The sequence below is a fragment of the Budorcas taxicolor genome, chromosome 5 (assembly GCF_023091745.1).
Source record: "Budorcas taxicolor isolate Tak-1 chromosome 5, Takin1.1, whole genome shotgun sequence".
Taxonomy (NCBI): domain Eukaryota; kingdom Metazoa; phylum Chordata; class Mammalia; order Artiodactyla; family Bovidae; genus Budorcas; species Budorcas taxicolor.
In genome coordinates this window covers 1,627,343-1,860,455 of record NC_068914.1, presented here as the reverse complement: position 1 = coordinate 1,860,455, position 233,113 = coordinate 1,627,343, and the positions used below count along the sequence as shown (strand labels likewise).

The following is a 233,113-nucleotide window of genomic DNA, read 5'->3' as shown; positions in this document are numbered from 1 at the left end:
CAATAGGTATTTTCTTAGATAGGTGGAGAAAGGGGATCAAATGTTAAACTGCCTACACAGTAATGGGTGAGCCAGGACTTTGCTTAGCATTCACTGCCTCTGAGTACTGCCTAACAGATCCTTCTGGATCTACAAAGGTTCTTTGCCACTTCCTACAGAAGAATGGCAGGATTCCATGCCCACAGATGAGACAACTTTGTAGATATGGTCTAGGCGTAAGGAATTCCAGTGGGAGACACTGTTCCTGCCTTCATGGAACATCTGCTGCCATCGGCCAGGTTGCGACACCCTGCCTTGGTCAGGATGAACATGACGACTCATCACTGTTTTGTACTCTCTGCAGTGCTGCTTTCTAGGTGTGTTACAGAAATGAAGACGGTATTTGACCCTGTCCTATTGCCCCTGGTGGCTCAGATAGTAAAAAATCTGCCTGCAATGCGGGAGACCTGGGTTTCACCCCTGGTCTAGGAAGATCCCCTGGAGGAGGGCATGGCAACCCACTCTCAGTATTCTTGCCTGGAGAATCCCCATGGACAGAGGAGCCTGGTGGGCTATAGTTCACACTGGGGGTAAATACTGACCTAGAGGATATTTTGAGTCCACTGTTTTGACTCTGTCAATTTGCTCATAGAGTGATGGGAAATAAATGGAGGAACATGATTATTCGATAGTTCACATCTTGAGAACAGAACGACTCTGGAATATTTTGGGGTATTTGCTCACATTTTACGCATGAATTCAGTAAGAATATCAACTATGTCTTTTACCCAGTATATAGTGAATATTATGGGAGAACCTGTCAGTGTCTCAATCTATGCTCCTGCAAAGTCTGATCTAGGAAAAAGCACCCTTGGTAAAGTAGTCACTAGAATCAGAGCGATTTCGCTATAATGGGGAAAGTCTGATGTGGACAGAAGCTCAACGCCAAATCAAACATTTACTCAGACATGTTTGTACTTACATATACAAAGACTACTCATGGAAAAATTGGTACTATGAAATATAATTTAAAATGAAAATCGGAAGTCCCATAAGCCATCCTCACACACCCTTTCTATGGCGGGGGGGGAGATGGTTGGCTGCGGACCTTCATTCCACAGTAGGCAGCAAAACCAAACGACTGTTCGTTAATGAAGCTCAAATCGTCATTCCTTATTCCTCTGCTCTCCGTCTGTTCGCTAGCTTTGGGTAGGTAAGGCAGTATTTTCCATTTTTCTCTCCAAGTCCTACATCGTAAAGCCGGACGGAATTCCCTCCCCATCCAAGACACGAATAATACATGCAGTCAGCCCTAGAGGGCACTAAACGATGAAGCCGGTGGTGGGAGACGCTCCTGTTCCTGGCCGGGTCGCTCAGGACGCGTCGTTTCTCGACTCTACAAGCGCAGGGGACGGGGCAGCGCTGAGGACCCGCGCCGTCGCCGCAGCCGCCCGCCCCTCGGGCGCCGTCGTCGCTGGGCAACGCCTCCGCCCCGCCCCGGGCGGGCACGTGACGTGCGCGTCACGTGACGGGCCGGTCGGCGTCCTCCCGCGGAGGGGTGTACGCAGGCGCCGCGGTGGCCGCGCCGCAGCGCCTGCTGCGTCCGCGTCTCCGGCATGCTCCGGGCCGGCGGGGGCGGCCCCGCCGCGAGCTCAGCGCCCACCGGAGGTAACGCCCGCGGCCTTCGGGCCGGCGTACCGCGCGCCGCGCGCAGCAGCCGGTGCCGGGCGCCGTCGAGGCCGGCCGAACCCCTGGCCTGGCAGGGGGTGTGGCTGCCGCCCGTGCGGTCCGCGACAGGTGGGCGGGGCGGGGGCGGCCGTCGAGGTCGGCGCCCCGTGCCAGCCTGGGCCGGGGCCCGGCGCGGAGCCGGCCGACAGTGCGCAGCGGCCCCGGGATGTGGGCTCCTCCGCCCAGGCTCTCCGGCGCCCTTGGGTCCGGCCAGGCTGCGGGCCTCGGGGGCCGTCGGGAGCGGAGGGCCCAGGGCTGCCCGCGTGGAGTCCCAGTTGCAGCTCTGCCGCCGACGGGCCGTGAGACCGTGGGCAAGTCAGCCCTCGCCTCCCCGAGTTCCCGCCTCCGTGAAATGCAAGCCTGGACCGGACGATTCGTGAGGACCTTCCGTTTCTGACGTGTGTGGTCTCGAGAGAGACCTGCGTGCATTGGCAGCTGCCAGAGAGAAAGGAGAGGTGGACAGTTGGTCCTTTAATTTCGGAATTTCTGGTTGGCTTTCAGTTTTTCATCCGACACGATTTGGATTGTTGTTCACTAGGGTGAAGTTTTTAATAGAAAACTTAGAGAAAGTCATAGTGGTGTATGTTACCCCCCCCCCCCCCCCCCCAGGCTTTTAGGAATGCAACGGAACCTTCTTAAAATCGTTTGGGACCCTGATATGTCAGAAGCAAACTCTTTATCTGCCTACTGTCTGCCTCCGCCTTCCCCGGTTCCCGCTACCCCAGGAGGCCCCTAGAGATCCCAGGTTGAGAAGTGCTGTTATAGAGCGACTGTTTTATGTATTTGTTCATTTGATGGGATCCCGAAGATGACCGTAATGAGGATATGAAGTTTTCTATTTTTTCCTTTGATTTTTTTCCAACTGTATGACATGAAGTATGTTCCGCATATATAGTGGAAGAAGGCCCCAAATTTCCTAGAAAGACCTTTCTCTTTCCATTTTCTGTTGCATCCCGGTCCCGGGAAAGAAAGCGTGTTGTGATAGTGAGACCTCATGCCTTTCTGCTGGTTTAGCTGCTTGGGCACAGAATGGGACTTTTATTTGAGACCAGCTGAAAGCACGAGGATATTTCCTCTGAAAAACAGGGAAGTTGGGAGAGTATAGGAAGTAAAATCGTTAGAGCCACGGACGAATGTGAACACATTCCACACTTGGAACCCTGGGGCAAGAGAAGTTTGGATTGTGAGGTAGCACAGTCCTCCTTTTTTAAGCCAAGAGGAAGTTTCCTATTATTTTGTTGTTGTTGTGTTGTTGTTTGTCCGTTCTTTTTTAAATTTTTGTTTGTTTTCTTTTGACCGTGCCGGGTCTCCGTTGCTGCAGGTGGACCTCCTCTTGTTGCCGTGAGGGGGCGCGCTTCTCTAGTTGCAGTGTGGGAGCTTCTCACTGCAGCGCCTGCTCTTGTGGAGCCCGGCTTCTAGGGCGCGTGGGCTTCAGTAGGGCTTCAGCATTCGCAGCCCCGGAGCTCCAGAGCAGAGGCTCAGTAGTTGCGGCGCCCTGGCTTAGTTGCTCTGTGTGGCATGTGGGATCTTCCCGGACCAGGGATCAAGCCCGTGTCTCCTGCATTGGCGGGCAGGTCCTTTACCACTGAGCCACCAGGGAGGCCCTCCTGGTTTGCTTTTGAAGACTGAAGTTGGTAAGTGTATTAGAATTAACAGTTTGTTATTAAAAGTGGACAACCGTAGTTGAGTCTCCCTGGTGCTTCAGTGACGTGTGTGAGAACTGGAGGTCTAGTGGAGCCCAAGGTGACCCTCGTAGATGTGTGTTTTCTCTTTTCAAAGCAGACTCACTTCCTTGATCTTTGGCTTAGGTTTAGGCAAGTCACTTCCCTTCTCGGGGTCATAGTTTCTGCTACTAAGTGAGGAAATTGGACTGATTTTGGCTTCCCTTAGGGTTGCCAGGTAAAATACAGGACACCCCGTTAAATTTGAATTTCAGTAAACAATGGGTAAATTTTTAGTCTAAGTATTGCATAGGGCTTGCTTTACTAAAAATTCATTGTTTATGTAAAACTTTTGGGTCTACTGTATTTTTATTTGCTAAATCTGACAACCTTAGCTCCAACCTTTTTGTCTTCTTTAAATTCTTTAAATTCGTTCCAGGGAGATTTTATAGATGCATAGACAGGGGTGAATGGATTCAGCAGTCAAGACCCCTGTTTGTTATCAGTAGCAGTGTCTAGTTCTTGAAGAATTGCACTGTTTCTAATTGGTTTCCACCCCCACCTGCCATGTAGCAATTCCCTTTCTGCTATAATCACATACTATTTAGGTTTACCTTCTTGGTGGTAAACAATTTAAATAACTGAAAGAAAAGTTGCTAGAATTTCTAAAAGCAGCAAAATTGGGTCATGAAATGATATATACTGTTTTTTTCCCCTAGAAAAAGTACTTTACAATCCCGCTTATTCTCCAGTTATCTGACTGACTTGAAGACATTTTTCCAAAGCATTGGACTGTTCCAGCAGTAAATAACCCTTCAGGAAGTCCTTAGGGCTTTTGGTTTGGCCGCCTGTGAGTATGGAAGTGACCAGTATAGGCACTGTAGACATTTAGTTTTAACTGTTCATCAGTTTTGTGTTTGTTTTATTTTGAAGATTTTCAACGTTGAAATTTTTTTCCAAGGAGTATAATTTTTAACTCTTCATTTTGAGGATGAAAAAAAAAAAAACAAAAACCCGACTAGGCCTGATCTAGTTTCTCTGCTCAACTCACTCTGAAATTCCTGAAGTTTCTAATTCATGTTTTCATTTAACAGCCAATAACAGCAGAAGCATGAGTGCCGCCTTTGACCCAGGCTGATGTGATCAGTGTTCTAGTTCTTCAGCTGCTTAATCTGATAGAGGAGTTTAATCATGTGCAATCCAGGGATAATGTGATGAGGACCTTGAAGTGATACACATGTTGTGGAAATTGAGAGGAAGATCAGTACCCAACAGGTTAGATTGCATGGCAGAACTTCCCGGAGGAGGTGGTATTTAATCCGAGTCATGGAGGTTAAGGTGGGGTCAGGAAGACAGGCTTACAGAAAAGTGGGAAGATGCTGGAAAGGGCAGGGGAATCATCTTCTCAGTTCTACAAAGCATACACTTTGTTGGATTGAAAATAGTTGATAATTTTGTTTACATGTAGTTTTGACTCACTGTGATACTTGTCATCTGTGGTAAGTTTATCAGCATGGCACTGCTTCAGTGAGTGTCTCTGTATTACAAAGACCTTCAGATGTCAGTGTAGCTCTTTGGGAAAATGTTTATGAAATACGTCACTCATGAAACCATATGAATGAGGAACTCACAGTGAGTTTTGAAATTTTGTTTTAAATGAAGACATGTTTCAAAAAATTGTAAGGATTTTCTCTGTTTTTCTTACTTTTTAAAAAATGCAAGAGTTTTATATTCATTAGCATTAGAAGAGACCTGAGATATCATTGTATGAAAAATGTAGACCATAGAAGTTTTCTCGTATGTTTTCTTTTTGAAAGTTTCATGGTTTTAGGTCATATATTCATATATTTAAATTTGTGATCTATTTTAGGGGGCTGATGGAGGTGTGTGGTGTGAGGTATGGGTTTGGGTTCATTATTTTCCTTCATGGATACACAGTTGTTTCTGTATTATTTGTTGAGAGGATTATCCTTTCCCTGTTGAATTTCTCCGTCCTTTGCCCACTGAATTTCATTTCTGTTGGGACTTCGCTGGCGACACGTGTGTGGTCGTTTCTGGGCTGTTTCCTCTTGATTTGTCATGTCCTGGTGGCTCAGAGGTTAAAGTGTCTGCTTGCAGTGTGGGAGACCCGGGTTCGATCCCTGGGTCAGGAAAATCCCCTGGAGAAGGCAATGGCACCCCACTCCAGTACTCTTGCCTGGAGAGTCCCAGGGATGGGGGAGCCTGGTGGGCTGCAGTCCATGGGGTCGCAAAGAGTTGGACACGACTGAGTGACTTCACTTTCACTTTTCACTTTCATGCATTGGAGAACGCAATGGCACCCCACTCCAGTGTTCTTGCCTGGAGAGTCCCATGGACGGGGGGGTCTGGTGGGCTGCAGTCCACGGGGTCGCACAGAGTCGGGCACGACGGAGCGGCCTCCCTCTCTCTCTTCCTTTCTGTATGTCAGTGCCATACTGTCTGCCTGACTGTGGCTCTATGTATGGTTTGAAATTGGTCAGTATAAATTCTCCAGCTTTGTTCATTATTTTCAAAACTGTTTCAGGTATTTTAGGTTGTATGTATTTTCATAAATATTTTAAAATCGGCTTGTTAGTTTCAAAAACTTCTTGGAATTTCAGTTGCAGTTGCCTTGAGTTTCTGGATCAATCTGTAGGAAATTGCTACCATAATAGTGAATTTCCCAATCTGTCATTTATTTGATTCTTTAATATTTTGCAACATGTTGTTTTTAGTTTTTTAGTGTACGCAGGTCCTATACATGTTTGGTAAAATTTATATCTTTAATATTTTATGGGTTTTGATGTCATTATAAATGGATTTAAAAAGTAATTGTCCACTTTTTCATTGCTAATATGTAAAAATGCAGTGGTTTTGTATATTCCCTCTGTATCTCACAGCATTTCTAAATTCACTTATTTCTGGTAGTCTTTAGGTCCGTTTTTCAGGATTTTCTATGTATATAATCATTGAATAAAGACAGTTTTACTAATTCATTTCTGCTCATTACTTCTTGCCTTCCCTCCTGCCTTTCTCTTTTTTTCTTTTTTGCCTGAGTGGCTAAACCTGTCTAGAACCTCAAGTCCAATATGATGATAGAAGTGGTAAGCAGACATCCATATTTTGTTTCCAGTCTGAGGGGTAAACATTCAGTCATATACATGATACAAAGTAAAGCACTAACAATAAGTTTTTTACTGTTAAATTAGGCTTAATAAAAATTAAAAGCTTCTGTGTTTTAAAGGTTAAACTTTCTGTACCGTTTGAGGGCTTCCCAGGTGGCTGCCAGAGCAGGAGACACAGGAGGCGAGGATTCACTCCCGGGTTGGGAAGATCCCCTGGAGGAGGAAATGGCAACCCACTCCAGGGTTCTTGCCCGGAGAACCCCATGGACAGAGGAGCCTTGCGGGCTACAGTCCATGGGGTCGAAAAGAGTCGGACACTGTCAAGCAACTGAGCATGTACGCATGTACTGTTTTAAGAAAAGGGAAACATAAGCTCCAGTGGGGAGCAGATATTTGCGATTCATATACCTGACAAAGAACCTTCATCCAGGGTATGGAAAGGGCCTCCATAATCACCAGTGGGCTTCCCTGGTGGTTTAGTGGTAAAGCATCCACCTGCCAATGCAGGAGACATGGGTTTGATCCCTCGTTTGGAAAGATTCCCCTGGAGAAGGAAGTGGCAACCCACTCCAGTATTGTTGCCTGGAAAATCCTATAGACAGAGGATCCCGGCAGATTACAGTCCATGGGGCTGCTAAAGAGCTGGACGTGACTCAGTGGCTAATCAACAGTGAGAAGGCAGACAATGCCCAAATCACAACGCTGGTGAAAGATTTGGACAGACCGTTCGCGGAAGAAGACATTTAAAATTTTTGATAGGCGCTTTAAAAATCCTCAACGTATCTAGTCATTTATGGAAATGCAAATAGAGATGAACAGCTGTTTGCCTACAGGAGTGGTTGGAATCTGTAAGACTGGCAATAGCGAGTGTCGGTCAGGATGCCGAGCAACTGAAGCTCGCATGAACTGCTAGGAGGGGTGTGTGATGGCACAGAAGCTGACAGCATGGCCGTTTCCTGTTCAAGTTACGTGTACTGGCCCAGCAATTCTATCCCTGATTATAAAGTAAAAACTTAATATCACAAATGACTTGCACCTCAGTGTTTAGAGATCAAAACTGGAAATATGCCAAATGTCTATTAATGAGTATACAAATAAGCACTACTCAGCAGTATAAAGGGGACTATTGATAGTGTAAATTTTATGCTGAACAAAAGCCCCACACAAGAGAATGCATGCTGTATAATTCCGTTCACATTGGTCCTAAGCCAGCAAAGCTAATCTATAATAAAGCAGATTAATGATTGCTTGCAGTCAGAGGTGAGGGAATTGACTGCAGAGGCGCAGGAAAGAGCTTTTCATGGCGATGAAAATGTTTTGTCGGAATTTCGATTGGGTAGTTGTTACACTACGTACACTTTTGTCAGAGCTTTTCCGACACTTAATATGGGTTCATTTCATGTAAAATGTAATTTAATACACTTGAGTTTTAAAAAGCAGGGGTCTAAACAGCATTTATAGAATAAGCAAATATATTTGTGTGTATATAATGATTTTATTTAAAATACTTTAATGTGTAAACATAGGTACATGAAATGTCCCGAAGCGTGTTCAGGTTGTTACCAGTTGTATCTTGATGGTGGGTTTTTAGGTGATTAAAAAAATGATTGGACTTTCATATATTATTTGACTTATTTTTTCAATGAACTTATCTTGACAAAAGAAAAGGAAGGATTTTTTTGTCTTGTAGATATTTTATTCCTGGATGATTTTGTCCTCTAAATACTGAATAAACATTGTAATAATTCTCAGCTATGTTTTAGAATTTAAACACTATTACTCTGTAGTCAGTACCAGTTAAGACCAAAACCTTACGTTACCTTCAATATCCCTTGGTCTCCCCTTCACCCCATCCTCTTACCTCCCCACAGACATGACTGCTACTCTTAAGATCTGTGTTTATTATTTCTTATTTTAAGATAGTTTGACCGCCTCTCTAAGCTTTGCTGTTTCTCTGCATGCCCTGTTGAACTCACTCGCTAGAATTGTACTGAGTGTGCACTTCTGTCACTTGCTTTCTTGTCCGCACGATATGACTTGCCATCTGTATCTTCATGTGTGGTTGTGGGTCATTGATGTTTCGTTGTTGTATTGCATTATTTTATATGAATATTCCACGGTTTTACCTTTATACTTTTGATAGGTTGTTGGTTTTTTTTTTGTTGTCTTCTGGTGCTTTCTCTGAATATATAATTACTTCTAACCATAGGGTCTGGGTTGTAGGGTAAAGCATTTCTTCAGCTTTTCTAGAAGTATTTGTTTTTTATTGAACTCTAATGAATTACCACAAACTTTAGAGGCTTAAACCAAGACATGTTTTAATCTCATAGTTCTGTAGGTCAGAAGTGACTTTGGCTTGCTGGGGTTGTCTGCTTTTTGTCTTAGAAGGCTGGAGTCAAGTTGGGTGGGTGAGTGCATGCTGAGTCGCTTCAGTCGTGTCCGGCACTGTGTGACCCGTGGACTGCAGCCCTCCAGGCTCCTCTGTGCCTGGGATTCTCCAGGCAAGAACACTGGAGTGGGGTGCCATGCCCTCCTCCAGGGGGTCTTCTGGACCCAGGGATGGAGCCCTCCTCTCTCGTGTCTCCCGCATCAGCAGGTGGGTTTTTTCCCCCTAGCGCCACCTCGGAAGCCCCCAGGTTGGGTACGTTTATTCGTAATTAAACTCTTCCCCTATAATTAGTGAATATTTAGTACGCGCTGACTTTTCTCTTTTTTAACAGTATTGCACTGACCATTCTTGTGTAAATGTCTTCGAACATTTGTGGGTGTGTTCTTGTGGTATAAAATGGTACAAGTGGGATTGTCTGGTTAAGGGGATTTAAATTGAGTAGTGGTGGTTGTGTTAGTTTTTGTTTCATCTGCATTTCCCCTGATAATGTTGATTTTTTTCCCCATTTTTTTTGCCCATACTGGCTATTGCCAATCTCTTTATTTTTCTGTATTTTAAAATTAATGTTTAAATTTTTATCACAGTAATACTTGGATATTGTTTAAAAGTAGTAAGCATAAATGCTTGTAGTGAAAAACAGAGGCACCTTTTGCTTTCTTGTTTGTTATGGTGGTTGCCTCCATACTCCATAACTTAATGCCTATCTCACTGTTAGTGATTCATCAGCTTTAAATGCTATGCATCGCTGTCCTGTTTTGAGAATGTGGGCGTCTTGACCTCTCCTCACTTACCTTTTCTCCATTTCAGTTGTGGTTACAGTCCTGTTTTTATTGAAATCAATAATTAGTATTTGCTGCTGCTGCTGCTGAGTCGCTTCAGTCGTGTCCGACTCTGTGCAACCCCATAGACAGCAGCCCACCAGGCTCCCCCGTCCCTGGGATTCTCCAGGCAAGAACACTGGAGTGGGTTGCCATTTCCTTCTCCAGTGCGTGAAAGTGAAAAGTGAAAGTGAAGTCGCTCAGTCGTGTCTGACTCTTCGTGACCCCATGGACTGCAGCCCACCAGGCTCCCCCGTCCCTGGGATTCTCCAGGCAAGAACACTGGAGTGGGGTGCCATTTCCTTCTCCAGGGCATGAAAGTGAAAAGTGAAAGTGAAGTCACTCAGTCGTGTCTGACTCTTCGTGACCCCATGGACTGCAGCCCACCAGGCTTCCCCGTCCCTGGGATTCTCCAGGCAGGAGTGCTGTAGTGGGCTGCCATCGCCTTCTGCAGTTAGTATTTAGTCACTGACAGCTCTTTTTTACCTGTAGTCTGTGACTGCATTTCTTTTCTTCAGCTCAGTTCAGTCGCTCAGTCGTGTCCGACTCTTTGAGACCCCATGGACTGCAGCAGGCCAGGCTTCTCTGTCCATCACCAACTCCCAGAGGTTGCTCAAACCCATGTCCATTGAGTCAATGATGCTGTCCACCCATCTCATCCTCTGTCGTCCGCTTCTCCTCTTCCCTTCAACCTTTCCCACCATCAGGGTCTTTTCCAGTGAGTTAGCTCTTCACATCAGGTGGCCAAAGTATTGGAGTTTCAGCTTCAGCATCAGTCCTTCAGGGAATATTCAGGACTGATCTCCTTTAGGATGGACTGGTTGAATCTCCTTGCAGTCCAAGGGACTCTCAGGAGTCTTCTCCAGCACCACAGTTCAAAAGCATCAGTTCTTCAGCACTCAGCTTTCTTTATAGTCCAGCTCTCACATCCATACATGAGTATGGGAAAAAATAGCTTTGACTAGACGGACCTTTGTTGGCAAAGTAGAGTTATCACCTCACTTCACATACATCGCTCTTTTCATAAACCTTCTCGTAGATGAATTACCCCTTTTGACAGATGCCGCAGCGCATCTCCCTGTCAGTCTCTGCCCTCTTCTGGGTGGTCTTCCTCGTGAAGCCTTTCACCGTCTTGCTTGAACGTGAGTCTGAATTCTCTGGCCTTACTGCTCAGTGCCTGTGGGAGGCCTTTGCTTGGGGTCATTCAGTTTCTCCAGAGAATCATCTGTCCTCCCCTTGTGTATTCATCTTGGTCGCTGAAGGCTCTTGCTCCTCACAGAGTGTTCCATAGACTGTCCCCACTGGCATCATCTCTGTGCTTGTTCAAGATGTAGGATCTCAGGCCACGTCCTGGGCCTGCGTCAGAACAAGATGACTTACTTGCAGCAACATTTTTGAAAGTGCTGGCCTGTGCTATGGCAACAGGGACAATAGCAACAAACATGTTTGTGCTGCAAAGTCTAAGGCAAGTTGGATGGAACCCCTCCCTCTGTAGCCACGCCACCTGACTTTGAGGATGGCAGTGGAAGAGAGCTGGGGGAGCCCAATGAATGTTCTTAAAGGCCAGATCTGGAAGTGGCTAGTGTTACTCTTCCCATATTTGTCAGCAATCAGTCACGTTAACTCTGACATAATTGCAAGTGAGACTGGCAGATGTAGCCTTCTGATTTGCCAGGAACAGGGGACAGTGTGGTGGATAAGTAGCCCTGACGCTTCTTCAGTTGTCCGTCCCGGTCCCCAAACCCTTTCATTCTCAGTTCAAAGTATGGGCACACCTTGGACATATTGTGTCTTCGGTTCTAGACCAAGGCAGTAAAGGAAACGTTGAGATAAAGCAAATCACATTTTTTTTTTTTTTTGGTTTCCCAAAGCACATAAAGGTTATGTGTATGCTATGCTGTAATCTGTTAAGTATACCAGAGCATACTCATACTACTGTGTCTAAAAACAATTTACATACCTTAATTTAAAAATAACCTGTTGCTAACATTTGCTCACCATCATCTGAGCCCCCAGTGAGTCACAGTGTTTTTCCTGGTGGAGGGTCTTGCCTTGATGCTAATGGCTGCAGCTGACACTGACGGAGGCATCTGTGAAGGCTGGACTGGCTGTGGCAGTTCCTTAAAATAAGACAGCAGTGAAGCTTGCTGCTTTGACCGACTCTTCCTCCCATGAGCCATTTCTCTGTAGCGTGCAGTGCGGTTGGATGATGTTTCATCCACAGGAGAACACCTGCCAAAACTGAAGTCCGTCCTCTTAACCCTTTGCCTCTGCTTCGTCAGCTGAGTGCGTGTACCATTCTAAATCCTTCACTGTCATTTCAGCAGCTCGGCTTCATCTTCACCGGGAGCAGATTCCATCTCAAGAGAGCGCTCTCTGCTCATCCGTAGAAGTAACTCTTCCATCAAGTTTCGTCATGCGTGTGTGCTAGTCACTTCAGTCGTGCCTGACTATGCACCGCGTGGGCTGTAGCCTTCCAGGCTCCTCTGTCCGTGGGCTCTCCCAGGCAGGAACACTGGAGTGGGCTGCCGTTTCCTCCTCCAGGGGCTCTTCCTGGCCTGTGGATCGGACCCCAGTCTCTGTGTCTCCTGCGTCAGCGGGTTGGTTCTCCACTGCTAGGGTCACCTGGGAAACCCCTGTCAACTTCCAAACTTCCCTTAATTTTGATAAAGCTGATCAGCTTCCAAATGCCCCTTAATTCTTCCCATGAATCATGAATGTTTTTAGTGATGTCTAGAATGATGAGATCCTTTCTAGAAGGTTTTCAGTTTTGCCCAGATGTAGCAGAGGAATCACTGTCTATGGCTGCTGTCGCCTTCTGAGATGTATTTCTTAAGTAATGAGATATAAAAACCAGAAGGACTCCTTAATCTGTGAGCTGCAGAATGGATGTGCTCATGGTCATGAAGACAGCAATAGGGTAGTCTCCTCACAGTGTGTCCCCCCAGTGCTCTTGTGTAGCCAAGTGTGTTGTCAGTGAGCAGTAATTTCGAAAGGGGTCTCTTTTCCTAGACACTGGGCCTCAGTAGTGGGCTTGAAATCTGTAGTGACATGTCGTGAAGCGATGGGCTGCCGCCTGGGCTTTGCTGTTCCATTCATAGAGCACAGACAGAGGAGACGCAGCATAATTCTCAGAGACCGTGGGATTCTCATAGTTGAGCGCTGGCTTTCACTTAAAGCAACCAGCTGCCGTAGTCCCTAATGAGAATGAGTCTGTCCTTTGACGTTTTGAAACCAGGCATTGACTTCCTTCTAGCTATGAAAGTTTTGGATAGCATCTTCTTCCAATATAATGCTGTTTCATCTTCATTGAAAATCTCTCATTTAGTGTAGCAGCCTCATTAATTATCTGGATTAGGATCTTCTGTACAGACCACTAAAACTTTCTCCACGTCAGCAGTAAAGATATTTCTGGTTGATTCAGAGTACCAGTAGCCAAACATATTTTTGGTTTTTGCGAGCAACAGCCAATAGTCAATAATAGCCAATAGAAAATAAAGTTTCATTTTCCAGTTGTTCCCCAGACGGTTTTAAAGTCATCACGTGTGTGATCTGTTTTCTGAATTATAGCCGTCACCAGATCCTGTAACTCTTCTCAGTCACTGGGAGTGGACCATCACCTTTTCATTTTCCGTCATGAAGCTTATCACTGCCTACAAACTGGTGACTAGGAAAACGCAGCTTCTTGAGGTTCTCGTTACGCTAGCACCCCGCTTCTGGTAGCGGTTTCTTTTGGGGAGGTGGCCAAAGTACCAGTTGTTTTTTTATCTTTATTTTTAGCCAGTATTTTTACTACTACTCATGACCTGAGGCACAAGCTCTTTGGCATCTTACAGATAAATTAGCTCATTATTTATCTATTATTTCATATGCTTTTTATTATGGCTTTCTCCATCTTGCTAATTTAATTACCATTCCCATATTTTCTGTCTTTAAAGAACAGTTGAAATAATTTTCATCTGCTTGAATGCTCTCTTCCCTCATTTGTGGCCTTGTGATTTGTCCTTTTTCTTTCCTTTTTACAAATTTTGATTTTTCATTTTGAGGTAAATGTAGGTTGATATGCAATTGTAAGAAATAACGTAGAGAGCTCCTGTTTGAGAGATCCAGTTTTCCCCGAAGTTGACGGCTCGGAAAGTCTTGGTACAATGTCACGCCCGTGGCGCTGACATCTGTGGAGCTCAGACGCAGACTGTCTGTCACCACAAGGACCCTGTATGTTATTCTCTGTAGCTTCCCCTGCGCCCGCTGCCTCTTAGCCTCTGGCAGCCTCGGATCTCTGCTCCCACTTCTGCATTTTGTCTTTGCAGGGATATTCTGTGAATGGAATTTATACATTATGTGACCTTTTCAGGTAGGCTTTTATCACTCAGCAGAATCCTCTGGAGATTGATCGTGGTTGTTTCATGTCCAAATATTTCTTTTTTATTCCTTTTTTATTTCCAGGTAGTATTCTGTGATATGAATGTGCCAAAGTTTGTTGAATCATTCACCTGCTGAAGAACATCTAGTTGAATAAAGCTGTTGCTGACATTTGTGTGCAGGTTTCCCTGTAATCATATTACTTCATTTCTCTGGTATAAAAGTCCTGGAGTGCAGTAGCTGGGCTGTATGATATTCACCTGGTTTGTTTTAAGAAGTTGCCCGAGTGTTTTCCAGAGAGGATGTACCATTTTACATCCCTACCGGTGCTGAAAGGATGACCAGTTTCGCCTTGTCCTTGCCCACATTTTGGTGTTGGCACCGTTTCTTACTTTAATAATTCTGGTAGGTATGTAACGCTGCTTCATTGTGGCTCTCAGTAGCTTTTCCCTAATCGCAGAGTTGGCCATCACTGAGTGACTGCACGGCGACAGTAGCCAGTAAGATTGAACATATTTTGCTGTGTTTATTTGTCACGTGTCTATGCTCTCAGTGAAAGTCTCTTCCTGTCTTTTGCCCACTAACTAATTGGATTTTTGTTGTTAAGTTTTGAGAGTCCTTTATATACAGTGAAGGACTTAAGAGTCGGGCATGACTGAGCGACTTTACTTTCACTTTCACTTTTCACTTTCCTGCATTGGAGAAGGAAATGGCAACCCTCTCCAGTGTTCCCGCCTGGAGAATCCCAGGGACCGGGGAGCCTGGTGGGCTGCCGTCTATGGGGTCGCACAGAGTCGGACACGACTGAAGCGACTTAGCAGCAGCAGCAGCAGCAGCAGTCCTTTGTCAGTGATTTGTAAATATTTTCTCTGACTCTGTGGCTTACCTTTTCACCCTTTGAAGTTCAATTTATAAATTTTTCCAGTTGAGAATCATGTCTTTGGTGTCAAGTTTAATAACTGTCTAGCCCTGAATCCTAAAGACTTTTTAAAATGCTTTTTTCTCCCTAGAAGCTTTATGGTCTCAGGTTGCACGTGTAAGTGAATGAACTGTCTCAGTTAAGGGTTGAAACTTCACTTGAGGTTAACTTTTTTTCCCTATTGCTCTGGTACTGTTTGTTGAAAAGTTATTTTTCCGTCATTGAATTGCTTAATCAAACATCATCTGGGTATGCTTGTGTGGGTCTGCTCGTGTGTTGTCTGTTCTGCTCCGCTGGATTGTGTGTCTCTCTGCTGGTGCCACCCAGCCTTGGTTGCAGTCGCTCCGTGCCATCATTCAGTAGCTGAGTTGTGTCCTACTTTTTGTGACCCTGTGGGCTGCAGCATTCCTGGGTTCCCTGTCTTCCACCATCTCTTGCAGTGTGTTCAAACTCATGTCCATTGAGTCAGTGACATTATCCAGTCCTCTCAGCCTCTCTTACCCACTTTTTCTCCTGCCCTCAACCTTTCCCAGCATCGAGGGAAGGGGAAATCTTTCCTGTGAGTCGGCTCTTCGCATCAGGTGGCCAGAGCGTTGGAGCTTCAGCTTCAGCATCAGTCTTTCCAGTGAATATTCAGGGTTGATCTCCTTTAAGAGTTGGATCTCCTTGCTGTCCAAGGGACTCTCGAGTCTTCTCCAGCACCACAATTTGAAAGCATCAGTTCCTTGGCACTCAGCCTTCCTTTTTTTTTTAAAATAAATGAAGAGATATTTCATGTTTATTTGAAATTCCTTAATGACATATGATATTTAACATCTTTTCATATGCTTATTTTACATCCGTATATCTTTTTAAAAATATAAATTTGTTTATTTTAATTGGAGGTTAATTACTTTACAATATTGTATTGGTTTTGCCATACATCAACATGAATCTGCCTCAGGTATACATGTGTTCCCCATCCTGAACCCCCCTCCCTCCTCCCTCCCCGTACCATCCCTCTGGGTCGTCTCGGTGCACCAGCCCCAAGCACCCAGTATCCTGCATCGAACCTGGACTGGCTATTCGTTTCATATATGATATTATACATGTTTCAATGCCATTCTCCCAAATCATCCCACCCTCGCCCTCCCGCAGAGTCCGAAAGCTCTAGCTCTTATATCTGTACATTACTGCTGGAAAAACCATAGCTTTGACTATACAGACCTTGTCTTGAATTCAGCAGACTGATTTCTCCCGTTCTGTTATCTTTCAAAGGTGGTTTAGCTTTTGTCTTTCCATGTACATTTAAAAATATTTCTGTCTGTGTCTACAAAAGTCTTTAAAAAAGAATTTAACAGGAATCTTCTTGAGTTAGTGTATTCATTAGGGAATAATAGACATTATCACTTTGTTGAGTCTTGTCCATGAACACAATTATTTACTACTTTTTTGTTAGTCCTCTAATTTCTCTCACAAGCATTTTAGAGTTTTCAGCATAGATCTTCCTTACATTTATACCTAATATGCCGTTTTTTCATGATTGTGAATGATGTTGTTTTAATTTCCACGTCCTTGTTTTCATTGCTAGTGTTTAGAAGTGCAGCTGATTTTTGTATGTTTATTTTGCATCCTGCAGCTTTGCTGAATTTTGTTATTCGGGGAGTTTTTTTTTTTGGTAGTTTCCTTGGGATGTTCCATGTAATCTGAAAGTGGGTGCAGTTTTGCTTCCTTCTAATCTGTGTGCCTTTTTCCCTTTTCTTGCTCTGCTGCACTGGCTGGAACTTCTAGCACTGTATTAGATAAGAGATGCCTTTTCCCCAGTCTTAGGGGCAGAGCAGTGATTTTCTCATCATCAAGTGTAATGTTAGTTGTAAGTTTTTTTTTATGTAGATTCTCTTTTTCAAATTAAGTATGTTCTTTTTTATTCCTATTTTTCTGAGATTTTTTTAAAAAATTATGAATTGATGCTGAATTCTGTCACACGCTTTTTTTGTTCCTTGGTATCATCCTGTGATTTTACTCACTAGTCTCTTAACGCTGTAGATTACATTGATTAATTAAAAATTTTTTATTGAAGTACAGTTAATTTACAATGTTGGGTTACTTTCTGCTTGTGTATACTTTCTGTATAACTGATTCACTCTGTATGGCAAAGTGAATCAGTTACATAGCATGTAACATATATCCAGTCTTTTGAAAGATTTCCCCATACAGGTCATTACAGAGTGTTGAGCACAGTTCTGTGTGATATATAGTAGGTCCTTATTTGCTACTTATTTTATGTATTGTAGTGTGTATGTGTAAGCCCCAAACTCCCTCCCTTTTCCTGATGAATTTTCAAAAATTGAAAAAGAATCTTGTATCCTTGGGATAAGCCTCACTTGGTTATGGTTTATGATTCTTTTTGTATTTACTGAATTCTGTTTGCTAATACCTTAAGGGTTTTTCTTTGTGTTCAGAGAACTTCCTTTAGCTGTTTCATCCTTTGGGAGTACATCTGCTGGTGATGCTGTCTCTTAGTTTACTTTTATCTCAAATGTCTTGATTTCCCCTTCCTCTTTGAAGGATATTTTTATTGGATATTGGACTCTGAGTTGACAGTTCTTTTCTTTCAGTACTTGAAAACTGTTGTGTCTTTCTGACCTCTCTATATTCTGCTGAAATATATGCTGCTATTTAAACAATTTTTCCCCTATAGGAAAGGTGTGTTTTCTGTCTCATTGCTTTCAAGGCTTGTTATCCTTTAGTGTTCAGAAGTTTAACTGTTTACATGTTTTACTGAGGATTTCTTTGAGTTTATCCTGTTTGCTCAGATATTTGCTCAGACTCTTGAGTCTGTAAATGTATCTTTTACCGAATTTGGATATTTTCAGCCATGATTTCAGTACTTTTCCGCTCATTTCTCTCCAGTGACATGAATGTTGACTCTTGATTATAGGCCCACAGGTCCCTGAGACTCTGTTCATTTTTCTTTTGCAGTTTGTTTTTCTCTTTGTCATTCAGATTGGGTAGTTTCTATTTGTCTGTCTTCTGCTTTTTTCTGTCTACACCATTCTGCTGAACCCATCTCTTGGTTTTTGTATTTTGGTAATTGTATTTTTCAGTTCTGAGATTTCCTTTTGGTTCTTCTTTATATCTTTGCTGAGCCCCGCCCCCACCTTTTTTTTTTAAACCAAGACATAGCAGTGGTAAGGAAGAAAGTTCCAGTTGCTTACCCAACCTCCTCTTGACACCACCCTGATGAGGATGTTGGGATGCTTGGTTATATCTTGGTGAGAGAAGATGTCTTATCTACCCTGGGTCTTTGCTAGCATGGGTAGGGATGTGACCACAGGTTTTTTCGCTGTGGTGTTGTGGCTAGTGATAGAGAATCTACCTGTCGTGCAGGAGACACAGGAGACGCACGTTTGATCCCTGGGTCAGGAAGATCCCCTGGCGGAGGGCATGCCAACTCACTCCGGTATTTTGGCCAGGAAAATTCCATGGACAGAGGAGCCTGGTGGGCTACAGTCCATAGGGTCCCAGAGAGTCGGATGTGACTGGAGCAGCCGAGCGCAGCAGAACATGAGCAGCAGAACACGTCTGTCTGGAGGAGGCGATTGTTGTTCTTACTTTGCAGGCTGACGCTTTCCACTCCTCTGCTTAGGAACAGCAAGCTTCTCTTGGAGCTTGTGTTCCCTTCCTGATGTTTCTGGATTTGCCAATTCTTTGCCTCCACCTTTGGATTATATGAGGCAAAAAGAAAACTCAGGAGACTTAACAAGACTTCATTCCTTGAATCCTGAGATCCCTAGCTAGTCTGCCTTTTTCTTTCTGCCTTTGAAAGTCTTCTATTTGTTTTATATAAAATATGCAGAGCCTTTACTTGTCCTTATTGGAAAAGTACATGTGCTCTAACTTCTGAGAAGTGTAAGCTGCTTCTTTTTAAGAAAATCCTTTTATTATTTTAATAGGGTCTTGCTGGAAAGGAACTTAACCTAAGTGTTCAGTCAGTCCACACCTTCATTATTTCTTAATATTTTATCGCATTTGTGTGAATTAGGCAGATTGAATATGTCATTTCCTTAGTGCTTATATATTATTCATGGCGCACATCTTATGTGGAGGAGCCTTTGGGAGATAATCGAGAGCATGAAGCTTTGCCTGCCTAGGGTTTCTCAGAAAGTTCCCTGTGATAAATGAGTTCCTCCTGTGTTACTCCCCAAAAAGATTAGTTTGCTTCTTGGTGAATTTCTTCAGGGTAGTTGATGTAGAAGATGATACTGTAATACTATAACCTAATTTTTTAAGTTAAAATGACCTTTCATTTTATGCCAGGAGGCTATAAACTGTAAATCTTTAAACTTATCTTGACTTGTTAAAAAATAATTTAAATATTTTTTTAGGAATGGTATCTTTTAGATTAGATTACATCAAAGTGTTAACATTTTAAAGACTCACAGGAAGTCTTAAGTTTGTTAATTCAGCTGTGATAGTGTTAGGGATGCTCCAGTGCTTACCCAGGTTGCATAGTGGCTTAAGATTTTGGCTTCTAGAGCCAGCTTCAGTGCTTACTGGAGACCTTGGAGCTGGGTTTCTTCCATCCATAAAGTATGAATGATCACAGTTTCACTAGTTCATCAGGTGATTGTGATGATGTGATTTGTTTTGAACTTGTGAAAACTGAAAATATTTTTCTATTTGATCATAAAACTTAAAAAAATGTCCCTTCTACTAGTAACAGCATCTAATACAACTTGATACAGTTCTGCGGAGATTAGACTTAAGAGTTAGGAAACCTGAGTTCCACTCCAAGCTTTCCTGTATAGCTGCCTGACTTTCGGCAAGCAGCCTTGCTCCATCCTTTTCTATCTTATTTTACTCATTTATGAAAGTAGGGTTGAGTTTGAGCTAGTTGATCTTTAATATTCCTTCTGTTTCTTCCATTCTGGGGTTTTATTTTTGTCTCAGTGAATCATAATTGAGTTCATGAGGAGAGTGCATTTTACAGCCTGGAGAAGAAAAGGGTTTGGGGTGAGGAGGAGAAGATAATTTTACAGAAACTTTTAAGCGCTAATGTATTGAAAGTAATTAAGCTTGTTCTCGCAATACTGCTGCTGCTGCTGCTGAGTCGCTTCAGTCGTGTCCGACTCTGTGCGACCCCATAGACGGCAGCCCACCAGGCTCCCCCGTCCCTGGGATGCTCCAGGAAAGAACACTGGAGTGGGTTGCCATTTCCTTCTCCAATGCATGAAAGTGAAAAGTGAAGTGAAGTCGCTCAGACGTGTCCGACTCTTAGCGACCGCATGGACTGCAGCCCATCAGGCTCCTCCTTCCATGGGGTTTTCCAGGCAAGAGCATTGGAGTGGGGCGCCATGGCCTTCTCTGTCTCGCAACACTAATTGAGGGCAAAACTAATGCCTGTGGATGGGAGGAGGGCCACTCTTGTCTCAGGGTAATGGACACGCTTCTAACACTTATTAATACTCCTGTCCAACATTGAAATGGGCCACCTTAAGTACAGGATGCTTTGTAACCCTGCAGGGACGAAAGTCAAGGTCAGACTGGCAAATGATGTGTCAGAGTCAGGTCAAAATTATGGAAGTCTCAGCCAGGGATGGTGCTGGATGAGGTCTCTAACTTTCTGGCCTCCCATGGGTGGAAGTCATGACATGATAAAATTGTTAAAGTAATCAAGAAAGAAGATACTGTAGTATGCCACAGAGGTCACTAACCTTAACTGAATTATAATAATGGCATTTATATCCTAAATTCCTTTTTATCTGCAGGTTTTTGTTGTTGTTGAAGTGCAGACTAAATACTTTTTGTTCTCAGTTTTGAAGATGTTGCTTCTCTTAAGTCTTACGTAGTTTTTGATGATTTGTATGGGGAAAGGAGCACTATTATTTTCTTCTCTTTGGATGATCTTTGAATGTTTGCCACTTTTAAGCTAAGCTGGGAACTGTGAGTTTGGGTTCTTAGGTCCTTGAGATAGGCAGCTAAATTTGTCATCAACTATGTGGGTGCATTGCCAACTTCTCTGGAGATGTTTACCAGTCTGGGCAATTCTGATAGTATTATCTTCTTACAGTGTCTGCTGTGAGGCAGTCTTTGAAGAAATATGTGACGTGTGGCAGAGCAAGCCCTTGAGGAAGAAGAGGTTTTCTTATTACTTTCATTAAATTGTGATGTTCTTGTTCCCAAGTCCTGCAGTAGAATTCTGGTCCAAGGGAATGACTCCTCTGCCTTAAGCATCTGGCTGAGGAGGCTTCGTGTGCATATGTGTGTGTGTGTGTTTACGTTTCATGAAATGCCTCAAGTCTTCTTTGTCCACTGTGTGTCCTGTTCCTGCTGAGTCGGGTTTAGATTCTGCTGTGTCGGTGGATAAATCAATTCATGGCAGTTTTCTCAGCCTTAGCACTGCTGGCATCTGGGTATGGATAATTTGTTGTGGGGACTGTTGGTGCATTTTAGAATGGTTAGCAGCTCTCTTGCCTCTTCACACTGGATGCCAGTAACATCCCGAGAGTTAGGGCAACCGAAAATATCTCTAGGACTTTGCCAGAAGTCCCCCGCGTGGCAAAAATCACCTTGGTCGAAGGTCGCTGGCTGATGAGCGCCTCTCGGTCAGCCCTGTGCCACAGTTGTGGCCATGCTCCTCCCGTCTGCTTTCTCCGTGTTGCCAGCCTTGCTCAGGGCCTCTTCCTCCTGACTGTGCGCTGCTCATCTAATTAGGTGGAAAGTTGCCAAGTGGAGGTGGATTCAGTGGGGAATAGGGTGGGGCTGGAGTCAGGTGTGGCCCTGGGTAGTGGCTGAGCGCTGCACCGTGCAGATGGGTGTGTTTTTTGGTGGCAGCTAATGATTAGACTTAAAAACCAGTGTTCTCTGATGCGAGCCTGAGATGACAATGGCACCGGTGGTCCCGGCACACGGCCCGCATCAGGTATGTGGCGTCTCTGTGTTTCCTGAAGCCTGCCTTGCGAGTCTGGAGTGTTGAGAGAAAGCGCTTTTCTCCTTAATGTTTTCATTTGACAGAGGCAAAGGAAAGAGAAGCTGCATCTTGGTGAACTTCCATATTCAATTTAGATTTCATTTTTGTGGTGACTTCAGTAGCTGGATAAAGCCAGTTCCTTTTTTTTTTTTTTTTTTTTTAATGTGTATGAAATGAGATGGGAGAATTTGTAAATATTAAGCAGCAAATATTTAATGAGTGCAACTGGGGATGGTGCCATGCCCTCAAGAAATGCTGAGTGCTGAGAGGGAGCCAGAAGCAGGTAATTGCAAATATACCACCTTGGAAGGAATGGTGGCTCTGTCTCGGGTAGGGGCAGGTGGCAAGGGGGGGTGGGCAAGATAGATAAACTTGAGACTAGGCCAAGTGTTTGCAGTCCTTGTTTTATTACTTTTCAGACAGTCAATCTTCATAATTAGTACTTTTTCCTGGGTACTACTGATTGTTTTTTACCTAATTGGAGTCATCCTGAATGCCCGTTTTTATAAGCTTTATTCTCTCAACATTGATTGCCTGACATTTCCCATTTTTAGACCTTTTATGGTCTGCATATTGCATTTTATGATTCTGTCTTAGTTTATTTAACCACTTCCCTGTTGCTTATTTTAAAGAACTTTGCTACTGGAAATATCCTTTGATGAATACTTCGGGCATACACTCGAATCCACAGTTCAGATGACTTCCTTGGGATAGTGTCATGAACTAGGTGAAGTGGTATGGATATTTTTAAGATTCTTAGATTATACTGCTGAAGTGCATTGCTGAAAGTTTCTAATTAACATTCCCACGAGCAGGACGTTGAGTGGCCGTTTTAGGATATTCTTGCCAATGTTGGGTGTTAAAAAAGAAAATAACTGATTTAACAGATGGAAAACACCTCATTGTTATCTTCCTTTGCCTGTTTAAATTATTAGTGAAGTTGGCTTTTTGTTACTGCTTTTCCTTTAAAAGTACGTTAGTTCCTTTTGTGAATTGGCTGCACATGTTTTTTCCCAGTGATCTTTTGGGGATGTTACTGCTTTTTCTGATTCCTTTATACAATTTGTTTATATATTGAGGGAAGTGATCGTTTGTCCTTCGTGTTTATCCAGACACTTTTCCGATTTTGCAGTTGTGGCTTTTGCTTTATGTGTGACTTTTAATTTTGATATGATTTCAGATTTAGAGACAAAGTGTAAGAGTGCAAAGAGCTACCACATACCCTTTACTAAGATTTACCAGTCGTTAGAAATCTACCCCGTTAGCTGTATCACTCTCTATGTGTGTATATGAATGCGTTCTCTCCGATTCGTCTGAGTCTGCGTTGTGTCTTTCTTAAGACCCGGGGCAGTCTCGCGTGCCCCTGTGAGAGTCTAACGGTTGGTGCCGTGCTGTCGTCTGACTCAGGCTCCACAGCGCTCCTCCAGCAGCTGCCCCTGGAGTGTCCGTTGCTGCTCTTGAGTCCCCTGTTCAGGGTCCCATCCAGAATGACACTGAATTTGATTGTCGTGTGTCTTTAGTCTCTTCTGATTTGGAGTCGTTCCTTAACCTGAATTTTTCATCCTTGACATTTGACCTTTTTGAAGACTATGGACCAGTTTTTTTCTTTTTTCTTTTTCCCTCCAGAATGTTTGCCAATTTGTGTTTCTCTGAAATTTCCTCCTGGTTAGATTCAGGGGATACATTGTCGACAGAATTACAGGAAAGTGATTTTATTGTTCTCAGCACAAGACGTTTGGAGCCCCCAGTGCTAGTTTGTGCCAGTATTGATGATGACTTTGGACGCTTGATTAAGTCACTGTTTTCCAGATTTCTCTGCTGCCAAGATACAGGTTTTCCCTTCGAAGTCATTAAGGATCAGAAAGTGGAAGTGTTAGTCCCTCAGTGGTGTCTCACTCTCTGCTCCTCTGTGGACTGCAGCCCGCCAGGCTCCTCTGTGCATGGGGTTCTCCAGGCAAGAACACTGGAGCGCGTAGCCATTCCCTTCTCCAGAGGGTCTTCCGACCCAGGGATCGAACCTGGGTCTCCCGTGTTGCAGGCAGATTCTTCACCGACTCAGCCACCAGGGAATCCTATTCCTTTGTGAACATTCACCCACATGTGTTTGCGTCCAATGATGATTTTAGCATCCAACAATGAAATACTTCCTTCCTTCTGTATTTACTTGGAGAAGGAAATGGCAACCCACTCCAGTACGCTTGCCTAGAAAATTCCATGGATGGAGGAGCCTTGCCTGGTGGCTCAGATGGTAAAGAATCTGCCTGCAACGCAGGAGACATGGGTTTGATCCTTGGGTTGGGAAGATCCCCTGGAGGAGGGCATGGCAGTCCACTCCAGTATTCTTACCTGGAGAATCCTCATGGGCAGAGGATCCTGATGGGCTCCAGTCCATGAGGTCACAAAGAGTTGGACGCAACTGAGTGACTTAGCACTTTATTATTTAGTGGCCTGTAATTCACTACTTAGATTATTTTAGATATCTCCTTAATTCTTTGAACATTTTTTGCTTTCTGGTGCAACAAGCTACTCTGGGCCCATTCTGTGTGCCTCAGCCCTCAAGTCAGCTCTCCTTCAGGGAGCCTTGCTCCTGTTGGTGGGGAATAGGTCCGGGTGCTTGGCGCCTGCAGCTAGCGTCATTACTTCCACTCCTGTTTTGTGGACAGAGCTGGGATATGTTTGTGGGTGTGTGGATACACATACGCACACACACATACATGTGTGGGTTTTACTTACATACTTTAAAAACTGTCAGCTCGTATTGATACTACCCAGTGTTAATTAAGACATTCTGGTGCCCCTCCTTATATTGAATTTGTTGTATACTTTTGCACCTTGTTTATACACAAGGTATAAAGATATTCTCCTGTTTTTATTTCTAGGAGTTTCATAGTTTTGGCTTTAGGTTAAAATTAAGAGGTACAGACTTTCAGTTACAAAATAAATGATTCATAGGTATGAAATACACAGTGTGGGGAATATAATCAGTAATTATATAATATCTTTGTATAGTGACATGATAACATGCTTATCATGGTGATCATTTTAAAACGTATAGAAATATTGAATCACTGTGTTGTGTACCAGGAATCAACATAGTGTTGTAGGTAAATTATACTTCAACAACAAGCAAACTTATAGAAAAAGAGATGAGATTTGTTGTTATTGGAGGCGAGGTGGGGGTGGAGAGGGACATTGGGTGAAGGTGGTTGAGAGGTACAGACACTCATGTAAAAGGCACTTAGGGATGTCCTGGACAACCTGAGAAACACAGTTAGCACTCCTGTGTGTTACATATGAGAGCTGTTAAGGGGTTAAGTCCTAAGAGTTCTCATCACAAGGGAGGAAATGTATTTTTCTCTTTCTTTAATATTGTATCTATATGAGACGGCCTATGGCCACTAAGCTTATGGTGGTAATGTCTCATGACGTAGGTCAAATCATTATGCTGTATACCTTAAATTTACACAGTGCTGTGTGTTAATTATACCTCAGTAAGACTAGAAGGGAAAAAGAATTGCTGTGCGTACTGAACTAAAACTTTTGCAGTTTACTGTCTCGTTAAAACCTGATACTTTGAAACTGACTTGGAAAAACAGCATGTTAAAAGTAAAATTCTGAGCATGGAACGTACTTTATAAATTTTGACATCAGAAGACTATTTTATTCTTCAAAGTAAATGCATCAAAAATATAAAAAAGATTTTGGATCCATCTCAAATTTTTTGGTTTATGACGTCAGGGGTTAAGGTTGATCATTTTTTCTAAATGAACATCCAGTTGCTTCAGCACTGTTTGTTGGAAAGGATTTCCATTTTCTGTTGAATTGCTTTTGTGCCTCTTGTGAAAATCGGGTGACAATGCCAGTGTGAGTCTGTTCCTGGACTCTCTGTTTTGATCGATTTGTCTGTCGTTAGACCAAGACCGTACTTTGATGATTACTGTGGCTTTACAGGAAGTCTTGAAGTGTAAGTCCTCCAGCTCATTCTTTTTTAAGATTGTTTTGGCTCTTTTACATCCTTCACATTTTCCTGTATGTTTTAGAATCAAATGGGCAATTTCTGCAAAAACATCTGTTTGGAATATGAACAGAATTCTGGGCAGAAACAACCTCTTTACAATAATGAATTTTCCAGATTACAAACAAGGTGTGTGTCCCCATGCCCTTAGATATTTAATTTCTCTCATCAGTGTATTTTAGTTTTCAGTATATGAGACATGCATGTCTTTTGTAAAGATGATTCATAATTAATCTGCTCTTTAAGATAAAATTTTAAAATTTCATTTTCATTTTGTTGTTAGTCTGTAGAAATATATTTGGATTTTGTAGAATGACCTTGCATCTTGCAGCCTTGCTAAATTGACTTAGATTAATCTGGCTAGACTAATTTAGATTTCCTAGAAATTTCTCTGTTAGTAATTATGTTCTCTGTGAAAAGAAACAGTTTTATACCTTCTTTTCGAATTTTTAGCCCTTATATTTCTTTTCTTCGCCATATTACACTGGCTAGGACCTTCTGTCTGTTGTTCAGTAGAAGTGGTAAGAATGGGCATGCTTCCCTTGTTGCCAATCAAGTGGAAAGGGCCTCAGGGTTTCACTGTTAAGTGTGTTATCTGCCGTAGGTTTATATGGTGAAGGAAGTTTCTCTGGGTCTAGTGTGCTGAGGTTTTTTTGTTTTACACTCAGCATGGGTGCTGACTTTCGCTCAGTGCTTTTGCTGCATCAGTTATTCTGTGGCATGACACTGGCTTTCAGGTATTAATGTGACTTTATGCTCCTGGGATAAATGCCACTTGGTCATGATATATTATTATTTGTATAAGTTGCTGATTTTTCCAGTAGTTTGCTAAGGATGTTTTCATCTGGGTTCATGAACTATCCTGCATTGGAGAAGGAAATGGCAACCCACTCCAGTGTTCTTGCCTGGAGAATCCCAGGGATGGGGGCGCCTGGTGGGCTGCTGTCTGTGGGGTCTCACAGAGTCGGACACGACTGAAGTGGCTTAGCAGCAGCAGCAGCATGAACTATGTTGATGATTTGTAGTTTTTTTTTTTAAATTTTATTGTTTAGATTTTTCTGATAGTTTTATGCAAAGCACGTAAATGAGGTGGGAATTATTCTCTTCCTTATTGTTTGATAGGATTCACTAGTGAAACCATTTGAGCTTTGAGTTCTCTTTTTGCAGAAGGGTAGCCTAACCAGTTAATTTGTTTAACAGATGTATTGCTATTCCGGTTTTTAGAATTTCAGCATGTGTCAGTTGTGGAAAGTTGTGTTTCTCTTTTTCCATTCTCCCTACTTCAGACCTATGTTTTTAAACTCAAGGTGTGTCTCTGCATATCTTGCAGGGTATGGTTGGGTCTTGATCTTTTGGGTTTTGTTTTTCTTTATCCCCATTCTGACAGTCTGTACCTTTTAATTGGAGTCCCTTTATATTTAATGTACTTACTGCTACACAGTTGATTCTCTTTATTCATGTATTCTATATCTGCAAATATAGAATAGACTCTATAAACCTACTCACTAAAATTTAATTCTGATCCCAGATCAGTACTGACGGTGCTCTCAGCCTCACTCACGGACACGCACAAAGCAGTTAAGGTTTTGAGTCGTCTGGCATTCAGGCTCTGAACCGATGTTGAACAAGTCACGCTCCACCTTCTCGTTGCATTTCTCACACTGTCCTTTTTGTGATGTACTCAGCGCCATGATTTTCACATTTTGTGGTTCTTTTTTTGGTGATTGCACTGTTTAAAGTTGCCCCTAAGCATAGTGCTGAGATGCTGCCTAGTGTTCCTAAGTAAAGAAGACTGTAACGTGCCTTACAGAGAAAATAGGCTTGTTATTAGGCAAGCTTCCTCCAGCAGGAGTTAAAATGCTATTGATCATGAGTTCAATGTTAATGAATGGACAAAACATATTTGCTAAATAAGATGTCTTCAAACGCAAGCAAACTAAGACAAGCTTATGTATTGATGCTTGACTGAAGTGTTGTGACCAGAGGCTCCCTGGAACCTAACCTTGTATTTCCCCTAGGCGCAATGGTTCTGTGTTTACTAATTCCATGCTCCTGCCAACTTTATAGAAGACAGCTGTACACAGTGAGAACTGCCTGAAGTCGGGTGTAGATCTCTTTCCCCGCCCTTTTTCCGTTTCTCTGTTGCTCCCTTCCTCTGCTGATCCTGCTTAATAGCTTAGTTTTAGCAGTTGCGTTTGCAGTTGCCGCCTTCATCCTCAACTTACTGCAGTCTGTCCTACTCTCATAATCAGTGTTTGTCCAACTCTTGTAAACTAGAAGCGCTTGGCAGCAGTAAAATCCTATTCTCGTTAGATTCAGCGTGCCGCTGTTTTCATATATTTTACATGAATCCACATTGTAAGCCTCCATGTTACACTTGCTGCGTTAAGAGGAGAAAACGAGAGAGAGTTCTTTGTTAATCCACGTATTTCCATCTGTGTTGCCCTTCTTTTCCTTTTGCAGCTTCTAGTCTTGATCAGGGGTCATTTGCTAGAAATACACTTCCTTTAGTTTTTGTTCATCTGGACTTCTTTATTTTGCTTGATTTTTGAAGGATATTTTCGCTGCATATGGAATTCCTTCAACATCATGCTTATCGTTTCATTGTTTTCTGGCTTTTTCCTGATAGACAGTGGTAATTCATGCTGTAGTTATTGCTGTCGTCGTTGTTGTTATCTCTTTCTAGGTGCTTTCAAGATCTTTCTCTTTATTTTTGATTTCCAGCAGTTAATGATGCTCAGATGCAGTTCTGTTTCTGTTGATCCTACGTAGGGCTCTTTCCTTTTCTCCTTTGCCTTTTGCTTCTCTTCCTTTCTCAGCTATTTGTAAGGCCGACTCACACAGCCATTTTGCCTTTTTGCATTTCTTTTTCTTGGGGATGGTCTTGATCACTGCCTCCTGTACAATGTCATGATCCTCTGTCCATGGTTCTTCAGACACTCTTGTCTATCAGGTCTAATCCCTTGAATCTGTTTCTCACTTCCACTGTATAATCATAAGGGATTTTATTTAGGTCATACCTGAATGATCTAGTGGTTTTCCCTACTTTCTTCAATTTAAGTCTGAATTTGGCAATAAGGAGTTCATGATCTGAGCTACAATCAGCTCCCGGTGTTGTTTTCACTGACTGTATAGAGCTTCTCCATCTTTGGCTGCAAAGAACGTAATCAGTCTGATTTTGATATTGACCATCTGGTGATGTCCCTGTGTAGAGTCTTCTCTTGTGTTGTTGGAAGAGGGAGTTTGCTATGACCAGTGCGTTCTCTTGGCAAAACTCTGTTAGCCTTTGCCCTGACTTTGTTTTGTATTCCAAGGACAAATTTGCCTGTTACTCCAGGTATCTGTTAACTTCCTGCTTTTGCATTCCAGTCGCCTGTCATGAAAAGGACACCTTTTCTGGGTGCTAGTTCTAGAAGGTCTTGTAGGTCTTCATAGAACCGTTCAGCTTCAGCTTCTTCAGCATTACTGGTCGGGGCATACACTTGGATTACTGTGATATTGAATGGTTTGACTTCGAAACGAACGAGATCATTCTGTCGTTTTTGACATTGCATCCAAGTACTGCATTTCTGGATCTTTTGTTGACCGGGATGGCTACTCCATTTCTTTTAAGAGATTCTTGCCCACAGTAGTAGATATAATGGTCATCTGAGTTAAATTCACCCATTCCAGTCCATTGTAGTTCACTGATTTCTACAATGTGACGTTCACTCTTATCATCTCCTCTTTGACCACTTCCAATTTGCCTTGATTCATGGACCTAACATTCCAGGTTCCTATGCAATACTGCTCTTTATAGCATTGGACTTTACTTCCATCACCAGTCACATCCACAACTGGGTGTTGTTTTTGCTTTGGCTCATCTCTTCATTCTTTCTGGAGTTATTTCTCCACTGATCCAAAGAATAGCAAACAATAGAAGAGTTCTTCAAAGAATAGCAGAGTTCCAAAAAACAGCAAGGAGAGATAAGAAAGCCTTCCTCAGTGATCAATGCAAAGAAATTGAGGAAAACAACAGAATGGGAAAGACTAGAGATCTCTTCAAGAAAATTAGAGATTCCAAGGGAACATTTCATGCAAAGATGGGCTCGATAAAGGACAGAAATGGTATGGACCTAACAGAAACAGAAGGTGTTAAGAAGAGGTGGCAAGAATACACAGAAGAACTGTACAAAAAAGATCTTCATGACCAAGATAAGCACAATGGTGTGATCACTCACCCAGACATCCTGGAATGTGAAGTCAAGAGGGCCTTAGAAAGCATCACTAGGAACAAAGCTAGTGGAGGTGATGGAATTCCAGTTGAGCTATTTCAAATCCTGAAAGATGATGCTGTGAAAGTGCTGCACTCAATATGCCAGCACATTTGGAAAATTCAGCAGTGGCCACAGGACTGGGCAAGGTCAGTTTTCATTCCAATCCCAAAGAAAGGCAATGCCAAAGAATGCTCAAACTACCACACCATTGCACTCATCTCACATGCTAGTAAAGTAAGGCTCAAAATTCTCCAAGCCAGGCTTCAGCAATACGTGAACTGTGAACTTGCAGATGTTCAAGCTGGTTTTAGAAAAGGCAGAGGAACCAGAGATGAAATTGCCAACATCCATTGAGTCATTGAAAAAGCAAGAGAGTTCCAGAAAAATATCTACTTCTGTTTATTGGCAAAGCCTTTAACTGTGTGGATCACCACAAACTGTGGAAAATTCTTTAAGAGATGGGAATACCAGACCACCTGACCTGCCTCCTGAGAGATCTGTATGCAGGTCAGGAAGCAACAGTTAGAACTGGACATGGAACAACAGACTGGTTCCAAATCGGAAAAGGAGTACGTCAAGGCTGTATATTGTCACCCTGCTTATTTAACTTATTTGCAGAGTACATCCTGTGAAATGCTGGGCTGGAAGAAGCACAAGCTGGAATCAAGATAGCCGGGAGAAATATCAATCACCTCAGATATGCAGATGACACCACCCTTATGGCAGAAAGTGAAGAAGAACTAAAGAGCCTCTTGATGAAAGTGAAAGAGGAGAGTGAAAAAGTTGGCTTAAAGCTTAACATTCAAAAAAATAAGATCATGGCATCTGGTCCCATCACTTCATGGGAAATAGATGGGGAAACAGTGGCAACAGTGTCAGACTTTATTTTTCTGGGCTCCAAAATCACTGCAGATGGTGACTACAGCCATGAAATTAAAAGATGGTTACTCCTTGGAAGAAAAGTTATGACCAACCTAGATAGTATATTCAAAAGTAGAGACTGCTTTGCCTATTAAGGTTCGTCTAGTCAGGGCTATGGTTTTTCCAGTAGTCATGTGTGGATGTGAGAGTTGGACTATAAAGAAGGCTGAGCGTCGAGGAATTGATGCTTTTGAACTGTGGTGTTGGAGAAGACTCTTGAGAGTCCCTTGGACTGCAAGGAGATCCAACCAGTCCATCTTAAAGGAAATTAGTCCTGAATATTCATTGGAAGGACTGATGCTGACGCTGAAATTGCAATACTTTGGCCACCTGATGTGAAGAACTGACTCATTGGAAAAGACCCTGATGCTAGAAGATTGAAGGCAGGAGGAGAAGGGATGACAGAGGATGAGATGGTTGGATGGCATCACCAGTTCGATGGACATGAGTCTGAGTGAGCTTCGGGAGTTGGTGATGGACAGACAAGCCTGGCGTGCTGCAGTCCATGGCATCGCAAAGAGTCAGACACGACTGAGTGACTGCACTGAGCTAAGTGTAGGGTTCACCAAGTTTCTTGGGTTTATGATATGAGTCAGTGACTTTTAATCGAATTTGGGGGGTTTACAGCTGTTGGACCTTCACATGCTTTCCCTGCTCCAGTAACACTCTCTTCGCCAGCTGGTCGCCAGCTATACGCATGTTATCCTGCTTAATGTGGTTTCACAGCTTTGTGAGGGTGTCCATTTTCTACAGTCTTTTTTTCTTTTTCAGCTTGGATAATTTACATTAGTCTGTTTTCCAGTTTGCTAACTTTTCCATCGTCTCCAAACTACTGTTAAGATCATCCATTAAGTTTTCACTTTTTCAGTTCTAGGATTTTTGTTTGGTTCCGTTTCATAGTTTTCGTTTCTCAGTTGAGATTTCCATTCTTTAAGACCGTGTTGTCTGAACTTCCTCTCACTCACAGTGAGTAATGGATAACATAGGCTTACTTGCTGTTGTTAGAGCCATTCTTGTTTTCTTTCGGTTAATATTTAACATTTTAGATTCTTTTACTTTCAGCTCTTTGTGTTATTATTCATCATGTGTCTTCCGTAAGCAGTATATAACTGGAACTATTTGTATTTTATAAAATTATCTCATAAGTTGTATTTTAATTAGCAATTTTAAGTAAATTTTGATTGTGAGCTTTTCTTCTTATTCAGATTTAATCTGTGAGAGTCCAGAGGACCTTAATTGAAGATATTTTCCTCAAGAGATTGTCTGAATAGGAGTTCTGCCAGGAGGCAGGGTGTACCTTTGTCATGGATAACACTGTCCGCTTTTCAGGGTACAGTGCCTAAGTACCCCTCACAGGCACACTGTATTCTCGTGACTGTGAGTGGAAAGGGGTTCTGATGACCTCCTGTTGGGCTTGGCTGCCCCCTCCTGGCTCTGACTTGGCCTTCGCTCCTCACTCCTTTGGAGCTGTCCAGTGCTCGCGGCCCAGGCCTGTGGAAGGTCTGCAGTGTCCCTGGCCCCCGGGCCCCTCAGCTTCGTGGCTAACAGCTACTGCCCCCTGCGCTGCCTGTCCCTCGAGCTCCCACGGTTCTGCAGTCTTTCTGAGAAGTGCCTCTAACTCTCTATTCATAACTGCCTCGTCTTCTGCAGAGCAGTGTGAGCGACAGGCAGCGTGCTTTCCAAGCCACATTCTGTTCTCATGCTCTGTGGCTTTCTTTGGACTAAACTTAGACTTCGGTTTAGAATGAATGGCGCCCCACCCCTTGTCCCCCAGCCTCTTTGAGAGTTCCCAGACTTCTATAAACTGGCCTTTAGCAGGACTGACCCTGCGCATAACCTCAGTCATGTGCAAAATCCCTCTTATCTTTCCTGGAGCCGTCCCAGTGCAGGCTTAGCTGGGAGTCAGGCTTTGGAAGAAAATGTATGTAAGTGATTTTCAAAGCTAGTGATTTAATCAGGGTTCATCTTTCTAAAATAGAAACATTTAAAGTATAGTAACAGGCAGAAAAATATCAGCTATACTTTTATTTGTTAAGCACTTACACTGTGTAGGTTATTTTACTAGATTTATAGTTAAGTCATTATTATTATTATTATTTTGTAGGCGTGAAGGCATATTCAGCTAAAAGTCTGTTGAATGAGGCTTGGCACAGTGCGCCTGGTAGATTGGCACTGTGTGCTTCCCAGCAGTCTCGCCATCCTTACTGTGGCGCAGCCGGAGGAGCGGTGAGCCCCTGTCGGGCGCAGTCACCGGAGCACCGCTGCTTCTGTAGTTGGTGCTGCCTCGTGTGACGTGCTTCAGCTGTGGGCCCGCCTCTTCTGACCCCTCTCTTGCGTTCAGGGTGGCCGTGAAGCTGTATTCCAGCTGTGTCCTCTCTCTACGCAGGGGCTCATCAGGATCTTCTCTTCATAGTCATGCTTCTGACCTCTTCCATTTCCTTGAACGATTATTTTTTTAATCTGCTGTTATTCTGCTAGTAGTCCATAAAGTTTATTGTGAAAATAATTTTCCTTCATGTATAGAATAAAATAGACAGTGGGTAGGAAGTATTAAGAATAAGCATCTTTTTTGCTGTTGATTTATTTTTTTTCTTCAAGTTTTATTGAGGTCTAATTGGCATACAGCACTGTATAAGGTTAAGGTATACAGAAAAATGATTTATTTACATGCATCATGCAATGATTACTACCATAACTTTGGTGAATTTATTGCATCTTTTGTTTAAAGGGTATAGAATTTCAGTTTTGGAAATTGAAAATGTTTTGGACATCTTTTCCTGACAATGTGAATATAATTAATACTTTTGAACTGTGGCTAATTTCATAAATTTTGTTTTTTTTTTCCTATACTAAAAAAAAAAGAGCATCTTTTGTGGAATATAGATTTAAACGGTTAAGGGCAGAGTTCTGAATTTTTTTACCTTATCCATTATACTTGGTTCTATTTATTCATCCTTTACCACAGATTGAATCAACAGATTAGAGTTATTGGAGGGTCCAGAGCAGAGGAGATGTTTAGCAAACAGAATTTATAGGTGCTCAGAAAAGATTAGCTGAGTTATTTCAGTGTTTGGGTCATGCTGACTTTCTTGTCCGTATGAAAATACATGCTTGTCTGTTTTTTTGATTCAGGTGTTTTATGTGTCTTCCCAAAGAGAAGGGTTTTTTAATGAGGTGAAAATCTCTGAGAAGTGATAGCTGACTTTAAAAGCAAATAACTGTTTCCTGGTTTACATTTATATTATTTTTAAATTAGATCTTGGGTTACTTGGGCTTCCCTTGTTGCTCAGCTGGTAAAGAATCCGCCAGCAATGAGGGAGATCTGGGTTTGATCCCTGGGTTGGGAAGATCCCCTGGAGAAGGGAAAGGCTACCCACTCCAGTGTTCTGGCCTGGAGAAGTCCATGGACTGTATAGACCATGGGTCCACAAAGAGACACAACTGAGCGACTTGCACTGGGTTACTACTTTGATGATTGACTGAAAAGTTTTTCTCACTATTTTTTTCCACTGAAAAATGATATCTAGAGGGAGAAAACTGAGTTTCAGGATCATAGAGCAAACAGTAAACTGAAGACTTCTACATTGTACCACCTGTGCAAATTAATATTAAAATTCCCAATTCTTAATAGACTTTAACCACCCTTGGGATTTACCCAGAGGGAAATGGGGCCAGGGTTGCTTTTCTTTCTTTCAGCTTATGCTTTGTAATACGTTATCATGCAGATCACAGTAATTAAGGCAGAAAGATTAGGAAACTGGGAGGATTCAAGGTTTAGTCATAAAGAAACACCAGTTAAATTTTCAGAAATATTTCACCCGTGCTCTGTATAGAACACTGTGGGGAATGCTTAAAAGAAGTGCATGGCGATCCAGAACGCTGCAGGGAATGCTGAAGAAATACGTAATGGTCCACAGAGGGCTCCGCCTTTTTGGTAGGCCAAGGGTTCTCTACTGTAAGGGATTATCTGTAAGTAGATGGTGCTTTGTTCACGGTTCGCCAAAGAAACAGAACCAAGAGTATATAAAAAGATGGATGGATGGAGAAAGATTCTTACTGATAGATTTTAAGTAATTGGCTCATGTGATTGTAGAGGCTGCCAGATTGGGGAACTGAGAGAAGAGTTGAATCTGAAATGTGAGACCACAGGTCTACTGGCGAAATTCTCTCTTCTTCCAAGAGAGGCTAGGGGTTTTTTGTTTTAAGGCCTTCATATGATTAGATGAGTCCTACCCACATTATAGGCCCTTCCCTAGGGCTCACACAGTAAAAAATCTGACTGCAATGCAGGAGACCCGGGTTTGATCCCTGGAGAAGGGAATGGCAACCCACTCCACTGTTCCTGCCTGGAGAATCCTATGGACAGAGGAGCCTGGCGGGCTACAGTCCCTGGGGTCACACGAGTTGGACATGACACGTTATGGAGAGTAATATCCTTTACACAAAGTCTCTTGATTTAAATGTTAATCATGTCTATGAATCTACCTTCACAAAAACATCTCGAAGAATCATTGACCAAACATCTGCGTACTGTGGCCTATTCAAGTTGATACATGAAATTGGCCAGCACATATATTGAAGAAGCATTCTGTGTATAATTAAATGTCCAACTGTAAAGAATGTTGGGTACATGTGGTGGGTGGTAGGATACAAGTGGGGGAGCCTGTTTCGATGTCTCTTTGCTCACAGAGGAGATAAACCTTAGGATGTGCTCTGGAGGCCAGGGAGTTTTGGCCTGGTGTGCAGAGGTGTGTACAGCGTCCCGAGAGGGCGGTGGAGTGAACAGGGGTGGAGCTGACCGTGGCAGGGCAGGAGAGGATGTGTCCTGGCTGGAGAGAGATTTCTTAGTGGGTAAGGCGACATTACTTTGCCAACAAAGGTCCGTCTAGTCAAGGCTGTGGTTTTTCCAGTAGTTGTGTATGGATGTGAGAGTTGGACTGTGAAGAAAGCTGAGCGCCAAAGAATTGGTGCTTTTGAACTGTGGTGCTGGGGAAGACTCTTGAGAGTCCCTTGGACTGCAAGGAGATCCAACCAGTCCATTGTAGAGGAGATCAGTCCTGGGTGTTCATTGGAGGGACTGATGCTGAAGCTGAAACTCACAGTACTTTGGCCACTTCATGCGAAGAGTTGATACATTGGAAAAGACTCTGATGCTGGGAGGGATTGAGGGCAGGAGAAGGGGAAGGGGACGACAGAGGATGAGATGGCTGGATGGCATCACCGACTCGATGGACGTGGGTTTGAGTGAACTCTGGGAGTTGGTGATGGACAGGGAGGCCTGGTGCGCTGCAGTTCATGGGGTTGCAAAGAGTTGGACACGACTGAGCGACTGAACTGAACTGAACTGAACTGAACTGAAGGCAGGCCCTGCTCTGGTTTCTCTACCTTGCTTTCTGTGTTAAGCAGAGAAGATGCTTGCTGCAGCCTGAGATGACACATGGCTGGTGCAGGGCTGTCTGTACCGCCAGCATTAATGCTACATTCTACAGCGTAACGAGATCAGAACTGTTCTGCATAAAGCATTTCAAATGAGACAGAGCTGCCGTAGATTTTTCTGTTATAAAATGTGCCCAGAATTCTTTCTTCAGTTAGTTTAATGAATTGCTTCAAAAGATGTATATGTTTGTGAAGAAACAAGATCTTCAAATGATGTGAATTGCTGCCAGTAATAATTCTAATCTTTAAGCCTTGAAATGTTTTTGGATCCATTCTGAAGTAGAAATAGAGTCCAGTAACTCCCCCTCCCCCCTCATTACAAATTAAGGAACATGATCAAAGTTTTAGATGTAATTGGTGTAAAGAAACTTTATAATAAAAATTCTACCAATGAAAGTAGTTATCAGAGAGAAGAATAGCAACAACAACGTATGTGAAATAATGGCACAAAACAGCGCCTGAATGACTCACCTCTCCGTGTCTGTGCCCCTTGGCAGCGCGGGCCTGCTTGTTTCTCCAGTCAGGTGTAGAGTCTGTTTCCATGCTGTTCGTACTGGGCTGTGCCGCGTGGCCTGCAGCGGCCAGGGGAGCGTAAGCAGGCAGGCTGGAAGCAGAGGTGCCGCAGGCAGTGGGCCAGCTTCTCGGCTGCTGCCGCACACCATGTGCAGTGGAGGAGTGGGCGCTGAGAGGAGGGCCACCTGGAGAGGAAGGCCCAGCCTTCCTCCCTGAGCCCAGTCCCCAGCTGACCTGGGCCCAGTGCAGCGGCACGCAGATCAGGCAAGAGCAGCAGCAGAGCTGTGCAGTCAGCGCATGGGATTGTGAGAAATAGGACATCGCTGCTGTTTAGGCCGCTAAGGCTGGGCTCGCTTGTTACCCAGCAATGGCAGACAGAAGCATCCTGTGACTAATAGCGGGAATTCATCTCTGTAATTTTATTTCTGGCTTCACTCCTGAACCCTCAAGGAGCCCTCAGTCTGCTGAGGGGGGCGAAAGTGTGAGCAAGTCACTCCAGTACAGTGTGGTGCGTGCCCAGGGAGGGCCCTGGCTGCCGCGGCCTTGACTTTCTCCGTCCCCATTTCCTCGTCTGTGAGGATTAGGTTTTTCTCTGCAGAACAGGCATCAAAGAGCACTTGGAGGAAGAAGATCAGTTCTGTACTTCGCTGAAGGTATTTCCATCCCTTAGGTCTGCCAGACTCACACTTCCCTTTCTCAGAAGTGAAGTGCTGCAAGAACCCCAACAAGTCTCCCCTTTTCCTTTTGTTAAGGACTAGTGTTTTCAGTATCCTTGTGTGTGTCCTGAAGAATGCCCGTGGGTATGCCTCCCTAACTTTCCTGAGGTCCAGACTCTGCTGGAAAATCAGACGTTAGAGTCCAGGCCCTTCCTTGCAGCCATCTCGGGCTCAGCTGATTCACACGCATGGGGGAGTGGCTCTGCTGAGGCCTCTGGGTCACCGGGGGTCACAGATCACACAGTGCTCGGATCTGAGGCTACCTGCCTCACGCCGTCTGCTGCTCACGCACCGTCGGCTTCGGCCTGCCCCTCTCTTCCTCTGTTCCTTGAGATTCTGAATTGCACACTGCAGCCTGCAGCACTCTCCTCTGCTGGCCCAGCTGTTTGCTCAGGACCTCCAGCACCGGGCTCCCTCAGTTTTCTGTAGCGGCCCGTTCTCCTTCCTCTGGCCGGCATTCTGGGGGATACCTAGAGTCCACCGTGTCTTTCTTCTTGGCTGCCTCATGGCTCGGATGGTAAAGAATCTGCCTGCAGCGCAGGAGAACAGGGTTCAGCCCTTGGGTCAGGAAGATCCCCTGGAGAAGGAAATGGCTACCCACTCCAGTACTCTTGCCTGGAGAATCCCAAGGACAGAGGACCCTGGCGGGCTACAGTCCCTGGGGTCGCAGAGTTGGACACGACTGAGCGACTAGCACTTTCTTTTCACCAGCCTTTCAGGCTGCATGTTAGAAAATTAGTCTTGAGTAATCTACTGGAGTACTTTAAAGGGACAGGTTTAGTTTTAAATAGTTGAAGTGGTTTAAGGTTATGTTATTGTATATGTAATATATGTGTAACATAATGGTTTAAGAGTATATACTATAATTTTAAAATGCAGTATTTTTCTGTGGCTTGTGATATATATTTGTAAATCAACTCAAAATGATAAATATCCAATTTTTGTTATAAATTGGACCTAACTTTTCAGGCATGTCTTACAGCCTTGAAGTATATAAATTATTATTTTGTCAAATTTTTAACAAGTATATCCATTACTTTGGTCAGATGTCCCCCTATGCAGACAAAATTGCAGCAAAAAGCATGTTGCTATTTAATACTTAAAACTGTGGATTCTGTGGATTCTGATACCTCTTCTTTTCATAATAAAGCCAACAGCACACCAGGTTTTGTCTTTTTCTGACAGCCGTGCTGCCGTGGGATGAAACAGGAGAAACGTACACATTCTAGATTCGCCTTGTAAATCGCCACAGGCTGCTACGTCTAGTGACGTGTGGCTGAGCAGCCTTAGGCAAGGCGCCTGACTTCTCTGGGCCGTGTGTGCAGATAAGCCAGTTTCTCCACTTCTGGAGAGTCAAGTGCGAAAATGCGCAGAAAGCAGTCGCTGCCGGGGGCCAGCGTGAGGAACTCCGCCCATGGCAAAGGTCATGAGGAAGGAGGCTTGGCATACGCAAAGGCGTGATCAAGCCTCAGGAAACCCCCTGTTCCCGAGCATCTAACCCCAAAGCCAGAGTCTGTTTTATGCTCTCACCTACACCTCTGACTTTACGGAGGGCTCTCCCCCATAACCGTTTCTCTTGGAGAAGGAGTAAACGTGCAGCTCCAAGGCAATAAAAATTCTTGGGCGTGACAAGAGTGTTTCAGATTATGGACTCCTCTGAAGGTTATCTAGCCTGCCTGTATAGGTTCGTCCAGCCACATGTGATTGTTTACAGCCTCCCAATCTGAGAGGCACGAGATGTTTTAGACTTACTAAAGGCAAATTCTTTTGGGGAGTTAGAAATTATTAGTATAATGGGTTGGTTAGGAATTATATTGGTGAGGGGTTTTTCATTTGTTGTGTCAATAATTGCTGCTAATTCCCTGCTCTGGGTGGGACAAGGGTGTTTCAGGTCAAACCTCTCTGCTGACAGACTAGCTTGTGTGACGGGATTATCCATACTCCTGCCACATGATTGTTTACTACCTCTTAACCATAAACAGCACAGAGTTTTGGAGTATTTTGAGAGTCTTAATTAGCACAGGGCTTTTTCTTCTTGTTGAGTCAATGATTGCCGCCAGGCCTCCATATCCTTAGGCACCTGGGAATATATGAATCAATGTATTTGGAATATAGAAAAGGAAATACAGTAGTTTTTGATGTTAGCAATACTAGACTTTTTGAGTTAATGGATTTTCTCTTTTGTAATAGATCACTGTACTTTGTTATAAATCACTGTGTCCTTGCTATGTAAAAATGTAACCTTATCATATCTTAAGACTAAATAGATCTTAAGAGGAGCATTGGTGAAAGGATTTTCATTTGTTGGGCTGATGTTTGCTGCTAAATCTCCATATTCCCTACCCTTATAATAAATATAACTAGCATATAGGAAGAAATAAGTATTAACCTTTAAGCATATAGGAGAAATAAGTATTAACCTTTAAGACTAATCATGTTAACCTTGGGTTAAATAAATTCCTTTCTTGATTGTAACTCACTACACCCTCACCCTATAGGAATGTAACTTTATTTGGAGGGTGGCCCCTGGTTTAAGAAAAAACACCCTTGGAAGAAATAAGTTTTTTGGTTATCAGAAAGAAAGGATCATAAAATGTCAGCAGGTCTCACTCATGGCCAGAAGATGATGTACCTTTTTTATACATTTATGTGAAGCACCTGATTTTGATAAAGGTCAGGACTGCTGACCCCTGCGTGACTCTGTATTCATCCCTGTGTGTAACAAAAGGTATATAAGCAAACCCAAAAATAAAGAAATCGGATCAGTTTCCGGAAAGACTGATTCCCTTATGTCGTTCTTTTCTGCTCCCCATTTTTCGGGCTGAATTCCCATCTGGAGCGTGGGTGCCCTCCAAGTCTACTTATTTGCCCCGGTTTTCAAGCCCAGGCGAGAAGGAGCCCAAGGAGGGGCACCTTCCGATATTCAAGTGGCACCGGTGGCCCAACGTAGATGGTGCAAACTCCTTGTCTTGAATTTTATTGGTATCCCACGTAAACCAAGTTATTCAGCCCCCTTTTTCTCTCCTACTATTTTCTGGCCGAATTCCCATCTGGTGCATGGGTACCCACCAAGCCTATTAATTTTGCCTGGGCTTCTAAGATCGGACCGGGGCCGGGGGTGGGGGGGGGGGGCTCAGTGCCACCTCTCCTTCGGGAGAATGGGAAGACGCCTGCGGCCTTCGTAGGTGGTGATTGGCATCCCACGTGAACCAAGTTATTCAGCCTCTTTTTCTCTGGTAATCTTCTAATCCCTTTCTATCTGCAATTAAATAAGTGATTTCCAAAGACACCGACACCGTCCCCGCCTTCGAATCACCCTGGATCCGCTGGGGCTGGGCCCCGGCAAGCCGCAGTTCATCGGCGCTTTGGTCGGTTCTGTCTCCCCACGGCCACTGTCCAGAAGTTCCGTTTCTGTGCTTCTCATTTTGCTTCTCTCGCATTACCGTTTCTAAATTTTTTATTCTCTGGGTTTCAGTTTCTCGTTGCCCTCAGCACTGCTTATTTGCTGCTCCTCATGTCACGTTGAAATTACTCTTTCTTACCTCTGGTCATCCTCTGAGTTATTCCAGAGGGTTTTATTTCATTTAACACCTCTGTCTTTCTTTTTAATTTTTATTTTTACTTTATTTTACTTTACAATACTGTGTTGGTTTTGCCATACATTGACATGAATCGTTCTGACCGTGCTGGGTCTTCGCTGTGCGGGCTCTTCCCTAGCTGCAGTGAGCTGGGGCTGGTCCCTAGGTGCGGCGCCTGAGCATCTCGTTGCGGTGGCGTCTCCTGTCGTGGGAGCACAGGCTCTGGAGCGCGCAGTCGTCAGGGCTTGCGGCATGTGGGCTCAGCAGCTGTGGCGCACGGGCTTAGTTGCTCCATGCATGCAGGATCCTTCTGAGTCAGAGATAGAACCCCCCTGTCTCCTGCATTGGCTGGTGAATTCTTTCCCACTGAGGAAGGTACCGGGGGTACCCTCTAGGGGATTTTAAAACTAACAAAATCTTTTTTTGTTTGTTTCTGAGTAAACTTCATTTAGTCTGTGGAGTATGTTTGTGTGTTTTATCATTTTTTTCTTCACTTTCAGTAAATGCATCTATATTTTCTGGTAGTTACTACTTTATTCTGATGCATTTAACTTTTTAAAATTCATTTTGATATTTTTAATAAGCTCATTGTTCTTGAAGATCATAGTGTTAAACAGACCAAGTCAAAGCTTTTGTCTCAGACTGTTTTTTAGTGGGTGGCATATGGAGGCCTTTATAGTGTTCCCTAAAATTCTCAGAACCGTGAACTTAAATTTTGATCTTAATTTCAGTGAAGAGTGGAAATAGGGTAATCTTGATGCCTTGTTACCTTTTGATCTGGTGTGGGCATGACAGTGGCCAGATATGAGTTGCTTGTGAGAGAGCATTCTTCCCTGGTTGAGTGAGGGGAATAGGCCTTTAAGGATACTGTTAGTGAAATAGCATATTTTATGCCTTTAGTAACTTGTCACCTATTCTTCACTGTATTTCTGACTCAAAGATTGAAATTGCTAAACTGTGTTTTATGAAACTTGTTTTTCTCTCTCTTAAAAGAGCTCTTATCTGCAGTTCTTAATAACTTATAATTGTAACGTTTTGGAATTATTCTTAAAAGTACTTGGATTGCATTTTGAATTGTTACAATTTTGGACTTAGTCTGATGTGGGCAAACTGTTGCACATATTTAAAGATCAGTTGTTTCTTGCCATTTGATATGAATTGTACAAGGATAAAAAATACTGAATTTTTGTGTTGTCTAAATTTCCACTGTTCTACTTGATCAGCATTTGAGACAGTAAACAGTGTTAGTTATAGTTTGAGTCAGAAGTGAAATTCCCAGTTAGTTCTGGCTCTTGTGGGAGAAAAGCTGCTTTAGTCAATATTTGCTGAATGGATATTATGTGGCAACATGGGGCTGGAGAGTGCTAGTACAAGGGTGAGCAAAGTGAGATAGGGTTTCTGCCTTTAGGGAGCTTACTGCCCAGTAAGGGTGAATGTCATTAATTAAAGAATTTAACAAAAGTAGAGTTCCAGTTGTGATCCTTGTTAATGAAGTAGGGGTTCTTCATCAATTCTATAAAGACCTGTAAATGTGGGATTTCCTGGGGATGTTGTTGTTATTGTTGTTTATGTTTGACTTATAGTAACTGTTGAGACTGTTTTCCAATGTCTCTATACTACTTCACATTCTCAAGGGCTCCAGTTTCTCCTCATGCTACAGTTGATATCGTCGGTCTTTTTGATTATAGCCCCTCTACAGGGGATATGTTAGTTACGCAGTCATGTCCAACTGTTTGTGTCCCAATGGGCTGTAGCCTGCCAGGCTCCTCTGTCCATGGGATCCTTCAGACAAGAATGCTAGAGCGGGTGGTTGTTCCCTTCTTCAGGGAATCTTCCTGAACCAGGCATCAAACCTGGGTCTCCTGCATTGCAGGCAGATTCTTTACAGTCTGAACTACCAGGGAAGCCCAGGAAGGATATAGCCTTTCCTCACTGTGGTTTTAATTTGCAGATCATTTCATGAGCTTAGTAACTATTCATTTACCTCCTTTGGAGAAATGGCTATTAGAAACTTTTGCCCATCTTTAAGTTATGTTGCTTAAGTCGTAGGTGTTCCTTAGATATTCTGGATACGAGTCTATAGGCAGATGATGGTCACATTTTACCCCTAGTTTCTCTTTTTAGCTTTCTTGATGGTGACTTTTAGAGCACAGAAGTCTTATTAAATTTGACCATCTGATTTATCAGTATTTTCCTTTGGAGTAAAATGCGCAGAGGTGGTCACTGAAGCCAGAGATAGGGGTCTGATAACTTGGGGAAAGGGAACACAGAATGAGTGGGAGGGTGGAATGGAGCTTTGGAGAATCGAAAGACCTACTGTCATGTGTCGAGTCAGATCCCATGGGCCCAGAGAGTGTCCTTTCGGCTTGACCGCCATGGAGATGGCTGTTGGCCTTACTGTACTGAGGCTAGGTTGTGATGAGATGAAATGTGCATGGGAGGTAAAAAAAATGTCAGTTTGAGTGGAGAAGAGCTCTAGGGTATAGAGGAAGAGCCCTGTTTTGCTCTAGAAAAGCAAGATAAACGGGATGATCCCAGGAGACAAATGGTGAGTCAGATGAAGTTTTATCCCTTTCTTTTTCACATTTTCGCTGAGAGAGTGAATATCTTAATTCAGTACCGAAATCGTGGCCCAGGTATAATACCACATTTGGTGAAAATATGTGATATGGGTATCGTTCCATTTGAGGTCGCATGAGCCTCCTGCCTGTTTTCTATTTATACTTCCTCTCCATTTATTTCTTCAAGGTATTTTCAAAATGAAAAAAGTAATAAGTGCACACAGCTTTTTGAAAAATGTAATGGAGGCCCGAGCTCTCTCATCCAGACGTCTTAGGTCAGAAATACTTTAAACTTCAGAAATTTTCAGATTCTAGAAAGGTAATCTATACATGGTATGTAATATTGAGTGTTCTTATTGGGGTGATACCCATAAAACTCATAAATATTTCCTTATTGAAGTATAATATTTATACTGAGTGCACAAGTATTAATAGAAAATATAAATAGCTTCCTGTTAGTTCAGGTCAGGTTTTGGCCCCTAAAGAGTTTTAAGATTAGGTCTTAATGTTAAATAAGACCTAATACTTAATGTTAAATAAGATGTTATTATACATTTATATAATAATATAATATATAATATTGTATATAATGTTGTTATACGTTTCTTTACTAAATATAAATGAATAAAAGCTAGCTTTGTTTTGGTGATTTTCTGAATTTTAGAAGTGTGTGTGGGAGATGGTAGTACCCAGCCTCCTATAATGGAAAGCAGCAGTCCTTTGCTCCACTCCCCCACAGCCCTTGTCCCGCTCCGCAGAGGCGGCTCCGCAGAGGCAGCTCCATGTGTGTCCCGCTCCGCAGAGGCGGCTCCACAGAGGCGGCTCCGCGCGTGCCATCGTTGCATCTTCTGACTGTTGCCTCCATGTTTTCAGATGATACAGTCGTGCTATTTCCTGACTCACAAATATTAGACATTATCTCTTGACTTCCTTTGATACCCCACCTCTCTTCTCCCTGTCCATAGGATTTAGTTATGTCGAGATGTTGTCTGTATCATTGTAGTGTTTACGCCATAGTCAATATTGAACTACTGTTCGCTTTAGAGACAAATGATTGTGCTGACTTTCTCCTTAGTTTTGCTGCTGTTCCTGCGTATTTTCACTGGTATGATCAGTAGTAGACTTGCCCTTAGCTCTTCTAAGATGTCCCTGGTGTTGCCTGTCGCTCCGTCCCCCCTCTTGAGACTTCGCCTGTTCCGGAGACCTGCTTCGGGAAGTCCCGCATGCGTCTGCTCCACTCTGTACCAGTAGCCTCTAGACCTGCCAGTGCAGCTTCGATCCTGGGACTTGGGCTTTGCGCCCCTCCGAAGTTATAATGGCTGTTCTGTGCATTCTTTGTTTTCCTTTTCCTCGATTTAGTCCTTTATTTTGTTAGAGTACATCTTCCAGGAATTTACCATAAAGTGTGCATGGGAAATTTATTACTTAGCTATACATCTATAGGGATGTTGATTGACTTGTGTGAAAGGATTTTTAAAACTTTAGAAAGTTATCTTTATTTCCCCAAGGGTTTTTTTTTTTTCCTTTTTGTGCTTATGTATTATTTTGGTTCCTTCATTGAGAGCTCTTCTCCTAAGTTTGATCCCTAAGTGAGAAAGGCCAAGAACAGGGAGCAGAGATTACATAGACTGCATTGAACTGAGTTGTGGGAGCAAGAAAGTGAAGAGCTCTGAGATGTAACTTAAAAAGTGGTTACAGAGAGAAAGTGGATAGGAGCCTTGAAAGCGTTTTCTTTCTACTTCTGTCTTTAAAGATGAGACCCAAAATGCACTTTGAAATTCTGTCAGTGTAGATTTTTATTATTCTTCTACAGTATCTAGTGATATAAACTACTTGTTCTATGCGTTTTGGGGGAAAACTGATTCTGTTACCTTGTTGACGTGAAGTAGTCTTTAGAAAGGATGGGATGACAGTTTGGGGTAAGGGGGTGGCTGATAGAGTGAGGCCCCTAAATAGCCAGGTGGGGAGGATGGCAAAGAGCCCAGGGACACTTCCAAAGCTGGGGCTGCTTCTTCCCTGAGCTGCATAGTATAATTTATGTATTTCATGAAAGGGTTGAGAGCAGTGGGCAGGTTTGTATGGTTGGTGGTGGGAAATTGAGGGACTTTTGCAATAAATCGTCATTTAAGCAGCAAAAGTGCCTGATCTCAGGGTCAGACACACAGGGGCTTCCTTCACACAGGAAATCTGTTATTAGGGGAGAACAGTCGCTTTTCCTCTGGTGGAAAGAAGTCTTTCACTATTTTGGAACAAGAGGTTTCTTTTATAACCATCATTAAAAGAAAACATTTACTAATAGCCCATGTTTATTATTCTTTTCTGTGATTTGCAAAAGATAATGGTTCCTGCTGCAGATATTTTTTGCCATAGTAACAGGGACAAACACATACTGGAAAAAAAGCAGCGTAAGCAACAGACAGTCTCAGTGCTGGGCAGACGCTCGGACTTGTTGACGGTGGGCGAGCACTGACCTCCCCTTGTCTGCCACGGTAGTGACGCTGCGTCCCTAGCACTGCATGCTCTGAGCTACCGTTTCTAAGGATGTGTAAAGGCCGTCCCGTTGCAGCTGCATTTCACGGGAAATATGTGGACTGAAAGTAGTGTGGCATGGAAATATTAATCAGGGCTTGTGTTGCGAAAGTCTTAAGCCAGTCAGTCATGTTCAACTCTTTGTGACCCCATGGACTGCAGCCCACAAGGCTCCTCTGTTCATGGAATTCTCCAGGCAAGAATACTGGTGTGGGTAGCCATTGCCTTCTCCAGGGTACTTTCCTGACCCGGGGATCAAACCTGGGTCTCCCACATTGCAGGCAGATTCTTTACCATCTGAGCCACCAGGGAAGCCCAATAAAGGCTTACTATACAAAAAAATATGAAAGAAAGCAGTCTTCAAAATCAGTAACTTTGCAGTGGAAGTTAGATTTAATAAAACCCTGAAGAGAAAGGCTAGCTATTCCCATAATACACTATGCTGTTTGTTTTTTTTTCTTAAGGAAAAGCACTCTGCAAAAATACTAGAGGAATTGCTGAAAAAAATCTAAAGGGAGCATAAAGCGAACACTACGGTAGCTGGAAACATTAGTGTCCTGAGAGTGCATCTTCCTACTTTATTCCGCAGGAACCTCAGGCTTGATTTCATGAGGTCTTCAGAAACGTATTCATCACAGAAATGAGCCCTCTCACGGTGTATGCATTCATCAGTAACATGAAATTCTGACTGTACCGACCTGCGTGGAATGACTTGAGCTTGTAACACTTTAAAAATATGTCTCTAAACTATAAAAGTATTACATTGTTACTGAAAGTTTAGAAAATAGAGAAATGAAAAGTCATTAGTGTTGCCACATCATTAAAGGGCTAACTATATATTAATATTAAATAATAATGACAGGAATATGCTTATTTTGCTTTTTAATTTAAAACTTATTTAAAACTCTTAAGAGTTTTGCTGCGTGAATATAATGGTAAGTTTTGGCTGAGATAGGTTTTTTTTTAATAGTTAGGCATTTTCCTTTGCTTTTCCCTAAAAGGTTTTAAAATCCTGCCTTGGTGTTGAGCTTTATCACTTGATTAGATTAATAGCATCTGGTGACATAAATGGTTGATTCTGCAGGTTTTCCTTGGAAACCAGATTCTGTCCCTGTGTATTCAGGTGTGACAGTGTGCTGGTGACTCCCAGTGGGCGCTGTGCACATACCTTGGGTTTCCCACAGGCGTGTCAAGCTCAGTGTGCCCGTGGCCAAGCCCTCAAGCCTCTCCCAGTCCTCGCTGCGTTCCAGTCTTGTGAAGGCTCAGCCAGAAGCCAGGGGACAGTCTAGGCCGCTCACTAGACCATGTCAGTCCTGGTTTTCTAACGGCCTCTCTCCTCCCTCCAAGCTCTGTTCTAGGTCTGGTCTCGGTCATTCAGTGCTGTGCGTTACAACTGGCCTCCTCACTCCTAACGCTTTGTGTGTGTGTGTGTCTGCTAGCTGCTGTTCATAGACTTCTCATTGCTTATAGGAACCATTCTTCTGATAAAAACAGGCTTAACTTAAAGTTGTTTATTTAGAGTGCCAGTCAGGATACTGCAATTCAACAGCTCACAATGGGGAGGAGGAGGGTGCTGCTGGAGCCTGGTACCCTGTGTGCAGGGATGCATGGAGGCATGCAGACCCAGGGTGATCGTCTCCTAGGGGATTTGCCACTGATATCTTGTGTCTTCTCCTGGCTGCCTTCTTTGTCATGTGTCTTTGTTCCCAGCATTGTTGAAATGGGCAGAATCCTTCGCTTATCTTGACCATCTGGGAACACACAGAACAGCCTGGTTATTAAGCCACTCCAGTCGTCTTCTGGCTGGGCCTTCCTGCGTCCCCCGTTACAGGGATACCATTGTCAGCCATGCTTCCCCTTGGAGGCATGCTGCTAGGGGTCCTAAGTGAATGTCAGAAAGGACTTGAGGTCCCAGTGGTGTATATCTTGTGTCAGACTGAGGGGCAGAAGGACAGAAAATAGTACTGGAAAGACAAAGCAAGTAAGCTGGCCTTTGTAAAGCAGTAAGAGGCTTCATCTCAGATGCTTGAGAAAGCAGGCTGGAAAATAGGCTGATGCTGAAAACCCTGATGTTTGTGTATGTGGCGTAATCTTATTTGGCTTCACAGTAACTCTGTGAATTTAGTAGGGTTTTTACCTTTCAGTTTTACAGATGAAGAAACAGCCTTTGAAATTCATCAGTTTGCCCAACCTCACGTACTTAGTACTAATATTTAACAGAATCATAACTTGACCTTAAGTTTCTGATTGCCAGTTTTGTGTACTCCCTGGTACCTTTCTTAAAACAGGAAGAGTGATAACAGTGGCCATCTCCATGTCATCAGATGAGTTACATTAGGGATAGCACAGAGGAAAAATAAAAAGTAATCTGCCTTAATCCATGTGATTTTCATATTTTTGCACATTGTTACTGAGATGTGGGCTTCCTTGGTGGCTCAGGTGGTAAAGAAGCTGCCTGCAGTGCAGGAGACCTGAGTTTGATCCCTGGGTTGGGAAGATCCCCTGGAGAAGGGAGTGGCAACCCACTCCAGTATTCTTGCCTAGAGAATTCCATGGACAGAGGAGCCTGACAAGCTACAGTCCATGGGGTGGCAAAGAGTCGGACACAGCTGAGTGACTAACACTTTCAGTTTATTGAGATACAATTCACATCCATTACAGTCTACTCATTAAATGGTACAATTCTGTGCCTTTTAGTATACTTAAGCGTTATGCAGCCATCAGCATAATAAATTTTTTTGAGAGTTATGTTTTAATAGATTTTAGATCATATTCTTTGCCCTAAAAAGAAACCCTCTTAGTCATCACTGCCCCCTTCCCCTAAGTCCTTTCCTCAGCCCTTGGCAATCAGGAATTAACTTTCTGTGCCTATATATTCACCTACCCCAGACATTTCACACAAGTGTAATCTGATGTGTGGCCCTTGCTTCACTTAGTTACTCTTTTCAAGGGCCATGCGTGGTGTAGTGTGTACCCATATTTCTTTTCAGCAAAATTTCTGCTGAAAATCAGCTGATAGCCTTGTGTGGATTCCTTGTACATAGTTATTTTTCTCTTGCTGCTTTTAAGATTCTCTCTTTACCTTTTGACATTTTAATTATAACGTGTCTTGATGTGAATCTTTTTGGATTCATCTTGTTTGAGACTCTCTTTGCCTGTGGGGTCTGGATGTCTGTTTCTTCCCTAGGTTAGGGAAGTTTTTAGCCATTATATCAAATACGTTTTCTGTCCCCTTCTTTCTCTCTTCCCTCTGGAACCTCTGTAATGCAGATGGTAGTGCATTTTCTGTTGTCCCTTGGCTCCGTTAAACCATCCTCATTTTTTAACAATTCTTTTCCCGTTTTTGCCGTTCTGTTTGGAGAGTCGCATGCCCCGTCTCCCGGGCCGCTGGTCTGGTCTTCTGTATCTTAGCCTGCTACTGATTCCCACTAGTTTCACAGCTCACTTTGTGTTCTTCAGCTCTGTGTGTTCTGTGTGGAAATTTCTTATATTTTCTGTCTCATTGTGGAATTTCTCACTGTGTTCCTCCCTTGTTCTTCCAAGTTCAGTGAGCATTTTATGACCCTTGCTCTAAACTCTTCATCAGGTAAATCGCTCATCTCCACCTCACTGGCTTTGCCCTAGGGCTTGCCTTTCTCCTCCGTTGGGAGCGTGTTCCTCTGTCTTCCTTTTGCTCGACTCTCTGTGCTTGCCTCTATGTATCATGTAAAGCAGCCGTCTCCCCCTGTCTCCAAGGGGTGGCTCTGTGTGGGAGATGAGCCTTATTGCTTAACCTTGCCCAAATTTTTTTTGTTTCTTGAACTCTCTTTGCACTTGTTGGGCTTTGTGGGGTCCAGAAACACAATCCTCCTGTCAGCCTGAGCCTGGCACTCAAGGGACATCCCCTGTGGAGGCTGTGCTTGCCTGTTGGCTCCCGTGGGGTTGTGCGAGTGGAATGGGGGTGCGTGGCTGCTCGCCAACTGCATGTGTTGGTGCTGTGACTTGAACAGGGCTGTTCACACGCCACTGTTAGCAGGTTAGAATGAAAGTGCAACATGGTGCCTGCCAGCGCCAGCTGGGTAGAGGGAGCCTGTAAAAATGGCAGCTGCCAACATCCCATCCCTGCAGAGTCCCAGCAGACTTCTGCCCCTTTGACAGATGCTGTAAGGTCAGTAAATGAATTTCCTTCACATATGGTCTAAGCTCTTTAGAAATTGTTGCTCTTTGTGCTGGGTCTTGGGGTGAGTGGTTCTGTTGGAGAGGAATGAAGTCTTCGTTCCCTGGAGTCCTGAGTTTCTCCGTAAGATAAGCCCTGTTGGTTTTCAAATCCAGACATTTGGGTGAGTCTCTTCTCTCTGATCTGGGACCCAAGGATTGTGGTGCCTGGAGTGGGTATAAACCCCTTACTTCCTGGGGAGAAGGTCCATTCATTTGTTTGTGTGTCTGTTGATTGATCTGTTGATTAATTTATTAAGATTTCTATTGATAGAAATCAATATAAATTCAGAGGAATTTATCCTCCTGTGTAGCTGTCTGTTTGTTGTGTCTGCAGAAGGAGGTGAGTTTAGGATCTTCCTATGCTGCCATCTTGAACCCAACTCCACACTGGTTTGAGTTAAGTTTTGAAATCAGGAGATATGAGTTATCCAACTTTGTTCTTTCAAGATTGTTGTGGAAATTCTGTGTCCATATAACTTTTAGGATCAGCTTGTCCAGTTTCTGCAAAGAAGTCAGCAGAGTTTTCGATGGGGATTGCTTTCTTTGTAGGTAAGTTTTGGGAGGATTGCCGTCTTAACAATAGTAAGGCTTCCAATCCATGAACGTGCTGTGTTCATTTCCATATTCTCTTCAGCAGTCAGTGTTTTCAGTTCAGTTCTTCTAAATAATGTGTGGTCATATTAGATGTGTTGTATTTTGCAAGGTAACTTCGGTGGAATTAAAGTTTTCATGCCTGGATTGTCAGGCATAGTGCAGAAGTTTAAATATTGCTCTTAATTAAGCATCACTTGAATTGATATAAAATGATTTTTGGAAATTATGTAAAGAAAATAATATGAGTAATACCTGCTTTATGCTTTTTGTATGAACCTTCACATGCAGAGTGGCATGGTTTATTTTGTAGGTTGGTTTTTTAAATTATCATTTTTTTATCCTAAGTATGTCTGGCATAGGACAGGGACTGCTTCAGGCAGGCTTTTAGCTATAGTACCTGGAGTTGGAGTGTATAGCAGAAGAGCAGCTTATGTGGCTGTAACGAGGGAGGTCCTGTAAAACTTTGCAGTAAAATTTAAAATGTAAAACACTCCGGGTTTGTGTTTCTGTGGCGTGCGTCGTCTCCCAGGCTTGACACGGCCAGGTACCAGTGATGTAATAATGAGGATTATACCGGAAGCTCCAAAGGCTGCTCTTGGTGTGCCATGTGGCGGGGCTCCAGGCACGGTGAGTTTGAGTAATCATTCTGAGGCCACATGGAGTTTGTCATCTCTCACAGAGGAATTTAATTCATTAGTATAAGACATCGCAGCAGTGGATGAGTGCCTCTTGTCTTATGTAATGTGAATACATGTATTCAGACCACTTATTTGAGCGCAATCCTCCATCTTGGGTCAGGATCATACAAAGGCATGAAATAGAGTATGTGATGTATAATGTCTAGACTTTAACATATTATACATTATTAAATATAATATCTAGACACGGGTGAAGAATCTGCCTGCAATGCTGGAGACCTGGCTTCAATCCCTAGGTTGGGAAGATCCCCTGGAAAAGGGAATGGCTACCCACTCCAGTATTTTTGCCTGGAGAGTCCCATGGACAGAGAAGCCTGGCAGGTTAAAGTCCATGGGGTTTCAAAGAGTCAGACATGGCTGAGCAACTTTCACTTTCACTTTTTCGATATTACCAACTGTCTCTTCCTGTTCTGTTGGTTATCAGTGATTACTTGCCAGTTATTAAACTAGGCTTTTTACAAACAGGATATTCTTTTAGCTAATTTTCTCACGTGTGTTGATTCTCTCTGGCTTGTTGTTCCTTCCTGTGGCTTGTTGATCGGAGACCTGTGGAAGAAATCAATTTTGTGAGTCCTGCTGCTCTTCAGTTTGGTTAGTAACACTGTCACAGGTGGGAGCAGCCACTCAAACACCTACCTTTGGTCTTGAGCACAGTTAGGGGAGAGCTGTGGCAAATGGCTGCTTGACAAGTGTGAACCTTGGGTTATCAGGCCCTACGTTGCTCACCCTCCCTGTCTACCGCCCCAGCTCCAGTACATGTTTAATAAATGAAAATCCCCAAGTTAGAGATTCATTCTTTTGTATTAAGGCTTCCATCCTTTGTTAAAACTCAGGCAGCATCAAACATCATCTTGTTAAACATTATGGATTGTTTGGGTGATTTATATTTAGTTGGTTTTATACACAGAGTTTGATAGATCTCAGTGTACGCAGACATAAAGAACATGTAATTCAATTGCTAGGCACTTTGGAGGAATGTAGGAGAAAATGAGAAAACTAGAGAAAAAGAGTAAGGGCCCCCTGGAATCGTGAATGTAGCTTATTCAGACACGTTACTTTACCTACAGGCAGCCTTCAGCGGTTCCAGGAATGTCTGGGATGACCCTCATCTTCCCTGTAACATTCTTAGAGCGGGGTTAGTGAATCCCAGGCTCATGGGCCGGATCTAGTCTGCCACCGGCTTTTAAGTGAAGTTTATTGCAGTGTGACCGTTCGCATCTCATCTGTCTACATGTCCACTGTGGGCACTTCCAGGTTACATTGGCAAAACTGAGTACCTGTAACAAATGGGCCCGCAGTGTATAAAGTGCTTGCTTCTGGCTCTCTGTAGGAGAAGTTTGCCAGTAACTGGTCTAGAGAGTCTGGACTTCAGAAGGTTAAGCATGGATTATAGATATCTTAAACTTATTTTAGACTTCTTAATGTTTAGTCTCGCCATTATATGGACTCAAGGTCTGTGGTTTTAAGGAAAGATCACTACTGATATCAACTGGTTCAAGAAAAAATGTGTAACTTCAAAAATATTATTAAAGGATGACACTGCTACGTTTAAAAACTAAGTTGCCATTGGAAGATTACTATCTGATGACGCATGTTCCTGGGGGTTCCCATGTGGCTCAGCGGTAGAGAATCCACCTGCCAGTGCAGGAGATGCAGGAGACACAGGTTTGGTCCCTCTGTTGGGAACACCCTTGGTGAAGGCAGTGGTGACCCACTCAAGGATTCTTGCCTGGGGAGTTCCATGGGCAGAAGAGTGTGGCAGGCTACAGTCCGTGGGGTTGCAAAGAGTGGGCAGGAGTGCGGCTGAGCACGCGCACACGCATACATGCGCCTGACTCCCCAGCCTTTTTCAGGTGCTCCCATCTTATATGAGGAAAGAGTTGCAGTCCTCCCCCCACATAGGCGTTGATATTCTGTCATTTTTGAAGATGAAGTATTTCTGTTAGACATTGTAACTTATTTAAATAAATATGAATATAAATATAAAACACTGATTTCACTGTTGGAAATTCTGAGCGTTTCAGCTCAGTTACGTCTTGTCTTCCCTTCTCTCTCTCAGCGTGAAGTCCATGGCCCAAAATGACTCTACCGCTGGAGACTCTCTTCCGTGAAGAGGAAGCTCAGACGGGAGGCTGGGATGAGCATGTCACTGCACCAGATCTCTGCTGTTCCTCCCCAGGATGCCACCTCTGCCAGAGTCTCCAGAAGCAAAGCCAAAGAGAGGGAGAGGGAAGAGCAGGTATGGAGGGAGTGCTGCCTTTAGCTTCATGTCTTTGTTCTTTTCATTAAAACAGTCTAGAGTAAGCGCTGGTGACCCAGTTTTTTCTTTTTTTTCAGTTTTTCCCTGATAGTAACTTATAAAAGCACACGGTGTGGACAGTCCCACCCAGGAGCTGTTTTGTGGGTTTCTAGGCTGTCAGGGCTTGCAGTCATCTCGAGCGGCGGAGCACATGGTTCTGGGTGTCATATGTTCAGTTTTTTTTTTTCAACTTGCTGCAGATGCAGAAATATCTCCAAATATGTTTCCCATATTTTATCAGTTGTCATTTAAGTTAGCAGTCTTCATTTAAGGTTCAGTTAAGTTAAGAGCCTCTCCTTATAATTATTCTTAGCCCAAACGGATATTTAAATACCACTCAGTAGGACATTTCCTTGGGCTAGAGTGCTTGCCTATACCAAGCTGAGGCCGTTAATCCTTCATTCACTGTAGCGTTGAATGGGTGCCAGATGGGAGTTTCTTAGCATGTGTTTATATGTGGAAGCTGTACATATTTGTGTGGAATAGAGAAAGGAAAGTGTCCAACACTGTAGCAGAGGGATGTCTTTTGCATAAAACCCTATTGCAGATTTGTTGTAGGTGAGTATTCAGTAAATACTTACTGAACGATACGATCTATTTGATGGAATTTTTAAGATTTAAATAAGTAACGTTGCCCTCATGCTTATTTATCATCCATATATCTTTTTTTGTTGGATTATCTATTCAAATCTTTTGTCCATCTAAAAAATCCCACCAGTTTTCTTACTGTTAATTTTGAGCACTTCTAATGTAATCCAGATACATGTCCTTTGTCAGATATGTGCGTTACACGTGTTTACTCCAAATGTTCAGATGCTCTTTTCATGCTTCTGCTGGTGTCTTTCAAAGATGAGATGTTTTTAATTTTGGTCAAGTCAAATTTATTAATTTTTTTTTCCTTTTTTGCATTGTACTTTTGGCATTCTGTTAAGAAATCTTGGGCTAACCTAGGGTTGCAAATCATATCTTATCTTCTAAAAGTCTTATAGTTTTGGCTTTATGTGTTTATGATCTATTTTGAGTTAATTTTTGTAGACTGTATGAAATATATATCCAGTGTTATTTTTTATATGAATATCCACTTGTGGCCAGTAACGTCTGTTGAATGGATTGTCTTTTCTCTACCGCAGTACTTTAAATCTGCTGCTTATATAGGGGTGTGCCTATTCTTGGAGTCTCCTGTTCCACTGAGGTATTTGCCCGTCTTCACATCAGTACCTTACTGTCATGAACACCCTGACTTCATAAGCCTTAAAGCTCAGACGGTGTCCTTCAGCAGACTTGTTCTGCCTGTTTTAGGTTCTTGCACGTTTGTATGAGTTTGAGAATCGGCTTGTCCGTTTTTACACACAGAGGTCTGCCTGGGTTTTTGTTGAGTCTGTAGTTCAGTTTGAGGGAGAGCTGGCATTTTGACAGTGTCGAGCCTTAGCCCTGAGCCAAGGGCGTCTCCTCTTCAAAGTGAAAGGGGAGCCACTCAGTCGTGCCCGACTCTGCGACCCATGGACTGTACAGTCCGTTCCAGGCCAGCATACTGGAGTGGGCAGCCTTTCCCTGCTCCAGGGGGTCTTCCCAGCCCAGGGATCGAACCCAGGTCTCCCGCACTGCAGGCGGATTCTTTCCCAGCTGAGCCACGAAGGAAGCCCACGTGATGTAACTGCTCTCAGCCCTGTTTCGTAGATTTCAGTGCATAGGCTTTATACCCTTTCTGTCAGATTTATCCCTAAGTACTTTGTAATTTTGATGCTACTGTAAATGATACTGCTTTTAAAATTTTAATTTCCTCTTGTTCATTGCAAGCACAGGAAATAAAATTGATTTTTTTGTGTCTTGATCTTGTATCTTGCAATTTTGCCAAACTCACTTATTAGTTCCAGTTAATTTTTTGTAGAGTCCACTGAATTTTCTGCATAAGCAGTCATGTCATCTGTAAATGAAGATAGTTTTATACTACCCTTTCTCTTTGAACAGCTCTCTCCATCTTTCTTCTCCTAGTGAAAACCTCCAGTACTGTACTGAGTAGAAGTGGAGAGAACAGTCATCCTTGTGTTTCTCGTGGCCTCAGAGGGAAGCACTCATCCTTTCAGCGCTGGATATGATGATGGTTACGTTTTTCATAGAGAGTCTTCAACGTTGGTTCCCTTCTGTTTCTGGTTTCCTGAGGGTTTTGATCAGTTTTTATCCTAGCAGTTTATATCTTCTCTCTTTTTTTCTTTGTCTTGATCTAGCCAGAGGTTGAGCAGTTTTGTGGGTCTTCTTAAAGAATTCTTTAGGTGTCATAGACTTTTCTCTGTTGCCATTCTGTTTTCTGTTTCATTTCTGGTCTGGTGTTTATGATTTCCTTTCCTCTGTTTCCTTTAATTTGTTACTCCTTTTCTGGCTTTGTACGGTGGGAGTCAGGACCGTTTGAGGTCTTTCTGATTTTCTCTCATGGGATTTGGTGACTGTAAACCCCCAGGTTCTGTTTTCTTGGCATTCCACAGACTCTGCTGTGTTGAGTTTAATTTTCATCCAGTTCAAAATACTTTCTAATCTCTCTTTTCGTTTTTTCTTAGATCCATGAGTTATTTTTAAGTGTGTGCTATTTAATTTCCAAATTTTCTGGACTTTCCAGAGATCTTGCTCTTAATTCATCTCTAATTTAAATCCATTCTGGTCTGAAAACATAGTTTGAATAACTTAAATCCTTTTAAATTTGTCAAGACTTGTTTCACGGCACGGAGCGGGGTCTCGTTTGGTAAACGTTACGTGTATACTTTAAAAGGATGCATTTCGCTGTTGTTGGATGTTTTATTTTGGATAATTCTAATTGTTGTGTTTTTAAGTTCATTGTATGTCAGTCACTCAGTCATGTCCGACTCTGCAACCCCTGGACTATAGCCCATAAGACCCCTCTGTCCATGGAATTCTCTAGACAAGAATACTGGAGTGGGTTGCTGTTCCCTTTCCAGGGGATCTTCCTGACCCAGGGATCGAAGCTGGGTCTCCTGCATTGCAGGTAGTTTCCTTACCCTCTGAGCCGCCAGGGCAGACTTCCCTGGTGGCTCAGGCGGTAAAGCGTCTGTCTACAGTGCGGGAGACGTGGGTTTGATCCCTGGGAGGGTAATCTTTTCTCTTTCAGTGTCTGATCTGCTGGTAGCTCTGCTTGGTGGATTTTTTATCTCAAACATGGTACAGGGTTTTAGACCATGCCTTGTTTCTTCCTAGAAATACACTTAAATAAAGAGATGAATATACATCTTTAAAATATACCTGTCCCAAATTACTGCCTTTGTTTGGGTGTCATCCACCATGAGATCATTTGTATGGCTTCTTGAATCATCTGTCTGCTTTACGTGCAAGAGTCCCGTGAGTTTTAACCTCGTACCTAGGAACCAGGGTTTCTTTTGTCATCTGTTTACCTTTTCTTGGTCCCTGGGGTGGTTTTTTTCAAACTTGCTTCCAAGCATGTTTTTCCTGTCTGGCAATCAAATCTCATTTGACATGACAGGGTGGGGGCTATTCTAGCTTGCTCGAGTACACGCAGGAAGTCATAGTGTGGTTGCAGTTTGAGAACTATATATGTATAAAATATACTTATTTTCTTTGAGAATGAAGAAATAAGATTAGATATTTTTCTAGTGATAACATTATCAAACATTAAATACAAGTTGATCTGTTTGAACCATTACATTTTCTTGTAATCTACATACATAGATTTTGAAGCTTAAATGTAGATAAAATTATATACAACGATGAGGTCTGGCCATTTTAAATATTCTTAGTCAAAAGCCAGCAGTATTGGTTCTAGCTGTTTTATGTATTAGCAACTTAGCTTTCCCAGCCAACTCTCACATAAGTCTTAAACTGGTAACGGTTTGCTCTTTACTTATTTGGGGTATAGAATTGGAAGGCTGTGCAGAATAACTGTAGCTGACCTCTGTGGTGTTGGTTTGTTGAGAATTCGCTAGAAAAGAGTCTGTGTCACGTGGGTCAAGCCAGGAGTTCGGCTTGGGCGTGTGGAGTGGGGCGCTAGCCGCTGGCTTCAGTGTGCTCTGCATGAACCGAGCGAGAGTGGCGCGGATCACTTGCGGGCACCGGCGCAGCGCTCAGTGCCCACGGCTTACTGGCTGTCACTCTGCTCTTAGAGATGTCCTATCAGTTACGGGATCGAGGGGCAGATCGTTTCTCAGACTTTCTGTCAGTAAGCCTATTGAAATAAGAAACCACCCAAATTTGCTTTTAGATGGAGAGGTTTCAAAAAATAATATAGCTGTAGCATCCTATAATAGTTGTGAATGACTTTTATATTTAATGTCATCAAGATAGCTCCTTTATTTTACACAGATGGAGAAATAGGTCTAAAGAGAAATGTCCTGCCCATGGAAACTTGAATTTGTATATTTTTTTCTAGGTTATTTTATTTGCTCTTTAAAAATAGTTTCACGTGAACTGCACTCCACTCAGTTATATATCAGGCAGGTATTCACAGAACATAATCTACTGGAAGCGATCCTGCCCTCACAGAGCCTGTCATCCAGCAGGGAGACGGGAGAGAGAATGCAGAGTGTAACACCGCTCGTCACAGGATGCAGTGAACGTTCCGACGGCAGCCTCCTGTGTGCGTTGTAACAGGAACTTTTGATCTGTGATGCTGTAGCTGTGCTTTTGTTTATCTCATTTCTGCGTGGTATTTAGGGGCTCTTTTTCGGGTTTTGAGTTTGAGGACCCACACGTTTCTTTCTTGTGGAGTTTTTCCGCTCGTCATTTCCTCAACTATTGCGTCCCTGCACCCTCCTCACTCTCTGCCTGGGGATGGAGCTCGCTGTGTCTCCCGCCATGTTTCAGGGCTGGCTCTGCACGGGGCTCTGGGTGATTGCTTCACTGTCTTCTTCTGTTAGTTGATTCTTTGGCCAAGTCTAGACCTTCCATTGAGATTTTGACGTCTGCATGTTTTTATTTTTTTCCCATAATTTCTGGTATTTGTATTATGTTTTCTTATTTCTCATTTATCTCTGTGAACATATAATTCAGGTTTCTTTCCTTTAGCTTTCCCAGTGTACTATGAATTTTGTGCTTATGTATAAAACCCTGAAACTCTAGATGATAAGAAAATTCTCCATGGTTTGCAGTCAATCTGCTTGATACATCACCTTCTAACAGGTAGAGGTGTGCAGCTGCCCACTGATTACTCACTGCACGTGCAGCCATTTTTACAGCATCTGAGCGGGTGAAGGCACACTAAGGATTTGTTTTATTTAATTGAATATAGTATATATACGTGGGCTTTCCGGGTGGCGCTAGTGATAAAGAACCCGCCTGCCAGTGCAGGAGATATGAGAGATGCGGGCTCTGTCCCTGGGTCAAGAAGGTCCCCTGGAGGAGGGAATGGCGACCCACTCCAGTATCTTTGCCTGGAGAATGCCACGGACAGAGGAGCCTCGCGGGCTATAGCCCATGGGGTTGCAAAGAGCTGGGCATGACTGAAGCGACTTAGCACTTGTATAAACTTTCATCATGTTTCTTGTGTACAAGGCACTGGCCTTCTAAGGGCTTTACAAAGACTGACTCATCTGGTCCTCATATGAGCCCGACGAGGCAGGTGTTCTTGTTGCTGCTCTCTTTTTATAGGTGTGGCGCAGAAAAATTGAATGAACTGCTCAGGGTTCCCTGGTTGCTGACTGGCCCGTTGTGGAACTGCTGTTCAGATCCAGCCTCCACACACATGCTGCCCACTCACTTGCTGTTTGCATGCCACTCCGCCAGCCGCTATCTCTTGAAGCCACATGTCCCTCTTAATGAACCACTCCCTTTGTGTCTGCATTCCTGTAGCTCTTAATAAGTCTATACTGAGCCAATTTTAGGTATTCTGTTTACTTTGTATGTCTAAATCATGTCTTCATTAATTTATTCATTCTTTGAAAAGTATTTAAGCACCTTTTACACGGTGGCTTTCAGTAGAAATGTGGTATAAACGCAGAGACACTCTCTGTGCTGCTGAAGTCTCTCAAGCCGTGTGCTTCTGGCAGCCCCCATCACAGCTGTGGTCCAGGACCTCACTATTTCTACTGCTGCAGCAGCCAACAAAGCGCTCCCCATGCTTCAGCCCATCTCTTCCTGCCCTGGGCACTGCTGGCGGGGACAAGTGTATGCACTTCAGTGGGGTAGGCGCCATAGTCCAGGGAGGCACCCCTGATCCAGTCTCGTGGTGACAAGGAAGGTTTTTGTGGAAGAAGAAATGTCAAAGATGAGTCCTTACAAAGAAAGAGATAGGTGAAGATAAAGGAGAAGAGTGCTTAAGGCAGAGAGAGAGGTGCAAGGCCAGAACTCCTAGGGAATAGAAGAACACATGGCATGCTTGAGATACTAAGAAAAAACTCACTGTGCTGGAACTTGAAGTGTGCAGGCCAGGCAGTGAGATAAGTCAGGAGTGGCCACATTGGTGCTGAGGGTACTGAGATGTCCATGCAGGTATAGAGTCCAGAGTTGAAGTTCTGCTTTAGCTAGGTGACCGTGTAGTTTGGTTAGGGGAGCTGGGGAGGAGACCACTAGTTTTAATTTGCTAAGTCATGTCCAACTCTTTGCAGCCCTATGGACTGCAGCATGCCAGACTTCTCTGTCCTTTATTATCTCTCGGAGTTTGCTCAGACTCATGTTCGTTAAGTCAGTGATGCCATCCAACCATCTTATCCTCCGTTGTCCCCTTCTCCTCTTGCCCTCAATCATTCCCAGCATCAGGGTATTTCCAGCGAGTCTGATCTTTGCATCAGGTGGCTGAAGTATTGGAGTTTCAGCTTCAGTATCAGTCCTTCCAGTGAATATTCAGGACTGATTTCCTTTAGAATGGACTGGTTGGATCTCTTTGCTGTCCAAGGGACTCTCAAAAGTCTTTATCAGCATCACAGTTCAAGAGCATCAATTCTTCGGCTCTCAGCCTTCTTTATAGTCCAACTCTCACATCCATACATGACCACTGGAAAAACCATAGCCTTGACTAGACGGACCTTTGTTGGCAAAGTAATGTCTCTGCTTTTTAATATGTTGGCTAGGTTTGTCATAGCTTTTCTTCCAAAGAACAAACAAGTGTCTTAATTTCGTGGCTGCGGTCACCATCCACAGTGACTTTGGAATCTAAGGAAATAAAATCTCTCACTGTTTCCATTGTTTCCCCATCTATTTTCCATGAACTGATGGGACCAGGTGCCATGATCTTAGTTTTTTGAATGTTGAGTTTCAAGCCAGATTTTTCACTCTCCTCTTTCACCTTCATCAAGGGGCTCTTTAGTTCCTCTTCACTTTCTGCCATAAGGGTGGTGTCATCTGCACGTCTGAGGTTGTTGATATTTCTCCCAGCAATCTTGATTCCAGTTTGTGATTCATCCCACCCGGCATTTCACATCATGTACTCTGAATATAAGTTAAATAAGCAGGGTGACAGTATACAGCCTTAATGTACTCCTTTCTCAATTTTGAACCAGTCAGTTGTTCCATGTCTGATTCTTAACTGTTGCTTCTTGACCACATACAGGTTTCTCAGGAGACAGACAGGTAAGGTGGTCTGGTTTTCCATCTGTTATAGAAATTTCCACAGTTTGTTGTGATCTACACAGTCAAAGGCTTTAGGATAGTCAGTGAAGCAAAAGTGGATTATTTTTCTGGAATTCTCTTGCGTTTTCTATGATCCAGTGGATGTTGGCAGTTTGATCTCTGGTTCCTCTGCCTTTTCTAAATCCAACTTGTACATCTGGAAGTTCTCTGTTCACGTACTACTGAAGAGTAGCTTGAAGGATTTTGAGTATTATCTTGTTAGCATGTGAAATAAATGCAGTTATACAGTAGTTTGAGCATTCTTTGGCATTGCCTTTCTTTGCGATTGGAATGAAACCTGGCCTTTTCCAGGCCTGTGGCTGCAGCTGTGTTTTCCAAATTTGCTGGCATATTGAGTTCAGCACTTTGACAGCATCATCTTTTAGGAATTGAAACAGATCAGGTGTAATTCCATCACCTCCACTAACTTTGTAGTAATGCTTCTGAAGGCCCACCCCACTTGACTTCACGCTCCAGGATGTCTGACTCTAGGTGAGTGACCATACCATATGCTTATCCAGGTCATTAAGACATTTTTCCTACAGTTCTTTTGTATATTCTTGCCACCTCTTCTTAATCTTATGTTGTTGGAAGAGGGTGTTTGCTATGACCAGTGTGTCCTCTTGGCACAACTCTATTAGCCTTTGCCCTGCTTCATTCTGTACTCCAAGGCCAAATTTTCCTGTTACTCCGGTATTTCTTGACTTCCTACTTTTGCATTCCAGTCCCCTATAATGAAAAGGACATCTTTTTTTTGGGTGTTAGTTCTAGAAGGTCTTGTTCATCTTCATAGAACTGTTCAACTTCAGCTTCTTCAGCATTACTGGTCGGGGCATAGACTTGGATTACTGTGATATCAAATGGTTTGCCTTGGAAATGAACAGAGATCATTCTGTTGTTTTTGAGATTGCATCCAAGTACTGCATTTCGGACTCTTTTGTTGACCATGATGGCTACTCCATTTCTTCTAAGGGATTCCTGCCTACAGTAGTAGATACAATGGTCATCTGAGTTAAATTCACCCATTCCAGTCCATTTTAGTTCGCTGATTCCTGGAATGTCGACGTTCACTCTTGCCATCTCCTGTTTGACCACTTCCAATTTGCCTTGATTCATGGACCTGACATTCCAGGTTCCTATGCACTATTGCTCTTTACAGCATCGGACCTTGCTTCTATCACCAGTCACATCCACAGCTGGGTATTGTTTTTGCTTTGGCTCCATCCCTTCATTCTTTCTGGAGTTATTTCTCCACTGATCTCCAGTAGCATATTGGGCACCTAGTGACCTGGGGAGTTCCTCTTTCAGTATCCTATCATTTTGCCTTTTCATACTGTTCATGGGGTTCTCAAGGCAAGAATACTAAAGTATTCCATTCCCTTGGAAGGAAACTTATGACCAACCTAGACAGCATATTAAAAAGCAGAGACATTACTTTGCCAACAAAGGTCCATCTAGTCAAGGCTATGGTTTTTCCAGTGGTCATGTATGGATGTGAGAGTTGAACTATAAAGAAAGCTGAGCGCTGAAGAATTGATGCTTTTGAACTGTGGTGTTGGAGAAGACTCTTGAGAGTCCCTTGGACTGCAAGGAGATCCAGACAGTCCATCCTAAAGGAGATCCGTCCTGGGTGTTCATTGGAAGGACTGATATTGAAGCTGAAACTCCAATACTTTGTCCACCTGATGCGAAGAGCTGACTCATTGGAAAAGACCCTGATGCTGGGAAAGATTGAGGCAGGAGGAGAAGGGGACAACAGAGGATGAGATGGCTGGATGGCATCACCAACTCAGTGGACATGTGTTTGGGTGGACTCTGGGAGTTGGTGATGGACAGGGAGGCCTGGCGTGCTGTGGTTCATGGGGTCACAAAGAGTCGGACACGACTGAGCGACTGAACTGAACTGAACTGAACTTGTTAATCATTTCTGCTTCTGTTAAGTTCATGCCGTTTCTGTCCTTTATTGTGCCCATGTTTGCAAGAAATGTTTCCTTAGTATCTCTAATTTTCTTAAAGAGATCTCTAGTCTTTCCTCTTTTATTATTTTCCTCTATTTCTTTGCATTGTTTTCTTAAGAAGGCTTTTCTTATCTCTCCTTGCTATTCTCTGGAACTCTGCATTCAGTTGGGTATACATTTCCCTCTCTCCTTTGCCTTTTACTTCTCTTCTTTTCTCAGCTGTTTGTTAAGGCCTCCTCAGACAACCACTTTGCCTTCTTGCATTTCTTTTTCTCTGGGATAGTTTTGGTTACCACCTCCTGTACAATATTACGAATGTCCATCCATGGTTCTTCAGGCACTCTGTCTACCAGATCTAATCCCTTGAATAGATTTGTCATCTCCACTGAATAATTATAAGGGATTTGATTTAGGTCATACCTGGATGACCTAGTGGTTTCCCCTACTTTCTTCAGTTTAAGCCTGAATGTTGCAACAAGGAGCTCATTATCTGAGGCACAGTCATCTCCTGGTCTTGCTTTTGCTGACCATATAGAGCTTCTCCATCTTTGGCTGCAAAGAATATAATCAGTCTGATTTTGGTACTGACCATCTGATGATGTCCATATGTGAAGTCGTCTCTAATGTTGTTGGAAGAGAGTGTTTGCTATGACCATTGTATTCTCTTGGCAAAACTCTGCTAGCCTCTGCCCAGCTTCATTTTGTACTCCAAGGCCAAAGTTGCCTGTTACTCCCGGTATCCCTTGAATTCCTACTTTTCATTCCAGTCCCCTGTGATGAAAAGAACATCTGTTTTGTTTTGTTTTGTTTTGTTTTGGTGTTAGTTCTAGGTCTTGTAGGTCTTCAAAGAACCATTGGATTTCAGCTTCTTCGGCATTAGTGGTCGGGGCGTAGACTTGGATTACTGTGGTGTTGAATGGCTTGCCTGGGTAAGGGACTGAGGTCAGTGCTGAATGGTCTTCCTGGGTAAGGGACTGAGGTCAGTGTTGAATGGTTTGCCTGGGTCAGGGACTGAGGTTGCCCCGTCGTTTTCGAGACTGCACCCCACTACTGCATTGAGGACTCTTGTGGACTATGAGGGCCAGTCCCTTTCTTCTAAGGGATTCTTTGTAGATAGAATGGTCACCTGAACTAAACTTGCCTGTACCAGTCCATTTTAGTTGGCTGACTCCTAAAATGTCGATGTTCACTCTTTCCATTTCCGCCTGGGCCATGTCCAATTTACGTTGATTGATGGACCTAACATTCCAGGTTCCTATGAAGTATTGTTCTTTACAACATCGGATATTACTTTCACTACTGACTCTTCCACAGCTGAGCGTTGTTTCCACTTTGGCCCAGCCTCTTCATTCTTTCTGGAGCTATTTACCCGCTCTTGCCCAGTAGCATATTGGACACCTGTCAACTTGGGGGGCTTATCTTCTGGTGTCATATTCTTTTTGTCTTTTCATACTGTTTCTCAAGGCACGAATACTGGAGTGATTTGCCCTTCCCTTCTCCAGTGGACCTCGCTTTGTCAGAACTCTTCACCATGACCTATCTGTCTTGGGTGGCCCTGTAAGGCATGGCTGTAGCTTCATTGAGTTAGCAAGACTGATCCATGTGATCGTTTTAGTTAGCTTTCTGTGATTGTGATTTTTGTTTTGGAGGCTATGAAATTGTAGTTCTTGCTTCTTCTGTCTGCCCTCTGATGGATGAGGATAAGTGGCTTTTTCAGGCTTCCTGATGGGAGGGACTGGCTATGGGGAAAACTAGGTTTTGCTCTGTTGGGCAGGGCGATGCTCAGTAAATCTGTAATACAATTGTCTGCTGGTGGGTGAGGCTTTACTCCCTCCACAGTAGTTGTTTGGCCTGACTCCAGCCCTGGAGTCCACAGGCTCTGCCTGCTCAACTCTTTGTGACCCTATGGACTGTATTCCACCAGGTTCCTCTGTCCGCAGGGATCCTCCAGGCAAGAATACTGGAGTGGGTTGCCATGCCCTCCACCAGAGAATCTTCCCCATCCAGGGAGTGCCCTGCATTGGCAGCTGGGCCCTTTACCACTAGCACCACCTGGGAAGCCCTAGCTCCTGTAGGCTCTACGGTAGCGCTAAGACTGGGTGATGATGGTCTGAGCCGAGGAGATGGTGCTGAGGATGAGAAAAGTGAGCAGATCGCAAGGAGGTTGTCAAGAGATCAGAAGACTAGAACGACAGTGCCGGTGGCTGATAGATTGTGGTGGTCAGAGGGCCAGATGGATGAGCCTCTGGCCCAGATTACAGGCTAACATCAGTCGCTTTGACAAAGAGAGGTGGCAGGTGAGGGGGAGGATGGTGAGTTGGGTGGCATGAGGTGCAGGTGGCAGGAGTATGAGGTAGTTGTGGGGTGTCCCGCTGAAAGCATCCAGAATCCAGCTTCGTCTGAATCTCTGGAGGAAAATCTCTCTAAGCCAGAGATAGAAATTTTAGAGTTGGTAACATACAGACAGTAAAGGATGCCCTAGGAATAGATCAAATTTTCAGTTGGAATGAAGAGCGTGAGGAGAAATCCAGGTGTGAGCGGACCTAAGGCGGCAGAGTCACCGTGCTGCGTCACTGAGTCACAGACGCCCTGCGCTGATAGCTGCACGTCTTCTGCGCAGAAGAGGCCCCCCTTTCGTCAGGTGTCCTTGTGCTTCGTTTGTGCATTTTTTGTGTTTGCTGGTGAACTCAGTTGACCACGTTTCAGAAGCCTGTCTGTTCTAAAGCATCAGGAGGCTACTTCTGGATTCACAGTATCTGAGTATATGTGAATAACTAGTAGTGACTGCAGTTTCAGGAACATCTCAATACTACCTTTTCCCTCAGGGCTTTGGCTTTTGAATTAGGCTTAGGTCGGACACGACTGAGCGACTGAACTGAACTAGGCTGATTAAGGCATAATGCTTGCGTATTGCTAGCTGTCATGTTAGCTCTTATAATATATAGCAGAATCACCACCCAAATTATGAAAGACACGCTCAGGTTGGTCGTCCAGTGCCCTAAGGTTCATCCCTGTCTGTTCCCTGAGAGCGAAGATCTTCTCTTCAAATTTGCTGTGTGAACCTTGGCTTGCCAGCATGGTGCTTGTGGCCTTTCAGTGTCACCGTCTTTCTCTCTGGGCATCAGTGGCCCTCCTATACCAACCTCCAGATAGCAGTTGTCATCCTAAATCTAACTCACAGGTGTAGAGACTAGAATCTTTTACCAAATGAAGTTTGAAACTGCCTTTGAAAAAATTATTCCTTAAAGCTCGAGATAATGCTGAGAGATTTTTGAAGAAAATTTGAGCTTTAACCCTCTTACTTAAAAAGTATTTATTAGGAAAAACAGAAAAATTATGGGGAGACTACTTTAGGTTTAAAAAAACTAAACAGGCATAGCAACCAAATATAATGTATAAACCTTGATGGAACCTGCTAGGAAAAATTAGCAGCCATAAGCTGAGTTTTTTAAGACAGATGGGAAATTTGAATATTGTCTATATTTTAGATGATAATTATAGAATTATGGCTAATATTCTTATATGTGAAAATGGCACTGTGGTCATACAGGTGAATGTTCTTGTTCTTAGGACATGCATGCAGAAGTATGTAGAGGTTAACGTGTGTCTGCAGCTTACTTTCAGATGGTTCAGCAAGGAAAAGAAAAAGTGTGTGTGTGTGTGTGTGTGTATCAGAGAAAGAGAGGAAGAAAGCAGTTGTGGCAAATTCTTTAACAGTTGTTGCATCTTGTTGAAGGATAATAGGGTATTCATTATACTGTTTTTCCAGCTTTTCTGTGGATTTCTTAAATTTTCAAAATAAAAAGTTTTGGGAAGTAATAGGCCATTTTCTAATGTGAGGTAAAGCTACAGTTGATAGATAATTTAAAAAGCTGGTTGATGAATTATCTAATGAGCTGCTTCATAGGTATTCAGACACTTAAAAATCTGATTGCAGATGTTTTAGGATTATGGTATCATTGGTTGATATTTATGTCCAGTTGTTGAAATAGAGTTCTATTTTAAATTGTTACTGCTGATCGTTGATGTTTCTCATTCATCGCATTAGAATATTCAGGCTGTAAGCTGTGACTAGGCTAGATTCCCTCTGTGCTGGGTTTGAGGAGGTGCACTCCCTCTGTCTGGGCGTTCATGCTTGAGTCTCTGTCCTTGGGGTGTCCTCAGATGTGTGTCTTGCCCTGCCTCTCGGTGCCCTTCCTTCTGTGATGCACTAAAGGAGAGTCTTGACACTAGTGTGTCCCGGGCTGGGAGGCCTGTGCAGGTTTTCCAGAGGGCACACAAGCATGGTGGGCTTAGAGGCTCTGTGTTCAGGTCTTCCTTTTCACATATACTTGAGCTAAAACTACTCCTGTGAGTTTTCCACTTGCGTCTCCTCCACTTGAAGAAAGGAGATGCAAGTGGAAAACTCACTCAGCAGCATTGTCCTGGGAAGTAAAAATCTCAAGGCATCCAAGGGACAGTCAGAATCACTGTTTTGGGGAATCTCCTTTTACTAAATAATCAAATGACTGTGTGCCTGCCTGGTTATTTTATCTCTTCCTGTCTTACGTAAACTATATTTCTGAGGCTTCAGAAGTAGGATATGTTGGCCTATGATTGATTACATGTTCTGAACTCAGATACACTGTAGATACAGGTTAGTATAAAAAATAACTTCATCTCTTCCATCCCCCCAAAATGTCATTCTCCAGTGAAGAGCTTTTGAGGGAGGAACCTTTAAGAGCAAAGCAAAGGAAACTTCAAGTGACAAAATGGCTTTTTGAAAAATGGTACTGATGAGCCTGTGTGCGGGGCAGGATTAGAGACAGAGGCGTGGGAGAGCAGATATGAGTAAATAGCTACGGGGCCGCGCTGCATGGCTCAGCCCAGCGCTCTGTGAGCTCTGTGACAGCCGAGGGGCGCGTTAGGGGAGGGAGTGAAAGCAAGGCTCCAGAGGGAGGGGATGTGGTGTGCTCACGGGAGATTTGTGCTCTTGTACATCAGAAGCTGGTACAACATTGTAAAGCGATTATCCTCCTATTAGAAATAAATGGTTTAAAATGTAACTTATTTAAAAATAGCTGATTTTTAAGCTATTCTTGGTTCTTAATTGCTAGGATGGTCATTAGCTATAGAGTTGTGCACCAGGACTTCCCTGGGGCTCAGACGGTAAAGCGTCTGTCTGCAGTGTGGGAGACCAGGGTTCGAGCCCTGGGTCGGGACGATCCCCTGGAGAAAGAAATGGCAATCCACTCCAGTACTATTGCCTGGAAAATCCCATGGACAGAGAAGCCTGGTATGCTACAGTCTATGGGGTCGCAAAGAGTCAGACACGACTGAGCGACTTCACTAGTGCACATTTGAATAGCTGAAGTAGCACTTGCTAGTGTGAAACCAGTTGTTTTAAATGTGACTGGAATATTTTCTTGGTCTATACGGTTTTTCAAGATATTCCAGGTGAAGTATGAGGATTAAAATGTTTGATGTCTTCCTGATAGAATGTAAATGTCGTTTTACTGTACTGAGTGTCATTCATAGAGTACTTAACACATCTTTTACTGAGTCATGTCATGAAGTATCTATTTCAATTATACTTAGTTCTCATAAAATAATTTATACTTTCTTCCTCCTATTGATAAAGAATGAAATTTTATTCTTGCTGCCAGACTGATTTATTTTTATCAATGTTGTAATCACAGTAAATTATTAGTAATTTCACCTTGTATTTGCTCCACACTCTCTCATGTGGTAGAATGGAATTCAGGGCCTACGTAAGTTTTTAGTCATAACAGAAGCATGTGATTGAGTTCTCCTGGAAACCTGGTGATTGGCCCAAGCCTGACTCCTACGTGACACCCAATTTAGACCCTCGTTCTTTTCTGAATCTCAAGTCTGACTTGACTTTGCCCAAATCACACATATCTTCATTCATACATTTTATCCTGGCCAACACTACTTCAGCATTGATTTTTCCAGCACTGAGGACATTTAACCTGCTGTTAATGTAATTTAGATTAAAAGTGCCATGTGCTGTGTCAGCTGTTCAAGGATCACTTAAATGCTTGAGAATGTTATTATTGTGAAACTGTGTTTTTTCTCTATTTAAGTGGGTTCTTTATAAACTCTCTGTAATGTGACTCCATTCTTCCTTTTCATCCTGCATTCTCTTTCTCCATGGATGGGTGGTAGTGGGTAGATACGTAAAAGAGAGAAAGAGAAGCGAGCATCTCTGTCTCTGATGTGGTGTTTAAGAGATTCTGCTCTGTGGTTGTTACCAGTTGGTTGCTTACCTGTCTATATCCCATTGTGGAGTATGTATTCCTTACTGGTAGGGATGATACCTTCTTCATCAACAAAAATGCCTTGTGACTAAGGATGGTGCTATCCATGTTTGAATGAACATATACTCAATCTTTTGTGAATGATAATTGTAATTCTTATACAATATTTATATTTTCAAGTTAAGAGCAGGTCAGAAAAAGTATAAGATGGCAGTTGGAAAAATATTTTCTTGTTTAAGCTTCCTGCCAATTTATCTGTTAGAGCTTCCACAGCTGTGGGATTCTCAGTTCTTCTGTTATGAAACTGACCCATTCTCCAGGTCTCTGACAAGCTCCGTGGTTTGAAAGCTAAGTCGTTTTAATTACTGTGTGATGCACCCGTTATTGGAAGCATCGTGGTCTAGAGCAATGCTACGATACTGACGACTTCAGAAATGCTTTCGAATGTGGCCGATCAAGAAGAGGGTCCTAGGCAGAAAACTGTTCCAGTGTCTGAGGACATGGTTTCCAGCTGAGCTGGGACCAACTGACCAGGTCAGGACTGACATTATAGAGATAATGTGGAAAGGTTCCCACAGGGTACTCCCTCAGGCAACCTTTAATAGCTGAGGAAGTCCAGTCCTCCTGAAATGCTCAGATAAGCTTGTAATAAAGGTCAGAGCAAACGGGATATCTCATTCAGAGTTTTGGGCAACATTTGAGGGACCGAGTTTCGAGCTTATGGGAAGTAAAAGCTCATCAGATGAAGGGTCTTCAGAGCAATGGCGGATAATTCACCAGTCCGTGAATGGGTGTCGACTGCAGGCAGGCAGGGTTATTGATACTTGCCTTTTATAATTCCTGCTGCTTCAGGGATGTGTGATTGCATTTGTCTTGAGTTTGAAGGCCTTCGTGGGAATGTCAGTAGTAAGGAGAATACACATATCCTCAAGTGTGAACTCTGTATTCTGTCTCCCTTTGGTCTCTCTTTTCTACATTTCATGTTGCACCAGGATCATAGAATCAAAAGTGCTCTGGGGCAGCCCCAATCTAGATGCAGAGTTCTTAGGAAAATTGGAAGGACTTGCCTGACAACTATTGCCTTGCCCCACTTCAGAATTCTTACAAAAACTTGGCCCTCCGATAGTCAAGCCTTTCACTTCACACACCCAAAGGGAATCAGAATTCTTCATGAGATACTTGGAACATGTGTGAGTCCATCACTTGTATTACCTGCCAGGGAGGCTGCTCTGTGGAAAAAGGCCTTTACCTGCAACACGTAGGCTTTAAGGCCTCCAAGGACGGTTCTGTCAGTGGGGATTTTAAACCCAGCGGCAGAGAGATTTGAAAAGAGGATATGCGTCAAGGAATAGATGATAGTAGTTGAGAGACAGTAAGAACAAACAGAATGATAACTCAGTAAATTTACAATTTAAAAACAGAAGGAAGAGGATTGTGACCGTGGTGATGCTTTTCTTAAACCCGGAGACTCAGTTTATCGCGTGGAATTCACGCGTCACTTCACAATTCCTTGTGCTTCTCGGGTGTTTTGTCGTGGGGAGAGTGCTGAAGACCCTTTCCTGTGTTAAATACATTTAAGACGGGTTCGCCTAAGCCTTAGCCTACTAAGGAGGACTTGAAAACACCGGAAAATGTGAATGACAGCGTGTTCCGACATCTTCCCTTTAAAGCTTTGGTTTCTTACAACAGTTGCAGGCCCTTCTCATGAGAGCTCCCCCTTCACATAGATACTCAGCCCCCTGCATCCATAGGCTCCACATCCGCAAAGCCAGCCAACTCTGGATCGAAGATGCTTGAGAAAAAAATTCCAGCAATTTCCCAAAAGCAGAATGGAATCTGTCACAGCTATTTACACAACACGTACATTGTACTAGGTATTATAACTAATTTAGGGACGAGTTAAGGTGTATGGAAGGGTGTATGTAGACTGTATGCTAATACATTTTATATAAAGAACTTGAGCATCTGTGGATTTTGATATCCGTGGAAGCCCTGGAACTAACCCTTCGTGCATACAGAGGGACAGCTATATACATATTATCGCTCCTGGAGTAAGGAGTAGAAGAAGTCTCCAAAACCTAGGGTAGATTTATACATGTATGTGGTCCATAAGAAAGCGTTTTAATAACCTGGTTAAATGCTAATGAAGCCGTAATCCTGCTGCCAGCTGACTGATAGTCTAGGGAGAATTGGTGTCCGTCGTGCGCTTTGGTAACGCCATCATGGTGGGCTTCCGGGGTGGTGATCCAGTGTATTGGGGCGTAAAGACCCGGGTTCTGTCTGTCCATCTGCTCTACCATTCGGTTCAGTACAGTCGCTCAGTCGTGTCCGACTCTTTGCGACCCCATGAATCGCAGCACGCCAGGCCTCCCTGTCCATCACCAACCCCTGGAATTCACTCAGACTCACGTCCATCGAGTCCGTGATGCCATCCAGCCATCTCATCCTCGGTCGTCCCCTTCTCCTCCTGCCCCGAATCCCTCCCAGCATCAGTCTTTTCCAGTGAGTCACCTTTTCGCATGAGGTGGCCAAAGTACTGGAGTTTCAGCTTTAGCATCATTCCCTCCAAAGAACACCCAGGGCTGATCTCCTTCAGAATGGACTGGTTGGACCTCCTTGCATTCCAGAGGACTCTCAAGAGTCTTCTCCAACACCACAGTTCAAAAGCATCAATTCTTCAGCGCTCAGCCTTCTTCACAGTCCAACTCTCACATCCATACATGATCACTGGAAAAACCATAGCCTTGACTAGCCGGACCTTAGTCGGCAAAGTAATGTCTCTGCTTTTGAATATGCTCTCTAGGTTGGTCATAACTTTTCTTCCAAGGAGTAAGCATCTTTTAATTTCATGGCTGCAGTCATCATTTGCAGTGATTTTGGAGCCCAAAAAATAAAGTCTGACACTGTTTCCACTGTTTCCCCATCTATTTCCCATGAAATGATGGGACCGGATGCCATGATCTTTGTTTTCTGAATGTTGAGCTTTAAGCCAACTTTCTCGCTCTCCTCTTTCACTTTCATCAAGAGGCTCTTTAGTTCCTCTTCACTTTCTGCCATAAGGGTGGTGTCATCTGCGTATCTGCTCTACCATTAATGGGGTTTACTTCATCTCAGGCAGATTTTCACTGATGATCAGTTAGTTGTCGGCCTTCGTGGCTGCACGTGAAGCAGCGTGTTGCTCTCTCTGAGGAAGAGGAGGTGTTCCCCGGATGCCCCCTGCAGATCTCACCTCCTGAGCTAGGAGAGGGTTCTTGCCAGTCCACCTACTCCAGGAGAAAAATGCTGGGGTCAGCATCCTGAGATGGTAACTGGGGAGAGAGGAATGCTGAAGAGAACTGGGGCTCTGTTGGGGAGGAAGAAGGGGAGGCAGGCTAATGATACTCGCTCTATTTATAATACTCATTTTGTTTTAATGCTACTGTCTTGATATCTATTATGCCATAAGGTTTTTGAGTTAGAACTGTTTATGTGGCCATGTCAGGTGTCTTTCTTTTTTTCTGAGTAGTGTGACTTCTGTTTTAAGATGGCAGAGTAAAGCCAAATTTCAAAATATCCGTCCTTTTAGACTTAAATATATGAACAACAAATGGATAAAAAATTAGCAGAAATATGCTAGCAGCAAATTCAAAGAACACAGCTGATGGTCAGTGAGAGAAATGAAAAGTTTTCACAAAGTCAGAGGGTTTGGCTCAGGGTCATTCTTAGCCTCTCACTGTGCAAAAGCTCCATGAGAGAAAAGGACAGTGAGAAAATCCTGCAAAATCACTGTCGCAGGAGCTGTGGCGGGCATAGAAGGAGCGCGGCTGAGGACAGGCCTTGCGTGCTGCAGGACGCTGGGATCTCCAGGGGGCTCCCCTGGGCACGTCTCTCGTGTGACAAGGAAAGCAAACTGGAGGTCATCACTTTAGATGTTCCGGCGGGGACAGGAGGAGAAAAGACAGAATGACACTGTCCCCTGGCGCTGAGTGTCTGCATCAGTAAACCGGGAGTTAGCAGGACCCCGGGCAGAAGGCAGCCTTGGTAAAGTCAGTCTCTGGAGCACAGTAAGTGGAGGAAGGGGCACAGAGTGACCCAGGGTGGCAGGGCTCCCTTATCTCACTCATGACTGAGGTGGGGCTGTGCAGGGGGTTGTCAGGATCAGGAGGAGAGGGAGTGATTACAAAGGAACAACCGGACTCCGATGGGAGTGAAGTCTCACAAGGACTGCGGAAATCAGAGCGCGTTAGACGGCATCCCTGGGAGGAAGGAGCAGAGTGAGGCTGCTTGGAGCCCCAGCCCCAGCTGAGCTTCTTCCTCTATCACACCCCTGAGCTTCCCTTCCACCCAGCACACCCACACAGAGCTGCTAGCAGCTGAGGATGTGGCTGGGAGGGAACGGGTCACCAACAGAAGTGCTCCACAGAATGTCCTGTGAAGAATGTCCTGAGCCAAGCAGAAGACACGGCCAGGCCCCTGCATTCACAGCAGGGCAAAGAGAAAGGCACAGTGTCTGAGGAAAAAAGATGCAGTCTGTTCTGGAAGAAATAATAACTTCCCTTCAAAAAAGGAGAGAATTCCTGCATGAGCTTTTAAGAACCTGAGTTTCATAGAACATTGGCTCGGAAATGATGATGATGATAAAGTAACAGAATGAGGTGGAAAGGGGAAAATGCGGAGCCACGGAGACTCAGAGAGAACCAGTTTGCAGAACACACAGAAGCAATCAGGAATGGAGTGGCCTTCCCTAGTGGCTCAGTGACACTCATGGGGCGGCTAAGCTACATAAACAGCTACGTCAGCTCCTTAAGGATCATTTTTTAGGGCTTCACTGTGGCGGTAAAGAACCTCCACCTACCAGTGCAGGAGACACGGGTTCAATCCCTGGTCTGGGAAGACCCCCTGGAGAACGAAATGGAAACCCACTCCAGTCTTCTCGCCTGGAGAACCCCAGGACAGAGGAGCCTGGTGGGCTGTGGTCCATGGGGTCTCAAAGAGTCGGACATGACTTACTGACTGAGAACAACAAAGGAATGGAATGATCGTGGCTGAGAAATCAACTTACTGATGGAGCGCAGTCTTGAGAAACTCAGTGAGTGCCGAAGAAAAAACAAAGACCCTAACAGCTGAAAATGGTAGGGGGCCAGTGGAGCCCTGAGGCAGAGCTGAACTAGAAGTTTGGGCCTTCAGTTTTTCTGTTCAACTTCCTCTTGGAGTTAGGTTTTTTTGTTACAGAAAACTGACCACTTTAGACAGCACTCATTTGGAAATGTGTAAGCATTGACAAATGGTGAAAATGAATGTTCATGTTCTTCCTAGAAGAATACCAGTGAGACGAAAGATTTATTTATAGCCCGAGAGACCAGGAAAATTCCCCTTTGAAGCAATTTGTTTCCTGGCAGAGATACTAAAAGCTCCCCTCCCCCACCGCACGATGATTTTCTGTGGTTTGCAGGAACTGGTCTTTTGTTAAATGTAAATCCTGACCTGCTGAGCTCAGGGCAAACTGCTTTTCCTGCAACCAGAGCCCACTTTGTAGGACAGGTTCTGTGGAAAAAAATGTGTGTGTGTGTGTGTGTTCTGTCAGACACCCATGGTTAATCATTGACATTTTCTACATTAAAAAAAAAATCTCTCAAGTAAGTCCGGGTGATAGGTTAGCACGAAAGAAGAGCAAACAAATCCACTAACGTTTGCTTTAGTTGACCAGAATACTGAACTTTCGTGTCTTGCCTGTCACCAAGTATGGCTTAGAATCCGTACACTGTAAATTGCCATGGGGGGTAGTGGATCGTAGAGCAGAACTTAGTTGCTGGAATGGACTTGTCATGAATTATTCACTCACTACCTAGTGCCTAGGAAATCAGCTGGAGGAAGTAGTTAGTCCGGTTGGATCACAGGAGTGGCATGCCGTGGGCTCCAGCAAGCCCTCACAAGTCCGGCAGCAGGGACAGAGCGCTTCTGCTGGCGGCTGCGGGGCGGCCGCTGCTGTGCGCCGCCGCCGGCAGGGCCAGGGAGCATGCTGCTGGCGGAGAGCTTCCCTGAGGACTCCCTGACGCTCCTTGCCAGAAGATGAAGCTTCAGGTAGGAGAGCTGCCCTGCTCGCGGTAGCCAAGTTCCTCGTCCATCTCAGGGATGCCACTAGGCCTCATGGAACAAGGCTGCAGAGAAGTGGAGTTGCACGAAGGGGGCCTCATTGGTAAGGTCGCCAGCTAGAGAGGCTTAGCAGTTTATTTCCATTTTTCAAGTGTGTACTTTGTTTCTGACAAAACTGTTCCTAGAAATTGTGAAAAGCATTCTTGCTTCAAATACACATGTAAGTCTATAAGTTATAGTGTATTTTTTAATACCGTCTCCTACTCCCGGTGTAAAAACCATGCTTTTTTTTTTAAAAAAAAACATGGCTTTTTTAATTGACTTAATATTGGTCATGCAGTTTAAAATCATGGAACTATGGCTTTAGAAAACCATGAGAAAGACAACTTAGTTTATAATGTGAGTGACTGCAGCTGCAGGGTCCATTGTGTTTTCTAGAGGAAAAGCACCTTGGTCCTTTCTACCGGAGCATTCATTCTGGGAAGGTCTTTTAGCTTCTCATAAGATGGAAAATGCATAAAAGATGAACGGTGACAAAGGGCCTTTGTTCTGTTTGTTGGTATTATTTACTGTGTGTGTGTCTGTGTGCGTACGCTGCCTCGCTCTTGCCCTGTCTTTCTCAGTAGGCCAGACATGTAATTTCATTTGCCGGGGACATTCTAATGTTGCCGTTTGCGTGTCTGTCTTAGTTTGTATGGATGCTCTCTCTGTCTGTTAACTTTGCTGAGGCTATGAATTGCTCTTGAGCTGGAGAGACAAAAATAGTAAAGATGCAAAAAGTCAGTCTCCGGGAATCTGGGCCAAATGGGATATATATATTTGATCATGAAATACTGCTTATAGTTTGAAACTCTCAAGTAAGCAGACATCCCTTAGCCACACGCACTGAGAGCTCTGACACAAGCAGAGATCAGCAGTCTCCTTCTGCATCATTTCTTAAGCTCTGCAAGAGAAAGGGATCTTTATTTCGTTCACTCATCATTCCCAAGGGCCTGGAACAGTGCAGGCACATAGTGGCTGATAAATGTGTTCCCTAAGTGAGAACGTTCTATTCTAAAGAATGCTTAGAATCATTCCTACAAAGGTGGTCGTAGTCACAGTGTTACCACTTCTGTAACTTTTAAAGTAATAACTAGTATTTATTATTAATCATATCTATATGGATTGTAAACTGGCATAAAATTACACATGAATTTGAGTGCATAATATTCTGAGCCAACAAAAAGAATAAACTGAAGCAACAGTTACTTGAGAATTCTCAAAAACCCAGTATCAGGGAAGTTGTTTTATAATAACTTTTATAAAAATGTAGTCTGAATTTTATTGACAAAGATTTTTCAGCTGACTTCAAGGATTTATGTATTTTTGGATATATAAACAGTTTTAAAACAGCAGGAATTAAAATTGTTCATTTTACTTTATATTCAAAAAATGAAAATTACTTAATGGAAAAATAGATTTGAAAAGGATTATTTTCATCAAGACATTATTAGGGATATAATCATGCCATGTTACATGTAACATTTTAAAAGGTATTGAATTTATTTGTCTATGTCAGAGGCTTTTTAAACTATAAATCTGTTTATTCATAACTTCTAGGGTAAGTTTAAGACAGCAGGGTGTGTGGTGCTGAGTGGAGCTAAGCAGGGCAACTTTTTCCTCATAGATAATATCACATTTGAGAGCTCCTTGTGCAATGAAAAGAAGTTATCTCTGTTAAATTCTCTCTCCTCCCCACTCCCACACAAACCCACTTTATAAAGAACAAAACTGAATCCAGAAAACATAGATGAATGGCTCAAGAACAAATGGTTGGTTAGCTGATCAGGTTTTATGCTTGACAAGCTCAAATTTTTTAGTTGCTTGTCACTTTATTCTTGTCACAGTAAAGTTTTAAAAAATGAAGCAGATGATCACACTATGATGAATTTAGGCTGTATTTCACTGAAGGCAACTATTTTGCTGCTGCCGCTGCTAAGTCGCTTCAGTCGTGTCTGACTCTCTGCGACCGCATAGATGGCAGCCCACCAGGCTCCCCCGTCCCTGGGATTCTCTAGGCAAGAACACTGGAGTAGGTTGCCATTTCCTTCTCCAGTGCATGAAAGTGAAAAGTCAAAGTGAAGTCGCTCAGTCATGTCCGACTCTTCGCGACCCCATGGACTGCAGCCCACCAGGCTCCTCCGTCCATGGGATTTTCCAGGTAAGAGTACTGGAGTGGGGTGCCATTGCCTTCTTATTGCATTAGTCCATTTGTTGAAATACAGTTTTAGAAATTGTAGGTTTTTCACCATATTTTTTTCTGAGTTAAAATTGTGATGACTAAATGTGCCCTAAAATTTAAGTTTGAATTTTTTGGTAAAATGATATTTTGTGCTGTTTTTGTTATTCCTTAAAACTGCCTAGGTTTTGCTTTTATTTTTCAGGTAGAGATTGTTGCATAATTTTTCCAAATCCTTTTTACCAACTGCGTTAGTCTGCTTGGGCTGCCTTAACAAAACATCATGTGTATAGAGACAGAGAAGGACCTCTTTCTCTTTCCCTTCGCAAAGGGATAAGCAGAATGTGGCAAATCCAAACAATAGAGTGTTATTTAGCCACAAAAAGGATGAAGTACTGGTACATACTGCAGCGTCAGCGAGCTTTGACAGCGTTATATTCAGTGAAAGAGACCAGACCCGAAAGGCCGCAGTATTTGTTGCCTGACTCCATTTATGTAAAATACGGAGAGAGAAAGCGGTAAATGATTGTTGCGGAGGGGGTTTCATTTTAGGGGAATGAAAATGTTTTAGAGCCAGAGAGTGAAGATGGTTGCTGCACGTTGCAGGTGTACTAAGTCTCACTGAATCGTGTGCTTTAGAATGGTTGGAATAATGATTTTTCTGTGTGCTTCACCACACATGGAAAGAATGAAGCAGATAAGATGAGCTAAAAAGCAGAAAAAATATTTCAGGAAAGGGTAAAATCATGATTCTCATGAACACATATTAAGGAATTTATTATATTTATGTGATATGAAAGAACTAAGTTGATGCTTAGCCAGTTCAAAGGAAGAGTCAAAAGAGCATCAATTTATGTAAAGGAAATATTGAGATAATTTCAAATGGAGATAAAGCTGGTTTTTCCATGGGGGTGAGGGGTGGAAGTCAAAGTCACTCTCCGAGGACATCTGTCGAGTGTCTGCAGTGCAGAAAGAATTGCACACAGCTCAACAGTTTTTGACTGAAACTCAACAGTTTTTCCTTCTCTCTTTTGATAAAAAAATAAAATCTCATAGAAGAATTACTGTTGATCAAAATTAAGATACTGTTATATTTGGCCTAATGATTTTATATATATATGTGTGTGTATATATGTATAGGCACAATACAAGTGATAGTTTCTCTTACAGTCCTTCTTAAGTTTGCTTTTCTGTAAGTTTTCCTAAGGAATATCAGATTGGATTTTTTAAAGCTTCATTAACTATGGTCCTAACTTTAGGTAGCCAAGCCAAGAACTTGCTATCCAATTTCACCTACAGTACCTATAAAAATTTCTGATTTCTTGATATTTCATAAATATTTCAAGTATTCTGGGCCTGCCAGGAAGTGGCTTTCCGTCCTTATCTGTAAGGCTGGAAACCCTGTAAGCCAGTCTTCCCAAAAAGGCTTTGCATTCATGGGTCCGAGAATGCAACCTAAATTCCTGAAACGTGCCTCATCGTATTTGATTGAATGAACACCATCCTCAGGTGTGAGCTTGGTTGCAAACTCAGTGTTTCCAATTATGTCCTGGTCAGAAAGAGGACAGATTCTTATTGAAACCTATGCAGATAACTTTATTTTTATGAAAATAAGAATATGCAGTAAAAGTTTCTGAATTCTGGAGGGCTCCAAACAGGAAGAATAAGATCATTGACAGGGATTATTTTGTTTCGGTTTATGAAAGCAGAGTCTATTGAATTGTGAGTTAAAGGAAAGAGAAAAGGCTTCCTTAATATATTTAGAAAATAGAACATTTAGACAATATCAAGAAAGCCTAAAACAAAACTAACAATATTCCCGCAATTCATTTAACCTTATTCGATTAATTCTTATTCCATTGACTCTTTTTTTTTTTTTTCCATTGACTCTTGATACGCGTTCTGGAAATCGTGACCTGGTCCACTGGTGGGGTCTCAGGGTTGTTTAAACGATGCTGTCTGAAGGCTGTGCTGAAAAGTACCTGGCAGAGTCCTTTTCAGTGAGCCTCTGGCACAGCCATCTAGCCTGTGGCTGATTGCAAGGGGCTTCGGGGAGACATCAGACTGAAATAATAGGAAGTGTCTGTAGATGGCAGAGACTTAGATGGCTCTGCTTGCTCTGTTCGTGATCATTTTAGAAATGAAACATTTGATCAGAGAATTTAAGAAAAATGTAACTGGCAGGGAAATCTGGTTATTTCTCTCACATGCAAAGCACGATAATTAAGTCAACCCCCCAATTTTGGAGAAATAATTATAAACATAATTAACTCAGTGTTCAAAGAATGCAGTGAACAGTATATCTGGTTTATAAGAATGAGTGAGCATAAACTTTGCAGAGAAAAAATCTTGAGATATTATAATCCTTAGACATAAACATACCATGAGTACAACACAGATTTATCGGGACTGTCAAGTACAGAGATTCAGTAAGCCTGGAACAGGTCCTAAACTTTCTGCGTATTAATGAAGCTCCATAGTAAGTGTTGGGAATCCCCGACTGAGACCCATGCCCTAGATGATGCTAGATTCAAATATTTAAAGTAGTGACCAAGTTAACGTTAAAAAACAGAAATCATGTCTGATAACAACAATATTGTATAGAGTGTGAATAGATCTTGCTCACGAATCTCTCTTCACTCATAGCTTCTTACACATTTCATCAGCGACAAATCAAGTAAACCGAGTCTCAGTGTCTCTCCCTTCATAGGATAGGGATACAAAAAAAAGGTACATTTTTGTCATTTTTCAGGGCCCCTGGGGAAGTCTCAAAGACAGGTTTAGGAGTGAAAGATATCATGAAACTTATATTGTATTTTATTTTACATTTAAGATTTGATTTGGTGTAGACAAAACCCAGAAGTTTTCAGGAGATTTGAGCATTTAAAAGAGAAATCAGATCATGGGTACTTGAAAAGCAATGGCAACTCATTTTAAAAGTGATGATAAACATTATCCACCACTGTGAGCTTAGTAGCTTTTCGATAATTAAAGATTCTTCTGATACAGTTGATGGTCATATTAATGAGTGTGGTTTTTTTTGATATTGCATAATACAATGTGTTAATCTTGGAGATTTGCATAATTCAGTGAGCCAGTAATTTCTAAATGGCCAGTGTGTGATGTTACAGAGTCATGCGTGGCTAGGATATTGTTCCAAAGAAAGATGGAGCTGTTGATTTCACTAGAGTATTAAGAGCTCATTAGTGTCAGAGTCTGAGTCCCAGGTAATTACTGAGTTTTTGTGTAGTACAAAGGGATATCCATAGTTGTTTCATGGTTATTAAAATACATACTCCTTTTCCAACTTCATAACTGTGTAAAGCCAAATAGTCTTTACTTCAATCGAAACAATGTGTCGGAGGAGACTGAATGCATAAGTAGCTTTGAGAACCCAGCTGTCTTCTATTAATTAGACAATAACAAGGTTTATAAAAGTGTGAAAACATGCTACTCTGTTGACTTTGTTTGGAAAAAATAGTTGGTTTTTGTAGAAATGTTATTTAACCCGGTTTATTACTGTTAATTCTAAATGAATTAAGAGATACCTAGTTAACCCCTCCGGCAATCAACCGTGCAGCTCCTGGAGCTGAATTTGCTCCAAACACATGTCGCCGATACTGATAAAATTGCAGTGTCTAGTTTCCCAAAACCCTTAAAAGAAGGACCCTTTTTGGACATGGCCGAATTCTACTCTGGAAAAGTGTTAGGGATTCCTCCCAGTGGTTTAGGTCTTCCCTGCCTGTAGTACTCTAGGGAGTATGCTGGGGGCAGAGGGTAAGGGAGGGGTGATATTTAACAAATCAGTTGTGTGTGGTGTATCCTTTCACTAATTAGTCCTGTGTGGTGCATTCCTGAAACCCCTGTGATTGTTGGGAGCCTGCGAGGGTCGGGGGGCCATGGCAGAATGGATCCAGGTAGAGCCCCCGTCAATCTCAGTCGTTCCACTCTTTGTCCACCCTGTTCAATTTGCTTTCTTGTTCTTACACCGCCACCGCACCCCCCCCCCCCCCCCCACCAACCCCAGTCGGTAAAGAATCTGCCTGCAGTGCTGGAGACCTGGGTTCAATTCCTGGGTCAGGAAGATCCCCTGGAGAAGGAAATGGCAACCCACTCCAGTATTCTTGCCTAGAGAATTCCACGGACAGAGGAATTTGGCGGGCTACAGTCCATGGGGTCGCAAGAGTCGGACACGACTGAGTGCACTGTCTCATCTTTTAAATTGTCCATTTTAATTTTGAATATAGTAAATGTCCATAGGTATAGTCCACATAAACAAAACGGTTTTGGAGTTCTCAATAATATTTTATGTTGTTAAGGAGTCCTGAGACTAAAGGTACTGCTGTACCCCCTGGCATATGCCATGGGGTATACATGGCAGATACTGCTGTGCCCCTCCAGGGTGGAGGAGGGCAGGAGGAATGCCAGAGAATGGAATAGCAGCTGCATCAGGAAAGGAAACTGTGCTCCCAGAAAACATCCGGGGTGATGTCTTTAGAACTATCTTACATATTCACCCTTAATCAAAGTCGTGTGAGGAAGTGAGGACTTTTGCTTCTGTTGCTGCTCAGAACATTGTTGGAGTTCTGCTGGAGATGGTGGATTTTGGTTAGTTACCAGTGTCTTTCACACATAAATTGGGGGGGCTGTGTGTGTTTAATGACGTAACTGGTTGTGGTCAGAGTTTGAGGGAGGTTCTATCATTTGACTCTTCGGTGCAGATTCCCCACTACTTGCTGAGCCGGCCCACTGCACTGTCTCCTCGTTGATTCTTAGCCTCTTCGTGGTGTGTTTGGTCTCAGGAGGCTCTGCATCTGGGCTCCGCCCCCAGGTCCATTTTACTGGAGTCACACACAGACTTGCAAAATCATTGACAGAACCGATTAAATTGGGAAATGTCCCATATTTTTCAACAGAGATTCTCTTTATCTTTGTGATTTGGTAACTTCTTAACATTAACAGAACTTTGCTTTCTTATACCCTTAAACTGTTTTTCTCAAACCTGTTTATCGATCTGTTTCCTGACTGATTTATTTGTATTAACTCAGTTATGAGCTCACTGCCATCTTTTAAAGAGAAATTCACATTGTCAGGAGTCATGATTCACTTTTCTAAAACATGAGTCAGAGCCTATATGGGTTATTCTGGCCCCGGATTTACAATCAGACTTGCATCTAAAGCTGTGGTACATATACACAATGGAGTATTACTCAGCCATTAAAAAGAATACATTTGAATCAGTTCTAATGAGATGGATGAAACTGGAGCCGATTATACATAGTGAAGTAAGCCAGAAAGAAAAACACCAATACAGTATACTAACACATATATATGGAATTTAGAAAGATAGTAACAATGACCCTGTATGCGAGACAGCAAAAGAGACACAGATGTGTAGAGCAGAGTTTTGGACTCTGTGGCAGAGAAGGAGAGGGTGGGATGATTTGGGAGAATGGCATTGAAACATGTATACTATCATGTAAGAAACAAATCGCCAGTCTATGTCCGATGCAGGATACAGGATGCTTGGGGCTGGTGCACGGGGATGACCCAGAGAGATGTTATGGGGAGGGAGGTGGGAGGGGGGTTCATGTTTGGGAACGCATGTACACCCGTGGTGGATTCATGTGAGTGTATGGCAAAACCAATACAGTACTGTAAAGCAAAATAAAGTAAAAAAAAAAAAAAAAGAAAAAAAAGAAAATTGGAGATTAAAAAAAATACTTGGAAAAAAAAAAAAATGTGGCCTGGGGGCCAGCAGCATGGGAGTCGCCTGGGAGCTCATTAGAAACACAGGATCTCAGCTGTCCTCAGACCTACCAGTCTGCATTTCAGCAAGATCCCTCGGTAATTCAGATGTAGCAGGTTTCGGAAGGACTGGTCTGAAAGAGGCAACGGATGAGAAAAGGAACTGTGTTCGGAGGCGTTCTCTTGTTGAATGTAGAGAAAAAGAGCCCACGGAGAGAGGCAGGGGTGAGAGCCAGCTGGGGAGGTGTGTGGCCTGGCACCCCCGCGCTTCTCTGCGGAGGGAGCAGGCAGTGAGGCCCTCTGTGAAGACGGCGGTGCCTGCGGGGCAGTGGCGGGATGTGCTGGTGCCGGCGTGGAGGGTTTGCCGCTTGGGCGCTGACGCTTAGTTCCAGCCTGAGCTGCAGTGAACGCGCTCTCTTATTCCTCACGCCCGGTCCTGATACTGATGTTGGCAAGCTTCCCTTCTCATTGGAAGCCCGTCGGCTGCGCGGGGATGGCCTGGCCAGCTCTGCCGCCGGCGGCGCCTGTGCTCTTGGTGTCCTTCTCTCCTCTCCCCCAGCTGCGCGCCGTCGGGACGCCGTCTCGAGGCGCTGCTGCGGCCCCGCGGCCCCCGGCGCAGCCTCAGACGTGGACTGGCTTGTCAGCGCCCCGTGCCTGGCTCAGTTTGTAGGCGGCAGTCGCAGAGCAAATAAAGACGGAATGGATGAGAGACTTGATTAGAGTGAATCCGGGGACTTGCTTCCTTTCAGTTAGTCCAAATAAACGGAGCAGTGTTTTTAAAAAACTACGGTCTATTGGAACTGAATGGTTAATTTCCTACCAAATAGTAGAGAAGCAATGCCAAATATTGAGGCTTTAAAACATCTGTATCTTCCGGGGCTCTGGGGCTAGTTATTTGTTTTTACCCTGCAGAATACTGAATTGTTCTAACAAGGAAAACAGGATAAAGTTTACATCATTAAGCTTATTTCTCAAGTTCACAAGGTAAAGAGCAACTTTTAGATCTCAATCTTGATTTACAATGTTACCTAGCTCAACAGCTAGGCTCTCCCCACTCAGTACCGTTCTCTATGGAATAATGACTGTTGGAAAGGTCTCAGTTCAGTTCAGTTCAGTCGCTCAGTCTTGTCCGACTCTTTGCGACCCCATGAATCGCAGCACGCCAGGCCTCCCTGTCCATCACCACCTCCCGGAGTTCACTCAGACTCATGTCCATCGAGTCGGTGATGCCATCCAGCCATCTCATCCTCTGTCGTCCCCTTCTCCTCCTGCCCCCAATCCCTCCCAGCATCAGAGTCTTTTCCAGTGAGTCAGCTCTTCACATGAGGTGGCCAACGTACTGGAGCTTCAGCTTCAGCATCATTCCTTCCAAAGAAATCCCAGGGCTGATCTCCTTCAGAATGGACTGGTTGGATCTCCTTGCAGTCCAAGGGACTCTCAAGAGTCTTCTCCAACACCACAGCTCAAAAGCATCAATTCTTCGGCGCTCAGCCTTCTTCACAGTCCAACTCTCACATCCATACATGACCACTGGAAAAACCATAGCCTTGACTAGCCGGACCTTAGTTGGCAAAGTAATGTCTCTGCTTTTGAATATGCTATCTAGGTTGGTCATAACTTCTCTTCCAAGGAGTAAGCGTCTTTTAAAGGTCTAGGACGTGAATTATTGCTGCTTGGAACTTCTCTGTAGATTTCCAGATGGTGTTAAACTGGCTATTTCTTGTAAGGTAGCAGGTAATTTGATAGTGGTTATAATTGGTTTTCTGTACAAATAATACAAAGCATATGGCATCTTTGTTCTAATATAGTTGACTAGATTAAAACTTAGTAGTGAGTTGCCAGCAGGTGAGCCTTTAGGTTGGATTTGCAGCAGTGTCCTGTCTTTGTCCCCAGGGCGTTCTTGACTCATGAATGAAACTTCGCTGTTTATAGATTTACCTTGCCTGTGGACTCTCATTTTCCACAGAAATAGACATTGGTGATATACTGCCAACACCTTGAACATTCCTTATAATTTTATTCTTTTCCTTTATAGCTAGCTAAGTGATGAGCTTAAGCCCAAGAAACAGTCCATGAAACTAAACACTTAATAACATTGTCATATTGTATTACATCTAAGAGATATGAATTTCTGTTTGTACTCAGATTTATAAAGTAAGGGAGAATATAATAAAATTATTCTCAAAATTACACAAACACATTGCTGTAAAGACAAGACAATATTGGCAAAACGTGCTGAGTGGCAGGCTACTTGGGAGGTCGTAAAACATTTCTGCATAATCATTTTAGTGATACAAAGTGTACAGAAGCCAAGTGTACGAAAGTCAAAGCAATCTGTGACTTGATGGATTGAGGGGAAGGGGAAAGTCAGAATTTTCTTGGTGGCCAGCTTTCTTGGAGGACAGCCTTAGTGGAATGGAATCAACTCTTCCTCAAAGGAGTTTTTATATCATCCACCCGCTCCTTTGTACTTCCTTCTGATAGAAGAATTCTGCCTCCATCTCAGCATTTTGTGGTCTTTGCCGTGGTTATTGCCTGGCATGTGAACTGAATGGAGAATAGATAATCTTAAAAATACACATAAGATCGTCTCTTCCATTTCCAGTAGATTTTTTTTTTTTTTTTTTTTACTCATTTGATTTAGAGCAAGCCTGAGTGGATGCAGGGAAAGTTACTGTATTATTTTTAAAAATCATATTTACATTTGGAACATTCTCTCTCTGTTTGTTTTTTTTTTTTTTTTAACAATTTCGTAGTGTGGAATATTGCTGTATTCATTTGCTAGGGATATCATAACGAAGTACCATAGACTGGATGGTTAAAACAACAGGAATTTATTTTCTTATTGTTCTGGAAGTTTTAAGTCCAAGATCAAGGTGTCAGCAGGTTAGGTTCTTGTGGACCTCTTTCCTGAATGTGTAGATAAATGGCCATCTTCTCCCTGTGTCTTCTGTGTTCGTATATCTGTGTCCTAATTTGCTCTTCTTATAAGGACGCACTGTTTTAGGGCCTGCCCTGATGGCCTCATTTTAGTAGTTTCTTCTTTAAAGACTTCCATCTCCAAATGTAGTCACATTCTCGGTATTTAGAGTTAGGGCATCAACATGATTGGAGGTGAGTTCAGTTCAATTCAGTCGCTCAGTCGTGTCCTACTCTTTGCGACCCCATGAATCGCAGCACGCCAGGCCTCCCTGTCCATCACCAACTCCCGGAGTTTACACAAACTCACGTCCATCGAGTCAGCGATGCCATCCAGCCATCTCATCCTCAGTCGTCCCCTTCTCCTCCTGCCCGCAATCCCTCCCAGCATAAGAGTCTTTTCCACTGAGTCATCTCTTCGCATGAGGTGGCCAAAGTACTGGAGTTGCAGCTTTAGCATCATTCCTTCCAAAGAAATCCCAGAGCTGATCTCCTTTAGGATGGACTGGTTGGATCTCCTTGCAGTCCAAGGCACTCTCAAGAGTCTTCTCTAACACCACAGTTCAAAAGCATCAGTTCTTCAGCACTCAGCCTCCTTCACAGTCCAACTCTCACATCTCTACATAACCACAGGAAAAACCATAGCCTTGACTAGACAGACCTTAGTCGGCAAAGTAATGTCTCTGCTTTTGAATATGCTATCTAGGTTGGTCATAACTTTTCTTCCAAGGAGTTAGCGTCTTTTAATTTCATGGCTGCAGTCACCATCTGCAGTGATTTTGGAGCCCAAGAAAATATAGTCTGCCACTGTTTCCGCTGTTTCCCCATCTATTTCCCATGAAGTGATGGGACCAGATGCCATGATCTTCATTTTCTGAATTTTGAGCTTTAGGCCAACGTTTTCACTCTCCACTTTCGCTTTCATCAAGAGGCTTTTTAGTTCCTCTTCACTTTCTGCCATAAGGGTGGTGTCATTTGCATATCTGAAGTTATTGATATTTCTCCCAGCAATCTTAATTCCAGCTTGTGCTTCTTCCAGCCCAGCGTTTCTCATGATGTACTCTGCATATAAGTTAAATAAGCAGGGTGACAATATACAGCCTTGACGTACTCCTTTTCCTATTTGGAACCAGTCTGTTGTTCCATGTCCAGTTCTAACTGTTGCTTCCTGACCTGCATACAGATTTCTCAAGAGGCAGGTTAGGTGGTCTGGTATTCCCTTCTCTTTCAGAATTTTCCACAGTTTATTGTGAGCGGGGTAACAATTCCGTCTCTAACAATTATGTATCAGGGAGGTCAATTTACAAGCAGGAAGACCAGGAAGAAAGTTATTCAAGAATTCCAGGTCAGAAATGAAGGACCGTAAAGGCATTGGCAGTAGAAGCGGAGATGAGATTTGAGATTGAGAGCCATGTGGTGGGGAAGGACTTGATGAAAAGACTGGAGGTTGAAGGCGGAGGAGTGAGAGAGGGAGGGGGCTAGCAGGACTCCGTTCTCTCTCGTCCAGGAGGAGTGGGCTTGCGGGGGGCGTGGGCTGTGGCCCCTCTCTCATCCAGGAGGAGTGGGCTTGCGGGGGGCGTGGGCTGTGGCCCCTCTCTCGTCCAGGAGGAGTGGGCTTGCGGGGGGCGTGGGCTGTGGCCCCTCTCTCGTCCAGGAGGAGTGGGCTTGCAGGGGGCGTGGGCTGTGGCCCCTCTCTCGTCCAGGAGGAGTGGGCTTGTGGGGGCCGTGGGCTGTGGCCCCTCTCTCGTCCAGGAGGAGTGGGCTTGCGGGGGGCGTGGGCTGTGGCCCCTGCAGAGACTGGTGCTCTCCCACCGTTGTTGGGGCTTTGGCCTTGTCTCCTTTCTCCGCGCCTTACAGCAGCTCCTCATCGCAGGGGCCGCATCACACACAACTGGAAACACAGTTTAACCCCTCTGAACCTCCTCTTGAATGCTGCTTAAGATACGTATTACCCGCGTATTTTTACAGTTAGCTCAAAAGTCCTGTCCTTTACTTACTATAAGTTCCTTTAGGGACAAGACTCTTGTTTTATTCATATTTGCCGAATTCTCCGGTTTCTAATAGCTGGCCCTGTACACAGTAGTTGGTGCACAGCAAATTCTAATTGAGGGAATAGTTTGTTAGTAGGATTATTATGTTCAGTTACTTGTTTGCCCGTTTTAGTCAAAACTTAATGCCTTAGGTAAAGTAAACCTATTTGTTTTTCTTGCAGAATGAGAAGACTTTGGGACATTCCATGAGTCACTCAAGCAACATTTCTAAGGTAGGGTGCCACTGAAATATGTTATTTTTATAGCTTGGGGTTTTTATATTCTTTTCTTCCATATTTATACCTGGCATGTGTTTTATAGTCTTTTCAAGACATAAAGATCTCAATACATTGCTTTAATCTGCTCTGGAACCAGGTTATATGTGACGTATATAACAGTCATGGTTTTCTAGTGAGGCAGTTCTGAGCATGTGTTTGAGGGGAGTGAGTAATAGGAGAAAACCCTATTTCTTCCAGTTGAAATCATTTACTTTCAGGTAAAAGAATTCTCAGAGAGCTATCAGGGAATCTGTCGCCTCAATAAGGAATGCATTTGAGAGTAACAAAACAGCAGTTCTCCTGACTTAAACAGTCTTGGATTTATGTGGTTCTGATGACAAGAACCTGGCGTGCTGCGATTCATGGGGTCGCAAAGAGTCGGACGCGACTGAGAGGCTGAGCTGAGCTGAGCTGAGCTGATGACGGGATGTCTGGAGGCGGACGGCTCGTGGCTGATGTGCTGTTGCTCACAGATGTTGCCGGGGACCCAGGCTCTTTCTGCTTCCTGTGTGCCGTCTTCCTTGGCACACTGTCATCCTCGGCACATTGTCATCCTCTTGTTTGACACCTTATGGTCTTGGGGTGGGAGCTGGACCTTAGCTGACACTCTAGCTGTGTGGTCTGTCAGCTGAGAGTGACCCTTTTCAGACAGAAGGCAAAAGCTTTCCCGGAAGCCCCACTCAGTTGCCTGACTTCTGCGTAGATCTCACTGGTGAGAACTGGATCACAAGACCACTGCCAGCTGCAACGTGGCTGGGAAAAGGAGGGCAGGGAGGGTGAATCAGCCAGCCAACAGCACCTGATCACCTGTGGGATAGTCAGCTGGGCAGTCTGTCAGGAGTACATCAGATGCTTGGGGTGACCCCAGAGCCTACAGGCAGTGTCTCTCATGCCAGTGAGCTTCTCGCATGCCCTGCTCATCTCTCAGCCCAGACACGGGCTCCGACCCACACCTTGTTCGTGCAGGTGTGTCTGTGATGGTTCCTGGCAGAGGTGGGCCTTCTCCCCAAGTCTCTGTCAGATCTGGACAGTACAGCAAAACCCGGCCTGCTGCCTCGGGCCTTTAATTTCTTTAAGACAGTCACATTATATGCTAAATGGCTTTTATTCAGATCACTCTGTATTATACTTTGGAATTAAAAGTAGAATGTAGAAAATCCTGTAAGACATTAATCAGTCTGCTCTCAGGCATGCTTGTGATCTAACCATGACTTTCTGCCACTGATTTTGCATAAAAAGACAATCCATAGTGCTTAGTGTGCCTGAACAGCATTTACAGTGCTTCTTGGTTCATTGCTGACCTGTGTGTGTGTGTGAAGTCGCTCAGTCATGCCCGACTCTTTGTGACCCCATGGACTGTAGCCCGCCAGGCTCCTCTGTCTGTGAGACTTTCCAGGCAGAGTGGGTAGCGATTTCATTCTCCAGGGGATCTTCCGGATCCAGGGATTGAACTCCCATCTCATTATGTCTCCTGTGTTGGCAAGCAGGTTCTTAACCACTGTGCCACCTAGGAAGCCTTCCCCCACATCAGTGGGGTGGCTTTAGGCACCTTATATGAATACCTTTCAGTGAACCCTGTCTGCCGTTCCAGCCTCCTTTCCTTTCCTCCGCTGTTCCTTCCGCCAGGAATGCAGGAGCTGTAGAATGCATGGTGGTGCATGGTTACTGTCAGAGTACAATGGCCAGTTTTGACCTGTGACTCTTTGAAGGAGCTGTCCAAAGTGTTTCTCTAGACACAACTCTCCAACAGTGTCTAGAGGAGCTTTGTATGGGCTTGGCACAGACCTGGGGTGTGGGCCTTCTCAGTTACTCGGTAAGGGTTTTAGGGTAAGGTGAACAAAGGTTTACCAGCCATGTGACTTTGAGTAAGGACACTCCTCTGAACTTTAATTTTTTGATGAGTAAAATTAGGATAATAATACGACCTTCAGGCTTGTTGTGAGTCTTAGCGATAATGTTTGCCAGAAGCCATGTGGCAGCTTCCTCAATGTAGTGAGTCAATAAATAAGGTGACTCTTGCTAAACTTGGTTGAACCCTGGAGACCTTTGATTGATTGAATCAGGACAGTCTTATTATTTCACTGCTGATTGAAGAACTGCAGGCAGGCTTTGTTTTATTTATTTCACTTTATTACACTTTTCAAATATTGCATTTTTTATAAATTGAAGGTTTGTGGCAACCTTGCTTCGAGGCAGTAAATCAGCACCATTTTTCCAACAGCATTTGCTCACTTGTCTCTGTGTCACAGTTTGGTAATTCTCTAAATATTTCAAGCTTTTTCATTCCTATTATTGTATTTGTTATGGTGATCTGTGATTGGTGATCTTTGATGTTACTACTGCGACTTGCCGAAAGTTCAGGTGATACTTAGCATTTTTTAACAATAATGTATTTTTTAATTGAGGTGTGGCTTCCCTGATAGCTCAGTTGGTTAAAGAATCCGCCTGCAATGCAGGAGACCCCGGTTCAATTCCTGGGTCTGGAAGATCTGCTGGAGAAGGGATGGGCTACCCACCACTCCAGTGCCCTTGGGCTTCCCTTGTGGCTCAGATGGTAAAGAAGCCGCCTGCAGTGTGGGAGGCCTGGGTTCGATTCCTGGGTTGGGAATATCTCCTGGAGAAGGGAAAGGCTACCCACTCGAGTGTACCAGCCTGGAGAACGCCATGGACTGTATAGTCTATGGGGTTGCAAAGAGTCGGGCACCACTGAGCGAGTTTCACTCTGTTTTTTAGTTACAGTGTTACTTCAGAGTTAATGAAGAACTGTGAAAGCCCACAGCTTTTTTCCATAGTCCAGAAAGGAGATCTGGGCTTCTTGCATTTCCACAGCAGAAATTCCTGCACACTTCACTGGGATCAAAAGAAAACTTCAGGAGTGGGGAGTCTTGTTTCCGCACACAACTAACTTCCCAGTGATCTCACCAGCACGAAATTTTGTTGCAAAAGCCTCCTTAAGTATGTTAGGGATGAGCAAGTTAAATGGGGCTGAAGAACAGAGGGCAGGGTTGCTATGAAGCTTGTTTTTGAGAATGCAGTTCTTTCTTGTTCTATTTATAAAACAAGCCTGTTATTTGAGGCTACTTTTAGGCCAAGACATGTAAAACTCTTGTCTTCAGTGTAGCAGACATACTTAAGCAGACGCTTCCTACCCTTGGACTAGAGGATACAAGGGGAGGTCAGTCTATGGACAGGCGCCTGGGATTTTGTCTTTGTCGAGGGGCGTTTCCTGCCGCCGCGGCCTGTCCCCGGGCTTCAGGCAGCGCTCGTGCCAGTCCGTCGTGTGCAGTCTGCCTTACACTCTGGTTAACAAGCTCACAAAATGTTCTTCGTTACGTCGCCTAAACTCTTATTCTGTCAACCACCACTGGTGCTGATTCTGCCCTTTGTGAACTAGAGCTCTGACAGGCAGTGGGATTTGAGAGGCTTTGTGTTGGAGAGAAGGGAGGGCATGAGGTGGGCCTCCGCTGTCGGAGTGGTGGGCAGCCTCTGACTGATGGCCGTCACTCCTGGGTTACTTGGAGTGTGAGCTGGTGGGCGAATGCGCCCAGGTACTGACGTGGCCTTCAGGGGGACTCGGGTGGTCACAGAGGTTGCTCCTGGGAGGCCTGCTGTGTAACGGTGAGGTGACCTGACTCCCTGTCCAGGGGTGTTGTACCATTACTGCCCCCAACCTGCAAGCTGTCTCATCACCTGGCATAAAGGACCCTCAACCGTAAGGTGCACAAGGAGGCCCAGTGCAGTGTTTAGGAGTATTACATGAGTTCAGATTTTGTCTGCACGTAACTCTGTGCCAGACATCATGCTTTGCATGCTGAACCAAACAGTGGAGAGAGGAGTAAGCAGACATCCATAAGATACCTTTAGGGAGAATCATGAATGGGAAAGAAAAAGGGCTAAGGTACAAAGTTATGAGGCACCAGAGTTGGAAGGGCTGCCCAGGGAAGGTCTGGCTGAGAAGGGGATGCTTACAGCAGGACGTAAAGGGTTGAAAGGAGCTGGCCAGGATGGGTTAAACTGTAGTAGGAAACTGGTTTGTCGCCTCCCGGGGAAATCCAGTGCTTCAGGTGGAGAGAAGAGGAAGGCATCTGCAGCCTCAGTCGCAGAGTGGTGGCTCTCCTGGCCACCAGGTTGCAGGCCCCTGTAGACCCTGGGGCCGTGTTGGTTGGGGCTGCTCCAGTGAGGACCACTGTTGTTTAAGGCTCCCTGGGTGATGCTAGTAGTAAAGAACCCACCTGGCAGTGCGGGAGACAGGAGCGGGTTCGATCCCTGGGTCAGAAAGGTTCCCTGGAGGAGGGCATGGCAACCCACTGCAGTATTCTTGCCTGGAGAATCCCATGGACAGAGGAGCCTGGCGGGCTACGGTCTCTGGGGTCACACACAGTCAGACGCGACTGAAGCAACTTAGCGTGTTGTTTAATCGCTGAGTCGTGACTGACTCTTTGTGACCCCGTAGACTGTAGCCCGCCAGTCTCCTCTGTCCACGGGGTTTCCCAGCCACGAATACTGGAGTGGGTTGCCATTCCCTTCTCCAGGGGATCTTCCACAACCAGGGACTGAACCTGTGTCTTCTGCATGGGGGGCAGAGTCTTTACCGCTGAGCCCCCAGGGAAGCCCTGAGGGCCGCTGTGCTTCGACCAGAAGCCCTTTAGCGGAAGCTTGGGGTTCCCTGAGGAGGCTAGAATTCACGCTGTCCAAATGAAATGGTTTAAGATACAAGGAATCAGCTTAGGCCAGGTTCACTGTGGGAGCTGTACTTCCTCGAGCCTCTGCCGACGCCTCTCTGGGAGAGTTATCTGCAGCACCCAGACAGGGCATTAGCTTGCCCCTAGGGAAGCATTCTCATTCAACTCTGGGAACTGGATTTAGTCCAGGTGACACAGTTGCTTGAACAAGTTCACGGCTAGCAGCACTTCCCACAGGCAGATGACAGCGGCAAGCTGGGCATTGCTCACGGAGCCTGGAGCACGCATGCCGCCTCCTCCCTGCAGCCAGGTGAGGTGACTGAGCCCCAGCAGTTTCCGAAGGCTGGTACCCAGCGGAGTGTTTTAGAGCTCTGCCTGATTTTATTCAAGTATCTGACGAATCATGTGCCTGCCTCTGGTTAATCACACATTCCTGGGGAGAAGTCAGATTGGACGTATGTAATGAACACTTAAAATCATAGCTGTTCTGTTGTTTGGCCAGCAGATCTCCAGAGCTCCTAGAGCCCTTGAGTACTTTCTTGTTAATGTTAGGCAGGGAGCAGGAGTAGCAGAATGCCACGCGCCAGGTATAAACACAGCCTTAGGGTGGCGACTCGCTAGCCACACACCTTGGTTTGATTGTCACGATCGAGTTCTCCCTGTTTCTGCATACAGAGTTAACCAGTGATAGACAGTTCACTCAGGCCTGTGGGTTAAGTGTAAGGCAGATGTGCCTTTCCCAGTTTATACTGAAGAAAGCAGCTGTCTCGAGGACAGTGTACTTACTTCATTCAGTAGAAACAAGGAGAATGAACTGGCAGGGTTACTGGCATCAAGCGGGGGCGGCCTGCTTCCCATGTGTCCTGAACACCACGTAGCCTCACTTTGGGTCCTGATGAAGCTCCATGCTCAGTGTCTTGCTGTTTGGCTCTCCTTTCTCACAAATTGGCTGACTCTGTTTTCTTTTTTTCCTCCTGATTTGTTACAGTTGGGTGTCGGTCATAGCTGTAGGCCAGCAGCTTTCGGCTTAGCTCTGGACCCCCGGCAGAGTACGGGGCCAGAGGCTCAAACTGCTTTCAGAACAATGTGAAGACGTGGTTTGCTCGCGTTGCTCCCGCTGTCTCACACGTGTGCAGTGGAGTTTCCAGAGTCTGAGAGGCGTGCAAGACGGTGTCTCCTGCCTGCCACTGAAAGAATGTGTGCTGGTAGTCTTGTGTTTTACGAATTTCTGATCTTTGGTTGATGTAACTGCATAAACACACACTCTTTGGGGCCCTCATTAGTTTTTCTTTTTTTTCTTTTAGTGTGTAAAGTGACCCTGACACCAGCTAGTTTGAGAACCTCTGTTTTAGATGTATTAATAGACATGCAGTTGCCCCAGAGTGTCCTTCTTTTATTTATTCAACAAATGCTCATTGAACAGCCCCTGTGTGCAGGGCACCACGCACAACTAAGTAGCAGCAACTTCTGAATGAACGTGTTGTTCTAGTGACGCCTTCTTATAAACCTTGACAGTGCCAGCGGAGAAGTGAACAGGGCACAGAGATAGCGAATAACAGGCGAGAAGCCTTTTCTGCGGAGGAAGCCGAGGAAGGGCCAGTCGTGCTGGGTGGGGTGTGGAGCACCCCAGGGGAGGCAGGAGTGGGTGAGGTGCGAGGCGGTGGCCAGCGCCGAGTCGCAGAGCGTGAGGGGTGACGGGGTTTCAGGCAGGTCTCTGAATATTCTTTTAGATTTGGGGTCGGGGGGGGGGGCATGTACTTAAAGAGATTACTGATCTCATTTGTTACCTAACATGTTGGCTTTAGGGGAACAGCCTTAGCATTACGTTTGAGTTCATCTTCTTGTCTCTCGGTTCCTCTCAGTTGCGTTTCCCAGGAGAGCAGCCTGAGCAGAAACTCTTTTCATCGCAAGTGAGTGGCCAGTGGTAGCCTGTTGGAGTGGGGCATTTCACCACAGAAACACCTCAGAGTTCACTCTGCAGGCCAGCAAGCAGCGGCTAGCAGTACAGCTGGAAGCCTTCTCAGTGGGGGCTTTCTGAGAATGGCGTGTCACAGTCCTGCATCTCTGATTTCATAAGACCCTCGTAGCAGCCCTGTGGATTGCTGCCCTGATTTCTAAGTGGTTAGATTCCTGTGCCGAGCGGTGTGCTCTTGGGAGGCGGTGTGCTTAGCCAGGCAGCCCCAGAACACACACACACTGAGGACTTTGGAGGCCAAAGCCGCTGCTTGTGCTGCCGCCTCAGAATTTTCTCCAGGAACAATTGGAAATAAAAATGTGTCTCAGTTATATTCGAAAAGTTAAATATTTAAAAGAAGTCTGTAGTAGTGAAGGGTCCTTTTGAGTAGTAAGCGACTCAGAAACCCAGCCCCCTACCGCGGTGTTTCTGGTGAGTCCAGTTCAGTGCAGTCGCTCCGTCGTGTCCGAGTCTTTGCGACCCCACGGACGGCAGCACGCCAGGCCTCCCTGTCCACCACCAACTCCTGGAGCTCACTCAGACTCATGTCCTTTGAGTCGGTGATGCCATGCAACCATCTCATCCTCTGTCGTCCCCTTCTCTTCCTGCCTTTAATCTTTACCACTATCAGGGTCTCTTCAAATGAGTCAGTTCTTCACATCAAGTGGCCAAAGTATTGGAGTTTCAGCTTCAGCATCAGTCCTTCCAGTGAATATTCAGGACTGATTTCCTTTAGGATGGACTGGTTGGATCTCCTTGCAGTCCAAAAGACTCTAAAGAGTCTTCTCCAACACCACAGTTCAAAAGCACCAATTCTTTGGTGCTCAGCTTTCTTTATAGTCCAACTCTCACATCCATACATGACTCTTGGAAAAACCATAGCTTTGATTAGACGGAGCTTTGTTGGCAAAGTAATGTCTCTGCTTTTTAATATCTTGTCTAGGTTGGTCATAGATTTCTTCCAAGGAGTAAGCGTCTTTTAATTTCATGGCTACAGTCACCATCTGCAGTGATTTTGGAGCCCCCCAAAATAAAGTCTGACAGTTTCCTCTGTTTCCCCATCTATTTGCCATTAAGTGATGGGACTGGATGCCATGATCTTCGTTTTCTGAGTGTTGAGTTTTAAGCCAACATTTTCACTCTCCTCTTTTCGCTTCATCAAGAGGCTTTTTAGTTCTTCTTCGCTTTCTGCCATAAGGGTGGTGTCATTTGCATATCTGATGTTATTGATATTTCTCCCAGCAGTCTTGATTCCAGCTTGTGTTTCATCCAGCCCAGCGTTTCTCATGATGTACTCTGCGTATAAGTTAATAAGCAGGGTGACAGTATACAGCCTTGATGTATTCCTTTCCCAATATGGAACCAGTCTGTTATTCCATGTCCAGTTCTAACTGTTGCTTCTTGACCTGCATACAGATTTCTCAGGAGGCAGGCCAGGTGGTCTGGTATTCCCATCTCTCTCTCAGATTTTTCCAGTTTGTTGTGATCCACACAGTCAAAGGCTTTGGCATAGTCAGTAAAGCAGAAATAGATGTTTTCCTGGAACTCTTTTGCTTTTTCTATGGTCCAGCAGATGTTGGCAATTTGATCTCTGGTGACTTTGGGGGTCTTTATACGGTTACAATTGGAGCTTCTGGGAATGTGAATCCATCTTTGCTCAGAAACTATTGCCTTCAATGCAATTTATTGGAAACAAATTATATTTGCAAGGTTCCCGACAGGAGCTTAAAGGCCTGCGTTGTGAGCTGGGCCGTGGTCGAGCCCTTCAGCTGTTGCCGTCCCTCTAGCAGTGCTGTGTGACACAGGCCCCTCGTTATGCTGGGGATATATTGTTACTCACGTAATTCCAACCCTCCCTAAGAGGCCACCAAAGAAGAGAGTTCAGTGTTTGTGCTGCTCACGAGACAATACTGAGAGTCATTTGTAATGGAAACCATTTTAGAATTCAGTGCACTCTCCTCCATGAATCCTATATTGTACATATTCTGTGCTGACTTTTTTTAATGGTCAGTTTTAATTAATTGCTATCGAGAAAGCTCATTCTTGGCACAGCCCTTTGTCAGGAGTCAACATGTATTTATCAGAGCAGCCACAGAACTGGCCTGTCCTTTAATTGTAGATCATTTTGAAAGTTGAATACAACTGGGTGTTTATTTTTAGAAATCAAGAATCTCTCAGAATGAAGCATTTCTTTTCACAGAGAACCTTCTGCGCTAAGCAGAAAGTTTTCTGAAATGCTGTCTCAGTTTGTACATTGTCTAAACTCCAGGTGAGATGCTATTTGCTTTATTACTTGAAGTCAGACCTGCTGAGTGGCAGTAAGGACCCGATCTCTATCTGCTGCTTTGAGGGCAGGAGGGCAGAAGCATTTAGTAACTTCTGAGCAGAAAGTAAAGGTAAGGTGGTCTGGTAAGCAGAGGTTCTGAAGTGCCACCCTCCACCCCGCCCCAAGATGTCACACCCTGATGCCCAAAGCTTGTCAGTGTGATGAGAGATATTGCTGACAAGATCATTGTAAAGGAATCATGTGAGCTCTTAAAGGCAGAGAGCGTTCCCTGCCTGGGGGCAGAGACTGGAAGCAAGAGTGGGCTTGAAGATGGGGAACGATGGATGGGGAATGCAGGCAGCCCCTGGCTGACAGCCAGGAAGTAGATGGGTCCTCAGTCCTAAAGCTGCCGGGAACTGCCTTCTGCCAGCAGCCTGAATGAGCGTGGGAGTGCGTTCTTCCCCAGAGCCTCCGCAAAGAAGGGAGGCCCTGAGCAGAGGGTCCCATTGCGCTGTGGGTCAGGCGACAGATTTGTGGGTTTGAGCCACTAGGTTTGCAGTGACTTGTTCACAGGCTGATCACAGTCTGATGCAGGTGGCAAGAGCCGTCTCTGTAGAGGAAACACCTCTCTCGGCAGCTGTCAGAGCTCGTCACTTCCAAAAGCTCTGTGCTGACAGTGTGGCATGCTTTCTTAATTTAGCCGTAGGCTTCTAAAGGAGGAAATACACGTGGCTCTCACAACATTCATTCTGACGTTTGGGGTTTTGTGTTTTTGGGAGAAATACAGCAGTGCAGTGACTTGCTCTGCTACTGTTGACAGTCATGTCCAAGCCCACAGACAGCGAGGTCATGTCCAAGCCCTTTGCTCCCACAGTTTTGTACAGGCCTTTTCGTGCACGTGTATAAAGGTGAATTCTTAAAAGAAGAGCTGCCGGGACGGGGTGCACATGCATCTGTAATTCTGAGTGAAAATTGCCAAATTGCCATCTTAGCTGGAGGTTTACCAGGCTGCTTTCACACCGGCAATGTGTGAGAGTGATTGTTAGCTCATACTTTTGCCAACGTGGGTATTTTATTGTTTAAAAACTCTTGTTAATGATGAAGGCATTTCTCATTTGAGCTTTAATTTGTATTTCTTGTTGTGAGAAAGGCTAAGCATCTTCTTATGTTGTAAGAGCCGTCTGTATTTCCTTTTCCAGTTTTGGATTAAGTCATTGCTTGATATGCTATAATTTGAGATCTGTTGGAAACCCGTGCGCTCTGTGTCTTGCCGTCCTTCTATAGTCCTTCCTCAGGTTCCTCCTGGCTTAAAGAGCAGACAGGCCCAACCAGACCATTTCCTGTGGCCCTACACCTGGTGATGAAAATCAGGTGGACAGATTCACTTTTAGTAGAGCACGAAATGTATTAAAAATAGCTTTGCTGGTAAATGAAAAAGGGCCCAGTGGAGTTTTGCAATAGAGAAGAAGGAGGAAGTGGCCGAGAGGAAGGCTGGAAAGTAGTGCGGTGAAAGGAGCAAGGGAAGGAAGTGAAGCAAAAGCAGGTGGGGAAGGTTAGGGAGGGAAGGTGCAGCTGGCGTCCCGTGGGAAGGAAGTCATCTCCAGCGCCATGGTGCAGAGTTCCTCCCAGGGCCTCCCAGTGGCGGTTTGTCCTCTTAAAGGGAAACAGAGGTGGGGGGGGGGGGGCATGCCAGCTTCTACCAGGGATATGTGGAAAGTTTTCTGTTGGCTGTAAGTGTTTGGCAGCCTTGATAAAATCATTTAGAACAACGAGTTGATAGAAAAGCCACCACTAAGTGACTTGAGCACAGCAAAGCAAACTTGTCACCCCTGAGAGGTAAGAGCAGCCAGGACTTAGGCCTCGTCATTCCTGAGAAGTAAGAGCAGCCGGGACTTAGGCCTCGTCATTCCTGAGAAGTAAGAGCGGCCGGGACTTAGGCCTCGTCATTCCTGAGAAGTAAGAGCAGCCGGGACTTAGGCCTCGTCATTCCTGAGAAGTAAGAGCAGCCGGGACTTAGGCCTCGTCATTCCTGAGAAGTAAGAGCGGCCGGGATTTAGGCCTCACCATTTCTGAGAATTAAGAGCAGCCGGGACTTAGGCCTAGACAGAGTCCAGAGGTTTGTTTGGGCATAATTGATTACAACATCTTAAAAAAAGGGGGGATTTTTATTAAAAAATTTTTGCAGTGAGATTGCTTTACATTCTTTTTCATGACTGGAATGTCTCTTGTTTGAGAACCAACAAAGAACCTCAGGAACAGAGGGCTTCAGTTTTCTCAACACACTTGAATTTTCACGTTATGAACATTCACACCTTTTGTCAGTAACTACAGAGTCCTGTGTGGCCTGATCCTCCCTCGAGGAGGGGACAGTATGTTCCCCCGTGTTGTGTGGGGCAGAGTCGCCTTCTCCCTTAAGCCAGCCCTGCCCCACAACCCGGAGAAGGCAATGGCACCCCACTCCAGTACTCTTGCCTGGAAAATCCCATGGACGTGGAGCCTGGTAGGCTGCAGTCCATGTGGTCTCGAAGAATCAGACACGACTGAGCGACTTCTCTTTCACTTTTCACTTTCATGCATTGGAGAAGGAGATGGCACCCCACTCCAGTGTTCTTGCCTGGAGAATCCCAGGGACAGGGGAGCCTGGTGGGCTGCCGTCTATGGGGTCGCACAGAGTTGGACACGCCTGAAGTGACTCAGCAGCAGCAGCAGCCCCACAACCTCCCACATGTCACCCCCTCGCTGTCGCTGTCCGCAGGAGCTAGGGTGCTATTGGCTGAGCCTCGGAGGGGACTGCGGCCTCTCGACTTACCTAGACCCGTGGTTGGACCCTGGAGCTGTGTGTGAAGCTGTCTCCCTCGTTTCATTGTCGCCATTGAATCCTTATGGGCAGGTTGATAGATTTTACTCAGCCTGGTACCAGCAGCAAGTTGAGCTCTTGAAAGGTGCTGTCGCTGTGCTCGGGGACCATTCTGCAGGAGGCCTGGTCCTGACCTTCACCACGTGCTCTTCTCCAGCTGGTAATGGAAGGAATGGGGCTGTGATGGCCCCGTGCCTCTTGCTCATTTTCTTGCTCTTGAGAAGGATAAGGCATTTGTTGGTTTGTATGTGTGTAAATCAACGGTTTTCCCATAACCTCCTATCTAATAAGAAGGGAGAGTTTGCCTCTGCCAGTGGGAGGCTTGTTGAGGCTTGGATGTTGCTGCTGAGAGCGTCTCGGATGAAGTGAGGGTGGGGGCACATAGCGGCGCCGCAGCTGGTCCTGTTTGCTGAACAGACGGAGCCGGGTCGTGGAGCCGCTGCAAGTGCAGACACGCCTGTGGGAGTCCCGTGGCACACCTGAGACGGGGCTCACGGAGAGGCTGGCAGTGTCACGTGTGTGGCAGTCCGGCCGCCTCCACAGTGCAGGGTTTCGCTCCGCTTTCAGGCTCTTCCCTCCTGCTGCTAAGCCTTGCCCCCTTCAGGGCCTGGGCAGTGTGGCTTGCTACCCTGATGTCCCTGTCTCACGTGAATTACTCGAGGTTCAGAACGGCAGTAAGAGAACGTTGGTCTTGCTTTCAGCTCCCATCTGACCCCTGCCTCCTCTCAAGGACACTGGCCCTGGGGTCGTCTCACTCTGCAGATGAGACCCGACTCTCCTTCACAGAGTTTGCCTTCTCTCCAGAGCACAGACAGTGTGTGTGTTTCGTGAGGCTCCGGTCCTCAGAATGTAACAGGGAAGGAGATAACAAGACGCTGCCTTGTGTCTGGATGAGCATGCTCTTTCCCAGTCCTCACGTGGGGAGGGCGCTTCCTTCTCTGCCTCAGTCCGAGCGACTCAGCTTGACCCAGCAACCTCGAGGAAGGAGATCTGAGGGCCCAGGAAGGTGTGAGGGCACAGTGCGAACTGACCTTCCTGTCCTCCCTCCCCCCAGGTCTGCTTGGGGAGGCTCCTGCTCTACACCATGACCGGCTTTTGGCCCCGCCTACAGATACTGAACAAAACTGGTCACCCTCACAGGTTAAAGAAGGAAGCGAGAAGTTCAAGGAGGCTGTCCATCTCAGAGCAGGGTTGGGACTGAGTATTAGAGACCCGGCCGATTGTAGGGGCTGGGGACATTAGAGTGGCTCCCCGTGGCCCACCTCCCTGTGATGTAACAGAAGAGGCTCCCTGTCCCCATTTCCGTGACATCTGTCTGGGAGGAGGGCACAGGAGAAGGTGGGGTGTGGGCATTGGGCAGCTCATGCAGTGGGACTGTAGTAGCAAAGAGTTGAGAGCCCCCCACTTTTGTTTTAGAAAGAATCATAACCAAACAGTGCAAGATTATTTGGGGAATGTCATTTTTCTGGCTCCAAATAAACGTTAGATTCTTAAGAACTTTGACCAGAAATGCTTTTAGAAAATAAATGTGGATTCTTTGGTGACTCAGAAGATGCGATGGTTGAGTAATGCTGCATAATTTTAGCATATACACGTGGCATGATAATGTATAACTTCATGGACCAGGTTTCATTAGGTTGACTTGGGTTTACGATGATGTTTCATCTCCGTGTTGAGGAACAGGAGTCCCTCTCCAGTGAACCCCTCAGGCAGAGTGCCGGCTCTCTCTGGCTCTGTCCAGGCTGGTGCACATGCTAGACAGGGGAGCTGGTGTTGCAAGTCAGGGGTTCCTCAGCTGCAGTGCTGGGATGAGAGTATGCGCCGGGGGTGACACTTCGCAAAGGTGGAGGCTTGGCCTCAGCTGGGAATGGTGGCCAGAGTGGGGCTTTCCAGTATCAAGGGACAGGGCCTGCGGCGGGTAGGGAGGAGATGCTGGCTTGCCCGTGGTAACAGACTCAGGGCTGTCTCTGCGTGGCCCCTGAGGTTGCACGGAGCAGCTGCTCCCTCAGAATAGCTGTCCTGAGTGGGGAAGAGCGCACTTGCTGCTGTGGGGCCTAGGAAGCTCAGGAGCCAGTCTTGGTGAGGCCTCGCAAGCGCCCCTCGGAGGCTGGAGTGGAGGCTGGGGGATGCCCTAAACAGCCGTCCTGCAGCCTCAGCTCAGCTGTGCTCCCTGTTCCTGGTTCTCTCCTCTGCTTCTCTTTCCACCGTGGCATTTCCTCACCCTCCCGGACCTTTCCTCCAAGTTCGGCGTGTTCGGGGAGTCTCCCCTCTGTGTGAGGAGCACTGGCAGGGGCCTGGGGGCTCGTGGGCCCACTGCCAAGTGGTGAGGGCGGAAGGGCTGTTGCGTGCTGCCAGCCTCCGCAAGGATGACCCCAGATACATACCCCAGATACAGCTGGCTGGGGGAAGTAAGGCCGGCAGGGAAGGTGCCTCGCGCCCCTTTTGTATGTGCACGTGCCTGCGGTTTCTTGGCTTATGGCTGAACTAATTTAAGTTTAGATGCTTAGGAGATGAATGACCCCTGAATCCACGCAAGGTGGATGCTGCTGCTCCACGCTCTCAGATATCCTTGACTACAGTTTCACCTTCATCTGAGAAAAGGGCGCTGCTGGTGCTGTTCTTGCCTCGGCTCGTAGGGCCCTACCAGGAGCACTGTGCACTGAGCCGTGGGCAGCAGCAGGCCCAGTGCGGCTCGGGAGGTGGCAGTCGCGGTCCCCTGGCTCTTGCCTAACACTGACCAGAGGTGTGTGTTGCAGGCTGGGGGCTCCTCGGTGGCGTCGGCTCCAGTGTCCTCCTTCGCTCGCACTTCGGTCACACCCTCCAATCAGGACATCTGCAGGTAACGCTCTGCACGCCACTGTGGCTCGCGTGCACGCCAGGGGCGCGCGCCAGTGTCTGCAGAGGCTTGACTCTCTGTGTGCCTCTGCTCTGAGCAGCCAGCCTGGCTGCATGTGCTCACCAGGCAACCGTGCGAGTCTCTTTCTCCCTTTGATGTCTGTTCTCTTTTAACACTGTTCTTACTTTCTGTGCTTTTATCCCACTGTTCTCTGCATGCAGTTCCAGTCCAGTGTTTTCTGAGTGTTGTCACCACAGTCCCGTGCCGTCTGCTGTTGTCTTGAAAGCTCCTCCCTGCCAGAGCTCTCTGACCCAGGGGCTCACTGTGACAGTTGTCTGTCAAGACACAGCGCAGGCGTCAAAGAGAAATCCCTGTGGTTCAGAGTGGGTCCAGGCCTTGAAGCCTGCTAAGAATACCAAAGCCGGAAGAACGCTGAAGTTCTCAAAATCCCTAAATGATGTGGGTGAGAACGCCCGGGATGCCTTGGAAAGTTTTGACTATGTGGAGAGGACCTGCTCTGAAGGGAAACTGGTACTCCCTCAGGACCCATGTCTCAGAACCAACAGGTTCCACCAGAGAGAAAGAAGAATACTGAATCGCAAAGCCCTGGGCAGTTCCAAACATTCTTGTGTTTCATCCCTTTCTGCCAATCATTCAGCAGCCTCAGAGGCAGGAGCCAGCAAGGGGGGCATGCATGTCCTGCTTCTGGACGAGAAGGCGGATGGCGAGGCCCTCTCCCGAAGCCGGAGGCTGCTGCAGTACCTGCTCTCATTCTCGCGCGGCTCAAGCAGCGGCAGCCTGCACCGTTTCTACCAGCTGGAGAGCCGCGCCACCAGCCCGCAGCCCGCCAAGTCCTCCAGCAGGCTGGCCGGGAGTGCTGGCTTCTACTCTGATGAGATGGGGGATGACGACGTCTTTGAGGACAGCGCATCCGCAAAGCTGAAGAGCAGGGTGCTGCGGGCCCCCCTCTGCTCCGCGGAGAAGGACAGCGACCTGGACTGTCCTTCCCCCACCTCTGAAAAGGGTCCCCACCTCTCCCCTGTGTCCACAGCAGGGGATGCCTGCAGGTTGGTTTGCGGAGAACCAGCATCCTGGCCACCTCTGCTCCCCATAGCTCCACGGCCTCATCTTGCTTTAATATGTGAAGTTTCCGGAGAATGTATAGGCAGTTGTACACAATTACAGATTAATAGTTTTTCTCCAGAAGAGCAGATTATTGATATCATTTGAAAATCCAGTGTCTATGACGTGGGCCCCCAAGATAGTCTCATACATGGTGAAAGATGAAGAAGCTGCGCATATTAAAGGCCAAGCTGACTCTTCTCAGCCAAAAATAAGTAGCGTTTGCATAAAGAAAGTGGAAGAAGGAATAGTACCTCCAGTCTTCCAGCTTGATGGTCTGGATGTTAAGTGCGCGCTTCCCCTCCGGGCCTCGTTTGGGCCCCCTGCTCCACGTGCGGGGGAAGGGCTGTTCTCCAGCAGCTGCTTCCTTCCTTCTCTTTAACTTGGATGCAGCCACCTCTGCCCAGGTCCCCACCCACTTCCCACCTTTATCTTCCCGGGTGTAGCATCCTTGTCAGGCCACCAGAAGCTTTCAGAATTCCCTTTTGTTGCCACTCTTAGCCTTCTTCCCCATTCTAACCTTTCCACAGCATCCCCTCCTCAGGATCAGCGATTATCATTTCTTTCAGCAGCTGGATCAGATGCCCCCCTCATAGACACAAACAGCTGAGAGCCTGGCTTGGGCCAGAGCCCAGCCCCTTTTAGGCCAGGTCTCCCCACCTGCTCTCCAGCTGCTGGAAAAGGCCCTTCTGTTTCTCAAAAGTCTGTTAAGTTTCCTGAGGTCAGGGCCTGCATCCTGTCGCATGTACCCTTAGAAATAGCGACTTAAATTTCTCACTCATTGCTGGGCGGTCCTGAGAAAGAAATGAAATGGCAGTGTCTTACAATGGTTTTTCAGGTCCAGGAGAAGCTCTGTGGTTTCTCTATTTACTTGCTGATAGAGGACGGGAATATGTAGTGTGGTGTGTGAAGGTGAGGTCAGTGATTATAGCTAACAAGCAATGTTTCATCATTCCAAGTTCCTGGTATTTTTGAAAGGTAGAGTGTTGGTTTTGTTTTACACAGGAATTTTACCTCTGATTATTTTAACGTCATAAGTTCTGGAAGATGCTTCCACGTTGCCTTAAAGTCACCTATTAGTGAAGTTCTAAAGCCTAACCCAAAATGCCTGCTTTGTCATTTCTCACATGGCTTTTTCCTCTCTGATGCCAGTGCCATCCAGACCTCCCATGCTGGCGCGGTAAGCTAGAGAGCTGTAGTCTGCGGTAGCCGTTTCCCTTTGTGTTCGTATGTTTTTGTGCTTATAGTCATTCTGTGATGTTTCTTTTGAACGTTTTCCTGGGCGGACTGACCTTCCGCTGAAGCGTCGTCTTCCCTGTGGTGTGGCCCGCCTCGTAAGGCCCGCCTGTCCTTCCCCCGCAGGATCTGCCACTGTGAAGGGGATGACGAGAGCCCCCTGATCACGCCCTGCCGCTGCGCAGGGAGCCTCCACTTCGTGCACCAGGCCTGCCTGCAGCAGTGGATCAAGAGCTCTGACGCGCGCTGCTGTGAGCTGTGCAAGTACGAGTTCATCATGGAGACCAGGCTGAAGCCGCTGAGGAAAGTGCGTGCAGGGCCCCCGGGAGCCGCTCAGGCCCGCAGAGTCACCCCTGCCGCGGGGCTGGGTGGGCCACAGCTGACTTGTGCCCGCTTCTTTGGGAAGTGGGGGCCAGTGTGTACATTCACGTTGCCGGTACTGACGTCCAAGTCCCTCCTTGCAGGAACAAGCTCTTTCCGACCGTGCAGTCTTCATGTTTTCTTTTTCCTTGAAACTAAGACTGCTTGCTTGTCTGTCTGTATCAGTCATTTGGCCCTCGACCACACACCGTTTTGTGATGTCTTAGTCAGCATTAGACTTTACGTGTGTTAACTATCCAGGCCTTTCCTCTGATTAGGACCACATTGTGGGGATTAGCGCCTCTCCTGCACGAAGCTCAACCTAATGCAGTGAATGTATCTTTATACACTCGGGACAAATATCTGCTAGATAGGAGGTGGCGGCAGATGGGGAACAACGGGACCACGGGCATTACACGAAGCACAGCTCTCGTCAGGCCTGGTGCCCGTCCTTTTTCTGAGAGGAGCCTCATCCGGCACGTGCCTCCTGTGTAAACGCTGGCTGTGTTATTTGTCTTTGGGCCCAGCATATGCAGAGGTTTTGTTTGGAAGAATTAAAGACTTGTTCTTATCTCAGAACTTTAATACATGAGTTGCAGGGAGAATCACATAATCAAGTAGTAGCCCTTGATGTGCCATAAACGCTTACTGCATGGGGAGAGCGCGGGTCAGGTATCCAGGGAAGGGAGTGTCGCTGTGGACTGAAGTGCCAGGGACACAGAGTGGGGCAGCACCATAGAAGGCCTGGTGTTGAAGCAGTGCTTGAAAGATCACTCAGACTGAGAGGGAAAGTGAAGGAGTCTGGAGGGGCCGCACTGCCTCCAGAGGAAAGCAGCCACCTAAAGGTGGGCGAGCATTTCAGAGGAGGACGAAGGCTGAAACAGTGTATCTTAGAAATCAGGGGAGTGAAGATGCGGGATCGCACCGCAGCAGAAAGCAGTCCAGATGCTAGAGAAGGCAGGCCCAAGCTGCTCTAAGGAAAGCGCTCTTCCCCACAGAAGCTCGGTCATCTACCAGGTGCCTTACTCTATCCTGACCCCTCAGGCGGGCCTTGCGGCACTGTGACCAGCGCAGGGAGTCCCCCAGGCCCCGCTCTCTGCGTGTCCTGCATGGAGCCCTGGAGAGGCTGTGGCTGGGGCCGGCGGGGCATGGGCAGCGCTCACGCTCGTTCTTTTCTCTACCTTTATGTGCTTTCTTCCGATTCGGAAACCAGTAAATGAGAAAGAAAATCTGGCTATTTGGAGTAAATTAATGAGCTCCTAGAGGAGATGGGACTGGGACAGACTGCTTGTACCAGGCGCTCTTAGCATCGGTTTCACGGTGTTGCTGCCAGAGTAGCAGAGGACCACAGAGTGAGCACCTCCCGCGTCACCTTCCCGCCACAGCGCCTGCCCATCTGCTCCCGTGCCGCGGTACCATCCGCCCCTTCTTCCCCTCACTCACGCCAGCCAGCAGCTCACCGAAACAAAAACGTGCCCCCTGGGTCTTGGCCCAACATGCTGTTTTCATCTGGACCAAAACCATAAAGTCTTTTTATCAAGCCAGTGAATGCCTGCTTGCAGGAATAAGCAGCCAGGGGGATTGGATGGCTGGTGGTGATTCATAGATCATCTCAATCCCGGCTTCTCTTCATTGCATAGAAAGTTGGCTGTCGACAGAATACCAGAGCCTGGTACCTGGTTGAAGCCACGTGGTTTAAAGGGGATGACTCAGTGTCTGGGGAAATTCATCTAGCTTGGGTGAGGGGTAGCGGGGAGGGAAGCCAGTCTTACCATCCACAAAGCTCTCACCCTGTTGTAGCCCCTGAGGCCGGGGAGCCTGAGCCTCACGTCTGTGTGCTGTCTCTCCAGTGGGAGAAGCTGCAGATGACATCCAGCGAGCGCAGGAAGATCATGTGCTCCGTGACCTTCCACGTCATCGCCATCACCTGTGTGGTCTGGTCCTTGTATGTGCTCATCGACCGCACCGCTGAGGAGATCAGGCAGGGGCAGGCGACAGGTACGTGGTCAGAACGAAAGGGGTGCCCAGCCAGTGTATCCTGAGTGGTGCAGTGGATCTTAGGATTGGGGGATTACTCCAGGTTGATTTCCAGGTCTGACCTCCAGTGTCTTCTGGAGGGAGCTATCCGTTATGATGCACCATACATCCTTTTTGGATGTTTCTTGGGCTGTGGTGGTACTTTGTATAACCCAGTCAGGGGATTTCCCTGGCAATCCAGTGGTTAAGACTTTGCCTTCCAATGCAGGGGGGCACAGGTTCAATCCCTGGTCAGGAAGCTAAGATCCCACGTGCCTTGCTGCCAGGAAGCAAAACGTAAAGTAGAAACAGTATTGTAACAAATTCAACAAAAAGTCTTTAAAAATGGTTCATATTAAAAAAAAAAAAAAAATCTTAAAAAAAACCCAAAACAACCCAGTCAGGAGAGAGCAAATCATGGAGAGAATTCCAGAGATAGCCCCTGGAAGCGCAGGATGAAAGGGCGTGGACGAGCTCTTCCATGCCTCCTCCAACAAGACTGGATTTGATGAGTTACCTGCGGCTGTGGCAGGCTCAGAAGCTGTGTTTTATTTCCTTCTCATCCTAGATAAGGTCTACTGGCAGGCTAACCGGGCTTTTTCCCTTCCAGGAATCCTAGAGTGGCCCTTTTGGACTAAGCTGGTGGTTGTGGCCATTGGATTTACCGGTGGACTTCTTTTCATGTACGTTCAGTGCAAAGTGTACGTACAGTTATGGAGGAGACTCAAGGCTTATAACAGAGTAATCTATGTCCAGAACTGTCCAGAAACAAGCAAAAGGAGTATTTTTGAAAAATCTGCACTAACAGAGCCCAGCTTTGAAAATAAAGATGGACGTGGAGTCTGTCATTCCGATACAAACTCTTCCTGTTGCACAGAACCTGAAGACACTGGAGCAGAGATCATTCACGTCTGATGGCACGGAGGCTGTCGTTCCTGGACAGCTGAGGACAGCTGAAGGGAGTCGTTTTCTGCCAGCCGTGTGCATGTTCTTCTGCCCTGTAATAGCAGAGACTGGGCAGGTGACTGTTTTTAATGGCTTCTCTTTTCTCTAACCCTCCTTAGTGACTCTCCTGGAAGACCCTCACGCCAGCTGTGCCCGGCTGGGTTCTGCTCCTGCCTGCGCGTCTCTGGGAGGGGAGGGTGGATGAGCCTGTGGCCCCGTGAGGGGTGCTGGCGGGGTTCTGGCTCGTAGTCTTGAGCAGAATGAGAGAGCAACGTGCCAGAGCTGAGGGGAGAACAGGAGCAGGTGGCGCCTGGCCCTGCCGCGCCCCTCCTGGCCGGCAGGCCCCACCTTCCGCCCACTAGCTGAACTGCTGGGAAGGACCAGCCTTGCGGAGAGGCTTCTCCACCACTAAACAGGGCCCGGGGAGGCTGCCACTGACAGTTCCCGAGCAGACGGGCCGTGGTGCTCTGTGCGTGGTGGTGAGTGATTCACTAAGCGAAGCAAAGCACTTTACAAAAAGAGAATCTTTATTTTGTAATACGTGTGTCACGTGGGATTGGCATTTGAAAGAACGTCCCGTTTAGAAACCTTCCTTTCATGACCCTGATTATCTCCTTCTCATTGTAATAGATCTGAAACCCTTTTTGCCTTATATATGCTAAGAAATGTGACTTCCACTCTGTGTCCATAAAAGGGACTTGTAAAGCAAAACAGACAGCTCAGAGGCACTTTTCATAACATTCCGTGGGATGAATGGATGGTAAATGGCAGTCCGAGCGTAATTCCTGTGGTTTTAAGCCTGTTTTATGACAAGTCTTCACGTCACAGGGCTGCCCTAAACGTTTCTTTTTTTTTTTTTTTGTCAGTCCTGAAGAAGAAGGGTTCATGAGATCTAAATGAAAGGAAGTTGAGGTATCAGAACAAATCGGAATATTTAGAAACTATTCCTTTACGGACAGAGCGCTCCGGTTCGGGCTGACTTCACACTGAAGAAGCAGGCGCGTGTCGCCCAGCTGGGGCGCGGCTGAAGGCGCTGTCAGGGGCCCCTGCCCCTGGCGCCTTCCGTGGGCCGCTGCCTGGAGCAGAGAGGCAGATGGGCTGCCTCTGGCTGAGGGCCAGGAGCGCGCAGCGGACTGCCCCGGCCCACCGCGCCCCGTTGCCAGCCACAGCCCTGCCCGTTTGCCGCCTTAACTGGACGGAGCCCTGGCCCAGCTTTCAGTCCATCTTGTCGTCAGGGATTACCTCCTGTCCCACTCTTTCATAAATCCAGAATCATTACCATCAGATGGCCTTTGTGCCTTTAATAAGGTCTGCTTAAAATGCTGTTTTTAAAGACCAGTTTCGTCATACCAGGCAAAAGAGAGTCAACTCCAGAAAAATAGCCCAGGGAGTTCTGCAGTGTGAGATGAGTGTGCCCAGGCACTCACTCTCCAGGCAGCTCTCTGGGCGTCTTGGGTGGGAGCCCCGGGTCCTGCCCTCCATCCTCCGAGCCTCAGGTGTTCATCCAGCCTGTTAAGAGTGGGAAGCACACAGAAGATGATTCCTTTGCGTTTCAGCATGGAAGCCCTGTGGTTTGTTTTGAAAGCCAGGAGGTTCTTAAGCCCTCGGGGGAGGGCTATCCAGCCATAGCCCACCCCTGGAAATAGGTCAGCTCGTCCTCTCCGTCCCCCGGGCCATATCCAGCATGTAGCTGCGTTCACTGTGCCCCAAAGTGCAATTACCTACACCCCTTCCCAGCCTGGGGACACCAAATAGCTACAGTCTGCTCAGGAGAGCCACATCCCAGGTCTGCCTTGCCGGTGCCCTTTAGGAACTGCCCAGGCAAGGCCCCTTGTCCCTCTTGACGGCAGGTGAGTCGTCAGGGAATGCTGGATTTCCAAGTGGGCCCCATTCCCCTCCCCCAGTGGAGCCCCTTATGCTGTCCCTGAAGAGCACGGAAACTTCTGATAGGAGAGTGCTCAGGTGCGGACAGCCCCAGGACAGCCCAGCTGGTGTGGCTGGCGCCCCGCCTGTGGCAGAGGCGGCTTCATAACCAGCACTGTTACGTTGCTCGCAGGGCCCAGCCAGGCTGTCACGGGAAGCGCGCTCACACCATCTTGTCACCTCCAGCCAAGCTCCTAAAGGCCTCTGCCTATGGATGGTCAGCCCCGTGTCCTCCTCTTCTTTCCTGGGATGGCACACACAGCTTACCCCATTGCCTTTTTCTGTCCTTGCAAAGTCTGGTGACCACCTGTGACCCCCAACTTGTTCCCGCGCTAATCCCCACCCGCGCCCGCAGGGACCGGCCGTGCGTGCGAGGCCCTGGCGAGGCCGTGCTGCGCTGCTGCCTAGTGGGGGCTCTGCATCTGCCGGGCGCTCCTCTGTGTCAGCTTGTTAATTACCCCCCATTTCTTTGTTCTGCACTTGACTGAACAAATCATAGAAACGCGGGGTGAGCTTGCAGGTCTCAGGGCCCGGAGGGCCGGGGTCTGAAGGCCAGGCGAGCAGGAGAGGGAGGCAGCCTGGGCTGTCGCCAGCCAACCATCTCTGACTCGGCCTCTGCTTCCCCTCAAACTGTAGTTCCACTGAAGCACTTTCGTGGCTGAGTTTAAACTTTTACTGAAAATTATAAAGGATCTCTTCAGTCTCCGACCTGCACTGTCTCTTGCCTTTTTTTTTTTTTTTGCTTCGGTCCACTCTTTTCAATCTTATGGGTCCACTTTCAAAACCTGCAGGTGTGCCCTAAGCTGGCTACAGACATACAGGCCCCGGGCAGTGGGGCAAGTCCAAAAGCCTCGTGTAGAACTCCCCCGCTGACTGGTGGTCGGCCCTGGAGCCAGAGGAGGATAGGGCACGCAGGATGAAGGTCCACGACGGTGTGGATTTGGCCTGACACAGACACACTTTTGAGACACTTTCCCTCTTGGATCTGATCTGAAGTTTGCAGCTTCTGTCTCTAGCCCAAGGAAAGACTGAAACACAGGGAAACGAGCATTTGTCCTTGTTTTGAAAGTAATGAAATTGTGCAGCTCATCACCTATTCAGATGCAATGTTTATAGGATGCTGATTGTTAATAAAGACCAAATTGACACTGGCATGTGTGGTGTAGTTTCTAACAGGCACTTCACACTTGAAGTTTTTCTCAACTTAGGAACTTTCTAGTTATCTAAATGTCTAGTTTTGTATCATTTTGTGTATGTTCACTGTTTCTCAGTATTACTGCTTGAATAATTCTCTGTATGGGTGGGGGGGGTGTTTGTACTATACACGGAGTGTCTTAATTGCAGCAATAAAGCATTTCTTTAAAAAGGAGCTTTGCTATGCAAGTGTTTTCCTGCCAGGAAGCTGGGAATATTGGCAGGCACTCCAGTGGTCTGATCCCCTTTCCGGGTTCCTCTGGCTTCCGTATCAGAGATCGTGCAGCTTCGGTCTGTCCCTGTAAGGGAGGCTGGATCCCCCAGACGCCGGCGGTCAGTGGGGAGGAGTGGGTTCTGGAGAGTGTGTAAGCATGGGAGTGAAAGCTGAAGTCATTCTCACAGATGTGCGGGTTCCAAATATCCGGACTGTACTGGGGCTCACTGCACTGAGGAAAGCCAGACTCGAGTTCAGGGTGCATAAGGCACCATGACCGTTGAAGTGGTCCATGGCGTAACTAGCCTCATCCCGTTAAATCGTTGGCTGATGCCGTCCAGCAGAGTGAGGAAGTGCGGCAGGGCTGGCAGGATTGCTGGTGATAGCTGAGCCGAGCTGTACTTCCTGGCTCCTGGTGAAAGGTTGTTGCTGAACCATGAAAGGTGCCAGGATTCTTGGCCTCTGGAGGAGAAGAATTCAATCCAGGGCCAGAGACGAGGCTTGATCGCTCAGACATTTTCTGTAATAAAGTTTTGTTAAAGTATAAAAGAGAGAAAGCTTCTGACATAGGCATCAGAAGGGGCAGAAAGAGTGCCCCCCTGCTAGTCTTCAGATGGATGTTATATAGTCACTAGCAGTCTACTAATTAGAGAAAGGAAACATCTCAGAGCTCAGAGAAGGCACCAGGTGAGTCATCAGCTCAGTTCAGCTCAGGTGCTCAGTCGTGTTCAAATCTTTGCAACCCCATGAATTGCAGCACGCCAGGCCTCCCTGTCCATCACCAACTCCCAAAGTTCACTCAGACTCAGGTCCATTGAGTCAGTGATGCCATCCAGCCATCTCATCCTCAGTCATCCCCTTCTCCTGCCCCCAATCCATCCCAGCATCAGAGTCTTTTCCACTGAGTCAACTCTTCGCATGAGGTGGCCAAAGTACTGGAGTTGCAGCTTTAGCATCATTCCTTCCAAAGAAATCCCAGGGCTGATCTCCTTTAGAATGGACTGGTTGGATCTCCTTGCAGTCCAAGGGACTCTCAAGGGTCTTCTCCAACACCACAGTTCAAACGCATCAATTCTTCGGCACTCAGCCTTCTTCACAGTCCAACTCTGACATCCATACATGACCACTAGAAAAACATTAGGCTTGTCTAGACAGACCTTTGTTGGCAAAGTAATGTCTCTGCTTTTGAATAGGCAGTCTAGGTTGGTCATAACTTTCCTTCCAAGGAGTAAGTGTCTTTTAATTTCATGGCTGCAATCACCATCTGCAGTGATTTTGGAGCCCCCAAAAATAAAATCTGACACTGTTTCCACTGTCTCCCCATCTATTTGCCATGAAGCGATGGGACCAGATCCCATAGTTTTCTGGCATGTTGAGCTTGAAGCCAACTTTTTCACTCTCTTTCACTTTCATCAAGAGGCTTTTTAGTTCCTCTTCACTTTCTGCCATAAGGGTGGTGTCATCTGCATATCTGAGGTGATTGATATTTCTCCTGGCGATCTTGATTCCAGCTTGTGTTTCTTCCAGCCCAGCGTTTCTCATGATGTACTCTGCAATATAAGTTAAATAAGCAGGGTGACAATATACAGCCTTGACGTACTCCTTTTCCTGTTTGGGACCTGTCTGTTCCATGTCCAGTTCTAACTGTTGCTTCCTGACCTGCATACAGGTTTCTCGAGGCAAGTCAGGTGGTCTGGTATTCCCATCTCTTTCAAAATTTTCCACAGTTTATTGTGATCCACACCGTCAAAGGCTTTGGCATAGTCAAGAAAGCAGAAATAGATGTTTTTCTGGAACTCTCTTGCTTTTTTGATAATCCAGCGGATGTTGGCAATTTGATCTCTGGTTCCTCTGCCTTTTCTAAATCCAGCTTGAACATCAGGGAGTTCATGGTTCACGTATTGCTGAAGTCTGGCTTGGAGAATTTTGAGCATTACTTTACTAGCGTGTGAGATGAGTGCAATTGTGCGGTAGTTTGAGCATTCTTTGGCATTGCCTTTCTTTGGGATTGGAATGAAAACTGACCTTTTTCAGTCCTGTGGCCACTGCTGAGTTTTCCAAATTTGCTGGCATATTGAGTGCAGCACTTTCACAGGATCATCTTTTAGGATTTGAAATAGCTCAACTGGAATTCCATCACCTCCACTAGCTTTGTTCATAGTGATGCTTTCTTTCTAAGGCCCACTTGACTTCACATTCCAGGATGTCTGGCTCTAGGTGAGTGATCACACCGTTGTGATTATCTGGGTCCTGAAGATCTTCTTTGTACAGTTCTGTGTATTCTTGCCACCTCCTCTTAATATCTTCTGCTTCTGTTAGGTCCATACCATTTCTGTCCAAGGGTGAGCCCATCTTTGCATGAAATGTTCCCTTGGTATCTCTAATTTTCTTGAAGAGATCTCTAGTCTTTCCCATTCTGTTCTTTTCCTCTATGTCTTTGCATTGATCGCTGAGGAAGGCTTTCTTATCTCTTCTTGCTATTCTTTGGAACTCTGCATTCAGATGCTTATATCTTTCCTTTTCTCCTTTGCTTTTCCCTTCTCTTCCTTTCACAGCTATTTGTAAGGCCTCCCCAGACAGCCATTTTGCTTTTTTTGCATTTCTTTTCCGTGAGGATGGTCTTGATCCCTATCTCCTGTACAATGTCACGAACCTCCATCCACAGTTCATCAGGCACTCTCTATCAGATCTAGGCCCTTAAATCTATTTCTCACTTCCACTGTATAATCATAAGGGATTTGATTTAGGTCATACCTGAATGGTCTAGTGATTTTCCCTACTTTCTTCAATTTTAAGTCTGAATTTGCCAAGAAGGAGTTCATGATCTGAGCCACAGTCAGCTCCCGGTCTTGTTTTCGCTGGCTGTATAGAGCGTCTCCATCTTTGGCTGCAAAGAATATAATCAACCAGATTTTGGTGTTGACCATCTGGTGATGTCCATGTGTAGAGTCTTCTCTTGTGTTGTTGGAAGAGGGTGTTTGCTATGACCAGTGCGTTCTCTTGGCAAAACTCTACTAGCCTTTTCCCTGCTTCATTCCACACTCCAAGGCCAAATTTGCCTGTTATTCCAGGTGTTTCTTGACTTCCTACTTTTGCATTCCAGTCCCCTATAATGAAAAGGACATCTTTTTTGGTGTTAATTCTAAAAGGTCTTGTAGGTCTTCATAGAACCGTTCAGCTTCTTCCGTGTTACTGGTTGGGGCATAGACTTGGATTACTGTGATATCAAATGGTTTGCCTTGGAAAGGAATAGAGATGATTCTGTCGTTTTTGAGATTGCATCCAAGTACTGCATTTCGGACTCTCTTGTTGACCATGATGGCTACTCCATTTCTTCTGAGGGATTCCTGCCTACAGTAGTAGATATAATGGTCATCTGAGTTAAATTCACCCATTCCAGTCCATTTTAGTTTGCTGATTCCTAGAATGTCGACGTTCACTCTTGCCATCTCCTGTTTGACCACTTCCAATTTGCCTTGATTCATGGACCTGACATTCCAGGTTCCTATGCAATATTACTCTTTGCAGCATCGGACCTTGCTTCTATCACCAGTCACATCCACAGCTGGGTATTGTTTTTGCTTTGGCTCCATCCCTTCATTCTTTCTGGAGTTATTTCTCCACTGATCTCCAGTAGCATATTGGGCACCTACTGACCTGGGGAGTTCCTCTTTTGGTATCCTATCGTTTTGCGTTTTCATACTGTTCATGGGGTTCTCAAGGCAAGAATACTGAAGTGGCTTGCCATTCCCTTCTCCAGTGGACCACATTCTGTCAGACCTCTCCGCCATGACCCACCTGTCTTGGGTTGCCCCACAGGGCATGGCTTAGTTTCATTGAGTTCGACAAGGCTGTGGTCTTAGTGTGATTCGATTGACTAGTTTTCTGTGATTATGGTTTCAGTGTGTCTGCCCTCTGATGCCCTCTCACAACAGCTACCATCTTACTTGGGTTTCTCTTGCGTTGGACGTGAGGTATCTTCACAGCTGCTCCAGCAAAGCGCAGCCGCTGCTCCTTACCTTGGACGAGGGGTGTCTCCTCACAGCCGCCCCTCCTGACCTTGGACATGGAGTAGCTCCTCTAGGCCCTCCTGCGCCTGCGCAGCCCCCTCTTCTTGGACGTGGTGTAGCTCTTCCCCTGACCTCGGGCGAGGGGTAGTTCCTCTTGGCAGCGCTTCTGCCCAGTCGGACGCAGCCGGCGAGTCATGGTTCGGGGGGAGGGCATGAAACGATTGACGTGACTCTGAGGAAAGGCAGATTTCCATACAAATAGCTTCATTAACTGGAGAAGGCAGTGGCACCCCACTCCAGTGTTCTTGCCTGGAGAATCCCAGGGACGGGGGAGCCTGGTGGGCTGCCGTCTATGGGGTCGCACGGAGTCGGACACGACTGAAGCGACTTAGCAGCAGTAGGTTCGTTAAGATAGATTAGGAGAGCAATGTATGAGTATAACATAGTGGTTTGTCAAGTTAGTTCTGAGCCTATAGGCAGAACCGACTCGAAGACAGAGTCTGGGGTAAACGCACAGTACGTTAACATAGCTAAAGATAAACATTTCCATGAGAAAAACGCATCTTAGCTCAAGGTTTGAGAAAAGTTAAGTTTGGTGGAGCCAGGTGTCGTTAGGGCAACAGTTTTAAGAGAAACCTCTTTTTAAATTTGTACAGAGAAGGGAAAAATACACCACTAGTTTGTTTCCTCCTGCCCCCTAAGAGAGGAAAGATGTCTGACACTGCAGCCTGTTTCCTCCGCTTGGAGACCCCTGGCCTTCCTGCCTGTCCCCCTCTCACTGGCGGGGTAACAGAATAAGGCCCATGTGGTCAATCTCCAGTCCTGGGACTGCAAACCGCTCCTGGAGCTGGGAGTGCTGAGGGTGGGCGCCTGGCCTCAGCTGTGCTCACGAGATGAAAGGAAGGAGGCCAAGGCTGCCCCAACATGCTGTGTGGGTGAGCCAGGAGAATTGGCCCACAAGTGCAGGGCACCACAGAGGGCTGCCAGGAGACTGGGGACCTAGGCAGGGCGGTGCTTTGCTAGTGTCCTTGCCTGACTTGGGAGAACAGGTCCCGGGAACTGAGCGCAGCTGTGGAAGCTCCTAGAGGAGAGGATGGCCGCAGAACAGCTGAAGCTGCTCAGCAGTGTTCTTGTAGGAGGGACAGAGACTAGTGCCCGCCTGGGCTCACTTGCACTCAACTGTTTGTGGGAGGGACTGTTGGGAGCCTGGAGCTGGAAGAGAAATCCGTACGAATGTGAGGAGGGGGCTTCCCATGAGGGGCTTCGATTCTTTGGGGACCTGATGCATTTTAGTGAGTTTGGCTGAAGAGACACCGAATGAGTCTTGTTGCAGTGAGGCTTTGAAACAACGCCACCTCCAAGCCTCTTCGCCCTTCGATGTGAGCCACAGAACTATTGCAGGAAGGCGGACCCCTTCCAGGGCCTGAAACTGGGCTCTTGTCTAACACTCGGAAATGAATTGTCTGAGGAGACACGTGTGCTGACAAAGCAAGAGAGTTTACTGGGAAAGGGCACCCGGGTGGAGAGCAGTAGGGGAAAGGAACCCAGGAGCACTGCTCTGCCGCGTGGCTCACAGTCTTGGGTTTTATGGTGATGGGATTAGTTTCTGGGTGGTCTCTGACCAATCATTCTAACTCAGAGTCTTTCCTGGTGGTGCACGCATCCTCAGCCAAGATGGGTGCTAGCGAGAGGGATTCTGGGAAGTAGATGGACATGCAGTGTCTCCTTTAGACCTTTCCGGAACCCTTCCTGTTGGTGGTGGCTTATTAGTTCCGTATTCCTTATCAGGACCTCCTGTCATAAAACAACTCACGCAAATGGTTACTGTGGTGCCTGGCCAGGGTGGACGGTTTCAATCAGTGTGCCTTCCCCTAATGGGGAAGGCACACTGCTAGGGGAGCCTCCAGTCATCCAGGTCAGGGGATGGCCGCTGGTGCTCGCTGACCAGCCTCCTGTTTGGTAAAACAGACACAGTCCTGTCCCTTCGTGGACGTGCTGTGTCCACTGTCAGATCCTTTGTCCTGGAACGCCCACGGTATTTACACGCCCCTTTATAGAAAAAGCGTGCCAACCCTTGGTCTGTGTGACTGGTGCCCCTGGAGCTGTTGGTGCACAGCTCACCTGATGCCAGGGGTGCAGACGGCCCTCTTCTAGGGCCTGCCCTTCTCCCAGCCTCAGAGGTGCCCCAGCGACCTGTTGTCCCGCTATGCATCTCTGTTGCTGGTTCTGGAAAGAGCTGAGGTTAGTTCAGGAGTACAGGAAGGAGGGATGAGCCTGCTGTCCTGAGCTGAGAGCTTCCCTCGGCCCCTCAGCTGTCAGAGAAGCATCGTCTGGCCTGCCTCGCCAAGCTGCTTCTGGAAGCCGAAATGAGAGAAGCAGAGTCCAGGCTCTGTGGGGGCCTCTCAGGGTCCCCTCTGCATGAAGTAGGTGTCTGGAGGTCCAGTGGTCCGGGGAGCCGAGCCGGGCTCCACTTCGGTTTCCTTGTCCAGCTTCCACGCTTTCACTCGACACACAAAGCCAGGGTCTTGGCCGAGGGGAGCTGGCCTCAGTGTGTTGCCTGGCACCACTGTGGGGGACCAGGGCGTAGATGGGAAAAGGCAGCGGAGGTTGTCCGTTTCCCTCATTCTCCTGCTTTCCTGTTGTTAAATCCCCGTTGCGGAACAGAGATGAGAGTAGACAGCAGCTCTGGGTGGGGGTGACTTTTTAATTCACTTTTTAATTGAAGGATGATTGCTTTACAGAACTGTGTTGGTTTCTCCCAAACATCAGCATGAATCAGCCATTGGTATGGTTTTTCCCTCCCTCTGCTGGGGGTGATTTTGTGGATTGGTTGGTTCATTGCAACAAAAACTTGGTAACAATGTCCCTCCTAATTTTTCCTGCAAAACTTTTCTGGTCCATAAAATCTAGTCAGCTGAGAGCCCTGGTCCTGGGGCTCCTTCTATAGACATAGTAAGTGTCCTGAAGGAAGTGTGTTCTGAAGGAAGCGTAGGAACTTTGTGGGCAAAGAAGAGAGAAAAGAACCTTTTCTCCAAACGGAACATGGGCAGCTTTTGACTAGATGGGATCACAAAGATTATGGCTTTTTTGTGTGGGGAGGGGATGTCAGCTGTTTGGGGTGATTGGAACATAGCATGTTGGAGACTTGTTTTGAGCAAACTCCTTTATTTTTATGACAACCAGTTCTTAATTCATTCAACAAGAATTTACCTGGATACGAACAGTATGCAAGAGACTGGACTAAGCATAAATAGAGCAGATCACCTTCCCATTTCTCAGCAAGAACATCCATCAGTCATGTCGCTCTTCTGGGCTGCCTACCGTGAAGCGCTGAGCTGGGCGTAAGGGCAGGAAGGGGCACAGTCCTGTTCTGTGTAGGAAAGGTCCCTGCAGTCTTTACACACACTGATCAAAGTATGGCATTTGCTAGAGATTGAGGCACAAACAGGAAAATGCTCCAAAGCTGAGCTACACTGTGGTCCAATCTGGGGAGTGTTTGGTTTGAAGCCAGGAGCCTGGGTCCCACAGGCCACGTCCCAGGAATCCGAAGGCCCACCCCTTGGCAGCCCCAGGAGCCTGCCCAACCAGGCAGGCTGCAGTCTGGAGGCCGAGCCCAGCCTCGAGCAGCTGGGCGTCCTGCGATGAGACGGGCTCAGGCAGCTTTTCAGATGGCCACGCTGTTGGGAATCCGGTCTGGGGACAAGTAGTAATAAGGCAGCTTCTTGTTCTTGTTGCGCTCAGCGATCACGCTGACGATGGAGTCGAGGTTCTTACGGAACCGGGCCATGGCCTCCTTTACAGGCTTCTCGATGAAATGTTCCTCTGGGTACCTGCCCAGGAACAGCTGAGACCCAGACAGATAGAGACAGGTTAACCTGTGATGAGGTGACGTAGACCGACAGGACGCATCCCACCCCTAGAGCCCAGCCTTTGGGAGTCAAGGCCTGGGCTCATCACTGCTCCCCGCATCTCCACCCCCTGCCACCTGCTGAGAGCACCCGAGTATGCGCTTGGGCTGGGGCCTCAGAGATCAGTGCCCCGCTGCAGGGTGGCTATAGGCCTGGTAGTGGCTCAGGCAGATGTGGAGGCTGGGGTGGTCCCGGCTGTGGTGGGCACGTGGCCCAGTCCCCAGGCGCACTCCCGCCTGGTGTCGGGGCCACGAGGGCACAGGGCCAGTCTGGCCTCTGCAGCCCAGGTTGGCCACAGCCAGGCTCTGCTGGGGTGGTGTGCCCATTTGCACGTTCACACAAATGTCTTCAAATTGAAACTAGGTGTATCTTTTAGAAACGAAATCCGAGAATGTTAAAATTGAAGTCTCATAGCCAGGGCTGGGCAGGGTGGGAGAAGTGTTCTGCACTGACTGTTGACAGGATGTTGGATTCAGTTTGTGGAGGGCCATTCAGTCTCAACATTCTTTGACCAAGAAATTCCTCTACGAGGCAAGTACTGGTTCTGTTGAACAAATGTGCTGATATGTGAAGATGTTAGGGACCAACACAGAGGTCCCAAAGCAACACACTGCCAACAAATGCTGGTGGGTCTTCGGCCAGTCCAACCGACCAGTCATTCTAAGCAGCACTGAGCTAACACCAGGGGGTGGTGTTTGAGAGCCGTCTTGGGGCCTTTGGAATTAGGTTCAACAGGTTGTATGAGTATGTCTCAAAAGATACCCAGGAAACTCAGCCCTCACCTGTGGGGTGTCAGGGAGAAACCCACATGGAAGAGCTTTGCCAACAGTGGGGGCGGGCAGGGTGTGCCCTTGTGGGGAGCGGCACGGTGGAGCAGGGACCCTTGCTCTCCTGCCCCACCCCACTCTGAGCTCCATCCAGGCTCTGGCCTGAGGACCTCACAGGTCCCTCTGGCCTTGCAAGTCAGGGCTCCTGGCCGGCAGAGGTCCAGCCTGAGCCCTGGATCATAAAGCCCTGGGGCTGAGGAAGGGGTTGGAGCCAGCCTCACCTCATTGTCCTGGAACTGGCTCAGTGCCCACACTGCACCCAGATGCCAGCAGGAGCGGCCGCGGTCGGGCAGCGTGTCCACAATCTGCTCGATGGTGACCACACCCTTGGCCGTCGGGGGCGGGGCCCGCATGGTCGGGGGGGCGTTGGGGATCCAGGAGCACCAGTCATACTGCAGGACAGTCACCGACCCGGCTGGGTGCCCCCCAGCGAGTGCAGCCCTCACCCACCTCTGCCGCCTGGGCCGCCTCCCCGAGCCCCCACCTCCAACTCCAGTGGGGCCCGGGAAGCCCCCTCCCTCACACTGGCATCCAGTGCTTAGCACAAACTCCAGCACGAACTCCACTGGCCCCTGGGAACACCAGACTCCTGGCCCCTCCGCCCCTCCACCCCCGCTCCTGTGGAGGAGGTGGCGCAGCCCACCCAGGGCCCTTAAGCAGCCGAGCTGGCCTGGCCATCTCCCGCCCAGAAGGCTTTGCCCTGTCCTTGCCCACCTGGCCAAAGTTCACTGCCGCATGCTGGGCTGAGGCCGTAAAGATCACCACGGTCAGGTACTCACACAGCTTCTCCTTGGTCTTGAGGGACTTGGGGAAGCCTAAGGGAGAGCCCTGGGCTGGCTGAGGCCCCAACCCCAGGGAGGGCCACTCGGCCAGCAGACACCCGCTCCCATCCGCACAGGTCGCTGGGTGTCCACACACCAGTGCTGGGGGCCCGGGCACGAGCACGGCGCACGGGAAGAGCACGGCCGCTTGGCCCAGGGCTCCAGTTGCTTTTCCTCCTGGCTCTGGAAAGCCCCTGAGATATCCCCATGGTGCACACTGAAGGGCAGGGGTCCCCTGGGAGCTGTGGGCTCAGCACCAGCCACTAAGATGGAGGCCAACGGCCAGCATCACCTAGAGCCATTCAGTGGTGCAGGGGAGAGAGAGGAGAGGCCGCGGGGTGGAGAGCAGTCCCCACCTGAGGCCTTCTTGCCCCGCATGCCGTACATATAAACGTCCTTCACGAAGTCCTGCAGCTCCGGGTCCTCCTCCACCACCTGGTCGCCCTCGTAGTAGATGTCCACCACCTCGGCCACAAACCTGGCTCAGGAGGAGAGGCCCAACCAAGAGCGGGTGACCAGCCAGGGTCTGCAGAACTGGCCCCTTGCCCTATTCGTGACCCCGTCACTTTTGTGATGTCTGGACTCAGGTCACACTCTCCCCCACCCCCGTCCAGTCTGGCACAGCCCTGTTCCCCATCGTTGCCCTAACAATGGAGCCAGGCCTCCACCCACTGAGTCAGCGGTCCAGCACCCCGTCATGACCGCCAGAGCCCCGCCCACTCCTCCTGCAGCCCCTCAGCTCCTGCTGCCAGAGCTGACCCCCCAGCCCTGGAGCTCACGTCTTGATGGCCTCCCACACCAGAAGCCCGTCGTCCCGGTAGAAGTAGTAGGGGATGTCTTCCGCGTTGTCCATGCCCCGGGCCTTGATGGCCTCAGGGAAGCACAGGGAAGTGTAGGTCAGGTCCTGCATGGCCCTCTGCACCATCTGCACGTGCCCGCCGCCCCCGGTGGCGTTGGCCTTGAGCAGGAGGGGAGGAAGTGCTGTGAGCCAAGGCCAGTTCTTCCAGTGCCAAAGCTCAGCTTGAGAAACTGGAAGGGCAGGGAGATGTCCTGGCCCACCAGAGCAAACCCACGTCCAGTGAGGTGGAGTGGGAGGGACATTTAACGCGGAGCATGCCCAGGGCAGCCCCAGGAGGAGGTTATGGGGAGGAGCCTCGTCCTGACCCGAATATGAGGAGCTGAGATGCAGGAGGGAGGGGTGAGCCCGCCACCCGAGTGGTGCAGTGAGGACGGCAGGCAGAGTGGAATCCAGGCCAGAGCAGCCCCTGGACCAGGCCTGCCCTCGTTCTGAGCACAGGCTGCCCAGGGCCGAGCATTGCTCTCACAGACCCGATCTTTGAGCATAAGGCAGGGGCATACACGGGACCCCAGGACACACACCACTCTGCTGAGGTCCTCTTGCGTGCCTAGTGAGGGCTGCTGGTCATCATCCCAGCTGCAGAGATGCCAGCACGCGTGCTTGCAGGCAGGCATACATGTGGCTGAGTGCTCAGGGCACAGAACCTTCCAAGGAGAACTTGGGAGCTGGGGCCAGACACTGGTCCACGGTGGGCATTTGACCCAAGCGGGACCAACAGAGCTGCTCCCCGGTACTTTCTGTTTGCATGGGAGATGATGTCATGTGTGGGGTCGGAAGCTTGGAGCTTGCTGTGATGTACCCCTCCCACTGGGGGAAGCCTGTCTGCAGAGCCCATCTCGGAGAGTGACGCCCACACAGTTCAGAGTGAGGCAGAGTGCCAGCCAATGGGCTTGTACCCTGGGGACACTGAGTCCCGGGCCCCATGTATGAGGCAGCCTAGAGGGCAGGGGGTGCCTGGGGACTTCGGGCCTAGCACCAGGTGCTGAGGTGGAGGCCACGGGCCAGCGTTTCCCAATAGGAACTTGGAGCGAGGAGCTGAAGGGCCTGAACGTGTCCAGGTGTGTGAGATGACAGTCTCATTCCAGCTGTAGCTGGCCTGAGATAAGTTTTGTCATTTTCCGCCCAAACGGTGACCCTTGGGATGGTCTGGCTGACTTACTAACTGGAGGTGGGAAAGGAGCAAGGTTGGGGGTAAGGCTGTGGGAGGGTCCAGGCTCAGTAAGCCTCCAAAGGGGTCACAGCAAGGGGTACTGCCTGAGAGGGGGTGATGGGTGGGTGGGGAGGGGACCCAAGGCCCCACTGAAGGGAAGAGTGGGCTGGGTGTACCCATGGCCTGGAAGGGAGGAAGGGTGGGAGGCTGTGCTCGGAGTGATGGGCGGCAGAGTGGGTGGGGAGATGCAGGAACCTACTTTGGGCCACGGGGCAGGCAGGCAGGGTTTACACCCACATGCCAGGGGGAGGGGAGGGAAGGGATGGGAGGAGGTGACAAGGATACCGTGGTGAGGAGGAAGAGAGGGTGGATGGAAGGGGTGGGCGCCAGCCAGAGAACATGGGGGGCTTCACTCGGAGCGCACCCAGCCTCCCACCCTTCCAGGCCTCCACCCCGGTGGTGCCTAGGGGCTGGCCTCAGGTCGGGTGGGGGCCGGGCGGACGGGAGGAGGCCCTCACCTTGTCAAAGAGGCCGTACTCACAGATGAGCTGCTCCCGGGCCTTGGTGTTGATGGCGATGGTGAACCGCACGTGTGCCACCAGGAGCTGGTGCAGCGACAGGGGCGGGCCTCAGAGGTGGCCAGGGCAGGGGCTCCCGGCCCCGTGTGCGCCTCCTCGGGGTCCCCAGGCCCCCCAGCCCCACCCCAACCCGGTGCACCGTGGAGGAGCGATGCCAAGGGTCACGGAGGGAGTGAAGCTGGCGTGCCGACCTGCACTGCCGCGAGCTGCTGGCGTGGCAGCCTGGGGACTGCCGTGCTGATGCTCAGCAAGAATGATCGTAACGAAAATCACCATCGTCAGCGCTTACATAGAGCGTAACTGTGCTGGGCACTCTGAAATTCTCCAAATGTGTCCACTATTTCAACCCTGGCAGCGATCCTGGGGGGCAGGTGTACTATCTGATCTGGTGTTACAGGTGGGGAAATGGAGGTAATTTCAGCCTGCAACCCCTCCAACAGTCAGTGTCCGCAGGATTCAGGAGAGAGAAGGGCAGTGACAGTGGGGCTGCCCGCTGGGACCAGACAGAGCAACACTGAACTCATTTGTCTCTTCACACTCTGCTCCCGACCCCAAGGCTAGCCAGAGGCAGGGCAGGCCCAGGCCCTGGCCCCCGCCCGATGTCCTCAGGCCCAGCAGGCTCTGAGCTGCTCTCTCCCTGGGGCTGCCTCCCCTCCTCCCCAGCCTCTCCCAGCCACAGTCCTGCGGGGACGTCGGTGCCCCTCCTCCCTTCCTTCTGTCCTCTCCCCCCAGGTGAGGCAGCAGCTTGCTGTACCTTGAAGATGGGGTGCACGGCAGGCAGCTGGCGGTACATGGCGATGCCAAACACCTCAGACACCAGATGTGTGCGCAGAAGGTGGGTGATGGTCTGGTGGACGTGGAAGTCGCTGGAGCGCACCCAGATCTTGGCCAGGAGCCAGTCATACTTTGCATCCGAAGGGAGGAAAATGGGATTCTCTTCTCCTGGCACCTGGTTGAGCTGATGCGTTGCAGAAAGAGAAGGCGTTGCAATATTTTGCTCCAGGCTGCCACTGTAGGAGAGCCTGGCCTCTCAGGAAATGCCGGGAGAATCCAGATTTCTTCAACAGAGACTTTGAATCATGAGAGGCTCACGGAGAAGGGCAGAGGCCCCAGGTTTGTAACAGTTTCTCCTCCCGGCTGCATCATTCACTACCTGTGGGACCCCGGACAGCTTAGCCTTTACGAACTGCAGCTTCACTGTCGTTAACAAGGGCACGAGTCTACAGCCTGGCAGCTACCAGGGGAAGCGAGTGAAAGGGTGCGCACGCAGCACGGGGTGAGTGCTGTGGTGTGCGGAGCTGTGCGCAGGGGCTTCCCACCCGCTCCCCATCTCTCCCCTCTCCCGGTCCCACCCACTTCTTGCAGCTGCTTTCTGGTCTCCTGATTTTTCCTTCCTCGGCTCCCCCCTTAAATGCTGCTGCTCCCCAGACTCTGTCTGGGTGCTTCTGAATCCCCTTCTTGCCCTTGATTGATTAGACTGGTGGGGAGTGGGGGACAGCGTGGGGGACACGAACTCTGGAGCCAGATGACCTGGCCCCAATCTCGGTTCTGCCGCTGAACTGTGTGCCCTGGTGCCTCGGTTCCCTTATCGGCAACACAATATTTATACTCAAACATGTTAATATTTCTGCATGAAACATACACCTTTCACACTGAGTGGGAGAAAGCCTCTTAAGTATTCCCTTCTATCAGGAAGATCCCCTGGAGGAGGAAACGGCAACCCACTCCAGTGTTCTTGCTTGGAAAATCCCACGGACAGAGGAGCCTGGTGGGCTAGTCTGCAGAGTTGCAAAGGCTCAGACATGACTGAGCGATGGCGCATGCGTGCACATTGGTTCAGAGCAAGCTTTGCTGCCAATGAATCCGCTACAAATTTTTTGAGAATCTAAGAGTTTTCGATTTCAGAATTGGGAGTAAGGGATTGTGGACTGTGCAGGCAAACCCTTGGGATAAACTTGGCATGCGGTTAACATCTGGCAAAACCAGCTGCTATCATGCCCAAGGCACCCAGTGCCCGGTTCACGACTGACTCAAAGTGCTGTTTGCTGAGCGCTGGTCGCCGTGCCCTTGGGGCCCTGTGGAGCCTCCCTCCTTCACAGACCCGCACCTGGTCCTGGCCTCGGTGTGGCTTCCTGCTGCTTGGGTAACACCTCCCACAGCGCTGCAGAGCCGTGGCACCCTGAGAAAGCACCGGCAGCCAGGAATGGGGAGAGAGGAAGCTCTGGCCCTGCCCGTCCCTCCCCCGAACTGCGCGCCTCTCCTCCCCCACCGTCCTCGGTGGAGGCGAGAGTCCGGGAGCATCCCAGGACTGGCATGGCTCCTGACCGCCCTGGTCCTCCCCAGCTTGCAGCGTCACCCGCTCAGGCCCTACTTTTGTTTTGTTTTTTTTTAAATTGACAAATAACTGCTTTACAGATTTAGCTGTTTTCTGTCAAACCTCAGCACGAATCGGCCAGAGGTATACATATATCCCCTCCCTTTTGAAGCTCCCTCCCATCTCCCTCCCCATCCCAACCCTCTAGGTTGATACAGAGCCCCTGTTTGAGTTCCCTGAGCCACACAGCAAATTCCCATTGGCTATCTATTTTCCATATGGTAATGTAAGTTTCCACGTTACTCTCTCCATACACCTCACCCTCTCCTCCCCTCTCCCCACATACATAAGTCTATTCTCTATGCCTGTTTCTCCATTGCTGCCCTGCAAATAAATTCTTCAGAACCATTTCCCTAGATTTCGTATATGTGTGTTAGAATACGGTATTTCTCTTTCTCTTTCTGACTCACTTCACTCTGTATAATAGGTTCTAGGTTCATCGACCTCATCAGAACTGACTCAAATGCCTTCCTTTTTATGGCTGAGCAATATCCCATCGTGTACATGGACCACAGCTTCTTTATCCATTTGTAGATGAACATCTAGGCTGCCTCCATGTTCTAGCTATTCTAAACAGTGCTGCAACGAACAACGGGATACATGTGTCTTTTTCAATTTTGGTTTCCTCTGGGTATATATCTAGGAGTGGGATTGCTGGGTCATGAAACTCCGGTACCTTGGCCACCTCATGCGAAGAGCTGACTCATTGGGAAAGACTCTGATGCTGGGAGGGATTGGGGGCAGGAGGAGAAGGGGACGACAGAGGATGAGATGGCTGGATGGCATCACTGACTCGATGGACGTGAGTCTGAGTAAACTCCGGGAGCTGGTGATGGACAGGGAGGCCTGGCGTGCTGCGATTAATGGGGTCGCAAAGAGTAGGACATGACTGAGCGACTGAACTGAACTGAACTGATGGTGGTTTTATTCCCAGCTTTTTAAAGAATCTCCATACTGACTTTCATAGTGGCTGTATCAATTTACATCCCCACCAACAGTGCCAGAGCGTTCCCTTTTCTCTGCACCTTCTCCAGCATTTATTGTTTGTAGACTTTTTGATGAGGGCCATTCTGACCAGTGTGAGGTGATATCTCACTGTAGTTTTGATTTGCATTTCTCTAATAATGAGCGGTGTTGAGCATCTTTTCATGTATTTGTTAACCATATTTATGTCCTCTTTGAAGTAATGTCTGTTTAGGTCTTTTGCCCACTTTTTGATTGGGTTGTTTGTTTTTCTGGTATTGAGTTGTATGAGCTGCTTGTATATTTTGGAAATTAATCCTTTGTCAGTTGTTTCATTTGCTATTATTTTCTCCCGTTCTGAGGGTTGTCTTTTCACCTTGCTTACAGTTTCCTTTGCTGTGAAAAAGCTTTTAAGTTTAATCAGGTCCCACTTGTTTCCTTTTGTTTTTATTTCCATTTCTCTAGGAGGTGGGTCATAGAGGATCTTGCTTTGGTTTATGTCATCGAGTGTTCTGCCTATGGTTTCCTCTAAGAGGTTTATAGTTTCTGGTCTTACATGTACGTCTTTAATCCATTTTGAGTTTATCTTTTTGTGTGGTGTTAGGAAATGTTCTAATTCCATTATTTTACATGTTGCTGTCCAGTTTTCCCAGCACCATTCATTGACGAGGCTGTCTTTGCCCCATAGTATAGTCTTGCCTTCTTTGTCAAAAATAAGGTGCCCATAGGTGCATCGGTTTATTTCTGGGCTTTCTATCTTGTTCCACTGGTCTATATTTCTGCTTTTGTGCCAGTACCATACTGTCTTGATGACTGTAGCTTTGTAGTATAACCTCAAGTCAGGAAGCTTGATTGCTCCAGCTCCATTCTTCTTTCTCAAGACTGCTTTGACTCTTCGGGGTCCTTTGTGTTTCCATATGAACTGTGAAATTTCTTGTTCTAGTTCTGTGACAAATGCCATTGGTGATTTGATAGGGATCGAGTTAAATCTGTAATTGCACCTGGTAGTATAGTCATTTTCACAACACTGACTCTTCCTACCCAGGAATGTAGAATGTCTCTCCACCTGTTTATGTCATCTTCGATTTCTTTCATCAGTGTCTTATAATTTTCTGTGTACAGTTCTTTTGTCTCCTTCGATAAGTTTGTTCCTAGATATTTAATTCTTTTTGTTGCAGTGGTGAATGGGATCGATTCCTTAATTGCTCTTTCTGATTTTTCATTGTTAGTATATAGAGATGCAAGTGATCTCTCAGTATTGGTTTTGTCTCCTGCAACTTTGCTAAATTCACTGATCATCCCTAGCGGTTTTCTGACACTGTCTTCAGGGTTTTCTATGTCCTACTGGTGTTTTGATTCGGGGCTGGTCAGAATGCTGGGGCGGCCGGGCAGGTCCGCCCCAGAGCCAGGAAGTGCTCAAGGGTATCTTGTGGACTGGAGCCCTTTCTGCCCACTGCGGTCAGCCCTCCCCAGACTGGCAGGAAGCCCTGTGCTCTTGTCGGTCCTGTCCACCTGGCAGAGCCTTAAGCAGGAGATTCCAGGCAGGACTGCTGCCTTTCCCCCCTGGAGGCCTGTTGGGTCCACCCAGGAAATGCTCCCTGAGCCCTGGCTGCTGAGGATGGAGCCGCCCAGGATGAGAGCCGGGCCGGGCCACCTACCTGGATGGCAATGGGGACAATCTTGTTGGCCAGATTCTTGTACAGCAAGCAGATGGGCGCGGCCAGGAACTGCAGAGTGCAGGGGTCTGTTTTGTTGGCATCGATGCCATCCAACAGTTTAAAGTCCACGATGAAGATGTTCCCTTGCTGCAGGAGGTAAGAGGAAATACATCCCAATCAGGTTCAGTCTGAGACGGACCCAGGAATCGGGCCCAGTGGGAGGGATAGGAGGTCCAATCAATACAGTGGAGTTCAGAGCTTAGAGTTTTTGGAGTCCTGGGACTCCAAGGCTGACTGACAGAAGTTTCCATCGGCTATGGTGGGGCTCAGCAAGGTGAAGAAATGCCAGGGGCTCCTAACACACTTGCTGTACCTGCAGTCTGCCTGACCCTCCTGAAAGATGTTGAAAGACCACCCACAGTGACAGTTACGAAAGAAGACAGAATTTAGATGAAATAAATGAGAGACGTCAAATGCCAAGAGTGACGCTGCAGGATTCCACTTACAAGAGTTCAAAGCTGGGCAAACTCAAGTGTCAAGAGTCAGGACAAAGGTTGCCCCTGGGAGGAGAGTTGGAAAGGTGGCAGGAGGGGGGTCCTGAGGCTCAAAAGTGGGTGTCCGCCGTGCCAGGAGGGGGTCATCAGGGCTGGCGGACCCTGAGATTTCAAGGGAGGGTCTTCAGGGGTAAGGGGGTCTACAAGGGTGGGGGTGGGGTCTGCAGGGGTGGTGTGTGTTCTGTGTCCTGGTGTGAGCTTCTGGCATGGCAGGGTAACTTGGTGCTACCAAGCCATTATTGAGCTTGAGGCCACTCTTGATTCCTGTGGATATCACACTTTAAAACAAAAATGCATGTGGGGAAGGCAGCAAGTTGCCCATCCCAGGTTACACTTGAGTCCCCTGAGTGTTAGTCACTCAGCTGTGTCCGACTCTGTGACCCCATGGACTGCAGCCCTCCAGGCTCCTCTGTCCATGGAATCCTCCAGGCAAGAATACTGGAGTAGGTAGCCATTCTCTTCTCCAGGGGATTTTCCTGATCCAGGGATCGAACCTGGGGTCTCCTTCATTGCAGACTCTTTACCGTCTGGGCCACCAAGACGGAGCCTCACCTGAGCGTCGCGAGGGCTCTTTTTGCAGGGCCAGGGCCTGCTCAGGCCAGAGCTGGAAGAGTCTGGGTGGAGGACACGTGGTGCTTCTTCTAAAGCCTCTTGTGTTTTAAGCTAGAAATGGAGGCAGGGGCTGCCGTCCGGCTGGGGAAGGCCGCCAAGGTGTATGTGGTAGAGACCTGTCAACAGGCGCTAAGTCAGCTGCAGGTCCCGAAGTCTGCCAGCAGAGGGCGCCGGGTGAACACAGCTCACAGGCTTCAGGACCGCCAGCTGTAGGACCCTGCGGCTGTCTGACACCAGTGACGAGCTCTGAGCATGGGCCTGAGTGGCACTCGGGGCAGGAAGGGGCCAGGGAGGGGGAAAGAGGTAATGGTGCCCTTGGCCAGTCAGGGCAGACGGAAGTGGGGACAGGCTGCCTCCAGCAGAGTATGTGATGGTCCCTCAGGACACCTTGGCCGGAAATTGGAGACGCCCAGGCCTGGTGGGGTCATGGGCCTGGCTGGGCTTCTGAGATGGGCTGGACAAATGGACTTCCACAGCAGAGTGGCCGTCGGTGACCACTGCGCGGAAGAAATGTCTGCCAGTCAACTCTTCAGCAGACCAAGTTATTTAACTTGATGAATGTCAGGCCAAAGGGAAACCCTGGGAACCAGGAGGCCTGGGACTTGGGGCTGCCTATGGGGCATTTCTCTGTCATTCCAGGCCACCTCCTCTCTCTGGGCTGTGATTTCATCCTTCTGGAAAGTGAGGAGTCAGCTGTCTCTCTCAATTCTGATATTACAGGTTCTGTAGAAGATATGGGTGGTCTTGCTTGTCTGGTGTTCCTGTCCTCTCCGTTTGGTCAGCATTCTCCATTCTCCTGGCTGTAGCGACTGGCTCAGGGAATTGTCTCACAACTCAAACTGGACCCATGACATTTGCTGAAAGTGTTGGGAAATAGGGACTTTTTTCTGGGGTTCAGCAGTGTTTGCTAAAATGATGGAAGGTAAGTCAGAAGTTCTTAGCGGTCATATTTACCTCCACCTAAGCACACCCTCAGGAAAAAAATTTTCAACAGCAGCAGAAAATTGATAACTGGAGAAATGATGCTGATGGGTTATCTAAATCTTAGACCCAGCTAGTTCAGTCTGCTTCATGCTGTTTCCCCAGCCAAGGCATTTCTTAGATTAAACTGGTTTTAACTTGAAACCACAGAATCCTAATATAAAGTCTAAGAACTAAAACACTCTTGAAGAGTTGTGACAATGACTCAAAAACAATAGGGGTAGAATTTACCTATTCATATTGCAAAAAAATAATTGCATAGGTAAAGAAGAAAAAAAAAACTTTGGAGTTTTAGTTGGCCACAAATCTATGATCTCTGTAGATCATAAGATGGGCCAAAAAGAGGTAGCAGAAAAGATTGTGGGGATTGAGAACTACATCTTAAGGGATGGAGCCGTGTACGCGTGAGAGATGGGGGATGGAGCCGTGTACGCGTGAGAGACGGGGGAGGGAGCCGTGTATGTTTAAGAGACGGGGGATGGAGCCGTGTATGCACGAGAGACGGGTGGTGCATGTCTAAGGACCCAGTCAATGGTGGCTATTGGATTACTGCTTCACCCTTGAAACCACAGCTGAGCACCAAGACCAGTACTCACAGCAAAGGTGGCCGCTGTGGGGGCAAGGAGTCCTGAGTGGCGGCTGACCCCCTGCTGGGGCGCTGGGTGCCTGGCTGGCTCTCAGCCCCTTCCAGTTCTAGGATTCTCTGACCCTCAGGGTTCAGTGCTTCTCTGACTTGAAGCTTGAAATCAGTGTCACTGAAGCAGTGTCACCAGGTCCAGCAACCAGGTCTAGAGAGAAGCCCTGCTGTGTGTGCCTATCTGCAGGGAGGCACGTGCTGTCACCTGGCCATGGGGCTAGGCAGGAGCCCTGCCTGGGGACCTTACCTGGGCAGGCGGCCCTCTGGAGTCAGGTGGGCAGGGTGTGAGGGCTAGAAGGCCTATCTTCAAATGGCACCCACCACCCCTCTCTTGTCAGGCTCCTAAGATGAGCCGAGCAAGCAACATGGGGTGCCTAGAAGCAGCAGAAAGCCCCCAGGCGCCTGAGGGGCGGCTGGCAGGAGGCCTGCTCGTCCTGGCTCTAGTGGGAAGGGGCCAGCTGACGAGAGACGAAGGGCCATTCCCAGAGCCTCACGCTGCCGGCATGGAGGTGGCTGACACCAAGTCCCACCAGAGGGGAGGTTTGAACCCTTTCTGTCTCAAAACTGGATGAGTCTTGGAAGTGCAGAGAGCTGATCGGGCAGATGAGGGCCAAAAAGAGGGGTGGGAAGGGGGCGAGGACAGGAGCAGACCAACATGTCTAATTAAAAATGCAGAGGCCCAGCAGGTTTCTCCTGTTGCTTTGGTTTGGTTTTGTCCTGATGTAAGATTAGCTTTTTCTCCAGTTTCTTTACCTTTGCAATGTGGGTAACAATGGATGGTTCTGCGTGTAAAGCATCTCTCACAACACTTGACCCATAACAGGCCCTTTGTTAGAGGGAGCTCTTTTAATTACGACATTGATACTGAAAACATTGAGCTTATGCTCTCAGACCTGAGCATCGTGGAGAAACGTTACTCTCAATTCCCTCACCTGTGTTGGACAAGACCATTTTCATAAATGCCCAGGAAAAGGAAGAGGCCACTTCACCGAAGGCGGCCAATCTGACCACCAACCAGAGCCTGGAGATAGTGGCCCGGAGGCCAGCAAGCGTGGGCCAGCAGGAAGTGGTTTCTGCCTGACTGGGTGTGACCCGGCCATCCGAGCTGCCTCTGGCCCGGGCCACTGTCCCCAGCCGACCAGGTCCTACCTCGAGACCAGGTCCTACCTCGACCTCCTGCTCCAGGGTGAGCTGGCGCTCCAGGCTGCACTCCACCATCTCTGTGGTCACCGGCAGATTGTCTGGCAGCTTCAGACAGCGCTGGATCATCACAGGGTTGCAGCCGTTCAGGAACTGGTAGCCAAACATGAGGTCTTCCTGCCAGTGATTCATGACCCGCTCTGCGGAGAGAACTGCAGCTCAGCCTGAGCCAGGCTGAGGTCGTCCTGATGCGGACCGAGGGCCAGAGTCCCTGCTGGTGCTCGTGCAGGCGTTCACTGGACAGCCCACCATGCCAAACTGCCTGACCACTCAGGCCGGGGCGCCACCCCATCCTCCCCGAGCTAGCCTTTAGTGGCTCAGAAGCAACAAAAATGGACAGATGGGACTGTATCTAATTAAAAAGCTTCTGCACAGCAAAGGAAACCACAGAGTGAGAAGTCAACGTACAGAACAGGAGGAAATGTTTGCAAACCATGTATCTGATGGGGGCTACTCTTCAAATATATAAGGAATTCCTACGGCTCAATAGCAAAACACCAATAACCCGATTAAAAAGGGGACAAGGGATGTGAACAGACATTTCTCTGAAAAAGGCATAGAGATGGCCAGCAGGCATATGTCAAAATGCTCAACATCACTAATCATCAGCAAAATTCAAATCAAAACGGCCACGAGACACCAGCTCACACCTGCCAGGACACCGTTATTATCATTTTTTAAAGGCAAGTATTGGTGAGGCTGTGGAGAAGCTGGGCCCCTCGTGCATAGCTGGTGGGAAGGCAGGGTGCACAGCTTTCATAAGGAACAGTGTGACGCTTCCTCAAAAAGTTCAAAATAGAATGACCACGTGACCCAGCAATCCCAGTTCTGGGTATTCATCCCAAAGAACTGAAATCAGGATCTTGAAGAGATATCTGCATCCCCATGTTCACTGCAGCACAATGCATAACAGCCAATATGTGGAAACCATGTAAACGCTCCTCTACCGAGGGATGAAGAAAACGTGGTGTATGCATCGAACGGAATACCATTCAGCCTTGAAAAAGAAGCATCCGTGCAATGTATCACAGCACAGATGAGCCTGGAGGACACTGTGCTCAATGGGAAAAGCACCACCGAAGGACAAATACCGCCTGAGTCTACTTACAGGAAAAGTCGAAATTAGTCACACTCATAGAATCAAAGAGCAGCATAGGGACTTCCCTGGCAGTCCAGTGGTTAAAACTTTGCCTTCCAGTGCGGGGGGTGAGTTCAATCCCTGGTTGGGGAGCTAAGATTCCCATATGCCTTATGGCCAAATAACCAAAACATAAAACAGAAATGATATTTAAAAATATTCAATAAAGACTTTTTAAATGGTCCACATCAAAAAAAACCCTTGAAAATGTCTATACAAAAAGCAGCATAGCATGGTGGTGGACAGGAGGGAGTGGGGGAGTTAGTAATCCATGAGCATGAAGTTTCAGTCAAGCAAGATGAATAGGTTCTAGAGACCTGCTGTGCAACACTGTACCTACAGAAAGAAAAAGAACCCAGGTCCTGTGCCAGGAAGGAGGGGGGCCCGGGATGCAGCGGAAGGAGGGGAGCAGGGGGACCGCCTGGGGAGGGGTCGGTGAGGGCGGCGGTTCCCTGTGCTTGCTTCCTTACTGTCTCCTGACTTATCCGTTGCTCCATGGTCCAACCCATGCCATCCCTGGCAGGTATACGATGCTCCTGCTCTACCAAACGCATCCTAGTCCAAAGGAGCCCATTGTTGCTTTCATGTAAATGCTTAAAAAACCACTCTAACTCCTGCCTTTTTTTTTTTTTTTTTTGGTTAAGAAGCATACAAAATGATTGATTTATGTAAAGAAAAAATTCTGATATTTTCAACACTTTTGATGGTGGAATGAGGTTGAGGATGTTCAGCCTTGAACATCTAAGGAGTAGAAACCTCTGGCCAGGGCAGTGGTCCCCAGGAGAGGGCGCTGTGTGGGTGCAGGCGGTGCCAGCCTGGGGGACAGGGAGGGCCCGGACTGGAGCAGGGGGGTCAGCCCTTTCCCATGCCCAGGAGAGGCTCACCCAGCACCACGAGAGTGCCCCAAAACACACTCACCGGAAATAGTGTTGCTGATCCTGACAAAGATTTTCTCAAAGTCAGCGAAGTCGTTCCAGGACGACTGGAACATGTGCATGAAGCGGTTGATGAATAGGTTCTCCATCCTGCAAAGCAAGACACGGCGACGGCTGCACACGCCCTGGCCCGCCTCCCTGCACACGCCCTGGCCCGCCTCCCTGCACACGCCCTGGCCCGCCTCCCTGCACACGCTCTTTCCCCTGCACACGGCCTGGCCCGCCTCCCGTGCACACGGCCTGGCCCGCCTCCCGTGCACACGCTCTCTCCCCTGCACACGCCCTGGCCCTGCCTCCCCTGGCACACGCCCTGGCCTCGCCTCACCCTGCCAGTCCCTTTGCACCCGGGTCTCATGCGGCCTCTAGGGGCCTTGAACCCGGGGCAGCTCCGAGGGGGCAGCTCATTGGCCTTGTGGAGAGCGGGACGAGAGTGGCACCCACGCCCACGGGCTTCCTCCGCACTCCCTTGAGAAAGAGCCCAGGGGCCTGCCCTCAACAACAGCCTACAGCGCTCATGCCGCATTCAGTCAGCAGACTCGCTGCTTCCCCCGGTTAAGGCAAGCTTGCAGGGACAGAGCACCGCTGTTCCCGCTGCAGCTGCTCTCCCGGGTCTCCTGGATTTGGGAGGATGAGCAGTTTAGTGGAGTTTAGCCATCCTTTACTGTCTGCCTAACTCCGGCTCTTTGCCTGGTGCTGAGGAGGACACAGCTTCCAAATATTCATTACACAGTAAAGCAAAGCAACCCAGGGTAGGAACTTACTAAATTCAAAAGGCAGGCTGCAGGCAACAAGGCGAGAGATCTGAGAGGCCTGAGCAACCCGGGGGGCTTCCTGGAGGAGGCAGGAGTGGGATGGGTCTGGGAAAGCTAGAGAAGGCAGGAAGGGGTATCCCAGGCTTCCCTACGTAACCTAGGCAAGGTGCAGGACGGAGCTGTGGGAACTCTGGCCAGCACTCACGGTGGCGGCCTCTGGCACTCACAGCTGAGAATGACGAGCCCCCCCTGCTTCTTCCTGCCGCCCAGCCTTCCAGGGTCCAGCCCTCCCCACCGGCTCCGTCTCTTTTATCCTGACTTGGTGGTGTCGGCATGCATGGTCTCCCATTTGGGATGCCGTGTGCCCCTCTTTCTCCTCCTCCTGAGCATATGGGACAAATGTACCTGGAGGGCTTTGCCTAGCGAGCCCCACTTCTCCTCTGATCTCGTGAAGCTTCCCCTTCCCCACAGGCCTGCGATGCTACTTCCACGCCGCTGATGGCAGCTTCAGTGCAAACACACTCACATGAAAACCTGCCTGCTGCCCATGCGCCAGAGGGTGAGGTGGGTCTGCACTGCTCTGCTGGGGCTGGGCTCCGGGCAACAGTGGGCTCAGGGCGCGGTCATGGCTTGGTCAGGCATAGTCAGGGCCTGGGGTGGGGGACCTTGGCGGTGCTCCCCCAGTGGGCTGCCTGTCCTGCCCACCCATCTTCCCCAAGGGCGCCTCCCCCAGAAAGCAGCCCTTACGGAGAGACCCCAGCACCCTCCTTGCATTTACTCCTGGGGCAGGGGGCTGGCGGGAACTGAGAATGTCCGCAAAGGTCTGGGAATCCTGGAGCCTCCTCACGCCTTCAAAGGACTGAGGTTTGGGTGTTTTGTCTGGAGTGAACCTGGCTGACGGGCACAGAGGGCTCTGAACAGCATCGTGGTGGGGGGCGGGTGGGGGAGGGGACACCCGTGAGCATGCAGGAGGGCAGCAAGTCTCAGCGACCAAAGATGGGGACTCAGCAGACAATCAGCAGATCCTGGGGCCCCTCCCGGCTCTGCTGGTCCCAGGAAAGGCACTTGATGCAGAAAAGGACACCCCTTCCTGAAGACTCCTGTCCGGGTCCTGCTGCGGTTTAGCAAATGCTGCTCTTGTTGGTCCTGGACGCCTGGAGGCCTGGGAGCCCACTCTGCTTGAGGGCAGGTCCTGGGGCCACAAGGCCAATGACCTCGGCGAGTTAGAGGAATCAGCTGCCTGCGGATGGCTGATACACTGTGAGGCCTGGAATGTGCTGGAGCACAGCCTGGGCTGTGGTGGCTGCACACAGTAGGTGCTCAGCGCCTCAGAAGAACCCTGGTGTCATTCTATTATCACCAGCAATTTGATCCCAGCCCTTCATGGGGGAGGGGGAGCTTTTACCCACGTACTTGCTGTACTCATATGCTTGTTGCAGCCTCACCACCACCAGGCAGGCCTCCAGAAATGCCCCCAGCTAAGCTTCTACCAGCCATGTCCCTCCTTCCTCACCCAGACCCCACCCCTCCTCCTCCAACCTCCTTTGTTAGCTGAGCTTCCTGGGACAGGAATCCTTGTCAAGGTGGAGGACCAAACTTCTAATGGTCTCTGGTGTCTGGGTGTGGAGAGGCCTTCCCAGGCCTGTACAATCCTCCCTGCCTGGAGGATGGCCCAGCACCACACATTGCCCTGGAAAGAGGTCTCGGACCCCAGGGCACCTTGTGGGGGATTGGGAGTGTGTCACAGCCCCACGTGGGTCCCGGGTCTCCCTAGCTGGTCTCTTTGACCTTAAAACAGAAGGCCGGCACCAAACACAGGGTGGGGTGTGGTAGGACTATCCCGAGGAAGCCAGAGACCCAGGAAGAAGAGGAGTTAGGAGGAGAATCATTTGCAAGTCATCTGGAGGCAAAATATTGCTACATACTCACAGACAACTGGATATTAGGGGCTTTAAAGATGTGTTATACACAAAACAGAACCCATGGCCAGAGAGGGCACCTGGCTTGTCTGAGGTCACACAGCCAGGTGACAGCAAGGACAGCTAATGGCACAGCCAGGCAAAAACAGAACCCGATGTAGACACAGCCAGGTGGGAGCTCACATGGAGACGCTTGCTGGCCCGGGCTGGGCACAGCTGCGGGCCCTGCACTGACAGAGGCGGGAGGCTCCTCCTTCCTCCGCCCCCTCCACCCCTTTCCTTCTTTGAACAGCTTCTCCATTTCGCATTTCATGGTTTTTCTCTTTGGGGTGGGGGGCCAAGCTTACTGAACAGGGCCAGCCCTGTTCCAGGCAGTGCAGGTGGCTCCGAGGAAACTTGCCAGTTACCCAGAAGTGGCGTGGAAACCGGGCTGTCCAAAGGCGGAGGTCCAAGAGGGAAGGGCCCTGAGGATCTCCTCCCTGGGTCTGTTTTCCATAGAAAACACCGGCCGAGGTTAGCTAAGGGCAGAGTGGCGCCTCTATGGAGGGAGCTGTGGGCAGGCAGGCCAGGACCCAGGTCAGGTCAGATCAGGGACCTTCAGGGCAGTAGGGCTGCCACCTGCAGGGTGGACATCTTTTCCCCTTCTGACCACAGAGGGGATGGACCAGAGGGTCTTGGAGCCCCAGCTCCACTGCTGGGGTCTGGACACAAGAATCCTGAGTGGGGCTGGAGTCCACGTGCAAGCCCAGGCCAAGGCCGAAGAGGACAGTTGAGATGGATGCAGGTCGCCACAGCCTGGCTGAAGACCCTAGCCCCATCTCTTCCCAGAAGCGTGGTCTCAGGCAAATCCTTAACCTTCTGTGCCCAGAAGTGGGCGTAATGATTGTCCCTGCCTCACAGGGCTGACATGATATACAGAAAGCACGGGTATGTAAATGAGTTCAGCAAATATTAGTGACTAGCACCCTGGCCATCACTTCCTGTTAACATTAAAGTCTGTAGTCTTCAGCTATGGTGTTCTGGGGGGACCGGCGGATAAGCGCACAATCCAGGCTACGGCACAGCGCTCGCGCCTCCTTCCCGCCCTCTCCTTCCTGGGGCCCTGCTGCCTAATCCGCTCATCCCCTTCCTCCTTCACACTCCGTTCGCCAAGGAATCTGTAGGTACTGGCTCCTCTTTGCTTCCTCGCCCCGCTGTCCCCGAGCGCTCTCCTCCAGGGCACTGGGCGTCACAGCCTAGTCACTGTATCCACAGCGTCAGCTCTAAACTCCCCTCACCTCCCCAAAGCATCTGACAAGCCAGCTTCTCTTTCCTTGACACTAAAAACACTGACCCCCAGGGACCTCACCCCTGGTGAGGGCGCTTCAAACCCTTAGTCCTGCAGCCTCATCCCAGTAAAGGCTGCGACCCTTGCCCCATTCCCTGCACTGGCAGCCCCACCCCACTGCCCCACACAGGCCCCCAGCTCCAGTCCTCACGGGCCATGGAGCTGTCGCTGCCCGAATGCCACCCCTCTCCTCCTCCAGTCAGCCCGGTGAGCTCCTACACAGCCTTCAAGACCCGGGTCGGGCTTCCCTCTCAGAAAGCTCTTTCCTGATGCTGCCTCAGAGCTCCCTCCCTGCCTCCCGCTTCCCCGGTGCTCCTTTCCTAAGGAATATCCATCCCGTGCCATCGCGATGAGCCGCCCACAGCTCTGTCTCCACTACACTGTGAGCTTCTTGGAGAGCTTTCGATTCATCTCAGGCCCCCTCTCCCAGGAGCTCAATAAACATTTGTCAAAGGATGAGCAGCAGATGGCCTGCTCTGGGCCAGCTTCCACGGGGGTGGAGGGAGCCCAGAGGAGCCGGCAAACGGGCAGTGACAGGGCCCTGGGTGGCGTCTCCTTCCCTGTGCTCAGGAAGGAGGAGGAGGCCCCCCAGTCACCCAGATGGAGCTGCTAGAGGCCACACCCTACCATGTGCTAGGCCTCCCCACAGCGGCAGTGCCTGCGTGACTTCATTTCAGTCTCACAACAATTCTGGCCGTTAGGCAGCATCGGCCTTACTTTATAGTCAGGCACCTTTTAAGTCAGGAAACTTAGAAACCTCTCCCAAGATGGCGCAGCTAGAATCTGAAATGGCCACTGCTTTCCAGGCTCTAGATAAGGCGACCTCTTGCTTGAAAAGGGTATTAGAGATGAGATAACATGTGTTATAATTTAAATAGATTAATAGCTTTCCCCCCAGGGTCGCCATGAAGGGTAAAGCAGACAATTCTATGGAGAAAGCACCCACAGCTACAGCCTGGCACTGACTAGGGGCGTGGCAGGCGGCAGGCCCTTATTACTTTCTTCCTCCCAGAGACGCCTCAGGAAGACAGATAAACTGGATCTCTGGGTCTCTCTGATATGAGGGGTTCCCTGCAGAGTTTGCTTGTCAGGCTGTGTGTGTGTCTGTGTAGGGTTTTTCTCAAATGTCCCCAGGAGCAAGACCTGGGGGTGTGGCCTCCCACCCTTTCTTTACAGAAGTGCAGAAGTTCGACCAAATAAGGTAACTTCTTGAGGGGAGAAGCTCTGCAACTAAGCAAACGTTGCCACAGAGGCTAACTAAATGGGCACTTCTCAACCTGTCTGCCTCCTGGTTATGCCGAGCCAAGGCGAGGGCCCACTTGGGGACACTCTCCCTGGCGGTAGGCAGTGGCCAGCACCAGGAGGTGCTGAAGCGCCCCGGGGCAGTCCAAGGCTTGGTCAGGGAGCACGTCTGTGGATTTAGGGTTTTCCAGATTTGCATGACTGAGAGAATTCCCTAAAGTGCCAGTGTACTGATTCAGAGACCCCTTCACTAGCCCCGGGGTGGGCCTGGGGCTCCACGTTGGTAACAAGCACCCGAGGAGTCTCTGAAAACCGTCAGTAATTCAGCTGCCAAGAAGGAGCACGTAAGTCAGATCTCTGCCATTTATCAGCAGGAGCTATCGGGCAAGTATCTGACTTCCTTCTTCTGCAGATTCCTCAACGGCAGAATGAGGTTAAGAACTGTGCTCGCCTCATGGGGCTGCAGTGAAAGATGAACAGAGATGCGCGTGAGCCATCTGGCATGCTGGCCTTTATTACTGCAGGACCCTGCCAGTCAGGGGACAGCTTACGCCTTGTCTACCCTGGAACTGGTCCACGGAGAGACGAGACACTCCAGGTAAAGACCCTCACTCTGGGCTGAAAACAGCTCTGTTTGGCATTTAGAGTCCTGTGTGCTGTGACTTTGTTTACATACAGGTTCCCCTGGGATTGTGCGTTCAGGATCCGTGCTATGACCAGGAGGTAATCTAGTGATTTGGGAGGAGCTGCTCAGCAGAGCTGCCCCCTCAGCCCAAGACCCCCATGAGGGGAGGAACGGGAGTCCTGCCTCCGGCCCCAGCTGCTCAAGTTCTCGCACACTTACGCTTTGGAGTAGTTCAGAACAAAGTCCACTCCTTTCTCGCTGTCGAACTGGATATCTCGGGGTAAGTCCTTGTGGCATTTGGCATCGATGCTCAGTGGGAAGCCAGGGTTCCACTCCATCCATCTGAGTGTGAAAGGGGAGGAGAGAAAACAGGATTCAGTGTCTGGCCTCTGGACCGGCCCCTCAGGCTGAAGGCTGCCTATCAGGTGACCACGTTGTGGCTGAGCGTGTGCCCGGTGAGGTATTGGGATGCCTCCCAGGGTCTGGTAGCCCCCCACCCTGCTGAGTGCTGAGCCTCCCAGTGGGAGGCCTAAGGTCTCCTAAACCTGAGGCTGGGCTTCCAGCAGAGGACTGGTTGGTAGGTGCATACAGAGAGCATCAGAAGACCTCATTTTTTTGAGGTGACATTCAAGGGCGATGCCCCCAGCCCAGAGCTGCCTTGCTGCTCACTGGAGTTGGAAGTGGTGTAGGCTGTCCCCACATCTGACCTGGACGTCCAGTGTCTCACCAGCTTGGCCAACACCCTTGTATCGTGTGTGGCGGTCAGGGGAAAGGGGACAGTGGTCATGCCTTCACACACAGGGCACAGGCAGCAGGGTGGTTGGCAAGGACCTCCAGGCAGAGACAGCTGCCAATAGCGGGTTCAGACATTGCTACAGTCAAAAGAGCTCCCCTCAAACACAGGCCATGTACTCTACCCCACCAAAGTTTTTAGAGTCTGTTATCCTTGAAATTTATCCTGCAGCACAGGGCATTTAAAAAAAATTTTTTTTTTTTTTTGCCATGTCATATGGTTTGCGGGGTCTTAGTTCCCCAACCAGGGATCAAACCCAGCCCCTTGCAGTGGAAGCTCAGAGTCTTAATCACTCGACTGCCAGAGAATTCTCGAAGTCTTTTAAAAATGCTCTTTTTGCTTACTACAGAAGCAAACCAAACCAAAAATCTGTTAACTTCTTTAGGGCAGGGAGAACAATCTTATATTTGCTTTAAAACCAAAATTTACATTCTGGGATTTCAGCTTTTCCATTTGTATTCCTAATTATCTTTTCTTTTTAATCTCTCTTGTGAGAGGGAAGTAAAACACTGAGTTACAGGTCAGTAAAGGCCTTGCAGCCCTTTACTATCATCTTGCACTTTTACCATCACAAAATTCCCAGTGTTTTTTGAGGCGTCCTGCGCGGGTGCAGGAGGGCCGAGAGGAGCTACTCCACATTCAAGGTCAGGAGGGGCGACCTCGTCCAAGGTGAGGAGCATCAGCTGCGCTTTGCTGGAGCAGCCGTGAAGAGATACCCCACATCCAAGGTAAGAGAAACCCAAGTAAGATGGTAAGTGTTGCGAGAGGGCATCAGAGGGCAGACACACTGAAACCTACTCACAGAAAACTAGCCAATCTGATCACACGGACCACAGCCTTGTCTAACTCAATGTAACTAAGCCATGCCCTGTGGGGCCCCCTAAGACGGGCGGGTCTGGTGGAGAGGTCTGACAGAGCGTGGTCCACTGGAGAAGGGAACAGCAAACCACTTCAGTATTCTTGCCTTGAGAACCCCGTGATTAGTATGAAAAGGCAAAATGATAGGATACTGAAAGAGGAACTCCCCAGGTCAGTAGGTGCCCAATATGCTACTGGAGATCAGTGGAGAAATAACTCCAGAAAGAACTGAGGGATGACGCCAAAGCAAAAACAGTACCCAGTTGTGGATGTGACTGGTGATAGAAGCAAGGTCTGATGCTGTAAAGAGCAATATTGCATAGGAACCTGGAATGTTAGGTCCATGAATCAAGGCAAATTGGAAGTGGTCAAACAAGAGATGGCAAGAGTGAACATCGACATTCGAGGAATCAGTTCAGTTCAGTTCAGTTCAGTAGCTCAGTCGTGTCCGACCCTTTGCGACCCCATGAATCGCAGCACGCCAGGCCTCCCTGTCCATCACCAACTCCCGGAGTTCACTCAGACTCACATCCATCGAGTCCGTGATGCCATCCAGCCATCTCATCCTCGGTCGTCCCCTTCTCCTCCTGCCCCCAATCCCTCCCAGCATCAGAGTCTTTTCCAATGAGTCAACTCTTTGCATGAGGTGGCCAAAGTACTGGAGCTTCAGCTTTAGCATCATTCCTTCCAAAGAAATCCCAGGGCTGATCTCTTTCAGAATGGACTGGTTGGATCTCCTTGCAGTCCAAGGGACTCTCAAGAGTCTTCTCCAACACCACAGTTCAAAAGCATCAATTCTTCAGCGCTCAGCCTTCTTCACAGTCCAACTCTCACATCCATACATGACCACAGGAAAAACCATAGCCTTGGCTAGACGGACCTTAGTCGGCAAAGAAATGTCTCTGCTTTTAAAATGGACTGGAATGGGTGACTTTAACTCAGATGACCATTATATCTACTACTATTGGCAGGAATCCCTTAGAAGAAATGGAGTAGCCATCATGGTCAACAAAAAAGAGTCCAAAGTGCAGTACTTGTATGCAATCTCAAAAACAACAGAATGATCCAAGGCAAATCATTCAATATCATGGTGATCCAAGCCTATGCCCCAACCAGTAACGCTGAAGAAGCTGAAGTTGAATGGTTCTATGAAGACCTACAAGACCTTTTAGAATTAACACCCCAAAAAAGATGTCCTTTTCATTATAGGGGGACTGGAATTCAAAAGTAGAAAGTCAGGAAATTCCTGGAGTAACAGGCAAATTTGGTCTTGGAATACAGAATGAAGCAGGGCAGAGGCTAATAGAGTTTTGCCAAGAGAACACACTGGTCATAGCAAACACAAGAGAAGACTCTACACATGGACATCAACAGATGGTCAACACCAAAATCAGATTGATTATATTCTTTGCAGCCAAAGATGGAGAAGCTCTTTACAGTCAGCAAGAACAAGACCGGGAGCTGACTGTGGCTCAGATCATGAGCTCCTTATTGCCAAATTCAGACTTAAATTGAAGAAAGTGGGGAAAACCACTAGACCATTCAGGTATGACCTAAATCAAACCCGTTATGATTATACAGTGGAAGTGAGAAATAGATTTAAGGGACAAGATCTGATAGACAGAGTGCCTGATGAACTATGGAATGAGGTTCGTGACATTGTACAGGAGACAGGGATCAAGACCATCTCCATGGAAAAGAAATGCAAGAAAGCAAAATGGCTGTCTGAGGAGGCCTTACAAATAGCTGTGAAAAGAAGAAAAGCGAAAGCAAAGGAGAAAAGGAAAGATATAAGCATCTGAATACAGAGTCCCAAAGAATAGCAAGGAGGGATAAGAAAGCCTTCCTCAACCATCAATGCAAAGAAATAGAGGAAAAGAACAGAATGGGAAAGACTAGAGATCTCTTCAAGAAAATTAGAGATACCAAGGGAATATTTCATGCAAAGATGGGCTCGATAAAGGACAGAAATGGTATGGATCTAACAGAAGCAGAAGGTATTACAAGAATACACGGAAGAACTGTACAAAAAAGATCTTCAGGACCCAGATAATCACAACGGTGTGATCACTCACCTAGAGCCAGACAACCTGGAATGTGAAGTCAAGTGGGCCTTAGAAAGCATCACTACAAACAAAGCAAGTGGAGGTGATGGAATTCCAGTGGAGCTATTTCAAATCCTGAAAGATGATGCTGTGAAAGTGCTGCACTCAATATGCCATCAAGTTTGGAAAACTCAGCAGTGGCCACAGGACTGAAAAAGGTCAGTTTTCATTCCAATCCCAAAGAAAGGCAATGCCAAAGAATGCTCAAACTACCGCACAACTGCACTGACATGCTAGTAAAGTAATGCTCAAAATTCTCCAAGCCAGGCTTCAGCAATCAATCTGGTTTAGAAAAGGCAGAGGAACCGGAGATCAAACTGCCAACATCCAAAAGCAAGAAAGTTCAAAATTGCCAACATCCAAACACAAGAAAAAGAAAGAGAGTTCCAGAAAAAACATCTATTTCTGCTTTATTAACTATGCCAAAGCCTTTGACTATGTGGATCAGAATAAACTGTGGAAAATTTCAAGAGATGGGAATACCAGACCACCTGACCTGCCTCTTGAGAAACCTATATGCAGGCCAGGAAGCAACAGTTAGAACTGGACATGGAACAACAGACAGGTTCCAAATAGGAAAAGGAGTACGTCAAGGCTGTATATTGTCACTCTGCTTATTTAACTTATATGCAGAGAACGTCATGAGAAACGCAGGCCTGGAAGAAGCACAAGCTGGAATCAAGACTGCCAGGAGAAATATCAATAACCTCAGATATGCAGATGACACCACCCTTAAGGCAGAAAGTGAAGAGGAACTAAAGAGCCTCTTAATGAAAGTGAAAGAGGAAAGTGGAAAAGTTGGCTTAAAGCTCAACATTCAGAAAATGAAGATCATGGCATCTGGTCCCATCACTTCATGGCAAATAGATGGGGAAACAGTGGAAACTGTCAGACTTTATTTATTGGGCTCCAAAATCACTGCAAATGGTGACTGCAGCCATGAAATTAAAAGATGCTTACTCCTTGGAAGAAAAGTTATGACCAACCTAGATAGCATATGCAAAAGCAGAGACATTACTTTGCCGACTAAGGTCCGCCTAGTCAGGGCTATGGTTTTTCCTGTGGTCATGTATGGATGTGAGAGTTGGACTGTGAAGAAGGCTGAGCGCCAAAGAATTGATGCTTTTGAACTGTGGTGTTGGAGAAGACTCTTGAGAGTCCCTTGGACTGCAAGGAGATCCAACCAGTCCGTTCTGAAGGAGATCAGCCCTGGGATTTCTTTGGAAGGAATGATGCTAAAGCTGAAGCTCCAGTACTTTGGCCACCTCATGCGAAGAGTTGACTCATTGGAAAAGACTCTGATGCTGGGAGGGATTGGGGGCAGGAGGAGAAGGGGACGACCGAGGATGAGATGGCTGGATGGCATCACGGACTCGATGGACGTGAGTCTGAGTGAACTCCGGGAGTTGGTGATGGACAGGGAGGCCTGGCGTGCTGCGATTCATGGGGTCGCAAAGAGTCGGACACGATTGAGTGACTGAACTGAACTGTTTGTCCAGTAAGCCTCTCATTATTATCATTAGAGGTGAACAGGAATTGGATATGAGCACTCTTATAATCACTAGGGTGCATTTTGAAAAGTGTCTTCTGTTGCATAGAACCCTACGTTTCCTGCTCTTGATTTACTTACAATGTTCTATTCTCCTCGACATTAAGAAAGCTTTCTACTTTTGCTGTTTGTATTAACACCATTGCCTGGACATGAACCAGACTAAAAATGCAGGTGAATGCACAAATATCAACCAATTTATTGATTTTTTTCCTTTGTTTTAAAAAACGTTTCAAGGCATCTCCAATATATGTCTAAAACTAAGACAGTCGTCTGGTAGCCCCACTGGTATTAACTATCAATTGTGGGTGCATGCATGCTCAGTCGCTCAGTCACGTCTGACTCTGCAACTCCGTGGACTGTAGCCCGCCAGGCTCTTCTGTCCATGGGGTTTTTCAGGCAATAATACAGGGGTGGGTTGCTGTTTCCTCCTCCAGGGGATCTTCCCGACCCAGGGATTGAACCCCCATATCCTGTGTCTCCTGCATTGGCAAGCAAGTTCTTTATCACTGTGCCACCAATTACTGTTGGTCAAATCAGTTTAAACATCACTAACCATTTTCTCTTAGCCACTGGCAGTCCAAGGGCTCTAATCAATTGTAAGAGCTTAGTGGAGCTGGACTTTTCTCAGTATGCAAGCCCTTAGCCAGTGAGGGGAGATGTGCCAGGTAATGGAGTCCCATTTTTTTAAGTGCAGAGTTTACCTGGAGCACATTTCCTCAGGACCTCCCTGACCTCCGCTGACCCCAGCCTCCAAAATGCTTCCACCTTGGGCGGTCATGAGACCACAGCCTGTCAGTGCATGGAGACAGTGCAGTTTGCCAGCCAGTTTACAACTGGCACCTGAACCAAACGCTTATGTTCCTTCCACTCAAGGGCCGGTGCCTGAGAGCCCTGACAGGCTGACCTGTGCAAGGCCCAAAGACCATCACAGCCATAGATAAGCAGGCAAAGAGAAACCACACGCCACCGGGAAGACCATGCTGAACAAGCAAGCGGAAGCAAAAAGCAGAAAAGACATTTAATTTCTGAAAAAGGAAAGAGAGCTAGAGAGGTCTTCAGTTCATTTCAGTCGCTCAGTCATGTCCGACTCTTTGCAACCCCATGAATCGCAGCACGCCAGGCCTCCCTGTCCATCACCAACTCCTGGAGTTCACTCAGACTCACGTCCATCGAGTCCGTGATGCCATCCAGCCATCTCATCCTCGGTTGTCCCCTTCTCCTCCTGCCCCCAATCCCTCCCAGCATCAGAGTCTTCTCCAATGAGTCAACTCTTCGCATGAGGTGGCCAAAGTACTGGAGTTTCAGCTTTAGCATCAGTACTTCCAAAGAAATCCCAGGGCTGATCTCCTTCAGAATGGACTGATTGGATCTCCTTGCAGTCCAAGGGACTCTCAAGAATCTTCTCCAACACCACAGTTCAAAAGCATCAATTCTTTGGCGCTCAGCCTTCTTCACAGTCCAACTCTCACATCCATACATGACCACTGGAAAAACCATAGCCCTGACTAGACGGACCTTAGTCGGCAAAGTAATGTCTCTGCTTTTGCATATGCTATCTAGGTTGGTCATAACTTTTCTTCCAAGGAGTAAGCATCTTTTAATTTCATGGCTGCAGTCACCATCTGCAGTGATTTTGGAGCCTAAAAAATAAAGTCTGACACTGTTTCCACTGTTTCCCCATCTATTTGCCATGAAGTGATGGGACCAGATGCCATGATCTTCATTTTCTGAATGTTGAGCTTTAAGCCAACTTTTCCACTCTCCTCTTTCACTTTCATCAAGAGGCTTTTTAGTTCCTCTTCACTTTCTGCCATAAGGGTGGTGTCATCTGCATATCTGAGGTGATTGATATTTCTCCCGGCAATCTTGATTCCAGCTTGTGCTTCTTCCACCCCAGCGTTTCTCATGATGTACTCTGCATATAAGTTAAATAAGCAGGGTGACAATATACAGCCTTGACGTACTCCTTTTCCTATTTGGAACCTGTCTGTTGTTCCATGTCCAGTTCTAACTGTTGCTTCCTGGCCTGCACATAGGTTTCTCAAGAGGCAGGTCAGGTGGTCTGGTATTCCCATCTCTCTCAGAATTTTCCACAGTTGATTGTGATCCACACAGTCAAAGGCTTTGGCATAGTCAATAAAGCAGAAATAGATGTTTATCTGGAACTCTCTTGCTTTTTCCATGATCCAGCGGATGTTGGTAATTTGATCTCTGGTTCTTCTGCCTTTTCTAAAACCAGCTTGAACTTAAGGAGATGTAATTAGAATCTAAAAAGACTTTCTGCAACCATAAAACATGATTTCTGAACTGAAAAATGGGAAGGGAATACTAGTCACTGTGAGATCTGATCAGTCTCCTGGAGGACAACATCTATTCAGTATCTAACTATTGAGCACCTGTTCTATGACAGGAACTGCCTTGTGCCAAATGGAAGAAACTGTAACAGCGACATACACAGAAGTGGAACCCATGGGAGAAATCGCGGGAGACACGGAAGCTGGGTATAGAGGCTTCACTATGTGGAGAGCCCGCGCTCCAAAGGACAGAGAGCAGCATCTGGAGGGGTAAAGATCAAAGAAATCGGAGAAAGATGTCCTTAAGCTAAAGAGACCTCAATTTTCTGAGTAAATCCTATACAGAAAAAATAACAAAGGAAAAAAAGACATTCCTAGATATATTCTGATTATATTGTAAATGCCAAATAGGAGAAAGGTGGAGGGAGCAGGGAGGTGCTCCTACAAACTCACAAGCTTCCGGAAAAGGAAACTAACGAACCATCATTAGGCTTCCCATTGGCCACAGTGCCAACAGGGAGGCAGTGTCAGCTGTTTAACGGACACTGTTTAGACCGTCATTTAAGCCTCTTACATCAAGTCAAGGAATTCGTGAGGAGGGGTTGTGCGGAAAGCATGGACTGGGACATTATGCCACCCACGTTTTCACCCATTAACTGGAAGTGTGCGTGCGCGCGCTCAGTTGCCTCAGTCGTGTCCAGCTTGTTGTGACCCTGTGGATTGTAGCCCGTCGGGTTTCTCCGTCCATGGGAGTCTCCAGGCAAGAATACTGGAGTGGGTTGCCATGCCCTCCTCCAGGGGATCTTCGTGACTCAGGGATCTAACCTGCATCTCCTGCCCCTCCTGCATTGCAAGAGGATTCTTTGCTGCTGAGCCACCAGGGAAGTCCCATACTAATTGAACAAGTTCAGCTAAACAGACATGATGTTAAAATGAAGCATGAAGTTACTGTTTATCAGAAAACAGTAGCAAATCTACTTAACAAATAAATAAGCAAAGAGTGTTTATCAAAAACAACATATTGAACAAATAAGAACATGAAAGGCATTTTCTAAAAAATTAAGACTTAGAAATGATGTTCATCCTTGCTACCGTTACTTTGTTCGGGCAGTAAGAAAAAAATTATCACTGATGTAAATAATGTAAGCTAAGAGACAAAAGTATCATCATTTTTATAACATGATCAAATAACCAGGCAATTAAAAAGACTCACTTAAAAATAATTAGAACCAATGAAATAGTTTAGCAAGGTGTCAATACAAAGTAAATAGTGGAAAATGAGTAATTCATCTTTATCCCAGCAATATTCATTTAAAATGGAAAAAACATCCCACTTAGAATGGTAACAGCTACAGTTTCTGTTGGTATAAAGTGACTGGAAAGGTGAAAGCACTTCATGAATAAAACTAGAAATTCTACTGAAGGACATCAGATAGATCTAAGTGGGTGGGAAGATGGAACATTATTAAAATGCCAGTAAGGGACACATTTATTTGTAATTCAAAGCAATTCTCATCATGAAAAACTAAAAAGAACAGTGAGATAACAAAACAACCATTCACATTTATTAGAAAGTTCTGATCACCAAAAGATGGTGCTGGGCCATGGGGTAGAGAAACAGACCCAAGAGAGTACGTGAATATAACACGAAACTAGCTGATACTTGCCCAGTGTTCTCTGTCTGTCGAATGCTAGTCTGTGTGTTTCCATAGGGGAACCTATTTAATTCAGAACCCTGCGAGGTGGTATTATTATTTCTCCCACTTTACAGATGGGACAGTCAAGGCGCAAAGAGGCTGAACAGCTTTCTCAGTGGCAGTCGGTGGGGCTGAGCCCAGGCATTGACTGCAGAGCCTCACATGTGGTCGCCCCATCAGCTCCGTGTACCGTGGGTACCATCCCAAAGCAGCAGGAAGAAACTCATTACTTAATAAATGATGCCAGAAACATTTGACTCCGATTTCACATCATGTATAAAAATACATAGCAGCTGAAATAAAAGCCTAAAGTTAAGAACAAAAAAATATGAGTACTTAGGTAACACTGGGATGGGGAGGGCCTTCCTAAGCAAAGCAGGAAACCCAAAAGTTACAAACAAAAAGAATGCATATATTAAGAAAATAAAGAGCTGAAATTTGTGACAAGAGCAACAGAAAATAAGAGACATACACTCTACATATAACAAAGGGACACTCTCCCAATATGTGAAGAGCCCCTTTAGATTAATAATAAACTCTTAGAAAAATAAAGGGCATAAACAGGCAATCTGAGCAAGGGACACTCTCCCAATATGTGAAGAGCCCCTTTAGATTAATAATAAACTCTTAGAAAAATAAAGGGCATAAACAGGCAATCTGAGCAAGGGACACTCTCCCAATATGTGAAGAGCCCCTTTAGATTAATAATAAACTCTTAGAAAAATAAAGGGCATAAACAGGCAATCTGAGCAAGAAGCAAAGCAGAGGCTAAACTCACCAGTGGTCAGAGGCATGCAGATTAAGACAGCAATGGGCTCTTACTTCAGGGTAAGAGCCATTCGTTTTGTTAAGAATTTGAAAAGTCGATGTCATCAGGCATTAGTGAAGCGTTAGGCAACAGCATGTTTTCATATACCGCTGGTGAGATTGAAAGCTGCTGTGAAATTCTGGGAAGAGAATTTTGTCATTATTTCTTACAGTGAAAAATGATGATTTGACCCAGCTATGTGAGTTCTGGAAGTTAATCTGACAGTAATTCAAGCACCAGTACATCAAGATGTCTGTACGAGGTTGCTTCTTGCAGCACTGGTTTTAATACAAAATATAATCCAATATACAAATGGGAAGCAAACCAATGTCCATCAATAGGAGAACGGTTGAATAAACTCTGCTACCGTCACATAAAGCAAGAAACAGTGGCAGCTTAAGGATGAGGAAAGCAGCGAGACGCTATTGCACACACATTATACCGAGAAGGATGAAAATGTCTCAGGGTGTAAAGTGGGTGGATGATGTAGGCAAACGGCAACTCAGGAACAGCTCCTGGGCAATGTTTAGAAAACATAACATGTGGTCTGCAACCCTGCATGCCCGCTCCTATGTCTGTTCCCTAGAGCAACTCATTGAAGAAATCAGGAGACAAGATGTATGAGGAAACGTATTGCACTGGGTTAAAGACTTCCAGCATGTCCCCCAGCAGGGCAGTGGGGGAGCATGATGGTTCATTCACACGATGGTGTGCTACACAGAAGCTAAATGCGAGAGTGCTGGAGCGGGGTGCCATTGCCTTCTCCGAAATGAATGGACGGCGCCTGTCAATTGGCAGCTCTCTGCAACAGAATAATGGGGGAAGAAGAAGCAAGTCATGGAATGATTCGATTACATGATGTGGATGAAAACCCACTACACTGTAGTTTGCTCTGTGTGTGTGTGTGCCTGTGCCACACGTGCAATCCCAGTGAGAGAACACGGGTGCTGGGTTAGGAACTGTGTGGCTTCTCCATCTTCCAGCTTGGCTGAGTGAGTGAAGAGAACCAGCTGAATCTGCCAGCCTCTGACACGCTGGAGACTATTCTTAGTTGTCAACTTTACTTTCAAACTCTTATCTGGAAGCCTGAGGGTTCATGTGAAAGAGGAACTCGAAGAGTACGCAGACAGTGCAAGATTCAGTGTTTCCTCAACGGAAACAGAGGGGGAGGCCTGGAAAGAACGGATGAGCAGAAAGAAGAAGAAAAATGATGACTAGATCTGCGGAAGGAGCCGACGACCCCACCAGGACAGCCTCTGCCCGTGTCCCTGTGCGTTCGTGCGTGTGTGTGCTCAGCCATGGCCGACTCTTCGCGACCCTATGGACTGTAGCCCGCCAGGCTTCTCTGCTGCTGCTGCTGCTGCTGCTGCTGCTGCTGCTAAGTCGCTTTAGTTGTGTCCGACCCTGTGCGACCCCGTAGATGGCAGCCCACCAGGCTCCCCCGTCCCTGGGATTCTCTAGGCAAGGGTACTGGAGTGGGGTGCCATTGCCTTCTCCACCAGGCTTCTCTAGACTGTGCCAAAGCCCCATCCCTTGTAAGACCAACACACCACTGAATCCACCTCTCCCTGGGGAAGGGGTGTTTCCCAAAGGGGCTTCACAGAGCACTCCTTCTTCAGGACATTGAGACCTACATCAGATTCTCTTGGGAAATCTTGGGTTAAAAAAGATCAACCAGGGATCATTACCCCAAAACGTCTCAGAATTCTCAGTGCTTATGCGCACTGTGAACCTCCAGGAGGAGAATGTGATAAACAGTTTCCCAAACTTGTTTTACCATGGAATCCTTTTCTGGAGAGAAAGTTTGGGGACCAATGCTCCAGGGTGCATTTTGGAAAATATCGGGATAAGACAAAATGCCTGTAATAAGAATTAACATCTTAGTCTGAATTAGCGTGGAACTGATAAAATCTGCTGTCCACTCTCTTAGCTGGACATAACTAGCAGATTCTCTGGAAGCTGCCTAACTCACCATAGCACAGGACCCCTCCCTTCTATAAGCATGTGGAGTACTTGCTGTAGGGGCTTTCCACTGTGGTTGAAATGGGAAGGGAAGGGGCATGAGAACACCGACCTCTTAGGATGGGAACGGGCGGTGCAGCGCTCTTGGACGAGGCCCTGTGCGCTGCATCAGCACAAAAGTCTCAAAGCTCATATGGTGCCTGAGCTGAGAGGCTTACTCACAAACATTCCACAACAAGTCGCAAATTCATAGCTCCTTAACATTACACATGCACTATGAGATGATTCTCCCAAGTGCGTGTGCATGTGTGCGTGTGCACACGCACGCTCAGTTGCTGTGTCCAACTCTTTGTGACCCCGTGGACTGTAGCCTACCAGACTCCTCTGTTCATGGTATTTTCCAGGCAAGAATACTGGAGTGGGTTGCCGTTTTGGAGATCTTCCTGAACCAGGGATGGAACCCACATCTCCTGTGTCTCCTGCCTTGGCAGGCGTATTCTTTACCACTGTGCCTCCTGGGAAGCCCTTTATTCTCCCAAATGTGGTACTAAAATCATAAGAGTTTCGTTAAAATTTTTTTACTATGAAAAAGAATATATAAACATATGTGTGTGTATACATATATATGCACACACGTACTCACATCTGAAAAACGCACAGAATGTCTGCACAAGCAGCATCCAGACCAAGAATCAGAACGTTGCCAGTAGCCTCAGCCCCCCAAACGCCCACTCAACCTCCCCAATCACCTCAACTTTGTTACAATCACTTCCTGCTACTGTTTACTGTTTTACTGCTATACAAGTCTCCCTAAACAATATAATTTCAGACTTCATGAACTGACCAGACGCGTGGCTGGCTTCTGCTCTTCAGCACTGTGTTTGTGAGGTTTGTTCACGTTGCTCTGAGTACCAGCAGTTCATTGCTCTCCCCTGCAGCGTAGAGGTATCATAATTTATCCGTCTCTTCTACTGTTGATGGACATTGGGTGGTCTCTGTTGCTTTGCTCTCATAAATAACACTGCTGTGGCCGTCTCTGTACATGTGTCCAGGTGCAGCTGCACACCTGGATTTGGATGCCGGAGTAGAACTTCTGGGCCACAGATCATGATGTCGCCTGACTTCCATCAGAGGTTACGAGACTGTGTTGTGCGAGGCTGTTCAGTTTTTAGCCCTGTTAGCACTGCCTGAGCCTTCCCACCCGTCAGGCCTTCTTTGACACATGGGCCTTGTCAAGCTGTTTCAGCTCTGCCTGTGTGTGTGTGTGTGTGTGTAGTAGCAGCAGTAGCAATAGTTCATTGCGATCTTTTGATTTCCCCGATTACAAATGAGGCGAAGCACCTTTTTGTATACTTGCTGTTCACATTTTGCACCGTGACTGCAAGTGCCTTCTTTTTTTTTTACTGAACTGGAAACCCTCTTCTTGCAGATTTGTAGAGATCCTTGGCGCACACCGAGTAATCATTCTTGCTCATCATTCTGTGAACTGCTTTCTCACTCTTGTTGTGCTGTTTTGTAGGGAACAGGACTTCCTCACTTTGAAATAGGTGAGCTTAGTCTTTCCTTTATGGTTAGGGCATTTTGAGTCTTATTTGAAAAATCTTTTTCCTGAGGTCATGAAGAAGAATCTTTTATGGTTTAAAAGTGTTAACAGTTTTGCCTTTAATATTTAAGCCTACTCAATCCAAAAATAAGTTTTCTGAACAACATGATATAGAGTTCAGTGTAGTCTCCTTTCCCTCTTTCTCTGCCTTTTCCTTTCCATTCTGTATGATGCTTAATAGCCCCGCACTACTTATCATCAGTGCCTCTGTAATATATTTATTTGTATCGTATTTATATTCAAAATGATTTTATAATATATCAAATATATCCACATGCCTATGACTCTTTCATTTTCCCTTCTGTTTCATGGAAATGTAAATTTTTGAAGGAAAGGGGGAGCTAAACATAATTTTGAGACTGGGGGACTCAGTGGTTTCAGTGGGGATTTCTCAACCACTGTGCAGGAGTAGGTCTCTGAGAAGTGTGGGAAGAATAAGGAGCTAAGAGATGCTTTCACAAATTAGGAAAGTTAAAAAATAAGTGTATAATATCATATAAGAAACGAATCGCCAGTCTAGGTTTGATGCAGGATACAAGATGCTTGGGGCTGGTGCATTGGGATGACCCAGAGAGATGGTATGGGGAGGGAGGTGGAAGGAGGGTTCAGGATTGGGAACACGTGTACACCCGTGGCAGATTCATGTTGATGTATGGCAAAACCAATACAATACTGTAAAGTAAAAATAAAAAATAAAATAAAATCTGAAAAAAACATACTATTCAGCTTTGGCAAGTATTAAGTGAAATGGATGCCCACACACTGATCCTGAAAACTAGCTGAAAGACTTTTGAAATTTGTCAATATATACTAATAATTTCTACTATTTGATGCAGTAATTTCACTCCTGGGCATCTATCCTGAGGAAATACTTAAAAATGCACACAAAAATGGAAAGATAATAAAAGCTCCATTTACTCAGAATTCCACAATGACCCGTTAAATTACAGGCTGCATACAACCCACTGAGCATCACTTTCCAGATGTGAACCTTGCTCACATGCGTTATTTTTTGAAACACTTGTACTAAGGGGCTTCCATGCTGGTCCAGTGGGTAGGAGCCCACACTCCCAGTACAGGGGGCCTGCGTTCAGCCCCTGGTCGGGGAACTAGATACCACAGGCTGCAACCAGGAGTTCGCATGCTGCAACTAAAGATCCTGTGTGCCAGTACAAAGGCCTGGCACAGCCAAATAAATATATAAACAGAAACATGAAAAACAGCTATACTGAGATACAATTTACATACAATAAAGTTCATCCCTTAAAAATATCCAATTATAAGGTTTTTATATTTTCAGAGTTGTGCAACCACCACCATAATCTAATTTTGGAGTATTTTCACCCACCAAAAGAAACTTTGTATCCAACTGATAGTCACTTCCCAGGACCCATTCCCAACTTTCAGCCCTAGCTGATGACTAGTCTACTGATGTTTGTCCACAGACCTGCCTATTCTGACCATTTCGCAAAAGTAGATTCACATAACATAGAGCCTTTCGTAAACAGCATTTGGCATGTCTTTGAGACTCATCTATAGTTTAGCGTGTCTTCATAATTCAGTGCCACTGAGTGGGTGCTCCGGTGCCCACTGCATTGGGAATGCAGAGTCGTGACCCCTGGGCGGCCGGGGAGGGGCCTCATCTGAGCCACCTAACAGGCCGGAGTGCAGCTGTTCACGCTGCTCTCTCATTCATTTAAGGTCTGTGAGCCTGGCACTGGCGCTCCCTCTTTTCTTTCCAGTTCTAATAACTTGAGTCCTCTCTCTTTTCTTGGTCTGTTTGCTAAAGACTTGTCAGTTTTCCAATGGACCATGTATCACGTTTATAACTTAAGTATGATGGGAAGACATAAAAAGTGAGGGGTGACCCCTCCAACGGGAGTGAGAGAATGCTGTCCCACTCCTTCTAAATGTCAGCGCGGTTGACTCCACACCTTTCACAGCTCTTTCACCATCTCTGCTTGGAGTGGTGGTAAGGTGGAGCTCGGGGATTGAGGAGAATCAAAGGGATCTGGTGCGTTGGCCACCACATGCCAACACCGATGGGCCGTGAGCTGTGGGCAGTCACGCCTCTGAGACAGGAGAAACCACGGCTCCACGGCTGTTTGGTCTGACGTCACAACTCACCTGTACTGTTTTTGCCGTGTTTCCAGTTCTTTGCGTCTGTGCTGCTTGAGAATGTGAATTTGGTCATCACAGGCCAACTTCGCTGTGAAGAAAGCACATGTGTGAAATGAGCCTAGAGAAGGGCAGAAAGAACATCCAGCGTTCCGGCTTCCCCCAGAAACCCGCTGTGCCGACAGGATGGGCCGGTTTCCAGAGTCAGGTGTGGAGAAGCTGGCAGCGTGCACTCTCTGACTCCCGGAACCCTTGCCCTTGGAAGCCCACCACCACTTAAGAAGCATGAGTCCCCTGAGACCACCACACTGTGAGAAGTCTAAGCTCTGTGGGGAAGCCTTAAAAATGAGACGCCATGTGGAGAGCGAGGGACCACGGAGCCCTGGAGCTCAAGCCACGTCCACGTGAGAGAACCACCTTGGAAGCAGATTCTCTAGCCCTCCCCCCTCAGTGGCTGCCCATGGCTCACGCAGGAACCACCCAGCTAAGCCTTTCCCAACTTCCTGACCCCTAAGATCATGAGCAAGATAAAAAGACTACTGAAAGCCGCTAAGATCGCTATAGACAATGGATCGGTGAGATATGCTGGGTGGCTTCCGTGTGCCCCTCCAGATCCACCCTTCATCTTGTCCTGTCCCTGAGGGTCCCTGATCAGGGCATCAGTGGGCTTCACACTGGGTCAGGCCACTGGGAACCCTGGCTAGAGAGTGGAGGGCGTGGGACAGTGAGGAGAAGACACTCCTTCCCGCGCCTCTTCAGCGTCTCCCCAGACTGTCTGCACCTCTGCCGAGGGCTATAGCTCCTCCCAAGGCAGCTCTGGCTGCAGGACTCTCTCCTGAATTGCTCTGGCATTTTTTCCCTCTCCCACCCCACTAGGACTAGCAGCTAATGGCCTTCCACACTGGTCTATGCCTTCTAAATATCCCAGTTTGAATGTGCCGTATTTTTCTTTTGCTGGAAAGAGATTTGGGGTCTGTGGGAAAAAGGACTGGACTACACAGCTGAGAGCTTGGGTGGCAGGGTTGCGGCGGGGGGGGGGGGGGGGGGGGGGCTGGGGCGGGAGGAAGCGGAGCTCACGATTTAAAAATCTTGGTAGAAGAGAAGTGCCCTGTCTGCAGCCTTTTCCATGGTGGCCACCAAAAGACAGAATGACTTTTGTGATCTTTTCCCTGCCATGAGGACAGAGGGTAAAAATCCTTCTTGCCCCAATCATTTAGTTCAGAAATGCTCCTGAAATTTTCTTTCTTAAGTTAAATTCCAGGTCAGAAACAACACGATGTGGTCTGAGAGTTTAAGAGCACCAGGCACGGATTTGAATCATGCTAGGAGGCTGGGGAGGGAGTGGGGAGGCACACTGTTCAGAGGGGAAGAGGCCTGAGCTGACCCCATCATCTGCTTCTCTCTCCTCCACCTCCAACCAAGCCAGCTGTGTGTCTCTTACCAAGAATGGCCTCGTGAGAAAGTGTCAGATTGGGGTCTGCACATTTGAGGGTCTTGCTTAAGAGGGCACATTTTAAGTTCTCTCTTTCAACACAAAAGTGAGACTTCAGGTTTAATGACTGGTGAACACTGAGTACGGGCCCTGCCTGTGATTCCTCCGAGCTGGTGCACAGGCGCTCCTGGCCACCCCCTTCCTTTCCCTGGCCTGAGTGGGATCCCTAGGAGCCCAAGCCCCACCGTGACCTCCTGGAGAGGACAGCCAAGAACTAAACTGGAGAACCGTCCATCCAGGGACACGTCCTAGGGGTATGTGCTACTAGAGATCCTGGTTCCCCTCTGACAAAAGTGGGGGGGGCTCACAACCTTCCCCTGAAGGACTGTATGGCAGAGAGGGGACATGGCTGGATGGAGCTTGGAGCCTGTCACTCCACCCTCTGAGCCTGGGACTTCTCAGCACCCAGAGGAAGTCACGTTTCCCGCAGGTGCATCAGGGCACAGAGCAGGTGCTCAGCCACGGGCGGCATTGTTATTATTCCCATGGATACAGTTCTGCCGGGATGGAGGGCCCACAAACCCTCTCATTTCCTGGAAGCCCAGGAGGTGGGCGGGGCCTGAGCCGCTCACCTTGCCCGTCTCTCAGGACGATCTCGCCCTCGCCCGATATCCAGCGGTAGCAGGGGAACTCGATGTAATCCCCACAGGGCGTCTTCACCGTGATATACTTCAGGTACCAGTCGTCATGGAACCAGTACTTGCGCTTCTCGATTTTGATCAGCTGGATGTCGCCCAGTTCTTCATCCACTGTCACGTCGTAAGAATCCACCTGAGAAGGAGAAAAGGCAGATCAGAGTCTGGGAGCCCCTGAGCCTTTGTATCATCCTCAGTGCATTTAGCAGAGATGTCTGCTGATGTCTGCCTTGGCATGGCTCTGTGCTATGCCCTGAGTGACAGAGATGGCCAAGTCCCCCAACTCTGCCCTCAGGAGATGGAAGTGAGTAAGCGCCAGCGCTGCTTGGAGGGAGACCTGCTGTCTTCACAAGGCCCAGGATGGGGGAGGCGGAGGCTCCAGGCAGGAGCGCCCTCCTCCAGGCCAGGCTCGGTGAGGGCCTCTGCAGCTGACCCCACTCACAAGGGCAGCAGGATGCTGGCCCTGCTACCCCATAGGCCTGGATGAGGCAAACTGGTCCTCGCACACAGGGGCAACTGGCAAAGCGCTCACTGATGCTGCTATTGATTCCACAGGCACTTTGGGAGGAGGGAAGTTTATGACCTGTGTCTCAGATGCAGACAGTGAGACTCAGTCCCACTTCCACTACCAACTGGCAGAGCTGGACTTCCAGTCCAAGCCTTCCCATGTGTCTCTCATTATCAGCGGGGCAGATAACTGGGTGAGAATGAGGAGGCTCGGGTGAGAGTGCAGCCACAGATTCAAGTCGTCCTGGGCCTCTGCAGCTCCGAGCCACAGTGATGCCGAGAAAATCAGAAGAGGGTCGGAGGCGTAGTGGTGGGCGGAGGCTGGCCTTGCTGTCCCAGGCCACGCGCAGCACTGCATGCCGGGCTGCTGCCAGGCTCCTGACCCCAGAAGACGAGCTGGCACGGCAGCAGTGCCGCTGGAGGCCCTCCTCTCCATATGTGCAGCTGGGAGAGAAGGCTGGGGCTCAAACACTGCATCGGGTGTTCTGAAGACCAGCAGGTTCGGGAAGCCCCAGACTCAAGGCCATCTGAGGCACTTTCTAAGCCAGATTTCACCCATCTCCGAGGCTTTTTCTTGGTGGCAGAATCAACAATCTGTAGTACAGACAGCCCCCTCCCTGCCCAAGGCCCCCCCGGCCTGCGGGTCACCGTTGTCTGTGAACTTGTCTGTGACCCCTGCTCTCTCACGAGACACACCGTGGGACGGGAGGGTTCTGCTGCCTGAAGGGTGGGGCGTCTGGCAGAACAGGTAAGCTGGCTCGCCTGTCAGGGACCCACCACATGGGCTGGCTCCTCTTTCGCCAGAGACTGTTTCTCACTGAGAACCCGGCTGAGGCCGAGTGAGACCCGCAGATGCCTCGCTGCCAGCAGTGCAGACCCAGCAGAGGGAAGTGAACATGTGCGGCGCGGCGGGTCCTGGGCCCCGGGTGCTGGCGCCCGGGGAAGTGGCTTTCCTGTGGCTCCGTAGGGGCGGGGGCGGGGGCAGCCGGCGTCTGGGGGCTGATGCAGGAAGGCTGAGGTGAAGGGGGGAGAGCAGCCTCTGTCAGGTAACAAGAGGCAGGAGCACCTGAGGTGGACATTCTCAGGGAAGTGGGGCGGAGCCCGGGAGGCTCTCCAGAGCGACTCTCAGAGGGAGGGCCAGACGTCCAGCTGTGGGCAGTGACTGACGAAGAAGAGACGAAGGAGCTTGAGGGCAGGGAGAGCAGGGTCTCCCTGTCCCGCCTGTGTGCAGTCACAGGAGAATGGACCCTTCAGGTCCCCCGGCCCCAGTGGCCCCTACAGGTACCTGGTGGAAGGCCCTGGAGCTCCACCTGGGATGGAATCTGTGGCCAGCTTACAGGGACTCAGTATGCTCTCTGACGGGGAGGGGGCAGGACAGGCCTGCGCCTCTGGCCGGCCTCTGGCTGGCCCTGGCTTTGGAGCAGTGCCCCAGGAGGTGAACGAGGGTCCGAGGAATTCAGCCCTCACTCGGGCTGTCTAGGGACAAAGTCTGGTGACTGGTTTCTGAGGGAGTTCCTGCTGGAGAGTCACAGAGGATAGAGGGGGCCTCCGGGGAGCTCTCAGGGTCCTGTGCGTCAAACAGAAAGTCAGGTCTTAGGAAGGCGCAAAGAGCTGGAGGTGTGATGACCTTCCTCCTTCCTCTCCCTGGGCCAGGGTGCTGGATGGATGCTATGTTTGTTGACTCATTTGCCTTGACTCACTAACATCACATGGCCATTCCGCACGGTCTACAGTGCCAACAGTGGCTGGCATGACACACAGTAAATACAGAACATGTGCGTGGCCGAGCGGATGATTATTTCATTTTATAGCTGGAAACTGAGGCTCAGACTGAGGTCAGGCAGCTACCATGCTAGGAAGTAACTGGTGGCCCCATGATTAGAACCCATGCCTGTGTGATGGCCCAGTCTGGGTTCCTCTCACTTCTCCCGATGATCGCATCGTGGGAAAAGCCTTGGTCTGGGAGCCAGGTGACCTGGCTTTGAGCCTGGGTTCAGGCCCGCTATGGAGTATGAGGGTGATGTGGAGTGGGGTGGAGGACATGGAAAAGCTTCCTGCAAGATGGCATTTGAGGCAGCTCTTAGGACTTGGTAAGATTTTGGAGGTGAGCTGAGTGGAGAAGGGGAATGAGCAGGGCATTCTGAATGTGGGGAAAGGAGGTGAGGAATTCACATGTGGGAGGGGGAGTCTGATGCATGGAGTTCTTGGGGCAGAAGCGGTGGGTGCCTCAGTCAGGCACTGGAGAGAGACATGGAGGCAGGGAAACCTGATATCCACTAGCCTCCTTTCTCAGAGGGGCCAGCTTGCAGATTTCATCCAGTTGCTCTCAACTCAACACTGGACACACAGCTCTAAGGCTTTGGAATATTTCAGCAAAGGTTTAGTTGGTCAGTTTTTGTTTTGATCTTTATATCAGCATTTAAAGAAAGGTTCCATTTGTCTCTGCCCCAGATTCCTGCTACAGCAAGGACAGAGAGTCATGGTGTGGTCCAGCCTGGACTGCCTGTTGTGGAGGGTCTAACGAGGGGCCGATGGGGGGTGGGAAGGGAGAGGAGGGGGCTGTGGAGCAGAGAGAGAGAGAGGGAGGTGATTAAGGAGCGGATAAGGGAGAGGCCAGGGCAGAGAGAGGAAGAGAAGGGGCAGTGGTTAGGGAGATTAAAGGAGCAAAGAACTGGGGGGCTGGGGGGATCTAGGAGACAGCAGAAGGGAGAAGCTGAAGCAGAAAAGCCGGCAGATTCCGGGCACTGGGGAGCTGTGAGGAGAGCGGAGCAGAGGAAGGATGGGAAGGAGGGAGAAGAGGCAGGACACAGGGAATGGATGGTGTGGAGAGGGCAGGTGAAGGATGGACAGGATCAGAAGGAAATACTTTTTCTTCAGATTTCCCAGGCAAGAATACTGGAGGGGTTGCCGTTTCCTCCTCCAGAGGCTCTCCCCCACCCCTCCCCGGGGACTGAACCCGAGTCTCCTGAATTGCAGGCAGATTCTTTACCGTCTGAGCCACCAGGGAAGCCCTTCTTCTTCAGTAATATGGTCTTTCTGGGAAGGCAGTATTCCACAATATATTCTTCATGAACATATTGTAAGAATATTCACCAGAAATATTTAAGAAGTAAAGCTGTAAGACTTGTTCACACTTACTGACTACGTTCAAGGAGATATACTAAACAGTACCCTATGGCCTTTTGCTTTCCTAAAAGTGCTGCCAGGGAATGAAAAAGGCTCAGGTTAAGATTTCCCAGAAGTCTTCGGATCTGTGAAAGTCATCCCACCTGGACTTGAATTACTTTAAATGGACAGAGTCAAAGAAGCACCAACTTGCTAAATTTGCCTTGACAGGAGAATCTCACCTGTGAAGGACTCTGATTCCCACTCCAGTCCTGAATCACTCTGCAGAACTCTGATTAAAATAACCAGTGATTTGTGACTGAATTTATTGCAGGGGGGAAAGGCAGTCCTGTTCATTACAGGGACTGAATTTTGAGTGAGGGGAGTGCGGTGTTGACCTGACATGACCTGGAAATGTCTGAATTGGTTGCCTGGAAAAAGTCTTTATTGTTGTTACCATTACTGTTATTATCTATAATGACTGTAATGCTTTTCAGGTTAAATGGGATAGCATTATCTTCTCCACAAGTATTTCCTCTAAAATTTCCCCCTCACCTTTACCCCAAAGGGACAGATTGCCCTTAAAGAGACATTGGCTGGAGAATGAGGAAGTAGCTCTGGGCTGTGCAAGACCCAGTGTGGAGTAACTTTGCATCAACGGGAACTTTCTCAAAAGCTGATTTTTTTCAAAGAGCCTTTGGAGACAGCAAGTCCCCTGCAGTGCCGCTCCTGAAGTGCCCCTCTCACCCCAATGGAAATGTGATATGCAAACTTCTCCTGAAATTTGCTTCTGGGACTCTCACAGAGATGTTTAATCACAATGTCATTTGAATGAATTCTCAGGGTGGGGAAATAATGAACAGAGGGATGCTTTCATCTCTCTTCCAATGCCCGTGTTATGGTCACATCCTTATCTCCCCTCTGAGAAGCCACACCCAGGCGCCCCATGCTGAACAGCATGAACACACCGATGGGTAGTGTATGAAGGAGAATGGATGCCCTGAAGACAGATTATGAAGATCAAGCAGTCTGCACCCTGTCTCCCTTGCGTGTTGGTGGAATCCACAAAATAATGGAAAGAAATGATGGTGCTTCAGAAATAGCTGAGGGTATCATCACCCCAAACGGATGATCCATTAGCCCTCCTGCACCACCATCCTCTTGGCCTGGTTGGGGAAACCAAACAACAGGAGGTAGTTTGTATGCTCAATGCCTAACTCTTCCAGAAGGGCACTCTCTAGCTGCATAAGTGTACTGAACTTGGCTAAGTGTCAGTTGGACTTATAGAGCCAGGTTCTGAGGCTCCTGGGTGGGAATCAAGCCCATTCTGAGTTTCCAGCCTGGAAAAGGAGAGGACTACTACTGCTGGCTTTAGGCTCTGCAGACCTAAAACATGCTTCATGAATATTACCCAAGAAGTGTTTGGTGGAACCATATGAAACTGCCAGTTTTATCTGTCAAAAATAGTCAGCTATGAGTAATTCCTTTTGGTTCAACAAAATAATGAAGAGGTACAAAGACAGCTTTATGAAATCTAAATCTTTATGGTCAGTTCAGAAACTGGGAGTGGCAGAAGGGAACAGATATTTTCTGGGTACCTGTAGTGTGTTGGGACTATCACCACATTTAATGAGCACTTAAGTAATGATCATTTAATAAACCCAGTGGACTGGGCACCAAACACCTGGTAAGGACCAGTTGTGAGCACCTCTGTGCTCACAGAGAACGCTGCAGGCTAGAATTCACGCCCAGATCAGCATTGGGAGTCCACTTCTGAATGAAACCTCACTGCAGCGCGTGGCCCCGCAGGCTAGAAGTGCAGCCAACACAGGGCCCCTTTGCTTCCTGTACTCCCAGGTCACCAGGGCCTCTGGTGAGGTGGGGAAAGGGGAAGCCCTCCTCCCTCTTCCTCCTCTGAACGCTCACAGCCTGGGGGTAAGTGTTCCCCCGTGTACACTCTACTGGAAGCCAGTGAAGACCCCCAGGTTTGCAAAAGTCTTCTCCTGGCCTCGGTCTCTCGTTCCTTCGCTGCGCATCCCTCTGGGAACCTGGCCTGGGAATGTGAGCTGCCCAGGTGTGGAGACATCAGCTAGTGCCACACTGAGCCACCGGCTGGGACTCCTAGGCCAACTCGAAGTACCAGGACTCCTAGACTCGCACTTCACGTCTGGGGAAACTGACGCCCGGGATGGGGGCGGAGCGAGCTAGTGATCAGGCCCTGGTGGAACTCAGGTCTCTGGATCCCTAGCCCTCCTCATTCTCCCCACTGCTGAGGTGCCATCTATGGAGTCCCACGAAGTGGGCGCAAGTAATGGTCACAGCACTTGCCCAGTTAAGGATTCTCTTAGAGCCCCTCGCCCCCAACCTTGGGTCCCAGCCACCCCGATGGGTCCTGGACGCGCCTGCACCCCGCCCCGCGGCCGCCCCAGCCCGTCCCGGCCGCGCGCCCTCACCGCGCCGCGCTCGAAGTCGTTGTAGAAGGGCTTGTCCAGCAGGTGCTTCTCGCTGCAGCCCGCGGAGCCCACGAGGCTCAGGTAGATGTAGTCGTCGGTGCCCGCGAACCACTGGCTGCCGGTGGCCACGGTGACGGTGTAGGAGGGCATGGCAACGGGCAGCGGGGGTCGCGGGGCGCGGGCGCAGCCAGCACGGGGAGCCTCGGCACGCCTCAGCACCTCTCCCGCCGGCGCCGCAGCTTCCTCACTCCCAGCGCCCGGGGTCCCCGCCGCCTCCGCCCTCGCCTTCCAGCAGCTCTGACCCCGCCCCCGCCCACTCCCCGCCCCGGGCCCGCCCCCCAGCAGCTCTGACCCCGCCCCGGGCCCGCCCTCCCCCAGCTCTGACCCCGCCCTCCCCCAGCTCTGACCCCGCCCCGGGCCCGCCCCGCCCCGATCAACCCCGCCCCCCGCCCCGGACCCGCCCTCCAGCATCTCTGACCCCGCCCATGGCCCGCCCCTCCCCGCTCGGGGGCCCCCTCCCCGCCCCCGGGCCCGCCCTCCAGCAGCTCTGACCCCGCCCCGGGCCCGCCCTCCCGCAGCTCTGACCCCGCCCCGGGCCCGCCCCCCAGCAGCTCTGACCCCGCCCCGGGCCCGCCCTCCCGCAGCTCTGACCCCACCCCGGGCCCGCCCCGCCCCGCTCAACCCCCCCCCCCCCCCCGCCCCGGGCCCGCCCTCCCGCAGCTCTGACCCCGCCCCGGGCCCGCCCCCAGCAGCTCTGACCCCGCCCCCGGGCCCGCCCTCCCGTAGCTCCGGCCCCTCCGGACTCCCCTAGGGCACCACGAGCGTCGCCCATTCCTGAGCCTCCTGTCCTCGACTTGGCGTGTGTTTTAGCAGTCAGGGGACTGGGGCCACCTCAGCGGCTACCCCTCCTCGCTCTCTTTGTCCCTCCGTTCACTCAGTTTCTCCTTCATTGTTTCCAGTCTTCACCCTTCCCTCCTGCCTCGGCCTCCCTCACTCCGGAGGGAGGCATTAGGGCTGGGCTCCAGGCACCCCTGGAAAAACCGGACATAGCCCCTGCTCTCACTGAGGCCCCGGGGGCGTGGGCGGCCGCGCGACTGGGGCAGTTCTGCGACTGTTGCGAGCAGGGGTGCTCTGGGAGTCTAGGGCGGGCAGAGGAGCCCATGTGGGGCGTCAGCAAAGCTTTTCAGGGTGACACCTGAGTCGGTACTTTGAGACTTCCGTGGGCATGGGCGTGGGCATGGGCCTCCTCCACAGCCTTGGTGGAATGTCACAATAGGCCTGGTGTAGGTGGACACTGAGGGGAGTCAGGTGCCAGCCACCCTCAGGCCTGGAGATGGTCGGTGTGTAGTGGGGGGCAGGGCAGCCAGAGATGGAGAGAGGCCAGGACACCTAGGAGGGTGTATGGAGGGGGCTAGTCCTCAGAAGGGTTGCAGACACTTGGGGGCAGGGAGGCTGGGCGTGCAACGGGACTTGTTTGGAGATGGTTTGGGAGTGGAAGCATGGCCGGAAGTCTAGGGAAGATGAGGTGGACTCCATAGCAAGGATGTTCCAGGAGTTAGAGCTGGTTTTGGAAAACCCGCTGCCTGGCAGAGTTTTATTTATTCATTTATCTATTTTAATGATTTTTTAATTGGCTCTGTAACGGATGATGCGCAGAGGCCCGGAAGGGATGGTAGTAAAAGGCTTTGTGTGTCAGAGGGAGACTCCCCACGGCGGTCAGCTTCCTACTGCTGTGTCCTGACCTCAGGAGTCTTCTGTGTTCCCCTATACCTCCCCCATACCCAACTGCAAACCTGAGTGTGGCATGCACTTGGTAACGAGCTGAGCTAAATTTAAAGATAAATTCATTCCACCTGAGGTGGTGAGTCCATCCAGTTGCCTGTTTTGCACAGTCACTTTTGGGGGCAGGCTAAAGGTGGAGTTCTCGTTTCTGGGAGCTGAGACTGCCTGGTGGCAAGCTCTGCTTCCCCCTCTGCCTGGTAGGACCACCACGCTGGGCAAAGGGAGAGAGTGAGCGCCTGCCGTTCTCTACAGGTGGGATGAGGGCAGAATTCAGTGGGACTGGCTTTATTTATCAGAGGACAAATACCAGAGGGATTCTCTGGGAATCAAATCATAGGACATGGAAGACTGGCCGCAGTTGAGATAGGGTGGATGGTGATAGCACAGAAGTGGGACCCAGCCCGTGCCAGCTGAAACGTGCTCCAGGGAACTCTGGAGAAGAGACGCAGGGTGGCTATGGGAATGTTCTTCAAATCTAAGAATTAAATGGCCATTATTTTTTTAGAAAAAGGAAATACAATATGTTTTCTGATGAAAGTAATGAACTATCTTTGTAGGAAATAGACGTTTGATACACAAATAAAACTCATAACAATGTGCAGAAAAAGCAGTCAGTAAATACTTACTAATTGCATTATATATTTTTACATTAAGAGCACACTGTATGTGTAATTTCCTGTCATATTTCTATTCTCCTTACTATTGTAAGATATTTTGTTATGTAATTTCGTGTCTTAAATATTTTGCCAACTGTGTAATATTTAATTATAATTATATGGATAGACCATCATTCCCTTAATTAATCCATTATTACTGGGCATTTAGATTGCTTTCCTTCATAAATAATGCTGTAGTACATATTTTGTGCTTAAGACATTAAAAAAGTTTTTCTTAATACAGGGACCAAAGTGTATGAACATTTTGAAACCTTTGTAACATGTTATTAAGCTACTTCCCCAAGCACTGGGTTAATTTACACTCATGCCCTTTACTCTCAAGCAGAAAATGAAATGAAATGTCTGTTTCAACAGAAACTGTGCCATCTTGGGATGGTTTCCAGAATATCTCCATCTTGCCCTTGCTGCTTTGCCCTGGCTCAGCCTTTCACCACCTTCTGTATGGGTTGCAGTGACTGCGTCCTATCTAATACCTTTATCTCCAGTCTAACTGCCATCCCTCGCCCCATCCCCCACCCCATCCCCCACTCCATCCCCCAATTCTCTGCAGCATAGGTGGAGTCATCTGTTGCCTTACTTAAAGTCCATCATGGTTTGCTTTTTTCCTTTTGTCCCTTCCTTCCTTTCTTCTTTTTACAGCTTTATTGAGATGTAATTAGCATGCCATGCATTTCACTCATTTAAAGCATACATGTCAATGGTGTTTAGTAATGTAATGTTCTGAGAGTTCTGAGACTTTCACCACAGTCAACTTCAGAATATTTTCATCACTCCATTAGCAGTCACTTCCCATTGGTGGTGGTGGTTTAGTCGCTAAGTCGTGCCCGACTTTAGCAATCCAGTGGACTGTAGCCTGCCAGGCTCCTCCGTGCATGGAATTCTCCAGACAAGAATACTGGAGTGGGTTGCCATTTCCTTCTCTCCTCCTTTTTCCAGGGCAAACAAATCTATTTTCTATCTTTATAGATTTGCCTGTTCTGGACATTTCATATGAGTGGAATCATGCAATATATGGCCTTTTGTGACTGACTTCTTTAACGTAGTATCGTTTTTTCCAGGTTGATCCATGTTGCATCATGTATCAGTCCTTTATCATTTTTGTTGCTGAATAATATCCCATTTTATGGATAGACCACATTGTGTTTATCTGTTCATCAGATGATGGAAATTTGAGTTAGGGCTATTATAAATAATGGTGATATGAACACTCAAATGTTTGCATATACATATGTTTTCATTTCTCTCCAGGAAATAACTATGAGAAGAATTGCTGGACCATTCCCCTTGATCCAGGGGGTCCAGATAACTTGATGAGTTTATCATTTCGAGGAAATGCCCGATTGTTTTCCAAAGTGATTATACCATTCTGTGTTTTCATCAGCAACATACAAACTTCCGTTCTCGCCATATCCTCATCAACACATTATATTCTTTGTGAAGGGGTATCTCGTTGTGGTTTTGATTTGCACTTCCCTAATTGCTAATGATGATGAGCACCTTATCTCATGCTATTGGTCACTAGTATATATTCTTTTGAGAAATATATATCTAGATCTTTGACTCATTAAAATGTTTAGCTTGTTTATCTTTTCATTGTTGAGTTGTATGTGTTCATACATTGTGGATAGAAGCCCCTTATCAACTCTTTTATAGATATTTTGTTGCTTTCTTTTCAGTTTTTTAAATGGTTATATTTGGAGCACTCAAGTTTTTAATTTTAAGTAAGCCCAAGTTATATATATTTTCTTTTGTTGCTTGTGATTTTAGTGCCATATCCAAGAGACTGTTGCCTATGTTAAAGTCACAAAAATTTACTCCTATGTTTTCTTCTAAGAATTTTATCATCTGAGTCTTCATTTAGACCTATGGTCCATTTTGCTAATTTTTATATATGGTGTAATATAGGGATCCAAATTCATTCTTTTGCATATGATTTTACAGTTGTCCTGGATTGTTGAAAAGAAGATTCTTTCTCCACTGAGTTGCCTTGGCATCTATGTAAAAAGCGAATTCACCGTAACTGTAAGGGTTTATTTGTAGACGATCAGTCTTATTCCATTGACTGATATGTGTGTCCTCTGTCAGTGCCCCACTGTGCTGATCACTGTAACTTCAGGTTTTAAATTGAGAAGTGTGGATCTGCCCTTGTTCTTTATTTTCCGAGAATGTTGTGCCTATTTTGTGTCCATTGCAGTTTCATATAAACTATAGGATCAACTTGTAAATTTCTGCAAAAAAAATAAAAGCAAACTGTGACATGGTTACCAGTCAAGCCGGTAAACACATCAGCTACTTTGTTAGTTACCCTTTTTTTTTTTTTTTTTTTGGTGTGGCAAGAACACTTAAGATTTACTCTATTAGCACATTTCAAGTATACAAAGCAGTATTATTACCCATAGTCACCATGCTGTGCATCAGATGTCTAGAACTTATACATCTTATAACTGAAAGTTTGTACCCTTTGACCAACCTTTCCTGATTTTCCCTACCACTGCCCTGGGTTACTACTGCTGTACTCTCTGGGTTTGATTTGACTTTTTAAGATTTCACAGAGAATGAAATCATACAGTGTTTGCTTTCTGTGTTTAGTTTGTTCTGCTTAGCATGATCTTCTCTGGGTTCATCCATGTTGGCACAACTGGCAGAGTTCCCTTTTTTATGGCTGAACGCTATTCCATTGGGTCACACACACACACGCACACACACGTATGTAGATATCACATTTTCCTTAGTCATTCATTTATTTGTCAAAACTTAGGTTGTTTCTGTATCTTGCTATTGTGAATGGTGCTTCAATGAACATTGAAGCACAGATATCTCTTCAAGATCCTTTCACTTCCTTTGGATATATACCCAGGAGTGGGATTGCCAGATCATATGGTAATTCTATTTTTAATTTTTTGAGGGACCTCTCTACTGTTTTCCATAGTTACTACAGCAATTTACATACCAGCAAGGTACAAGGATTCCCTTTACTCCACATCCTGACCAACACTTATCTCTTATCTTTTTGATAATCCTAACAAGTGTGAGGTGATATCTCATTGTGGCTTTAATGTGTGTTTCTCTGCTAAGTGATGCTCAGCATCTTTTCATGTACCTGTTGACCGTTTGTTCATCTTTGTGCATCTTCACATCCTTTGCCTATATTTACTTTTTTTTCATATTTTATTATATTATTATTATTATTATTTACTTTACAATATTGTATTGGTTTTGCCATACGTCAACATGAATCTGCCACGGGTGTACACATGTTCCCAATGCTTAAACTGGACATTTTGTTTTGTTTTTCTACAGAGTTGTATGAGTTCCTTGTCCCTTGAATAGACTGAAGGTTAACCAGATGGACTGTAGCCCAACAGGCTCCTCTGCCCTTGGAATTCTCCAGGTGAGAATACTGGAGTGGGTTGCCTTTACCTTCTCCAGGGAATCTTCCCAACCCAGGGATTGAACCCAGATCTTCTGCACTGCGGGCAGATTCTTTACCATCTGAGTCACCTGGGAAGCCGCTCTTTTCAGATACATGGTTTACAAACATTTCTCCCACGCGGTGGGTGCCGTTTCGTTTGGCTAACTGTTCCCTTTGCTGGGCAGAAGCTTTTCAGTTTGATGTAGCCCTTTTCTATTTTCACTTTTGTTGTCCTGGGTGGTGTCATGTCCAGAAATCATTGCCGAGACCCATTTCCCCCTATGCTTTCCCCTATGTTTTCTTCTACAGTTTTGTGACTTCACGTCTTACATGTAAGTCTTTAATCCATCTTGAGTTGATTTTGCATATAGTGTAAGATAAGGATCTGACTTCATTTTGCTTGTGGATATCCAGTTTTCCCAACATCATTTAATGAAGAGGCTATTCCTTCCCCATTGTGTGTTCTTTCTACCCTTCTCATAGGTTAGTTGGCATGTATATACAGATATATATATATACACACACTATTTCTGAACTCTCTGCTCTGTTCCATTGATCTATGTGTCTGTTTTTATGCCAGTATCATACTGTTTTGATTACTGTAACTTTGTAATATTATATGCAGAGTACGTCATGAGAAACGCTGGGCTGGAAGAAGCACAAGCTGGAATCAAGATTGCCGGGAGAAATATCAATAACCTCAGATATGCAGATGACACCACCCTTATGGCAGAAAGTGAAGAGGAACTAAAAAGCCTCTTGATGAAAGTGAAAGAGCAGAGTGAAAAAGTTGGCTTAAAGCTCAACATTCAGAAAATGAAGATCATGGCATCTGGTCCCATCACTTCACGGGAAATATATGGGGAAACAGTGGAAACAGTGTCAGGCTTTATTTTCTGGGGCTCGAAAATCGCTGCAGATGGTGATTGCAGCCATGAAATTAAAAGACGCTTACTCCTTGGAAGGAAAGTTATGACCAACCTAGATAGCATATTCAAAAGCAGAGACATTACTTTGCCAACAAAGGTGTGTCTAGTCGAGGCTATGGTTTTTCCAGTGGTCATGTATGGATGTGAAAGTTGAACTGTGAAGAAAGCCGAGCGCCGAAGAATTGATGCTTTTGAACTGTGGTGTTGGAGAAGACTCTTGAGAGTCCCTTGGACTGCAAGGAAATCCTACCAGTCCATTCTAAAGGAGATCAGTCCTGGGGGTTCTTTGGAAGGAATGATGCTGAAGCTGAAGCTCCAATTCTTTGGCTAGCTCATGTGAAGAGTTGACTCATTGGGAAAGACTCTGATGCTGGGAGGGATTGGGGGCAGGAGGAGAAGGGGACGACCGAGGATGAGATGGCTGGATGGCATCACTGACTCGATGGACATGAGTTTGAGTGGACTCAGGGAGTTGGTGATGGACAGTGAGGCCTGGCGTGCTGCGGTTCATGGGGTCGAGAAGAGTGGGACACGACTGAGCGACTGAACTGAACTGAACTGAACGGGAACATGATTAACAATTTAGAATAATTGCATACAACGTGGGGTGGGGGGCAGTCAAGCAGAGTGATGTGGTAAGTGGAAGTATATGCATGTATTTTTTTTCATCCACCCAGTCAGTCTATGTCATTTGGTTGGTGCATTTAATCCATTCACGTTTAATTATCGATATGTATGATCCTGTCACTGTTTTCCTAATTGTTTGGGGTTTATTTTCTGTAGGTCTTTTCCTTCTGTTGTGTTTTCTGTCTAGAGGAGTTCCTTTAGCATTTGTTGTAAAGCTGGTTGGGTGGTGCTGAATTCTCTTAACTTTTGTCTGGAAAGCTCTTGATTTCTCCATCAAATCTGAAGGAGAGTCTTGCTGGGTGGAGTATTCTTGGTATTAGGCTGTTCCTATTCATTACTTTAAATATATCATGCCATTTCCTTCTAGCTTATAGATTTTCTGTTGAGAAATCAGCTGATAGCCTGATGGGAGTTCCCTTGTATGCTATTTGTCATTTTTCCCTTGTTGCTTTTAATATTTTATCTGTCTTTAAATTTTGTCAGTTTAATTACTATGTTCTCAGCGTGTTGCTCATTGGGTTTATCCTTCCTGGGACTCTGCGTGCTTCCTGGACTTGTTTGACTATTTCCTGTCCCATGTTCAAAAAGTTTTCAGCTCTTATCTCTTCAAATATTTTCTCAGGTCCTCTCTCTCTCTCTCTGCTGTCTGGGACCCCCATAATGTGAATGTTGGTGCACTTAATGTTGTCCCAGAGGTCTCTTAGGCTGTCTTCATTTCATTATTTATTTTTTCTATATTGTGTTCCGTGGCAGTGATTTCCGCCATTCTGTCCTCCAGGGCATTCTTCTGTCCTTCTGCCTCAGTTACTCTGCTGCGGATCCTTCTAGTGTGTTATTTATCTGTTTGTTCTTTAGTCTTCTAGGCCTTTGGTAAACATTTCTTGCATCTCCTCAATCTTTACCTCCATTCTTTTCCCCGAGATCCTGGATCATCTTCACTATCATTATTCTGAGGTTTTTTTTTCTGGAAGGTTGCCTGTCTTCACTTCCTTTAGTTGTTTTTCTGGGGTTTTATCTTGTCCCTTTCTCTGGGACATAACTTTCTGCTTTTTTCATCCTGATTAACGTTCTGTAAAATGGTTTTTGTTTTAGCCGCTGTGAGACTGTGCTTCTTCTTGCTTCTTCTGTCTGCCCTCTGACAGATGAGGCTAAGAGGTTTGTGTAAACTTCTTGATGGGGTGGACTGGTGATGGGAAAACCTGGGTCTTGCTCTGGTGGGCAGGGCCTTGCTCAGCAGAGCTTTAATCCAATTATCTGCTGATGGGCGGGATCGCACTTTCTCCCTGTAGTTGTTTGGCCTGAGGTGGCCCAGTCCTAGCGTCTACGGGCTCTATGGTAGGGTTAAAGGCAAACTCCAAGAGGGTTTACACCAAGGGGGACCTTCCAGTGCCCCCATTCCTGGGGTGAGCCTCGTCCACTCACGCCTCCAGAGGAGGCCTCCAACACTGGCAGGCAGTTCTGGTTCGGTCTCCTGTGGGGTCGCTGCTCCTCTCCTCTGGGTCTTGGTGTGTGCAGAGTTTTGTTTGTGCCCTGCAGGACCGGAGTCTCTGCTTCTCTCAGTCCTCTGGAAGCCTAACCAAGTCTCTCTGGCTCTCAAGGCCTTTCCCTGGGGGCCCCAGTCCCTTTGTTGGATCCCCAGGCTGAAAGCCTGATGTGGGCTTCAGAACCTTTACAATCGTGTGAGTATTTCTTTAGAATTACTGTTCTCCAGTCTGTGGGTTACTCACCCAGAGGGTATGGGATTTGATTCTATCATGATTGCACCCATCCTACCAGCTCTCCGCGGCTTCTTCTTTGTCTTTGAACGTGGGGTATCTTCTTTTCCATCCTACCAGCTCTCCGCGGCTTCTTCTTTGTCTTTGAACGTGGGGTATCTTCTTTTTTTGGTGGGTTCCGGCATCCTCCTGTCAATGGCTGTTCAACAGCTGGTTGCAATGTTGGTGCTCTTGCAGGAGGAGAAGAGCATACGTCCTTTGACTCCACCATCTTGAACTGGAAGCTCCTGTGTGTTGACTTTGTATGCTGCAGCTTTGCTGAATTCAATTATTTTTTCTAACATTTTTTTTGGGGGGGGTGTGTGTAGAGTCTTTAGGGTTTTCTACATTTAAGATCGTGTCATCTGTGATGAAAGATAATTTTATTTCTTCCTTTCAAATTTGGGTGCCTTCTATTTCTTTTCTTTGCCTAATTGCTTTGACTAGCACTTCATATACCATATTAAATGGATGTAAGATTCTTTATTGACAGTTTTTCCCCCCCATTACTTTGAGTTTCCATCTCACTACTTCCTGGCCTCTATTGTTTCTAGTGAGAAGTTAGTTGATAACCTGACTGAGGTTTCCTTGTATGTGGCACGTTCCTTTCTCTTGCTGTTTTCAACATTTTCTCTTTACCTTTCAACATTTTCTCTTTACCTTTCAACATTTTGACCATAAGGTATCTGAGTGCATATCTCTTCGTGTTTACCCTTCTTACACTTCATCAGGCTTCTTGGATGTGTAGATTAATATTTTTCATCAAATTGGGGGATCTTCAGCCATTGCTTTTTTGAATATTTTTTTCTGTACATTTCTCTTTCTCCTCTCCTTCGAATGTTCTTACTGGTATATGTAGGTATGTTTAATGGTTTCCCATATTACTCTGAACCCACTCCAGTTTTCTTGCCTGGAAAATCTCATGGACAGTGGAGCCTGATGGGCTACAGTCCATGGGATCACAAAAGATTCAGACACTACTTAGCGACTAAACAACGATATTACTCAGAGGGTCTGTTCATTTTTCTTTGTTCTTTTTTCGTCTTTTATTCTTCAGACTTTACAGTCTCTGTTGGTCTGCCTTCAAGTGCTTTGATTATTTCTTCTATGAGCTCAAGTCTACTATTGACACCTTGTAATGGAATTTTAATTTTGGTTGTACTTTTTTACTTGAGAATTTCTGTGTTTTTATTGATATTCTCTAACTAACAAGACATTTCATCATACTTTCCTTTATTCTTTAAGCATGGTTCCCTTGAACATTTAAAAAATTGTTGCTTTGACGTTTTTATGCTGTCTGACATCTGGACTCTTTCAAAGGCAGCTTCTGTTGCTTGCCTTGTTTCTTCTATATGGGTTATTTTATGTTCAGAACTGGATGTTTTAAACAATAAATTTTTTAAAAAAGAAATTCTGGATACTTACTTCTGTCTTATCACCCAGAGGTGTCCTTTGATTATTTATTTTCTATTGATTTGATTGATTGCCTGTGACATACATGAAGTCTGTCTCACTTGCAGTGTGGGGAACGCTCTGATGTCACTCTTCAGGGGCACAGCCTTGGGCATGTGGATTCTTAAGGTGGGATGACAGGGTTTTAGCCGTGCTTTCTTTGTCTCTTTCCCTGATCTGTTCAATTTTTCTGCCTCTTTTGGCATCACACCCCACTATTAAGCTCCACTAAATACTGTTTAATTGCTCTCTGAGGCATAAATTGCTCCACAGTCTGACCTGAATAGTGAAGAACTAAAGAACCTCTTGATGAAAGTGAAAGAGGAGAGTGAAAAAGTTGGCTTAAAGCTCAACATTCAGAAAACGAAGATCATGGCATCTGGTCCCATCACTTCATGGCAGATAGATGGGGAAACAGTGGAAACAGTGAGAGACTTTATTTTCTTGGGCTCCAAAATCACTGCAGATGGTGACTGCAGCCATGAAGTTAAAAGACGCTTACTCTTTGGAAGGAAAGTTATGACCAACCTAGACAGCATATTCAAAAGCCGAGATATTACTTTGCCAACAAAGGTCCGTCTAGTCAAGGCTATGGTTTTTTCAGTAGTCATGTGAGAGTTGGACTATAAAGAAAGCTGAGCACCGATGAATTGATGCTTTTGAGCTGTGGTGTTGCAGAAGACTCTTGAGAGTCCCTTGGCTGCAAGGAGATCCAACCAGTCCATCCTAAAGGAGATCAGTCCTGAGTGTTCATTGGAAGGACTGATGTTGAAGCTGAAACTCCAATACATTGGCCACCTGATGCGAAGAGCTGACTCATTTGAAAAGACCCTGATGCTGGGAAAGATTTGAGGGCAGGAGGGGAAGGGCATGACAGAGGATGAGATGATTGGATGGCATCACTGACTCACTGGAGATGAGTCTGAGTAGACTCCAGGAGTTGGTGATGGACAGGGAGGGCCTGACGTGCTGTGGTCCATGGGATCGTGAAGAGTCGGACATGGCTGAGTGAATGAACTGAGCTGAACTTACAGAAGTAGTCTTTGAAATCTGCTTTTGAATTTTGTTTAAACCTAGGAAGTCTCTCCTTAACTGTCTCTTTACTTAGTTTCTCTTACACATGTCTAGTTGGTTTATGGTTTAGACTGTTCTCATAAAACGGCCATCCTCTTCTTAATTGCTTACCACCAAAATCTCCCCTGTTTTTGAACAGAATAGGGTTGAACTTCCCCACGCTCTCTTCCAAATAAAGTTAGTCCCCCAGGGAGACGCATGGAAGTCTTTGTTGTCCTACCTCTCTCTACGTGAGCAGATCCTCCAGGCCGCTGCTCTTGACCTGGGTTGGAGACAGTGGTGTACTTTTCTCAGATGGATTTCCATATTTATGAGTAAGGCAGTAGCCCTTGTTCTCCTGCATCTCCAGGTATGGAAGCATTTCTTTAGGCATGGAATTTCCACCCTATGAGTGATCCAGGGTGAGATCATTCAAGGTCCATTCTTCTCACTTGCTGCACCTGGGATGGAGTTTGTGTTCTAAGAGTAGAGGCTGAGTGGAAGAAAGGAGCTTCAGGGCTTTTCTGCCAAGCTTGCCTGGAATAGACCTTTCGCAACATAGAGCCAGATGAGATGAGAAATGGTGATTGCCCCTCAGGGTGAAACTACAGCTCTAGTCTGGGAACCAGGTAACAGGGCAGCCCTATCTTCTTGGCCACACATTGTCAGAGCAGAACTTTGGTTTCACTGGGCTGGGTGGAAAGGAGGGAGAAAGCAGGTCAAGGCTTAAATGCCAGAAGGCTTAAATGCCAGACTCTCACTCCTCTTACTGAGATCAATAGATTTTCTTGGGTAAATGTGTCTTCATTTGCTGCATGCCTTTAGGGCCGTTTCCACTCACTTCAATATTTTTTGTTTTGTTTTAACTTTCACCAGTTATGATTGTTTCACTCTGGAAAGGTTTGTGGAGCTCTTCATGTCATTGTTCTGGAAATATTTCTTGCATCCTTACTCCCATAACCTGAAGAGTGAATCCCTTTCTTTTTTTTTCCCAAATGAAATCCTGTAAGGAAACAGATAAAAGAGGAGACGCTCTGGTTGAATATAAAGTGAACTAGCATTCTCGGCTTTTCTCTTAATTCATCCCTTCCCCTCACCCTGTCCTCTAGGTCATTTATGCCAGTGGAAACACTTTGAGAATCACCTGCCTTTAAGATAAAGTATCTACTTTGTGCACTGGCCCTTCACTGTCTCTGCCTACCTGCCCTCATCCACTCGCCGCTTTACATTTCCGTGTGTATCTGAAGGAGTTCCTTCAGAGAAACAGAGCCAGAAGGATGTGTGCACAAATGAAGAGGTTTATTACAAAAATTGGCTTATGTGACTCTAAGAGCTGGGTAAGCCTGACTCTTGTGGGTCACGCTACCAGGAAGGCAGGCTGGAAACTCTCAGGTGGGTGATGCTGCTGCTGGATTTTCTGCTTTCTTAGGGAAAACTCATTTCTGTGCTTAAAGCCTTTCAAAGGACTGAATCAGTTCCATCCAGATAATCTAGGGTAATGTTCTCTAAAATAAAGTCAGTTGATTTTAGATAGTAATTATATCTTCAAAATATCTTCATAGAAACACCTAGATCAGAGTGCGATTGAGTAACTAAGTGCTGCCGCCTGGCCACGTTGATGAATAAAGCTGACCTGCTCTGCTTCACCTATTCTGTTCTTTCTTGAACACTCTACATTTTCTCACCCCATGAAATTCTGGCACATTCCTTCCCTTGGTAGGAAATACTCCTATTCTTCTTTGTCTCTGGATTTCCTCCTCCAAACCCTGCACTAATGTTGCTTTCCCACGGATCCCTTCTTGACTTCCCCAGGCAGTTAATTGCATGTATTCTGAGTCCTCACGCCTTCGGCTCTTGCCATAACTTGGCGTGTTGCCTCCCCATCTTGTCAGTATTTGCTACTGTCTCCATCTCCTTTAACATATTCTGGAGTACTTGAGGGCAGGGCTTGTCTTATTCATGTCTTGGTCTCCAGCGCAATGCCGGTCATAGAGAAGCTGTAAATAATTCCTAGGCAGGCTGTTACTGGAGAGCCTGAAATTTGCTAAGAAAGTATGTTTTTTCCCCCAATGATGTGCAGCATGCGGGATCTTAGTTCCCCAACCAGGGATTGAACCTGCATCCCCTGTGTTGCAAGTGTGACGTCTTAACCACTGGACCACAGGAAAGTTTTGGAAAGTATGGTTTTGCTGGTTGGCAGAGCAGACAGGTAGCATGAGCCTAAACTCAAGAGACTAACTCTAACTTCCCCTCTAGCTGGTCGCATGATGCCGTGAGTCATGGGGTGGAGCCGGTGACACGTCCACAGGAAGCCCCGCAGTGAGGGCATTCCTCGCTGCAGCAGTGAGGGCATTCCTAGCTGCGGCAGTGAGGGCATTCCTCGCTGCGGCAGCCCTGAGTGAGGGCATTCCTAGCTGCGGCAGGGCCAGGTTGTCACTCCTGCAGAGCAACAGCCCTGGCGCTCTAGCTGGCCAAGCACTCCACTGGGAAAGGGCCCTTTGAGCAGCCCTTTCTCTCTGGAGGACGTTTTGTAGGGCCACTCTGTCTTCTGGCTCCAAATGTTTATAGCTCATTTCAATCCCTCCTGACACATTTGCTGTTAAACAGAATAGTTAAACAAAATTAAACATTGTCTACCACTGAGCACTAAAAAGAAATGCTCATTCACTGGGGATTTAGAGAAAGGAAAAAAAGAAGTCCTGTCCAGACATCCATCCCCACACCAGAGTCGTGCGATAGATGTCTTCATAATTCTGGCCGACTTCCCCTGAGGGAGGCCTCATTGTTTATTTGTTGCCATCTGTTCTATCCCAGGAAGAATAAGAGGGATAAAACTAAGTCTTAAGAAGCATGAGTGTCTTTCTTTGTAAGGAGCCTGCTGAAAGGATAACAATGAAATGTCTATTTGACCTTCTTCAGTCTGTGATGGGAGCTCAGACACTTTTGATGAGAGCCTCCCCTTCCTGCACTTTCTCCCTCTTTGTGCTTTTCAGAATAGGACCAGACTCTAGCGGATTGGTCCCTCTCCTCTTCCTCAAGGCTGTTAAGTAAGAAGCAGGGTGGGGAAACCCACACTGCATTATCTTGCCTTATGCTCTCCTTTCCTAAGACCAGGGTAGGTTTACTATCTGCAGCTCAGTTTAGCTGCTCTATTTATATACTCGGAAGGAGAAGCTAATGAAAGGTTCTTCCTTTGGAACTTCTCGACTAAGTACAAAGATACTTTTTGACCCATGAAAGACAAGATTCAAATAGAATTTGTGATTAGTGTGTTTTTTCAAAAAGGAGAATAATTCAAATTGTGATTAGTGTGTTTTCAAAAAAGGGAACAAGTCAAATTCTCAGACTGAAATGTTTCTAAATTTTTTTTAAATCCCAAGATTAGGTAATCACAGAAGACTATGTCTATGAGCTCGGATTAAAAAGCATAAGAGAAATAATTTACTCCAAAAATCTGAGCATCTCTCTCTTTCCTCAGAGTCCTGCCCTAATGCCATCTGAAAGGACCACAGGCTGTCTTCATCTCTTAACACCCTTATGAACTTTCTTCATTGCACTTGCTTAACATTGTCTTCTGTTTTTCCTTGTTCATCACCTGTGTCTCCATTGCTTGCTAGAGGCTGAGCAATGTGGGATCTTAACAACTCTGTTCACTTTTACACTTGTGACCCCCATGATGACTTGTAGTGATAAGTAGGTAGGGAAAAGGGAACTAATAATTTTTTAGGTGCTCTGTGCTTAGAAATTTTACAAACTCTAGCTCATGTATTCTTTTAACCCCCTAGTGAGTAAATAAGTCACTCAGTTTTACAGAGAAAGGAGCCCAAATTAAAATATCCCCTGAATAGCAGTGTGTGTATGTTTGTACATATATGGATGTGTGCGATTTAAACTTCTCAAGTACGGGAGAAGTGCAATCAGTATTCACGAAAGTTCCAAGAAATCTTAAAGAAGAAAAATCATCCTGCATGATTAAAAGCCCAGTACCTGAAAGTGTCAATCATGTGTGTGTGATGTTAGCTAACCTTTACTTGGGGTTGCATGCTGCCAGGCACTGCGCTGAGCATCTTATTTGGGCAGGTACTGTTCTGACCCTCATTGTACAGATGGCAAAACTGAGGTACAGAGGGACCGAAGAGCGTTCCCGGGGTCACATAGCTAGTAAGTGATGGAGCTAGAATCTGAATCTTGACAGTCTAACCACAGGATCCTAACTCTTAACCAAAGATGTGGGTGAGAAGGTAGGTGTGATTTGTAAAATGAATGAAAAATAATATTTTCCTTCAAAGGATTAGATGTAGAGTTTAAATTTTTTTGATCCACAAGACGAATGATAATAGTTTCAACTAACATTTGCATAACACTTCATATCATACAGAGCATTTTCATATAACAGTACTTAATTGTGCTTCTCATGATGGCTCTGAGAGGAGGCAGGGGTGAGTTCTAGTTGTTACTTTCTGCTGACAACTGGGAAGAAGTTCAGAAGGGTGAAGGGACTTCCCCTGTAAGTCTGTCCCATGAGGCAGTCATGATGGAAGAGTTCTCACCAGAAATGGAACTGACTGGTATTTGATTTTGGATTTTCTAGACTCCAGATCTGTGAGAAGATTTTTCACTTCTGTTCTTTAAGCTGCCCAATCTATGGTATTTTATATGACAGCCATAGCTGAATAATACAGTATACCGATGTGACACCAAATTTCGTGTGATAAAACTGCAGGAAATATAAGCACAAACAGATAAATTCAACTCATTTCTTTTAGAAAGACTAAATGAATCAAGAAATACAAAATTTTGCAAAATTAAGTAAGACTGATGATAGAGGAAAAACCTGTTTATAAAAGTTACAAAAAAGGTAAAACAACTAGAAATACACCTGGTAATACGTGTTCAAGATTTACACGTCAAAAACCTTTAATCTTTTACTAAGAAATATGAAACAGGAGATTAAAATGGGAAGACACGGTTAATGGCTAACTCTTAGAGAGGAGGATCAATATTGTGAAAATGTCTAATCTTTTAAAATTGATTCATAAGTCAGTGTAACATCGGTAAAGCTACCAAGGTTATATTTGAAACTACACAAGGAGATTTTAAAGTTCCTGCTGGGTAAAGATAAGGCAAGAGTCAAAAACATTCTGGATACTATGTTAGTACATATCATTTCGATACAATAAATAAAATGGTTTGATAATAAAGGAGAAATAGGCAGATAAGAATTGAGAATTTCAATATAATGGTGGAAATTTGAAGGAAAATAAATACTCCATTTCAAAGCAGTAGTGAAAAGATGATCTTTTTTTTCAGTAAATGGTTAGAATAATGGCTACCATCTTCCCGTCTTAATTCTTGGATGAATCACAATTTTAAAAAAATGTTGGTAAAATATACGTTATGTATATGTATACCATCTTAGCCATTTGTGACTGTATCATTCAGTCACATTAAGTTCGTTAACGCTGTACACAGCCATTCTCACCATCCATGTCCAGAACGTTTTTGCCTTCCCAACCTGAAACTTCATGCCCAGTAAACAATAACTCTCCATTCCTTTGTCCTAGAACTTGCTTACCACAGTTTTCCTTTCTGTTTTTATGAAGGTGGCTACTCTAGGTACTTTATATAAGGGGACTCATAGACTATTTGTCCTTCTGGGACTGGTTTACTTCACTCAGCATAATGTCTTTAAAGTTCATTCATGTTGTAGCATGTGCCAGAGTTGCCTTCATTTCTAGAACTAATAATATCTGTGTATATATGCATCAAATGCTTATCCATTCATCTATAAACAACACTTGGGAGGCTTTCCTCTTTGGGCTGTTGTGAATAAAGTTGCTACGATCACGTGTGTACAAGCATCTGTTGGACATCTGCTTTTGCTTCTTTTGAGTATATACCCAGAAACAGAATTGCTGAACCACATGATAATTCTATGCTAAAGTTTTGAGGAACTGCTGACTTATAGATTTAGGCATAAAATAGTAGACCTCAAAATTGCTAAGTAGAAACACTATTTTTTAACATTCTAGAGTAAAGAATGCTTTTCACAGCAAGAGAGAAAAGCCAAAATTCACAACAGGAAATATTTTTTAATTTGACTACATGAAAAGTTCAAAATTTCTATACACACAGATACACACATAGATATACAAACATTAAACAAAAGCTATTTGTAATATGTGGTAGATGCTGCTGCTGCTGCTGCTAAGTCGCTTCAGTCGTGTCTGACTCTGTGCGACCCCATAGATGGCAGCCCCCCAGGCTCCGCCGTCCCTGGGATTCTCCAGGCAAGAACACTGGAGTGGGTTGCCATGTCCTTCTCCAGTGCATGAAAGTGAAAAGTGAAAGTGACGTCACTCAGTCGTGTCTGACTCTTCGCGACCCCATGGACTGCAGCCTACCAGGCTCCTCCATCCATGGGATTTTCCAGGCAAGAGCACTGGAGTGGGTGCCATTGCCTTCTCCGATGTGGTAGATAATGACTTCTAAATATAGCAAGGCTCCATGCAAATAATTGGGAAAAATAATAGCTATGCAAATTTAAAATGTATGAAAAGCTGTTCAACCTTTCTAATCAAAGAAATTGAATATAAAGCAAGAACATATTTTTTCACTTAGCAAACATGAACTAACAAAATACTATGGGTGTAGTTGTAAAAACATTTCCTTGCTTGGCAATTGGGCAATATGTATCAAAATTCTTTGTCATAGAATTTTAGTTCTGTGCCAGCGAAGGAGGGCCGAGAGGAGCTACTCCACATTCAAGGTCACGAGGGGCAGTGGTGAGGAGACACCCCTCGTACAAGGTAAGAGAAACCCAAGTAAGACGGTACGTGTTGCGAGAGGGCATCAGAGGGCAGACACACTGAAACCATAATCACAGAAAACTAGCCAATCTGATCACACTAGGACCACAGCCTTGTCTAACTCAGTGAAACTAAGCCATGCCCTGTGGGGCCACCCAAGACGGGCGGGTCATGGTGGAGAGGTCTGACAGAACGTGGTCCACTGGAGAAGGGAATGGCAAACCACTTCAGTATTCTTGCCTTGAGAACCCCAGGAACAGTATGAAAAGGCAAAATGATAGGATACCAAAACAGGAACTCCCCGAGCCAGTAGGTTCCCATTATGCTACTGGAGATGAGTGGAGAAATAACTCCAGAAAGAATGAAGGGATGGAGCCAAAGCAAAAACGATACCCAGCTGTGGATGTGACTGGTGATAGAAGCAAGGTCCGATGCTGTAAAGAGCAATAGTGCATAGGAACCTGGAATGTCAGGTCCATGAATCAAGGCAAATTGGAAGTGGTCAAACAGGAGATGGCAAGAGTGAACATCGACATTCTAGGAATCAGCAAACTAAAATGGACTGGAATGGGTGAATTTAACTCAGATGACCATTATATCTACTACTGTGGGCAGGAATCCCTCAGAAGAAATGGAGTAGCCATCATGGTCAACAAAAGAGTCCGAAATGCAGTACTTGGATGCAATCTCAAAAACGACAGAATGATCTCTGTTCATTTCCAAGGCAAACCATTCAATATCACGATAATCCAAGCCTATGCCCCAACAAGTAACGCTGAAGAAGCTGAAGTTGAATGGTTCTATGAAGACCTACAAGACCTTTTAGAACTAACACCCAAAAAAGATGTCCTTTTCATTACAGGGGACTGGAATGCAAAAGTAGGAAGTCAAGAAACACCTGGAGAAACAGGCAAATTTGGCCTTGGAATGTGGAATGAAGCAGGGCAAAGGCTAATAGAGTTTTGTCAAGAGAACACACTGGTCATAGCAAACACCCTCTTCCAACAACACAAGAGAAGACTCTACACATGGACATCACCAGATGGTCAACACCGAAATCAGATTGATTATATTCTTTGCAGCCAAAGATGGAGACGCTCTATGCAGTCAGCAAAAACAAGGCCAGGAGCTGACTGTGGCTCAGATCATGAATCCTTATTGCCAAATTCAGACTTAAATTGAAGAAAGTAGGGAAAACTGCTAGACCATTCAGGTATGACCTAAATCAAATCCCTTATGATTACACAGTGGAAGTGAGAAATAGATTTAAGGGACAAGATCTGATAAACAGTGCCTGATGAACTATGAAATGAGGTTCATGACGTTGAACAGGAGACAGGGATCAAGACCATCACCATGGAAAAGAAATGCAAGAAAGCAAAATGGCTGTCTGGGGAGGCCTTACAAATAGCTGTGAAAAGAAGAGAAGCAAAAAGCAAAGGAGAAAAGGAAAAATATTCCCATTTGAATGCAGAGTTCCAAAGAACAGAAAGAAGAGATAAGAAAGCCTTCCTCAGTGATCAATGCAAAGAATGAGGAAAAGAACAGAATGGGAAAGACTAAGGATCTCTTCAAGAAAATTAGAGATACCAAGGGAACATTTCATGTAAAGATGGGCTCAATACAGGACAGAAATGGTATGGATCTAACAGAAGCAGAAGATATTAAGAAGAGGTGGCAAGAATACACAGAAGAACTGTACAGAAAAGAGCTTCACGACCCAGATAATCACGATGGTGTGATCACTCACCTAGAGCCAGACATCCTGGAATGCGAAGTCAAGTGGGCCTTAGAAAGCATCACTACGAACAAAGCTAGTGGAGGTGATGGAATTCCAGCTGAGTTGTTTCAAACCCTGAAAGATTATCCTGTGAAAGTGCTGCACTCATTATGCCAGCAAATTTGGAAAACTCAGCAGTGGCCACAGGACTGGAAAAGGTCAGTTTTCATTCCAATCCCAAAGAAAGGCAATGCTCAAACTACCGCACAATTGCACTCATCTCACACGCTAGTAAAGTAATGCTCAAAATTCTCCAAGCCAGGCTTCAGCAATACGTGAACTGTGAACTTCCTGATGTTTAAGCTGGATTTAGAAAAGGCAGAGGAACCAGAGATCAAATTGCCAACATCTGTTGGATCATGGAAAAAGCAAGAGAGTTCCAGAAAAATATCGATTTCTGCTTTATGGACTATGCCAAAGCCTTTGAGTGTGTGGATCACAATAAACTGTGGAAAATTCTGAAAGAGATGGGAATACCAGACCACCTGACCTGCCTCTTGAGAAACCTATATGCAAGTCAGGAAGCAACAGTTAGAACTGGACATGGAACAACAGACTGGTTCCAAATAGGAAAAGGAGTACATCAAGGCTGTATATTGTCACCCTGCTTATTTAACTTATATGCAGTGTACATCATGAGAAATGCTGGACTGGAAGAAACACAAGCTGGAATCAAGATTGCCGGGAGAAATATCAATAACCTCAGATATGCAGATGACACCACCTTTACGGCAGAAAGTGAGGAGGAACTAAAAAGCCTCTTGATGAAAGTGAAAGAGATTAGTGAAAAAGTTGGCTTAAAGCTCAACATTCAGAAAATGAAGATCATGGTATCTGGTCCCATCACTTCATGGGAAATAGATGGGGAAACAGTGGAAACAGTGTCAGACTTTATTTTTGGGGGGGTCCAAAATCACTGCAGATGGTGATTGCAGCCATGAAATTAAAAGACGCTTACTCCTTGGAAGAAAAGTTATGATCAACCTAGATAGCATATTCAAAAGCCGAGACAATACTTTGACAATAAAGGTCCGTCTAGTCAAGGCTATGGTTTTTCCAGTGATCATGTATGGATGTGAGAGTTGGACTGTGCAGAAAGCTGAGCACTGAAGAATTGATGCTTTTGAACTGTGGTACTGGAAAAGACTCTTGAGAGTCCCTTGGACTGCAAGGAAATCTAACCAGTCCATTCTAAAGGAGATCAGTCCTGGGGGTTCTTTGGAAGGAATGATGCTAAAGCTGAAACTCCAGTACTTTGGCCACCTCATGAGAAGAGTTGACTCATTGGAAAAGACTCTGATGCTGGGAGGGATTGGGGGCAGGAGGAGAAGGGGATGACCGAGGATGAGATGGCTGGATGGCATCACGGACTCGATGGATGTGAGTTTGAGTGAACTCCGGGAGTTGGCGATGGACAGGGAGGCCTGACGTGCTGCAGTTCATGGGGTCTCAAACTGTCAAACACGACTGAGCGACTGAACTGAACTGAATACACATTTATTCCTGAATAGTAGTATATCAGTAACATCATAGAAAAGGATTCTTTGTTTATATATCTTTATTATTATTATTTTTTCGAACAACTGCATCAGAAGTCTGAATTGGCCCTTGTATGAACAGTGATGACAGCCCAGTACCCAGCAAAGAGTCACTCAATGTAATTGCTCCTCAGGGTCCACTTAGAGAAATGACTGGGGGCAGCTCTCTTCAGGGGCTCCCACAGGCAGTGACAAACTTTACTAATGAGTCACCAAATCTTGCCAATAACAGCTTAAGTGGGAAAGAAAGCTTTCATCCTGTCTAGACTGCCCTCGACTAAGATTACACACTGCCTCAGGGTTACTGGGTTTCCAGCCTTGATTGCAGTTGACAGAGAAGGGACGCCTGTACTTAAAATCCACAAAGCTGAAAGAATTTTCTCACAATAATTAACAATATTCTGAAGGTGGATCATTCTGCTTATAGTAAGTCTGCTTAGTTTGGATCATTAACTACATAAAAGATCTAAATTTTGTTTAGCTGATCCAGAGTCAGCAACATTTGTGGATTTCTCACTGTGTATAATTGCCACTGAATCCATAAGTGAACTAATGGAGCAAATAGGTTGAAAAAACTGGCTAAGCGTTTAGGGTTTGCACTTCCATGCCTTGCTCATAATAAATTGTCATATATGTGGTTGGTTGATTTTTCTTGAGTTTTTTTTTTTTTTTTTTTTTGACATTTGGCAAGATTTGATTCAGCAGGACAACTAACAAATTACATAGCAAAAAATTCTAGGCTAGAATTCCAAAGCCCTGTACTGGATATCGACTTCATCACCACTACTCTGTGTGACTAGGATAAGTCACTTAGATGCCTTTGTGATTTTATAATAAATAGGTTGAACTGGGTCATCTTCCAACTATCCTTCAGATTTAAACCTGAACATATGTGATTTTGACATTCTCTGATTTTCAGTTTTCTGTTCTTGGATTACGTTTATAATAAGAATATTTACCTTCATATGTAATAAGACATTGGATTAATTATACGGTGTCTGTGAACATCTTTAAACTCCTTCAGAGATGAAAATGATGGAAATAGTCAATTTACTCGTTGTTAGTTAAATATCTTAAAATAGTAATAATTCTCCACTTATAAAATTAAAAATAGTAAACTGAAATTAAGATAAAAATTCACTGAAAATAAATTGCCTTCCACCGAAAATTCAATCTACTTTTTTGTCAACCCCCCACCCACACACACACGAAAAACTTTCAATGAAATAAGTTTTTAATTTCAGGAATTCTGAGGACACAGCATACTGTTTCTTTAAAGTGATTAAATCATCCAAGATGCATTTATATTTTCACTGAAAATGGAGTGCCAAGTGGCCTGGTGAACGTGGAAAATAACCACTGTTTAAATGCCCTATCACCTTGCATTTGGGGAGCCATGTTGTCTGAATGTAGAATGTGTTAAAACTTGACTGGTGGTACCTGAAATCTGTCTTTCCCCTTGCACCTTTGTAATAATCTTGTGATGCTTGATGAGAATTAAAGCCAGTGCCCGCTGAACCTCAGGAGAGAAAAAGTTTCCAGGAGAGGAAATGACCGGCTGAGGTCCAGCAGAGATTTTAAGGTCATTCTCACGTAGAGTCTTGGTGCCTGACTCTTTGGTCTTTCTGTAGATCAGTTGGAGGGAGAGCTGTCCACCTGCCTCGGAAATTGCAGTAAGAGGGCAGTTATCTGAGAGGTCATTTCTTCTTTGGATGTGAATCAGTTTTTTGAAACTTCCTTGTACTCAGTACCTGTTGAAAACTTCCATTTATATTGTAGTTTATTTAAAATTTTAAAATCTTGATTCTGGAGCTGAGTTCAGAGAAGGAACGGGTTTACAGTTTCCTCCGTGGTCGGCTTTCTTCAGTTCAGTTCAGTTCAGTTCAGTCGCTCAGTGGTGTCTGACTCTTTGCGACCCCATGAATCGCAGCACGCCAGGCCTCCCTGTCCATCACCAACTCCCGGAGTTCACTCAGACTCAGGTCCATCGAGTCGGTGATGCCATCCAACCATCTCATCCTCTGTCGTCCCCTTCTCCTCCTGCCCCCAATCCCTCCCAGCATCCAGGTCTTTTCCAATGAGTCAGCTCTTCGCATGAGGTGGCCAAAGTCCTGGAGTTGCAGCCTGAGCATCTCTCAGCGCTCCGCCGATGCTGTGACGCGCCTGCGCACGGCCGCTCCGCGTGTCTCCCCATAGGTGTGGCCACAGCATCGTGAGTCTCTGGTTTGTGGTCTGTACTGTGGAGTGACTGAGTGATAACTGGAGGCATCAGATGGTTAGAATTCTAGCGGGGACACTAGTGGGAAGTGCAGAAACCTTGTCTAGTGACATCCGTGGGGGCAAACCCAGCGCTGTTCCTTTTCAGCCTGCATCGGCTTTTCAGGCTCGCAGGAGTCCCTGAACTTAAACAGGAATCGCTCACCAGATTGGTGCGGAGCAAAATCAGTTTCAGAGGAAGCAGATATTATCTCCAGATCCTCAACACAAACGGGGCAAAAGTAGTATGTATTATTTTTTTTTGTCCCAAGCAAAAATGAAATAAGCTGAATCACGTGGTGTTTATTTTATCCACCAAGCTGGTTAACTGACAGGATACTTTGCTGCAGAGAAGAAGCAGGTGGCGCTCCATCATTTGCAGCTGCTTTAAGCAGACTCCACACTAACATAGCCTATTACTCCGAGTCAGAGGAATTTCATGCTGTTCTTGAAAAAAAGCAGTTTTCACCTTACAAAGATGGTGATATGATTCAATTGTAGGTGAAATCTAGTCATTTCGTGTAAACCTTTTAATGCTTCAGAGATAATTGTATTCATTGAATTTTGATAAAAAACAGAATGCTGACTTGAAAGTGAGCATCTTCCTTTAATTAACTATTTTAATGAATAAAAAGTTGAAAACAAGGAAGAAACAAATGTGGTTATACATTTCATGTTAAACAACACAGAATGTACCTTGTGTTGTGAATAGAAAGGACTCTGCTTTTATTTATACTTGACTATGTGCTCAGTAGCTCAGTTGTGGCTGACTCTTTGCAACCCCATGCCTGTAGCCTGCCAGGCTTCCCTGTCCATAGGATTTTCCAGGCAAGAATACTGGACTGGGTTGCCATTTCCTTCTCCATACTAGACTATTCTTCAATGTTATTTCAACAAACATATCAGAGGGCCCACCTGTTCCATGCCAGGCATTGGGTTGAGTGCCCCAAAAGGATGCCCAGAGAGAAAGGAGGCAGATATACCTACCATAGGGCAGATATTTGGATACCTTGATCACGAAGTGACTGGTAATGGATTCTACAATAGAAGTGAGTTCAGGACCCTGAGGGGCTACAAAGGAGAAAATGGTCCTTTGTTTCTAGGGAAGGGATATTTGAAAAGTGTGGGGTGCTGGTAAAAAAACTGGTTCATGAGAAGGAGGGCATTCCTAGCTGAGTGAGTTGCAAGAATGAAGCCACAAAAGCCTGGTATGGTTCATGCCTTGACAAGACTAGGAGTTGTGGGTGTGGTTGGAGCTTTGGCTTTGAGGGGTGAGGCCACTGGGAAGACACTGGCTGAAGAGGAGGTGGATCCGGGAGCAGCAGGTGGGAGCCTTCCATCCGTCAGTGATGGGGAGCTACGGAAGAACTGTCAGAAAGAGAATTCCATGATACATATGCCTTTAAGAAAGGTTAGTAAATGGAAGAATCAGAAAATAGAGAGCAGCAAAAACAAGGACAGGAAATCAACTGCAACCCACCCTCACTGTTCAGATTCTAGTCCATCACTCACCAGTAGCTTTTTCCCACAGGCACATATGCAGACATGCTTTTTCAAGACTCAAAGTGATCAAAAGTTGTGCACACTTACTTTGAACCTTTTTCATTTATTTTCACAAGCATCAGCATTCCATAAGCATTCTAAAGCTTCATTCTGATAAGTACACTGCAATATATTATATCAATGTATCATACAGACTCATCTTTAAGAGTATGCTGCTGCTGCTGCTGCTAAATCACTTCAGCGTGTCTGACTCTGTGCGACCCCATAGACAGCCTCCTACCAGGCTCCTCTGTCCCTGGGATTCTCCAGGCAAGAGTACTGGAGTGGGGTGCCATTGCCTTCTCCCTTTAACGGTATAGGTTACTTTAGAATTTTCGCTATTATAAATAATGCTGCAATGACAACTTGAAGATCCTCTTTAGGATAAATTCCCAGAAGTGAATGTTGTGGCTCAAATGAAATATGAATTGTAAGAGGCCTATATCTTGGCACCTGTGCTAATGTTAGTCAATACCATGCGTTTCTAAGTTTGCCAAATCATGGCTGCTAAAGAGTGGATTATTTATTTAACATGCATTTCTTTGAGGTTGAGTGATGCTTCATGAGTTCAGTTGGACATTTTAACCTGATTTTTATGAACTGAATGTCCCACCCTTTGCCTATTGCTTTATTTTTGTGTTTATCTTGACTGAGTCTTAATACATCTGTTTAATGTGGCTTGTGCATCATGTTGGGTGTGAATGAAACGGGGCAGCAGCTTTCCTTAGGACACGTCTTGCTTCTCTCTCTAGCCCTGAAATCGCATGAAGCTGTGGTTGGAGATTCACCTCATAGTCCCAGAAACCCCTTTCAGCCCGGGACCATGAGTAACCAGACTCTGGTAACAAAGCTTGTCCTGCAGGGTTTCTCAGAGCACCCAGAACACCGCGTGCTCTTACTCAGCTGTTTCCTCTCACTCTACTCTGCGGCACTCACAGGAAATATTCTTATCATTTTGGCTATCGCCCTCAACTCCGGGCTCCATACCCCCGTGTACTTTTTCCTCTTCAACTTGGCAACTGTGGACATTATCTGTGCATCTTCCGTCATGCCCAAGGCACCGGAGGGTCTAGTATTAGAGGAGAACTCCATCTCCTATGGGGGCTGCATGGCCCAGCTTTACTTCCTCACCTAGGCTGCATCTTCCGAGCTGCTCCTCCTCACGGTCATGGCCTATGACCGGTATGCAGCCATCTGCCACCCGCTGCACTATGGCACCATGATGAGCAAGGCATTCTGTGGCACGCTGGCCGCAGGTGTGTGGGCACTGTGTGCCTTCAACACGGCCGTCCGTGCTGGGCTGATGCTGCGCTTGGATTTCTGTGGCCCCGATGTTATCACCCATTTCTTCTGCGAGGTCCCTCCTCTGTTACTTCTCTCCTGTAGCTCCACCTATGTGAACAGCATCATGATTGTCCTGGCTGACGCCTTTTACGGTATATTGAACTTCCTGATAACCATCGTGTCATACGGCTTCATCATCTCCAGCATCCTAAAGATGCGGACTGCGGAGGGGAAGAAGAAAGCCTTTTCCACCTGCTCTTCCCACCTTATTGTGGTGGGCATGTACTATACTGCCGTGTTCTACGCCTACATCAGCCCCGTCTCCACCTACAGCGCGGAGAAGAGCAAGTTGGCTGGCGTACTATAAACCATGTTGAGCCCTACTCTCAACCCCCTCCTCTATACTTTGAGAAACGCGGAGGTCAAAGCAGCTCTCAGGAAGCTTTTCCCCTTCTTCAGAAATTAACCTGTGTCTTTTGAAGCTCTCCTTTGAGACTGCAGTTTAAGTGAGAATTGACCTTTCTATGAAGGGTCTGATGAGTGAGCTTCTGGCCTGGAAAGTAAGTAAATTTGTCTCTTCTACCCAAAAGAATGGATGAGCTTCAAATTCTGGGGCCCTTAGGCTGGCTGACATGAAGACTGTGGTTGGATGTGAGCCTCCAGTATGTGGGGTCTCATGGTCTGAGCCCGAAGTAATGTCGTTACTAAGTTGGCAGGGGAAAAAAGGTCTCTGGGAGAAGAGAAGGTGCCTTGTCTTGTAGAATGACAGCTGTATGGAAATGTTTTCCTTTTTTCTTTTTCTTTTGTTTGTACCATGTTCAGCTGTAAATCTTGCAATGACACCAAACATTTAGGTGTGTGGACCTTAACAGAGGCACCTTAACAGAGGCAGGCAGCCTGAGTGGGCCGCACAGCACGCGGAGAACTGCCGGACTGAAGGACTGCTTAAAGGTGACCACCCACTCCCAAGAAACCTACTCCTGCTGTCTTACCCCAGGTATTTCCTCCGGAGCCAATTAGACTTTAAGAATAGGTTCTGGTTCTAATGAAAATGGTTGCTGTTGTTTTTGTTTCTCTCTTTTCTTCTCAGTAACACTCAAAGTGAAACACACTGTTAGGATCATCACTTTGTCTCAACAGCTTTGTTGAGGTATAATTTACGTACAAAAACTGTGCGTACTGTAACGCATACAGCTTGATGAGTATGGCATGTACGATCACTACTTTGTTTTGAACGTAGAAATTTCAGCTTTAAAATCTGGGCTAAGCATTTAGAAAGATGCCTGTGATTTCTTATTCTTTCTTTTCTTTGTTCTCAAATCATGAGTACCTGACCTACCTCATTGACCTGGAGTGGGGACTACTGCTATGGTTTAGCTTTAGAAGTTACACAGCTTTGTAAGAAGGCAATGCTACCCTCCTATTGTTGCAGAAAACTACCGGGTGGACAGATCCTCTGTGTCTAATGGGACTGAACGACTGATTCTCTTTTTTATGACCCATTAAAAATGATAGGAGCAAGTCATGACTATTTAGCTGAATCTTTGGGACTGAAGAAAAACACATATTTTTTGCTATTGTATATGGAGGCTGAGAGTAGAATTTGATGTTGATTTATAAGGAATGAGTTGTCCATGATTCTTCATCCAGTATTCTCATTGGCATTCAACAGAAGCACAGTGACGTGGGGCAAGAAATTCAAGAATCTGATGAACCATAGGCCGACTAAAGTCCATGGGGTCGCTAAGAGTCGGACACAAATGAGCAACTTTACTTTCACTTTTTACTTCCATGCATTGGAGAAGGAAATGGCAACCCACTCCAGTGTTCTTGCCTGGAGAATCCCAGGGAAGGGGGAGCCTGGTGGACTGCCATCTATGGGGTCGCACAGAGTTGGACACGACTGAAGCGACTTAGCAGCAGCAGCAGCAGCAGGCCGACTGAGGCATTGGTACATAGATTGGTAGGGACTGAGTCTAATCACCTCTAATGGAATTCTGACACCCAAATAGCATGTTCAAGCCCTCAGTGGTTTCAGAGACTTTGCAATGAATCGGGCCTTGAAAATTGCCACTAATGCCTCAGTGTGTTCACTGATTTTCAACACGCATCAAAGAACATATGTTGTGTTTTTCATCTTGGTTGCTTATTTTCTACAGTTTGTAATGGGTTAAAAAGCAAATTAAATGCTTAGACACTTACTGAGTGTTTAACAGAGCATTACTCATCTGACAAACAGAAATATGAGACTTGACTTATATCCTTAGGAAACTGGTAACCTAATTAAGAAGACACTAGTACCCATACTGATGAATGTAAAAAGAGAAGCGTGGAGAGAGCCGCATTACAGGGTGTAGCCTAGTAGTGCTGCAGATGCGGAGACGTGTGTAATGTAGAAAGAGCCCTGACCTGGGAGGAGGAAGATTTGGGTTCACAGTCAGGCTCTTGCAGATCACTCAGTCCATCTGAGCTCTAGTTTACTTGTAAGAATAATGAGGACAATAAGTCAACCTGGAGATGCAGCCAAGACTGAATGAGAGAACTTAAGCAAAGGTATTAAGTGCTATGTGAGTTGCTATTGGTGAGTGATCACCAAGGATAGGAGCGGCCAAGGAAGTCTGGATCTCACAGCTCCTCACCCCTGCCTGTCTCAGAGTGATGTTTGCAGTGGTTAGCTGGAAAGGGTGAGTGGGGGCTAAGTGGCATGGGACCACACAGAAAGGGGCCACTGGGCCTGCAGACGATTTGACTGTGAAAATGACCTGGTGAGGAGAAGCAGTTGGGACGGATGAATGAGAAACCATTCAGTGGTCCCCAGTGTAAAGTGGACCCTGTTTATCTCAGGAAGCCTCAGGCTCCTGAGGGACACCACCCCTACTCAGGAAAGGCCAAAAAATGGAGTTCCTTGATGGAGACAGATGATCAACCTTTCTCCTAGATTCTCTCCCAGCTCCCAAAGCCCATCTTCTTTCAGACCCATTTTTTTTTCCTGCTCTTTAAATTCAAACAGGTCCATTTTTTTGTTTTCAGGCAAACTTTTCACTTTCCTGTTGAGTTGAGTCCTCTGTCTTAGGTTCTGTTATCTTGTCTGTCTGAGCAACTGATCCTTCTCTCTATAGCCCTTCTGGTACAGGTAGCGCATCCCTCCCTGCTGAGTGTTGTCTTGCTTGGAGTTTGCCTTCTCAGAACAAATGATTCTTCTTCTTCTTCTTCTTTTTTTTAACTGACCTTGCAACTGAGGCTTTGTTCTTTTTGTGAGAACTCGCACCAGTGTGAGGGCTTCCCAGGTGGCGCCAGTGGTAAAGGACCCACCTGCCAAGGCAGGAGACATGGGTTCAATCCCTGAGTCAGGAAGGTCCCCTGAAGGAGGGCATCGCAACCCACTCCAGCATCCTTGCCTGGAGAATCCTGTGGACAGAGGGGCCTGTCTGGCTCTGGTCCACAGGGTCGCAAAGAGTTGGACACGACTGAAGGAACTTAGCACGTGTGCACAGCACCAACGTACCTCACTTAGCTGATACAGAGAAGTGGTTCTTGCTTTCACGTGTTATCTCTTAAAATTATTAGTCTTCGTGATTTGATGCAGATAAACTCATGATCCCACAGGCATCCAGCAGGCAGCTCTTTCTATGAATTCAGGTTATCAGTCCTTTGAAGAGTCACAGAGAGGAACTGATAGACATTTCACTTCTTTCCTTTTCTCTGCTTTTTGTCTTTGATAATAAATATCAGTCAGGGGAAAAGGAGATCACTTCCTTCTTTAAAATGATTCACCAACCATGAGCCCTTGCCTTTTTGGTTTCCCAGATTCAAGCAAACCTCCTGCAAGTGATAGGAACTGGACTGGTCTACCAGCACGAGCAACCACACAAGAAGGGTCTGCTGATGAAAATAAGCTTTGGGCCTGTGGTGCGTCCAGCCCCCTCTCTGTGGAGGCTGCTTCGTGAACTCCAGTCTTGGCCACATTCCTGGCCTCTGAGCCAAGACAGTATGATAGGTGCGTGGCTGTGTTTTCATTTAGGCTGGCTTTCGTCCAGGCTGGCTTTCGTTTTTCTTTGGGGTTTGTCAGCCTCAACACTGTGGGCATTTGAGCTGGATCATTGCTGTGGTGGCTGTCCTGCATTGTAGGATATTTAGCAACACACAGCCTCTACCACCTAGATGCCAGTAAGACAAACCCCAGGTTAAGACAATCAAGAGTGTCTTTAGAGATGCCAGATCTCCTTGGGAGGTGAGCAGGGAGGAAGAAAAGTTGTCCCTGGGTGAGAGCCACTGAACAACAGCCAACCAGAGAGGTCCTCTCTCACACTGGACAGATTTGCAGCCGCTGCTCTGCTGCTTTTGCCGCTGTGACGACTGCAGCCAGCTCATATGAGAGTCTCTGTATGTCTGATGTGGGATGAAGCACTCCCACAACTTGTCTCTGCTTTTCCAGCAGCGCTGTAAGAGGCTAGGTAACATGGCCAAGTCACAAAATGAACGGGTGTTAGAGATAGGATTTGAAAGGAACTCTATGAATTAAGAGCATAAGCTCTGAACCACCAACATATATTATAGCTTATCATGGACTCCAGCTTCTGGTACTGTCCTTGGTTGTGACAATAAGGTGTTAATAAGTTGCAAACCTGTTGAAGCTCCTGGCCAACCTGACCAATGGTCCTGGAAGAGCAACCTTTTGGAAGGTTTTTGGAAAATGCTACTGCACTAACCTCTGCAAAGGACACAAGATGTAGATCCTACTAGCGACTTCACTTTCATGCATTGGAGAAGGAAATGGCAACCCACTCCAGTGTTCTTGCCTGGAGAGTCCCAGGGACGGGGGAGCCTGGTGGGTTGCCGTCTATGGGGTTGCACAGAGTCGGACACGCCTGAAGCAACTTAGCAGCAGCAGTAGCAGCAGCTTTTGTCAGATGTATTGAATTGGTACAGTGCTGTCTGCCACTCAATTAACAGAGACAGCATACCTGAGCCACTTTCCCAAACGTGGATTTCTCAGAGCTCTCTGCAGCAGGAGCAGACATTTGTTTACAGAGAAAGGGCACTCCACAAGGCTGGAGAAGTCCTATCACAGTTTCATTGCATGAAACAGATTCTTAGTTTATCTTTTCAATTTACTCTGAGAACCCCTCTTCTCTTGGAAAAGGAGGCTGGAGGGATTACTTTTATCAAAGGCAAGCAAAAGGTATTTGGCCCACTCCTTCTGGAAGAGGGCATAACCCAGAAGAATGGCTAGGCCTTAGTCCACCACTGCCAGCTAGGGTGAGCCCAGCACTCTCCTCAGAGGAGAGCTCTCGCCACCAGCCAGCCACCACAGCTGGACTGTACTATCCTGGCAGCCTGGCTAGAGTGCTCCTGGTATTTTCTAGAGAATCATACTTGGAGGAGGGGATTTGGGCTCCTGAGAACAACGTTTCTTTACACTGGCTGCATGTCACATTCAAGAACTAAGTCGTGATTCTGTCTTGCATTGTTCCTTTCGAGGGATGAGCAAGCCTCCTGCTTTTGGCATGCTGTTATTCCATGCATCTGAGTCTCAAAATGTTGGTGGTATGACACTGAGTTGATCTGCCTTTGTGTGCTCCTATATGCTCTTTTCCTGTTTAAACACTTGTACTCAGACTATGATCAACTAGTCAGAAAATTGAGGACTATTAGAATGCTTCATTTTCCTGAATTGTAATGAATTATAATCAACAGAAACTTTCTTTTCTTTCTTTCCTTCCCTTATTTCTTTCTCTTCCTTGAATGCAGAGAGTTAACACCTTCTTCAGTTCATGATGCATTATCATTATTCATCCATGCAAAAACTCTGTTACATTTTTTTATCGATATACTCAGTTTTATCCTCTTTTAGTAAGTCCTTTCTCTCTTCCATATACAACCATTTTAATATAGATTTAAAAAATTTGTGTTCTTGTGAAAAGATATATTTGTTTTATATGTATATATTATTAATTTGTGTAAATGATATTGTTTTATTTTTCTCATTTCTTTTTTCACTTGGCACTATTTTTAATATAGTCTTGGAAATCCATAACATAGCAATCAGAGAAGAAAAAGAAATAAAATAAATCCAAATTGGAAAGGAAGAAGTAAAATTGTCACTGTTTGCAGATGACATGATACTATACATAGAAAATCCTGAAGACACCAATAGAAAATGAGAGCTTATCAATGAAATCTATAGATTTGCAGGATACAAAATCAATATACAGAAATCTGTTGCATTTCTATACACTAACAATGAAATATCAGACAGAAAAATTAAGGAAATGATTATGTTTACCATCACATCAAAAATAATAAAATACCTAGGAATGAACCTCCCTAAGGAGGCAAAAGACCTGTACTCTGAAAACTAGAAGACACTGATGAGAGAAAATGAATACAACACAAACGCAAAGACAGATCATGTTCTTGGACTGGAAGAATCAATACTGTTAAAATAGCCATACAACCTAAAGCAATCTACAGATTCATGCAATCTTTCTCAAAATACCAATGGCATTTTTCACAGACCTATAAAAAAGAATTTTAAATTTTGTATGGAAACACGAAGATCCAGATTAGCCAAAAAAAAATCTTAAGAAGGAAGAACAGAGCTGGAGAAATCATGCTTCCTGACCTCAGGCTGTTCTACAAAGCCATAATAATCAAAAGAGTATGGTACTGACACAAAAACAGACATACCGATCAATGTAATATGATAGAGAAACCATAAATAAATCTATGCACTTATGGTCACTTAATCTACAACAGTTAGAACCAGACATGAAACAGCAGACTGGTTCAGAATTGGGAAAGGAGTGTGTCAAGGCTGCATATTGTCACCCTGCTCCTCTAACTGATATGTATGGTACATCATGTAAAATTCAGGGCTGGATGACTCACAAGCTGGAATCAAGATTCCTGGGAGAAATATCAGCAACCTCAGAGTCACAGATGATACTACTCCAATGACAGAAATCAAAGAGGAACTAAAGAGTCTCTTGGTGAGAGTGAAAGAGGAAAGTGAAAAAGCTGGCTCAACACTCAACATTCAGAAAACTAAGATTATGGCATCCAGTTCCATCATTTCATGGCAAATAGGGAAAAAGTGGAAACAGTGGCAGATTTTATTTTCTTGGGCTCCAAAATCACTGCAGATGGTGACTGCAGCCACAAAATTAAAAGACTGTTTCTCCTTGGAGGAAAAGCTATGACAGATCTAGACAGCATATTAGAAAGCAGAGACATCACTTTGCTGACAAAGGTCCCTGTAGTCAAAGCTATGGCTTTTCCAGTAGTCGTGTATGGATGTGAGAGTTGGACCATAAAGAAGGCTGAGCACCAGAAAACTGATGCTTTTGAATTGTGGTGCTGGAGAAGACTCTTAAGAGTCTCTTGGGCAGCAAGGAGATCAAAGCAGTCAACCCTAAAGGAAATAAACCCTGAATATTCATTGGAAGCTGAAGCTGCAGCTCTAATACTTTGGCCACCAGATGCGAAGAGCCAACTCATTAGAAAAGACCCTAATGCTGGGAAAGAGTGAGGGCAGGAGGAGAAGGGGGTGACTGAGGAAAAGATAGTTGGATAGCATCACTGACTCAATGGACATGAGTTTGAGCAAACTCTGGGAGATAGCGAAGGACAGGGAAGCCTGGCGTGCTGCAGTTTATAGGGTCGCAAAGAGTTGGGCATAACTTAGCAACTGAACAAGAGTCTACAACAAAAGAGGGAATTTATAATGGAGAAAAGACCGTTTTTTCAATAAGTGGGGCTGAGAAAGTAGGACAGCTAAACGTAAAAGAATGAAAATTGGAACATTCTCTAACACTATATACAAAAATAAACCCCAAATGAATTAAAGACCTAAATGTAAGACTGAAAACTATGTAACTCTTAGAGGAAAACATAGGCAAAACACTCTTCTGACATAAATAGCAATATTTTTTGATCCATCTCCAAAAGTAAAGGAAACAAAAATAAACATATGGGGCCTAAATAACCTAGAAACTTTTGCACAGTGGAGGAAACAATTGAAAAGAGAACCTACTGAATAGAAGATATTTGCAAATGATATAACTGATATCCAACATATATAACCAGCTCATGCAACTCAACATTAGAAAATGAAACAGCCTGATTAATAAACTGGCAGAACTGAGTAGACATTTTTCCAAAGGGGAAATGCTGGTGACAAATAGGCTCATGGAAAGATGGGCCACCTTGCTAATCATCAGGGAAATGCAAATCAAAACCACAACGAGATATCATTTCACACCTGTCAAAATGGCTATCATCAAAAAGAACACAGATAAGAAATGTTGGTAAGGATGTGGAGAAAAGGGAACCTTTGCACGCTGTTGGTGGAAATGTACATTGGTGCAGCCACCAACGAAAACAAAACGAGTGGTTACTGGTTACCCAGCTTGAGAAAGCACCACCCACGATCACTGTAACCCAGGCTTTTTTCTGGGAATGGATCACCTCTGCCTTCTAAGACTAAGCCTTCCCCCTAGCTCTGGCCACCTCAGATTCAGTACATGGGGTGAGCTTGGCCAGGGTTTCCTCAGCTTGGGCTGGGTCGTGTGGTGAGGGACCGCTCGGGCAGATGTCTCTCCACCCCACCACTAGGTGCACACACTCCTGGTGAGCTGAGTCTGGGCCTCTCTAGCTTCTCTGCCTGTCCCAGTGGTCCTCCAAGCAGCCGGGAGGGTCTGTCTTGTCCGTGGGGGCCCCAGGCCGGGGGCGCGCAGCCTGGCGCTTGACCTGCTACATCCCCAGTGCAGGCACAATCTCGCTTTTCTTCTGAGCCCCCTCCCGGGAACAGAGGCCCCAGCTGTCACTTTTCTTCTTCTCCTGCCCAGTGATGCATGTATCTTTCTTTCAGTTTTGGTTGCAGAGGAGTCCTTTGCTAGTTTCCAGTTACTTCTCACAGAGAATTATTGTGCACATAGATGTATTCTTGATGTGTTGTGGAGGGAACCGAGCTCCATGCATTCTTATTCCACCACCTTGCTCTCTCCTCTCGTTTTCAAATGCACGAACGCAGTGTATCTCTTTATCACTTTGACCTTTCTTTTCAGCAGCTTGTAGTTTCCATGATATCAGTTCTACACATGTTCTGTTAGATTCACACAGAAGCGTTTCATTTCTCCTGAGTGACTGCAAGTGCTTTGTACTTCTAGTTCGATGTACACATGTTCCTTGCTGGTGTACAGAAATTCCTCACTCCTTTTCTCATCTTTGTAGACTTCAGAGATAAAATCGTTAAATCTTTTGAAAATAGTTCCACAGGCCCATGTGGCTGTATTTCGATTTTTTTCAGTCTATTTTCTTTCTGTCGCTCCTACTGAGTAATTTCTACTGTCCTATCGTTTCACCGATTCCCTGCCTCTTTCCCTCCCATTGAGCTGTTGAGCCCATTCATTGAATTTTTTAAAATTTTAGCTACTGAATTTTTCAGTTCCAAAATTTTCATTGGGTTACCCTTTACGCCTTCCATTTCCTGACTGAAATTTGATAAAAAATTGTTTCAAGCATGTTTTTAATTTGTTGTTGAAGCATTTTTCATAATGCCGCTTTAGAGTCTTGGTCATGTAATTCGAGTATCTCTGTCATCTTGATATTGGTGCTAACTTTATTGTCTTTTTTTCTTTTGAGTTGAAATTGTCCTTGTTCTTGTTATGACTAGTTACTATCAACTGAAACCTGGACATTTTTTGGTATTAAGTTATGAGACCCTAGCTCTTATTGAAATGTTTTGTTTTATTTCGTGTCTTGGACACTGCTATGACAGAATAAGGGAGAATTTTACCTTACTACGGCCACGTATGGATCCAAATTCTCCATTTGACTTTACAACTCCACCTTAGTAACATAATGCAATGAGACTTTATAAACTCCAGGAGGATTATATGTAGTCCACCACTGAAGATTTTCATGGAGGAAGATCCAGACCTTTGTGAGTCAATATTGTTATATTTGCATACGTAATGAAAGACTATAATGTGTGTGCTATAATTTTATATTTCCACCAGTGCCCAATTAGCAGTCACCAGGGATCCTGGAGCAACCTTGATTTCTAGAAGGTTTTGTTCTGTCCTCTTCTAATGAGGTCGGGTGTGCCCACTGGTCCTGGTGGATCCTAAGTGGTGTCAAGAGACAGTCCAGTGCTAAAATACAGATGGGAAAATTCATTTCATTTCAGCGCTGCTCCCAGAGACATGTGCATTTCCCCAAACTGGAGAGGTGGGGCATGGTAATGCATTTTACCTGCCCTGCAAGTCATTTTCGAGAATTTCAGAGAAGTGTGTGTGCCAGGGACCAGTTTGAGAGGAGACTGTAGGGAACAAGGTATAAGGAAGGTTGAGAAGTGCTTGCAAACGAGACTCTCAACCAGGGCTGAACATTCTTGCAAACGAGATGTTCAGCTAAGAATCCTGTTTGTTCCCGTGGGAAAAGAACATTTCTTGCACACAAGGATGTTTCTCTGACTCCTCAAAAGGAACGGACCCAGGGACAAAACGGATTCTAAGCTGATAAAGAAGTTCCCCAAAACAAAGTCTTCGCTGCAGTAAATAAGCCCAGGTAACGGTCATCTCGGCCCGCGCCTGCGCACTGTGTAGTCTCTGAATCATAGTGCTTGGCAGCTTGCCCTGCAGGTTGTTGTGCAAGGGATATTAAATAAAGCAGCTGTAAGAAGCAAGTGTTAAAATATAAAGATTCAAACCACTCTGCAGTGTTGGTGTTTCATTCCGTCGCCAGCAGGAGGCTGCTGTCTCCCACAATGCCTGGTAAGGTTTCCCAGCAAGCGGCATCTCCTGCTGGCGGTGGCTGAGGTGGGAGCAGAACGGGAGTCCGGGAAACTGGGAGCCTGCAAGGAGAGTGTGCTAGCTTTTTGAAATTCCTGGAGAACTCACTCCCAGATTCCAGTGGAGTCTCAACGGCAATATATGCTCTGCTTTCTTTCCCAGAATTTCATCAGGAAAGATTGCCATGGAACTGTCACTTTGGTTTATCCCAATTTTGGAAAACTCTGGATTCATATGAAGAAGAATGCTTAGCAGACATGATACACATGTTGACATTTTCTCTGGGGCAAATTAGGGTTATTTCAAATACAGGTGTTTCCCTCTCTCCTTCCCTCCTTCCTTCCTTTCTTCTCTCTCCCTCTTTCCTTCCTTTATGCGTTTCTTTCTTTTTCTTTCCTCCCTTCCTTCTGCCTAAACCAGCACCTTCCTTTGTTACAAGAGTAGAGGACGAGTCTCTGGTTACTGTTCGTTGCATGTTGGTGAGTACATGACCTGAGTGTGACTGGTTGATTTTGTAATTTATTTATTTTAAACCGAAGCAAAGTCTGCTTCTCTTTAAGCTGATCTTACACACAGGGCTGTATCAGATGGCTAGTTCAGAGATCAAAGATGAACATTAATTGCGTGAGAAAGGCTCACGTAAGAGAAATTTATGGATTAAAGAGTGAAAGGTGTTATTTTATTTAGGTAGACAATTGGAGAGAAAATGAATTAGAAAATAATTGCGGGAGTCAAAACAAGCACTCCCTTTTTGTCCTCACCCTGAGTGAAAGTGTTAGTCACTCAGTCGTGTTTGATTCTTTGTGACCCCCACGGACTGTAGCCTGCCAGACTCCTCTATCCATGGAATTCTTCAGGCAAGAATACTGCAGTGGGTTGCCATGTCCTTCTCCAGAGATCTTCCCAACCCAGGGATCAAATCTGGGTCTGCATTACAGACAGATTTATTTATTTATTTATTTTTTACCATATAAGCCACCAGGGAAGCCCAAGTTTCCCCAAATATATAAACTGAAAGGGTCAGTAGATATTGATTCTCCTCTAGACTGACCGCTGTGTGTGTGAAGTCGCTTCAGTTGTGTCTGACTCTTTGCGACCCTACGTACTGTAGCCTGCAAGGTTTCACTGTCCATGGGATTCTCTAGGGCTGCCATGCCCTCCTCCAGAGGGTCTTCCTGATTCAGGGGTTCAGGGATTCGGGAAACCTGCGCCTCTTACACTGCCTGAATTGGCAGGCGAGTTCTTTCCCATAGCGTCACCTGGGAAGCCTGCACAGGGCAGAGAAAAAATTCTCCTCTTTTACTAGCTAGTCTCAGAGTTTGTAGGAAACTGACCTTGGTTGGATCTCCAACAATCTGATCAGAGTCTGTCTGTTAACTCTTCTAATCTGACTCACTTTAGAAAGCTGAGACTCCGGCCACCAGAAATTCTCCTGCAAGTGATGCTGCAAATGCAGATGTCCAATCCTGAGTACGTCAAGGGGGATTTTTTTGTGTGCAGTGACAGACTCCATCACCATGAGTTTTTAAGGCTATAATTTCCCTTTTGCCATATTCACCTTGAGATGCATGGTACGAGAGAGATCTCACCAGGAATATGCTGCGTAAGTAGATACACAACTAAAAGGACTTTTTTCTGCTTGGCAACAGACTATTTAGGAAAATGACTAGCACTGTTCAAATGATTTTAGGAAAACTTGTAGCTACATGCAGTTCTCGTTTATCCAAGATTTTAGGCTGTGTCTCCATAAACATAATCAAAGATAGAAATCACTTATATATACTTATTAACGGACAAAAACTATACATGAAATATCATGTTTAAAATAATAAACACATCTAGTCACCATGCCTACATTATTTTACTTATGTAATAAAACAAGGTTCCTCATTCCTTAGTCATGACACTGCATAACGCAGAGAGTTTATTGAAGAAATGGAAAAGTCATGAGTGGGGGATGCGAGAAACAGGACAGCAGCTCCGGAACTCACGCTCGAGGGGTTTCCTGCCGCCCAGCACCTGGGGAAGGTCCTCTTCCCGGTGCACCTGCTGATGTGTCTGGCCTCCATCACAGGAAACACGCTTGTCATCACCATCACCTGGGCTGACCATCACCTCCAGACACCCATGTACTTCTTCCTCAGCAGTTTTTCCTTTTTAGAATGCTACTTTACAACCACCGTTATACCTAAATTGCTGGCCATCTTTCTGCTGGGGAGGCAAAAAATTTCCTTTGCTGCCTGCATCACACGAGCCTTTGTCTTTCTTTTCCTGGGAGCAGCTGTTTTCTTCCTAATGGCCGTATTATCCTTGGATCGGTACATGGCCATTTGCAAGCCTCTTTATTATGCAACCACCATGAACCCAAGGATGTGTTCCCTCTGGCCACTGCCTGCCTAGTTTGGGGGTTCTCCCTCATGGTGGTTCCAGTTACAAAGCTTTCTCAGTTATCCGTCTGTGGCTCCCATGTCCTTCCTCGCTTCTTCTGTGATTTGGGGCCCTTGATTAATCTCCCTTGTTCTGACACCAGCTCTGTTGAAATGTACTTCTTCTTTGTCACTTCGTTTGTCATTCTGCTTTCCCTCATTGTAACCATCATCGCATACAACAACATAGTCGCCACAATCCTGCGACTCCCGTCAGCCAAGGAGCGACAGAAGGCTTTCTCCACCTGCTCCTCTCGCCTCAGTGTCCTCTCTCTGATGCACGGCAGCTGCATGCTTATTTACCTGAAACCAAAGCAGGTGAGCAGGCTGGACTCCAACAAGGAGGCTGCCCTTGTGAACGCAGTGGTGGCCCCACTGCTGAACCCTGCCATCTACACCGTGAGGAACAAGCAGGGCCACCAGGCTCTGAGGGACACACTGCCCAGGGTGAGGCTGCAGAAATAGATCTTTGGAGGCTAAGTGGGTCCTCTTGGCCCTCTAGTTCAGCTTCCCCCCATTGGCAAGGCCCGTCCTCGAGCAGCCCCCCGTCCGGCGGTCCAGCCTGCGCTGCTCTTCGGCTGGATGGCACCGTCTTTATTCTGCAATTCGATCTCGTGTTTGCGCTCAGTCGCTCAGTCACGTTGTTTGTGACCCCATGTACTGTAGCCCACCAGGCTCGTCTGCCCATGGGATTTCCTGGGTAAGAATACTGGAGTAAGCTGCCATTTCCTCCCCTGTGGCATCCCAACCCAGGGGTCAAACCTGTGTCTCCCGAGTCTCCCGTATTGGCGTGCAGAGTCTCTCCCACTGGGCCACCTGTGAAGCCTTGTTCCTTTATTTGAAAATTTCATTTGTTCTCTATGTTGTGCTGATGATATCTTCCTCGATTTTCTGATGAGTCTTATAGGAATTCAATTCAAACAACATTTATGGAGCAACTATTATACGTAAATCATAAGATACAATATCTTTAAGGTAATAATTCAAGTGTTGCCAATCAGATTTAATAAATGTCGTTCATGATACATTCTGGTGCTTTAATTTTCTGATACCTATGAAAAGTAGATAGAACTGTTCTTTACCATTAGATATTCAGGTTTGAATTTTAAGAAACAAATTTGTTTCTGAAAACTATGAAAAGTCATAGTACAAATTAATGTTGTTTTATTAACTGAATTTGTTTATGTAAATGAATCTGCTATATGCTCACTGGTTCTCTCTGGGTCTGTTGATGTTAATATAGTAACAATTCAGTGTATCTCTAGGTGGTTAAGATGAATCATCTTTGGCTGTATCAAACATTATTAATAAAATTTTCTTCAACTTCTTAAAACACAGACAAAAGCACTTTTTTTTCATATTTCTGTAACTTTATTACTTAAAACAGCAACGGAGAGAGTGTTTTATAGGATTTCCTAGCATAATAATTCTGGATGTTTGGTTAAAATCTACTCTGGATGAAAAGGAAATAAAAAATGGTAATGTTAATGACATATATAATTACTAAATAACTCAAGTTCATATGGTTGGCAAAACTGTTTAAAAACCTGAAGATCAAAGGGGAACAATCGAGAAAATGCATGAAACTGTGTTCTCTGGTGGGAACCTTTGGTCTACAATCCTGGGTGGTCCCCTGCCCTATTAAGGACAGATAGGATAATTAAGGTAAGCAAGTTTAAACCCGTGCACTTATTTTTCCCTAACTGATGTTGCCAAGTTCTGGATCCAACCGTTTGTTGAAAGGCAGGTGATCCCAGTAGGAAATGCTTTCTCCCCGTCTAAGTGGTATTTTCTCCTTAGTGTGACCTTAAGGTGTGGGAACTGCTTCCCTTAACATGTCTTCCCTGTTAAGGGAAATTCTGGTTGACATTCTAGGTAGCAAAAGCTAATAGAACTCACACTAAGAAAACTTTAAAAGGAAAATGAGTGCATTAATAATTAAAAAGTGGATTAAAATGGAGTCAGTTATCATGTTTACAGGTTCGCTGAGGAAGTGACTCCCATCAGAAGACAACTGGCCCTAGCGGAAACTCGGTTCAGTCACATCTGATACTGTGTGTGCATGAGCTACACTGGAATTTTAGTATGTCTGACTTGAGGGCATATCTTCCTTTTAGCTTGTTCTGAGGAAGGAAATTATATTTAAGGTATAATCTCATTAGGAAGAATTTTAGGCTGTCAAAAGAGTGTTTGGTGATTTGGGTTTTTAAGTAGGAAACGGTTTGATTATGAGCAGTCCTGGGGTTACGGTTTTCCAAGGACAGGCACGTCTGTGTCACTCCCTTCTCCAAAGTAGAAATAAGGTGGGTAATTTTTGAGCCTGATCTAAAGGTAGGGAACTCCAGACAGTTCTCTGTATCGGTTTCTGTGCATTAGATAAAACAGCCAGTCTTCACAGATGTGATGTGGTCTAATTCACCAGCTTTCCATCTTATAGATCATACATTGATATCAAGCCTAACAGCTACTTAGTCCTAGATTCCAAAAATTTCCTTTCCTCTTATGTTTCCTAAAAAAATGTTTTGTGTTTTAAGTTTGTCTGTAATCCATTTTGAGTTAGTATTTGTATAAGCTGTCAGGCTTAGACTGAAGTTTTCTTTTGCCTGTGAATGTCTAATTGATCCATTACCATTTGTTAAAAAATTATCCTTCCTCCATTGAACTATTTATATATCTTTGTCAAAAATCAGCTGGGCTTATTGTTAAAGGTCTATTTCTGGTTTATCTATTCTGTTCTACCAATCTGTGTGTTTATGTCTCCACCAATATCTCACTGTCTTGACTCCTGTACCTACACAATAAAAATTAATACTGAATAGAGTAATCACTCCTATTTTCTTTATTTTTCAAGATTAAAAAAAATTATATGGCCCAGGCCAATCAATATAATTTTTAGAGTAAGTTTGTCTATGTTTACAAAAACTTTTCTGAGATTTTGCTGAAAACTGCCTAAAACCTGCGGATCAGTTTGGAAAGATCCTAGTGTTAATCTGTTGAATCTCCCAATTCACGAACACTGTAAGTTTCCTCACTTATTTAGGCTTCTTTGATTCCTAACTAACACCCAAAAAAGATGTCCTTTACATTGTAGGGGACTGGAATGCAAAAGTAGGAAGTCAAGAAACACCTGGAGTAAAGGGCAAATGTGGCCTAGTATGGAATGAAGCAGGGCAAAGGCTAATAGAGTTTTGCCAAGAGAACACACTGGTCATAGCAAGCACCCTCTTCCAACAACACAAGAGAAGACTCTACACATGGACATCACCAGATGGTCAACACCAAAATCAGATTTGTTATATTCTCTGCAGCAAAAGATGGAGAAGCTCTATACAGTCAGCAAAAACAAGACCAGGAGCAGACTGTGGCTCAGATCATGAACTCCTGATTGCCACATTCAGACTTCAATTGAAGAAAGTAGGGAAAACCACTAGACCATTCAGCTATGACCTTAATCAAATCCCTTATGATTATACAGTGGAAGTGAGAAATAGATTTAAGGGACAAGATCTGATAGACAGAGTGCCTGATGAACTATGGACAGAGGTACGTGACATTGTACAGGAGTCAGGGATCAAGACCATCCCCATGGAAAAGAAATGCAAAGGAGGCCTTACAAATAGCTGTGAAAAGAAGAGAAGTGAAAAGGAAAGATATAAACATCTGAATGCAGAGTTCCAAAGAATAGCAAGGAGAGATAAGAAAGCCTTCCTCAGTGATCAATGTAAAGAAATAGAGGAAAACAACAGAATGGGGAAGACTAGAGATCCCTTCAAGAAAATGAGGATACCAAGGGAATATTTCATGCAAAGAAGGGCTCGATAAAGGACAGAAATGGTATGGATCTAACAGAAGCAGAAGATATTAAGAAGAGGTGGCAAGAATACACAGAAGAACTGTACAAAAAAGAGCTTCACGACCCAGATAATCACGATGGTGTGATCACTCACCTAGAGCCAGACATCCTGGAATGTGAAGTCAAGTGGGCCTTAGAAAGCATCACTACAAACAAAGTTAGTGGAGGTGATCAAATTCCAGTTGAGCTATTTCAAATCCTGAAAGATGATGCTGTGAAAGTGCTGCACTCAATATGCCAGCAAATTTGGAAAACTCAGCAGTGGCCGCAGGACTGGAAAAGGTCAGTTTGCATTCCAATCCCTAAGAAAGGCAATGCCAAAGAATGCTCAAACTACTGCACAATTGCACTCATCTCACATGCTAGTAAAGCAATGCTCAAAATTCTCCTAGCCAGGCTTCAGCAATCCATGAACCATCAACTTCTAGATGCTTAAGCTGGTTTTTGAAAAGGCAGAGGAACCAGAGATCAAATTGCCTACATCCGCTGGATCATGGAAAAAGCAAGAGAGTTCCAGAAAAATATCTATTTCTGCTTTATTGACTATGCCAAAGCCTTTGAGTGTGTGGATCACAATAAACTGTGGAAAATTCTGAAAGAGATGGGAATACCAGACCACCTGACCTGCCTCTTGAGAAACCTATATGCAAGTCAGGAAGCAACAGTTAGAACTGGACATGGAACAACAGACTGGTTCCAAATAGGAAAAGGAATACCTCAAGGCTGTATATTGTCACCCTGCTTATTTAACTTCTATGCAGAGTACACGCTGGGCTGGAAGAAGCACAAACTGGAATCAAGATTGCCGGGAGAAATATCAATAACCTCTGATATGCAGATGACACCACCCTTATGGCAGAAAGTAAAGAAGAACTAAAAAGCCTCTTGATGAAAGTGAAAGAGGAGAGTGAAAAAGTTGGCTTAAAGCTCAACATTCAGAAAAGGAAGATCATGGCATCTGGTCCCATCACTTCATGGGAAATAGATGGGGAAACAGTGGAAACAGTGTCAGAGTTTATTTTGGGGGGCTCCAAAATCACTGCAGACGGTGACTGCAGCCATGAAATTAAAAGATGCTTACTCCTTGGAAGGAAAGTTATGACCAACCTAGATAACATATTCAAAAGCCGAGACATTACTTTGCCAACAAAGGTCCGCCTAGTCAAGGCTATGGTTTTTCCTATGGTCATGTATGGATGTGAGAGTTGGACTGTGAAGAAAGCTGAGCACCGAAGAATTGATGCTTTTGAACTGTGGTGTTGGAGAAGACTTGAGAGTCCCTTGGACTGCAAGGAGATCCAACCAGTCCATCCTAAAGGAGATCAGTCCTGGGATTTCTTTGGAAGGACTGATGCTGAAGCTGAAGCTCCAGTACTTTGGCCACCTCATGTGAAGAGTTGACTCATTGGAAAAGACTCTGATGCTGGGAGGGATTGGGGGCAGAAGGAGAAGGGGATGACAGAGGACAAGATGGCTGGATGGCATCACCGAGTCAATGGACATGAGTTTGAGTGAATCCGGGAGTTGGTGATGGACAGGGAGACCTGGTGTGCTGTGATTCATGGGGTCGCAGAGAGTCAGACATGACTGAGCGACTGAATTGAACTGCATTGATTTCTTTCATCACAGTGTCTACTTTCCACACATAGATTATGTACATATTTTGTTAGATTTATACCTAAGTATTTTATTTCCTTTGGAGCTATTGTAAATGGCAATGTGTTTTAATTTGTTTCCACAGTTTTATTGTGATTATATAAATATGTGGTCTTTCTTTTGGGGGGTTGATCTTGCACCCTGTGATTATACGGAACTCACTCGTTAGTTCTAGTGATACTTTTGTAGGTTGCTTAGGGTTGTCTCTGTAGATATTCATATACTTTCCCAACAGAAACAGTTTTCTTTCTTTCTTTCCAGTCTTTATGCATTTTATTTCTTCTTGCCTTACTGCAGTGGCTAGAACTTACAGAGTTGTCATGTTCTCTATCTCAGAGAGGAAGCATTTAGTCTTTTAGCACTGAGAGTCCCTTGGACTGCAAGGAGATCCAACCAGTCCATTCTGAAGGAGACCAGCCCTGGGATTTCTTTGGAAGGAATGATGCTAAAGCTGAAACTCCAGTACTTTGGCCACCTCATGCGAAGAGTCGACTCATTGGAAAAGACTCTGATGCTGGGAGGGATTGGGGGCAGGAGGAGAAGGGGACGACCGAGGATGAGATGGCTGGATGTCATCACCTACTCGATGGACGTGAATCTGTGTGAACTCCGGGAGTTGGTGATGGACAGGGAGGCCTGGCGTGCTGCGATTCATGGGGTCGCAAAGAGTCGGACACGACTGAGTGGCTGAACTGAACTGATGATGTTACCTCTTTTTTGTAGGTGTTTTTTTTGTCAAGTTGAGATGGTTTCTCTGCTCCAAGCTTGCTGTGAATTTATTTATGTTTATTTTTTATCATGAATATGTGGGGAAGCACAAATCACTGCTCAACCTTGATGAAGAAGGTGTGGTTTTTCAGGTTGGCATGAAGTTGGAGTAAGATTGGTACTGATAAAAATTCATTTTCTATTAGGCCACTGTCTTCTCAGTCCTTTGGCTAGGGGGCACAGGCTTTTTTTTTTTTTTTTTCTTGAAATAGTTTAAAAAATCTACCCTCTGGCGATTCTGTGCTGGAGGATTAGGCTGCACCCTGCCTGGGAAATACGAGAGGCAATAAGGAAACAGGGAAAGGACTGGCATGCTGTTCTTCAGGGCTGCCCCTAGGCAGTCCACGGCTTCTTTCTACTCTTCCAGAATCTTTCTATGGTTCTTTGCTGTGTTATGTCCAGGGTATTTTAATTAAAGAAGGAGGACCTGGGAGAAATGGGTTATTTACCCTGGTCAAAAAGTCCTTGATAAACTTCTTATAAATCAGGTTTTTTGATGTGAAAGACATTCCTCATGCAGAAACCCATGTAAATTTAGATAAAGAATTGATTCACAGAAGAACCTTCATATTATTGTGTGTGTGTGTGTGTGTGTGCATGTGTGTGCATGCGCGCGAGCACTCTTGCTCAGCCATGTCCAACCCTTTGTGACCCCCTTGACTGTAGCCTGCCAGGCTCCGCTGTTCATGGGATTTCCCAGGCAAGATTACTGGAATGAATTGCCATTCCCTTCTCCAGGGGATCTTCCCGACCCAGGGATCGAACACGTGTCTCCTGAGTCTCCTACATTGACAAGCAGATTCTTTATCACTGAGCCACCTGGGAAGCACCTATTGTGTATATAAACATGGACAAAAGTTGTCAATTTCTGACCATACCACATGTTATAATTATTAAAGCTCTGTTTTGAAACCAGAAAAAAAGTTGTGAATTTTTGAAGAAATGAACTAGGTAGTAGAAGAAAATTCAGTGTCTGACTTGAATTAGTCAGAAGTAGACCTGTAAGCAAGGATTTGAAGAGGATTAGCTTATTTGACGGAGAAGGCGATGGCACCCCACGCCAGTGCTCTTGCCTGGAGAATCCCATGGGTGGAGGAGCCTGGTGGGCTGCAGTCCATGGGGTCGCACAGAGTCAGACATGACTGAAGCAGCTTAGCAGCAGCAGCAGCAGCTGGTGATCAGAATGCCTCTTTAACCAGTCTTTCTCTATTGCTCCGCCCATTCAGGCACTTAGTGGGCTCCCTTGCCTGGGGTCCTTCTCTGTTGTTTAGCACGTCAGGCACATAGAGGGGCCCCCCTGACTGGGGTCCTACTCTGTAGATCAGCATGTCAGGCACTTAAAGGGGCACCCTGGGTGGGGTCCTACTCTCCATTTCAGTGTGCCAGGCATCTGATGGGCCAGCCTCTCTATTGTTCAGCTGCTGATGCTGGCATGTGGGGAGAGGGAGGCTATGGTGATGGCTCCATCCCCACACGTGACTAAGCAGTACCGCTTTGCTTCCAGGGCTGCCTGGCTTTCCTCCACTGGCATTTCCCACCAGGATCTCCTCCCTCAAATCCCCTCAATCCATCCGTCTGTAATCAAGAGCAGCCCTCACCCTGGGATTGCTCCACAATCCCTAAACTCCAGCTCCCAGCCGCTGCTCCTTCCAGGAGACCAGCGTTCCTGTCTGCGATGTGTACGGCTGCAGCAAGGACTGTGTGATTCTCATTCCGTTTAGGCTCCCACAGATCAGCTGTTTCACTCTCAGTCTTAAATATTTCTCCTCTGACTCAGACAGTTGCCCTGACGTGGGGATGGGACCCCTGCTTCAGTTCCCCCACCCATGGAGGGCTGGTCCGGTCCTACTAACACTCGTGTTTCCCCCTAGTTCCTTCATCCTACTGAGTTTTGTGTGGTTCTATATCTTCTTGTCCACTGGTCAGGGACTCCTGTCCACTCTCAGCTGGAGTTCTGCATGCACTTCTGTGTCTCAAGGTGTGCTCCTGATGCATGCATGGGGAGAGAGGTGCTGCACGTCCACCCACTCCCCCGCCGTCTTCTAGACTTCTGTTTCTGAGCTTGCTGACTCTGACTTCCAGATGGCTGCTCTATTTTCAGAGTCTCCTGACGGACTCTTCATCCCATTTACCAAGTGCTTCAGCTCCAGAAGTTCTGTTTGCTCGTTTTCAGAGTTTCAGACTCTTTGGTAAACATTTTTTTCTTTCATTAATTTTATTCCTGAACTCACTGAACTGCCTTTCTGAGTTTTCTTGCGGCTCACTGAGTTTTTATGACCACTATTTTGAATTCTCCATCAGCTACATCACAACCTTCCATGACTTCAAGTTTGGTTTCTGCAGGATTGTCATCTTCTTTTTGCGATACTGTGTTACTGTGGTTTTTCACGGTGCTTTATGAGTTGTTCCTCAGCCAGTCCACATCACATAATGAACACTATTCTCATTTAGGCAAAGATGTGTTTACTTTGATTCTAACAAGTCAACAGATTGGTAACTAGAGACCGTTCTTTTGATTTTCAGTGGGTGGCATTATAGCACAAGTTTCTGGTTTTTCCTAGCTGCGCTGCCTCTGGCTACATTTGAGAATCTGCACTTTCTGCCTTCCAGTGTCTGTGCCAGAGTGTTGCTCATGCCCTCACTCATGCCAGAGTGTTGCTCATGCCCTCACTCATGCCAGAGTGTTGCTCATGCCCTCACTGATGCTGCTTGAGCCCCCGGGGTTCCTGGGGCCTTGGAGCTGCAAGTGGCACTCCTGCCACTCGTGTTGACACCGGGGGCGCTGGGTTGGTAATGAGAGACAAAGGTCATTCCATAATGATAAAGGAGTCAGTGCATCAGATGACGTAACAGTTGTGTGTGTGTGTAACAATCATACGTAGCTATGCTACATATGTGCCCAACATCGGAGCACCTAAACATATTAAGCAAATGACAGAACTGAGGGAGAAATAGACAATAATGCAAGTAGTGACCGCAACACCCCACTCTCATCATTGTGATGATTTCATCACATCATGCACTGAAAATCAACCAGAAAATGACTTGAACCATGTGCTAGATCAAATGAACCTAACAGACATTTTAAAAACATCCCATCCAGCCAGGCAGCAGCAGCAGAATGCATATTATTCTTAAGTGTGCACATATCATTCTCCAGGATATACCATAAGATCAAAAAACAGGGCTCAGCAAAATTAAAGACTGAAATAAGTTCAAGTATATTTTCTGATCACCATTGTTTGAAACTAGAAATCAAGAACATGAGGAAAATTAGAAAACCTACAAATATGTGAAAAACAACCAACATATTCCCGAACACTTATAGTTAAGGAGAAGTCAAAGGAGAAAAATATTTTGAAACAAATGGAAATGAAGACACAATGTACCAAAACTTATGACATGTTGGAAAAGCAATTCCGAGAGGGAAACGTGTGATGGTGAATTACTATGTTGAAAAAGAGAAAGATATCAAGTAATCAACCCAACTTTACAGCTTAAGAAACTAGAAGTGAATAGACCAAGTTGAAAGTCAATAGAAGGAAGGAAATAACAAAGACCAAAGCTGAAATAAAGAAAATAAACAAAAGGGATGAAAAAAGTTAAGCAAAACTAAGAGCTGGTATTTTTTTTTTTTTTTTTGAATGATAAACAAGGGAAGTCTGGCGTGTTTGTAGTCTGTGGGGTTGCAAAGAATCAGACATGACTGAGCTACTGAGCTGAACTGAAACAAGGGAGAAAGAGAGAACACTCTTCCCAGATGGCGCAGTGCTAAAGAATCCGTCTGCCCGTGTAAGAGAGGTGGGTTTGATCCCTGGGTCTGGACGATCCCCTGTACGAGGAAATGGCAACCCGCTTCTCTACTCTTGCCTGGAAAGTTCCATGGGCAGAGGAGCCTGGCAGGCTACAGTCCATGGGGCTGCGAAGAGTCAGACATGGCTGAGCACACCAGCATGAGCACTTAAGTAAATTTCATTCAGCCTTAAAATAAAAGGAAGACAATCCTGGCATTTGTGACAACATGGATGTGCCTGGGGACACCATTCCAAGTAAGATAAGCCAGACACAAGCAGGAGCAACACTGTATGATTTCACCTGTGTGTGGAGTTTAATCAAACCCACAGAAGCTGAGAATAGAATGGTGATGGTCAGGGCTTGGGTGAGGGAGATATAGCGAGGTATTGATCAAAGGATACAGAGATTCAGTTATATGAAATAAATAATTTCTGGAGATATGTGTGACATAGGGCCTATGATATATAATACGGTATTGCCTATGAACAAAGATGGCAAGAAGAAGCCTGTGGAGGTGATTTGTTAGTGATGATTTCACAGATGTCTATGTCTGTCCAAACACATCAAATAACGTACATTAAACATCTACAGTTTTTCTGTCAGTCATACGTCAATAAAATCATCTTAAATGTTATGAATGGAAACACCTTTGATGCAGAATCAGGTTAGGGGACTTGTCTCTATAAAATGTTTCACAGCACCAGAGCCTAGCGCATGAATCTGCACGGTAGCATGTGTCCTCACTGGGCACCACCTGTAGCTGGCAATGACCAGGCTAGATTCATACATCAAATTTTGGCTTCCTGGAGTTCATTCTTCTATTCGTCAAGTCCACCACTCAATCATATTCTATCTTAAGTAACATAAAGTACATCTGAATAGTTTAAGTATAATAAATTATAATCAAGTCTTGATTAAACCTAAGAAGGCTTCCTGTCATTTCTTGATTCCTCAACTTATTAATAAAATACTAAACATCAACGACTTCAGTACACTTTTCAGTAGTTTATCTCTCAGGGTGGAGCATTATTTCCATGCTCCTACGACATCTTGAGTCATTTTCAAGTGGACTTGAGATTGTCTGGCTCAATCGCCACATGCTATGGATAACATGACTTAAGTACTTTAGGAGGTTGACCAGTTAGAGGAAGGCAGCAGGAGCCTCAGAACTCAGGGCTTCCAATGCAAACTATTTCAGAGTCTACGAGCGGGCCCTTTGCATTCCATCTCCACCGCCAGCCCCCTAAGCCATCGTTCTCTTTCTCTGGATTTCTGCAACAGTCTTTGTATCCACTCTCCTCCTTTGATCTTTGTTTTTCCAATGTCTTTTTCATGCAACATCCACAGCTATGAATTAAATACACAGCTAATCAGAACATACCTGTGATATTTTTAGAATGCATTTGATACCTCTTCATTGTCAGGAAGATGAATATAAACTTTGTAATATGACCTTCAAGGCCAAGTATGATTCAACCACGGTGTAGGACATATTTCATAACATTCATCTGTGATTATTTAATCTCAGAGTTTGGGTTAAAAAGCAAACAAGAGAGAAGAAAAACGGTATTAATCTAGACGTATTTCCTCTGGAAATGAAACAGACACATTTCTATCCTGGAAATAAGAGCTAAAAGCACACAAAGGATGAGAATTGAGATAATAGAAATGTTGGCTTTAAAAGAAGTTATCATTCAGAAGATAACCTTGTAGTTGACACCACAAGTCTACCAGAAAAAACTGTTTAAATTATTTTCATTAGTAACACGAAGTAGGTTGATAAGCAAATAACTTATATTTCATTGCCTTGTGACTTTGGAAGCGATCAGACAAGTGTGGATTAACTGCTCCTTTTCACTGATGAGCACACCCATTCTGTAGCAACAATTTTAGGATAAGAACCATCATAAGTACACATTTTGCAACTGGAGTTGGAATAAATTATTTAGAAAATAGAAGCACTGATCAGCTGTGGAGTGCTGTGGTTAATCCCCCTCCTTAGAGGATGGTCCGGAGAAGGCGATGGCGCCCCACTCCAGTGCTCTTGCCTGGAAACTCCCATGGATGGAGGAGCCTGGTGGGCCGCAGTCCGTGGGGTCGCTAAGAGTCGGACACGACTGAGTGACTTCACTTTCGCTTTTCACTTTCATGCATTGGAGAAGGAAATGGCAACCCACTCCAGTGTTCTTGCCTGGGGAATCCCAGGGACGGGGAAGCCTGGTGGGCTGCCGTCTATGGGGTCGCACAGAGTCGGACACGACTGAAGCGACCTAGCAGCAGCAGCAGAGGATGGTCTGAGAGCTGACACAGTTCTGTTTCCTTCAGCATGAACGTGATCCCTACATGTGTAGCGAAGCTGTCTAAAAGCAGCAATTAAGAGCGCATCAGGTGCAAGCTATCTATATCCCATTATGAAGGGCACTAGAACCATTATTTCCTTGAGGTGGGCATGAAGGGCCTGCAGACCTGAGGACTGGTACTATAGTTATCTTTTCCTTTATTGTTTTAATTATATGAGTGCTTGGAGGGAGTTGCCATGCCCTTCTCCAGGCAATCTTCCCGACCTGAGGATCAAACCCGCGTCTCCTACGTATCCTGCGTTGCGGGTGGATTCCTTACCCGTGCGGAGCTGCCTGAGATGCCCCACATGATTGTAATTCGGTTGACTGATGTTGATGGTCAGATGGTGCGTGCATGCTAAGTCACTTCAGTCGTGTCCGACCCTGTGGCACTATGGACTGTAGTCCAGCAGGCTCCTCTGTCCATGCCTTTCTTCACGCAGGAATACTGCAGTGGGTTGCCATTGGGGCCAGATGGTAGTAAAATAAAAAGAGCATAAGTTACTAAATTTCAGAAATTTCAAAACATGGTTTATATCAGAGGGAAGAATGAAAATGTATTAAAGGATTTTACAGTCAAAGTCAAATGTCATCAGTATGTGGCATATTTAGGGAGAAAATATTCATGCACACCAAGGTGAAAAGCGGCCTTGAGAAAACAGATCTTCGCTGATGGGGATGAGTTAACAGAGATCAGGTAAGGTCTGCCACAGACTTCCCATGACAGCTCTGGGGACTGCTACAGTGTCTGGAATGAAGACAAATGGTTTTCTGAAGCCTTCCACTCCAAGACCATATGATTTTTTTTTTTTAGCTTGATATTTTCATCCTGAACATCATTTTTCTCAGAGCCTGGTGGACCTGCTTGTTCCTCAGGGTGTAGGTGACAGGGTTCAGCAGTGGGGTCACCACTGCGTTCACAAGGGCAGCCTCCTTGTTGGAGCCCAGCCTGCTCACCTGCTTTGGTTTCACGTATATAAACACACAGCTGCCATACGTCAGGGAGAGGACACTGAGGTGAGAGGAGCAGGTGGAGAAAGCTTTCCGTCGCTCCTTGGCTGAAGGAGTCACAGGATTGTGGCTACTATGTTGCTTACACAGTGATACTTTCGACGAGGGATGTCAAAAGGACACACAAAGCAAGGGTAAAGGCATACATTTCAAGTTTAGTGTCAGAGGAGGAGAGATGGATCAGGGGGCCAAGGTCGCAGAAGAAGTAAGGGATGACTTGGGGGCTGCAGAAAGAGAACTGGGACACCTTCACCACCAGACCAGAAATAATGGTGAACCCCAAAACACAGCAGGCTGTGAACAGGAGGCAGCAGGTGCTCGGGTTCATGACGGTTGTGGAATACAGAGGCTTGTAAATGGCCAAGTATTGGTCCAAAGATAACACTGCTATGAGGAGGAAGCCTGCTGCTCCCAGAAATACTAACACAAAGCCTTGTGTGAGTCAGGCAGCAAAGGAAATTGTTTGTTTGCCTGAAAGAAAGATGACCAACAGTTTAGGAACACCTGTACTTGTGAAGCAACACGCACAGGTGTCTGTAGCCTGGAGTCAGCCCAGGTCATGGTGACTGAGTGCATCGCCCGCAGCGGGGGCCAGGCGTGCCAGCAAGAGCACCAAGAAGAGGACTCTGCCCAGGTGCTGGGCAGCAGTGAAGCTCTCCATGGTGGACTCTTCGACAGCTGTCCCATTCTCAGTTCCATCAACATTCCTTTCCACAGCAGCATCGTCTGCGGGTCTTAGCCTGCAAGAGAGACATCACAGCGAGAACAAAGGTTTAGAGGCGCACAAGGTCAAGCTCCTTAACTACCCAAGAAGGCAGCGACATGGAGAGCAAAGCAGTCCTGTTCGCTGGTTATTGGATCAACAAGGCATGACTTCAATACTAGTTCAATACTGAGTTCTAATCCTTTGAGAGATTGATTCTCTTGGAAAGTTATTAATGGTTGACATTTGTGAACTTCATTTTCACTCTGTGTAAAAGGAAGACAGGATCTATAGCTCACATACTGGTGAGAATTAAATAAATAAAGGATGTAATTCACTTGTCATGTGATATCAATGATTCTTATGTGTTTCTCAAGGTCTAATTTTAATGTTGAAATCACTAGTGTATTCTTAAATATGGCATGATGAGTAGGCAGTGTTATTCACATCTACAAGTTATAAAATACGGTATTACCAATTTATATTTAAATAAAGACAACAGTAGTATAATAATATTCCCTTTGAATATGTCTTTTACAACATGCAACAAATTCTATGGTTCAAATTATAATCATCAACATTGTTGAAAACTTTACTAGTGCTTGGTATTTTGCTGGTCACTGAAATCCTGTGTTTCTCTTGCTCTACACAATAATCGTGAGTGTCAGATTCCCTCACTCCTTCTTCTACACAAGGAGATTCTGAGACATAGAGAAGTTCCAGAGAGGTTAGGTCACACAGCTGGGACTTCAGCGACTTCTGTCCGAAAGCGCTTACTACTTCCAAATGCTATGAAAATAGAAACAAATCTCTCGGTGATGGTCTCTCAACCTTAAGTGAAAGTTTAGCTTTATTGATCTTAATTGTTTACCATTCAGTTAATATCATTGATGAATTACTGACCCACAGTATGACAGGTCTTAGATTAGTATAACCAGGTGTAGTTTAGTATAATCATTTCACAGAAAAGATTGGAGACCAGGGATGTCGGGGAACTGCTCAACAACGTGGCACAAATTGTCAACCCAGGATCTGCTCTGCCTTTTTAAGTCTCCGTGCTGGCAGGTCAGAGAGATGGGGAATGACAGCAGCTTGCAGAACTGGCATCCCTAGGAAAGTGACCGGGGAGCGTGGCGCTGCACACGCACTTTCGCCTCAAAGCCCGTTCCTGCAGTCTGCTCAGGAAACCACCTCTCTGGTGACGGTGCTTGGCTCTGGCGTCTCAGTAGGAAGCTAAAGGTCTGGCGTCACTTATTCGCTCAGTCACGTCTGACTCTGTTGTGACCCTAGGGACTGTAGCCCACCAGGCTCCTCTGTCCATGAGATTTCCCAGAGGGGAATACTGAAGAAGGAAAAAAAAAGGATACTGCCGCGGGTTGCCATTTCCTTCTCCAGGGGATCTTCCCAGTCCAGGGACTGAGCCCATGTCTCCCGCATCGGCAGCAGATTCTTTACCACTGAGCCGCCAGGGGCGCCCAGAGGTCTGTAGCACAGAGTAAATGTTTCTGTCCGGCGGAGGGGCTAAGTTCTTTTTAGTGATGCTCATGCAAGCAAAGTGTTTGCTCACCCCAGCGTGACCCCGCTCCCAGGGCAGCCTAGAGGTACCCCTGCTTCCGTTTCAGTTATAGTAGCTAGTCCTCAAAGCTACCACGGCCCCTGACGCAGGACACAGAAGTCACCTCACCGGGGGCGGGTGGGGGTCCCTCCTCTTACAGTCATTCTCTTTCAAGAAACCCAGCGCGTTCTCTGCGCTGAGGAAAAAGGCGAGGAAGAGGAAGCGGCACAGCCTGCTGCTCCGGTGCGGGGGGAGCACACGTCCCGCGCTCTCTGTGTCCCGGGCTGGCAAAACCCGATTTCTGTAGCCCATAACTCTTTACACCACAACAAGGCCGCGTGGCAGCCTTGGCCCCTGAAACCCCAGAAAGGACACTCGCACATTGCTGCCCCCAGTCCCACGTGAGAGCTTGAGTCTAGGACCACTTAGGATTCTGATCAAAGTTCGGGCTCTGCTTCCCGGAGCTGGTGATTGCCCAGCCTAACACCAAACACTGCCATCCACCTTCTACACCAGCTGATGAGAACAGGCGGCTTCTTTTGAGTCCAGCTCTGGGAGCCGCTGAGACAAGTCTTCTGCTGAAGTACACTGCGGTCATGGGCACCTCTGCTCCAAGACACCTTCTATTGCCCTGCACTCCTCCACGATATCCTCACCTTCCTATGTGAAGAAGCATCCTTCTTCCACTGAGTCCATGACGAGAAGCTCCAGATGGGCAGGTCTGGGCCTCTGTGATAGATTTCCCATAAGATTGTGTTTGGGATTGTACCAAGCAAGATGGTCCCAGCTGATGAGCAGAGTGCAGGCTCTCACACCTCGTTAGCAGCCAAAGGGACAGGTTCAGAAAGCAAAGGCGGGGCTGGGGCCTTGGGGACTGTTAATGGGTCCCTGTGGAGAATAAGATTTACGGCTCGATGCTTACGTTTATTCTTCCGTTGTTCGTTGTTACGACGGCTCCCAAGTTTCCATGGCGTTCTCTGCCAAGATCTTCAAAGAAATTAAATGACTTAATTTCCCATGGGTTTTTAAAATCCCAATTTGAATGTTGCTACTGATTCCAGGTAAAAGTCCAGACTGCAACTTTCTACATGTTATGCATACCCTGAAGCCAGATCACAAAGGTTAAAAGAACATGTTTTGTCATGAAAAATAGCTGGCTTACTGGCTTTCATCAGGCTTTGGGGAAGATCGTTTCTGAGGAAGGAAATGTGGGGAATCCACCTTCTTCTCTCAGCTATTCTTCAGGCCTCCACCAACATTTGAATTTTTTTTATTGGCTTTATTTGTCTGAAGAATATTTTTGTTGCCTTCCCCAACCCCCTTGAAAAAAGGGAAGTATGCACTTCTTCTTTAGAGAAAAGGAGGAAACTGCGGGTGTTTTCTGTGACATCTCTAACCTGGCCTGCCTCTCTCTATAAAAGAATATATAAAGTGGATCCCTAGATTACTTCTAATGCAGAACAGGAAGGAAGAGATGCAAGCCCCATGGTGGAAAAACTACTGCCATAGCAACCAGTGGCTTGGAAGGTTGTTTCTCTTCCTCGGTACCCTAGCTGGGTTGCTGTGGTTAAGACTGGCCCATTGTTTGGTGGCCTCTGGCTTCCTGTTGAAAGCTAGGGAAGGGAACTAAATTTCCAAGGTCCCATGTTCCTACAAATAGTCAAAATCATTTTTGAAACATCCATCCATACATACACTTTGCTCTCAATCAAGGCCAAACGAAACCTGGACTTCATTTTCACATTTTCAGTGAGAAGGTAGGGAAATACAGAATAATAGATGAGTAGCAGAAGCTGGAACAAACTGAGGCTAGTCATGGCAACACCCTGAGACTTATTCGAGCTTCCCTGGTGGCTCCCAGCGGTAAAGAATCTGCCTGCAGTGCAGGAGACCTGGGCTCAGCTCCTGGGTGGGGAAGATACCCTGAAGAAGGACATGGAAACCCACTCCAGTAGCCTTGCCTGGAGAATCCCACAGGCAAAGGAGCCTGGTGGGCAACAGACCATGGGGTCACATAGAGTCGAACGCAACCGAGTGACTAAGCATGTGAGGCTTATTTGCACGTGGTTGTTTTAATTTTGTTTGGCACCAGCATCATGGTTCAAGAGTGTCTGTCTCATCTGAGCAAGTCCCAGTGATAACATGATGGTGGGAAGGTGGGAAGAGGTCCAGCATGTGGCTGGATTGAAAAAAACTTACAAAGGTAATACTCATAGAAATGGGTAGACTAACCATATGCAGGAGATGACAGTCCCTGGGTTGGGAAGATCCCCTGGAGAAGGAAAGGCAGTCCACTCCAGTAATCTTGCCTGAAGAACCACATAGGAGAGGAGCCTGGTGGGCTATAGTGCATGGGATGGTGACTCAGCGGCTAAACAGTAACAACAAAATTAACTACACTATGCATCTAGCTTAAGGGGCAGAGCCTGGCACCAAGAAATGTTTCAGAAAGATTCTTGCTCTGTGTCTCTCTTTTCTGGATAGTGTCTTCATAGCCCTCCAACAATCGGTAATTTTTTGCTTTTAATGACACCTTGAGTCTCATGTTATCTGTGAAGTTTTTCTGAATTCCTTGTTGTTTGAGGATTTAATTAGCCAGGTAGGGTAAAGAAAGGGATAATTCTTAAAACTGTATTTGTGATAATCTAAACATGGAAGGGTAAGGTAGACGTTGCTGTGTAGACTTTCCTTTATAGAATATTGTTTTGTTTCTCAATCTGTCTGTGAGCCGGTCTTGAAAAAATTAAGCTGCGCCAATATTTGGGATCTAGATAATAAGAATATTTTGGTTTAAAATGTACATGACTGATATAGTCTATTCATAGAAAGGTTTTGATTCCGAGGGGTTTATCCCTGAGTAAGAAGTCTGCCTGGGCTTCCCAGGTAGTTCAGTGGTAGAGAATCCACCTGCCAAGCAGGAGGGGCAGTTTCAACCCCTGGGTCAGGAAGATGCCTGGAGAGGGCGAGGGCAACCCATGCTGCTATTCGTGCCTGGAGAATCCCATGGACAGAGGAGCCTGGCGGGCTACAGTGCAAAGTCAGACACCACTTACCGCTAAGCAACAGACAGGAAGGCTGCGTGAGGACTGTAGAGGAGTAAATCCTATCAACTATGGTGCTGTGGGAGAGGGATGATGTGTTCAATAGGAAATGGCGGTTGGGATGGGAGAAAGCACTATCAGTAGGCTGAAACCCAGTCTGAGGGTGGACTTGGTAAATACTAATAATACTTTGAGAACCAAGCTGTCCCTTCATGGAGTTTCCATTAGAATAAGCCAATAATCCAACCCCAAGGGGGACCCAGAACACATCAGTTCTGATCCAGTCCAGTCCAGTTCAGTTCAGTCGCTCAGTCGAGTCCGACATTTTGCAACCCTGTGGACTGCAGCACTCCAGGTCTCCCTCTCCATCACCAACTCCCAGAGATTACTCAAACTCACGTCCGTTGAGTCGGTGATGCCATCTGACCATTTCATCTTCTGTCATCCCCTTCTCCTCTTGCCCTCAATCTTTCCCAGCATCAGGGTCTTTTCCAGTGAGTCAGCACTTTGCATCAGGTGGCCGAAGTACTGAAGTTTCAGCTTCAACACCAGTCCTTCTAACGAATATTCAGGACTGATTTCCTTTAGGATGGACTGGTTGGATCTCCTTGCAGCCCAAGGGGCTCTCAAGCACAATTCCTTTAAAATGGGGGCAAGGTTCACATTTGTAAGCTCACGAGTCTCCTAAGATCCTCACAGTTTATCACACGATATACAGTTTCACCATTTTGGGAGGGGAGCCTACTAGGAGGAAAAGATGAAAGATGTGCAATGGAGAGAGAAAACGAAGTTATGTAACCCCTTTTAGAAAATGTGGTCCTTGTGACTGGGCTTGGGACATCACCTCACCAACTAACATTATAGGTGTGTGCCATAAAGTCAGGTTCTAAAATTCTGTGAGCCAGACAGATCTCTTTCCACATGTGGAACTCTGTGGACCTCAGGGTTCAGAGTTGTCTGTAAAGATGTTGGGGAGATATTCCCCAGAACAATAAATAATCAAATTCTGTCTTATTTAGTCATTGCTTAAAGGCAAAGTTTCTGAAAAGAACTCTCGGGAACTAGAGGCGATGTACTAGGATTCCCCAACATCCTAAGAAGGTTGGGCTGCTCCACTTCGGGTGGAGGTAACTATCTGCCTCTTCTCCATTACTTGGGAGGTGAGGCCAGCCACAAAACAGCGATGGAAAAGGGCCCGTGCTGGCACAGCGGGGGAACCTGTGCTCAGGATCACGGAGAGACACGCTTCCGGGGCAAGCATGCGCTGTGCCGCCAGGAGGCTGGCTCCTCCTGGCAGCGAGCCTCTCCTGCACACATCATGTCAGAGGAGGAGAAAGACACATACAGGCAGACGTGAAGCAGCTGGGTGGGCACAGCTCTGCCTTCTCCATGTATCTATTTTAGTTTGACTCTGTTTTGAAAAGAAGGGACATCTAATCAATCTTGGTCGTTTGAAGGGGGTTTGTTTCATGAGTGGCATCTCATTCACAGGAATTTAAAAAAAGATGTCATGGTAGCCTTGGTCCTCATGGACGTGAAAGTGGAGACAGGTCCTAAGCTGAAGGCAGTTCTAGGAATTGCAGCGTCTGTGTTTTTGGACCATCTTCCAACGCTCTCTGCAAAGCACTCTAGCCACATTCTTTGTCTGCCTCTTTATGGCCTTCTACCAACGGTATTTCTGTACTCTTAATTTTTATCTCTCTAACACTTCAGTGACACAGGGTCCATGGCAGCTATGATGTTTTCTTGTGGTACATCTCAGTGCTTTATTTAGGGGAGAAGCAATGTAAATCTTAAGCACTCTTGCAAAAAGTATGAAAAGAATTTATCTAATAAAATTTCCAAAATATGCTATGCAGCAGAATATCATTCCCCCCCCCCCGCGGGGTCTATGCAGATGCAATTTGCACGTAGTGTATGTTTAAGGTATGTATAGTAACGATTTGACACATGTATACATTACAAAATGTTTTCTGAAATAAGCTAGTTAGCCCACCCTTCGCCTCACATGATCAGTCTTGTTGCTCTTATGGTAATAACATTAAAGATCCGCTCTCACAGCAACTTTCAAGTATGCGATGCAGTTTTTGACGACAGTCACCATGCTGCACCTCAGGTCCTAGGAACCTTCTCATCTTTTACGGGTAAGTTATAGATAAATAAATTACAATGGAAAATCTGACCATTTGACCAATCTCTTTTCATTTCCCTTACTCAGCCCCCAACAACCACCATTCCAATCTGAGGTCAGTGTTTCAGATTCCATATATGACTGAGAACAAACAGTATTTGTCATCCTCTGTCTGACTTGGTTTATTTAGCAAAATGCCTTCAAGGTCCACTCAGCTTGTTGAAACGACAGATTTCCTCCTCTATAAGGCTAAGCAGGTCCCGCTCTGCTCCGTTCCATCCGTCACATCTTATTTTCTTCTTCCTCTTGAATTCATCGTCGTCACCCTGCTCTCAGATGCATCCCCAGGACCATTTATTTTATAGACGTGAGTGATTCTGTGCCTTTTGGCCGCCTTCACCCATTTGCCTGCCCCAAACATCACACCCTACGCTCGGCAGCCACCAACTGGGCTGCTGCAGCCATGCATTCTTTCTGGTTTTTGCTTTAGTTTAGATTCCACATACAGATGAGATCCTGCAGGGTGTGTCTTTCTGTGTCTGACCTACTTCAGTCACCACAATGTGCTCCAGCTCCATCCGTGCTTTCTTACATGGCAGGATGCCCTTTAAAATAGCTGAATACTGTTCTATCGTATTTGTCTATCACGTATCTTCATCCACTCGTCTGCTGATGGACATGTTTCCATGTCTTCACTATTGTCAATAATGGTGTGAAGAACGTGATGATGCAGGCTTATCTTGGAGTTAGTGATGTCATTTTCACTGGACATATACCTAGAAGCAGGATTGCTGAGCCCTGTAGTAGTTCCATATATCATTCCTTGAGGAGTCTCACACTCTTTTCCACAGGGCTGGACCAATTTGCTTCGCCATCAACAATGTACAAGTGTCCCCTTTCTCCATATCTTTGCCAGCACTCATTATTTCCTGTCTTTCTGATCATCGCCGTTCCGGCGGGTAGGCGGTGATCGCCCACTGTGGTTTCCGGTTGCGTTTTCCTGACGACTGGCTGTGCAGAGGCCTTTTCGCATACCTGTTTTGCATTTGCGCTACTTCTTTAGAGAAATCTCTGCTCAATGCCTTTCCTCCTTTTCGAAATGGGCTGCTTGTTTTGGCAGTAGGTCGTCGGAGCTCCTTCTATGTTTGGAGGTCAATGCTTTGTCAGATGCGTGCTTTGTTTTCTCCCATTACTTAGATTACTTTTTCATTTTGCTGATAGTTTCTTTTGTTATGCAGGAGCACAGCAAAAAATCCCGAAATTAAAAAGTTTATTGTTTAGAAACACAATCTTCTAAAACAAAGGTGACTCTTGAACAATATGGATTTTAACTGCACAGCTGCGCTTATTCAGGGATTTTTTTTTTCCAGCAGTGAATACTACAGTACAAAATGACTCAAAGTTGGTTGAAGCTGGAGAAGCCGAGTATATGGAGGCCAACTACAAGTTATACACAGATTTTTGACTGCAAGGAGGGTCAACACCCTAACTCCTGCATTGTTCAGAGGCCAACTATAGTCATCTTTGAGCTGTGAGTATATTTTTGTGCAAAAATTAAGTGTTGTGAAACTCCGATTTTAAGTTTTTAATGATATTTTAGTGACTAATGCTTTAATGATTAAAGTTTTAATGGTATTTATGCATAAAATACAAACTTTCCCCTGACTCTAACGTTCACATCAATTCATATCTTGTGTGCTGACTTTAAGGAAACTTTTAGAAAAATGTGAGTTTTTTTAGGTGCCAGTGTTTCTATTGATAATGAATTGTAGCGTGTTTAAAAATATGCGCACCTTCCTATTTCTCCAGTGGCTCAGCAGTAAAGAATCTGCCTGCAGTAGAGGAGATGTGCGTTCGATCCCTGGGTCAGGAAGATCCCCTGGAGGAGGGCCTGGCAACCCACCCCAGTACTCTTGCCTGGAGAATCCCGTGGACAGAGGAGCCTGATGGGCTACAGTCCAAGGGGTCACAAAGCGTTGGACATGACTGAAGCCACTGAGTTCACTTTGCACATACTTTTCTACTCTTTATTTTCATGATGTTTAGATGGAAACGCCAATGTGGGATCACCAGGATCAATTCCAGTATTGCCATGGACACATTCCACTTGCTCAAAATTTCTCTGCAGAAAGAATTTTTCTTATGATAGAAGTTTTCTTAACCAGTCACCATGTCCTTATTTCCCTTGTAGATTACAGTGATGTAGAGGAATGCTTCATAAAAAGGGACAAATTTTGTTCAATTATAAATTCTAGTGCAGCATATAATTCTGTGTCCATCACAAGACATAGTGATTCAGATTTCAGATTACTTATAATATTGAAATAATTGTATTATGTTAACAAAAACCAGGTTTGGCTGAATAAAAATCTATGTGATGTTAATAACTGTAAAAGCCAGCCAAGAAGTCTCAGTGGGTTTTTGCAGTAATACACGGAGAAGAGAATAAGGCCATATTTGTGACTTCTGATTATTAAAGATGTGCCTGTCGAGAGCTCCCAGGACCTTTGAAGGAGAGAAGACCTGGCAGAACAGTGAGCGGGTTTCTATTAGAAAAGCACCACTGGGATGACTGCCAAAGCGCTTCCAGCAGCCACAGGGATCACTGTGGAAACCAGTAGACGGAGCAGGGAGAGAGACGGAATGAAGACTTCTGGCATTGTCAACCCGTCGTGTCCAACATTTACACTTTGTCTCCTCTCCCCACTCCGCCCAGCCACTTGCTAGCAACAAGTCTTCTTCCAAGCATTGTGGAGTAACCAGTCCAACCGGCCTTTACAATTTGACAGAAACTCCACATCAGGGGCACACTCCTCCTCCTTCTGCCAGTCCAGGCAGTGATCGAATCAGCACTTGCAATGGTTCCCAAGTTTTGCACACATCAGTACCACTTGGCCTGTTAAACACAGACTGTTGGACTACAGCCCAAGGGTTTCTGGCTCTATACGTGGGACCCAAGAGTTTGAATCTGTAACAAGTTATCAAGTGATATATTGCTCCTGGTGTAGAACCAATGGAATACTTCATTCCTTTGACATCATCCCACTTCTAGTAAGTGTAGGTTAGACTTTCAAGAAGATTAGCAGTGAGAAAAGTGAAACTGAGGAAAAAATAAGCTGTTTTATGTCCAGGAACAAAGTGGAGTGTAAGCAAATCAGTGTAGTGGGAAATAAGCCTCAAGTGTGTTAGTTGCTCAGACGTGGTCTGACTCTGCGACCCCGTGGACTGTAGCCCGCCAGGCTCCTCTGCCTGTGGAATTCTCTAGGCAAGGATAGTGGAGTGGGTAGCCATTCCCTTCTCCAGGGTTTCCTCTTGACCTAGGGATTGAACCTGGGTCTCCTGCATTGCAGGCAGATTCTTAACCATCTGAGCTGCCAGAGAAGCCCTAAAGCCGTAAACCAGGGGCTTATTAAAACTGAGCTCTTTGTAGGAAGTGGGGACAGAAAGAATGAAGAGGCAAAAGGAAGAAAAATGAATTTTACTTTTTATTTATATTCACCTGCTTTGTGTGTCAACTGACTCTGAGATCCGTGAGCAAAACCAGTTAGTGGTAATTGTGATAGAACATTTTCAAGGAAGGGCTTCCCAAGTGGCGCTAGCGGGGAAGAATCTGCCTGCCAGTGCAGGAGACGCAAGTTTGATCCCTGGGTAGGGAAGTTATCCTGAACTCCTCTATGCTTGCCCGGAGAACCGCATGGACAGAGGAGCCTGGCGGGTTGCAGTCCGTGAGGCTGCAAAGAGTTTGGACGTGACTAAGCACAGCACGTGTTTTCAGGGAATTCTCCTGGACTCCACGGGACTCTTGTCATCCTTGAACACCATGAGTAACGCGCCACCAAAGGGAATTTCTCCACATATTTGAACTTAAGACAGAAAGTAATAAATTTATTTCCTAGCTTGCCAGTCACTCTAGTGGTGATAAATTAGCAGAAAGTTACTTTGTTAGGGAGTACTTTTTTTCATTGTTTAGTTCAACTTGGAAATGTTTTCTGTGAAACTTATACCCCTATGGGAAATCATAAAATACTTCATTCCTGCTGACGTTCTAATTAATTAATACAGGAAAGTGGCTAGCAGGCATCCCCTCCCCCCACACAACCAACACTCAGTCAGTCTGCTCTTCGAACTCAGATCAAAGCTAGACAAAGCAGTTACAACGTTAAGAGGCATTAACGTCATTTAATGACACTGAGCCTGAGTCCTTCAACTGGGGGAGAATGGAAATGAGTCAGGATCAGAAGGTTCAGAAACTGGCAAGGCAGGATTGGATGTAGGTGATAAGCAGAAATAAAGGGTAAATAAGTAATTCTGGAATTATTCCAGGTAGGTTGGAGAAAACATGTTCCACCCTACCTCTAGAGAGGCAGCTGTGCCGCTCTGAAGCAGAGCGGGTGGGGCAGCTGTCAGACGACGCGCGCACGCAGTAGCTGGGGGATTGGAGAGAAGACCAGGGTAGAGTCTCATGCGATTAGTGGTGAATCTGCCCTGTCTTTATCCCCCGGTCCTCTTGCTGCTTACTCTACGACACAGGTGAAATCAACAAAAGTGAGCAGCAGAGAAGAGTAGCTAAGGCCCCGTGTTCCTGGGTATGGAGCCTAAGAGGCACTTCAAGGGCATGAAATGTACTGAAGCGATTATGATGAGCCGGGAAACTCAGGAAAGAAGTCCTGTTAAACTGGTGAACAATTCTAAGAATTACTCCCAAACTGTGCATGACTAGATATGAATGATCCTAATCAGTATTATAAAGATTTTGAAAACTGAATTTCCAGAAAAATGTCTGGCAAGAACCCAGACTACTGTTGGATGCACGTGTGGGACAGTTCTGAATGGCTCTGCAGGGCTTTTAAAACTGAGCTGACATTGAAACCACAGCCTATAGGAGATGGGAAGGAACTTACGGCCTGAGTTTAATCTGGTCAATTTTTGGCAAAATAAACATATCAACATTTTTCAAAGGATTAAAAAAAAAAACCTAAAGAGCCTGAAAACATGACATCCCAGTCCAAAATTACTTAGCAGATGAAGAAACTGGAAAATTTCAGTTCTTATGAGAAACGACAATCAACAACATCAGTACTGACAGGACATAGATGTTAGAATTATCTGACAAAGGTTTTAAATTGGTTATTTAAAATATTCTATCAAGAAATTGCAAGCACTTTAAAAATTAATAGATAAATAGAAGGACTCAGAAATGATGTGTAAAGAAGAATCAAATGAAAATATTAGAACTGAAAAATATAATAACTGAAATATAAAACTCATTGAATGAGCTTAAAAACATAATGGAGATAGATGAAACTGAAAATTTATCAATAGAAATTATCTAACCTGGAAAATAAAGAGAAAAATTATTTAAAGCAAATTAACAGAGCCTCAGCAACCTGTAGGAAAACAACAAAAGGTATAACATTCTTGTCATCAGAGTCCGAGGACAGCAGAAAGCTTTCAGTGCTGGAAGATATTTTACACACTTATTTATTTTATTTGGCTGTGCTGGGTCTTAGTTGCAGCATGTGGGATCTAGTTCTCTGACCAGGATTGAACCTGGGGCCCCTGCACTGGGAACGTGGAGTCTTAGCCACTGGGACCACCAGGGAAATCCCTAAATATATTTTATTTATTTATTTTATTTGGCTGCACTGGGTCTTAGTTGCAGCATGAGTGCTGAAAAAATATATTCCAAGGTATAATGTCTGAAAACTTCCTAAGTTTGGCAAACCACCTAAACCTACAGATTCACGAAGCTGAACAAATCTGAAACAGAATAAGCCCGAAGAAATTCCATGCTGAGATCAGTCATAATAAACTATTGAAATGAAAGACAAACAAAAGTCTTGAAATCACGGGGAAAAAATGGCACAGTATGTGCAGGGGAAGAGCAATTTGAATGACTTAATTTTTAACCAGAAACTGCAGAAGGAAGTGGTGTGACATTTTCAGCTGCTGAAAGAGAAGAACTGTTAGCTCAAAAATTTACATTTAGTAAGAAGGGCCTTAGGAATGAAGGTGAAATGAAGGTGTTTTCAGATGAAGGAAAACTAAGAGAACTTGCTGCCAGCAGATCTGTTGTAAAGGAATTGTTAAAGGAAGTTTAACAATTCCCCTTCAGATAGAAGATTGAAGGGGAATGATACCAGAAAAAAATAGTGCATCAGGGAAAATAGGCGAGAGAAACGGTAAATATCATGG

At 46.1% G+C, this 233,113-nt stretch overlaps 4 protein-coding genes and 1 pseudogene across 4 annotated transcripts; 3 read left to right on the top strand and 2 right to left on the bottom strand.

The window, feature by feature from the left end:
• The first annotated feature begins 2,047 nt into the window (after nt 1–2,047).
• On the top strand, nt 2,048–112,658 carry MARCHF8 (membrane associated ring-CH-type finger 8). Its single transcript, XM_052639936.1, has 8 exons — nt 2,048–2,162; nt 54,007–54,186; nt 89,197–89,247; nt 103,808–103,890; nt 104,109–104,954; nt 106,372–106,552; nt 108,456–108,603; nt 109,232–112,658. Exons 2-8 carry the CDS (start codon nt 54,085–54,087, stop codon nt 109,534–109,536), a joined length of 1,716 nt encoding a protein of 571 aa, XP_052495896.1. The 5' UTR covers nt 2,048–2,162; nt 54,007–54,084; the 3' UTR covers nt 109,537–112,658.
• A 7,913-nt stretch (nt 112,659–120,571) lies between these two features.
• Nucleotides 120,572–166,099, bottom strand: ALOX5 (arachidonate 5-lipoxygenase). Its single transcript, XM_052640496.1, has 14 exons — nt 165,950–166,099; nt 159,822–160,020; nt 157,767–157,848; nt 142,187–142,309; nt 136,086–136,192; nt 133,997–134,169; nt 130,046–130,192; nt 125,805–126,008; nt 124,991–125,077; nt 123,243–123,421; nt 122,820–122,941; nt 122,357–122,457; nt 121,864–122,034; nt 120,572–120,751 (listed from the first exon to the last, which is right to left on the bottom strand). The coding sequence occupies exons 1-14, from the start codon at nt 166,097–166,099 to the stop codon at nt 120,572–120,574; spliced, it is 2,025 nt and encodes a 674-aa protein (XP_052496456.1).
• A 26,225-nt stretch (nt 166,100–192,324) lies between these two features.
• Nucleotides 192,325–193,310, top strand: LOC128048908 (olfactory receptor 13A1). Its single transcript, XM_052641391.1, is given in 2 exon segments — nt 192,325–192,373; nt 192,376–193,310. Coding segments are annotated over 2 exon segments (984 nt in total).
• An 11,898-nt stretch (nt 193,311–205,208) lies between these two features.
• On the top strand, nt 205,209–206,531 carry LOC128047441 (olfactory receptor 2AP1-like). The gene is given in 3 exon segments (XM_052639643.1): nt 205,209–205,243; nt 205,611–206,002; nt 206,005–206,531. Coding segments are annotated over 3 exon segments (954 nt in total).
• Nucleotides 206,532–219,287: 12,756 nt separating this feature from the next.
• On the bottom strand, nt 219,288–220,211 carry LOC128047439 (olfactory receptor 6C75-like; annotated as a pseudogene).
• Nucleotides 220,212–233,113: the final 12,902 nt, after the last annotated feature.

What these genes read in the sequence shown, in the direction of transcription:
- MARCHF8 (XM_052639936.1), top strand. Translation starts at nt 54,085, where the DNA reads ATGAGCATGTCACTGCACCAGATCTCTGCTGTTCCTCCCCAGGATGCC. An exon ending in ACAGCAGGGGATGCCTGCAG is followed by an intron (nt 104,955 to 106,371) that starts GTTGGTTTGCGG and finishes CTTCCCCCGCAG; the next exon opens with GATCTGCCACTGTGAAGGGG. An exon ending in GGCTGAAGCCGCTGAGGAAA is followed by an intron (nt 106,553 to 108,455) that starts GTGCGTGCAGGG and finishes CTGTCTCTCCAG; the next exon opens with TGGGAGAAGCTGCAGATGAC.
- ALOX5 (XM_052640496.1), bottom strand. Translation starts at nt 166,099, where the DNA reads ATGCCCTCCTACACCGTCACCGTGGCCACCGGCAGCCAGTGGTTCGCG. An exon ending in TTGTCCCCATTGCCATCCAG is followed by an intron (nt 126,009 to 130,045) that starts GTAGGTGGCCCG and finishes GCAACGCATCAG; the next exon opens with CTCAACCAGGTGCCAGGAGA. An exon ending in CGGCAGTGAACTTTGGCCAG is followed by an intron (nt 122,035 to 122,356) that starts GTGGGCAAGGAC and finishes ACTGTCCTGCAG; the next exon opens with TATGACTGGTGCTCCTGGAT.